The sequence below is a fragment of the Pseudonaja textilis genome, chromosome 4 (assembly GCF_049901715.1).
Source record: "Pseudonaja textilis isolate UNSWEBS1 chromosome 4, rPseTex1.2, whole genome shotgun sequence".
In the NCBI taxonomy this organism is placed as follows: Eukaryota; Metazoa; Chordata; class Lepidosauria; order Squamata; family Elapidae; genus Pseudonaja; species Pseudonaja textilis.
In genome coordinates, this window is record NC_141993.1 from 66,990,387 (window position 1) to 67,234,179 (window position 243,793).

Consider the following 243,793-nt stretch of genomic DNA (forward strand, 5'->3'; position numbering starts at 1 on the left):
ATTGCTGGAACTGGGTATGTTAGTCTGATGAAAAGAAGGACTAGGAGTGACATGATAGCAGTGTTCCAATATCTCAGGGGCTGCTACAAAGAAGAGGGAGTCAAGCTATTCTCCAAAGCACCTGGGGGTAGGATAAGAAGTGATGGGTGGAAACTAATCAAGGAGAGAAGCAACTTAGAACTAAAGAGAAATTTCCTGACAGTTAGAACAATTAATCGGTGGAACAACTTGCCTCCAGAGACTGTGAATGTTCCAACACTGGAACTTTTTAAAAAGAGATTGGATAACCATTTGTCTGAAGTGGTGTTGGGTTTCCTGGCTAAGTAGGGGGGTGGACTAAATGACCTCCAAGGTCCCTTCCGATTCCATCTGGGCCATTTGGTATAGGTAATATTTAAAAATTGTGTAAAGTGCCTCATATAATCATAATAAAGCCAGAAACAAAAAGAATATTGAAAATGGTTAGAATAAATTAAAGATATAATGTGACAAAATAATATTATGTTATATAGTATCTTGTTTTTTTATCAATATCTTTGACTAATAAGGGAACTATATGGATTTTTCAATTTACATGTAACAATATCTTATGAGTTAAATTAGATGAATCTAACTCAAGCCTTCCAGTTTCAGCTTATGCTGAAACTGGAAGGCTTGAAAAATATAATTCATCTGTTAAACAACTTGTGTAAAAGATGTCAGTCTCTATGCTTTCCTCCCTTCAATCTTGCTCCACCAATTTTTGGAAACATCAGAACAAATCTTCAGACCACTACTAAATTAATTAGGCTCCTATTCACAAAAGAACAAGACCAAAAAAAGACAATAAATGTCTAGAGGGTAGAAAAGCAGTTTTCAAGCAGCAGAAATCAAAAAAAGCAGAATGTACAAAAGAAGAAGAAGAAAAGGATAACACAAAGAAAACATGCAGCGCACCATAGAGGGAGGTAGTGAAATAGAAGCTTTAAAATAATAACACAAAGGACACACTGGGAAAAGAATTTGGAACTTTAAAGGTTCACAAGAAAAAGAATTAAAACAAGGAGAAAGCTACAGAAATTTCAGAGAATATAAAGGGAACTTTAAAAGGTGCAGAATTTTGACTGTTAGCCCTGATCTTTGACTTAGGCAGACTTTGAAGATATAAAGCAACAAAGCATTTGACAGAAGCATAGTATATATAAATAATGCCTCTGAAATTTCAGTCCATCTGTGCCTCAAAAGGATTAATAATTTAAAATAAAGTTAATTAATTCCATTTACCAGATTTTATAGAGAATGCTCTGCATTCTTTGTTCTTCCAAACTGTATACTACTTTATAAACTAGTGCATGCAGTCTTACATAGGTTTATCGAGGCCCATACAATACAATGCTGTAAAAAGAAAACCTTGACTGGGTGTGTGTGTTTATGTGTATGTGGAAGAAAAAGGGAGGAAAGAAAGAGGGGAAAGAGGTAGAGGGAGAAAGAGAGAGATGGTATAGTAATCTATTGGAGAACATAGTTCATGTAAAACTTATCACTTGATAAAATATGGAATAACTTGCTTCCTGAACAGAATCTTATTGCTTCTAACATATTTTACATTTGGCCATCTTGATAAGTTGTTATTCATTCTCGGAAATTTTAGGAGAAAGATGAATCCTTAATATAGTCAAGGATCATTCCATAAGTTCAAAGGAGACATGGTAGATATACATTTCTGTTTTTTATATTGATAAACAAAATTTATGCCTTGCTGGAAAAAGATTAAAAATAATATTTACAACAGTTGCTGATAATTATGTCTACGTGGTTTGAAACACACAAGAATATACACTTATACTTGTGTGCACATACACATATACACACATATACACAGCTTTGCCCATGTTTTACAGTCATATTATGTAAGGACCTGATGAGATGGATTCATATAATGGGTAAGATGGCTGCGACGAGCCAACCATGATGAGATGGCCACAGTGAGATGGCCAAGACGAGTCGGCCACAATGAGTCATTCCATTCCATCCACAGCTCCAACTATCACTTAACAATCCTAACTGGGACCAAAATTTCTATTGCTATGCAAAGCAGTCATTAGGTGAATAATTATGTGTTTCCATAGCGTAGTGACAGCCATTTCTGAAATCCGAGTTGCAATCGTTAGGCTATCATCCTTCTCCTCCCTTGTCATCTCACCTTCCCTCATCTCCTTCAAGTCCTGTCACATCCTATCTTCTCCCTATATCTGCTCATTTCACTACCCTACATTCTGCTGATGGCAGAATGAGCTGATGGCCGCTCTTTTGCCATCTTCTTCTTCCCAATACTAGCAAGGCACATCCATGTCCCTTTGTGTGGTGGCTGCTAGCTGCATGAGGCTTCAAAGCGTTGCATAGCTGGAGTTGCCTCACAAAGGGCCAGGTCGGCCAGGTGTGCAAAGTGGAGGATGGGGCAGCAGGTGGCAGGGCAGAGCATTTAAATCATTGTTACTGTATTCAGGCAATATTTCCTCATAGGTTTTTATCTAACAATACTTCATGTATACATTGTTGTAATCAACTTCCTCAAATGCAGGCTCTGAAAATTTTGCAGAGATGGGAGAGGGGGTGGTGGTTACAGCTTTTCTAAAAACCACTGTATCACCAGGACCCCTGGTAGTGCAGTGGTTAGAATCAGGAGTGGGATTCAAATTTTCTAACAACCGGTTCTGTGGGCATGACTTAGTTGCTGGGTGTAGCTGGATGGTCTTGTGACTGGGTGGATGTGGCTTGGTGGTCATGTTATTGGCTGGGTGTGGCCAACTCAATTTCACTCACATCAAGGCACACATCTCCTCGCCTGGCCTCTCATGACTGTGGGGATGCTGCAACAGTCGTAAGTGTGAAAAATGGTCATAAGTCACTTTTTTCAATGCCATTGTAACTTTGAATGGTCACTCCACGCAAACAAAGTACCAGCAAAGGAGGGGGAGAAAACTCCAGAGACGTTCCTGAGACAGGAAGTCTAGTCCTGTCAAGAATGTAATAAAGGTTAATGGAGAGGCAGTTTCTGTAAGCAACCCCAGAATGTTTCCTTCCTGCCTTCCTTACAGGATTAGGATAGTAATTTCTTCTAACAACCAGTTCTCCAAACTGCTTAGAATGTTAACAACTGGTTCTAGTGAATAGGTGCAAACTGGTAGAATCCCACCCCTGGTTAGAGTGCAGTATTGCAGGAAAACTCTGTCCACAGCTTGGAGTTTGATCCTGACAGAGCTCAAGGTTGACTCAGGCTTCCATCCTTCCAAGGTCTGTAGATTGAGGACCCAGATTGCTGGGGACAATATGCTGACTCTGTAAACTCTGTAAACCAGAGAGTGCTGGCAAGCACTATGTGGTGGTTTATAATTTTAATATAATATATGCTATATTGCTATATGTGTGGCTGTGGTCCTAATATTAAACAGGGTTTAAAATGCTCAGTAGAAATCTCTCTGCATTAAGTTATCATTTATACCAAGGTGAATTACATTTTGGTAATTATTTCATTTTTTTAATATGAAGTAGTACAATCTTTATCAGTTAATAGTTTCCTGCCACTCACTATTGAATTGAAATAGAATGTATCACATTATGCAAGATTATCCTTCTAAGAATCTAACAATCTGTTGAAAGGTTTTTTTTTTTTAAAAAATAGCCAATTAAAATATTGGCAATGACCATGTGCAGAGATAAGTTTTATTACTTCTTTTCATTAAATCATGGAGCCAAAACAAAGCACGAATGTTCCTATCAGCCCAGTACAAATGCTTTAGAACTTGTGTTTAAATATATAGCAAGTCAAACAAGGTTGACAAAAAGCAAACATTCATCTAGTTATTAAACAGCAGACAGCAAAATGAAACACTGAGAGAATTATCTAGAGTGAATAAACTCTGAACTCAGACTGTCCTGCATGTGAATTGTTGTGATTCTATTTATGCTACAAATTTTGGAAGGCTGAATTTGAATGTTGATTTTGATCAACTCTTTAAATCTGTTTCTTCTCAGAAGAATCATCAAGGTTTCCACATTGCTACAAATTATATTAATTCAGTGGTACTGCCAATGTTTTCTGCATCAACAAGCTTATTTACTAGGGGTCTTTCTGTATGATCTTTGAGAGACCTATGATATATGCATATAAAGAGAATTTCTTCTTTTATGTATCAAGCAACAATTTAACAGCTTACTTCTGGAGCAGTTAATGTGTTTCATCCATTTCATGGACAGCTCCATGAATTGCAATAACATAATCAAAGTGTTATCACAGCACTGGCTGTGATTTTAGCACCTGTGCTTAACATTAACCATTTGCTGCATATTCCCACACTATAACTTGTATCTGTCAGAAGTGGAAAAAAATAATAAAAGACTACACAAGCAAATAATAACAAGCTTGAATTTTTCATATTATTATATTTGGGGAAATGTGTTACTACTATTAGAGAAAAAAATAAATTCACTTTCCATTTCCAGTTGTCAGTAATAATAATAGCAATAGAGTATAAACTTATATTCCACTTAACAGTGCTTCATAGTCCTCTCTAAGTGGTTTACAGTGGTTTACAAAGTCAGCATATTGCCCCCCAACAATCTGGGTCCTCCTTTTATTGACCTTGGAAGGCTGGAAGGCTGAATCAACCTTGAGCCTCAGTAAAATGGAGTATATAATAAATTATCTCTTTTTCCCATATGCTAGCTCTTATCTTTAAACAAATACTTAAAGCCTCATCATTCAGCCCTGATCAGCAGAAGTGCAGTAAGTGTTACCAGAGATACAAGGGAAGGAATATAAAGTTGGTTTCTTTGATCAAGATTAAAATAAATGTTAGATAATCATCAGCTGATTTCATTTGTGTGTCCAATGTAGCATATTTTTCTATACTATTCTTGTACCCTATCATTTTTAAATCTTTTTTCATATTAGTATTATCCAGTAAAACTTGTTCCTATCCTATGTCATTTTTCAAATTCAGTCTATCGATGGAGGCACTCTTAAAGTTAACTTACGGGTCCGTTGTTCACAAATAATTTCAATATGCCCAATGTTTAAAATATAATCTCCATTTTGTATGCTAAGTCAGACTTAACTGGTTCTTCTTTCATTCTGATCTTTAGCTCATTTTGGTTCCAAAATGTCCAATCTTCTCCATTTATTTTAGTTTTACAACTGCGGTCTTATAGATAGGCATGGGAAAAGTGGGATTGTTTGGCAGAAGTCTTATTATCAATATGGCTTTTTTATACTATATATTTTACAGTATATACAATAAAACTAAAATATTTCATAACACAATAGAATATTTTTTCTACTTCATTATTCACATTTAGCTGTTCTTTTCCTTTCTGTCAAATGCATTGTCCACACTTAGCATACACTGAATCCGTCCTGGTCTAGAAATTCTACTCTTGTTACTAAGAAAGTCTAGTGAATTCATTTCTGAAGTAGCACAAAAAAAAACCCTTAGCAAAATAAAAATGTCAAGTTCAGAGTTCTTTGTTTTCTTTTTTTTTCTTTTTTAAGGGGGGGAAATTATGGGGTAGGAAAACATTTTACACACATGGTAAAGCTTAGTTCTGATGACAGCATATAAAATCTGGGCTCACAACAATGCCAAAATGAAGAAACACAGAATTGTATCAAAGATTATGTTTGCAACTCAAGAATTGGTAACAAGGTTGAGATATCATCTGTTCTACTTTAGATTTCAATAAATTATTATAAAATATGATCTGGGACAGAATTTTGACATTTCAAATGTGCTTTTAATCTTCTGCAAAAGTGAAATCTGGGAACACAGCTCTTGCTCTTCCTTAATAGTAATTTTAACACTCGTTATATCTCCTGATACCAACACTTTTTAAATTTTTTACAATTTACATCAAATAATATACAACTCTGATAATATGTTTAATAGTATTCTCAACAGAATCGAAATTATAAAAATATCCTATATCCTGCCTCCAGCACTTGAAACTAAATCTTGGCAAAAGTCAATGTTCGGTTGTGCTTTCTCCAGATGTTTACAAATTCTTACAGTAAGAAAAAAAGTCATTTGTCATCATTTGTATCTTCCATATCACCTAAAGGACTGGACTGTAAATGTTCTTTCCAACTTTAAATAATTGTGGGTGCAAAAAAGCATTGGGGCAGTGACAGAACAAGGTTCTGAATTCATAATTACCAACATCGGGGTAGAGAAAGAAGGACAGAATCACAAGCTGGAAAATAGCGACCCTCCCCTGAGAAATGCAGGGACACTGGATAGGCCTTTATTGCATGCAGAACTGAACTTGTCTACCCAATCCAAACACCCAGAGGTAGTATTCAGCAGGCTCTTCTGGAAACCGGCAGTGGAAATTTTGAGTAGTTTGGAGAACCAGAAAATACCACCTCTGACTGGAGATTTTACAGTATCCTTCCCCAGCCACACCCACCAAGCCACACCCACAGAACCGGTAATTTAAAAAAATTGAATCCCACCACTGAACTAGAGAGAGTTTACTGGGAAGTCCTTCTCTTAAGTACAAATACCCCTCGACTTACAACAGTTCATTTAGTGACTATTCAAAGTTACAACAGCACTAAAAAGACCATGTTTCATAGTTATAACCTTTGTAGCATCCCCATGATCATGTGACCCAAATTCAAATCCTTGGCAACAGGTTGATACTTATGACCATTGCTGTGCCCCAAAGTCATGTGATCCTCTTTTGCAACTTTTTGACAAGCAAAGTCAATGAAGAAGCCAGATTCACTTAGCAACCAGGTCACTATCTTATCAACTGCAGTGATTTTCAACAACTTTGGCAAGAAAAGTTGTAAAATGGGATAAAACTCACTCAACAAATGTCTCATTTAACAACATAAATGTTGGGTTCAACCGTGATCATAAGTAAAAGTATATCTGTACAAAGGGAGTGGAGTCACGACAGGCCCTTTTGGTGATAAACCTAATACTGGGAATTATGCCTGTCCTAAAGTTATATATAGTTACAACCTTTCTTTTATTTCACAGGAACTATTTTATTTAACATATCCCTGGCACTAGCTGATGGTGGGAGTCCATCCTAGCTATTTTTAAATAATATTTAATTTAATGTTTTTTATATTTTTCATATTATGGTATTTTGTGTTTTTCTGTTAACCCACCAATATCCATTTGTAAAGAGAACATAGAACATAGAATAATAGGTTTGGAAGAGACCTTCAAGGTCTCTAATCCAACTGCCTGCTTGAGCAAAAGACCTGTGCTATTTCAGATAAATGATTGTCCATTCTCTTTTTTAAAGCTTCCAGAGTTAGAGTACACACAACTTCTGAAAGCAAGTTGTTCCATTGGTTGTCTGCTCCCACTGTTAGAAATTTCTCTTTAATTCTAGGTTGCTTCTCTCCTTGGTTAGTTTTCATCCATTGTTTCTCATTTTTCCTTTTGGCACTTTAGAAAATAGTTTGATTCCCTTTTCTTCACAGGACCGCTTCAAATATTGGAACACTGCTATCGTATCTCCCCTATCCTTCTCTTCATTACACTAGATATACACAATTCCTATAATTGTTCTTCATTTGTTTTAGCCTCCAGTCCCATAATCATTCTTGTTGCTCTTCTCTGCATTCTTCCCAGAGTTTCAAAATCTTATTTATATTGCAGTGACCAGAACTGGATGCAGTATTCCAAGTATGATCTTACTAAGGTTTTGTAAAGCGGTACTAGAATTACACATGAACTAGATTCTAATCCCCCTATTAATGCAGCCTAGGATTCTATTGGTTTTTTTTACTGCTATTGCACCCTCTTGGCTCATATTTAAATGATTTTGCACTAAGATTCCAAGATCCCTCTCATAATTACTGGCATTAAGCTGGGTTTCTGTTATGTCCCTGGAACTTGCCAAAGTCCCCACCCAGGTCCGTTCATGCTGCGGGGGCGTTTGCTGCCCCTCATTGGCTGGCCTCCCTCGACAGCCGGCTATAAAAGCCAGCTGCAGGGTTCGGCCAGCCGCTGTTCGCTGTGAGCCGGCTCCAGGCAGGGCTAACACGTTCAGTCCTTTATTACTTTAATAAAGTCTTGTTGCATCCATGCCCTGGTCTAGCCTCTCATTGCTCAATCTACAACACTGGCGACGAGGATGGGATGGCTACCAGAGGCAATCCGCAACAGCTGAAATCACTCAATTGCTGAGCCGCAGCCGCGCCGCCGGAGAGCTCGGTCAGCAAAAGCGAAAGGAAGGGCATCTGTAGCCGCTCAGTTAGCAAGCTACAGGGAAAGTGAAGCGCTGCGAGCCGCAGCCGCTCAGCTCAAAAAGAGCGCGGAATTCAAACAGCTGTCATTTGAATTCGAGTCGGAATACAGCGCGGTGCTGCCATTCCGGGAGTCTCTGACGCCAGCACAGGGCGCGAGATTCAAATCACTGTCAGCTGCGGTCAGCCACTACCGCCTACGCTCTCCAGGAGCGCGAAATTCAAATAATGCTGCCAACGACCGTTGCAGCCTGAGCCATAGCGTAACCCAGAGAGAACAGAGAGATTCTGTGTAACCTCTCAAGAGCTGAAGTCACTAGCCTGACAAGAGCACGAAGGGCCATTTGTCGTCCCAGAGAGATCTCACAACAGCGTAACCTGCAGAAGTTCTCAACATTAACTCCAACCCAGCCTTCCCACTGTTCAAGCCTGATGAAGAAAAGTGGGAATCATACAAAAATCGTTTTAACCACTACATCGATGCCATTGGTCTGGCTGATGCTGGGGAGCACAGAAAGAAGTCATTCTTCCTCAGTTATTGCGGAGCCATCCTTTTTGATACCGCCACAGCACTCGTTGCTCCACGTGAGTTAAAGAATGTCCCCTGGGCAGAATTACTGGAGATCCTCACCAATCATTACTCCCCCAGGCCCTCACAGATCGCGAGGCGTTTCACCTTCCGGATGAGGAAGCAAGCGGAAAAGGAAACCGTCAACCAGTATATGGCCGCCTTGAGGACTGCAGCTCTCCACTGCGGGTTTGGGAACTATTTAGATGACATGCTCCTCGACCAGCTCGTCTTCGGGGTCAAAGACCTTCACCTCCAAAGGCGACTACTTGCCAGGAAGGATCTCAACCTCTCCCAGGCCGTTGAGGAAGCCTTGGCTGCAGAACTGGCAACCCAGTCAGCCACCGAAATTCAAGGTCCCGTTCCCAAACAAAGCTGTGCCACCATTCACTCAGAAGAGGTAGTCAACGAAGATGATCCCAACGATCAAACAGACATCCACCGCCTCGCTCATGCCAAACAACCACAGGCAGGAACCAGGCAAGAAAGCAACAGTGCACCCAAACACATCATCCTGTGCCTATCCTGTGGCGGACCTCACTCGAGAGCTTCGTGCAAATTCAAGGGTGCCATCTGCAACAATTGCCACAAAAAAGCCACATCGCCAGAGTCTGCCAGGCCGCGCACAACTCAGCACAAAAGGTTCCTTCCTTTTCCCATTCTGGACCCCAAAGGCAAGTACTAAATTGTCACACTTGCTACCATGCTAACCACACCTGTCACTCTATTAGTAAAATCACACTCTCCATTTTATTAGAAGGTAAACCTTGTCGTATGGAGGTTGACACGGGGTCAGCGCTCTCAATCATCTCTTGGAGCACTCTCAAGAAAATCCAGCCCAGACTATCCAGAAACCAGCTCCAGAAGTGCCAGATCACCTTGAGGGACTATCAGGGAAAGGACATTCCAGTACTCGGCAAAGGCAAGTTCCTTGTTAATTTTAAAGCTTTCAAAGGCCACCTGCCTCTAGTGGTAGTTAACGGCAACCTCCCTAGTCTCTTGGGGCTTGATTGGTTCCCCTACCTCGGCCTAGGGTTAACAGGAGTCCATGCTGTTTTAGCTTCTGACACTGACTCCTTATTCACTGACTACTCAGACGTATTCAGCGATGAGTTAGGGTGTTATAATGGTACCCCCATCTCATTTGCAGTTGACCCCCAAGCGGTTCCAGTCCGGCTGAAACCTCGTAGAGTCCCATTCGCCATTCGGCCTAAACTGGACGCAGAGCTGGATAAATTATTAAAGCAAGGGGTCATTGAGCCGACAGACTTCGCCAAATGGGAGACGCCAATTGTCACACCCCTTAAAAAGGATGGCAGTCTGAGAATTTGTTCAGATTACAAAACAACAATTAACCGCTTTCTACAAGTTAGCGCTTACCCAGTCCCGGTCATTCAACATTTATTGCACACCTTTGAGCCTGGCAACATTTTTGCCAAATTGGACATGTCACAAGCGTATCAACAGTTCCCTGTTGACAACCAAACAGCCAAACTGCAAACTATTGTGACCCACAGGGGTGCCTTCCGGTGCAGGCGTCTCCAGTTTGGCGTAAGTGTTGTCCCGGGCATCTTCCAATCCCTCATGGAGCGTATACTTCAGGACCTCCCAGGCGTAGTGCCCTACTTCGACGACATATTGGTCTCGGCCAGGGACAGGCCCCAACTCTTCCAGAGAGTCAGAGCAGTATTAGACAGGTTCAGACAGCATGGCCTCAAATTAAAAAGGGAGAAATGTGCCATTGCCACTAGACAGGTGGACTTTCTGGGCTATAGAATTGACACCTCAGGCATTCACCCCCTAGAATCCAAGGTCAAGGCAATCCATGAGGCACCCACGCCAACCACTAAAGCTACAAGCCTTTTTGGGATTATTGAACTTTTATGCGTCATTCCTACCTCACAAAGCATCAGTAGCAGAGCCTTTACACAGGCTCTTAGATAAAAAATCACCTTGGCACTGGGGACACAAGGAAGACACCGCTTCGCGCAGTCAAATCACTGCTCACATCAGACGCGGTCCTTATTCAATTTGACCCACACCTCCCATTGGTACTAGCAGCGGATGCATCCCTTTTGGGATTGGAGCCGTATTAAGCCATAGACTACCCAACGGCTCCGAGGCACCAATCGCTTTCTTTCCAGAACGCTCTCAGCAACAGAGCGTAACTATAGTCAAATCGACAAGGAGGCTTTAGCCGCAGTGGCAGCGGTAAAGAAATTTCATGAATTCCTTTTGGCCACAACTTCGAACTAATCACGGATCACAAGCCTCTCCTGGGTCTTCTATCTGGAGACAAGCAGACTCCCCAAGTGTTGTCTCCCAGAATGACGAGGTGGACCTTGTTCCTGGCGGCTTACTCGTACAAGCTCATCCACCGCCCAGGAAAAACGTTAAGCCACGCAGACGCCCTCAGCCGCTGCCCCCTGCCAGCTCCAGCTGAGGACCCGGCCCCGGTCCATGCCATCTTCGATGTCACCGAGCTCGACCTTCCTGTCACCGCCCTCGACATCGCCACCAAATCCAAGACGGACAAAACCATCGCCCAGGTACTGGACTGGGTGAGGAGGGGGTGGCCGGGCTCTAACCTCGCAGCCGAATTCACACCTTTTAAGACCCGTCAACAGGAACTATCTAGCTTACAGGGCTGCCTGTTGTGGGGCACCCGAGTTGTCATTCCGGCCTCGCTTCGCACACCAGTCTTAGAGGCACTACACGAGGGCCACCCGGGCATCGTCCGGATGAAGGCGTTGGCTCAGAGCTACGTCTGGTGGCCTGGCTTGGACGACGACATCGTCAAGTGGGTAAGCTCTTGCCAACCCTGTCAGGAATCCAGACCATCCCCTCCAGTCACCACCCCCACAAAGTGGGAGAGCGCCAACGCGCCTTGGTCAAGGCTACACATTGACTTAGCGGGTCCAATACACGGCAAAACCTTCTTGGTGGTCGTAGATTCATACTCTAAGTGGATCAATGTGGCCCAACTATCCACGACCACCACGCAAGCGGTTACCAAGGCCCTGACCCGCCTATTCGTAACACACGGGCTACCAGATACCATAGTTTCGGATAATGGCCCCCAGTTTGCCTCAACAGAATTTAGCCGCTTTGCCACCAATCTTGGCATCCGACACATCTTCACGGCCCCCTTTCATCCTGCCAGCAACGGACTGGCAGAGAGAGCCATTAGATCCACAAAAGAAGCGTTAGCCAGATTCAGCAAAGAAGATTGGCATCACAGACTCTCCCGCTTCTTGCTAAGCCAACACTCAACCCCTTGCATGGTCACCAACAAATCCCCAGCTGAACTTCTGATGGGTAGACGCCTAAGAACTGTATTGGAGAGGCTCCACCCTCACTATTGCCCTGACACCCCTCTAGCTTCAATGACGGGGGTCAGAGATTTTGTCTTGCAGGAACATGTCTTTGCAAGGAACTATGCCAGAGACCCACTTTGGATTCCAGGAGTGATAGTAGCCATCACCGGCCCCAGGTCGTACCGAGTCCAGCTGGAAGACGGCCGCATATGGAGAAGGCACCTGGACCAGCTAAGGAAGCGACAGGGTACCTTCGCCAGTACCGGATCGTGGGCTCAGGTCAGTCCCCAGGTGCCTCACCAAACTCTCATCGAAGACCATGCCAGAGGCTCTTCGCCACCATCACCCGAGCCAAGGGAGCAGGCAGTAGACCGGGACTGCCCGATGGGTCCTCCACCCGAACCAGCTGATAGGGCCACGACATCGCCGGCCAGAAACACCGCACCGGTACCAGCGCAGACCTCAGAGCGAGGCTGCACCCCATCACCAACCCTACCGGTTTCCTTGAACTCTGAGACACTTGGTAACTCACCGGAGTTACGACGCTCGGGGCGCCAGCACAGACCGCCTGCTTATTTAAATGACTATGCGTGTTCGCATCTGGGGGGGAAGGGGTGTTATGTCCCTGGAACTTGCCAAAGTCCCCACCCAGGTCCGTTCATGCTGCGGGGGCGTTTGCTGCCCCTCATTGGCTGGCCTCCCTCGACAGCCGGCTATAAAAGCCAGCTGCAGGGTTCGGCCAGCCGCTGTTCGCTGTGAGCCGGCTCCAGGCAGGGCTAACACGTTCAGTCCTTTATTACTTTAATAAAGTCTTGTTGCATCCATGCCCTGGTCTAGCCTCTCATTGCTCAATCTACAACAGTTTCAGTTATCCTAAACCTATACAGTTGATTTTCTTGCCTAAGTGTAATATTACTTAATATTACTTTATACCTGTCTAAAATTACTTTTATCTGCATTCAGTATTTTGTTAGATAGGGCCCAGTATTCAAGACTGTCAAGATCTTTTTGAATCTTGAGATTGTCTTCTGATGTGTTGGCTATACTTGACAGCTTAGTGATGAGTTTGATGAATTCACCTTCTATTCACTTATCTAGATCGTTTATGAAGTTGTTGAAGAGTATTAGGCCCAAAACAGAACCTTGGGTACCCCACTGCTTACTTCCCCCCATGTAGTTCCATTGACGACTACACACTGGGTACAATTTTCAGCCAGTTACAGACTTATCTGGTGGTGATGCTGTCTATCCAATATTTTTCTAGCTTTCCAAGAGGTAGTTTTTTTGTGAATAATTTTGTGAAATAATTTATTAATGGATTAATTAAGGGAGGAAGAATTAAAGCTAGAAGAAAGTCTGAACAAGAATTTTAAATAAATAGAATTCATGGTAGAAAGGGATATTTCCTAAAGGACTTTCTTCAGCTTGTTTTTTTCTTTTCTTATTTAGCATGTTGATATCAAGATACAGACATAAACTCTCACGTTCATTTAAACAACCCCCCCCCTCCATTGCCTCTTAATGCTGGTATGTTTCCAAATAGGGCAGATTTAAGTAGCTGCTAATGAACTAAGACATAGTATAATGTTCCATGTAATTTTTTGTATGGTTTTGTGAGAGGAAAATTCATCCTGTGACCTTTGCTGTGCCCTGTTGCCCCATGAGATTACCATTTTCCGGAGGAATTAGAGTATGCGCAGAAGCAAACCAGTTCTGTCCCTCATTGCTCAAGGAGAACATTTGTCTATGACAACTTGTTTTTATATAGCATTGCAGTCAAGGAACACAGAGTTCTGAGGAAAGGCAGAAAAGGGACACAAGGCAGTCTGAATAAAGTCTTTAAAAGAATAGAAAAATAATCATTCAGGGAAAACAAAGCTATAAAACATTCAAACAAGGCCTGCACCTGTAGCAGTTGTTCCAATTTCTCACTTCATATTTGTTATGAAAGAGTCTACTCAGAGTTACAAGGCTACCTGTCATTCTTTGGATATTTTTGTTATTTTGACTCTGTGCTCAGTGAAGTAAAATGGAAACAAAGTGGTAAAAAATCAATTAAGCAGGATCTATTCAGTAAAATATTTATGACAATCTCAATAAAACAATTTACTGCAATCTTCTAGGTCATGTGCTTTTATCACATTTATATTATCGTTAAACTACATTTCCAGCCCAGGGGCTCAATATTCAATACAAAAATAATAACACTGATTTGCCTTAGAAGGTTATTGCCAAGATTATAGTAATTCCTTCAGAGTGTCTGAAACATTCAAAAGCTCTGGAGTTTCACACATTGCATTAAGCCATGGTTTTCACTGTCAAGTGCCACAAATATAAAGTACAATGGCTGGGTTTTTGCACAATATTAAGCCAAACCCAAAGAAATTACATTCTAACAGAGCCTTTACAATACTATCACAGATTTCCTTTGCAAGCCACAACGATGTTAAGTACATCATGATGTAATTATGAAAATCATGTGAATTATTTGGTAATGTCACTTGCCTTTAGATGCTATCATCTTGTTTGCAGGAGTGGGAACCAGGGAATTCAGCAGGTTCTGACCAGTTCTGGAGAACCGGTAGCAGAAATTTTGAGTAGTTCAGAGAACCAGCAAATACCTCTGATTGGCCCCGACCCCATCTATTCTCTGCCTCCCGAGTTCCAGCTGATCAGCTGGGTCTTCGGCTGGAGAACGGAGCTGAAAAGCAGGTTAGTGGAGTGGGGAGGGAATAGGGATTTTGAAATAACCTTCCCCCTGGAGTGGGGTGGGAATGGAGATTTTACAGTATCCTTTCTCTGCCACGCCCACCAAGCCATGCCCACAGAACTGGTAGTAAAAAAATTGAATCCCACCACTGGTGGGAAACACGAGTCTGACAACTTTAATAACCCAAGAAGTGACAGGATCTAACAAACACATGACTGGACTAGAAGACAAAAGGGTTTTGGCCACTTTCTTAGATATAAGAGAATCAAACACAGACTAGATAACTGTTGGCTGGGCAACATATTGGGAGCTGTCCAGTCAGAAGTGGCTGACAATTCATGGCAAAAACCTCAAGCTCCTTCTGAACCTAACAAGGTCCATCAAGAGGGGTAGCTGAGTAGGCCTTCCTTTAAAACCAGTATCAGATCAATGAAACTCTTAGTCTGATCTCCGTAGAATTAATACAGTGGGAAACTGCAGGTCATACTTTAAAGCATATTTTGTACTGAGCAGAGCCCAATTCATTTCTGTTCTTGGAAACTTCAGTTTAAAGGATCAGATAGCAAGTGAAGTGCTTCTGTCAGCAAGCAAGCAAGCAAGCAAGCAAGCAAGCAAGCAAGCAAGCAAGCAAGCAAGCAAGCAAGCAAGAAAGAAAGAAAGAAAGAAAGAAAGAAAGAAAGAAAGAAAGAAAGAAAGAAAGAAAGAAAGAAAGAAAGACTTGATGATTGATAAATCATTTAACAGTACTTTTTTTAAAAAACAGAATTTTTAGATGCTACTGTTTTTGATACAGTTGAAAAAAATAACTGAAATTCACTGCATTTTAGGAAAAGAACTGGTTTTGCCTTTTAATAATTCTGGCCAATGTTCCAATCCAAATAATTTAAAATAAGAAAGATTAAATCTTAAGCAGCTTACTTTCTTCCAAATGTGTTATATCTAGTAAAGGAACATGCCTCTTGATTTATAATCATAAGACTGACAACTCAAACCATTTTGGGATGCACTAAATTGGAGAAGTCTAAGTTATGTCCTCTTTCCAGCATATTGCCTTTCAGCAGTGGTTTCAGCCAGTGAACTGCTATAGCCTTTAGTTGCTTCACCCTCCTCGGTAGCAATAATAAATAACTATCCATTTTATAATGCATTTTTCAAACAAATTAACCGAATGAATGTCTAAATGACAGCAACACTTTATGTTCCCTTTTTAGAGGAAACACATAGATGAGTCACCTCTAAATGCCTATTTCCACTTTGAAAATTATGCAAGTATATCACTTTTTTGAGGTGATGATTAACATTGGTGCCCAATTAATGTCCATGAAAGCTGAGTGTTCACCACCTACAGAGTCCCAATAAACCATCAAATTAGCCCTTCAGCAAACAAGGGAAATATAGTTTTGCTTTCAGGTAGATTCATGTATTGAAAAACTTGAGTATAAAGCACTAGAAATAGCATAATCTAGACAATATTAAATGTGTGTGTGTGTGTGTGTGTGTATATACACATATGAATTCTAAAGTTTTAAAATGCATGAACTGATTTTTAAAAAATCAGTAAATCTATGATGGATAAAGCTATTTGGAATTATTTATAAAGATAGCTACTGTATATTACTTTAATATTAATATCTGAGGCAAAATACAGAAGTTGGGTAGGATTGATAGCAATTAATTCCAGAAAATATAAAGATGAGTAAAATAAACATATTTGTAACTTTAAATTTTCCACGAATATATTCAGATCCAAGCAAGAATTAAATCACATTGCTGAAAATGATCTGTTTCTAGTAAAATTGGAATCTAATATATTTTCAGAATTCTTGAATTAGTTAACAGTTTTACATTTCTTTTTGCACCATATACTGGCCATCCATATTTTTGCAGAATACGATCAGTGAATAAACACTAAAGCTTGAACAGGAGCCTGCAGATGCAGTGAGGAGAGCCAGGGGTGCTCATTAGTTTGTCCATCTGGTGGTCTGCATTCTCTTGAAACAGACAGAACAATGTTTGGCGTGGGAGAAGATAGCAAAAGAAATGGTCTTCACCAGGCTGGATAGTTCAGAATAAATTAATGTCCCTGGTTTAAGTCTTTGACAGATAAAATCAGGACTTTACAATGGGTTCAAAAATCAAGCAGCATCCAATTCTAAATGACTCAGAACTGGTGATATATTCTGAAGATTCAGCTCTACAAGTATTCCTACAGCTGCAGTTTTTTATCACTTGAAGTTTTGGAATGCACATAGAGTACATTATACTAATCCATCCTGGATTTAACCAAAGCATATATCACAGTAGTGAATTCATTACATTCTGCTATTTGCTCTCCCTCCTCTTTTTGCCCTATTGTTCTGTTTTCTCTTTTATTTTTTTCTCTTCGTGTTTTTTCAAAAATATTGTTTTTTAAGTGCAACTAATGTGCAAGCAAAACAAGAGAGCATGACAATTCTATCACTACATTTGACAGCTTGGGCTTCCAAGGGGTTTGGGAATAGGAAGGCACTGTTTGTTATCAGTATCATGTGCTCTGATAACCTAGAACAACATAAATGTTACAATAACTTCTGTCCATTATTAATGCTGTTCATCCATTTTCTGTGTTTTGATTCTTGTTCTCAATTTTGGGCAAGCCTTGGATACAACCACTGTTGAACTGACAGAGTGACAGGATGTCTTCAGGTACTGTATGCACATTGAAGGACACAATTCTTCTCCCTGGATATAGTCCTATATCCATTTGGGGGGAATAAGCCATATATCAGTGAGATTTATTTACAGTACATAAGTAGAATTAAGTTTTAAACCATTTAAACTAGTCATTACTCAGATTTTAATTTACTATGTGTACGTTTAAATTTATGCTTCTTAATCCTGAAATTGAGGATTTAATTAAATTGGACTAGTTTAAAAAAGACATTTGCTAAAACTAAAACTTTATTCTATGTCCCACCCCATTGGAACATACTATTGGAACGTAGCATACTATGGTACCAGACACAAATTCTGAAAATATGTCATAGACTTGCACAATAGTTGAACATAAGTGAACTGTATATTCCTAAGGTGAATAATTGTTTTTACAATTAAGTAAATGGCTTTAGAATCTGTGATCTGATATTTTTTTCTGAGAAAAAGCAATCTATGTATCTTGAACTATTCTTTTTTTTTTCCTACAATTTTCTTCATGCTTGAGACACAAATGAAACAATTTTATGAGTTACATTTCAGTTCCTAGTATCTGGTTTTTGTCACGTAATTCTGGAACAGATGGAAATTCATTATATTAGCAAGAAAATATTAATGAATGGGACAGTTTTACAAAAAGAAAAGCCATAATTCCTTGTAAGAAATACATTGTTCTATATACTAATTGTAAGTTCATTCTCTGAATGCCTCTCCTAATGTAGTCAAAGTGGCATCATTTAAACATGAAAAGCAGGTCCCAGAAATCTTGAGGAAAGTCCAGCCTTTAAAAATTATGCCCAAATTTAATCGGTGGAAGGAAAAAAGACTAAATCAGCAGGAGGGTTGCATTTTGGAAGGGCTCCAGTTGATTGCTGAAGGAACAAGAAAATTGGAGAAAAGAAAGAAATAATTGAAGACAGCATCCCGATAGAAGAATGACTGGTTGGCTGGAATCTTCAGCTGTAATACTTCATTTGTAAATGTTGCAGATCCACTTATATTAGTGAAGGATGAAATTAATAGAACCAGTTAAGAAGATATTTAATTCTAACTATACAACCCACATCCCAATGAGTAATCATTTCAGAATTATTTCCTTACCTAAATAGAGAAATAGAATGACCAAGGAGAGGCAAAAATTGAATTTCTTTGTAGAAATCTGACATGGAGTATTGAAAATCTTCCCTCTTTCCTTCCTTCTTTCCTTCCTTCCTTCCTCCCTCCCTCCTAACTAGCACTTGTTCACCACTGTCATAATTATAAGCACTCACTAAATGGATAAATCAGGCCTGTTAAACTGGCAGCCCACAGACCAGATGTGTCATGCTCAGGCCATGCCCAGCCCAGCTCCACAAAGGCAAAAAATATTACAATGCATCACAATACATCACATGATGCAATCGAGTTTGACACCCATGGAGTAGATGAAGGCCAATTGTGAATGCAATTTCAATTCCTAAGGCTTATTTGGGGGCAATCAGAGTAATTTCTCCAGATTCTATACAAAGTTACCTTCAGTATTTGAAATGGTCATATTAATATTTTCCAGTTCAAATAGTAAAAATAACTACCCCGAAGAATTCTTTCAGTACTTTTTGTTTTTCCATCTCCTACTATTAAGTCAAGCTCAAATTGTGGTGATTGAATAGATTTTTAGCCTACATATTTTTCCTCAATCTAATCATGTCTGATTCTCAAAGACTGCCTGAACATGTCTCTGCAATTCTCTTGACAAGATTTTTCAGAAGTTGTTTGCTAATGCTATTGTCTCCTTCCTAGAGCTAAGAGAATGTGCCTGGCCCAAGGTCACCCAGCTGGCTTTCATGGCTAAGGCAGGACTAGAATACATGATTTCCCAGTTTCTAGTTTGATACTTTAACCACTACACTAAACTGTCTCTCTCCTCATAGAATCTTTAAAAAGGAAAGCCTCAAGTCAGCTTATTGACATTACAGTACAAAGACAATGGCTTGCAAACATTTTATAAGTCCAAGGGATGTCTTGTTGGTTGCTTCACCATTTCAGAAACTAATTCCCGCAATTTCAGTTCTTAATTTCATCTAAAGCAAATGAGGAAATAAAAGAGATACCACAATGTACAGCCTCATTCAGTTGAGAAAGACCGCAAGTTTGAACATGTGATATTTCCTGTTTTATAATTTAAAAATGATGACTTAGAAAGAAAGCAATCAAAATACCGTTCTGTGATACATTTCCCAATGAATGTCTAATGCTTTCTACTTTTAAATATTGAAATTGAGTGAGCCCCTGAGATTCATGCATTCTTTGCATAATAAATCTATCATGGATATTTATAAATCCCCAGACAGTCTATTTCTTCTAACAGTCTTCCTTAGAAACAGTTTGTACTTCATTCATTCAAAGGATTGTGCATGGGTGTGTGAGTTTTCTTGTCACAGCTGATCTAAGATTATGGGAAGAAAATTCAGCCCAGGAAACTGAACATTTCTCCATTCTGGATTTTTAAAAAAATGCTATTGTGGAAAATATGTCATTTTCCCATATTCTTATTTTCCCACTCCATTCATGTCTCTTCCATCTTGCAAAGATAGATGATGTTAAGAACCGAGTTTCGTCAACCTTGGCAACTTTCACATGGCTGGCTGGGGAATTCTGGAAGTTGAAGTCCTGCCTGAAGAATTCTGGGAATTGAAGTCCCCACATGTAAAAGTCATCAAAGTTGAGAAACACTGTGCTATGTTTGACTCAGCCTGGCTCAGATTTCATCAAAATAATTTGAATATAAATCCATCCTATGTCTTGAACCTATGTTCTGTCTCTGTTGCACGTATTCAAATGGTATATACTGTACCTAAGAGGTATAACAAAGTTGTATTATCATTTTATTCCAGAGCTTGATTTCAGCAGGCCAGATTTCCTAAGAAATAGATTTTTCCTGCCAAAATAGAGTTTCTTATTTTTAATAAATGCAGATATTTCTGATTGGAATCCTCCTACTATGTGACATAACTCAAGCCAGAAAATAACTTCACTTTTTATTCAGACTTTGGACTTATTCTAAACCTGCCTTGTCAGCATCAGATGTACTCTATCAATCCAGGCAACCATCCTAGTTCTTTTTTAAAAGAATTACTGGATGAGTTTATGGTCATAATTTTCCTTAACTTAGACCAGGTTACAGATAATTTCCCTTTCTTTATATTATTGGCTTCTCAAATGGACTGAAAGTGCTTTGCTTTCTGTATCTGCTTTGCTATAGTCAGATATAGTAGCTAATGGGTGATAATTAAAGGATAGGGCAAAATGGACCAAAGCTTTGCAAAGGACTTGGTTGCAATTTTATTGGGGAAAAAGATATCTTTGCCTAAAAATGTTATGGATTACAGGAGGGCAAGGCTTACGATCTCCTACATGTTCCTTCCAGACTCCAGTAAGTGGCAGCTCTTAGCTGGTTTGTCTAATCTCCAAAGCTATGTAGGATACTTAGTGCTACTTCAAGTTACTATTTATATCTAAGTTTAATAATACTTAGATGAAAGAACATAGCAATCGAGGGCTTTAGTCTACACCTAGAAGTTGAGAAAAATATTCTGGTAGAACATAGTGGCTAACCATTTTAGTACTATTGCCAAGATCAGCGCATGGCCATGGATCTTGACTTAACTCTTATCTTGCTATATCCCCTACATTCATATTGTGCATATTGAGTCAAAATACAAACAAAATCCTCCACACTTAGTTCTGAATTAGAAAACAATATCATTACAGTTAATATAAAAGATATAGCTTGGATATAAGAATGTCCATCTAAGATGGTAACATTTACTCCAAAAGTTTTGAATGTAAGCCTCCTAAAAGTGGTATCAAACTACAGTTTTGACATCATGGCATGATAGATAATGGAAACAATTAAATACAATAAATAATATTCAAGCAGGCATCTAAATTAAACTCATTTAATGTTTATCTTGGACATTCCCTTAATTAAAGTGCAAACTTGGCAGACCATTCAGAGATCATAACCTAGCATAAATTCATTGGAATTGTCTGAAAAGAAAGAAGAGGAAAAATGGCTCAGTAAGTATATCAGCTTGATTAACTTTGTGGAATTTTAAAAATGGAGAGTCATAGGAAATTATGGAATTTCTCAGCTTTAGATATTTACCCCAGAGTTCAATAAACAAAGACTGTCCACATGGCGAGGAGGATGTAGATAACCCTGAATTCTGATCAGCAAAGCAGACGCTTATTCTAATCTTGTTTACATTTTACAGAATTATCTTGTGCAGCATGCAAGGGAAAGCAGTTAATTCAATACTTTGGAAGGGATATGCTTATATAAAAAATTAGGGAAGAACCATTTCTATTGCTAACAAGAATTTATACAATTTTGTAAACAACAAACCAAACGACTCAAGGTCCATCCCACCCCTGAAAGGACCTAATGGTAAAGACTGCAACGACGATACTATTAAAGCCAACCTCTTTAACACATTCTTTGGCTCAGTATTTGTAAACAGAAATGGATCATGCCCAGTATTTCCTAGTCAAGCCACAGACAACTACCATGATCTAATACATATTGATTTTACAGAAGACAATGTTGAAAAAGCACTACACAATCTAAAACCATCTCTATCTATTGGACCGGACGGAATATGTGCCTACTTCTTTAAAAAGCTATCCACTGCCATAGCCGAACCTCTAAGCATAATCTTTGAACAATCTTTCAGGACGAGCTCCTTGCCAAAACTATGGTCTCAAGCCACAGTCATCCCCATCTTCAAAAAGGGAGACCCCAGCATAGTTGAAAATTACAGACCAATCTCTTTATGCTGCGTCACCTGTAAAGTCATGGAATCAATTATTAACCAATCCATCAACCTCCACTTAGAGACAAACAACCTACTCTCCAATAAACAATTTGGTTTCAGGAAAAAACTATCTTGTAATCTGCAACTCTTACACTGCAAAAACATATGGACTACACAACTCGATCAGGGAAAAGCAATAGACACAATCTACATACACTTCTGTAAAGCCTTTGATTCAGGGGTACACAACAAACTACTCCTAAAACTAAAATCTTATGCAGGTGTCCAGGTATCTCTGGACACCTGCATAACTGGATAGAAGCATTCCTGTCAAACAGACAACAAATGGTCAAAATTGGGAGCGTCTTATCAAATTATGTACCTGTCAACAGCGGTGTCCCCCAAGGCAGTGTTCTAGGACCATCTCTTTTCATACTCTACATAAATGACCTCTGTGATCATATCAAGAGCAACTGCATTCTCTTCGCTGATAATGTAAAGCTATTCAACACCACAGACAATACTGCTACCCTTCAAAAAGACCTTGACTATGTATCAGAATGGTCAAACAAATGGCAACTTCAAATCTCAACAAATAAATACTCTGTCCTACATATTGGCAAAAAAAATCAGAAAATAAAATACAAGCTAAATAGTCAAGACCTTGTTTATGATCCAAACTCTGTCAAGGATCTTGGAGTACTCATCTCAAATGACCTAAGTGCTAGAGCCCACTGTAACTACATAGCCAAAAAGGCATTAAGAGTTGTTAACCTAATCTTACATAGCTTTTTCTCTGGTAATATTACACTAATAACTAGAGCATACAAAACATTTGCTAGACCAATACTCGAATGCAGTTCATCAGTCTGGAACCCACATTACGAATCTGGTATTTACACAGTTGAGAAAGTCCAGAAATATTTCACAAGAAGAGTTCTCCACTCCTCTACTTGTTGCAGAATACCTTATGCCACCAGACTCGAAATTCTAGACCTAGAAAACCTAGAACTATGCCCCCTTCGGTATAGTATATAAAATCACACATTGCAATGTCCCATCTGTCTATGAATACTTCAGCTTCAACCATTACAACACAAGAGCAAACAATAGATACAAACTCAAGGTTAATCGCACCAAACTTGATTGCAGAAATACGACTTCAGCTACAGAATGGTCAATGTCTGGAATACTCTACCTGACTGTGATTTTTTCCCCAAACCCCAAAAACTTTAACCTTAGACTGTCTACTATTGACCTCACCCCTTTCCTAAGAGGTCTGTAGGGGGCGTGCATAAGCGCACCAATGTGCCTACCGTCCCTGTCCTATTGTTTCTTTTATTTTTATTTTTTATTTTTCTTATACGTACCCATGTATTCATAACTATGTTTTTACTTATTCCTATTATCTTGTAAGCAATTGACAAAAATAAATAAATAAAATAAATAAATAAAATAAATAAATAAAAAGAAAAAAACTCAGTTTTATGAACACTTTTTTCCTAGATCGATACATGAATCCAGCTTCTCCCATTGATTGCTTCTTGGAAGCCTGGGAAGGTCACAAAAGGTTATTGTATTATTCCAGAACACTGCAGCTATTTTAAATATATGCCAATTGAAAAGGGTCCCAAATTTTGATCACATGTTGGACACTTGCAAGCGTTTGGAAGTGCATGTAACAGTTACAAGTGATTTTTTTCAGTTTTACTCTAACTTTAAATTGTTATTAAACTAATGATTATAAGTCAAGGAGTACCTGCATTATACATTCGCTAAACTCCAGGACAACTAGAGTTCAGCCATGCTTGATAATATTGTACCTCAAGAAAAGCAAGATAAACTAAAAGAACATTTCTCAATCTCAGCACAAATTTTATGAACATATGTAAACATATACAAATATGTGACTGCAAACCGGTATTCCACATGACACACTGTTGTGCTAATGGAGACATGACTATTATGAAAAATACCATTCATTATGTATAGGAAATGTGTGATAAAATCTTCAGTAAACTAAAGACATATAATACATGCTATATGTTCAAGAAAACATAGAAATACTGTAGAGTTGAATATGCTTCTCATTTGCTCAGAAAAATCAGAAAGAAAAAGAGAGTTAGTAAATTATATGATAAATATTCAGCAAAGTTAAGAAATAATGACAAATGACAAAGAGATCAATAGAAATTAACAGATTTAATAGATAATCAGGTCATCTAGTCCAACCCCCCGCCCAAGCTGGAGACCCTACACCATTTCTGACAAATGGTAGTCCAATCTCTTCTTGAAAGTCTCAAGTGATGGCGCTCCCACAACTTCCGAGGGCAAGTTGTTCCATTGGTTGATTAGTCTCGCCGTCAGAAAGTTTCTCCTTATTTCCAGGTTAAATCCCTCCTTGTTCAGTTTCCATCCATTATTCCTTGTCTGGCCTACAGGTGCTTTAGAAAATAGCTTGACCCCTTCCTCCCTGTAGCAGCCCCTCAAATATTGGAAGATTGCTATCATGTCTCCCCTGGTCCTTCTCTTTACTAGACTAGCCAAGCCCAGTTCCTGCAACCGTTCATTGTATGTTTTATCCTCCAGTCTCCTAATTACAAGATGAAAACCCTGGAAACTCCATTTATTGAATCAAACAGTCTATCCACCTAATGTTGCTGACATGATTGGTTACTAGCTTTTTGGAGTTATAATATAATAGCCTTGTGCTTGCAGACACTGATACAGAGGTACTCCAGTTTTCAAAAAGAAGTTATCTAGTCCTACGTAAAGTTTCCAGAAATTTACCATATGACTTTTACTTTCACAGCTTTAACTTATCTTTAGTCTTTCAGCAGCAAGATTAAAAGTAAACATGGTGCCTTTTCATTCGTGACTTGGACAAGGTTGCTTTCAGGATTCATATCCAGCCCTATGAGGCTGGCAAACTCAGAAAATCAGGATCACTTGGACTTCAGAAGACATCTTTATTTCCAGGAAAGAAGTAAAGCAAAATCTTGAAAATTTACCCAATTTTCCTACACAACCTAAACTCAGTGTAAAAAAGTTAACCCTTTCTGAGATTCAAGAATCTCTTCTGTGATATCTTGTATGCTTCCTTAACTCTGTCACTGATTCATCTGTGTTTCCAAGCTCTGTTAGGCATTCCATCACAGTATTATTTACTACATTAAATTAACATTCCCTTCATGACTGTCTTTTTTTAATTGCCTAATAAACAAAACACCTGGTTGTTGGAATTATCTACCCGCAGTCTATTTTATCTATCAAAACTTGAGTTCAGAACTGTCAATAGAAAGTAGTAATGTAAGCTTTATTCCATGGAGTGTTTATCTCACAAGAACAGATACATCTGTGGAAATTGAAATTTAGATTATTCTAATTGGTTTTAATCTCTTATCCAGTAAGCATTTTGAATATTTTTTATACACACGGCATTAGCAGTAGAAATCATAAATAAGCAAAATAATTGTCTATGCTTCTTCTTACCCAGACAAGTGTTAATCCTAAGCAATTGATAATTGCAAAATATCTTTCATCTGACTCAAAATGTATTCACTTCTATAATCTATTGTTTCATGAATGGAGGTGGGAGTGATAAGCCAAGAGGATGTTTGAAATCTTATAGCATTATGGCCTTTGTAGATTTACAAATTTTCATAATTTCATATGTTACTTTATGAAAGAATGCATGCACTGAAAGAAGGCATGACAATAAGATGACTTTTGTTATTTGTGAATACTGCTCTTCATCATCATCACATTATTCCTAGAGTTTTTCCTGTTTGGAGCAGGGTCCACTTTTCATATCAGTGAATGCCATCTTGAAGGATCAATGTAGCATCCGGTCATGTTGCATTTTGGCAAAGGTAGTAGTAGATCTATAGGTTGCAACAACAACAAAACAAGGCTTGTTGCCTGGGCCTGATGTTGGATTGGTGAACACAGTTAATTATTGATTTATTTGGTACATATACTCAATATAATTAATGAACCCAGTTCATGTTTCAGAATTTTTGTGATAAAAAATAAAGTGAATATTTTAATGAAGAGACTTATCCAATAATCCTCAACACATATACAATATAGGAGAACAGAATAGAATAAATTTCACTCCTCAGGAAAAAAAATGCTCGCAGTTTCTAGCTTGATGTCTTAAACAGTACACCAAATTGACTCTCTGCTGTCTCCCTTAGTATAGTATTTAAGACCAAGTATGGCTCGCAACTTCAAAACATTTTGCACTTCTTAGATATCTCAATATTTCAATATTACAAAATAAATCTTCAATTACCATTCTTCATATGCAAATCCTTGTAAATGCATCGCAATAATAAAGTGTATTTTAGTAGTTCTTCACCATAACTGCCATTTCTTTTTCTTCTTTTCTCAAACTGATATCCTCCAGACTGATGGATTATAACTTCAAGAATTCATTACTAGTCTTGAAAAGCCACCATTACCCATGTTATATGAGCATATCAAGCCTTGGTGATGCAGTGATTAGAATGCAGTATTGCAGGATAACTCTGCCAACTGCCAGCAGATCGATCCTCACTGGCTCAAGGTTGATTCAGCTGCCGATCCTTCCATGGTGGGTAAAATGAGGACACAGATTGTTGGGAACAATATGCTGACTCTGTAAATTGTTTAGAGATGGCTGAAAAGCACTATAAAGCAGTATATAAGTCTAAATGCAATTGCTAGTGCTATTTTATAATTCCTAATAGCAATTTTTCTAGAGGGCCTGATTTAAAATTTAAAATTTATTTAAATTTGAGATAATTATAGTGAAGTACACATAAAGTGTGTACACACCTTCTGAAATAGAAATAGAACTTCCAAGAATTACTAATGCAGGTATATAATTATTTTAATTTATTTTATCCAGTAATCAAAGTTAGTGAACATTAATGGCAGCTTTGGTGCAAATTCTGTGACTTTGTAATGTTTACTATGCTATAGATTGTTCTTTGTTTATTCTCTGAAAACAATTTGGCATATTTTACTAGTCTCATGATCTGAACTTCTTCTGTTTTCATCAGTTTAGACTGTATTATTGACCTTTAATGCTTATGGGAGATGAAAAAAGGAAGTTGTCCATCAGCTGTCTAAAAACCAGAAGCTTCATTTTCTCTCCCTCTGTGTGTGTGTGTGTGCGTGCGCGCGCGCGCGCGCGCGTGCACATGTGACGTGTATTCCAACACTAGGAATTTATTTCCTGTTCACTGTGGGAAGTATAATTATAGGTGACACATTAACCTTAGTTTATTTCTATTTGCCTTTTAAATATAGTTTTGCCATGTTATTTTTTATATACCTAACAATTTAAACATTTCAGTCAATGTCTTTCTTTGCTGCTTGAAAAGAAGATTTCAACATGTTATGGGATGTTAAAATTCTTGTTGCTGAGGGACCTTAGTTTCAGGAGAAATCAGGAGAAAATAGTAGAGTTGTACTTTAAGAGGAGTATGTACCATTAATTATTCTTCATGATCAAGTAGCAAAAAGAGAGCCAGTTTGGTCTAATTGCTAAGGCTAGCAAGCAGGAGAATTTGAGTTCAAATCTCACCTTAACCATGGAAGGGTAACTTTGGGCCAGTCAATTTCTCTCAGCTCAACCACTTCACAGAGTTGTTGTTGAGGGGGAAACAAGGAGAGGAAGTGTATTGGGTTTGTTCACTACCTTCAGCTATTTTTACAAATAATAAGGGCAGAATACAAATAAAGACATTTTTTATAGTTTTGCACACTGGTGGAAAAAATAGGAAATTGGGAAGAGGAAAGTGTTAAGGAGATAAATGAGTGATAATCTAAAGAAGAAAGGGAAACATTCTGATATAACTGCTGGGTCAGTAGCAATGCCAACAGCTACTGCTTCTTCACTGGGAGCTACAAAATAAATAATTGTTTAATCTCACCCAGAAGGAAGGAGACCAACAAAAGAGCTGATCTATAAAAGGCAAATCATATCAAAGACAGCTGCAGAAAGTAGGTCTTTGATTTGGTTTAATTGTTGTTTAAAAATTTAAGGAAGCTGTATAAAAGCGTGAAAATATGAGTAGGAATATCAGTGGCAAGGTAACACTGTTCTATGTGCTTCAGAATAGAGTCATGCTAGCCACATGGCCATAGAAATGTCTTGAGCCAATGCTGGCTTCCACAGCTCATGTGGAGATGACCACCATTGCCTAGAGTCAGATACGACTGTACATAGGAAACCTTTACCTATACTAGATCCCTGTTCAGAGAGTTTTTAAACCCATAATACTTTCAGGAAAGCCACCTATAGTACTTTTAAGATTTGTTTCATGGTTTTGCTTTTCAGCGCAGAAAGGTTCAAGGCAATCTCTGGCTACATGCATTTATGTAGGATAAAAACAAAACATAGAACACAGAGAGAGAGAGAGAGAGAAGGGGGTGGGATTTATGTAATAATGACCAATTAGAAAGAATTCAATGGAAGACATTCTCAGAATTGATGGAATTACTTTGGCTTCCATGCAACCATTTATTTTGTTTGAAACATGCCTAAATATTAAATTAACAAGGCATAGTCATATCCATGTCTCCACTTACAGATCAGCGATCCATATGAAAAAAGTGAGCACGTGGAAAGTAATGTTTGTCAGCTGTGTTTGTCCGCATGGAAATGTAAACCAGTATGGCTAAGATAGAAAATCAGAATATAGCTATACTAGCAGGATACCTGTGCTTCGCTATGAAACTATGTGATCGGGCAAGTTTTTGGGAAGAAAATAAGAGAGGGGGGTTGTGCCTCTTCCTACTAGCATCCAGTATTCTGGCTAGCGTCCTGTCCATGTGTGAGAGAGTTCAGGGCTGTTTGGAAACAGTATTTGCTGTATGAGCAAGAAGAAGACACTAAGGAGCCTGGGCGTGGCTTAGTTCAACTGCAGCTAGAAGAAACTTCTCTTCAGGTGGGGAGGGGGAATAGAACTCCTTATCATCAGAGCATGTTTCTAATAATATTGGAAATACTAATGTTCTGATGGTCATTTCAAAACATCCTTTCTTTATGAGCACCTAGAAGCCAAGAGGAACATACGTGACAAATTTTAAGTTTGTAGGTTTTACACTTCTGGAAATCTTGTGATGATGCATGAGTGGTATTTTGCTTTTATATATATAGATTCAACAATGAATGTCCCTCTCATTGTTAGCATCACCAACAAAGTATACTGGATAAATGAAGGCTGCTGCTGAGACTCTGCCATGATACTCCCTATCCTGTGGTACACCTGCCCCTGCACTTTGAATGTTGGCATATCATTTCCCTCCTTCACCTCTCTGGCTCCAAAAGACGTCATTTTGGAGCATCTGTTGTACTTCCAGATAGCAGAAAGAAAGTGGTTTGCCATTGGATGCTGGTGGGTGAGAAGGCTGTGTCAGGGTTCAGGGGAGGGCTGAAGGGGAGGGAGGTGGCATTTACCACCACTGCAGCACATCCCGGGACTCTCATCTTGCCATTTTAGAGCACAGCACAGGCCCAAGGTAACCAAGGTCCGAGATCAACATCCTTTCCCCTGGAATAATGAATCTGAGGTTCATGCTGAAAACCAGACAAATACTTATTAGTCCAAGGCACTGATCTCATTTGTGACTGATGAACGTAGGAGTTATTAGATGCATACCTTTTTTACAGCTTCTGTACTGACTTGGGGATGAGTTTGATGATACTTTAGTGCAGCTTCCCTTACTTGTATTTTCCTAATCGCATCTGTAAATCTTTTTCTGGATTTTTCACTCTTTTTCTTTAAGTGGTGTTACAGTAGAAGGAACAGATTCATCTGAACTGAAGAGGTCAGTGTATGAAGTGATTTGGGGCTGGGACACTATGCAGGAGAAATTAGGTTCACAATCTGTTGCTGAGTGATGGTGGGTGATTGAAAGTCATAAGGGAATATCTCTCCTGCCATCTTGAGTTTGGAAGCAATTCCATAGATGGAAGGAAACTGAAATAGTATTTGCTGTGTGAGCAAGAAGGAGACAGCAAGGAACATGGGTGTGGCTTAGCTGAAGTGTTCTTGTTGTAGAGCGAAGGAACGGACGAGGCTTAGACCAGAGCATACAAGTAACAGACTTTATTCAAGGGAATAAAGGGTTGTCACGTCTGCCAGCTAACAAGGCAGACTGCTAGCGAACAACAAAGGCTGGCTCTGCTCGACAGCCGGCTTTTATAGCCGACTGTCAAACGGAGCCAACCAATGGGAGCTGCTGATGCTCGCGCCTAAACAGCGGACCTGGTTGGGAACTCCAACCAGTCCCAAAGACATAACACCCCTCCCCACTAGCTGGGCGCATGCATAGTCTTTGAGGTATGATGGTGGACTGCGCTGGCGACCCGAACGTCGAAGCTCTGGGGAACTGCTGGTGGGCATCGAGTCCATGGAGCACGGCTCCGAGGCCGCCGTGGTGTCCTCTTGGTTTGGCACTGGATCCTGGGAATGAGATGTCTCCCCTCGTTCGGGCTGGCTCGGCAGAACATCTCGGTCTGGATGGTCGGTGCTCCTGCTGGGTGGATGTGATGGAGATTCGGGTCGGCAGTCTAGGTCCGTTCTCGGCTCACTCTGTTCGAATGGGAATGTCTGGTCCCTCAGGAAACTCCCTTCTGGAACCTGGGCGAGGACTCGAGGGCTGGCTGGTGGATTCGGCTCACTGCTGGTCCGGTCATTCCGCCGCCTGCGTAGTTGATCCAGGTGCCTCCGCCACACGCGACCGTCTTCTAATTGTACCCGGTAGGACCTTGGACCGGTGATTGCCACGATCTGTCCTGGCACCCACAATGGATCCCCTGTGTAGTTCCTTGCAAAGACTGGGTCCTGCAAGGCGAAGTCTCGCACCTGGCTGTCAGAGCCCAAAGGGGTATCAGGGCAGTAATGAGGATGCAGCCTGTCAAGAGTAGTCCTTAAACGTCTCCCCATTAAGAGTTCAGCCGGGGATTTGTTAGTGCTAGTGCATGGGATTGTATGCTGGCTGAGGAGAAAACGGGATAACTTGGAATGCCAGTTTTCCTGACCGAATCTGGCTAGTGCCTCCTTAGCCGACCTGACAGCTCTCTCCGCCATCCCATTACTAGCAGGGTGAAAGGGGGCCGTGAGGACGTGTCTGATGCCCAGATTCGTGACATACATGCTAAATTCGCAGGACGTGAACTGCGGCCCGTTGTCGGAGACTATCGTGTCTGGGAGCCCATGAGTCACAAAGAGTCGGGTCAGGGCTTTGACAACTGCCTGTGTGGTGGTCGTGGGGAGCAAGGCAACGTCTATCCATTTAGAATATGAATCCACGACCACCAAGAAAGTCTTGCCATGCACAGGCCCGGCCAGGTCGATGTGTAACCGTGACCATGGGGCATTGGCGCTTTCCCACTTTGTGGGTGAGGCTGCTGGTGGGGCTGCCCTAGATTCCTGACAGGGTTTACAGGAGCTTACCCACTCTGCGATCTGATCGTCCATCCCGGGCCACCATACATAACTGCGAGCCAATGCCTTCATTCGCACGATACCTGGATGGCCCTCGTGCAGTACCTTCACTATGGGCATGCGAAGAGTGGTTGGGATGACGACTCTGGTACCCCACAGCAGGCATCCCTGGAGTTTTGATAATTCCTGTTGACATGTTTTAAATGGGACAAAGTCAACTGAACACTTTGTTTCCGGCCACCCTCTCCCCACCCAGTCCAGAACCTGGGCGATTATTTTATCTTTCTTGGAGTGTGCCGTGATGTCATCTGCAGTCACAGGTAGCTTAAGTTCGTTGACTTCGAAGATCGCATGCACCGGAGCTGGGTCGTCAACTGGGGTCGGCAAGGGGCAGCGGCTGAGAGCATCTGTGTGGCTTAAAGTCTTACCGGGGCGATAGACCAGCTTGAACGAATAGGCCGCCAGGAACAATGTCCATCTAGTCATCCTGGGGGACAGAACTTGTGGAGTTTGCCTGTCCCCTGATAAAAGTCCCAAAAGTGGCTTGTGGTCGGTAATGAGTTCGAAATGGTGGCCAAAAAGGAATTCGTGGAATTTTTTGACTGCCGCTACTGCAGCCAGAGCCTCCTTATCAATCTGGCTGTAGTTTCTTTCAGTCATGGAAAGGGTCCTGGAGAAAAAAGCAATTGGCGCCTCAGTGCCATTGGGGAGTCTGTGACTTAGGACAGCTCCTATCCCGAAAGGGGATGCGTCAGTGGCCAAGACCAAGGGAAGGCGTTGGTTGAACTGAATTAAAACGGCGTCAGAGGTGAGCAGAGATTTGATCGCTTTAAATGCGTGAGATTCTTTGGGGCCCCAGTGCCACGGAGTGTCTTTATCTAATAACCTGTGTAAAGGTTCAGCGACTGAAGCTTTGTGTGGTAAGAATGAAGCGTAGAAATTTAATAAACCCAGGAAGGCTTGTAGTTCCGTTTTATTGGTAGGTGTGGGTGCCTCGTGGATGGCTTTTGCCTTTGACTCCACTGGGTGGATGCCTGAGGCGTCTAGTCTATATCCTAAAAAGTCCACCTGTCTAGTGGCGATGGTGCACTTCTCCCGTTTGAGTTTGAGACCATGCTGTCTAAACTTCTCCAATACTGCCCTAACCCTCTGGAGGAGCTGGGGCCTGTCCATGGCTGAGACCAAAATATCATCAAAGTAGGGGACTACTCCTGGAAGACCTTGGGGAATTCTCTCCATTAGTGACTGAAAAATACCTGGGGCCACGCTAACGCCAAATTGGAGGCGTTTGCACCTGAATGCCCCTCTATGCGTTACTATGGTTTGTAAGTCTGCTGTGTGGCTGTCGACAGGGAACTGTTGATATGCCTGTGACATGTCTAGTTTGGCAAAAATGGTGCCGGGTTCGAAAGTGTGCAATAGGTGCTGGATGACTGGAACGGGGTATGCGCTAACCTGGAGATAACGGTTAAGTGTCGTCTTGTAGTCAGCACAAATTCTCAAACTACCGTCCTTTTTGAGTGGGGTGACAATGGGGGTCTCCCACTTGGCGAAATCTGTGGGTTCAATTACCCCTTGTTTGAGAAGTTTGTCTAGTTCCACGTCTAATTTGGGGCAGATGGCGAAGGGTACTCTACGGAATTTCAGGCGGACAGGAACTGCCTGGGGGTCTACGGAGAAAGAGATGGGTGTGCCATTGTAGCAACCCAGCTCGCTACTGAAAACATCTGAATAGTCAGAGAACAATGTGTCTACATCAGAAGTTGAGACAGCATGAATCCCTGTTATATTAAGGCCAAGAGAGGGGAACCAATCTAACCCCAGAAGACTAGGGAGGGTACCATTAACCACCACTAAAGGCAAATGGCCTTTGAAGGTTTGGAATTTAACAAGGAACTTGCCTTTCCTGAGGACAGGGATGTTCTTGCCTTGATAGTCTCTCAGAGTGAGGTGGCACTTTTGCAGCTGCTTCCTGATCAGTCTGGGTTGAATCTTTTTCAGCGTATCCCAGGAGATGATTGAGAGCGCTGAACCGGTGTCCACCTCCATGGTACAAGGTTTACCTTCTAGGGAGACAGAGAGTTTAATCTTATTAGGAGTTTGGGACGTGTGGTTGGCGTGGTAACACGTGTAACAGTCTTCTACTTGCCTTTGGAGGCTAGGAGATGAGGGAAACTTCTGGAGAGGAGCGCGTGCTGCCTGGCAGACTCTAGCAAGGTGACCTTTCTTGTGGCAGTTAAGGCAGCTGGTGTTTCTGAATCTGCAAGAAGCCCGGGAATGGGAACCCCCGCAAGCTAGGCACAAAGGGACCTGTTGTGGGCCACTGCTGTTTCTCTGTCTCGCTCCTACCTGTGGCTGTTTCAGCTGCTTTAGGTGATGGACATCTGCAATTTCAGAGGGGTCAGCTTCGCTCATCACCTCCTCTGAGTGGACGGTGGAAGTGCCAGGCTTTGGCGCGGTGCCTTGAATCTCAGCTGCTGACTGGACGGACAGTTCAGCAGCTAGGGCTTCCTCCACCGCTTGGGAAAGATTTAGATCTTTCCTGGCCAGTAGACGTCGTTGGAGTCTCTGATCTCTTACCCCGCAGACGAGTTGGTCAAGAAGCATGTCGTCTAAGTAGTTCTTGAACTCGCATTGAAGAGCGGCTGTCCTCAGGGCTGCCATGTACTGGTTGATGGATTCCCCCTCAGCTTGCTTCCTCATCCTGAACGCGAAACGCCTTGCGATCTGTGAAGGTTTTGGGGAATAATGGTTAGAGAGTGTTTCCTGTATTTCGTTCCATGGGACGTTTCTGATCTCACGTGGTGCAGTAGGTGTCAGACCTCAGCCCCACAGTAGCTTAGGAAGTATGACTTCTTCCTATGTTCCACAGCATCAGCCAGACCAATGGCATCCAGGAAGTGATTGAAGCAGTTCTTATAGGAGTCCCATTTTTCCTCACTGGGTTTGAACGGTGGGAATGCCGGATTGGCATTCATTTTGGGACCCTCAGTCTCTTGGCAGAATAGGCTGTCTCTCTGGGTGGTCGTGGCCCTTTGGATTTTTTTGCGCTTATTTCGAGCGCTGGCGGCTGTGGCTGCAGCGCCCAAGACTCACTCTGTGAGTTTCAGCCTCGTGAAGGCAGTTTAAATTTCGCGCTCTCAGTGCGCATTGGCGGCGGTGGCTAACAGCACCGTACTAGCTTCAATGACTTCAGCTCAGTGGTAACAGTTGAAATTCGCGCTCTCTTGGGGAGCGTTGGCGACTGTGGCTACAACGCCGTGCTTTGCTTGCGAGATTTGAATTCAAATGACAGCGGTTTGAATTACGCGCTCTTTTGCGAGCGAGGCGGCTGAGGCTGTCAGCGCCGTGACTTTCAGCTCCGATCGCAGCGGTTTGAGCTCGAGCTCTCTGTGAGCGAGGCAGCTACGATTCAACATCGTGGTTTCAGCTCTTTTGGTTCTGGGTGCTTCTGGCTAGCCTGTATGTCACATCCCATCCTCGTCGCCAGTGTTGTAGAGCGAAGGAACGGACGAGGCTTAGACCAGAGCATACAAGTAACAGACTTTATTCAAGGGAATAAAGGGTTGTCGCGTCTGCCAGCTAACAAGGCAGACTGCTAGCGAACAACAAAGGCTGGCTCTGCTCGACAGCCGGCTTTTATAGCCAACTGTCAAACGGAGCCAACCAATGGGAGCTGCTGATGCTCCCGCCTAAACAGCAGACCTGGTTGGGAACTCCAACCAGTCCCAAAGACATAACAGTTCTATACTAAAGGTGGTTGCTGTTCTGAAAGTAAAAATGAAACTGAAACTCCTCTCTGCTTGTGTTTTGCTTGTATTTGGCAACTGGCGGTTGGAACAGAGTTATTTTCAGGTGAGGAGGGAGAGTAGAACTCCTTATCATCAGAGCATGTTAATAATAATATAGGAAATACTAATGTTCTGATGGTCATTTCAAAAAATCCTTTCTTAGTGAGCACCTAGAAGCCAAGAGGAACATATGTGCCAAATTACAAGTTGGTAGACTTTACGGTTCTGGAGATTTCGTGATGACAAGTGAGTGCTTTTTTGCTTTTATATATAGATAGATAGTTATAAAAACACAAGCATATGCATATTCCCACACACATGCTTCACACACATCTAATCCAACAGGGTCTTAATATTTTTGATTCATGTTAACACAAAAGCACAATTTCTAACTTTTTATCATGTTGCACTTCCAGAGTTCTCCCCAATAAAATATTCCTTCCTAAAAGAGAATTATGGCAAACTTGTGATGGGTTTCTTGAGTCCTTTTGCAAGCGGTCTTCCAAGAGTAAGTTAAAAGGCAAAAATAGCTGGATTAACACTCTATAATTGATCTATAATCAAACATGTTACTAATAGTTGCAGTAATAATAGTTTTATTTTATTTGTAATAAGACTAAGTGAAGTACATAAAGTAAAATAATAACTGAAACAGAAATACATTACAATGAATCATAATATCATTACAGATTTTACACTAGAAGATTTGCAACATATAACAAGCTTCTTTGAATTTAAATGAGAAGTTAAAAAGGCATTTATTTTAAACCATGAAAAATAGTTTTTAGTAATCTGACTCCCAGAACAAGCCTGGTAAGCAGCGGTGGTGTTCAGCCAATTATGACAGGTTCTGGAGAACCGGTAGTGGAATTTTTGAGTAGTTCAGAGAACTGGTAAATACCACCTCTGGTTGGCCCCACCCCCATCTATTCATTGCCTGCCGAGTCCCAGCTGATTGGCTGGGTTCTTTTTTTATTGCCCTGCACAGGAGAACAGAACTGGAAATCAGGTTAGTGGGGTGGGGAGGGAATGGAGATTTTACAGTATCTTCCCCTACCATGCCCACCAAGACATGTGCACCAAATCACACCCACACAACCAGTAGCAAAAAAAATTGAATACCACCACTGCCAGTAAAGGTGTATTCCACAGAACAAGTACCAGGTGAAGAAAAGCTCTTTACCCCAACATGGAAATTCACTTTAGAACCAAATGACTATGGCCGCTAACAGTCAAAGGCACAAATTATGTGTGGAATCTCCAGGCAGATTGGAGCAAGGTGTTAAGAAGGGCTGAGTTTGGAGTCTGCACTACACATGTTAGACTTTCCTCAGAATCCTTGAGGCATTATTTTTCTATTTCCAAGGGAATGTAATTAGTCTGGTGAGATTCTTGTATGTTACAAGAACCTCACCAGACTGACTACATTCCCTTGGAAATAGAAAAATTCCAAAACTCTGGTCTTATTGGTTCTGATTCTGGTTGCTTTCACTGACAGGTATATGAGTTATCAGCAGTTCTTTCAAATAACTGGATGTGTCCAGTTATTCAGTATGTCCAGTATGTGAGGTATGATTTGTCAATGCCATCAATTTCTACCAGTTACCCTTCTAAAAGTCCAACATAATGATAGGGTTTAACATAAGTAAACCCTGATATGTTGGGCAGACCTAATTAGTAAGCATTTATTTGATTCACTGCTCCATAATGCCAAACAATCGCCAAAAAGTTTGTCTTAATGTACCAGCTATGAATGGATGGCATCTCCCAGTGGCCAGAAAAATTAGACTCATATTTTGCTCATGTGTTTTGTACAGTTCTGGAAAAGCATGTGGTTTCATTTGTCCATCTGTAAACAGGCAGTTAGTATTCACCTTCATTAGAGGATTGATAACAATAAAATAGTTCCTGTATATGAGGCAAGGTGGACATGCAAAAAACAACAACAATATCTAGTTTGTTAATATAGAAGAAGAGAGGTTGGGATAGAGGGGAGACAAGGGAAAGGAAGAGAAATTATCTCACTTTGGCTTTGAAGGATTTAACTTTTGATTCCATTCTTAAACAAACTTCATCTGGACATATTCAAATCTTACTATTTGTAATAAAGCAACACTACTAATAATGGAATGGACAAAACCAGAGCTGTTATGCTTAGACAGAAAAATGCACATCTATATCACTAAACAGAAAACCAAAACAAATCTAAACCAAAACAAATCACTGAAAAAAGGAAGAGACTATCAAAAGGAAAAAAATACTGCTGGCTGCAATTCAAAGAGTATGCAATGTCTGCAACGTTTGCTTTGATTAATTTGAATTTAAACAGAAAACTGTTTCCACAGACATGAATCTGCTCTCACATTTTCCAAAATAATTGAATACAATGTGCATTTGAAGAATATTAAATATGTGTGTCTGATATCTAGGAAGGAAGATTATTAGTGCCTTTCTTTTCTTACCCAAGAAGTACATCACAAATAATGTATTGGCATTGCCCTCATGAAAGTACAGATTTGTGTGCATATCATAACTACTACTATATATGGGAGGGCAGTTGTATATGATTAACATTATAAAATTTGAAACTCTCTTCGGCAGTTTTAATGATGTTCTGTTTGGTAGGAGCAGCTTGCTCAACATATCAGGGTTTATTTATAATGTTAAACCCTATTGTTTACATAATCATTACTCTGAAGAGACTGTAGACTTCAAAAACTTCCTTTCACCTTCTTTTATGCTTCTGTAACCGCAATGAACTCATTTAGCCAGCATCCATTTCCCACACAGCCTTGACTGAAACTTGGACATTAGCTCTTGAGTTTATTTCCCCTGGGGAAAAAAATGTTTTAGTGAATAAGACGTCGGCTTAGTGTCACATTTTATTTCCCTGAATTGCTTGTATCTTGCCCCATTTCAGAAATCAAGATGTACAGTATATAAGGACATAAGAAAAGTGGTGTATGATTCGATAAAAACTTGTCTCATCCGACACTCGGCTTCCATGCATCCAATAAAATGGTTTAAGGAAATCCACAAATATGAAGTGAATGTAATAGGATATTTCTGCTTTCCCAGCAAGTAGTATTGACACAAGGAAAAACAGAAGAAGAAAGGTCAATTCTTAAAGCTACAAAATATCTATAGTAAGGAAAGAGCCAGTAAGGAAGGAGCTAGGCAAATACTCGAAGGGAACAACATTGAATCATTTAATCTCTCAGCAGAGGTGATGGAATAGTTTGGATTCTTTTCTTCAATCCTGCAACCTGATTATCTCAAGGGGCAGTTGGGGACATTCAACTTTACTCCCCTTATTGGTAATAGTTAACTTGCTGATTGAGCTTTCCAGGAATTATAGGAAACAAACATTCAAAATCCATAGGTTCCTCATCCCTCAGAATGAAGGCAAGGGAAGGGATGTGAAAGAAAAATCTAGCTTTGATGGCTTATCAAATAAAACACTGTGGTTCATCAACATGGAATCCATTACAGGTTAAATGAACATTTAATTCATAGAGTCTGCTAGATTCCACTGCCACATTTTTATTGGCTCAAAAATTATCTCTAAAATACATAGAGTTATGTGCAAACTGTTTATATTTGGGGAAATGTATTTCAACAAAGGAGAATATTTGTAGTTCAGGGTTGAAGTAAAGAGCTCTTGGTGATCTCTGAGCTTGGTTGTTTTCATGCAGATGTTGCATTACCCAAACAGGGTAATGTCATCAGTACTACTGATTGAAGTGTATTTAGCAGGCAAAAATGCATTCATTTTGGAAAAGCTGTGTACCAAAATTATTTATTTGGGAAAGATACATCCAAGATTTGTTTATTTATTAACATTATGTGCTGTCCATTTCACTCTGAAAAGTGACTATATATCCAAAATGTGTTCAAAATAAAAATGTCTAAGGAGATTCTCAGTCATCCAGGCCATAGTTGTCCAAAGGTGCTTTTCCAAAAGGTAACAGGACTTTCTTTGTTTTTCCTTTAAGATGTTTCACTTCTCATCCAAGAAACTTCTTCAATTAAGAAGCTAGACACACTAGAGATTTTTAAGAAGAAATTGTATAGCTATTTGTCTGAAATGATATAAGGTTTCCAGCTTGAGCAGGGACTAGAAGACCTCCAAGGTGACATCCAGTTCTGTTATATGGAGTTTTAATGAAAAGGACATACAATTGATGTGATTTTTGAATGATTCTTATATACATGATTTCACAGTTAAAGCAACTGCAAGGTAGGACAAGATAAATTCAAAACCTCTGGTTTATAAATGTAATCTGAGTTGTTTACAAAAGCTTGCATGAGGGTGTCTTCCCATGTTGCTTTTCTATCAGCCATGCAGCCTCCTCAATATCAAAAAGCATGGGCTACTCAAACCAGCTAGTTTTTTACTCATATTTTCCTTCTTAGTGGAAGAAAGTATGGGCAGTCGAAGTTAATCCTTACAGGTGAAAGAATAAAATTTGTCTATGGAGAACATAAAGATAATCTAACATGTTTTGTTTGCTATCATAGGCATAACTATCCATAGAGCAAGATAGGATGCATTGATTCCCATTTTCATCCTGTATAGATTACTTTTGTCATTCAGTGAAAGAATTGTCCACTTAGTTTTGGATGGACAAATTAATGATTTCAGTTTGGGGGGATTTTTGTAAGGAAGGTGGGATTTTAGCCCTCTGAAGCCTTGCTGTTTCCTGCTCCCTCTTGGCTTACCAAAACAGTTGAGTTCTCCACTTCTGGAACAATAGATACATAACATAAAGATAATCAGACTTAATTGTTACATGATGTCTCCCACAGATCTAAAGACCGCTTATGGACAGACTAATTTATGTAGTTTATGCAGAATTTGCAAAGCAGTTACAAATGTCAGTATCTAACGCCACACCTTGTATTATCATCATTTTTGTAACTGTTACTGATTTTAACTCTGTGACTGATCCCTTTCATCTAATTCTTATAAAATTAATATTATGAATCTCTATGAGAATACTATTAGTAGTGGTTTTAATATCTATTAAAATATGACTTGCATGAAGGCTTGATTTGTCAAGCAAACAAAAATAAAATAAATGGTACTCCAAGATTCTTAGCCATTTTCAAATTGTCTGTAGAACAAATATAAGAAATTTACTTCTAGAAGTTCTTTATTTTTACATTGATATAAAATATTCACACAAGTTTTGCCCTTTTCACAAAATCCACAATGAACAGTGTTGCTATAGCATAGGCTATATTTTGACCACTAAATGGCTCACTGAATATACAACATCAAAAGTTGCTTTGCCCTCCCACCTCTTATGTTGCTCAGTCTCATAGCACCGCACAAACTTCCTTTTCTTGCATTTTCAAAATAGAAATGTGATTGCACTGCGTCTCTCTACAGTACTTTGTAGATGAGAGCAAACATCATGAATTGTAGAGTAAATGTAGCAGAAATGTGGCAGAGGTTGCTTCGTCCCTAATGGCTGCTTGGAAATAAAAAATATGGGTATGCAACAGAAAAGTTAATCTTTCATTCCAAAGAAAGTTCTCTCCATACATTCTTTATATATTAAATAATTTAGAAAAAAGAGAAAGACATGTCTATTCATAGTGTTTATCAAAATATACCCTAGCAAATAGACATTTAAAAGACCAAAATATTTGACATGTTCAACACTGCATGTATTAGAAGATAATTAAAGTAAGAATTTCAATTACTTTATCACAAGAAATTATAAAAATTAATATAATAGAATTTGTAGACCATTTAATACCAGACATTACTAGTCTAATATTTAACAACAGTAAAACAAAAAGAAAGTTCCAATACTAATATAATATTTCCATCTTCATTCCAAAAATAGCAGGTAGTTTATCCATTTCTGCACCTCATGACTGCTTTGATGCCATTATTTATCATACACCTTATTTTTTTCTTATCCTGGATTAGTCAAAATAAATTGTCATGGATCACATAGTCACATATTTACAAAGTCTGCACTACTATTAACCTTCTCATCACTCCTTATCACCCATCCCCTACCACTTGTGACTGTATGACTGTAACGTTGTCGCTTGTATGCTTACGATCTGTACTGACTGTTTCCTAGTATGATTTGATTGCTTACTGAACCCTATGACTATTATTAAGTGTTGTACCTTATGATTTTTGTCTCTTGATGAATGTATCATTTTTTTTATGTACACTGAGAGCATTTGCACCAAGACAAATTTCTTGTGTGTCCAATCACACTTGGCCAATAAAGAATTCTATTCTATTCTATTCTATTCTATTCTATTCTATTCTATTCTATGCTATGCTATGCTATGCTATGCTATGCTATGCTATGCTATGCTATGCTATTCTATTCTATTCTATTCCATTCCATTCCATTCCATTCTATTCCATTCTATTCTAGTCACTGAAACTTTAATGAAGAACTATTCAGCATGTTACAATATGACAGCACCACTAAGGAGAAGTGATCAAAATAAGCATAATACTACCTAGATAGATCAGAGAGAAAATTCCATCCAAGTTTCTATAGCAAATAAGATGCTATCACCATTACAACAGAACTTTTTTTCTCATTCTCAGAAATTTTATCAACCTCAGAAATTGACTGAGGAATTATGGGAGTTGAATTCTACACTCCTTACCATCGTTAAGTTGAGAAACAATACAGTTCAATCTTACGTGAGCTAAATTTTTCAGGATAACTAAAACTGTTTCTATAAACAGCAATCATTTTTTCATAGCTCTAAATTATTATTCTTCCTGTAGTGTAAACAGTGTTTTTGGAGTGAAAAAAGCACTTTATCTCACTATTGCTTATTGACATGAACCTTATAGCTATTAATATATTTACAGCAAATCTTCAGATACGAATATGTCTAAAATGCAAACAACAGCAATTAATCCTTTTGAAATATTTGTTCTTAGGAATGAATGAATAAATGAATATAGCAAATAGTGAAGACCTTAATGTTTCTGTTTTGCTTGCTTTACTTTTTATTAATAAGATATAATCCAATAAACAGGTCCATTATCATCAATGTTTAACTCATTTAAAAGCTGTAATGTTGACTGTGTCCTTCATAAAATCTATATTTTAGTTTCATTTTGCAAATGCAGACAAGTACAGAATCACTTCTTGTCTGAGCATCAAATCAGATTCTGTTCCAAGTTGCTTAGAAAAAGTTTTCTATACTCTTATACAACTTGCCTCATGGTGTAACCAGAACAATCTGGAACTGAACACACTCAAAACCATAGAAATGGTGGTAAACTTTAGAAGAAACCCTCCCATACTACTACCTCTTACAATACTAGACAACACAGTATCAACAGTACAGACCTTCAAATTTCTAGGTTCTACTATATCACATGAGCCAAAATGGACACCTAACATCAAAAATGTCATCAAAAAAGCACAACAACTCAGAAAGCTCAAACTGCCCAAAGACCTGCTGATACAGTTCTACAGAGAAATTATTGAGTCTATCATCTGCACCTCTATAACTGTCTGGTTTGGTTCTGCAACCCAACAAGACAGACACAGACTTCGGAGGATAATTAGGACTGCAGAAAAAACAATTACCTGCCTTCAATTGAGAACCTGTATACTGCATGAGTCAAGAAGAGGGCTGTGAAAATATTTACAGACCCCTCACATCCCGGACATAAACTGTTTCAACTCCTTCCCTCAAAACGACACTATAGAGCACTGCACACCAGAACAACTAGACAAAAGAACAGTTTTTTTCCTGAAAGCCATCACTCTGCTAAGCAAATAATTCCCTCAACACTGTTCAACTATTACAAAGTCTGCACTACTATTACTCTTAATCTTCTAATCACTCCTTATCACCCATCCCCTCTCACTTGTGATTATAGGACTGTAACTTTGTCACTTGTATCCTTATGATTTATATTGACTGTTTCCTAGTATGATTTGATTGTTGATTGTACCCTATGACTATCATTAAGTGTTGTACGTTATGATTCTTGATTCTTAACGAATGTATCTTTTCGGTATGTATACTGAGAACATATGCACCAAGACAAATTCCTTGTGGGTCCAATCCAATCACACTTGGCTATTCTATTCTATTCTATTCTATTCTATTCTATTCTATTCTATTCTATTCCTTTCATTTTCTAATTAGTGTGTGGTCAAATTTAGCACTTTTTCCAGCACAGTGTTACATTCAGCTTCTGGAAAAGATCTTATACAAGTGTTGTCATTATTGCATAAGAAAGCATGTGATTTATACTACAAATCTTAATGTACTTCATATATTATATGCTCTGGTTCTTGGGAGCACTTCAGGAACACTGATCAACATATTACAGAATAAAACATTATCTTCACTCAGGTCATAAAGTAGATACGGAATACCTAGCAGATCCAGGAAGACACAGTGGCATGATAGTTTAATGATGCTGGAACTGCTAGCCAGAAATGGTCTGCACTCTGTAGTTCAAGCCCAGCTCTGCAAGACAGGATGAACTATTGCCGCTTGTCCCCAGCTGCTGCCAACCAGCAGTTGGAAAGCATGCAATATTGTGAGTACATAAATAGATAACACTTCAGTGGGAAAAACCTAGATACTTCTGCAGGTGTGGAAAGTGGAAGCTGGTGCTGGACCTGGCTGGACACGAGGCATTGCAACACAAAGCAAAGCAAGGGGAGACCAGTGAAGGAACCTGGAAGAGCCAGCAATCCCAACACTGCTAATCAGCCGGAGTAAGCTAGTTCACCCTTTGATGTGCACCAAGTATAGCCACCTCCAAGCACTAAACTGAATGAACTAGCAATGAATGAACTAGACTGTCGGGACTGCACTGTGTCTAATATTTGTAGATTTTCCAGACATTGTATGCTATAGGCTAAATAAATAAAATAGATAACCAGGATTCAGCTTTCTTAGTGTTCAGCTTTAGAGATCTAATTCCTAACCCTCACAAACTCAAGGAAAAATAGTAGAAAACAAGCTGGCCAAAGGCATGAAAAAGCTAACATAGCTTTTGGGCCAATGTTCATACCTGATTGTGAGGTTGTCTTATTTCCACAAATATTATTCATATTTCTATTTTTCTTCTTGACTCATCCAAAGCTCCAAGGAAGCTTGATATCATGCAAAGCATTACCATATAGCCCAAGCAAAGTCATTAGGATAGCTACTGTCTAATAACAAAGTCAGCTATTTTATTTAAATCTTTCATTTAAATAAAAAGTTAAAGGGAGCTTAACATTCATCAAAAAATGGATTTAATAATCACAGTAGATTAAATAAATAAAAGAAAACCAAACTCCAAGAAAAGATGTTTGCATTACTTTGGACCGTGGGAGATTCATCTTTCTAAAATATATAGCTGTTCAAAATTACTTTAATCACTGAGATGCAAAAATTACATAGTTCTCTACAAATCACTGATAGGTAAATTAAAAGGGATAGCATACAGCTTATGTTTCAGTCAATCAATCAAACAAACAAACAAACTTTATTATATGTCAGAGCAGAAACTCTCACACTGCAGCTGTGTTATGGGTCAGTTTGATGAACCCTTAGAGGAAAAAAGGCTTGACAGGTTTTGACTATGCACCTTAGGAGCCTGTAGGCTTCCAGATATCTATAGATGAGACTCAGAAAAATCAGCCTGTTGGATGGTAAATCTGCAGGTCTGGAGCAATCAGTAATCAATAAAGCATCTACAATTAACCATTTTAGCCTTCTCTATAAATTTAAAAACTTGGCTTTTCCCACCAGCATAGGGAGAAGATTAGATAATATATTAGATAATAAAGATTAGCACAGATTGGAGCCAGGTTTTTTGTTATTTTAATGTTTACATTTAAACTGGTTGAACTTTATAATTTTAATTTTGATGGGAGCCATCCAGAGTTATTTGAGAAATGGGTGGCTATATAATTTTAAATAAATAAATAAATCAAATGTGGAAATAAAGCAGCAGACTGAGTTACCTGAACTAAACCTAGAGCAGGAAAAGATATGTGGTGTCATACATGCAAAAGAAAACAAAAAAAATCAAATCAGTACAGTGATAATTCTATGATACTCCCGCCCCGCCCACCCCTCAAAAAAGGAAAGAAAACAGGAGCGGTATTTGGGCTGGTAAAGATCACTCCACTCTGATTCTTGCATTAGTTTGCATAGAGCCACAATGCTTGGAGTCCGTTTGTTTGGTTTTCCTGAATTCTTGTATTACTGCAATTTAGTAAGATTTACAGCAATTATAAAGACTTCTGGCCTCCTGCACTTGTAATTGCAGGCATAGGGCCATTTTTTAATCTGCTTTGATCTGTGATAATAAATGTAAGAGGTATGCTCTGTATTCCAGTACTGAAAACATTTATAACAACATACTACCTCGTGATTTCCTTTCAGCTTTATGTTGTCACTGATTCTTCCTTAAAGCTTAAAATAAGACTGAGAAAGCTATGCTTCGGGGGAGAAGGATTAGATTTATAACCAGTAGCTTGTTTCTCTCCTTTGCTTTTGCTCTCATGTAGCCCTACCATAGCCTGAGGGGAAGATGTCATTGCTTTAAAGAGCGGGAAGCAAATACCTGTGACTTTTTATACTCTGAAGGATTTTTTAGAAGTTGCATCTAAAGCACTGCATAGTTCTAATAAAATGTACAGTGTTTGTTCTTTTGTTATATACCAAATCTACTATCTAAGGTAGTTGCTTTATGCTGCCTAATGATAGGGCAGCTAATTGATTTACAGTGCTTATGTATGTTGCATGTTAGACCACTTCCAAAGGTTGTCTTTAAATCTCTGTCTGTTCTGATTCTACATAATGAATAATCGTTCTCTTTCTACACATTCTTTATTTCTGCAAATTGAATTAGCAAATGTTTACCATGACCAAGCAAATTTTCAAAAGAGATGCAATTCCCAGTTGAAAAAAAGATTGGGAAAAAGCATTTAATTTCACAAACTGGAATTGAATTAATCTGAAGATATTGTCATTGTACCTACTTATGCCCCATGATTCACTGTAATGGAATGACAGTTTAATTTATTCTTTATTCTCATGGCATAATTAAAATCCTAATGCTACATACATACTGTGTGGAAAGGTTGGGTATATTCTATAACATAGGGGTTCCCAGCCTCCTGGGCCACCAGTCCATGGAGCACCAGAAACTGGGCCATGCAAATGAGCAAAGCCCCATTTGCGCAGACACGAGATACAGGCAGTGCTTGAAACCATGATCCCCCTCTGCTACCCAGAAAAATATATTCTATCTATCTATCTATCTATCTATCTATCTATCTATCTATCTATCTATCTATCTATCTATCCAGAACCATTCCCTGGTGCCCAAAAGATTGGGGGATGCTGCTACAACAATCTAACTTCTGTTAATATGGGAGTCTTCTGGTTTCAGGAGCTAGCCTATTTCTAAGATTGCATTGAGACTTCTTCAACTTCTAGTAAGCTCTCTAAATAAAACTAGCATTATCTTTCCCAGAATCAAAACTTGGCAAAAATGACATAAATCCCTTCTAATCCTTATTTTTGAAAGACAAACTAGTGGAAGAAAATTGCAACATGATAGTAAACAGAAAGAGATTTATTACTGATTTGACTCTGGTTATATTGTAGAAATTAAAGTGTTGAAACATTAATACTACAGCATTAAGACAGTTCCCATTAAGTTATGTTGCTACTCAGACAAAAATTATGCTAGCAATTCTGTTCAGTCTCTGTTGCTCTCTAATTCACCCATTGGGAGATTAACAAGGCTTTGTTTTTAGAAGAGGCATGCATAAAAGAAACAGTGTTTTCAATTCCCTCATTTTTGGCAGTTTAGAACGATGCCTGAATAGTGACCCATAACCACAACTTCATACTTCTGTTCTTTTGAATATTCTCCTGAATTTTTTCCTCTCTTGCTTGCCTTCTCTTCCTCTGTTTGTTCCCCCACCCCCAACCCCCCCTCTCTCTAACTTGGCTTCTCCTTATTAATGTTCTATTTGGATTCCTCATGCTCTTCTCTCCTTCTTTTGTAGTCTCTTTCTACAACAAACTCTTCCTTGCAGCATGAAAAAGAAAGGTTGCAAAATATCACCTAGGCTTGATCTACACTTCAATTTGACCCATTTTTATCATATTGGCTGATACAGATGCTTCAGTATCAATTTTGTTACCTTTGTAAAACTTTGGTTTTAGTTGTAAGGTTTCTTGAAGGATAGTTCAATTACTTTATATGTTTTAAACAGGTTCAGCTGTAAAAGATATTTATTAATAGATTTAACACACTAATGTTACATTTCTTGCCTTACTGTTTTAAACATTTATTTATTTATTTATTTATTTATTCATTCATTCATTCATTCATTTATTTATTTATTTATTGAATTTATATTGCTGCCTATTCACCCATGGCAACTTGAGCAGCTTACAGAATGTAAAACCATATTTAAAATAAAAAACAATAAAAATTAATAAAAATAATCAAATAAATTAATAAAGTACAACAGAACAAAATCTGGACAAAATAAATAAAAAATAAATAAAAAATGACTCCCAACTTCCACCCACCCCACCCCGATGATCACACGAGCCATTTGATGAGCTCCATCTCGCTCTGGGTTCCACTGGCAGAACCAGGTCTTCAGTGCCTTCTGGAAGCATATTAATGAAGTGGCCATTCCAATCTCTGGGACAATGATGTTCCAGAGAGAGGGAGCCACCATGGAGAAGGCCCTTCTTCTGGGTCCCACCAGATGTATTTCCCTCATGGATGGGATCCGCAGCATTCCCTGCCTCCATGCTCTAGATGTAACCAGCAAGAGATGTTCCCACAGATAACCTGGTCCCAAGCCATGAAGGGCTTTAAAGGTGACAACCAGAAACTTGAATTGCACCCGGAAGCAAATCAGCAACCAATACAGCTCCCGCAGGAGAGGTGAAACATGTGCACATCGGGGTCTGCACAAAACCATGCAGGCCGCTGCATTTTTCACCAATTGGAGCTTCCGGATGTTCTTCAAGGGCAGCCCCTTGTAGAGCGCATTGCAATAATCAAGACAGGAAGTGATTAAGGCATGAGTGACTATGAGTCGGAACTGCTAGTCCAGGAAAGATCATAACTGGTACATAACCCACAGTTGCACAAAGGCTCTTCTGGCCATGACTGCCACCTGCTCTTTGAGCAAGAGTCATGAGTCCAGGAAAATCCCTAGATTACACACAGGGTCTGTTTGGGGTAATGCACCCCATCTAAGACCAAAGGTAGCAATTCTCCCTGAGCCAACAAACCCCAAACCCAGAACCACTGAGTCTTGCAAGGGTTTAGTTTCAACCTGTTGCATCCCATCCAGCACCTAACAGCCTCCAGGCACTGCGAGAGGGAGGACACAGCAACACTTAACAAGGGCTAAGACATACAGCTGAGTATCAGCATATTGTTGATACCTCAGTCCATGGTGACAGATGATCTCACCCAGTGGCTGATAATTATAATATTGTTTTATCAGATTGTAAGCTACCAAAAGTTACCATAAGAAGGGTGGCATACACATTTAATGACTACATAAAAATAAAATGAATAATGTCTTATTTTGTAAGTCAACATTCCAGCATTTGAAGTCACCCATAATTCTGTGATTTTCTTGATTGACATATTTCATTTTTGTCTTTTGGAGAATTCTCTAAGTGCCCTTGAATTTGTCTTTTCTTATCCTTCCTTATTCTGATTGGATATACTTTGGTACAGCTTAAAGCTTTTGTGGTTATTAGCATAGAATATTTTTATTCCAAAGCTCACTGAATGAAAAAATGATTCTATATAGTAAAATGGTTGCACATAAACTTCTCACCACATAAAAGAATATTAAATGCATTGTACATATTAAACAAAAACAGAAACATAATTAAAAAGTATAGTGTTGCAAGACTAAATGCAAGCAATGAGGATGAGAAGATGACACATGAAGTTGTTTGTCAAGTAGACTCAGAAAGAACAAGAAATAGTTTGGCTGTAATACAGAAGTTTGGTTATATGCATGGGAATGCTACTTTATTTGGAGAGCTAACGGGGATTTAATTTATGAATTAAAGTGTATCATAACACTGTCCTAGACATCAAATATTTAATTTTGCTTACAACATTAAAAAGAACTGTCTGGACATATAAAACTAGACTAAAAGCATAGTCCAATGCATATTCCTTTGAAAATAAGTGGAATGGTGTTCAGTAATGTTTAAAAATTCACTCAGAATTTATTAACTCTGTAACGATAGTTTTTATATGATATTTACTCCAAACCAGATGCAAAAATATCAATTTGGTAACAAAGAGAGATAATACAATGTTTTTAACATATTAAAGCAGGCAATTGCCTTTACAATCAGTTGCCATGATCTTAAAACCATGTCTGCTCAGCAACAGAAAATTTAATGTCAACACAGACACATATGTGGAAAGACAACTAAAATGTTCACTAGACTCTGGGTCAGCAGAATGCAAAAGAGCTCCAAACCAGGCAAGTTTTAGGAGTTAAATTCCATAAGAAATATTATGTGGGAATGATAAGGAAAGGAATGTATATTAAATACTATCCTTTACAACGGAAATGTAATAGCTAATAATATAATGGAATGACTCTCCACATGCTTCTACATTCTCGTCTCATCACAGGACTCTATCCAACCCTATAATGACAGATAGTAACATCATGTACCATAAACAGTCACATTTATTGTGCCCATATACTGCCTCCTTTTTCACCACAGTCTGGTTTCTGTAATCTGTCTTTCTTTTTACTCTGCAGCTTCAGAGGGTGTTTTTGATGTGCCAATTACTTGGTATTCTATGCCTCTTCTCAGACCTATGCCGTGTACAGGTCATCATATATGAGAGACCTCCCCAAGTTGAAATGTTAAGGTTTCTATGATAGAAGCCACACATTGAACAATTAGGCAACTTGATTCAGTAACAAAAGCACCATTGTATTCTCATCAGAATCCCAAACCTAATTCTTTTTCTATAAATACATATAAGACACATCAAAGCAAATATTGAAGTAATTGGAAGTTGGTGGATTATCCAAGAACTTTATGACAGTAGAATTTGAAGATATTTTCTTGTGATTGGCATGGACTGAAATCTTAGGACTGTAAAAGTTTAGCACAGTTAATATAAAATTATTTTAATTGGATATACAATTTGGTACTCTTTACCAGGTCTGGGTGGTTCAACACATGCATATCTGTGTATAGAGAAAAGTATCATCAGAATAAATGTCCAATTTATAGATCTTTTGATGTTTCAGTACTTCAAATCATTGATTAGCCAGTAACTTTCTATCCAGCAGCAGGTACATCATCACATATTAACCACTTTGATTTCACTAAAGATAGATCGAGTCCTGCATAATTTCTTACTAGAAGCACCAAATGATTTTTTAAAATTCTACATAGCTTCCTTAGCTTGAAGATTTTGATATCAACAGAATAACTATTATTCTCTTGATCAAGCTCATATGCATATGGAATAAGATCTCACTTTTCAAATTCTGTTGGACAATATAATTTTAAAATAACACAAGTTGTCTTTGATAGTGTCATTTAACATAGTTTGAATAAGTATATCAAAATACCGTCTGACTGAGTTCAGTTTTATGACAGGTCCTTGGATGGAACACTTTAATTTGTTGTAGGATATTTTTTATATCTGGTCAGATTTAAATGGCATTTTCTTCACTTAATTTTTGTTAATGGAATGAATATTATGTTACATACGCAAAGTAGAACACAAACTTTTACAGCCCATTGAAAAAAACCTTCAAGTTAGGGTCTAATGCTAATTATCTTTCTCAGAACTGAGTCTTTTTTTTTTCTATCATGGCTGTGGAAGCTGATTTCCAAGAAAGCATAGTGAGGATTGCAATCTAATTCTGGTTTGTGGACTATCACTGGAGATTTCCATTTGGAGCTTGCCATACTCTGTTTTCATAACTTGTCTTATTTGAGCTGAAATATACTTATTGAGGAAAATATTGGGTAAAAAAAAAATGCTTGCATGCATTCAGGTCTTAAAATGCAGAAACAAGGCTATCCCAAATGAGACATAGAAGTCCTTTAAATACTGTATACTTGTGGAGCTCTCTGCCATGATATGATGGCATGTGGCATAGGACTTCTCTTTTATAGTCCAATACTTCTACCTTACAACAATGTACTAGTGGATGAGTGAGCACCACGGAAAGTGCAAACAAAAATGAAGAAGAAATGAAATTGGCATGAGTACTACTAATGTTGTCAAGGACACAATTTTGAATAATCATTGTGTGATTATTTTCCACTAGGCTATTACAATCATCATTAATGCAGCTGAATAGGAAGAGAATAATGTGGCTAACAAAAATGAATGTAAGTACTATAGGAAAGATTGGAAGGAAGATAATTTATTCAGACAAAGGGATGAAAAGATGAATGAAATTTTGGATACAGTTTTACAATAAATAATAACACTTTTGGGAAAAGATGACATGTGGGCATGTCATATTCATTATCCCATTATACACTGTCCCTCCAATTACAAAGTCTAGTCTTCGAAATATTTTGAAAAACAAAATCCAACTGCCTTGTTAATATTGCATTATTTTATTTTATTCTGAAGGTAACAAATGCATGTCTTTGGATAGCTTTTTTTCCTTCAATTTCTCAACTTTCTTTTTTCCTAATTAAATTTTAGATGACCACAAGTAATCCCAGAATGCTTAACAACAAAAGAAAATGTATAATCTCAATTCAATAACTGACATTTTCTTTTATTTTCTTATAAGTTGTTGTATTTTCTGAAATATATCTCCAAGTGAAGGTGAAAAGTATTCTGAGGCAGTTAAGCTATGAGGGTGGGTGGGCAGAGACAGAAAAAGAGGACAGGATAGCAAGAGCCAGATGGGTCCCGTGGTTAGGCTCTAGGATAGAAATCAAGAGACTGTGGATTCTAGTCCCAATTTAGGGATGAAAACCAGGTGGATGACCTTTGGCCACCACTCTCTCTCAGCCCAACAACTTGTCATTGTGGGGAAAATAGGAAAAGGAAGGACTATTAATATATTCATTGCCTTGAGTTGTTTATAAAATAAGGATGGGGTATAAATAAACTTAATAATAATTGTAGTGGCAGCAGTAGTGAGAATAATGGGAATCTTGTGAAGAAGATTTAATAAAATAAAGGTGTATTTACTAGAAAGGGAATCAGGGAATAATCTGAGACCAATTGATATATTCTTCTAAAGCAAATACCATTAATTTAAAGGTTAATACATTATACAAACTTAAACCAGTTATGCCTTATTAAATAAACTATAGTTGCCCCAATCAGAAAAAGAAAACAATACATCAGCCTTATTGAAAGAAAATAAGTCTCAGACTTGTAATACTTAAATAGGAGAGAGCCCAAGGGCCTTGGATACATGAAATATATATCTCTCCATTAACATTCATTGGATGATTTACATGTTAATAATACTTTATTAATCACACTAATCAAGTTACTATGTACAGCAGTTGGTCTTTTAATTAACTGTCTCAGGCCATAGCCAACTGACTAAGCTGATTTAAAATCCCATATTCTTAAAGGGACATCTAGTCAAACTTAACTGCACTCAAAAAGTTAAGCATGTATCATTCTGAAAAATGACAAATCACTGAGAAATCTTAGGTCTGTAAAGTAGGTAATTTGCAGTTAGCATGAATTAAGTTTGACTTGAGGAATACTTTATTTTGACATTTAAACTATTACAGTATATATACTTTTTCTCCAGGAGGTTCAAGGGCAGAAACATAATATAATATTTAATAGTTGTTTAAACCTAAAGCAGTTTTGAATGCAATATTTAATACTTTGTAAAGAAAATATCAGTAAATCCCATTGTGGCTAAAATTAAGAACAGGGTATTAAAGATACACTATGAGTTTTGCTGCATCAGTTCCTACAAAGGGAATATCACCATAGTAGGGTTCTGCTTTTAAACTGTGAGTCTTCTCACTGCAAATGGCTAAACCAGCATCTTGTGTAGATATCATCTTGAATTGTTCAGCCACTTTTATATCCTTAAATTGCAAGCACTCTGACAGTACATTTTCAGATTAACAAATGTTATTAAAAGGCATATGTAACTTCCCATTACATTACACTATTATATGCATAGCATCAAATATAATTGCATTTACCGTAATCAAAAGGAACTCCTATCATTTCACAGGCTTGTAGCCTGTTCATTGATTACCAGCTCCATTTTCCCCCTTTCTGCCTAAAACAAAAATGTTTATTTATTAAGGAAAAATGAATATATGTATTTTTTCTTCACAAGTTAGGAAATGTGACTTTGAAACCATGCTTTAGATAGAGTGACCTAAAACTTTCTTTTCTTTCTTTTCTGAAAAAAAACCCCCCAATACTTAGGTCTCAGCAAGTGTTGCCTTCCTTGAGTCTATCTAAAAAAGTTAAAATATTAAACAAAATACTTCATGCTTACAAAAAATATTTAATCATAAGGATGATATGGCAAATCTGATCAACAAATTGTCTCTGTTTTTATCAAAGCTGTGACAATTTAATCAATATTATGTCTACATTTGACTTTCTGTTTAAATCCACAGTTTTATCTAATTCTTGAATGTGGCACGAATACCTGTATACTATTTTCTTGTGACTAAGACTCAGATAAGAGTATTTGGATAATAGGTAATTTGTATAATGTTTAAAAGCAGAAGAAATCCCAAAATAATTGCTTTCATCCTCAAGAACTCAACATGAAGAGAGCTAACTAAAGGCATCTTTAGCTGAAAATATCTAAATCAATTATTTCCTGGTATAGCTTGCCTCAAAGGTATCATTTTAATTAGGATATTAACATTAGAAAAGATTGCAGATTATATTTCATGTGAACTTTTTAACTTTATAAATCCCTTTTGGATATTATGCTTGTTTTGTGCTTTTATTTTTTGTCCCCTCCAATTTGTATTTTTGGATATTAGGTTTAAATGTATAGTATTAAACACTGATTACAGCACATGTAATATTCTCACAATGTCATTGTTAATGTAGAACATCTGTTTAAAATCTTTAAGTACATTAATTGTGCTTGCCAGTATGTCAATGCATATTCGTTCAAAGCCATTTTGGAGTTATTTCATGGAGTTTTCAATATGAATTAGAAGCTGTTGGAATCTAAAGATAATTAGCAAGGTACATGCATATTTATAGTATGTAATATGTATAAATCTCAATATATCAAATAAGTATGTACACGTGTAATTCATACATATATGTATGTATGTATGTATGTATGTATAAAACCCCAGCCACAGAATCATCAGAGAAGCCATAGAGATTGAAAAAAGACCAGAAAGCATGAATAGAAGAGATGATTCCACCAGACTGTCAATCATTTGGAAGCCTGCACTCACAAACAAAAAAATCTCCACACCACAAGCCAGGCAAACACCTGAGCACAGACAGATCCCCCCTGATACCTCCAGCTCAAACACACACCAACCAGGCATCCAGATGAAACCTAGCTTCCCAACTAATGATAGCCGTCCATTTACCCGGAGCCAAGCTGCACAAAAGGCCTCCAATAAAGGAACACAATGTTGCCAGCCAATCAATGTTGCAATATCATGACACATCAGTAGGAAGTCACGTACTCAGAAAACCCAATACACATATAGGGCGACACTATAGGAACAGCAACGTGTAAAACCTGAGTTGGCTATAGCATAAGGATTAGCCATATATGGCAATATTCCCTATTCCTGTCTAACCTCATGTGTAACCTAACCCCCCGCTTGCTGCACAATAAAAGAGAGGTGCGTAGTACTATCTGGGCTTTCTCTCACCAAAAGAAACCTTTGTGTCGCTGTCATCTTTGCCATCAAGAGGAGCCCGCCCAGACAGTCTGCCTGGGTGCAGGTCGTCAGCTGATTCATCCTGGTACTGGGACCCGCAATGCATCAACTGGTGACCCCGACGTGATCGTCTCAACGATACGTCCCCGACAAAGCGTGATTCTTGTCTAGGAATACGCTTCCTTCACTCCTGTACTATGCACCTGGAATAGGCTCGCGCATCGTAAGTATGGGCTCCTCACTTTCTCAAGTTCAGCTCAAGCATAGGGATGAACTTCTCTCTTTAGTGAAGAAGGCAAATTATTTGCAAAAGGCTAACGGCACAAATGTATATCCTCTGTCAAAAAGTATTTGAATGATTTTTTGAGTTATGTTCAACAACACTGCCCGCGTATCCCAGGAAGGCACTCTTAAACGCTTCCTCTTGGGAACGGATGGGGAAATGGATGCATGAACCACCTAGGGCTCCGCCTCAGATTATTTGTTCTTGGCGTGCCATTATGGCTGCCCTTAATATTCTCTTTCCTGATGATTCTATCCAGTCTTCCTCAGACCCACCTTCTGCTGAACTCTGTCCTGTTGCTGCCTCGGCACCTCCACCCTACTCCCCCCACCCCTTGACTCTTCTCTGTTGCCTCCTTCCTCCACGGTGACAGATCCTCCTGTCCGTAATGCCTTTCAATCGGCTTTGGCGGAAGGAAAGCTATCTGCAGATGATCTTTCTTGTTTCCCTATGATTCTTCAAACCCCGCAGCTGGGGGTAATCCTGTCCCTCGTTATACTCCATTGGAGTGGGCTTTGCTAAAGGAATTAAAAACTGCTGCTTCTAAGTATGGCATTCCTGTCGTACAACTCTTCAGACCTCAGCCCAAAAAGCAGAATTAGCAGCCGTCATTTTAGCCTTGGAAAAATTTCCTCACATCCCAATCAATCTTATCTCTGAAAGCTTGTATGTCACTCAAGTAGTATTTCACATATATGGCTCTTATCTTTCCCCCTCCATGGAGACTTCCTTTTAGCAACTTCCGGGTTACCTCTCCGAGGGAAATGTCAGAGCTGATACTGCTTGCCAACAGGTTTTTGCTGCTCAAACACAACCTGCCCCCTTAACGGCAGGAGAAAGCCATGCTTATTTTCACCAAAATAAAAAGGCTCTGGTCAAACAATTTGGCATTACCATGGCTGAAGCAATTGCCATCATCCAACAATGCCCACATGCAGTCTCCAAGCGAAAGCTATCCCTTAAGGGGTTAACCCCAGGGGACTTCAGGCATGTGATACGTGGCAAATGGATGTTACTCAATACCCTCCTTTTGCCCCATGGAAATATCTTCATGTTACCATTGATACTTATTCAGGATTCATATTGGCCACGCCCAAAGGGGCGAAAATGCAAAACAGGTAATCAACCACTGTATTCAAACCAAAAATACTAAAAACGGATAATGGACCTGCCTACACAAGCTCTGCTTTTTCTGAGTTTTGCCATCATTGGTCCATTAACCACAAATTTGGAATCCCTTTCAATAGCCAAGGGCAAGCTATTGTAGAAAGGGCAAACCAAACGCTTAAACAAGCCCTTGATCGGTACACGGGGTCAAAAGGGATTAGCCCCCCAACCTCCTGACACTGCAAAATCTGTTAAATGTCTGTTTGTATACTCTTAATTTCCTTAACCTCACTGGAAACCCTCCCTCGTCTGCTGTGTCTCGTCATTTCACTAAACCTTCTCTCCCCACTGCAAGACCACTTGTCTATTACAGGCAACTCCCAGATCCAGCTTGGAAGGGTCCTGCTGAACTTATCACCTGGGGGCAAGGCTACGCTGCAATTCAGTTACCTGAAAAAGTTCTCTGGATTCCTGGTCGCTGTGTGCGCCTTGCCACACCTCCCCACCTGATCAGCCACAACCCAACGCAGACCCTCTGGATCTCCACTGGCTGAAGCTCCATGATGAATAACTGCTTCCTCTTCTTCACTGCATTATTTTCTTCCTTTTTCCTACAAACATTGCCTGCAAACCCCTCAATCTACACCAGCCAGTGAAACAAACTTGGACAATATATGATGCCTACGATCGTGTCTTATTTTCCATCAGCAACACCACTCACCCATACACCTGGTGGCCTACCCTCAAAGCTGATGTCGGACAGATATTGGTAGGCCTCACCGCCTACACCAGCACGACCGAGACACCCACACCTTCTCCGGGATTCGTCCATCGCTATCGATTTTATATTTGCCCTGGACATAAGCAGACTCGCGAGAACATTCGCGTTTGCGGAGGCCCGCAGAGCGCCTTCTGTGCCGCTTGGTCATGTCTCTCCACTGGTTCTATCTCCTGGTCGCCACCGATCAAAGACGATTATATCTTTGCCTTCCAAAATGGTTCTTGGCATCAAGCTGATTGCCCCTCAGGGGCATATGGACTCCATGTAATCCCATGTATATTCTGTTTTCAGCGGGAGGGAAAAGGCTGACTACACGGTGGGAGGTGGGTCTTACCTGGGGAATCCGGATCTATGCTGATGGGTACGACTATGGCAATACCTTTACTATAAAACTCATCATTGAGCGGCCTGCTATCCAAGTAGGTCCCAATAGAAACATATCCCTGGTAGAATATCGTCCAGGCCATACAGTTCCCCAACCTTTGCTACGGTTAATAAACTCTAGTTACCTCCTCCTCAATGCCAGCAACCCTGCAATTACCAATGATTGTTGGCTGTGTCTTAAGATTCATTAGATAAATTAAAAGAGCAGTTGGAAATACGCAAAAAGGGAAAGGGAAGCAGGTAACACTTGGTATCATAATATGTTTAATTTCTCCCCATGGCTCACAACACTTCTTTCCTCAATTGCTGGACCATTAATATTGCTCCTATTGCTGTGTGCCATGGGCCCTTGTGTATTTGGGAAAATAATGCAATTCCTCAAAAACGACTGGCCATTATTGATACTGAGATTACCAACATAAACATGCTTGTAAGAATAAGGTCCGAGATCAACACTCCAGCAGAAAAAAGGTCTCTATTGGCATTCACTTCAGACTCGGAGAACGAAGATGAATACCCAGAAAAGGAGACGGCCCTCGCATTCTAATATGCCAGCAGGACTTGGACTCGGAAGAGGACTAGATCCTGCAGCATAAAGAACAGAGTGGCCTCAAAATAATAAAAAACAGAGGAGATGTTGCAATATCATGACACATCAGTAGGAAGTCACGTACACAGAAAACCCAATACACATACAATACACATATAGGGCGACACTATAGGAACAGCAACGTGTAAAACCTGAGTCAGCTATAGCATAAGGATTAGCCATATATGGCAATATTTCCTATTCCTGTCTAACCTCATGTGTAACCTAACCCCCCCGGCTTGCTGCACAATAAAAGAGAGGTGCGTAGTACTATCTGGGCTTCCTCTCACCAAAAGAAACCTTTGTGTCGCTGTCATCTTTGCCATCAAGAGGAGCCCGCCCAGACAGTCTGCCTGGGTGCAGGTCGTCAGCTGATTCATCCTGGTACTGGGACCCTCAACGCATCAAATCAAGATACAAAAAGAGCCAAAAAACAGACAGAAGATATTATAAACACCAATCAAGCAGAACACAGCAAACTCCAAGACCAATAAACACAGACCAAGACTCCCAACCAATCAGGGTGAAGAAAAAACCATTCTGGCAAAGCAATAGGCTGCCCCAAATTTAAATCTGAAACCACTGTAAAAGCCTGACTCACAGATGAACACTATACAGAAGCCTGATGATGGCAGATGAGATTCTGCCAAAACGTTGCTACAACTTTAAAAGCACAACTACAATGACGTGGGAAAATATCCGAACAAAGCTGAATACCATATATATATACATATACATATACATACATATACATGTATGGCATTCAGCTTTGTTCGGGTATTTTCCCACGTCATTGTAGTTGTGCTTTTAAAGTTGTAGCAACGTTTCGGCAGAATCTCATCTACCATCATCAGGCTTCTGATATACACATGGATTGTTTTCATAAACAGAAAAATCTGTTTTGGAAGAGAGAAACATCAGAATGCCCTTTAGGAACAAAGGTAAGGGAGGTTGTTTTTTTTTTTTTTGATCTAATAAAATCAGGGAAGAAAAAGAATCTGAGCTATAAAAAATAAGACAAATCAAAGAAAATGCCATATAAAATTGAGTGCTTTAGTGATTTTAGGATGGGAACAAATTTGGGTATTTTGTAATCAATGAATCCATGAAGGAATAGGGCTGACATTCATGTTTCACTTTTAAAATAATCTGACATATTACTTAAAGTGAATGAACTGTCTGGAAATTATGCTTTTTTTTTTCTTTTACTGTTCAGGTAGTCCTAATTTAGCTGTCACAGATGGAACTAGCAACTCACTTGTTCAATGAAGCAGTCGCTAAATGGAACATCACCTCTTACTTCAGCTTTGCTTTGTTTTACTGACCTGCAAAGGCTATAAATTAATTGTACACTTACTTTTTTCACCATCATCATCATCATCATCATCATCATTAGACTTACAAACAGGCACTAAATAAGGCAGTCACTAAGGAAGCACTTCTGAAAAAGCATCTCAATTATATCAGTGTTCAAGTAGTCCTCGACTTACTGCCACAATTGTTAAGTGAGTTGCACCTGATTTCACAACCATTTTTTGTCAGTTAAGTGAATCATTTCACACATACATATCAACAATAGGGAAGATATAAAAGGGTCAATGAATAAACAACATTCTATATTATCTATCTACCTCTATCTATAGCGAAATGTTTCTAAAGCCAATGGAAACAAAGTTGCTGTAATTAGCATGGATAGTCCCAAAGGGATACAGGTCTGTGTTATGTATGTAACAGAAAAATAGAAGTGGAAGCCGCAACTTCCTCTAATCTGCAACACCAATGAACAATTTGGATGATGTATCCAAAAATCATCACAGTTAAGAATTGACCCTTACAATCCAAGCAGTAGAAAAAGGTCACAACAGTCTATTCTGTGCTTTAAGCTATAGATGCAGAATGCATTCTTCACTTCTTTCATTATGTTCATCATTGCACAGCTCAGTCAGCAGGTGCCTTTTTTCAAAAAAAATTATTCTGAAAGTTCTTAATACAGGTAGTCCTCGATTTATGACCACAACTGACTCCACATTTTCTGTTGCCAAGCAACACAGCAAAGTGAGTTTTGCCCCATTTTACAACCTTTTTTGCCACAATTATCAATTGAATGATATAGTCATCTGGCTCCTCTCATTGACTTTGCTTGTCAGAAACCAGCTGGGAAGGTTACAGATGGTGATCACTTAATCCCAGGACACTGGAACTGTCATATATACATGCCAGTTGCCAACTGCCTGAATTTTGATCACATAATCATGGGGATGCTGCAATGGCTGTAAGTCTGGAAACTGGTCATAAGTCCCTTTATTCAATGCTGTTGTAACTTCAAATGGTCACTAAACAAAAAGTTGTAAGTCAAGGATTACCTGTATACCACAACCAAGATTTTATTTGTCCTGTATTTATAGAAGCATGGAGTTGGAAAAGCCAGTTGAACTACCAAGTCAATCCCTACTCATTATTGTTAAAACATACCTTACATGTATGGGTTGGACTAGATGACCTACAAGGTCCCTTCCAACACTGATAATCTGTATTTATCAAGTTATCTCTTGAAAACAGGAGGAAGGGGAAGTTCACCACTAGCCTTGATGGTTGGTTTTTCTGAAATTATTCTGCCTGTTGGTTTTTTCCTGCTAACATTCAAGTGAAATCTGCTTCCCTGTAATTTAAAGCAATTACTCTGTGTCCTGCAATTTGGAGTGAAAATGTACAATTTACTTTGCTTCAAACATTTTAGTAAAAGTTTTAAAATGAGCAAAAGAAATCTAGAGAAAGTGTTTCTGTATTCTTTTCTTGAACCCAAGGAAATCACTGCAACTCAGATATTAACTGCTCTGTTTTGTTCTATTTGCAATCATTACTGTAAGATCCAAAGTTGCTAGCCAAAATGTTTGCCTTAAGCCAGCAGTATTTCTTTATATGTGTGTATATGTACATGTATAATCAGATAATTTTATAACAACAGGATAGTTTAATCTCATTCTAGTTTTCAAAGTGGCTGTGTTCATTGCCACCAGCCATTTGGCATTTACAAAATGCACCTCTAATTACATTTCAGAATCATTAATAGCACAATATCTTAAAATCTTTAAAGCCAAAATTCTTCACTGTGGGTTTTTTTTTTTTTGGGGGGGGAGGGGGGGTTAGGCTATCCACTACATCAGAATATATGTTTATAGATGCCCATTAGGGAAGGAGAGGAACCAAAGAAACACAAGACTTCCAATTTCCAATGGGAAGGATACTAAGATAAATGACCACTGAAGACCACTGAAGACCACTGAGAATTTCAACATGGTGGGGGCAGGCCAGCTTCCCCTTTAAGATTGTGAAATAGGTCATCAACTAATGTCTCCTTTGTCCCATGCCCAGGCCTGAATTCTGAACAAAAAATGTTCACACAATCTAATTCTTCTTTTGCCTTGTCATACATGCAACATTGTTTATATAAGCCAAAGTCTTTTGAATTGATTAACTCCACCAAAAGGTGATAACAATGTGACAACTCAAAAGCCCAATTGTTGACAAGGCCTCCCAGTGGCAGAACAACCTTCTAGTCATTTAGCCAGTCCTTTCCTGCATAAAGGACAACCCAGCCTGACCAGATGGGCGTCTCCACTCAAACTCCACTACTGCCATACTGGAGATATAGGCTTCAGAAGGCCTGGCTCCACTGCATCACACAACCTTCACAATTCTGTTTTTCTGAATATCCTGAAAGCAGAGGTGGTATTCAGCAGGTTCTGACCAGTTCTGGAGAACTGGTAGCAAAAAAATTTAGTTTGGAGAACCAGCAAATACTATCTCTGACTGGCACTGCCCTCATCTATTCTCTGCCTCCCAAGTCCAAGCTGATTGACTGGGTCTTCTTTTGTTGTATGCACAGGAGAACAGAGCTGGAAAGCAAGTTAGTGGGGTGGGGAGAGAATGGGATTTTGCAGTAACCTTCCCCCGGGAGCGGGGAATGGAGATTTTACAGTATCCTTCTCTGCAACACCTGCCAAGCCCACCAAGCCACACGCACAGAACTGGTAGTAAAAAAAATTGAATCCCACCAATGCCTGAAAGGCTCCATCAAATGGAGGAAGGACCTTGTGAGCCACTGATGAACATTCATAATTATCCTCTATCTTCAGATAGTTTGCTCTGTAGATATAGTATAATCATATGTATTGCCTTCTAGGCCTGTCAAAAGCAAAACAAATTATTCATTTTATATGTATTGATAGATATTTGTAATTCTCTTTCTATACCATTCTTCTTTAATGACATTGAAGTGGCAACAAAATCAGAAATTCCTTCCTCTTATGTAGAAGTTATTAACAAAATATTTATTTAACAAAGCCATTGTATTTTCCTAACTTGCTGTTCTGCAGATGTATTGGAAGTATACTTTCCAGATTCCTTAGCCAGCAACTTCTTTTGGCCACATTGGTTGTAAATTCTGGAAGCAAAATTTGGAAGATTTTTATTTATTTTATTTTACTTTTATTTATTTTTGTCAATTGCTTACAAGATAACAGGTATAAGTAAAACATAGTTATGAATACATGGATACATATAAGAAAAATAAAAAAATAAAAAAAAATAGGACAGGGACCGTTGGCACATTGGTGCACTTATACACGCCCCCTATAGACCTCTTAGGAAGCAGGTGAGGTCAATAGTAGACAGTCTAAGGTTAAAGTTTTTGGGGTTAATCTGTACAATGGAGGGATGAGTTGAACTATCTAAAGCTAATAGATAGATAGAATAATGAGACAGAGAGTCAGACTAATGCATACCTAACTTGTTCAACTATCAGCCGTCAGAGTACTTGAAGTGTGAAGGGACAACACAATGTGCAGTGATAAGATGGAAAGGTAGAGAAGTAAAACTGTCACAAAATATTGAAGCCATGCACAAACTGATGTTACTTGAGTAATTAGCTCCAAACCAAAACATATAAATCTCACATCTTGGAAAAGTTCAAGACATTTTTAGATCTTTTTTTTTCTTTAAGGCCTTTACAAAAATTAAGATGGGGACAAAATCTTCTCCACAAAGATAGACCTGTGAATATTTTGAGGGAAGCAATTAGCTAATAAATAACCAATACCTGGATTGTTTAGATGAAACATATAAATATATAAACATGTATTTAGAAAAAAAGGGAGGAAGGCTATTAGTAATATTATTTATTAAATTTATATGGCATTTATTTATAAAGCAAATGTTACATTTTAAAGGATGCAATGTAGCAGTTTAAGAAAGGAAGTTTCAGTATTTTGAAGATCACAAAACAGTTGGATAATAAGATTTAAAGTATGGACCATCATTGTAAAAGTAACATTAGAGTTGTTAGGTCATTCAGGTGCTGTTAAATTGCAAGCAAAGAGGGCTTCATGATTGCCAAACAGTGCCTGTCATTCTTTTTCAACATCCTTTAAAGAACAAGTACAAAAATTAAATGCATATATTTGTGTGTGTGTGTGTGTGTGTGTGTGTGTTTATTCCTGTCTTACAGCAAACCCAAATTTTTCCATGCACAAGGCATTGTTTAGAGAGGGATTTTCGCTAGCTGTTTTAATTAGAAGCTTATCACTTTCCTGGAATGGATTTGTAAAGAACAAAAAGTTCTATATCATGGTTTTGCAGGCCTTCTAAGACTTCATAGAAACATCTCAGAAAAGCACAATCTAACGTAGCTTCCTATAATTTCTTTTTAGCTTGGTTGTTTGCCATCTTTTGCATTTAATTGGTTGTTAATAAGAAAGCAGTGGTGTGTAATGAACCAAATGTTATTTTGCATGGACAAGAACATTTAAACTGAGCAAATTCCCAGTTTTGATTACTCAAGACTTTGGTTTTTGCCTGCATTTTTTTCATTCTGCATCATCATTAATCTAATTCTGCACAGAAAAGGGATATAAAAATATTGCAACATATTTGAATCTTCATTAAATTAATTTTGAATAGAAACAGGTATATTGCAAGAAATTTAATGATCAGTACTATTAATGGTGGTATTCATAAGTGTTCAAAGAACATAGCATATCTTTATGAGAGTAGGATGTGAATTTGCTACTTGATTTTTCTTCCCATCAAAAATATTTTTTTAAAAAAATGTTTTCAAATCCATATTTAAGACAATTTAAAGGAAAAAAGAGCACATCTAATATGTGTTACTCAGACTGGTTTGGACAAGGACAGGTTCTCTCATAAGAAGTTTATCCAAAGTAGAGTTTGGATGCTGCTCTGGTCATAGGTACAAGGCTGGAAGAGGGAAGGAACAATGAACTTTCGAGAAACTTTAGTGATAACCAGTTGATCTAATTTGCGCATGAGTAGAATATGATTCCCTACATTTTAAGCTGGGCATGTTTTCAGTGTACCACCTCATGGCTCAGCTATTCACAATGAAATGTATAATTCACACTGGGTGATGAATATCTGACCTTTGGATATCTCTGGATTGGCATCATATTTATCAGGCAGGACACAGGAAGAAAAGCAGCAGTGTTAGTGGCCGCAGAGGTGACAGGTTAATTTGTTCCTGTTGTATCATTGATTTGTTTCAGTTGACTCAGACAGATAATTTGAACATCTACCTAGTTCTGCTGGAGGTTCACTACATTCTTACACCAGAGGAGAGCATTGGCAACTTATTTAGTCAAAATATGATTAAAATCAATCAAACCAGACTTCTTACTTCAATACTTTGAAGAAATGAAACTTCAGATAACATAAGAATTGGCATTTTATTCCAATTATATTCTTTCTCATGCATATATATATACTGTAGCTGTGTTGAGTTATGCTAGGGAACTGATATATCTTTTATGAGTTTAAGACTCATAGGTAGACTTTCTATTTTGAGCTTCCCCAAAGATCTACTGCTGACCGTGATCGTGCGTGGCTTTGGTTCATGCTTCGGTGTCGGAGAGCCCCAATCCTTTGGATTCGGGGCAGAAGCTACCTCGTAGGGGTGGCGGAGGAAGGGGAGACTGTCAGCTGGGTAGAGGGGAGTTGCAAATCCCCTCCCTGGCTTGGCAATTGCTCCCTCCCGAAGACGCCTGAAGAGGTGGTCTAAAATGGCCACCCTGAAGGGAAAGACTGGAATAAGATTGTGCAGGAGAGAGAGAAAGAAGCGAACAGCAGGAGGAACGGGATGATATAATCAAATGGAAGATATTCACAGGATTAACATTTCAAAGAATCTTTAAGAAAGGATCTAAGCGGCGAAGAGAAAGAGAGAGAAAAGGTGTCAATTGCTTTTGATAGCGTTGCAGCTTTGAAACTGCAAAAGGTAGAAGCTGGAGAAGGAACTATATAATCAACTTGGATAAGTATACTTTGATTTTGTATTGGCACTAATAAAGCTGAACTATAGACTGTTAAAGAGGAAATTTAATATCAACAGGATTTGATCTTTTTCTTCTTGGAAAATTGTGTTTAAAAAGGTCTGAATAATAGAGAAGAAAAAAGAAAAGAGGGGGTGAAGACTTAGCATAGTAAAGAGCGCTATCTCAGTTAAACTTGTTTTTCTTTAAAAAAAACTTATTTCTTGAAATTGCATGGAAATTGATACAATAAAGCAAGAACTTTGAAAAATTGAAACATTGTAACAAAGAAAGAATTAGGAAGATTCTGCCTTTGGATTTGTTGCTGATTCTGACATGAATTTGGCACTGGATTAGTGGAGACTTAAAAACTTGAGAGGAAGAAAAGTTGACTGTTGGAAATAAACTTTAAAGATACTATTTGGATTAAATTGCAAATCAGAAAGTTGTAAAATGGTGATTTCTCTTCTGGCATTAAAAATGGAACTCAGAAAAATGAAAGAAACACTACAAGAACGAGGTGAATCGCTGGGTTTTGCTTTAAAATTTATTGAAAATGCGACAGCACAATATGAACAACAAAGACAAAAGGCAGAAGAGGAGGTGGAGCAAATCATAGAAGGGACCATCTTTAGTGACCATAGAGAACAAAGAACTGTTGAAAGAAAAAAGAAAAGAGTTGGAAATAAATACAGGAGATTTAAGAAATTAAATAAAAAGGGGAATATCCGAAAAATTAAAAAGGGGAAAAAAAAGAGTCAGCAGAAATTCAAAGGGTGAAAGGAAGCTATAAATAGAGAGAGGGATAAAAACTGGAATGAAAGAACAAAGTAGAAAAGATAGGGGGAAAGAAGGGACAAGAAACAGGATTTGGAAACAAAGAAATATGGGAATTGTAAAAAAATGGGGAAATCCTTAATTGGACACAGAGATAATGGGTGATTATTATATAGAAAGAAGATTCTGCAAGATATTGAGGGGTAGTATAAATAAATTTATAGTTATGAAATAGGGACATATAGACTGACAAGATGGAAAAACAGAATTGTTATTTTTTGGATAATGAAATCTAATGCTCTTCTTCTTTATGTAGAGAGATAATTGTAACAAATCATGGAATAAGTGTATTAGATATATTGAAATATTTTTAAGATTGGAATGTTGGCTTTTTTTGGTTTAAATATGAATGGAATAATTAATGGAATATGTGTATTAAATATATGGAAATAAATGAAATTATATAGGAGGAAAACTGAAATGGAATTAACTTTGGGGCTTTAGAGTTTTACTGTTTGAATGAGTAGATTAATATGTCCTTTTTTAGGGGGGGGAAATTTAATGAAATTTAAAAGGAGAAAAATCATGCAGAATCTGATTTATATATGCTATGTAGTTTTAAAGGGATTATTAAGTTTAATGTTTTAGGTAATAATGTTAAATGTTTTAATGAGATTTAAAAGGAGTGAAAAATAAATGAATTTATAACTTAGAGGTGGTGCATTTATATTGAGATTTTAGGGGGAAAACCAATTTATAGAAGAAGCATCTTTTTTTAATTAGAATTTAAGATGAAATATACAAATGTGACAATTAAAAGTATTACAGTATAATGATTATAAAGTTATCAAATAATGAGATAAATATTTGGAATATACAATAAAATAGAAAAAGTATAAAAGCACTGTTAAGATAAGGAATTGGATATAAAAATTGAATATGTAACCCTGGTCATATTTGTACGTGAAACCTGTAATCATGCTGTTCACTAAAAAGAGATGTTAAAATATGGAAAACTGAATAAAACTTGTTTTTTTTAAAAAAGACTCCAAGGTAGGTCATCAGAGTTTATAAATTTGCTGAAAAAAGACCATCAGAAAATTGATTACCTGTTTAACATAATTTTATATAAATTGTATCCAAAGATTCCAAAGTTATATCAAGCCATAATCAATAGAAGGAAACATCACATTTCATTGGCACTGATTTGCTATTTACAGATTGAAATACTGCTTCATTATTTTATTGATTAAATACATATCTATTTTGCTGCAGTTTATACAATCTATCAAAAAATAAAAATCTATCACAATTACAACAATAATAGAGTAGGAACATTGTCAAAAACCACCAATAGCAAATAAACAGTACATAACAAGAAAGATAAGTTTAATCAGTGAATAATAAAGAAAAAGATGACATCAGTTAGAAACAGAAGAAAAGTCCTCCAAGATAATTCGGTTTTTAACATCTATCTAAAAAAACAGAAAGAGAGGGATTAGTTCTACCTCTATTGGGAAGTAGTTATAATTCCTCTGAACCTTTCACTAATGTACTATAAGGTTTTTTTTTTTCACTAGAAGTATCCTAGATAGGTCAAACCAACTCTGTTTGGAGAAGATAATCCTGTAGGTACCCTGGAAAAATGGCAAAAACTATTAAGATATTGGATTTCTATACAGTAAACTAGATTCTTGTCATGTTTTTTTCCCTATTGTATTGCCCCATGCTCAGCCCAGCCCAGCTCAGCCCAACCCCCCAAAATTACATTTTCTCTTTGGAGTTACTTATATTTTCATAGCAGTTTCAGGATAACTAAGTGAAGATCACAGCAATTGATAGTAAATATTATTTCGCTTCATATGGTGAATACATTAAATGAACTTAAAGACAACTTGTTTGTTTTGCATTTTCCTTTGTTCGTCATATACTAGTTGACCAGATTTTGAAGGAAAAAAATGGGCACATTAATCTATGTCTTTTAGTCAATCTTAACTCCTAACTTGGACAAAATCTGCAGATATTTTTGACAACTTTTTCAACAATGATTTGTCCTTGCCTTCTTCCTCCTAGAGGTTGAGAGAAACTGCCCACAGTCACCCAGCTGGCTTTATGCCTATGACAGGACTAGATCTCACAGTCTCCCAGTTTCTACCCTCAGTTTCTACCCTAGCCTTTAACAACTACATCAAACTATCTCTCTGTATAACTGTTTTTATTAATTAATGTGCAAAAGTGCTCAGGCAGGCAGAATTTAACTGGATTGCAAAAATGTTAATGATCATTATATGACAATAGATACACTAATAACTAGGTCTTCCTCTAAACTAGTGGCCAACTGGAGTTTTGCAATCCCAAATACTGTTCCTATATACAATGACTTATGATTCATATTATAACTTGTTTGAGCCTGCTAATGTTACTGCTATCAGCCATCTGGGGATCTTGAAATCTTGAATTTTTTTCCTGATTTGGGAGTATATTTAAAATGACTGTCTAGATTACATTGTCATGTTGTTTATGAGCATATACTAAATATATGTGATGGTACGTATCATTTAAGGTAATTTGCACCAATATAGCTTAGTTGTTTTAAGATGCATTGGTAAAAAAAAATTGCACAGAGAGGGTAGCATGTCCTGCTAAGACCATGATACTTTATAATAGAGAGATAAGAGAAGTTGCAAAATTGCAATGCATGGTGATAACACAAGCATTTGTGGGGTGGGGGAAACTATTGTTTGCTTGGTAACTCTGCTACATTTTCTAGTTGCATCTTGACAAGTAAATGGCCCTACTGGGTGTTTTACAATTGGCACAGAATAGGATATAATCACATTTTCATTATATTGCTATGGAAATTTCCAGAGCTTGCTCATTTCTAATAAATATTGTTGGAAACACTGGCTGGAAAAATGTACTTAGGATATTTATAGTCATAGGCAGTGAATGTGAATTTAAAATATGTATTCTCTTGGACATATAACACTCTTCTTAGATAAGAGGCAGCTCTAACAATAGAACTAATGTGCCATGTGGAATAAGTCTCTATGTAGCCCAACAAAGAACAAAAGCCTTTGTCATTCCTCTGAAAAAAATGTTGTTTAAGAAAGAATGATTGATTATTGATTATATGCCATCAAGTCATTGTCAAATCATAACAACAATATAGATGATTTTCTCCATGATGATCTGTCCTTAATGTTATTTCAAATCTTCCAGATGTGCACTTATCCCCACTGTAGCTGAGTCTATCCACTTTGCTGCTGTTCTTGTCCTCTTTCTCTTTCCTTTCACATTTTCCAGCTTTAGACCTTTCTCAAGAGATCTGGGTCTTCATATAATGTTTCTGAAAGAGAATAATTTGAGTTTGGTCACGTGTGCCCTAAGTGGGTTCTCCTAAGGACTGATTTGTTCAATAACCCATTTCTTTGGTATTCCCAAAAGTCTTCTCCAACACAAAAGTTCAACAGTGTCACTTCCTATTCTATTTATTATAAAATTCATAGTTAGGATAATATTAGTCTTAAAGTGAAAGAATTTCAGAATAATAGCCCCATATAAAATGAATAAAGCAATCAATGAACCAAAAGACTAGTCACACTAAAGAAATGTGTCCGAGAAAAGTGAAACAAGTCACTCATGTGAAGACTTGAAAAGGGAACACATGAAAAGGGAGAGATACTTCCTTCCTATTATAGTATAAATGATATTCCATAATGACTTGCATGCAGGGGTGGGATATGACAGGGTTAACTACCGGTTTGGGATTTACAAGCTTCCCTGCACTCTGGGAGCCACGCACCTGTAAATCGTCATCAGCACGCTGCGTGCAAAGAAGCAACCTTTGAAACAGCCCTCTGTTCCTGCTTTTTTTTAACTGCAGCTGTGCCTCGTTTGTTGAAAAATCAGGAAATAAAGATCAGGTAACAGCCCGGGTGGGCAGGTGGGCAAAAACATCAGCAGACATAGAACCAGTTCTACGTCTGCTGCTCTTCAGAGCTACCGGTTCTACAGAGGTGGACAGAACTGGTAGAAACCCACCCCTGCTTGCATGTGCTCACTACAGTATTCTTGCTGCCTGATCTAACCCTGTGTTTTAGAAAAGCTAACCATCCCAGATTGTGCAGTCACCTATCTTTACTACACAATTTGCTACATTTTTATAAAAGAATACCATTTAGGATTTCTAGTACTCCCAAGATGTTCCAAAGGAGTATGTATGCAGCTGGTGAGAATTTGAATTTTCAGGATTAATTTAAGATGAACCTGTCCAAAGACTTGCCCAAAGTTCTAGCAAGTTTAAAAGCTGCAAATTGAAAACTAAACACAAAAAAATGCCTATCGCTAAAAAAAATACCACATATATCAGTGTCATTGCATAAATTAACATGAAGTGAGTCCTCACTGAAAGAAAGTTGAAGTATTTTAGGAATTAATATCCTCTACCCCCAACATCTGTTGTTGATTTAAAGAAATTCAAGGCTATGGTGCAATGCTTTGGAATATCTTGTATGACATCCTGCACCCTTTAAATGAACTTCTTAGAGTAACTGTATTGAGCAACAAGAACTATTTGGCAATGGGAAAAAGTTGCTTTCATGGAATAGAATAATTCCTAATGAAAATTCTGATATTGAAACTCTTTATCAGTGTAGTATTGTCAGTTGTGGCAACACCTATAAAAGAATTAAAATTCGTATTCATAAAATATTGCCAAAGCTAATAGAACATTTATAAATCCACGAATACCACATGTTCAAATGGGGTGGTGCAGCAATATGAACAATTTTCTGAGTTTCTTGTTATTGCATCTGGATGCTGCAAAAAATACTGGAGAATTTGCTGGCCATGATTGAATCAAAGGCTCTTTTTTCTTAGATAAGTTTATTAGATCCTTATTATATATTTATAATAAACTAAATATTAAATAAATGTTATATTTACAAAAATATGAATATTTATTATGAAATTTTGTAAATTATTATTTATTAAATTTAGGGGGGGGCTAACTCCAGTGGACACTGGCAAGTGTAGAAAGAGGCAAAAAAAAACAACAGCAGATAAACTCATTAAATCAAACACACAAGCCAGAATAATCTCCAGGTGCTTTTAAAAAAATGAGTATGTTTAACATTTTCTTCATGTCCTCTGCTAAGCATATTGGGCTACAAGCTTGCTCCACAGTTCTTGATCCACAGCATAGCACTGCTTAAAGTATATTTCTAATTTTTATAGCTTCTCACTCAGAGGAGAGATAGGGGGTCTCAGGGCTGTCAAACTAGCAGCCCATGGGCCGGATGTGTCTTATGCAGGCCATGCCCACCCCAGCTCCATGAATGGGAAAAACAGCACGAAATTTTATGTGACAGCAATGTGACACTCCAAGTTTGACACCAATGTAATAAAGTATAATTCTAACGTATGGATAGAAAAAAATCCAAGGTAAATCCAAGGCAGAGTTCCCAAACTTTTCAGTGTTGCCAACCAGTGGTGTTTGAGAAGGGGAGATGGATCTGCACAAGTATCCAGCAAGCATGCATGTGTGCAGCTCCATCTGCACAAGCAGTGTGCACACATGCCTCTCATGCAAATTGAGTGCACATACACATGCTTACTCGCTGCTCATGCATGTGGGGATGTGCATGCATCATTTCTGCAGCCCAGTTGCAAACACCTCATGGCCTACTAGTGGGCCATGACCCAGAGGTTGGGAACCCCTGTTCCAAGGCATATCATAATCATCTTATCAAAATTTCCAAGAATAGAGTCCATGCTCATTGCCACATAGAGCACATTTGCTGTCACATATTTCAAACAATATTTGGTTGCCCTGCAAGTGAACCATCTGTGCCAGATTTGCCCTAATCTGATAGTTCTTTTATGACTTTACCAACACATACCATTGCTAGCCACCTTTGAATTTAAAACTTCGGATTGATGATAACTAAGTGTAATAGCAATTATCTACAAATAGAAAACAATATATTTAGATGCAAGAAGAACTAATATAGACATGTAATATACAGTATTTATGTCCATATGCTTTATTTCATTTTTAAAAAACGTATCATCTCTTAGTTTGGGAATTTAATTTGGAATTATTGGTTAAGCAATGTAATCATCATCAGTTATTATTATGTATATTTTTACATTTCCATGAATTTTATATTATTCTATTTTATAAAATACAACCCAAATGCTCATAATTTTTCTAATTTTTTATGAATCAATATGTCATCAAACTGACTGTTGATTATTGAACAACGCATATATTCTAATTCTGATGTTTCTCTTATTTCTTATATTTATCCAGATCCAGATCCTCTCTCACATCCTTTTGTTATTGACAAGTGTAGATTCAGAAACTCTATCCTGGCAAAAATAGGGAAATAAATAACTCAGCATGGATTAAGAAACAGATGGTCTGTTTCAAATTCTTGGTCTAAAAAGAAAACTAAAGATAAAGAACAACTTGACTAATAGAGATTTAATTACGTATGACTGCTACTTATTTAGTAAAATTACTCATGGACAGAGAGATTGGGATTAAAGAACTGCTAGATGGAAAGAAAAGGTGCTACAATGCATTTTCTCACCACCATTTCTCTGTTTCCATTCTTCTCTCCAACTCCATTGTGCTATATCAGTGCGAATCTTGAATTGAGCAAGAAGCAACAGCTGAGGGAGATGCAATAGAAAAATTACCAGCAGGGAAAAGCATTAAAAGCACACACTGTTCTCCCCTTCCTTGGCGACATCTTGGCTCTAAATCACTGCTCTTGAAACAGAAGCGTACGCCAAGAATTCCGTTACATATTCTGTTGGATAACATTCAGTTTAAGTTCTCACAGCACAGAAAAGATATACATATAATGTCATACACATATTTAAAGGTACTTTGAAATGAGCTTTAAAATAATCTTTTTTAAAATATGGTAATTTCAGTTATCTTCAAAGTCCTTATTATAACAGCTTTTGGAAGAAATGGTCAAAAATGTATCTAAAGCAATGGAAAAAATTCTTCAGTTTGCTCCTGCATTATGCAAATTTCACTTTGTGGGAGAGTGAATTCTATTTTTGTTGTTTACTTATTTCTCTTATAGTGTGAATTGTTTATAAATAAAGCATTATTGTTATTAGGGGCGATTTATCCTTCACACTCAGATGGAGATAATACAATAAACATTGGAATGATTTAACAAATGAAGTTATTTGCATCTCTAAGTGATTTATTTCCATATTTACCTCCCTCATTCACAACAGCTTCAAAATGGCTTATATAAAATATAGAAATACAAAAAAGATTTTAAAAAAATAGAATGCAAACAAAAACATGAATTAAAAATAAAATAGCAGATCAAACAGTTAAAAGAGATTTCTCATGCTGAACTCCAAGATGACTTCCTCCCAGGCTAAAAGTAAAGTCATCATATATAGAAGCTACCAGAGAAATATAGTATCTCTGATAGTCATCCGTCTATTCTCCAATTTAAAAAGTGTAAAGAGAAGTATATCTGAACATCTTAAACTTGCACCTTGTAAATGCATGATTCATACGCCTAATTAGGATAGGCACAGCAAAGATCCTGGGGACAAAAGTATGTCTATCTTATTTGTTTTCTATAGCCTTTTCAGGCATCACATATCTTTGTACAAACTTCTGCAATAATACGACTTCTGTCAAAACTAAAAATATCTGAAATCTTCTGAAATCAACACATCTTATGAAATGTCAAAGACTTTAGCCCTGAAATATTATGAAGTTGCATGCAAAAAAGCCCAAATCTTGCAAGATTTGATAATTATTCCATGTTCTGTATCCTGGGATGTTAGAAACCTGGTGCTGGCTCTTTGCAATATAAAAGGTATTCAGGTACTTGATGAGGGCTATCATAGCTTCACCTTTTATCCTGGTTTCTTGTTCTTTTTTTTCTCCTTCAGGACTTGTTTCCAGTTTCCTGATTATCAATGATTCTCTTTTTCAAATTGCTTCTAGATTTGACTACTTTTTTAAACCTCATGCCCAGAACACAATATTCAAGGTGAGCTATAACAAAAGAATTAGGTTAACTATTATTTTAAAAAATGGGATTCCCATGCAGGGCTTCCATATTCTCCTAGAGATATCCATTTTACTGATATCTGTTCCTCAACTTTATTTTGACATTTCCATATTTTATACTGTATAATACCATTGTGGAGTAGAACAAATAGAACTTCATTCCAAGTAGCTTATTTTCTTAACTTTAACAAAAAGGAAAAAGAACGGAAAGAACAAAAGGAGGAAGCAGATAATGAGAAGTAATATAGCAATAGTACTTCAAGTGATATACCACTCCATAATGCTTTATAACACTCTCTGAGTGTTTTGCAATGTCAGCATATGGCCCTCAACAATCTGGGTCCTCATTTTATTGACATTCAAAGGATGGAAGGCTTGAGCCGATCGGGATCGAACTCCTGGCTATCAGCAGAGTTAGCACGTAATACTGGATTCTAACCATTGTACCCACATGACAGAGTATCATAAAAGAAATCACAAGGTGGACACAATGATGTGACTGGTGCTTTTATGTGCACTGTGGCCCATATTAACTTTTTTTTAACCATACTTGGCAGCCATCCCTTTCTAATATAAATAAATAAATAAATAAACAGGAAATATCACTTATATATTTTTCAACCTGTCTATATTTGGTAAGTTCCACTGTTATTAATATATATTACTATCTCACTGTCTTTTAATTGTAATATGAGTATTTCAATATATTTTTAGATTACTGTTTTATATACTTCTAATGTACACTGGCCAGAATCACTTTTGTGATAAGGAAAGCTGTATAAATCTGATGACTAAATCAATGAAACAATCAGAGACTGAATCAATGAATATCTCTATGCATCTTTGTGTTTGTATATATACTGCACACTTACCCAAGAGAAAACCCACTGAAAATTTGAGATGAACCTTGTTGGATCTTACCTAGAGGATCTTCTAGGCAGTCCTCCATTTCACATGGTAGACCACTAGATCAGGGGTGGAATTCAAATTTTTTTAACAACCGGTTCTGTGGGCATGGCCTAGGTGGTGGGTGTGGCTTGGTGGTCATGTGACTGGGTGGACATGGTTTGGTGGTCATGTTATTGGCTGGGTGTGGCCAACTCAATATCACTCACATCAAGGCAGGCATCTCCTCGCCTGGCTTCTCATGACTGTGGGGATGCTGCAACAGTCGTAAGTGTGAAAAATGGTCATAAGTCACTTTTTTCAGTGCCATTGTAACTTTGAATGGTCAATCCACACAAACAAAGTACCAGCAAAGGAGGGGGAAAAAACTCCAGAGACGTTCCTGAGACAGGAAGTCTAGTCCTGCCAAGAATGTAATAAGGGTTAACGGAGAGGCAGTTTCTGTAAGCAACACCAGAATGTTTCCTTCCTGCCTTCCTTACAAGATTAGGCCAGTAATTTCTTCCACCAACCGGTTCTCCAAACTGCTTAGAATGTTAACAACTGGTTCTAGCAAATAGGTGCGAACTGGTAGAATCCCACTCCTGGACATTAAGAGTCACTGAAAGAAAAAATGTTCACTTTGAGAAATCTGTGTGTGTGATTATCAATGTTTCACTAAGCAATTGGCAAAAAAGACAGATTAGAGATAGAATGACAGTCACTCCAGTTTCTCCAACAGACTTTTGTCTAGTATTAGTTTAGCCCAGTCTTATTTACAAATAATGGATGCCCTGTTTAATTCAGCCTCAACAGAAAAATAACAGAGTGAACCAGACCAACCACAGTGAGGTGCAAGGAAACAATTACAGCAATTATTCCTGTCTTCAGGATGTGATAAAATAAAGGTTGAAGAAATTGTCAACAACTCTGCATAGTACCAATACTGGGAAAAATGCCTTAAATAATAATCAGAAAATCACTCCAGAATAAAATATAAGAGAACATATTAATTAATTGAAAACAATGTGTGTGTGTGTGTGTGTGTGTGTATTTTCAGAAGTATTCCTGCTGAAGCTCAGCACACCAAATGATTGTAGTTGGAGAATTAAAGTTCTAGAGAATCTAGTTCATTATTATTCAAATCAATGGAACATGTAAATTCTTAACATTATTTGCAACCTGCCCTTCATGTTTTCAATATATATCTGGTGAAAGTTATGGTTCTTAACAAAAAAGAATACCTGTCTGAGAAAGCTGCTTAGCTTTTTTTATGCCAAGTTATCAAGGCATCTAAAAACAGTAATAGAACATGTAGTTTATATTAAACAGAGGTCAAATTTGGGATAAGGATTTTTTCCAGTGCTGACCACTCAATCTGATCACAGTGGACCAAATGGACAAATAGTGTTTCTTGGTATGGAACAGCTTCCTATATTCTTAAAATAAATGAAAAATAATTATGATTTCAGATCATAATTAACTCACTCATTCTTAATCCTAATAAAATGCATAAGCGTCCTGCCGGATCCACTCAGTGAAAAACAGATGTGCAAGATCTTTAAAAACTTATCCTGATAATTCTTAAGGTCAGATCTGGTAAATTGAATTACAAATTAGTCAGCTACATTTTAATCTAGGATGCTACCTTATCCCATATAATTTGGGCAGTTTATGGTCCAGTGTGTTGTGCATATCTAGGAAAATGCTTTCATTCATGAATCATGGTTAAATTAATATGAATAAACATTCATATGGACATAATCTGTGGGTCTTACATAGAAGAACATTGTGAAAAATGCGTCTATGATTTTAAATTCATCTGTGATTTTTTTAAAAGAAAAAAAAACATTATAAGCCAATATTCAAAACATAGTATTACTATGTGATATAGTACCATCATACCATCATATAGTATTTTCATTTCATAGATAACAAATTAAGGCTGAATGATAGTCAGACAATGAATCTGGAGATGGTTTAAGATTGAGCACTCTAGGTCAAACCTCTGGACATTGTGTTTACCACATAGATGGTGTTGCCTGGTTTCTTTAAAAAGTTTTAAAAGCAGTTGAAGGGGGAGAAATCCAGACTCAAGTTGTAGTAAGAATATTTAAGGTTATGTTACACTGTGATTATGGAGCATAAAAAGGAAGGATTACATTTAATAGGTAAGTTGCTAACACCAAGCAATTGCTAATCTTTCAACATAGCCATGCTTTTTAGCAGCAATGATTACAGCCATTCAAACTGCCACAAGTTTCCTTGTTTTTTACCAGTTTTCTTCTAGACATTAGATATACGACTTCCTATGCATTCATATGCATTCATTCATTCATTCAATTTATGTAGCCATTCTTTATTTATTTTATTTTATTTGGTTTGTCAATTGCTTACAAGATAATAGGTATAAGTAAAAACATAGTTATGAATACATGGATACATATAAGAAAAATAAAACAATAGGACAGGGACGGTAGGCACATTGGTGCGCTTATGTAAACCCCCTACAGACCTCTTAGGAAAGGGGTGAGGTCAATAGTAGAAAGTGTAAGGTTGAAGTTTTGGGGGTTTGGGGAAGAAACCACAGAGTCAGGAAGAGTATTCCAGACATTGATCACTCTGTTGCTGAAGTCGTATTTCCTGCAATCAAGTTTGGTGCGATTAACCTTGAGTTTGTATCTATTGTTTGCTCTTGTGTTGTTATGGTTGAAGCTGAAGTATTCATTGACAGGTAGGATATTGCAAAGTATGATTTTATATACTATACTTAGATCAGACCGAAGGCGGCATAGTTCTAGGTTTTCTAGAGCTAGAATTTCATGTCTGGTGGCATAAGGTATTCTGCAACGAGTAGAGGAGTGGAGAACTCTTCTTGTGAAATATTTCTGGACTTTCTCAACTGTGTTAATATCAGATACATAATGTGGGTTCCAGACTGATGAGCTGTATTCTAGTATTGGTATAGCAAATGTTTTGTATGCTCTAGTTAGTAGTGTAATATTACCAGAGAAAAAGTTACATAAGATTAGGTTAACAACTCTTAAAGCCTTTTTGGCTATCTAGTTACAGTGGGCTCTAGCACTTAGATCATTAGAGATGAGTACTCCAAGATCCTTGACAGAGTTTGGATCCTCAACGAAGTCTTGACTATTCAGACTGTATTTTATTTTCTGATTTTTTTTTTTACCAATATGTAAGACAGAGCATTTGTTTGTCAAGATTTGAAGTTGCCATTTGTTTGACCATTCTAATAAATAGTTGAGGTCTTTTTGAAGGGTAGCAGTATTGTCGGTGGTGTTGAATAGCTTTACATCATCAGCAAAGAGGACACAGTTGCTCTTAATATGATCACAGAGGTCATTTATGTAGAGTATGAAGAAAGTTGGTCCTAGAACACTGCCTTGGGGGACACCACTGTTGACAGGTACAGAATTTGATAGGACACTCCCAATTTTGACCATTTGTTGTCTGTTTGACAGGAATGTTTCTATCCAGTTATGCAGGTGTCCAGAGATACCATAAAATTTTAGTTTTAGGAGTAATTTGTTGTGTACCACGAATCAAATGCTTTACAGAAGTCTATGTAGATTGCATCTATTGCTTTGCCCTGATCGAGTTGTGTAGTGCATATGTTTTTGCAGTGCAAGAGTTGCAAATTACAGGATAGTTCTTTTTTTCTGAAACCAAATTGTTCATTAGAGAGTAGGTTGTTTGTCTCTAAGTAGAGGATAATGGATTGGTTAATAATTGATTCCATGACTTTACCGGTGACGCAGCATAAAGAGATTGGTCTGTATTTTTCAACAAGGCTGGGGTCTCCCTTTTTCAACATGGGGATGACCGTGGCTTGTGACCAGTTTTGGCAAGGAGCTTGTCCTGAAAGATTTTACAAAAATTATGCTTAGAGGTTCAGCTATGGCAGTGGGTAGCTTTTTTAAGAAGTAGGCACATATTCTGTCTATTCTATTCCCATTCACTGATAATTATTGCTTCTTATCAGATAAAAGAAGCACTAAATAAAAACATTGCACAAGATGTATCCATGGATTAGCTGGGTATGCAAAATGATCTAGTACTGCTCAAAATTACAGCAAAATCTATTATTGAAAACCTAGAAAAAGATAACAAACATAGAAAGAGACAGACACAGGAGTGGAGGATCTAGAAGACCATCAACAGAACTGGGAGGCAGAAAGATCTGATTCAGAAGGCCATAGTTCATTCAAAGAGCTTCCTTCCACTGCTCTTCAATTCAATAAATACAAATTCAAAGGAACTTCCTAATTAATTATGCCTCATATTTTGGAGGTTTGAATTGTTTGCCTAGTCATTAAATTGTCTTAGCCAGAAACCATTTTCCATTGCATTAGAAACCAGCTCAACTACTCATCTCCATGTCAAACAGCTGTTAAATTTGATAACACTATACTATACATCCAGCGAGATGTTTTTTCAAAAGGCAACTGGGTTTTCTTTGTTTTTCCTTGAAGAGGTTTCTCTTCTCATCCAAGACAATTCTTCAGTTCTGGAGAAGTTCTGGAGAACTGAAGATTCTTGAATGAGAAATGAAACATCTTCAAGGAAAACAATGACAACCATGACCTGCATGACTGAGAATCTCCCTAGACCTTCAGTTAGTTAGGAATAGGTAAACCATCCGACAAGCTCTCTCACAGCTTAATGACAGGCAAAAATTCCAGACATGCAGATTTTGATACATCCTTTTTCCTCTTCTCTTACATGCACCCAACATGACTTTAGTCAAAAAGTGCTGATCATGCAGAGAAAGTAAAGAAAAAGAAAGTTAGCACATTCCTTTTTCATACCAGTGATATCGCTAACAAGAAATTCAACCACATCTGCAGCTTTGGATAAACATTTGCTCTTTTAATAAATACAAATTACTATTGCAAGGAGCTAGTCAAATTGTTACGAAGATGAACCTTACAATACTGACATATTTTAAAGAAGAGGAAGGTCTTTTTGTATAATTCTAATCTAATTAGTATCTTTTTGTATAATGCTCGTCAATGCTTTTTTCACACATTTGACTATTACGCCAGCTTTATATAGTGCACAAACCAGACAATTCTGCCTTCTGGAATTCATCATGTGAAAAGATATCCTTAATTTAGCCCAGTTTTCTGTAGTATCATAATGTTAGCTTTAAAGAATAGAGTAATGGTGCTTTAAATTGATAGGTAGAATCTAAACAAAATTGGACCAACAATACCTACAGTTATGACTTGAAGTAGTTGTATAGTATTGAAGTAAACAAAAAAAAGGTCTCCTAAGGGTCTTTGGGAGTCATTCTGAATGCCTTTGAATTTCTGACTTGGTAAACAGATGTGCAAGCACACAACTGCCAGACTGTTATCCATTGAATATACATGAACAGCTGCTGAGAAACATGTAACTCCTGCTTCAAGATTAAGAGAAAGCTGAAAAGGTGTACTTGCAAATGCATAATAGCAGCCATCTATCATCTCCACAACCACCGCCATCATCATAATTATTAAGTTTAGAAATAATTTAAGTGTTCATTAAAGAAACTTTATATAATATAGCCTCAAATGGGGACCAATCAGATGCCTTTTAAGCATCTCTTCCTCTACCATATATCATCCCCTCATGGATTGAATGCAATATCAAAACACAAATAGAAAAGAGCAATGGTTTGCATATCAAAGCTTGTGTCCATATTTTGGCATCATTACGATTAAGATCACCTATGAGTAGAAACCCCAATGATACTGAGACAATATCTGAAATATTTTTTCTAAATTGAGAACTAGAGTTGAATGAATCTATCCATTTACTTTTTCTTTTTAATTATATGATCTGTTCCAGAGGGAACATCTGTATTACATTGACTGAAGGTTTACAAATAGCTTTCACCTTACTGAGTTTTCAAGTACTTGTCACCAAGCAAAATTTTAAAATTCATGTTTGAGCCATATCATAGCATGTTATTTTAATATTCTCAATATAGCCAGTGGGATTTCCCATAAGATTCTTATTGTTGTTATTTTAATGCAACTCTGTATTTTCCTATGGTATTTTCTCTTTGCATTTCATTAGGTTTGAGCCCAAAACTTATTTTGCTAAGTGAAATATTTGTTTTTTACGGCCTTTCTCACCACAGTTGTTAAATGAATCACTGCAGTTAAGTTAGTAACACGGTTAAGTGAATCTGGTTTCCTCGTTGATTTTGCTTATAAGGTCACAAAAAGTAATCACATGACCCCAGCATACTGCAACCATCATAAATAGGAACCAGTCACCAAGCATCCAAATTTTGTTCACATGACCATGGAGATGCTGCAACTGTCATTTATGTGAAAAATGGTCATAAGTCACTTTTCTCAGAGCTGTTGTAACTTTAAATGGTCACTAAATGAACTGTTATGTCAATGATTACCTGTATTTGGATTTACACCACACCCTACAATAACTGTAATTTACTGAAATTATAATATTTCTTTTGGTGTTTAGCTTGAACTTTGACAATTGCATTAAATAAACAATAAAGAAATAATATCTCAGTGAAAGTTTTTTCCTACACAAAGTTCAGTTCAATGTGGTGTTTCAGTTTAAGAATTGGAGTTCAGAGGATAGAAGTTATATATATGTATTGTTTTAATTTATAATTCTTAAATATGAATGTTTGTAAACAACGTTTTTTGGAAGATTACACCAATTTGCCAAAGGTGTGCATATATTACCTTTTGACCATTATTTTTACTATATTTTCTCCCATGTACTTTTTTTTTCTTTCACTGGTAAATTACATCATGACATTTGAATAAATGAAAATTTCAAACAATTATATTCTGCTTTGCATTCCCATTTGTAAAAATGCATTGTTGGAGTAGTTTTCAAAAGGATGGTTCAAGTTAACTGGTTGCAACTACTGGAAGATAAAAATCTCTATGACATCCCTGCTTATCAGGCCACACATCAACCCCCTCCCGAACGGAGATATACGTTGTTCTATTTGTCACCCAGGGCAGATCCACTTGTCAATCTCTCAAGCTTTCCTTATTTCCAGTGATGATGATAAATCATATCATTCTCATCTTGCTGGCTCAACATCAAACCTTTACAGTGTTTTACTCTTCTATTATCTATTTTTATCATTTTTCTATTTATGATTTTTATCGACTGTTTTCTAGTATGATTTGATTGCTTATTGTACCCTATGACTATAATTAAGTGTCGTACATTATGATTCTCAACTCCTGATTTTCTTTTATGTATACTGAGAGTATTTACACCAAGACAAATTCCTTGTGTATCCAATCACACTTGGCCAATAAAGTATTCTATTCTATTCTATTCTATTCTATTCTATTCTATTCTATCACTGTAAAGATTTTGACTGGTCCTTCTTCGTTAGCAACTCTTCTTCCTAGGTCATCACAATTCCAGCAGTGTACATTTTTTAAAAAAAACCCTGTATTTAAGATTTCAATGCATTTATTCTTGCATTTACTAGAATAAATATGAATATACATACACATCTACACATACACATATACTAGTGCCAATTTTCCAGATCATAACCAAGTTCCTCAATTCATGAAGAGTCAAAGTTTAATGCTCAAACCAGAAGGAATGCCTTCCTTGTTTAGTTATAGTATGGATAATATCATTATACCATAAGAACTATGGTGGCACAGTGGTCAGAATGCAGTACTGCAGGCTACTTCTTCTGGCTGCCTACAATTTGACAGTTCGAATCTTACCAGGCTCATGATTGACTCAGCCTTCTATCCTTCTGAGGTCCGTAAAATGAGGACCCAGATTGTTCTGTTGGGGTCAATATACTGACTGTGTAAACCACTTAGAGAGGGCCGTAAAGCACTGTGAAGTCTTATTGCTATTATCTTTTCCTAGCCTCTGTCATTGCCTGGATGAGCTGAAAATGTTGCAAGAACTACTTTCTATCCATTTACACATAACTATTATATGCGCTCATAATTCATACTCCAGGGTCCAGTGATTTTGTTTCTTAACTCCATCACTCCCAGATATCCACTGCCTTTTTCAATGCATCCATCCATGAACTATCCAATTACTGTGAACCCTGTCCTTTGCTTTCCAGTCATAGTGCCAACTACTCAGTTTTATATCCTGTTACAAAAGGATTTCAAAAGACGTTGTGCATTTTTCTCATGTTTTTGACAATTTCCAAAGGATGACTGTCTTCTCACTCTGGGCTTCTCATGGACCAAAGCTGGTAAGGCTGGTGTGAATTGATAGGCTGAGGGAAATCAAGTTCCTCTTGTGGTTGATTCTGAAGTCAGGCTGAAAGACATTGCTTATTACCAGCAACCAGCTACTCTTTCTAGGTGAAGACTGGCACATTCTCAAGAGGGAAGCCTTTGAATAGATGAAATTTACAAGCAACACTAGATGAAATTTACAAGGCTACAGGCAGAGATGTGCAACTTTGTAGTGGAGGAAGCTACCACTCACACACAAACCCTCATGGTATTGTACGAAGCGGAGGAAAGGGCAGCTGACACAAGATTACAGATAGTAGTCCTCAACTTACAACATTTCATTTAGTGACTGTTTGAAATTACAATGGCACTGTAGTTACAAAGTCACTACAAGTGACTTATGACCGCTTTTCACACTTACACCATTGCAGCCTCCCCACGGTCACGTGATCAAAATTCAGCTGCCTGGAAACTGACTGATATTTATGACTGGCTGCAGTGTCCCTGGGTCCCATGATCCCCTTTGACAAGCAAAGTCAATGAGGAAACTAGATTCACTTAATAACTGGGTCACTAACTTCACAACTGCAACCATTGTGGCAAGAAAGGTCATAAAATGGGGCAAAGCCCATTTAACAAATGTTTCACTTAGCAACAGAAATCTTGGGCTCCATTGTCGTCGTCGTAAGCTGAGGGCTATATATACATTGGTGCTTCCCTTTTTCTGTGATAAGAGCCAGCAGCCATCTAAGAGGAAATTTTGTCCACCTTCTGTTCCACAGTGCAAGCAGCTCTGCTTTTCTTTAATGCCATGTCTCCCCTCAGGGATTTTACCCCCACAAACTGATTTGTGACTGCTGGTGTTCCCCGAAGTGGGTAGCATGTGCTGATGGAATCAAGCAGTGCTTTAAACTGCCCAGATTAACCCCCAGAGTCTCCTAATATGCTTTTTCAAAGCAAAAAACAAAAATCCAAGCCAAGGGTAGGGCACAACAACAACTAGGTTGCCTGATGTTGAACCCAAGGTAAGAAGGTTAAACACAAAACACAGAGCACATACATACAATGTAAGAATTTCGGCAATCAGTGAAGGGAACTAACTGTGTGTGAAATTGTCTGCAATTCACACACTCCCGGTGCAACGCCCAGACCATACTGAGCTATGCCTCAAGTAATTGTTCCCATGAGGACCTCCGTAGAGGCCCCCGAAAATGTGAACAAGCTGTTCGCTTTCTGGCAGGGGCGGGGAAATGCGGGCATTTTATCAAAGAGGAAAGCGCTACTTCCGTCGGATAAACGCAAAAAAAAAAAAAAACCCAATCACCAACCCACTGAAACTTCAGTTTCCTCACCGGTCGAAAGAACGTAAAACTTTGCAAAGGACTCTCCCTCAAACCGAGGGAATCGTTCCCCGCTTTTGGCGTCCTTCTTCTGAAAATGCAGGGCGAGGGAAGCGGGAAGGAAGCGCGCTGATGGGATACCTTGGCTTCAGGCGCTTGAGAAGGCGAAGCTAAGGCACACGCGAGTCCGTCCACGCAGCGATTTCATTACTGGTGGACTCCGTGGGGCGGGGAAGGGGATCGTGGAGGTTGGAAGGCAGGCTGGATCACGCGCTCTGGGAGGGGCCGCGGGGCGGGGGAAGAAAGCGAGATGGCCAGAAGGGGGTCTCCTAGGAGGGAATGGGGCGGGTGGAGTGAGCTAGATGGGAAACAAGCGGGCAGCGTCCCTTCCTATAAATCCAGAACTAACACCGGACAAATCCAAGCCTCATGACACTCCCTTCGAGTTACCCAGGGGATTGGGTTGAGCGGAGCCTCCGCCTTCTAGCAATAGTAGCACCAGCGTGTCCAGAAGGCGAAGAGAAAGATTTGTAGCGGGCAGAGAGACCGAACTAAGGGAGAAGAGAGAAACCTCCACCAGTCCGTAGGTGTACCACCGCGCCCTGCGAGACACGCGCGGAGGCTCTCCTGTAAGTTTCTTTCCCTTCCACCCTTTCAGCGCTGCTTCCACTTTCTTAACACTCGCGCCTTCTTTCCCCGTGCCCATTACCTATAGGATCAGGTAAGGTGGAAAGGTCCGAGTAACTATGACTTGAGGGATACTGGTGTTGCAACAGCGGAGGCTGCTCCTGCGAGGTGCAGATGCGATAGTAATACTAGGACTTGGATATTGTTATTTCCTCCTCCATTCTTTGCTTTAAAAAAATCAGGACAGTTGCGATCAAAGGCCAGCAACTTGATTTCTGAATTTCATACTACTTGGCTAAACCTGGGTATTGTATCATAATTCTGGAATACTTAAGCCCTTCTATTAAAATCTAAAGAATTTGGAGATATTTAACTTCCTGCGATATTTAAACATATTTATATTGTTTCTAGGATAAAACTATTGCTTTTAAGATTTATTATTATTTACACTGCTATACAGTTCTTTTTTGGTTGAAGCGCAATACAAAATATATCTTTCAAGGTGCATATGTACATCATGATATAAACACTTTTTGGGACATCGTACACTCTGTTCAGAAAACTTTTGAAATGGGATTGCATTAATCAGTTTACAATAACAATGGCCCATCAGTGAAGAGAAAGGAGTGCTGTTCCAAGGCTAGCTCCTTGAAACAATGCCACAGAAACAATGCTGTGTACAAATGATAAAGAGCCTCTACACTTCTGACCTTATCCTAAGAATCCTCTTGTCTTTGTCCTAATACCAGCACCTCCAAACCATCACTTAACAGTGTAGACTACCAGCCCATTACTGTACAAAGAGCAAATGTTCCAACTTATCACAACACCCAATGAAAAAAAGTGATATTCTTGCTTGGATCTGAAAAATAAACAATCGAATTCACAGTCTATTCTCTTCAGACCATTGAAATAATTTCATGTCAGTATTGTATCTTTACTATTGCTGTGTTTTTCTTGATTTTCTCTCACAAGGTGTTTATAAGGTACTGATTTCTGGGGGCTTCGGTGCATTAGCTCGATGCACTGGCTCTTTGTACAGGGGAAGCACTTTTCTGTTTGTTTGGGTTGGTTAAAGTCCATTGAATTCGGTGACATTTAAATAGCCAAACTATGTAGAGGATCACAGTCACATGTTCTGGTTATGAAACTCATTTCATTCTATGACCTTCAGTGCCTTCTCTTGTCCCCTGTTTATTATCAAAGCCTGACGTAAATAAAAGTCCAGAATTTAACTAATAGGAATGTGTACTTTAATGTACTTGCACTTGGAAAACTCCATGGATATGTTTAAATAGTTACCCGTTACTATTCTTGACTCTTCCAAACGTCTCTATTTTATCCTCATTTGGCTGCTTGGTATGTGTACCGTGTATTGTAGAACACATAAGTTGGTTTATGTGAGTAAAGTGAGGAATGATTTCTTAATATGCCAATCTTGCTAAGCGGATTGGAATTGATAATCTTAATAGAGTCATAATAATTGGAAGAATCTGTCATTTATTGCAAGTGTAGGTCAGAATTTAAAAATATGTAAAATTCTGATTAAGAAAAATTGAGGATTATACTAATCTTGGATCCCTCAACATAGAAATGGCAATGTTTGAGACCAGGTGAAAGAAAATTGTAAAATAACTCTGCATGTTAAACATCACCAGTATGGGGCCTATCTATGCAGACATTCCCATACAAAAGTACAGAGTGGATCACGCTACATAAAGAATGCCTAATACTGATTTTTTGCTATGTGTAAAGCAGCCAGAATAAACATTATATGATTTAGGATATATACAGATAAACATGCATGAAAGATTAGAAACCAATTCTGTCTGTCTTTAAACTGAAATGAGTGCTATTACTTGAGTAGACTTGGGAAGATTGGCCCCATGACCTTTGTCGTACAATTATGGAAGAGGACGACGATGCAGACATTTGAAAAGGGAGATAAATGCTTGGGAAACATAGACAGAGAAAACAGTGGGAATTCTCCAAATGGAATGTTGATCACTTTTTCATCTGTAGAAAGTATGTATGTGAACATGATAGGAATCTAGATAGGAAAAGGATTGGACATGATTGCAAGGGGCAATATCAGAGACCCCTTAGCTTCCATGATATACAAAACAAACTTCTCACAAGAACAAAGGAACAGTTCTGGCATGTGAAGAGACCAGCAGTGCACTACACCTGAAATACTGAGGGAAAAGGAAATTGAATGAGAAATAAATGCAGTCAACCAGTTCCCACCTCCTACAATTTGTGTGGTACAAAGCAAACTTGATTCCTTTTGATATTTTTAAAGGAGATGAGTTAGAGGAAATAGGTGGCTCATAAACACATTTTTGACATATTAACTATCTTTCTGAACCTAATTATCTGCCAGGTAGGATCTTTCGGGTTTTTTTTCCATGATTATGGCTTTTAGGCTCACTAGCTTTGTTATTATTCCTATAGTTAGTATTATTATCCTTATATATAAATATTATGATAGGACATATTTTGTCCATTGGTTACTTTCCTCTCATCTGGTGAGTTTGTTTCATTGTCTTAGTGACTTCATAGCAAACATTTTTAACCTGATACACCCATTTACAATGAGAAGATATTTTTGCTTTTCTACAGTATCTTGTTGCTGTGACTAAATGTTGCAATATTTAAGGCTGTAGACCAAGAACCAATGTGTGCATTTGGTAAGGAGTTGAGCTGGACTGGGGAGAGTTGAGTGCTACCCCTAAAATCTATTCATAGGAATAGATTTAAGATGAGTTATTCATATTTAGCTCAACTTGTTTCCCCATGAAAGCTGTCTATTTGGAAAAAAAATAAGGTTACAATGCTAATGATATCTAATGTTTCCAACTCTGTTCTTAATCTACAGACAAAATATCTATGGACTTGTTGACTGGGGACTGTAGTCACTTCCAAAGGATGCCAGGGAAGGAAAGTTATGGTGTAACCCCTAAAAACTATCCTGTTGACCTAATCATAATTTCTATCACAATAGTCATAGATAAAACTCAACTATCAGAATAAGTTTCTGTTACTCTGAGTTTCTGTTACTCAGAGCAAAAAAAAATGCACTGAAAAAATCCCCGTGATCCAAATTTATGTAGAAATTTATCTGGGCTTCAGAAATTCAGTAAATCAGAATAGTTAATGATGGGATTCATTATGGGAAAGAGAAGATTAGTAGTAGAGCACATGTTTTACATATAAAACAGTAGTTTTATATAAACTTTGCCATGTTCGGTAAGACCTCTGTTTAAGAATTGCTCCGGGTAAAGTACACAAACTTGAGTTAGTAATTTGTATGATTTCATAAACTGGCTTCTTAAAAAACTATAGGGATGAGTTCAGTGTCAGGCAAGACAGAAACAACATCAAGCCGTGTTGATTGATCAGGTAGAATAAAATAACTGAAAAGTTCTCTGCCTAAGTTTTATGAAACTGGTGTACATTAAGCAGTATTTTATTATCTCTTTAGACAATATTGGTCTACATAGCAGGCTTGTCTCATTTATGCTAATTTTTTTGCATTCATAGATAGATAGATAGATAGATAGATAGATAGATAGATAGATAGATAGATCATATGATATGATATGATATGATATGATGATATGATATGATATATATAAAAGTGATGATTGATGATAGAGATAAAAAGATAGATAGAGATAAGACGTAGATAGAGATTTCCATGCCTTTTAAACTGATTCTGATTTTATACTGTTTTAGTTTGCTGGATTATTTTTCTTCACTGAGTTTTAGGCTGACTTGTTATTTCAAAGTTTACTTCATTGTCCTGTATTTAAAACTAGAGTGCAGATTTTATAGAGGCTTTACGATGAATTTGTTTATCCTGCAGCTCTTCCTGACAGCTGAGCTAAAAGGCTACCTACCTGTCCTTGAGTTTTTAGAAAACTATAACTTGCTGTGTCTATTGACAATCCTACTCTGCCAGAGGCATGATGCCAGCAAGTGCTGTTTTTATTTAAGGTGTAGTACACATTAACCACACATATTGATGGGCTCCTCAACTATGTTTTAGTCAAATCAAATTCCATCAAATGTTAACTTCCAACAGCAAAATAACCATTAATTAACATGGGATGGCATTGGAGAAGAGACAAGATTTGAAGATGGCCAGACCAGCACTTTTAGCTGTTTGTCACTATTCATTCTGGTTGGTGCAAGTGTTTTGTGTGAGTGCAATCAACAATGAACTTCTAAATGAACTCCTATAAACAGGGCTTTAGGCTATTCTGGAGCAGGACTAAACTCATATCTAAAAGAGCCCTGAACATCAACTGCAAAACCATTTGCCATAGCAGAGATACTTATTGGGCTCCTTTTAGATACCACTTAGTTGAATTCTAGAAGAGGTTTTTCTTACCATGTTCTCATGATGTTACAGTCATCTTCAGGTATTCATTTTTAGTTAGCAATAAGCTATGCAATTTTGCAATGAGCACAATCTAGTATACTTCACAGATTATTTGATCATTGTTGAGTTCTAGTGAAGTTTATAGCAAAGGTTCATTCTGGAAAATCTTTGTTCAAAAACTGACATGCTGGAGAAAATTGCACTGGGAAGCTGCAGAAAAATGACCATCTTATTTCTTCCAGCTTTAACATACAGTCTCACTCTCACAGCTGCTTTGGGATGATTTATGTCTCTCCTACTATTACACTCTATTCAAAGCAGAATAACCTTGGAAAATACTTTCCAGGGATTATGGAATATACCAGCAGAAGTCTCAACTTGGTCAGAAAGTGCCAGAAGAATCCTTCACTAGACCTCAACAGTGATCAAATCATCTGTGAAGTGTGTTAAATTGCAAAACTGCACAGTTTATTGCCCACTGAAAAGGAATACCTGAAGATGAGATGATTGTAACATCATGAGAACATGGCAGGAAAAAAAATGTTGACCATGTCCATGTCAAGAGATAAGTGGGCCCTTAATTTCAGCTATTTTCCCAGAGAACTGCAGAGAAAGAAAGAGAGAAAGAGAAGAAGAATGAAAATTCTTTATTCTGCTTATGAGTTTTATAGTCGAGCACATCCAAACAATATCCAGTTGAAAAAAAAATGAGATGGCTGGATGAATAGACCAATGATAAGTCTTTATAACAGTTTTCTAAGGTCCATAGTTTTGTGCTAAACCAGTTATATCCATAAAGTAAGGCATAACACAGAAGAAATTACTATTGGCAGAAAATTTTGTCAACATACAGCTTTGTTAATCTCCCACTGTGGTTATAGCAATGTTAGAAATGTCCTAACTGTGTAGATCTCAAGTGAATGTGTATAAGAGTTTGTCTCTTTGATTTGGGAAACAATGTTGCTATGTATTTCTTGTTTTAGATGTATATGTTACATTGCTAGCCTCCTTGCACATTTTATAATTAGAATAGCTGTGACATATTTATCTTAAATGAAGAGTAAACATCTGGGCTTCCTCTAAATAGCAGCAAAGAATCAGAACTTTCTGTGTAGTTGTCATCAGGATATTTGTAACCCAGATTAAATGATCTCATTTTAAACCTAGCATTATTACTTACAAATTGTTCTATAAAAACAATACCAATCACCTATTCGCATTGCTTTAGTATATCTTAATTGAATTAGAATTATATTGCCTTCTGCAATGCCACTAGGCATATTGTGAAGCACTAGTTAATAAAATTAAAGTCTTTACACTCTTCAAGCTTTAAAAATTCCTCAGCCTATTTTTCTTGCTACATTTCTTGCAATACTTTGGCTAAAACAAAGATAATGTCTGATAACACACAGTGGTACAAAACTAAGACATTCATCAGGGTGACTTTTCTTAAAGGAATGTCCTACTCTCTATTTTTGCCAAAATTATCCTAATTTTGTGGAAAACATGACAACTCAAATAATAACTCTGACAAATAATTTCCTGTGTCATCTGATCATCTTGAAAGAGGTCTATCTACGTGGTGGTTAAGAGCTGACACCAAACTGATAATATGTAACCAATCAATCAGTCAAAGATAATGATAACACTGCTGATAAGATGCTGAGATGTTTAAAATTAGCAAAGAGCAAATTTTAATTACTTTGAGAATTTAGCTTCCTTGGATCAAAAATTGTTCATTTTGGCAATTCTGAAATCAAACACATGATAACTTTAAGCCACTTTGCAATGGTTAACACCATTGGTCTGGAAAAGCTGAGATACTGATATAAATATAAAAAGCAGGCTAATTAGGACAATAGTGTTCCCTATAATGATGTATGGGTGTGAGAGTTGGACACTAAGAATGATTTAAGAAGAATTGCCATCTTTGATCTGTGGTGCTGGTGTAAACTACTGCATATATCAGGGACATCAGAGTAACTAACAGAGAGGTTCTAAATCATATAAAATCAGACACATTAGTGGTGGGATTCAATTTTTTTTTACTACTGGTTCTGTGGGCGTGGCTTGGTGGGCATGGCAGGGAAGGATACTGTAAAATCTCCAGTCAGAGGTGGTATTTGCTGATTCTCCGGACTATTCAAAATTTCCGCTACCGGTTCTCCAGAACTGGTCAGAACCTGCTGAAGACCACCTCTGAGACACATCACTAGAAGCTAAAATCATAAGACTATGTCTGATTTACTTTGGACATGTCGTATATGCAAATTCATTGGAGAAGTGTTGTTAGGAATGGTTAGTGGAACAAGAAGGGACAATCAAAGAACATGCTGGCTTGATAGCATCAAATCTGATACAAAGATGAGCATCCAATAACTGAAAGAAGTTGTGCTTGACATGCAGAGCACTTGCTTATAAAGTTGCCAAAAGTAAGACATGAATCAATGGTTACAATAACCACCAATCAATATTATCTGTGGGTTTTTAAATATTATCTGTGGGTTTTTTTGTAATTTTCATGTAATTTCCTTAAAAATGAAAGAAGAATGTATTATTGGTGGGCTACAGTATATCTACCTTGTTTATTTTATTTGTTTATTGCATTTGCTGCATATCCTATCCGTTCAATGCTGAGATGGAGATTTCCATTCATTTTATCACAACAGCAATTCTGACTCTTTTGCACTATTTCCAAAAAGTCTATAGGGCTGTCCTTATGTAGTTATTAGAAACTGAACTCAGTTTTGTTTTTTTACTCATTCAAGCAAATCTACCCAACAGGATATATGCCCTTCCACCTAAAATAAAAGAGAGAAAGCATTAGAAACTCTGTTTAAGGATTCAGAAAGTTGTGCCAGTAGTGTGCATGCTCCACTTGTATTTGGCTTGCTATGTGGGGGACAGAAGAAATGGAATGAGCTTTGAACAATACTTCCCGAGGCACATGAGACAAGTCTGGGGATAATTCCCAACTGTCCATGTTTTCCCAGTATTCTCCTTGTGGAAGAAGATATTGCTAACATTTCCTTTTGAAAATCAAAATAATTTCTCAGGTCTCCAGCATGTGTTGTGATAGCTATTTAATATTTCTTTATAAGGGATGAACGGAATGTGACAGTGAGTTTGAAAAAAGGAAACAGTTTCTAATAAAATTGACCCAGCTTTTTGTTATGTCACAATCATAGGTCAGATTAATAATAGGGCTGTTTTACAAAAGGGAGTGCATAAACTTTTATAAAACAAACCACACTACATTTATATTTTGGTTGATTTATATTTCTATAAGCAATCAGAACAAACCAAGGCAATAAAAGTCTATCATCCAAAAACAATTGTAAAACCAACAGTTCACTGTTAGGATTAAATTTAAATTGGAAAAGAAGGAAAATGATTTTTACATTCATTACATTCAAAGAGTGAATTGCATAAGTAAAGTATCTAGTGAAATAAAATTTGGAAAACACCTTAAAATTAAATAAAATTCCATTGTAGTTTCTATGCTGTCCCCAACTGGGAGAAGTTACATTAGACAGCAATATGGATTATCCAAGGCAAGATTACTCACCCAGGCAAGATCCTAGGCAAGACTCTTACACAGTTCAAAATTTACATTTAAAAATATAGAAAAGGAGATCATTTCAGGGTTGTCAGTCACAAACCTTTGTTTTTAATTTTTTTTAAAGCTTTCTTGAATGTCACAGATGTGCAAATGAAAGGACAAGCAAGATTACTTTCGCCTTAATTTTAAGGCAAAATATGAAAATTAATCTTAATTTCAGTATTGCATAATACTGCACGTTATGGTTCATAACTTGGATATTCATTTATACAAAGAAAAGTAAATGTTAATTAAATACTCCACCATACTATAAACTATGAAATTTAGTAAATGATACCTGCATTATAAAAGACACTGAGTTGATTGACAAGATCAGAAAGGTTGGCAGTTCGATGGTTCGAATCCCTAGCACCGCGTAACGGAGTGAGGTCCCGTTACTTGTCCCAGCTTCTGCCAACCTAGCAGTTCAAAAGCATGTAAAAATGCGGGTAGAAAAATAGGGACCACCCACCAAAGTGCCGGCCATATGACCACGGAGACATCTTCGGACAGCGCTGGCTCTTTGGCTTTGTAACAGAGATGAGCACCAACCCCTAGAGCTGGAAATGACTAGCACATATGTGCGAGGGGAAGCTTTACCTTTACCTGCATCATATCTTTTCTTCAAGACCTAATGGACCAGGCTGATGTAACCAGGGAGAAGGCATCCCTCAGATAGCCTAGGCCCATGCCATGAAAGGCTTTAAAGGTTAAAATCAGCATTTTGAATTGGGTCAAGAAGCAAACTGCCAACCATTGTGAAATGAAGTGAAACCAATGAAATCTTTGTCATTGACAAGGCTGCTTGCTAGAATGACCTCCTGTAATCCATACAAAACCCAGAAATTACTTTGTTTGAAAAGAGATGAATCCTTCTGCTGAAGATTGTATGCCAAGCTGCTTTGCGTAGACAAAAATCAAGAAATTCATTATAATTGTTGGAACAAAGCTGAAGATATAAAGTGAATATTAAATCTGAGGAAGAGATAGATGGATGGAGAGATGACATATAAAAGGAAAAATTATGTGTTCTTCATAATTTTAAGTATTGTGTCATAATTACTGGCCCCACCACATGCTGGACAGTGAAGACATGCATTATTTATCCTCAACCTTCAGCTTCATTTAGGTGGGGCAACATCTGAAGGAGAAGGTAAGATGAACTTGGATGTATGAATACGTACCACACCAGGAAAAGTTTAGGGATAGACAAGAGAGAAGATACCTAACTGCTATTTCATTTTGAATGGAAAGGTGCATTTGATTAGATCAGAGTTATCCAAACTTGGCAACTTTAAGACTTGTGGACTTCAACTCCCAGAATTCCTCAGCCAGCACCACTGGACTGGATAGTTGGTAAAATAATTACTGATTATATAGTCAAGTGAAACGTTAGTCATTACAGTGAGCCTTTATGAGGAAAAAGATTTTACTCTCCATTTTCACACTTTCCATAATCTGATTCCTGCATATATCTGTTTTGCATGACACAAGGATACATTGCAATAAAATAAAGTCTTGCTTGCTTGCATAAAAACAGATGTTAGGATAATATGTGGTGTTATCTTAACATCTGGTAGGAATATATATTAGATTTTCATAGATTATAAGGTTTATTGTAGACTGCACAGTCTGTCTACATAAGATATTATCCAAACATCTGGAAGGCAACATCTGTGAAATACTCCATAGACTTCCAAGCTTTCTGAAAGTATATCCTTGTTTCCATGTTCTTCTTGCCAGAATAATTGATTTATGATTTTCTACATTCTTACTCCACTGCAGCAAGAGACGTTGCAATTTACATAAAGTATATAAGCCAAATAAAATGCCCCCAATATAAAAACTATAAACACCTCCACCCAAACAAAAACAGTTGTAGTTGCATGTGAAGCTGAAAGAGAGATGTGTGTGGGGGAGATTCCATTTTGATTACATTTTTTTCAGTTCTACCCTTAAAAAAAAGAACATATCTGAAGGCATGTCTCTATGTGGCTTAGAGAGGGCTGTAAAGCACTATGAAACGATATATAAGTCTGAGTGCTATTGCTATTGCCTGTTTATGTATTTTATTTATTTATGTTTCCTATATCGGTGTCTTTAGGACACACAGTCCTAAAGCCTTTCTAGATGACATAATATATAGCATTGGAAGCAGACACTACTCCTGATTCAACATATGAATGCACTAGTCACTCTTGAATTAGATTTTGGTCAGATAGTTCTAATTCAACCATATCTGGAGGAAAACCATTATTTTTCCATCCCATCTCTATGTGAAGTATTCTTCAGTCAATGTTTTGTTGCAAGATGAAGAACCATAAAAATTTAGTGCAAGGGCTTTATCGTGGAAAATTTAGTGTGATAAAATGAATGCTAAGACTGTAATCATTATTGACATAGATTTTATTCAAGTCCTTTCCCTACTTTTGTTCTCTTTTGGTAAGGAAATTCCTTTTTTATGTTAACATATGACTATACTCTTCAACACTGCTTTTTATTTAAAAAAAAATCAGATTTGGAATGTTGATTTAAAACTCGATATATTTACTCTTCAATAAGAGACATTAATATGTAATTTGTTGCTGATAATTTATTATACTTATTATTTATAATATGCATTTAGGCATTTTCTCTTTCAATATATAACGACTTAGAATTTTGTACATTGTCCATGGCTTAGTAAAATGATAAATTGCCAAAGATTTAATTATCAATAGCAAATTACAAGTGAAGTAAATTTGTAAAAATAAGCAAAAGTTGTTGAGAATGCTTAGTGAAAAAACATTAAATATTCAGTATATGTCAGTGATAATGATGAGTGATCTAATTTTGTTTGTTGGAAAGGCTACAGCAGAAATCCAAGGGTTTTGTGCTGCGAAACATGCTGAATCCAATTTTATAAGCTATTTCTTTATGGAGATTTATAAGCTATAATTTGAAAAATATGATCATCTGGGTTATTATTTGTGTATTGATGGGGGAGCAGGGGAAATAAAACTGTTCATATTCTCCAAAATGCACTTGAATAAAGAGAAGACCAGGTTAAGCTCACTAACTATCAGTGGCTCTTTTTGAGCCCAACTGATTTATTATTACGCTACAATAATTTATCTTTAAAATGTCCCATGAACGTTGCTATTTTTGTTTGTTTATTAATCTCAATAGAAAATTATTCCAATTTTAATAGCAGCCAAGAAACGTTTTGTAGCAATAAAGCAAATTGAAATGTTTCCTTTTGCTTATCATCCTTGGGAATGCATCACTGGATCATTTCATAGTCAAAATAGCGTTGTCCATACTTTTTCTGTATTCTGCACAGTGGTGGATTTGTACGCTTTGCAGATGCAGATAGATAAACTCAACAAGACGTCCATTACAAAGTACATTTATTAGTTCATCAGGTATCCTCATAACTCACATTTGTGATGAAGTTCTTCCTTAATGACCAATCCTTTGTATATCTGCCTTGTAGGTTAATGATGGTTATCTCCTAACCCATCTCATAGCGATAGAAAGCAGCTGCCATGAGTTAGGGAGTTCAGGCAAAAGTGAGGAAAACTTCCCCCAACCCCTCAAGGGTCAATTTAGTGACCAATCAGGATTACAGATGTGGCCACGTGACATGAACTACATTTCCCAGGATACATTTACCATGATGCATTCCCTTAAGGGGACAGCTCATAATTCCTAAGTAACTATCCAATTCCCATAGACTGGCTGGGACAGTACATTCCCTGCCTGGAATTGTAAATTCCACTATTAAGAGAAGAGAAAAAAAATTAACTATCAACTAAGATAATCAGTAAACAGCAATACTATGAATAGCAGATAACTATATAACTAAGATAAACAGTTAGCTATATAACTAAGAAAAACAGTAAACATTAATAAAGCATCAAACAAAGCAAAGCATGCAAAGCTTGAGGTTCAATCTTCAAGTTCAGCATTAATAAAGCATCAAACAAAGCAAAGCATGCAAAGCTTGAGGTTCAATCTTCAAGTTCAGCCTCTTGGTGCAAGTCTGCTGGTCACCTCTGGCGGCCTTTTAGGTGTACAGGTACTCTTGGTGGCAAAGTTGAAAGTCTGGTGGTCACTTCCAGCAGCCTTTTAGGGTTGACAGGTATTCTTGGCACTAAAGGTAAAAGTCTAGTGGTCACCTCTGGTGGCCTTTTAGGGTGTACAGGTACTCTTGGCAGCAAAGATGAAAGTCTGGTGGTCGCTTCTGGTGGCCTTTTAGGATTGGAATGGTACTCTTGCTTCCACAGTGTCAAAGGGTGTCGGAAAGCTGTTGGAAAGGGTGTTGCGGAGGTATATGCCCATGTAGAGTGTCTTAGTGGATGTCTGGTGGTTGTTGGTGGCTGTTTAGGGTGTCCTAGCAAAAGTGTACTGATCACCGGTGGCCTTTTATTCTGGAATGGCATTCTTGTTTTCAGTGGTGCTAAAGAGTGTTGGAAAGCTATTGGAATGGATGGTGCTAAGGCATTTGCCTGGGTTGGGGCCTGCATCCAATCGACACTAACAATTCCTACAATCCCCCATCCTAGTTGAGATTTCTTGGCCACTGGGCCCTCTACAGGGCTGCCGACTGACTCGGAGAAGAGAAAGGTGCATGGGGCATTATTTCCCAGCAAGAGTAGGATATCAGCCTCCAGATCTAGAGTGAGAAAGTGATGAGCCAGGTGCTGTAGGTGAGGCATGCTACTTATGACCTCAGGTGTTGTGATCTGACTGCGGTCGTTCGGTACCCCATCACATTCAAATATGGGTGGTAGTGGGAACCGGGAACTTCCATCCAATGACTCTATGCAGAGTCCAGTAGCTCTCCTCCCTGCCGTGCTTCTTGGTCCATGGCACATTGATACAATGAAGGGAAGTTCATCCTGTTGCACCTCAAAGAGGTGAAAAATGCGGGTCTGGCCAAGGTGTAGGTGCTTTGAGTGTCTATCCGCACGTACATTTTCATGGCATCTTCAGTGCATCCTTCAGGGTACACTTTGGCTAAACAGATGGGAAGACAGGAACGAGGGCATGGTGAGTTGGCGCACAGTGCTGTGCAGTTGACACCCATCCTTGGTTTTGGTTGAGGTTTATCAGTCTGCCGAGGAGCCCTGATGCTTCTGTGTTACATTGAGGCTCCTTGTCCGAAGGAGGGTTACGAGATATGCAGTGGCAGCTCAGAATCTGAATGCAGCACGGTGTTGGTCACTATGGCATAAGTCGCATTGCACCTTGGCTGTGCAGTACTTGGATGGGTGTTTGGATTCGCAACAGTTGTAGCAGTAATGGTACTCCCTTAGCAACTCTTTTTGTTGGGTCAGTGATTTCGCTGCAAACCCAGTGCATCTGTTCAGGGAGTGACGAGTGTGGTGCATAGGATAAAACTGGTTTCTTCTTGTAGTGGGAGATTTAACTTGGGTTGTATCTAATGAGTCCTCTCCCCAACTGTGTGTGGATGAGGAGTTGATCTTGGTTTTATGGGTCTTTCCTTGGTAGTGTGCATAGGACCTGAGGGCGATATATGGTTGCTCTTGTATCTTCTGTCATTAGGAGGACTAATAGCTCTGAGTTCATGGGCCTGGTTTGTGTTGCACACTGTCGTCTGGTGGGACATGAATTCTTCAAGAAGTGTGAAAGGTATAAAGCGGTGGCGACCCTTGGCCATGAAAGTGTCAGACAACTGGAGCCACTTTTCAAGTAGCACCTGCAGAAGTTTTTGAACAATTTTGTTCTGCGTGTTGACATGATCGAGACAGGCGAGTCCCGGTAAGATGGAATCCCATTGTGCGATTCTCAGATGGACAAGTATGTTAGTGAAGTCTATGATCCGGCAAGGCTTGTCAATAGAAATTTTAGGAAATCTGTTGAGGCTATCCAAGAGTGTTGCTTCTACGTCCTCAGAAGCTCCATACAGTTCATCAAGCCTTTTCCATGATAATCGTAGGGCAGTGGACAGGTTGTCTAAGTGGGATGCATAAAGTGCCCTCGGTATGTTGGCTGACTGTGGCCCTAGCCATGCTATCAAGTGTCCAACTATTTAATCAGGGTTCAGGTGTGCTGCCTGAACGGAGTGCAGAAAAAGTTTCTTCCCTACTAGATACTCGCCACCTGGCTTGTCAGATAATTTGTGAACTCTGTTGGCATGAAAATTTAGCTTTCCACTCTGTACAGAAAGTTTCTCCAGTAATCTTCAGCATTTGCTGAATGGGGGAAAGGTATTGACATACACGGTTCTTCCCCTGGATTCTCATAGGGTGAGTTCGGGTTGTAGTCTTCCTCCCAGTACTTATGGAAGATGTCGTTCTCCCATACTGGGGACGATGGTTGAGTGTCATGCTGCTGTGTAGGCTGGGTGCAGTTACCTTGTGGTGTCTGGGAGCCGGATTGGTGTTGAGGTTGTGGCAGGAATGCTGCTGACTGTGGATTGAGTATGACAGTTGTTGTTGATGGCATGTCGGCTTGTCAAGAAGTCGTTGTAAGCACTGGTGGGCTAAGTTGTTCGGCCAGCAGGATGTGAGACGTTGGAGCAGTTTTGTTGATTCTGGGAAGAGCATCTCGGATCTTAGTACATACAACATCAGTTGGGGAAGGTTTGCTGTTGGTGAGAAGTGAATCTCGTACTTTAGGTTGTACAATGTCAGTTGCGTAACTGACGTGTAGAGTCTGTGGTTGAGATTCATCCCTGTGCTTACCTGGTTGTGGGAGACTGTTAGGCAACTGAGATGTTTCCATCTGCTCGTTTTGAAGCGAGTGCTGATTGTCCATGTAGGCCTTGACCCTTGTATCTGGGCTCTCTTCCCACAACTCTTCGAGGTCGAAGTTGAGGGAGGCAGTGTTGACCGCCTTCTGCCATGCTGCGGCCCATGCTATTTTTGCTGCCATCTCTCTTTGTTGTTTGAGTAGCTCCACTTGGGCCCGAGTTTTGGCAATTGCTGCTTGTTGATTGGCCTGAGCTTTGGCCATTTCTGCCTGTTGTTTGGCCATTTCTGCTTGTTGATTGGCCTGAGCTTTGGCAATTTCTGCCTGTTGTTTGGCCATTTCTGCTTGTTGATTGGCCTGAGCTTTGGCAATTTCTGCCTGTTGTTTGGTCATTTTTGCTTTCTGCCATATCATTTCTGTTGTAATACGTAAATCTGCCTCTGCTGCTGCAGCTTCATCTTGGGCTTCTACAGCTCAGTCGGTGTAGCTGGCTGCTTTGGAGGCCTTAGAAGCACTGCTACGACAGAAGGATGCTCTGGAAGGATGGTGAGAGCTGTGAGCAGAGAATTGGCATGAGACACTTGGAACCTGGTCGCGATCAGGGGTTTGGGATAGACGGAAGAGGGTTTCTTAGAATGGTGGGAAGAAGCTGCTTGTGATTGAAGACCTCTGTCAGATGTGGTCTTCTCCCTTGCCCCTTGTTCCTTTTGAAGCGCATTGAGTATCACGGCCTGGAGGGAGTTCCAGCCTTTCCGAACGGTGTCTTCATATTCATTGTTCACTCCCTTGAAGCAACGAATGTTTTCCTGGAACTCTGGGTCTTCCAAGTTCAATTGTATGTATTTGAGCTTATTTTCACTGTCTCTCCACCATGCAAGGTACTCCTCTAACTCCTTCTGTATCAGGAAGAGGCTGTTGAGGGGCAACTTGCTTTTGGGGGTGTCACAGATCTTGAACAGCTCCATCCATGTGTCTGCATGACGGTGATACTGCCTGTCCCAATCCTCTCTGAAGTGTGTCACCGCAGGTGAGGTAAGCTTCCTATGCTCTCTGAGGTCATAGGCCTTCTGAGGTATCGCGGCTTCTCCAGAGGGTTGGACATCTAAAGGTGGTTGTTGGGAACCAGGCTCCACATTCACATCAAGGGTGGGTGGAGAATTGGAGTCTCCTGGTACATCAGAGACATCTGTCATGGCTGAAGCAGTTGCCATGTTTAAAATTGGCAAAAGGTGACTTTGGAAAAATTTAGTGGTTTTCCATGAAATTCCTTTTTTTTTTTTTTTTTTTTGTACTAGGGAGCGGTATGCACAGGTAGCGGAAAGTAGGGCTGCTGCTGGATTTAATACTTGAGCACATAGGTGGCACAGCAGAGTCTGGGTGGTGCTAGTACAGCACACGATATGGCTGTTTCTAGGGTGCGTTGCTTGCAACACAAGGGGGCACTAGAGGTTGCATAGAGAAGTCTGAAGTCTAGAGGGCTGAACGCAGAAATATGTGTAACGGAGTCTGAAGACTTGAGGCCTGAATGCAGAAATATGCCTGTTAATGTCGCTTGCTCCACAAGGTGGCAGTAGAGGGTCTGGAAGATGCTGTTGCTACGCCCATGTTAGGTTGCAGTTAATCTTGGAACCTTGAATTAAATTGATTAAATTTTCTACAATAGTTGCGAAGAGGGATTGTCATTGGACAAACACGTATTGGAAAAATATGGGAAATTTCTCCTTGACCACCAGCTGGTGCTGGGGGCTACTTTGCTTAAGTCTGTTGGTTGCAATTAATTTTGGAACATTTGAATTAAATTGATTAAATTGTCCACAATCATTGCAAAAAGGGATTATCATTGCAAGCACGTAGTGGTAAACTCTGGGAAATTCCTCCTTGAGCACCAGAAGTTGCTGTGGGCTTCTTTAAGATTCAGAAAATCTTACAGAGTCCTGCTAAATTCCCTTTCTGGAGTGTAAGCATTAACAAGTCAGCAGAGATAGCGTTGAACTCAAGAAATAAAGGATCCCTCTCTGTAATCCAAACAGACTGTATAACTTTAAATGGAGCAAGGCTTCCTGAGCCTCTGCAGTTAGATAGAAAAAGAGGGGGGAATTCCTCCCAGCAGCCAAGCGGGCTTTTCAAAGTTTACGTTGTACTGGGAGGGAGGGAAATCAGCATTTGTAAAGAGCTTTGAGACAACGGGCTTCTACCTCGTGGGCAGTCCATTTTTATGGTGATGAGGTATTTTAATTACTGACTTCCTGTGGAAGCTTTTGGTGGGAAGGGCCAGTGAGATGCAGTCCTTGTTTCAGAAGGAAGAAGAAAGAAGGGGAAAAAAGGGGGGGAAAAGGAGCAAATTCTCTTCAGCTGCTGTGAATACATTCAATTTCTAGCTTTTAGCCCACAAAGGGATATAGTCCTCTTGTAACTGAAGGGATTCAGAGATAAATGGAATGCTTGGCCCTTCCCCCTGCTTGTAGTTGAAGTCCTCTTTAGATAACAGCGATGTAACATGAGACATAGAACGTCTTTCGCTGAAGAGAGAAGGAGGGGGAATTTGCCCCTTCCTGGCTTGATACGAAGACAAAGGAATCATTTGTGATGAAGTTCTTCTTTAATGACCAATCCTTTGTATATCTGCCTTGTAGGTTAAAGATGGTTATCTCCTAACCCATCTTGTAGTGATAGAAAGCAGCTGCCATGAGTTAGGGAGTTCAGGCAAAAGTGAGGAAAACTCCCCCAACCCATCGAGGGTCAAATTAGTGACCAATCAGGATTACAGATGTGGCCACGTGACATGAACTACATTTCCCAGGATATCTTTAACTACATTTACCATGATGCATTCCCTTAAGGGGACAGCTCATAATTCCTAAGTAACTATCCAATTCCCATAGACTGGCTGGGACAGTACAATACTCAAGTTCAGTAGGTTTCAGAATAGTTAACAGTTTCAGCAGGGAGAAGAAGCATCCTAAAACAAGTGAGACAACTGTCACTTGTGGTCCATATTTGACTTGTTTCCTCATTTTTACCAGTTCTGAAGCCTCGCAAGCTTGTATACTGCTGCAGTTTGGTTGTACAATTCATAATACTGGATTGTACAATTCTTAGGCGGGTTTATATGTTAAACCAAACTGAAGCAATATGCATTAAATTACCACTAGGCTAAGTACACCTGTATACTATTAAATTACTGCAATTCCTCATCAGGTACATCATTGTTTCCTTATGATGCTTCTTACTTATCTTAAAAGTAAGTTGATGATAGAAGCATGGACCCAGATGGAAAAAATAATCCATAAATTCAAAAATTGACCATGCTGAATGACCACCAAATGTTGATGGCCTGAATGCGGGGGATGGAAAATAGAATATAGTATCTTGAAGAAACATTTTTCAAAATAGTTTCAACTTCTCTTTTAATTTCAATGGAAATTTGTGCTATTAACAGTTTTTAGAATGGAGTCATGGACCACAAAATGTATTATCTCAATCAATGGCATGCCTTGGAAAAAGCATATAATTTTTTTCTCATAATTCTTGAAGGGTTGAATTTGAAATTACTATAAAGGATAACATGCTTCAAAGATATTTCCCGTGTAGTTCTTTCTGCTACAATGTGGAATGGTAGGGTGGAAGATGGAAAGGTGAAGAGTGAGGGAGGCATGGTCTAAAATCAGAAAAAAAGAACCTTTGTTAGATGCTTTCACTCAGTTTGGGGAATTCGTTCATCTTACAGCACTTTCATGCCACTTTCATGGTTGTCTGGTTGATTATGTACCATCAAATCATCAACTCTTAATGATCACGTGTGTGATGATCTGTCCCTAACCTGGTCTTTCAGCTCTCCTAATGTCACATTCATTGCCACTGTAATTTTGATGCTGGTTGTCCTCTTCTTGTCTTTCTTTCTACTTTTCCCACCATTAGGGCCTTATCTAGAGAGCTAAGTCTTTATGTAATGTGTCCAAAGCAAGATAATTGAGCCTGACCTTTGTGCCTTGAGTGGAATTTGGGTTGATTTGTTCAATTATGTATTTGTTTGGGGGATTGTTTTTGTGTCCACTCTATTCTTTTTAACACAAAAGTTCAAAAGCATCAATAGTCTTCCTAACCCGCATCTTTCAAATCCATCTTTCTCCTTTAGAGTGTCATGGGGAATACCTAAGCTTGCACTATTCTAATCTTCGTAGTTGTAGATATATCAAGCAACTGAATATCTTCAGATATTCTGAAGACCCATCTGACTTCCTTTCCCTGTAGCATATTTCTTGACTGTTTGTCCCCTTACTTTAATGAAAATGGTTTAAATTTATTTTCAGAAAATGATTTATCCTCCATAGCAGGCAAAGAGCAGAAAGTCTTCAGAGAGATGTAAGGTAAACAAAGAGTTTGAACATCAAGGCAAGAGCAATAAAGTTGGTCATTAAAAGCCACTGAGAATAAAACCAGAACAAAGTAACTAAATGGAATCTGTTTTTGAAGTCATAAACTCATCTGTGTTGACAGAGGCAAAGCTACTCCATAAAAGATAAGACACCACCTGAGCCAACCTTGTCCTTTGTTGCCACATCCCTGCCCTCTGGTGGTGTATACCTTTGTGGTTGATAGCCAGCTAATACTCTTAAATATATTTATATTTTTGTATAACATGAATGTTTCACCTTATACACCCTTTAATTTTAGGACCATAAGAAAAAAAGGCATTAAGAAACCCCTTGCTGATTCTGCTGAACTTATGGAAAAATTGAAAATACAGATATTGCATTAACCTGTGAATAAACTAGGGGAAGAACAGTCTTTTTATACATTTTATTTTTTATCTTGTTCATATAATACTGGTTATGCAGCATGAATGTGCATTACTTTGTCCTGACTTTGTTTTTAATGTAGACCTCTCATTACAAAAGCTCTGTATTAAATTTTCCAGCGGTCATCAGTATTTACAAGTAGAAAAACAATTCTTAGGAAAAAAATTTTAATGCAGTATCTATATTTACAGTATTTTATTGCAGATACGACTTCACTGAAAAATATGCCGTTGCTCACCATTTTGGACTTTATAAACACTTTTAGATGTTATTCTTTGCCAAAATTCTCAGCTGACCCTCATGCCAATCCATTTCAGATCCCATTAAAGATGCGTGCCTAGTAGAGAAAATTGAGTGGCAGAATAAATGTTCTGCAGTGATGTCTGCTTTTCCTGAGTTTGCCATTTTGTGATATGTTCATATTTAACAAATTCTCTCTCACTGAAATCAGGGAAAAAATAAATTTATCTCAACCATAAGGCTAAGTAGTTTATTGGTGAGGAGAAGCAGGTTTTAGCCTGAGAATTTTGTGTACATGTATACTCTACCTGTGGTTTCTTCCCCACATCCCCAAAACTTTAACCTTACACTGTCTATTATTGACCTCACCCCTTTCCTAAGAGGTCTGTAGGGGGCATGCATAAGCGCACCAACATGCCTACTGTCCCTGTCCTATTGTTTCTTTTATTTTTCTTATATGTATCCATGTATTCATAACTATATTTATACTTATACTTATTCTCTTGTAAGCAATTGACAAATAAAATAAATAAATATACTTCCCCTAATGATGATGGTACCATTTACCGCAATATGCGTGGGAAGACCCATCCTAAAGACTGATAGGAGAAAAGAATATGTTGGAATGCAGTTTTCTTTGGCAGTGCCTCCAGGCTTTTTATATGTCAAAGAACGAGAAATAAAAGGCTTGTTTTTGTTCTTATTCTTGTTATCAAAATTCCTGTTAAGGAGTGCAGGAGGAGAGAAATAGCAAAGTGACACACATTGTATATCAAAGGAGGAAGAAGAGAAAAATAGAGGGGAATATGAGGGTCTCCAGGAGTATGTAAAAACCTAGGATCTTTGGCCCAGAGCCTTCTCATCCTTGGTAATACCATCACACACACACCCTCTTCCTCTCATTTTGAAGCTCCAACAATGGAAAAGTACAGGGTGCAGAAGATTTCAGAAAAAAAATGAATATTTTTTCCCTTCAAGGTTGGAGAATCAACACTCCCTGCAATGGGACAATCTATCTTATAATTTCTGACACATCTTCTCAGGAACAATTATAAGCAAAACAATGGAAATATTAATTTTTTTTAAAAAAATGTAACCTTGGTCTATATGCCCAAACTTCACACTTCTCTGAAGTAGGGTTGATGTAATTTCATACTAAAAACTAACTGCAAATACTTCAGTAGAGAATATGCTTAGGAGTTTGAAAATAGCATTTCAATCTTATTGGAATATTTATATGTGTTCGGAAGGCCATGTGCAAGGGAAGAAATAAGAAACTGCAACACTTTATGTGGGTTTTAAAATTTATTTAGTTCAATTTTCAGTACAATTTTAAACAATTAATATCATTGCATATGGACTCAGAAAAACTATGTTTGTATTTTCTTGCAGACTTTAAATTAATGAATCAGAAGAACTGTTTTACATTTTTCATAGTAAAATTAATAACTTTAGGAAAATGGATCTTAATAGTTGCAAAAAGGAACAAGGTTTTCAGCAACAGTTTGAAAAGCAAAATTGATACAGTATTTAAAACATCTTCATGGAAAAGTGAGAAACTGCAAGAATGATAAAATCTACTTTGATCAAAGTCTATGAAATATAGTGATAGTTTATCTAGGATATTTGAAAATTAAGAGTAGTATTTTCTAATTTTTCAAAATTGCTTCCAGGATATTGCTGGTAGACAAAATAGTTTTGGGATTTTTGTTTTAAAAAATGCTGGAAATTTTTTTTCTAAATATGCTGCAAAATTTTGGGCACTTTTTCATATGTTTGTTGTCCTGGTGGACAAGATAACCTCTCCCACAAAAAAATCTTTATATTCAGCTAATATTCCCAATATCTAAACAAGCAGGTTACGATGTATTTATTTATTCATCATTTTGATATAGCAGCCCAACTCTGGTGTTTTACAATGTGGAAAATTTGTACTTTATGATGTGTCATGATCAGTATAGAGTCTAAAACCATGATAGATACAACCAATTTGCTTTAGTCCAGTAGGATGCACTTTAATTTAATTTAATTGCATCTAATCAAAATGCCCCATGTTGATTAATGAATACTTAGTAAGATTGGTCTATTTGTTGTTAGCAACCCCCAAAATATTTCCTTTTGATAGATTTTGACTATGTACCAGCAAAATACACCACAGCTATGCTTAAGAAAATATGCTTTAGCCTGCTCTCTCAATTGGTATTTAAAACATCTTTCACAATAGCCTTTCTAATTTATGGCAGTGACATTTTCAAATGAGAATTTTCAGAGCTGAAGTATAGCATGGAATCCAATATGGTATTGGTCAGTTTAAAGAGTTTTAATAAAAACTAGAGGAATATCTGTGATTACAGTGGCTAATATAATATGTCATTATAGTAGATAGCATCTATCAGTCTATCTGCTTTATAGGGCTGTTCATCTCCCTGTAATGACTGAAACTGACAGTCACACCCATTTTGATATCATTAATTGCCCTTGTTAACACATCAGTTCAAGAGGATACTTTTAAATATTTTTAAAAGTATTTCAACCTTTTTGTTTTCTTTCCTTCTTTTCTTTCCTACATCTAGCAGCTGTATGGTCCATGGCATTGGGGATGAGTAGCCAACCTGGTTCTAGAGCTGCTACTACTGCAAGTAGATGTAGAACTAAAAGACATTGCCAGGGAAGGTAGATTTGCTTGTATACCAAAATTTTGGCTGCTAAGCAGGTTCTCATATTACTGATTTTATGACCATTTTAACAAAGACATTAAGCAAATAACATGTTCATTAAGTGAATAATGCAATTATTAAATCTCCAATTGACTTTGCTTGATAGAAGCTGGGTGAGGCTGTCCTAATTTTGAACCATTATTAAACAGTCATAAGTCAAGGACCAATAATTATTAAATGTATGCTATTCCTAAAAACATCTGAGAAATGTTTTCTGCCCACAACTAAATGCTGCAATGGCTATTTCAGAGTATTGGCAAATGGCACATTTGGGATGGAAGAGCACAGGCAATTTTTTTATTACTCATGAAGAACATCTCCCAAAGCAAAATAATTCAAATATGTCATGCGTGCACCTGCAGTGTGGAATTGTTTTTCATCTCAGCTGCCTAAAATGTTCTTTGTCCTATTAATTTATTTCTTTTGCTGGCCATTAGCTATACTTCAGACTTAGCACATTGGAGATAAATTTTCTTTTGAAACATTTGTTTGTGCAGATAATCTAAATAGGATTCAGTTGGCAAAACAGCAAAAATCAGGGATGAACAAGGGGAGCAAATAAATATCTGATTTATTTACCTAAAACCTAGCAGTTAAGATGAATCCATCCTCCCAAAAGAAAAATAAGACAGAAAAAAAATCATTTGTCTTCTATACCATTTTTCAGTAAGCCTCAGCCTATTCTCTCACAGTAAATTTTTTGAGGGGAGGAGTTGGGAAAAATCTAGTGCTCTTCTCAGATAAATGTAGTAGATTCTGTGCAGATGATGTCACTGGAAACAGTTGAACTCTGCAATCCAATACAGTTCTCAATTTACAACCATTCAGAGTTACAATGGCACTGAAAATAAGTGACTTATGACTATTTTTCATGCTTATAACTGTTGCAGTATCCCATGGGATTTACGTTTGGATATTTGACAACTGACTCACATTTATGATGGCTGCAGTGCCCTGGGGCTTTGTGAGCAACCTTCTGACAGGCAAAGTCAGTGGGGAAAGCAGCTTCACATAATTATTAGTAGTAGTAGTAGTATTAATTTAACAACTGCAGTGATTCACTTAACAAATGTGACAAGAAAAGTCATAAAATGGGCAAAACCTCATGTAACAAATTTCTCACTTAGCAACATAAATTCTGTGCTCAATTGTGGTCATAGGTTGAGGTCTATCTGCATTTGGAAAGATCTTTTTATGCATTGATACATCCAATTAGAGGTGCTTACTTTTTGTTCTCTGTCATGTACCTCATTAATTTTATTAATTATTTTTACCTCATTGAACTTCCAGTAACTCTCAGTAACTCTCAATATTATTTTATTGAAGTGTTACATTTATATTCCATCTTTCCTTAAATGTAAAGATGGAATAACAGGTTCTTCACAAGATCATAGACTTAGAAGAGACTGCGAGGTCCTTGCTTCATGCAGAAATGCAGTTTAACGGCCTCCCAAACTGATAGCTGACTACCATATGCTTGAATAAAATAGATGAGCCAACACCACACACACACAAACACTGCTCATCTCTGGCAATGAATCCACTGTCAGACTTTTCTCACCATTTTTCCTACCATTCAAACAGAAACCATTGTATTTTATTGATTGTGGACCAAAGAGTCGTTGTCAACTTTTAGTGATCACATAGTTTTTCTCCATGATGGTGTGTTACTTAACCTTTGAATATACTCATACAAACACAATCCTAAAGAATTATAACAAATTTATGTTAAATTAAGTCTTTTCTTTTAGTATTGAAGTCTCAGTCAAATTCAGTTCTTTTTGCTCCCCAACTGCTTTTAACATTTTTTTTTTAAAAAAAGCAATAAAAGCTTATCACAAATTTCCTCCTTATCTTTTAGTTTCCCTGGGAATGTTATGTTTTATCAGTCCATCAGTATTTCAGCCAGCACTTAGACTGAACTCCTGACCACGGGCTTCCAAGTCAAATGTATTTAAAATATGTAATCATGTTCAAATTCTCTTAAGGTTAATCCAGGAAACATTGGTACATATTTTCAGATAAATTTGCCTAGAATTAGTCACTGTTTCCTCCCTCCTCTCTCTTAAAAGTATTCTTAGTTTCTATTATATTTAGGATAATATTCTAATCTAAACCATTATCACAAGTTTAGGCACTCTGGTTCCTTCCAGATATTTTGGACTACAATTTTTATCTTTCTTATTGGCCATGCTAGCTGCAGCTAATAGACACTGAAGTCCAAAACATTTAGATAGCAGTATGTCATCTATTCCTATATGCAATTTTGGGGTGTGGCAGTGCTGTTACACATGAATGCAGCTACATGAGAAAAATGCACATCATGAGTATTGGCAAAAATGCAATTTAAAAGTGGGAATTTTCCATTCATGACTTTAGAGCAATGCTCAAAACAAACAAAAAATAGGATAGGCGTGGGTTGGTTGGATGACCATGAATTTTTTTTCTAATTCTTATTGGTGACATAATTTTTACTTATGAAATTCCCATATTTGAATGGTGTCAGAAATTGATATATTGTTGTTCTTACCAATACACTAAGGCATCATTAAATTGTTATTCTGTTTGATTGCAACAAGATGTTCAATCATCCAAGATGAAAATCACTCTTGGATAGTTCTCCATTAAAAACCATTGGAAAGAATACTGTTATCGGGGAGGAGAATGGGAAGGAATGATGAATCACAAAACTGGATATGCTTTTAACTCTTCCAGATAGGACAATATCTAAGAGCACATTTTCACCATATGCCCTAAATCCTCACACTTTGCCTTGCCCCATCAAAATGATAACATAATACGGTTCAGAACAAACATTGTCACAATTCTAAGAATACATCAGGAAGAGAATTTTATTCCAGCTGCAATCAGATCATTTGTTTTGAACTTAGTCAAACATTTACTGTATAGAGCACAATTTGGCTCTTATTCCAACTTTGGATCCTTTGAAAAAGCACAATTGGACTGGTTTTTTTTTTAAATTCCAAAAATTGGTGGAAATGCAACAATCAGGCCTGGTTGTTGTTGTTGTTTTCCTTCCATTGTGGTGACAAATTTTAAAGCCACAAATTCCTGAAGACTATTCAAATAAATAAAAAATCAAACAAATCTTAATGACTGAATCTTCTTTTATTTTCTATTAACTTTTTTTTTGCAAAATATTACTAAAACATTGCTCATCAATCACAAATGTATTTCCAAAATAACATCAATTTCAGAAATATGTTTGGCTGCTAAGGAATTTAATTTGTCTTATAAATCATTTTTGGGGCATAATTCCCCACACTAATTTGTATCACATCTGAATTTGCTATTTTTGCATAAAATTTTAAATATAATATTTTTATTGATATTATTGATCCATGTTTCTCAATAGAATCTACATAGATCAGATGCAGCTCCCCAATTCTTCAGGGTTCTGTTTGGTGATACCTTGTAATGTTGGTGAAATCTGCAAATTTAGGCATGTTGTGTCCCATTGAATTGTGTCCACTCTTCTAATAAGAACTCAATTTGGACTTCTTTTTAAGGCCTTGTTTCTCATATTGTACCTAGTAAGCAGGCTGTTTTCCTCAGTATGTTATTAATCCTTGCAAGATGGTAACCTGGGTAACTTACATACCAATCTTCTTCCTCTGGACTATGAAGGTGCTGTTAAAATTGTTTTTAATTTGATACTCAAATCTCTTTCTAAAATCAGCTTATAAGATCCTCTGATTGAAGGAGAACCAGTTTGATGTACTGGTTAAGGCACTGGACTAAAAATCAGGAATCCAAGAGGTCTAGTCTCACTTGAGGGGCAAGTCAGCTCAGTGATCTTAGGCCAGTCACTGTTAGCTCTAAGAAGAAGGCAATGGGAAACTATTTTTGAAAAAAAATGTTTCTATAAAAACTACAGAAACCTATCCATAAACCATGATTCAAGACTGACCCACTGCCACAGCACACCCAAGAAAGGAAATAGTTAAAACAGTGAGCATCAATGTGTCACACCAGAATGTTAATATATTTTGCATAGGATGAGTCCCAATATCTTTCAGCTTAGTAAACTTATCATTTTGCCATCAAGTCGAATATTTTAAAAATCTCTTTTTTATATTATTCTTCCTAGTTGCCATCTTTATACTGAATATTTCCTAATGTACAAAGAATGTGAGTAAAAGAGAAAAAAATACTTTCAGCTTTCAGTTTCTACAAATGGACAAAATATGTTTTGTCAACTCTGGAACAGTGGATGCAACATCTCTGCTGCCATATGTCATATAATAAGATCATTTTCTGACACTTCAGGAAATGCATGTTTTTCTTCTGTCACCATCATTTTCTTATTAGAAAATGGGTAAGTCCCATATTTGAGTGTTAAATTCTTTTTTTCCCCTCAGCTACTAGTTACACTTATTCCCTTGTTAGACCACAGATATGCAGTTTCCATTATTTTTCATACTTTTTTTCAAAAACATTGTTTTTTCCCCAACTTGGGGAAATATGTGGCTTTATTTTCTCTTTCTGATAATAAATTTCCTTGCAGAAGACAAAATATAGGTTTCATAATTAATATAAATATGAGAGATTGAAAATTTAGAAAAATAACATTTCTGTTTTTCTTGTATGGCATAATGGTGTTTGTAATTCATTATATTTCTCCTAGTAGATAGGTTAGGGACTTGTTTAGTTTTTGAAAGAATCACAACTGCTGTAATAATACTCTTTGTAACATGGTATTTCCTCGGCTGAAAGGCTAGGACTGGTCAGGTGTTGAGAAGTAGTTTTTTAAAGTATATTTTGGGAAAAAAATAATTGAGTTGGTGCATTTCTGGAAAAAAGCACTAAGCTTCAGTCATCATTCTTATTTTCTAAAAAATATGTTTGAGCCACCGATGTATTTGGAAATAAATATGAGGCCAGAGTCAGTGTCAAATCGAGGTGTTCTGTTTTCCCATCTTTTAAATTATCTCTCCAGCTATTTATCATAGGTGGGGTTTGGAGAAGCTCAAATGATGGTGCATCAACAGACATAATTTATATTGTATATATAATAATATAATATAATATAATATAATATAATATACATATATAATATACATAATAATATATATAATATACATAATAATGTATATTGCTTATTTTGTTAAGCTATTGCTATACTAAATTATGGGATCCAATGTGAGAGAAAATATTATGAACTAATAAATTATATGAGTCAGTGTGACTTCCTTATTTGAACAATATGTGAACACCACAGCCTGACTTATTTAAATGTTGAACTTCAAAATACTTAATCCAATTTAATGTAGATTACCTTGCTGGGTGCACTGTTTTTGTCTTAGACTGTAATGGCATTATCTATATATACTGTGTATTCCAGGGGTATCAAACACACATTGTCAGGGCAGCATCACATGACATATTCTTCTTCACTAAACTGGGTGTAGGCATGTGGGGGAGTGTGCTCATTTTTCAACTCAAGTGAGTTCTTCATTTTTCTTTAATGTGTAATTTTTATTAGGGCAAACATATACCTTTTTTAGAACTAGATTCAGTATGCTTATGGATTGCAAGCTTTATGTGACCTTATAGCAACAGATGTCAAAATCTCAATCTATGATTTACTATAGCAGGATATTAGGTTAAATGTCAGCAAATCAAAAACAGACTAAAATAGCAGCAATTAGCAAAGGAAAAGATCTATTATTATCCTGTAATCTACACAAGAAGTAAAGTTTATCCTCCCTTCTGCTATTAATTTTGGAACACAAAGAAATTCTTTAAAAGTATAAATACTACTAAGTAATGGTAAATTCTTTTTCTAAAATAAATATCTTATACAGACCTCTAGTGGTCAAATTCTATATTTGTTGAGAAGTACATTTTGAACCAAATAAAACCATTTCATTCTGCGTAATATAATTACCTTCATTTTCTACTGAAATCATCTTCAGGAAAAAAAATATAGAAGAATCTAGTCGAAAATAGCTTTATTTTTTCAACTGTCTCTAGATGCTTCCAGCAGATATTTTCACACAAAGCAATCAAAATTGCATTTATTTGAAGGTACCAGAAGCTTTATTTTTTTTACACTTGCACAAAGGTTTTTAAAGAGTCTTCTTTGTCCCTACAACAGCACCCCAAACACAACAGCCCTTTCAAAGGCACCCCATGATGGTTGGTAGCAAAACTGAAACAATCTTCCTTCCCCTGAGAGCTTCAGTTAAGCTATTTTGCTTCCAGGATAGGTTAAACATAAAAAAAAACCACCTCTAAAAATTCTGCTTTCTTAACACAGACCTTCCAATCTTTTTATGCTAATGTAATGAACAAAAGTATAAATGATATTGGTTTTCTACAATGTTGCTGTTCAGCAATTAGCAATTTGGTAAAACCTATTTTTTTCAAAGGACACTACAAGAGTAAAGTTAGACTCTTAAAGTGGGGAAGATGTAAACCTTTTCCCCAAAATGGAATTAAGACAAATAATATCTTCCCCTCACTCAAATGGACCTATTTGACTTGAGGGAACAGTTTCCATAGAACTCAAATGAAGCTTGCCCCATCTTCCAGTATGAAGGTCCACATGGGAACCAAAATGAATTAGAAGAGGCAAAAGGAGGTAAAGCCCTATCACACACATTTCTCACCATTGAAGTCCCAATTCTTTGTGGATCTTCTACAGCTAGGGGGAGATCAGTGGTGGGATTCAATTTTTTTTACTACCGGTTCTGTGGGCGTGGCTTGGAGGGCATGGCAGGGAAAGGATACTGTGAAATCTCAAGTCAGAGGTGGTATTTGCTGCTTCTCCGAACTACTCAAAATTTCCACTACTGGTTCTCTAGAACTGGTCAGAACCTGCCGAATACCACCTCTGGGGGAGATGCCATCATGTCAGCTCATTTTGAGGTAGACCAAATTAAGAAAGCAAAGTAATGAATGGTACTAATTTTATTCCAAGCTTACAGTAACAGAATCTTGCAAGTCTGAATGCCCCCCTCCCGTTATCTTCCAGTGAACTAGGAAGGGCAATGCTGAGATACTTTCTCCATCTCCATTCCTGTTTGGATTAGATTTATCTTATTTATCTTGGTTGTGACTCTTTCTCTAGTTTCTCAAGTTTATGTGGGAACACAAAAAAGATTTAGCTGCTTTAAAGAGTTGCAGAGGCGTATTATATACATAGAAACACTTTTAGAATCAGATTCAAAAATGCTGCAAATGCCTGGAGTACATCCCCTTTCCTTTTATAAACACTTTCACATAGTTTCATGAATAGTTTCATAACTAGTTTGATCCTCAGTTAGAAAAAAGAGTAAATGTATAGAAAGAGTAAGAGGCAGTGAGATAATTTGCTCATATTAATACAATCTCAGGCATGACAGAGTAAGTTCCCCACCCAGTCTAGTTGGGCTTCAAATACAAAATTGTCTCTTCAGGTTCAGCACAACCTCATTCATACCTACCACTGATGTCATCATTAGTGGTATTTAATCTGTCCTGCAGCTTCCTGGTGGGTTTTTTTGTCTAATATTTCATAGATATAGATATAGATATAGACATAGACATAGACATAGATAGATAGATAGATAGATTGATAGATAGATAGATGGATGGATGGATGGATGGATGGATGGATGGATGGATGGATGGATGGATAGATAGATCTATATATTGCCTCAGATAATTTAAGGTAAAGAGGAAATCAAGGTATGAACAATTTCTGGCTGATAAAAGAAGCAGTAGTTAGCATTTCTGAACGTGAAATTAAAATGAGTTGAATTGTTCTCCAAGCCAAAAATTAGGTCTTGTGTTCACTTTTTACTCTTAATCCTTCTCATAGGGTGCTTTGTCTTACCGAGATAAAGCACTGAAGTGAAGAAGGTCCAAATCAATCAGCACATCAATTCAATAAGAATGATATTAACAGAAGCTACTCTTAGAAGTGAAGTGGGGTAGTAGAGTGTTTGGGTTATTAGTGTTTAAAGTGAAGACTTAAAAGTATGTCTATAATAAATTATATTGTTCCAAACTAATTCTGTGCCACATCTTCACTGCAACATCATCTTATACTCTGAAAGTAATGAATGGAGTTAACTGTATCAAAATCTAAATTTTGATCCCATATGTGAGGTGATAAAGAAACAAGAAACTATTCATGTTCTGTTTTGCTATTTGTTATTTATCTTTCTTTCACAAATAATGCTGGCCAATCATAAATTACACCTGCACATAATAATATTGTAACATAGTCTAGCTAATCAAAACTGAATTTCTGCTGAAATTTAACACAAAGCCATTAGGGTGAGTCCAGGTTTCTCTCCTGATGACATGGATAAACCCAAGCAACTATGAATTAATTGCAAAACTGAACAGCTTCATAATCTCAACCAAATTGTGTAAGAACTTGCTTGAAAGAAAGTGATGAATGTCATCTTTATCTCCAATTTTATTTTGCTCGAAGTATATTCCCAGATATTTTCTATTTTCCTTAAAGAAATTGTAGAAGAAGAATATAAATCACACGAGAAGAATTTTGTGTCAAAAAGGATCAATTTGGATGTGTGTGTGTGTGTGTGTGTGTGTGTGTGTGTGTGTATTACAAACTATTCTAAAAATACAAGTTCCAAGTATACTTGTAAAAGAAGAAACAGACGTCCTGCGATCTCCGGAACTTAAAATTATATTTAATGTACTTACTAAGCTTTCATCAACCTCTGCTGACATCATCAGAGTATTAAGCTACCATTACAGAGATCTTTGCCTTTATATATCATTAATCAACTTAGCCCTTGCAAGCATGATAGGCCCTTCCAACCCCCCAGTTGTTTTTGCTTCCATCATGTTGGTCAAGGAGGCTTATCTCTTCTTGTTGCTTCCTCCCATGTTGGACCCAGCCTGGAATGCTTATCTCTAGGAGGTGCTCTTAACCTGCCAGCTATTACAATTTGTTGCTTTGCTCATGACCTTGTGGTTGGCCCAGTCTTCATTATTCCTGTCCGTTATAACTTGAGGCAGCTCTGCCGAGCTCCTCTGTATTTTGACAGGCCTGTCTGTGTCTTCATAGGATGAGTCCACATGCCCAGGGATGAGGGGAGTGTCATTGGTCCCTGCTCCCCAATGGGAAGTGGTTTCTGCTCCTCCTGCAGGGTCTTTCCTGGTGTCTCAGTACTTGGTAGGCCAGTGGTAGTTTGATATGCCTATTGATAGAATTGCTGTTGGAAAACCAGGCTTCTTTTAGAAGTGTCCTCCTTTAGTTATATCACGGGCAACAACCTCAGCCTCTTGAAAACTGAATGTGTGATTATGCAGCTGCATTTGTGCCCAGATCTGAGAGCACTGTTCTTTGCACCGAACAGCCAGTTCATGTTTGTGTACCCTCATCTGTAGCCGCTTGGCTGTTTCCCCTATGTAATTACTTGCACAATCACTACAGTTGATGCAGAAACCACTGAAGATGTCTCCTCCTTGGGTAGTGTTTCCTTTGGGAACATCACTCTCATTTTTAGAGTTTGGTTCAGTTTGTGTGTCACCTTGACTCCATGCCCCAGGAAAATGCCTGCAGCAGTTTCAGATACTCTCTATATATACAGGAGCACCCTCCACGTAGCTGTTTCACTGGCACCTTCAATGGATTGCCAGGCCCTGGGTGTAGTACACTTCGGATGAAGTCCATGGAATAACCATCGAGCTTGCAGACCTGATAAAGATATGCCCGCTCCTTGGCTTTGGCTGCCATTGTACTACAATGAGTTCTACTCTACTAAACAGTGCCCAAATACAACTGACTTTATGTGCAATGGGGTGATTGCTCTCATTCTGTAGGATATGATCCATGCTTGTGGTTTTTTGGTATACATCTGTGTCAAGGCTTCCATCTGGGTTGCAGCTGACTAGCATGTGCTGGCCTTCCTGGATGTACTTAGTAAGTACATTAAATATAATTTTAAGTTCTGGAGATCACAGGATGTCTCTTTCTTCTTTTACATAAGAGCAAATATTTAGAGATTTGGCAATGAAATAGTCCTTCAGATAAGTTGTTCAGGTGACCTTTTTACAAGGGTGTATCCACTTACTGTCAAGAATGTCCTTGTTGGAAAGCAAATGCTGAAAAATCATTTTTCCTTGAAATCTGGCTTACAATCCTTGCTTACGTGATTGCTGTTAATGAAGTTGTCACAGGAAGCTGCCGCAACCAGTATCTCATCTTGTTTTTCATTTCAGCAAAGGGCTGTTTACCTTGTAGAGAGGCCCAGCATCCTTCTCAGTTATCTCAGGCAGTTTAATTAGAAGGTATGATCATCCAACATAGGAAATGAGCATAGTGCTAAATCATAGTTGGTGGAACAGTATGAAGCAACAGCACATTCTCATCAGTGACTTATTATAATCATTGCAATTAAAAAAGAAAATAAAAGGTCAGCCAGGACAGTTATATACAACAGGGATTAGCAGCTCTCCATATAATTTGATGAAAGACTAAGCTTTCAATGAGCATCACATCTGATGCCCCTTGAATGAGGCCTATTGACAAAGACTACTTTTATCTCTCAGTGTTAGGGAGGTCAGTCTACAACCTAGTACTGTTGCCAAGCTTCCTGCTGGCATTTATGGAAAAATCTACACAGTAACTCATGTAAGTTGCAGTAGTACAGAAACAGCAATTTAGTAGCTATAGTTTTGATGTTTGTCACAATATTTACCCAGCTTCAAAAGTAGATATTTCTTGAAAATTGTATTTTATCTGAGCATGATATGGAAAGCTTCCTTATACTGGCTGAGTTCAAAAGTCGTGCATGTGGTTTGGCAAAGTAGGGTGTATAAACCTGCAAAATATGGTTTCTGGGTCATATGTGATATTCAGCCTACAATGGCTTGTTCAATGAACTATGTTTAAAATATAGGGTTACTTAAGCATAGTATGAATTCAAACTGATTCATACCATTGGCTTCTCAAACTCTGTTGTTCCTGAATTTCAGATAGGGGTTCTTCTTCCTGTCCCTGGTGATACAGAAAGCCTTTTTAATAGATGTCTGTGTCTCAACTGAACAACTCTTAAGTTCAACTCCCAGAAATTCCAACCAGAATTTCAAGAAACACTGCCTTATTCCCTTAAGCTATCAATTAGCAATATCTAGGGAGGTCATGTATAATGCTCATGATCTTCTGTAGTGGAAATGCAGAGGAGTATTGGTAGTCTTGAGGAGTTTAGTAACATATTTTGATGTATCTTTTATATTAAGAAAAGTCATTTTGAGCTAGCCTGCTTGGATTTTTACTGAATAAACAAGATAATTATGTAGTTTCAAGGTTTTTTTCACTGTGAAAGCCTTAGATTTTCAATTCTCATCCCAGATCTATTGCCAGCCAGTAACTGTTAGGTCTTGCAATCTCCTGATGATAGCAGGGCCATAAAATTGGCCAGGTTTTAATAATAACCTTGGGGTTGTTTGGCGCTTCTGCACAGATCCAAGCTAGAAATTGGGGACTGTGGAAACTAGCTGCCCTCAGGGTATCTCTAGTATCATTAAGGAGCTTCTGGCAGCTTATAAGAGATGTGGATATTATCTTGCCTGATATGTTTGCTTTTTATGTTTTGCTTTTTAACTCTGTTTGCCTGAGCAAACAATAAAGCTTAAAGCATCTTTATTCACTGGTATACTTATTGTCTCTGGATCCAAAAGAAGTAATTGCTTGGGCACCTGATCACTGCCCTGCCATTTGGCAAAATGTCTTCCTAGACCGAGCTGGAAGCATTGCAAATAATTTCTCCATGTGTCCACAATGCAAATGAAGACTCCTCACAGTCAAGAATGCTACTTTGTCAAGCATTCATGCATCAGTGTTTGAGTATACAGAGGTGGATAATGACAAGAATCATCCTACTGGGATTTACAGTATTAATGATTTCTGGCACTGTTGATCCCACTATACACATTTGTTCTTTTCATCTTCTAATGTACTATTGTTTCATTTCAAGGAAGGAAGGAAGGAAGGAAGGAAGGAAGGAAGGAAGGAAGGAAGGAAGGAAGGAAGGAAGGATTTGATTAATTCCTGTCTCTCTTTTTAAAATGAAATCTGTTTGTTACAGGCAATCAGAAAAATGGTAGCATAATATGAACTCTGAAGGCACAAATAAACTAGGTGTCCTTTCTTAATTTCTTTAGGTTAATTAAATATTCAGCTTTGCAAGGTTTTCCATGTTGAATTCCTGATAATAATTAACCACATTGTGATATACCAAACAGAAGAGGGTTTTTTTAACTGTTATATATGGGTAAAAGAAAAAGGACAAACCCAAAATGTATTATTTGAATTTTTATAGCTAGTAAAAATCAAAAGAAGGTAACAAATTTTCACAATGCATGTTCTAATGAAAATAGAACCTCCGCTGATTGCTTTACTTGAGCCAGGTTTAATCCCAATTGTATTTTGATTAGCTAAAATCAATGCTGTTAAATAATCTGCTACAGCAAGTGACATTCTAAATAGAGCAAAGAATCATTTATAATAATGTGAGATTCTTTATTTTTAAACATATTTCATACATTATTTAGGGTTTTTTTAAACATTTTTTTCCTGATTGGTGCTAGGCAAATTAAATGGATGTTAAGTAGATATTGCTGTTTTTAAAGAAGAAGCATTGCAATTTTTATTATTTTTAGCAAGGAAAAGGAATAACTTAGTGTGAAACAAAAGTATTTTACAGCTGTCATGTGTCATCATATCTCCTTTAGCCGATATCTTGATTTTCCACTTTAGCAAGAATATATATTGATTAATTCTTACTCTTTGTACAGTACTTGTTTTTCAATTTTCTATACTAGTGCTGTTGCTGTGAATTTCAGAGTAGCACATTTTTTTCAAAATGTTAGAAATTCCCTTTTGGTACAAAAATCCAATTCAGATTTAGCAGTGGTTCCTGCATGCAGCTTTGGTATTGGGCTGTTGTATATCTGAAAGATATGAAAAATGTCAAACAAATAACTGTCAAGGTTAAGGTAAGATAAGGTTATGAATATATCTCACTGTTACCTTATCATGAGAAAATTATACAGGTGTTACTTTTTAGGACTCCATGATGTCAAATGAAAGTGCTTAAACAACAAATAGTAGCAATCAGTATAAATTACTGAGAACAGCTTGACATTTTGCACGTGTTGTGAATCACAACTGACTGTCATAGTCATTGTGTTCTACAAGTGTTGGGAGTTGTTGTCAAAAATGTTTTGAAGAACATCATGTTGAGTTGAAGGCTCAGGAACTTTAGAGCTCACTCAGAAAACCACCTGTAAAATGTAAAAAAAAAGTCCCCATGTTCTCTATTTAAGCCGGTTAAAATATGGAACAAGCATGTGCATGTTTTCAATCCATTTCCAAAATCTTAACAGTTAACTTCAAATAATTTTTGAGAATCTATCTCTGTTTGAATGAATTGTTCATGTGAATTTTCCTCCAGTGTCAATGTTTCCTATGTGATGGTTGATAATTCTTAGAGTTCCAGTCCAGGATAACAGAGAGGGAAAGGCTAGCTTACAGCATGCTGCATTCAAAGTATTGCATTTTATTAAATGAATTTTGTTTATTTATTCTACTTCATATTGTGATTTATTGTTTTCAGACTACTAGAACATGGACAAAGAAGCAAAGATCACTTTTTAAAAAATCAGTTTTACCATTAAATTTATAAACAATCTTCACTGCAAATATGCTAGTTAAACTCTCTTCCACAGCTGACCACAAAACCCACAGTAATTGTTTACATTTCAGCACTACCCATTAAATCATCCCAATATGTTTCAATGTTAGAAATCAGCCACAGGATTAGCCTCCACTTACTGATAATTCATAAATGTACTGTAAAACCAACCTACAGTTTCTCTACAAGGTCTTTATTATCTGCAGATTTCAAAGTATTACTGCTTGGTATAGTGAATCTGAAGCTTACAGAATTGGAACTAAATATTGTTCATTTTTAACATAGCCAATAGCTAAGAGTAATGAAGGTCTTCCCTTTCAAACTGGAGAAATATCCAAAGATTCTAGTACTTTGTGGATTAAGAAATCATCCTCCCCACTCCTTTTCCTTCATAAAAAGAAAAGAAAATAAGTTCCTTGTATCTACTCACAGTGTCCCTATTTTGCCAGCTAGTAGATCAGCTGACAATTGGGACCAGATGGCTGCTTCCCTCTGCTAATGTTAGTGTAAAACTGCCAACCTAGGTGTTTTTTTTCCTAGAGATCCAGCTAAAGATTTTTTGATTAAAATCAATCACATCACTATGTGGATGCAACTGCAGAAATTGTGCAAAGTGGCTGTGTTCACACACCCAACATATTTCATCATGTCTCTGATTAAACCATTTTTGAATTTATGCAGTATTTTGAAGTCACTAGTCAATCTGTGTTTGCAAAAGTAACTAAGCCTTACAAATCCCAACCAAGCTTAATCAGTTGATACAGACTAGGTCCTGGATAATAATGGTGTGTGGACAAAGACAGGAAAGAATAGTGTTTGTTAGCCCTTCCTTTCAGTGGTGGGATTCAAAAACATTTTACTGCCTGTTCTGTGGACGTAGCTTGTTGGGCATGGTAGGGAAAGAATACTGTAAAATCTCTAGTCAGAGGTGGTATTTGCTGGTTCTCTGAACTCATCAAAATTTCCGCTACGTTCTCCAGAACTGGTCAGAACCTCTGCTTCCTTCCAAATGTTAATTCATTTAGTTTATCATTTATGTAGGCCTACACTCTTCAGACTCACAAGTGACCCACATGGAAACCAGGATCTTTTCATTAAGAGTTTTTGCATGACAGTTAAAACGCTGACTGTAATAAGCTTTTTTCCCCAACATAATGTACTGCTAATCTTTTGTCATCTTGACAGCGGACTAGAAATACAAAATTGTTTCACTTTTAAAAAATTATAATTAGCATTAAAACATTGTTTTGTTTTTATTTAACCATTTATGTATTTATTTAAATACATTGTTTATGTATTTATTTAACCAGATTGGTTTTAGCACATGCAATGTGATTTTAAGAATAAAGCCAATATATTTCCTAATCATAACCTAAATTGATTAAATGGCAAGGGATCTGCATCATTTCAAATAAACAGTCTGAACAATTCTTGAATGTTCTATTTCACTTATCTTAATGTCTGCTAAACCTCTGTGATCTCAGACAATGCCTTTAGAGAGCCATTAAAATGCACATTTAACTATGTTCTTTGTCATAGTGTTCCAAGACCAACCAGATGTTTACTATATCTATTCCTAATGTAACAGATACAGAACTCTAAGGTATTTGGAATCTAGCAGTTGTGCTATATTTAATTTTTGCATTGATAACAGAACACTGGACAACATCTCATTTATTTACCGTGCTACAATGCATCCAGAATCAAGGTCATCTTTTGTTCTAGTGTGAAGTCTTTTTTTTAAAAAAGCACTGGTTATACCTAAATTCAAGAAATATTTACTATTACTTAGGCCATAGAGTTCAATCTAAAACAAAAACCCCATATACTAATTAATCTGGTATACAACAAATGGATAAATAGGAAGAAAGCATAAAATGCAATGTAATGTTAAGCAAAAGTGTTGCTTTGGGTATATTGCTGGACGTACTCAGACAGCTGGTTTAATGTGGTCTTTGCCCAATGAAAGTTTGTATGCCAGAAACCAAACTACTGGATAAAGTACCTAACCATCAAAGAGACCTGATATATTATAGCAGTTTAAAGATGGTGTTAAGGAACTGTAAAGTGAGTACTTTTAATACATTGAACCAGAAAACAAGATAATAACCTTTTAATTTTTCCTTCTCAGGTACTGTTGGTATCAATTTCCCATATAGCCTCCTGCAGAACAGATCACAATGATCCTAAATATTACTGCAGAAGAGACCGATAAAAAGAACCCCATTGACTGTCCCTCTTTGGGAAGGCACAGCTACATTTTTGTTATGGTTCCAACTGTTTACAGCATTATCTTCATCATTGGTATATTTGGAAACAGCCTGGTTGTGATTATCATCTACTTCTACATGAAGCTGAAAACTGTGGCCAGTGTTTTTCTGCTTAATTTAGCCCTGGCAGATCTGTGTTTCCTAGTAACTCTACCATTATGGGCAACTACAACAGCCATGAAGTACCATTGGCCTTTTGGCAACTGCTTGTGTAAGATCGCTTCAGTTGCAGCAACCTTCAATATGTACGCAAGTGTCTTTCTCTTGACGTGTCTCAGTGTAGATCGTTACTTAACAATAGTGCATCCCATGAAGGCCCGTCTTCGACGCACCATGCTCGTTGCCCGGGTAACTTGCATCATCATCTGGCTGTTGGCAGTCCTTGCCAGCTTGCCTGTTGGGATTCACCGCCGTGCATATGTCCTTGAAAATGAAAACATCACCGTATGTGCTTTTTGGTATGACACACGCAGGAATGCAACCAACCACATAACCATCAATATTGGATTAGGCCTATCCAAAAATATTCTGGGCTTCTTCATTCCCTTTGTGGTCATTTTAATAAGCTACATATTAATCTGGAAAACTCTGAAAAAGGCTTATCAGTTTCAGAAGAATAATGGCCGAGGGGATGACATCTTTAAGTTGATAGTTGCAATAGTTCTGTTTTTCTTTTTTTCTTGGATTCCTCATCAAATATTTACCTTTATAGATGTGCTGATTCAACTTGATGTGATTAAGAGCTGTGATATTGAAGATATTGTGGATACAGCTATGCCCTTCACAATCTGCTTAGCTTACTTTAACAACTGCCTGAATCCTGTCTTTTATGGCTTTTGGGGGAAAAACTTTAGAAAATACTTCCTTCAGCTACTCAAATATATCCCTCCAAATGTCAGGCATTCCAGTTTGTCAACAAAGATGACTTCTCTTTCATATAGACCCTCAGATGACTTAATTCGCACTACCAGAAAAAAAGGATCTCTGGTTGCTGAGTGATAGTATAGCAGCACATTTTTTGCTGTTAGTTGCTCAAAGCGACAATGCTCCCATTCTGCAGTGTTGGACCATCTGAAATACTTCATCCTTGTGAAAACTGGGGCTTACCTTCATTTCATGTTTATGAAGAGGAACACCTTAAACAAAGAATGCCGGCATCATACCTTCCAGTGTCAGAGCTTAGTGGGAGATAATGTGTGATATAACATCTAATCCAACTACATGTAGAAGAATCTAAAATTATCTTATGTTGCCTTATACATAGGTGTTATACAGAAGACTGGTTTCAGAATCCAGAAAGGAAAGGAAAGGTGTATTTAAAGAAAGTGAAAGAACTCCCTGCTTAACTATAATGAAATCCTCCCTGTACTACATTTTATTACATACACCCATCTTCTTCAGAGCCTGAAAAGTGCCAGAACTGAACTCACGTATATCAGTAATACAATAACATTTTGAAATAAGAGTAAAAATGTAATGCATTATAGGATGAATCCATATTTAGATAAAATATTTTTCCATGTTCAAGTAACATATACATCTAAATTGTACTACATTCTTAATATAGCACTCTTTCTAAATGTAGTTGAACAAAAACTTCATTCTGAAATTATTTCCCTCTCTATAAGCTCTTGGCAAAATATATCTAAGGAAAATTCTGTTTACTTTCACACAATTTTAACTGCCTTTCAGAAGTACATCACTACTATTGTTTATTTAATACAGTTCCTTTCAAAATGGGTGTTGATACAGAAAAGTTTTGATAATACAGCCTTTCCTAAACTGATATCTTCTAGATGGCCCATGTTACAACTATAATGACTACTGTACTGTCAGCTCAGTGCAATGTTTCTGGAAGACACTTTATAGGTCAGAACCTGCACTTTGACCTATACTGAATTCAGAAGCAAGCTGGCAACCAATACAGCTTGCAGAACAGAGGTTCAATGTGCCAGTCTTGGGGTTCGTATAACTACCAGGGCCATCACATTTTGCACCAGCTTCAGCTCCTAGATACTTTGATTCAAGGCAGAAGGAAGTCAAAAGGCAACTTGATACACAAAAAAATTGTCACAGATACTCAAATTTGCATGTAGTAAATGTGCATTTGGAAATTCCGGGAGGTTGAACTCTATATATCTTAAAGTTGCCAAGTTTGACAACCACTACAGTAGAGCCAACCAAATATGGCATGATGCCAAAAAGGCACTCATCCACCATCCCTATCGACATAGACACGCATGTGAACAAATAAATAGACATGTTATATTAATATTCTATAATATATGAACAAGACAGTGCCTTTAAAGTATACAAAAAATGAACCAAAAGAATACTCAGAGTCTAGGGCACAGGTGTCAAACTCGATCACATCACAGGCTGGATTGTGACATATTGCAACTTTTTTTGCCTTTGCCAAACTGGGGTGGCCATGGCCTATGCATGATGAATCTGGCCCATGGGCCGTCAGTTTGACAGGCCTGGTAGGGCTATGTCAGCAATAAAAAGAAAGAGGTGTTGTACAGTATAGAACCTCTGTTAGGATCAGTAGGTATTAAAATCAGATGGATTTATTTTCTTATTGCAAACTAAGCACATGTGCTGTCTACATTCTTTTAGCATCTATTATCAATCCCAGAGCTCCTAATCACTATTTCTCTATGTATATATTTTGGATATTTTTAAATCTGTAAAACTTACTTTGTGCAAAGAACCATGCAGCTATAATTTTACATTAATTAAAAGTATTCTTGATCATAGTAAGGATTCATATCTAGTATTTTAATTCAGTAACAGATAATGGTCAAAAACTTCAAGCAAAGAAGACAGGGATTAATAGTCATACCCACTGGTGGATTTACATCTGTCTGTTTAACAGAACCTAAGATCAGTGCTTCTAAAGCTATGTAAAACTGGCTATCTTAGGCTCCAGGTGGTCAATCCTACATTGCCAAACAGTCAAAGGATATGGATTACTTGTTTAAAATTGCTTTAATAGTATATTGCAACTTTTCTTTAAGAAAAATATATATTCTGATAACATCTGCTTTGATGATAGTAGAACAGGGGTGTTAAACTCAAGGCCCATGGGATGCTTAGATCTGGCCCATGGGGCTGCCCTGGAAACAGTGAAGGACAAGTCTACAGTGCCTCTGCCAGTAAAAATGAAGCTCAGGAGGGCCAGGCATGCACAACCCAGCTCCATTTTTGCTGGCAGAGGGTTGTAGGAGGCTGTCTCAGCTGAAAATGGCGCTCAGGAGCCCATTTTCATTGGCAGAGTTCTCAGGCCATCAAAGGCACCACCTCCCAACATGAATGACATCAAGCTGGCCACACCCACACTGGACAGGCCTACCCTGGCCTCCTGAAGTCAAACAGCTCTGATGCAGCCCTTAAATCGAGTTTGACACCCCTATAGTAGAAGGATCCTTTATTAATATTTCTGTGGGTGCAAAACATTACTTTAAGACCTTTAATTAAAACATTGCCGATGTCAACTGAAGCTATTAAGAGTATAGTTTAGCAATGTATTTAATAAAAGGATGTATTACACTGCCATAAGTCATTAAGGTATAAGTAGAAAAGGAGAATAGTGTGGTTCAAAGCATTCTCTTGCTTAAAGACTCTCCAAACATGAAGAATTAAAATTACATAGAAAACAAGGTAGAATAGTATGTCCAGATGTTCAGCTAGAAAGTCTGAAGAAAAATAGGATGCATGCATGCATCCATGGAAATAGAACTATTTTCGTAAACTGAGACAAAAATGTATTAAAATCTTCGCTCACATGACAAGAGATACTCAACTTCAAATATAAGTGCAGTTGTCCTTTATAATTCCAACTGAATATCTGCATTTGTTTCTTAAAGGACCAATATAATATTATGCATTTGCTTTTATTGTCATCTTTATTTCAGATTATCATCTTGAAAACAGATCACATTGCTCTCTGTTTAAACAGAAAACATATACATCAACTAACACAGGAATACTTTTTATTTTCAATTATTGCCATATCTATTAAAAATACTTTTTTTCTGCTGGCAGAATTATTTTTAAATGTTGGCTTGCTGAATTTGTAAATGAAATCATATTTATTTCTATTTATTAATAACAGTACTTTATTGTACTCATTTCTTCCCATCATGGATGTAAAGCAATTTCTTGAAAATTTAGTATAAAATGTAAACATCTACAGAATGGATTAACTAGCAGAAAGGTAGCAATCAGTTAGTGGCACAGAAAACATGCAAAAAGAAATGTATTTTTTAATGATATTTTATTAGTAATTCTACAATAGAATACATTTGGAAACACTAATGTTAGAAGTCTGTTGAAAGTATTTATGAATTATCAATGGATTTAAATTTCTTTTAATAATTTCAGCCTTGCACATACAAATATGTTCACTGTATATGAAATTTAGTTTCATGTTTGTTACATCTAACATCAAAAGCAAACTAATTGTTAATGTTTGTAGTTTCCTTTGTTGGCTCAGTATGTTGTAACTAATGTTCACATGCATAGCATAAATAGCTATGAATATAATATAGGTTCTATATCTAACAAAAGCTGTGAAAAATAAAATTCATATATACTGTACTAGTATTTCAAAATATAATTGTTCCCACATTTGTGTTACTAGAAATCACTAAGTCCTTAGCCAGCCAATGCTATTCGGAACAACCACAGTATACTAGGATTCAGAATGTCATTGAAAATTGACAAAGAATAAAATAGCAATAGCACTTAGACATATTTACCATTCCACAGTGCTTTACAGCGCTCTCTGAGCAGTTTACAATATCAGCATTATTTCCCCCAACAATCTGGGTCTTCATTTTACCGAGCTCGGGAGGATGAAATGCTGAGTCAACTTTGAGCCATCAGGATCAAACTCCAGCAGACTTGGTGTATCTCAACCTGACCAACTTGAAGATGTTGCTGCTGAGGAATTCTGGGAGTTAAAGTCCACACATTTTTCAAATTGACAAGTCAACCTTACTTACAATAGCTAAAACAAGAAAAGTTAACATTTGTCATGTAATCACAGGTATAGTCTATTATTCTGAAATGCTAGTTTCTATTATATGTGGCGTGCTACCATTGAGCAAATACTGTTACTAAATGAAGGAATAAAAGACAATTGAGTGTCTCACAAGTCTCTGTTCAAGTGAAACAGAACCACATCACAGCAAAATCCATAAAGGAAAAAGAGAATAATATCAGAGAATGGGTTCAGGGATTATAATAGAATATGACTTTATTGATAGTACTTTAAAGTATTTTTGTATAACCACCAGAAAATCCACTGAATTGATACCAGTTTTCATAGGACCTGAAATACTTTTAAATGAATCGGGGGCCTTGGTAGAAAGCAGAGTCCAATCCTACAGTATCTCAGTTCTAAAACAGATTATCCATTTCAACCATCACCTGGGAATTTTTCAGATTATACATTGTGTATCCGTGGGGATTTGCAGCTGCTGCTACTTTTGAGAAAGTGATGAAAGCAGCACCGCACTATGACATCTTTTCTGACTTTTTGAGCAATTACACCAAGTAATAATATGTACGAAGAGGCTTGCATCACAACAGGACAGCACAGCTTTTGACAATTTGACCCATTTCAGACACAGGTTCCAGTTGCTTCTTCTCTGTTCTGTATATTTTTACTGAATCTCCAAGTAGCATGATTCTTATTCATCCCAATCCAAGTGAATGTTGAAAATAAAGTCTGGGGGTGGGGGCAAATCTTGAGATTCTCTTTATGAGCTGACTAAATTTCAAAACAAAAATGAATAAAACAAGACCAAATTTCATGTAGGTGTTTGGTAGGCAGCAAAAGAGCACATGCACTAAATGTTGTGCCCCTACACACACATAGGCAACACAAGGAAAGAGCTTAAATACTCATGTCTATGTTGGTAAAGGGGGTAGAAAAACATCCAGAATATATTCTGTGCTTGCTACCCCTGCCAATTTATTTTTTCCAATCCAATTGAATGTTGGGAAGACATGTAAAGAGACTCATAAAATAATTAAAAATCTTGTAGTCCAATTCTCTTCCTAGGCAAACAGCTGTCTAACCTTTGTTTGAAACATCCAATGGTGGAGCACCTATGACAGTAGGAAGCCAGCTGTTCCACTGCCCAATGGTTCTCATAGTCTTGAAATTTCCCCATATTTTGAGATTGGATCTATGTCTGTAGATGGGGTGACCAGCCTTAGTAACTTTACTACTTGTCGACTTCAACTTCTAGAATTCCCCAGCTCCTATGGCTGGCTGGGCAATTCTAGAAATTGAAGTCCACAAGTGGAACTTGATATGGGGAAAAAAACAAGCAAAAGTCTGAGTTCAAAATAGTGTGGATACAGAAAAAATTATCCTAGAACGTATTTTTCTCACTTAATGCTAGGCTTTGAAAAACAAACTTTCATATAATGAAACACTGAATCAGTGGAAAAATAGAATTAGGGAATCATTATCAAATGTTGCAATCCAACTGCATTGAGAAATGTGTTCATAAATTTTAACTTATTCTTAAACACATTACTCAAACATTTTTGTCTCACTAGTGTACAGTGAAAGCATTTTCTCCATCTTTTCTTCAGATGGATTCTTAACATGGATAAATATTATAGCAGACAAAGAATTTAGAATGCATCGTGGCATTATATGTTTTATTAGCATTTTATTATGTTTTATTAAGATTCACCCAGATTATAAACTTTGATCTAGGGCTGAGCATCCTTCACTAGATTTGGTGTGACACCTTGTTTCTAGTGTCAGAAAGGACCTTTTCCCTTTCATTTTGGATAAAGGAGTAAAACAAGATATTGAGGGCCATTTTGAGCTTATAGGAACAATGGCAGCTATTGCAGATATAAAATGTGGAAGACAGGAGGCACAAGTAGAAGAACTTCACAACTTTACAAAAGATACTACAGAAGTTAATAATATGTAATTTAACAGAAAAAAATAAAAATATATTTTAAAATGTGGTGTTTTATTCTGGTTCCTTCTTTGAGAGAAAACCACCTTATTACACTAATCATTTTCATGATTTTAAACACAAAAGCACAAAAGATACCATAGGGTCTTTTACACAAGGCAAATCAAAATTCATGCGTGAAGCTGAAGAATTCTTGACAAATTTTCAGCTGTGATGGCTTGCCAAGGACAAAATTAACATGATCCTTGTTGAGGATCATATTTGTGTCAAAAGAGCTGGATTTAACAAACCTAGAACCTATTTGACCAAATCCATTAGCTATCTAACTTGCTTCCAGTTGCTGAAAAACCTGGCGTTTTCTGATGCAATTGCCAGATTCCCCAGCCAGCACGCTTGCTACATTGGTACAATCCATCTGGAAGGAATCAGATTAGAGGAAACTCTCTATTGCATATCATACAGAAAATGTATTTAAAAAGTGTTCTCCCCACCCCAGTGGAGAAATGTGTTTCCCCCTTTCCAGTGGAAAAAAAAATTATACTAGGTTTAAAACTTTATTGGCACTTAAGCATATTTTTTTCCTGATTGAAGCAGAATTTGTGAAATAATTATATGTCAGTGACAAAAGCCGCTAATGATTAGCCTTCAAGAACTGCTGTTGTTTTTTTGACAGTTCAGAAGCTGGTTTTGTTTATTTCAGGAAAAGGAAGCATCAGATCTTTTATGGACTATCCAAACTGAACAGACAGAATAGCAGTGCTAATTATCTATTTCCATCATTTCACTAAAGCTCTCACTGTAGAATAGAAGATTTCGGTAACGATTTAGAATTCTAATTAATTCTTGTCAGCAAGTAATGCTTCTTTGAAGTAATAACATTCACTTTACTGCTCAGCACTAATATTGTGTCATAAAAGGTGGCAAATGCATAATCCAAGTAAAGAGAAAAGATTATGTGGGACAGTAGAAGTGAAAACATCATCAAGTAAAGCAAAAAGATGTGTTGGCAAAAGAAAAAAAATGTGAAAGAAATAAAGGTCAGTATATCATAAATTCTGTTTCATGCTTGTTTTGCTAATTGAGATGTCAGTGGCTCTTGCAGATTTTGCAGAGTTATTATTTCTTATGGAAATTAAATCTAAGTGATATTTTATTTATACAATTATTTAAGAAATTTCTGAGCCAAAGTGCTGAAGGTAGATCTGTTGCAACAATATGTTTATCTGAATACGTTTTTACAATTTTCCCTAACAAACAATTAGGGGCAATTTTCCTGAAATATGTGTAGCACAACATATCAAACAACACTGATATATGTACATATAAGCTCTTTGAAAAACAGCTTTCAGAAATTCATTTTCAAGATACTTGTTATGCAAATGGGTGGCAGGGATATTTATCTCATCAACCTCAGCAAGTGGATTCATTTTATTCCTGTCATTCATTTAGCAGTGAATTCAGATTTCTACCATAAAATATGTGGAAATATGGAAATATGCCTCTAGATATTTAGGAATATTTCCTGTGCCCTTGATCAAACTGGCTGGACTCTCAAAATCCAAAGCATATAGAACATCTCTTCAGGGATACAAAAACCCAGATCACATTAAATGACAGCAATCTCTATACTACCATCTAGTAGTGCACCTTAAATCTGGTAGCCCTATAAGATGTCTAGTAGCCTTACCCGCAAGCTCTTCATACATTACTAACTAAGCTGAGTAGGAAATATCTGGTTGCTTTCTTACAAAACATGCTTGTGATATCTGCAACAAGCAAAAAACATCCCTTGCCTAGCTTTGAAAACCTCCAGATAATTTCTGTCAGTGCTGCAAGGACGACAACTTGCTAGTTGTTTGTTAACAAGGATGTGAAGTTTTGCATTGTTTGTTGCAGTGAAGATCATGTGTAGAAGATTGAAAAGGCCAAATACCCAGTTTTTGGGTGAACACAATTCCACAAGTAGACAGCTGGCTTCATTGCATGACTATGATACAGCTCAAATAACTGTCATGAGACTGTCCCCACAAGATGTAATACCTAAAGTGGTCATTAAAACCAATGGGGGATTTGTTATTCAAGATAATAGGACATAGATGGCAGATGTAATCTGACAGATCCATTCCTGTCTACAATATCATGTTACTCTATGAACAAGCACAACAAAAATAACAAGATTTTAATACCAGCATTTTAAGCTCTTTGATAAAGGGTTGCCACCTCCTAGAAATGAACAGCTGCAAGAAGAGAATGGTCATGCTACATCCCGACGGAACTGATCTGGAGGAAATTATGGATTTTGAGCATTTCATGTTCTTTGTGCAATGCTGATGGACAAATGTATATGATGACCATAATGACACAAATATGAGGTGATTATCTGAAGTACATATTCAAACAAATATAGATAACTAAGCATAAATTTGTGAAGGGCACCTTATTATTATGGAAGAAAAAATGTGTATGTGCTTCATACAAAGTTCAGATTATAAAAGATTTCTCTCCTCATCAATTTTTATTGTTATTGTGTTTTTTAAAAAAGTTAATGTTTCATTCAGAATGGGAAGTAAGCAAAATTAAGGCTATACTTTATCATGTTAAAATAGCAAAAAAGAAAAACAGCAGTCATTTTAAATGAGAGACAGCAATAGAACTACAAATCAAAATCAAAGTAATATTAATATTCAGCTATTAGCCAAAGTTTCAGAATAATTACACTATTCAACCTGGTAATCCAATATGGGCCTTTCTCTTTGAATTTAAGTCAGCAGAGTTTCACTTCCCATAATAAATATATTTAGCCTGCAAGTATGCAATCCTATATAGATTTATGAATAAACACTTATATGATTTCACTGTAAAAGCAAGAATTCGTTATCTTCAGAAAAGAAGTATAAGAAATTTTGGAATGTTGGTAACATTTTAAAGTTTAATTTTATAATCTTCCTCAAATGAAATTCTCTTCTACCCTGCTTTTCATCATAGACATATGGTAGCACTGTTCTATTAAATTAGCATTTAATATAATTATTTTGCTGTCTTTGAAACTTCTTAATATCCATTTTTCTGAACATTGTTTAATTGCCTCATTACTTAGTAAAAAAAAAAGCAATCAACCTGCACCTATCTCTTTTTTCTTCAATGAAAAAAATATCTTACACAGCATAGGGATAATCTTATAGTTTCATCTTAAATAAATAGATGCAGGAAAAGTCCCACTGAATGAAGTAGGACTAGCTTCTGAACCACTATTCTTAAAAATGGGACTCTTACCCTTTAAGGCCAAATAAAAACTATCATCAAGAAAAAACAATGTTCAGCAATAGAAGAAAACCAGATGCTCTCATTAAGAACACAGGATTCAAACACTTGCACGTTTGCTGGTCTCTGGTATCACATCTGTTGTATTTGTATTCATATAAAAGCTTATTTTTATATTCAGTAACCTGAGCTCTACACTTTCTCTAACACAGCCCCATTGAATTGTGGTTTGAACATGTACAAGGTACATCAGCGTCTGGCTAGCTATATTCCTTCATTTGTCTAGATTTATGCACTACTTGCAAAATCACATTTAGCCTTACTTTTTCAAGACTTTTTATTATATGATTTAAAACTTGAGAAAACAGACATAATGAATCAAGTGTAGAAAGGTCAAAGCTGAGTGGTAAGCCCATGAGTTGTATGGAGGAGCCCAGATTCAGTTTTCATCTCTAAGAAAGAAAGATAAAGGTCTAGTTTAAAACTCTTGTAAAACTTAGTCAGTACCTAAATACTGATTTTATCAGTTTAGGATTTCTTCCTGTATTCAAAGTACAGCATTATAACTTCTAAAATTATGGCTTTGCTATTCTGATCTTCTCTTGTGCTTTTCAGGAAAAGTGTCAAGTTTTAAGATAGCATTTTCTAATTCCACTAATATGATAATATAGTCAAATATCATGTATATTCATTAAATAATATGAGCACCATGAGCCTAATTTCACACCCAAACAAGGCCCTGGATGCTGTTGTAAAAATAAAAGCAAATATGTTCTTGTTGTTCAGTTGCTTAGTTCCTTCAATAATCTGTGACCTGATGGGCATAATTTTGCCAAGATACATTGCTAATAGCTTCTCTGATTTCTTGTATCTGTATCCTTTTTTTTGTAAAACTATATATATATATTCTGTCTTCGGCTCTTGCTTCTCAGAAGCCTGAAGATGATGAATGAGACTTCATCGAAACGTTGCCTAGATACTTCGAATCTTACGTGGGAGTAAACCCGAACAACCAAAGATCTACATACAAATACCCACAAGAACCTCAGAAAACATATATATATATTATATATATTTCAAAAACATCCCTTTTAGTGAACAGCATGGTTCCAGGTTTTCACATTTCCATACAAACATGACCTTGGTGACATATTCACCTTTCACATTTGATTTCATATTATATCATTACATTTCATATTTTCTATAAATTTTCTCAGATATTCTTATATTCTTCAAACTTATTTTATACATTTTCTACTCATTTCTTAACTTATTTCTTTTTACTTAAATAATACTCATATCTTCATATTCATTATACTTTATACTTTTATCTGTCACATTTGCAATTTCATTGCATATTCTTATTTCATTATTCCAAAAGTTCCATCTTAATTCAAATAATTCAAAAAAATTTCCCTTTAATTACTAATTTGAGTGTACCATCTCTTTATCTTATACATCATTTAATTAATTCCTCTTTAATTCATAATAATAATTTATCACAATATAATCACTTTTTAATTACCACCTTAAAAGTTAATAACAATAATGTCCTAACAACTACATAACACATATGCATTTTAGGCCAGATTCTGCATGGCATTTTCACCTTCAATTACATTAAATCATTTATAATTTCAAATAAATTAATCTATTCAATTAAAAACTGATGTTAATCTTTTTATAACAATCCTTATGATTCATTTTAACTATATTCTTATATTTATTAGGCATATTTAGTATACTTACTATAGTTTCTCCGTGTATAATTTAAAAAAAAACAAGTAGTTAGTAACAAGAGGATATCAGTTCAAATCTTTTCATTTTAAAAATCTATTTTTTTCTACCTTCTAAATAGTTTATTACTTCAAATGCATTTATATTACACCATATTACCTTGCAGAATCCCCTTTCTAAATCCTTATTGAATATTATCTCTATGTCCCATAACTAAACAATTTCTTTTCATTTTTGTTTGATTTCCATATCTCTTTATTTCCTGGTCCTTTCTCTTATTACTTCTTTTTCCTTTCATTTTTTCCCTCCATTTCTTACTCCAATTCTTATACCTCTCCCTCTTTAAAATTTTCTTCTGTAATTCCCTTTTCTGCTGTTTCCTTTTACTTTGTTTGGCTTTCAAAATATTTTCCTTTTTGATTGCCTCCTCAAATCTCCAACTTTTAATTCCCATTCTTTTTCTCCTTCACTTTAATGTTTGTTGCTCCAATTGTTCATTGAAGCTGGCCTCTTCTTTGATCAGCTCCTCCCCTTCTGGCACTCCTTGTTGTCCTTCATACTCCAGAATCGCCATTTCTAATGATTGTAAGGCAAGACAGCATGACTCACCTCTTTCACCTCACCTCTTCTAACATTTCTTTCATGTTTCTTAATTCCATTTTTAGTTCCAAAAAAAGTTCTGCCATTTTTAAACACTTCTTTTATATTATATTTTCTTTATCTCTTTTTTCAATCTTTAAATCAGACCAATTGTCCAGTCTTTGATATTTATTTCCAACGATCAGCTTCTGTTAATTCCTCTTTAAGTTTTTTCTGAATTCATCAAATACTCCAATATCCATAAGTTTAAATTTATGCCAAAATCACCAAAAAGTCCCAGAATAATTTCTTCATGCTTCTTTCTTTTATTTTAATATTTTGTGTTTTCACTTTTCACTTTTTAGGGTTTCTATTTTATTACAACAATATTTTATTACAACTATTTTATTTTGTATCAAGTTCCACTTTTGAAAGAACCAGGATTTTTTTCTTTTTTAAAGTCACTAAAATTTCTCCTTTACCATTGGGTGGCGCTCTCTGTTATGTCCAAATTCCACCTTTTTTTCCCACTTTCTTTTCTCTGTTTAGGGCTTTTAAATTTTAAAAATCCAATAAATCCAATTATCAGTTACTGTTGTTGTTTTTTTGACACATTCAAGTTCAGCTTTTAGTTATGGCTATTTAGTGCCAAAATCATATATTTATCCAATTTAAACAAATATTTTCTTCTGGCTTCCTCCTTGAGTTTATCCTTTCAAAGGATAAGCCATTTTGAGCTGTCAATTTTTCCCCCCAGTTTCTCTGGTCACCGCTTTTACTGTCTTTCTTAAAAATTTCTTAATACCTTAATTCTGGGGTACCTTTGTATCCAAATGTTGTGCCTGGTTAGCCTGGTCTTCACACTGTCCTCTTCTTCACCGCTCCAGCATGATCTTTATCCTGGTTAGCTTTTCTTCTTCAGGCTGGTTGTATTTGACCACCGCTACATCCTGTCTTTGGAGGGAGAATGTCTAGCAGGGAGGGGAGATGCAGCTCTCCTTGACCCAGCTGGGAATCTCCCCCTTCTTCACCACCCCTACAGGGTGGTTCTGGCTCTGTTCAGAGCCCTCCAACAGGAGAGCATGGATTAAAGCTGTGCATGATCGCGGTCTTTGGTCCATCTGTGAAGGAAGCACCACTGGAAGTCCCTTGTTTTTGTATCCTGAAGTCAGCATGTCTAGCTACCATGTTTACTGCTAGCTTCTCTTTCCTTTGTATCATATGTCCAAAATATCTACATTTTTGCTTCATTTTAATGTTTCACCCAAACAACTTGCTTTCACTTTGTTTATTACTGAATTATATTTTTATTCCTAGAGTTCAAAGAATTTTCAACATTTTTTGTAGGATCACAATTCCAATGCATCCATTTTTCATTATTTCACCTTTCTGAAGTTCCGTATATTATAACTGGGAAAACCACAATCTTGATAATATATATCTTTATTTTCAGCAGTGTCTGCACCTTAACATTTTGTCTACACTTGTCAAAATAGATATCTTTTTTTCTGGCTAAAGTCACAATTCTGTGAATTTCTGAGCCAAAGAAGTCTTTAACTTCATATAGCAATAGCACTTAGACTTATATACTACTTCATAGTGCTTTCCAGTCCTCTCTAAGCAGTTTACAGAGTCAGCCTATTGCATCCAACAATTTTGGATCCTCGTTTTACCCACCTTGGAAGGATGGAAGGCAGAGTCAACCTTGAGCCTGGTGGAATTTGAACTGCCAAATTTCAGGCAGCCGACAGTCAGCAGAAGTAGCCTGCAGTACTGCACTCTAACCACTGTGCCACCAAGGCTCACTCTAACCACTGTGCCACCATATCTTATTTGTATTGGTGTTTAATACTGACATATTTATTTAATAATTATTGATCAACGTATCAGTTTTTGCATTTTATTTTTTCAGTTTGATCAATAAATTTCCTAACATTTCTCACTTCGAGTCTTCAACAACCTATCATTTAATTTTGAAAGTATTGAAATTAATGACATAGCAATAGTCTATAAATTTGGTTTTATAAGTAATTAATAGCTGATTTCTAACTTAAAAAGAAAAAACAGGCATACCTTCCTTTTAAGTAAAATTACTTTAATTGCTTATGCAAAAGCAAAAGAAAACTACAGTATGGAGAAAGGAAGAACTTGGAGGAAAGAAAAAAGAGAAAATTATTCTAAAAGAATATTTAATTGCATAAGCAATTAAAGTAATTAATTAAAGTTTTGCAACATATGCAAAAATATATAAAATATAAAGGAAGGAAATTGAAGATGTCAATATATACTGAATTCCAGTTAGTACATTTTTTAATGAAGTACCATTCTGTTAAATGCAAACTGGACAACATCTGACTTTACTTGAGTACATGAAGTTCTGTGAAGAAACCCTGCCAAGAAGAGTTCCCACAGTGCATTTCCAAACATTTTACTGTGAAAAGAACAGAAAAGCCTTTTCCCATATTACTGTTCTGAGTAAAGACTTCCCCGTTTGGAATCCCAGGAAAGAGGAATTGTAATGAATAGGTCGGAGACCACTAATGTTTATTTCTTATTTCAGAAAAAAAATGGACTTTCACTGCCAAAAGTCAGCTATGAGGAGGTGGGGGAGGGCAGAAGGGAAAAATGTATTTAGCAAGATTAATCCCTATAGATTTAAGTACAAATTGGAACATTTTAACTTCCAGTTAAATTATCTGTGCTATGCTTTTCTTTTTCTTTTTAAGGTCAAGAATGTGGCATTTGGTAAACAAGCTACTCAATATATGATTAGGCAGAAGAGAGGAAGTCATTCCCTAGAGATATGAAGAAAGGTTATGGCTCCATCGTTTCAACTGAATATTGCTTTGAGTTTATGGAAACAAAAGGAAATATTTAATTACAAAGACGCAGCTGGGTATTACAGTCTTATTGAGGTGAACTATGAAATAAACAAATCTTCTTCTTCTTCTTTTTCTTCAGCGTTTGTCTCGCGCTCGGGCGAGGTCCGCTAATGTCCTTGAGTACTGCTTCCACACCTCTCTGTCTGCCACGCGTGTCGGGTCTGCCTTCGCGATCTCTAGATCGGCCTTGATCGTGTCCATCCAGCGTTGTTTAGGTCTACCACGCAGTCTCGCTCCTCCGACAGTCACCTTCATTACAGATTTGATGATGGATTCTTCCTTGGCGCGGCTCACGTGGCCGAACCATCGTAGCCAGGACTGCCTCATGACCGTGGGGATGGGCACGACGTTGAACCGTCTACGCACTTCTTCGTTCCTGACGCGATCGAGTAGGGTGAGGCCTACCGACCATCGGAGACATTCGCATCTCCATTATCTGGAGTCTGCTTTCGACTTCTTTGGTCGTCGGCCAGCACTCTGCGCCATATATGGCCACGGGCGCACCACAGAGTTATAGATTTTCGCCTTCAGGCGCATCGGCATCTTCTTGTCACAGAGGACGCCCGTGACGGACTTCCATTTGCCCCACGCTGCATTGATCCTGGCTGCCACCTCAGTTTGTAATAGGCCTTCTTCCCCAAGAGTAGTTCCCAGGTACTTGAAGGTGGAGGCGCGCGTAGCTCCTGCCCGTTCACGTGGATGGAGCCTGTCATTTCATTGTCAGTGGTCAGGTATTCAGACTTCTTTAGGTTCAGCCGGGCCCGAACTGCTCGAGGCGGTCGTGCCACTGTTGGACTCGGTGCTCGAGTTCAGCCTTGCACAGGTTTGCCAGGAACACATCATCGGCGTAGAGCAGCGTCCATGGGGCGGGCGTGTACAGGTGGTGTGTAATTGTGTCCATCACCAGAATGAACAGCAGTGGTGAGAGAGCAGAGCCCTGGTGTACGCCGACGGTAATATTAAACTCTTCTGATATCCCAGCTGCCGCTTTTACACGGCTTTTGTGACATCTGTATAGGAGTTGGACCCATTGTACGAGCAGCTCAGGCACGCCGTGATCTCGCAGTGCGTACCAGATGAGATTTGAAATAAACAAATCTGCAACCAATAAAACAAATAACTGCAAAATTCATATTTGTTTCTCCACATCTTGCATGTGTCAGGGTTTATATGGATTTTCAATAGTGATTTACTCAACTTCACTATGGATAACACCCCAACTGAATCTGGTTCTGTCTGTATAAAAGGGAATGTTATACAACTGGTATCCCAGCTGAGTGTCTGATTGCTGGATAGCATGGTTTAGACCAAGGGGGTCAAACTTGCCACATCACATTGCCATCATGTGACATATACTGATATTTTTTTCCTTTGCAGAGTTGGAGTGTCCATGGTCTGCATGTGACACATCCAGCTCACAGGCCACCTGACAGCCCTGAGTGGTGGAAGCTGAAGTCCTTACGTCTAGAAGGCACCAATTTGAGGAAACTTGGCACTGAGTTAAACACCTGCATGATATACAGGCTGGGGGCATCTACCTCTAAAGTTCTAAACCTATCCTCTGCATAAACAGACATCAATATTGGTAATCAAATCCTTTGTGAATTTATGAATCTCATTGTTATCTCAGTTGGCAGTTATTGGCCATTATTATTTAATGGCATCATATTCTATACTTTAACTATGTGAAAATAATATTTTTGTGTTATCAACCACATTTTCCCCATCATGTTTCAGTTGCAACAGCGTGAGAAGAAATAAACTCCCTATTAATAGTTTCCATAGCATGCATTATTTTATTGCTCTATCATGTTTCCCCTCACCTACCTTAATTCCCAACAAAATGTCATCAAAAAAGAGAAGTTAAAGATATTGATATGAGTCTGGTTGGATTTTAAATGCTGATTTAAGTAACCTTAACTCCCAGATTAGAATTGCTGCCAACAAAACTCCTCCTACTATTTTTAGAACTTTAAGGACTTTCCAATATGAAATTCCAACATATGTTTGTCATCACTGATATCTTCTATTAGTGCTGCATTATATGCCACCTAACTCTCTGTCCAAAGTGACCTATTGGTAGAGTATCTCTCATTTCATCCTGTGACTTCTGGAGGATTTTTTGCTGGAGACAGAACAGGAAATGGAACTCTGAATTCAGAATCACTTGATTGGGATAGACATCATAGAAATTGCACAAATAAATAAATAAATCTTGCAGTAGGTCCCAAAAGACTTAAAAAAAAAATAATTTAAACTCCAGCACAATTTGTGGGTGGATGAAACAAAATAATTGCAAACAAGGCTAGCTCTCACTTAGAGAAAATTCTGCACAAAATCATTCATGAAAAATCCCTTCCTCTTGCTTTGTCTCTATTCCAAATGTCAATAGGCAATAGGGTATATTATCCAACTGATTTCCCAGATAACACAGTGCTGACTAAAATGCAGTACACAAATTCCTACTATTCCTTATTCTGATGACAACTGCTTTAAATGGTGTTTTATAATTGGATGTCATTTATTTATGTTTATTTATTTGGGCTGGCCTTGAAATAATTGAATGAACATCCTTATTAAAGAAAAGAATCCTACATTATTGGATTAAAACTTATAGTTAATATATATGATAGTGAATTTGCATTCATGATGGTTTGAAGAACATTTTGTTTGTTACAATTGTATGTAAACTGTTCTGACAGGATTTTTTTCTAATATTCCACATATATATAGATTCTGTAGGTTCTGTAAATTCTGTAGTAAGACATATGGTTCTTTATCTCTTGGATACTGCCTCTTCCTAGGAAGTTAATTACATCAATAATGTACCCTAGTTTTTAATATTTATCTTGCAGAAGATTTGTATGTTTGCATAATTCCATTCAGTTTCACACTGGATGTTTGCAAGGAAGTAGGCAAAAAACAGGATGTAACAAATAACAGAATAATGGAAGGGACCTTGGAGATCTTCTAGTTCAACCCCCTGTTCAGACAGGAGAACCTATACCATTCAAGACAATGGTTGGCTAGGCTCTTCTTAAAAGCCTCCAATGATGAAGCACCCACAACTTCTGAAGCCAAGCCATTCCACTGGTTAATTGTTCTCACTGTTAGAAAATTTCTCCTTAATTCTAGGTTGCTTAGTTCTTAGTTCTAGGTTGATCAAGCACAAGTGCCTGATCAAACCTCTGTTTGCCTTTAATATGCATGTGACAATTAAATCAAATAGGGTGGTTCATTGATTACATAGCCATGTCCACCAATTTGGCTTGATTGTCTACTTAGCAGATGCTAAGATGCTTGTTTGGTTTTTTTGCAAGAGTTTTGAGCCTATATTCATTTCTTTCACAGAGGCATGAACACAGCCTTGAAGATCTTTCTTCAGGCTTGCCTTCTGTGGATGATGAAGTCATTGAAATGAATCTCTTTACAAGCAGTACCAATTGCTTTTTACTTGCCTTTAAAAAGGAATTCTCTGATCAAGAGCCTGCAGTGCTGGCTGACCCACTGCTCAAGTTAGCTTGAAAACTGCCTCCTTCAAAAGGTCACCTATCACATGTTAAAACTATCTGGAGTTGAAGGTACTTCTCTTGCAATTAATGTTATCATGCCGCCAGATCAAAAACAACAGACAGTGAAGAGGCCTTTTGTAATTTACATCATCTGTGAAGGCCAGCTAGCACAGAAAACAAAACAGAGTTGTAAATTATAGTGAACTAGGTGAAGAAATTTCAACTTAGGACAAGATGAGTCATCTTCTGTTTCTGTCCTCTTCCAGGAGATTTTATAAGCCTAATATTGAAAAAATGTGGAAAGCTTATTGATACGAGTTCAGAAAAATTTATGAACACTGCAATGTTATACTAATTTTATACAATATGAAGAAAATTTTACAGCCCCAAGAAAAAGTGCAGTTGTTAGCAAATAATTCAGGTCAATAATTTCACCTTGCTTTTAATGATAAGTCTTTGCACAGAATTCATAAGATCAGTTTGAAGGTGGATTTCACAGTCAATTTTGTAACAATCAATTTTCTGATAAAGCAAGGCCAATATGTGCCTTAATTGCTATATGCTGAAATTCAAATAGGCACAGTTAGTCACAAATCTCAGATTTGTATCTATATCTATATATAAATGTCTACAAGAGCTGCAAAGCAGCCTTTTGATCAAAAATAACACAGACAAAATAAAGAGGAAATTCAAACTCCAAATCAGAGTCCGAGGGACATGACCAAATGTTCACTTCCACTGTAAACCTAACACAAGTTGGTTGAATTCCTTCCAATCCTGAAAGAATTTCTTCTTAATGCACCATGACCTGACATAGAAAAGACTAACTTGCTTTAACATGCCCTGGGAATCAAAATCCCGAAAACCAGTCAAATTAGGGTTGAAAAATGAAAAAGATAAAGTGGCCAACCGCATGTTAGCCTAGCATATTATTCAAACTTAAACTCAGATTTTTGCAAATGTGGAATAGTATATGAGTTTTTTGCTTGCTGGCCACTGTGACAAAACAAAATGCTAGACTAAAGTAGTCCTTGGCCTGATCCAGCAGGGCTATTCTTAACATTTATTGAAAATAAACCAAGGACTATATGAGACTTACTCTTGGATACCTGTTTCTACAATTAAAGCCCTAGCAGCCTTACTAAATCAGCCCAGAAAGCAAATTTAAAAAGAACAATTCCATAGATTAGTACAGTATTAACAGGCTGTAAATATATGTAGTGTATATAGGTCCTTTATCTTCCCCAAAGACTAAAGATTATTATTAGTGACAGGGTAATAAACTGCCATATGCTAGATTAGTTTTCATGGTATTTTGCACAGCATTACTCCTTCAAGAAAAACTTAGTTTTTATTTGGAGATAATTTCGAATTTCCCCACCCCAATTTCCTGAGGAAAATTTTTGATATCTCCCTTCCCTCCTATTGCAACCCCTGGTGATTTCTTATAATGTATTTGATATTTATTACATTTTCTTTAGGATTTCCAAAGAGACACAAGGGAAGCCAATTGGTTTCCTGGAAGCTCTGGAATTGTTTTCCTACAACTTATTAATTTTTTTAAAAGTATTACACATAACATTTTCACCTTTTACTACTTCCAGGCTTCTCATAGCCCTTAAAAAAGCAAGAGATACTAGTTTCTCATCCATACTACTTATTACTTAATCTGTTACCTCTTATGGCTTCAACTGAAGGCATCAGATATTCAACAATTTGTTTGTGCTAGAACCACAGAAGTAGTAGTTGATAGTTTAAGAAGATGTAGCAATGCCTCTAAGAATTTACTCTGCAAGAAACTGTAATACATGCAAAGAAATATAATCATGTGCAATTGTTTCAATTCTGTGTTTACATGCCTATGGAATCTACCTAATAAGGTAATGAGCATTAAACAATGATAGGGAGGAATTAATTGCAATCCCTTCTGCATGGAACATAATAAAGCCTACCCAGAGCATACTAAATATGTAGTAATTTGATGAGTATGGAAGTGCATGCTGGATTGGCTCTATACTTTTTAGGCAGTAGAATTCCCATTACCAGTCGATAGCCCACTTAATCCATGATCAGGTTGGTCCTTAGGACAAAAAGTCAAAATTCTCAAATGTTTCATCTCTCAAGTCTTCTGATTTTATTTAAAATGCACCTGGGACTTTCCTAGATTACCAATTGCAGACTTCATGATGCCATGAGCATGGACCTAAATGCATGACTTTATACAGCTCATATAAAATTGACAACCAATCAGCACTTGCCTTTGTTGACTGCAGCTGAGCTCAGAGAACAAGCAGTCCATCAGAGTAAGTCCCTTTCTTTTTCCCTTTCTCCATCATAAATATACTGAAAGTTAATTGGTAGCATTTCTGTAACAAAATATCTTTCCATTCTATGGTACCTAGGCTGATATGAAGGTTAATTTTTAAATGGCTACATACACCATATAGCATAACTAAAGGTGGGAGGTTGGATAAGCTAATAATATACTCCAATGAGATCCTCAGGCTATCTCTTGAAAAAAATGTGCAGTGGCAATTCCTGCTTAAAGATCCAATGCCCTTATTGCTATGTAGAAAATCACTGAGACATTGAAGATTTGGTAATCTTGGTGATGGTAAGAATTTAATTACAATATTGTGTGTTTGCACAAAGCTCACATTGTCTCATTACTGGAATTGCACATTCACCCCTAAGAGTTCAAACTAACCTTATAATAGATACATCTCTATGCATGGAATTTTTAATAATAGAGTTATTTTGGCCTTCTCCAATGCTGGCTAGGGATTGTTGGAATTGAAATACATCTGAATGGTACTGATTTAGGAAAATTGCTTTAGTGAACTTGGGTATACCAAAGTTCATACTGCTTAAATAGCTTCTAGAATAATCAGGATTTAGGCAATATAGCAAAACCATATTTCCCTTATACAGTCATGAAGAAGAATTTCATTCTACCTTCAAAAACTTAAAACATAATTATCACAAAAAATAATGGTTGTGTTTCCACATTTATGAAACTATTTAATGGTTTTTATGTCTTTAGTTTAAAATGTCATGTGATTTCTTCTTGGATTTACACATTGTGTTAAAATATGAATTAGTTATCTGTGGTTTATTAAATAAACCACCATTTGCTAAACTCAATCCTAAGCTCACAACAACCATATTGAGTTTAGCAAATAGTGGCTTATTTAATAAACCATGGATAATTAATTCATATTTTAACACAATGTGTAAACCCCAGAATATCTTTACCAATGAAATGTGGAAATGTGAAATGTAACTACTACTAGGATCATGTAATCTGTACAAAGCATCAAAGCCAATATTCCTAAGAGATGATAGGCACATCCCATTTACTGTGATTAATAAAATATTTGCAAAATAATGTGGGCCCAGTTTTTGTTTATATGATTTATTGCACAATTCTTTGAAAATAAAGCTGTAATAGCAATTTCATAATTCTGTTAACTCAAGGTCTCAGCAATTCTCTGCTTAGCTCATTAGTCTTGAAAATATTATAATGTCCTTATTTGGGCAGCCATTTTACAACAGGTTAATTTTATTGCAGAATGTTTATTTAAACATGTTTTCAATGCTTTGTTGACATTAGTTTGCAGAGGGTGTCTAAATACAGTATGGATATTTAGAGGATTGATCTGTTAGGATTGGGCAACCTGCAAAAAAAAACCCTACCCCTAATAAATCATAAAATAAGTATCTGAAGTGTGAGCAAAATGCTTATGTGGAATCTTAATATAGGAAGTATTAAAAAGGAAGGAGTCCTTACACCCTGGTCAGAAGAAAACAGACACAATGGCACCAATGGCCATAAGGGTATTCTTAGTCCAGATTACTATACTGATACACAATGAGTCAGAGAAAAGAAAGTATCTCCATGAAGTTACTAAAATAGGCCATCTTGGTCTCCAAACTCTGAAGTTAGAAAGATAAAGTGTTGTTTGAGCTGAATTGAAATGAGATTCTATTAATAATACAAAAGTAGAGAGGTCTCCCCTAAGCAACATACAAGCCTCTTCAAAGAACTCTCAGAGGCCTCTGGAGTACATTCAAGAGCAATGCCATAAAAATAATAATAAGCTGCCATTTCTTATCTTATCAGTGATGAGTTTTGACAATTCAACACTGAAAATCTCTCCCTCAACAAATGCAAAACAGCAGGTTATGCCACGGGTCAAGGTTTTGTACTTGTAGTGAAATGTTTTCCTACAACCTCTGAAAACTGAAAGGTACTTCTCCCTTCCTTTTTCTTTCTGATATAGAATTAGAAACATGATACTTTTTGATCTGAAAACAATTTATCTACAGGATATGTGATGGCAATTGGCAAATAATTCTCAGGGCAAGTAATTCTGTTCCACCTGTATCTATCCTGCTCTAGGATAAAAATCCCTCTACAAAGAAATCCCTATACTGAGAGCTTTCATGTCCAGGCTCAAGATTTGTAACAAGGTCATTACCATCAACATATAGCATGATCTATTGAAAGCATCGTGTTGTTTTGTATTACTGTTTGGTTCAGAAATATTACTGCCTCAGACAGGAAGGCTGTGCAGAGAGTGGTGAGCACATCAGAAAAATTATTGGAAGTTCACTTCCTTCTATCCACACATCATCTCCAAGGTAGTTTTCATTGCTGCCTTCTGATGGGAAACTTTGTGGTATCCAAGGCAGAACAACTAGATTCTGTAACAGCTTGTTCCATATAATATCAGCATTATTAACTCTCAAGGGTTATTCAAGATGGACTGTGATTAATATAAGTTTTGGTGTCATTTGCGTATAACTTGGCATTTTGGGTGTTCCTGCCATTATTATATTATTATTGTTGTCTTGCGATGGTGACATTGTTCAGTAGTAGCTTTCTTTCCTTCAAGATTAGTGCATCAGAATTTCATTTTAATGTCTGCCATTGTATATAAAGGTAAATAAAGTTTAACTGAGAGGTTAACTGAGGTCAGTTGCTATAGATGTAACTAAAGCTTAGTTTTAACCCAAGGTTTTCTATGTAAGCTAGAATTTCTAATGTTGAAATCCCACATCCTGTTAGCTAAGAAGAATATGCAATATACTGACAAACACTCAGGAAGGTGGAAATATGACTGTGTTTGTTAACCTTTATTTTCATAACAACACTACTATTGCCAATATGACACATGGTTGCTGACTCCACTATCTGAACACTGTGGTTATTTATTTTGCAACAGACTTTCTTCTGATGACTGTTGACTGAAAAACCAAAATCTTGCTTGTGAGGTTATGATTTATACTAATGAAAACTGGTACAGCCCCTTGATCTTTAGATATCCTGTACTATAAACCTAAGCTAGAATAAGATTGATGAAAGACTGCTAAAGCACAATATGTTAAGATAGGCTTTTTCTAAACAAAAGCAAAACAAAACAATTTTCTAAAGTGTGTCAACATATCAAACACATTTCTGTAACTACTGTTAGTGGAGTGACTATAGGTGCTTGTGTGTTGATGTTTATGATCTAAATGTATGTCTATTTGAGATAACAGACCCAACATTTAAATTCTAAAGAATTTGCTATAAACACTGGAAAATAATAACTATAGCATTCCTCACTGAAACCTCAATAAAATTAATATAATTTATAAATAATTATATGATAGCAGTGTTTCAATATCTCAGGGGCTGCCACAAAAAAGAGGGAGTCAAGCTATTATCCAAAGCACCTGAGGGTAGGATAAGAAGCGATGGGTGGAAACTAATCAAGGAGAGAAGCAACTTAGAACTAAAGAGAAATTTCCTGACAGTTAGAACAATTAATCAGTGGAACAACTTGCCTCCAGAGGTTGTGAATGCTCCAACACTGGGAGTTTTTAAAAAGATGTTGGATAGCCAATTGTCTAAAGTAGTGTAGGGTTTCCTGCCTAAGCAGGGTTTGGACTAGAAGACTTCCAAGGTCCCTTCCAACTCTGTTATTCTATTCTATTCTATTCTATTCTATTCTATTCTATTCTATTCTATTCTATTCTATTCTTATGCATCAGCAGTAAAGCCATATGTAGTAGATAATAGGAATTCTCAGTAAATAAATAACAGTGATTTGAAAACTTTTTGTCAGGCATGATGATTTGTGAGTAAACTCAGATTTGATATTTCCTTGAGAGAAGGTGAAGAAATCATCCCCAATTATTTGGAATAGGGAGAAATTTCTTCAAGATTTCCAGTAAGGTAGGATTGCTGTTTACTTTAATCAGTCTTGCAAGTGATTTTTTTTTAAAAAAAGCCATCAAAAAAGAAATATTGACCTCTTGATTAAGTGCCCTCTACAAGTTACTGTAACACAAGTCTCTCCCCATAGCATGTTTCCACCATATCTCATTGCTTCTTAAGCATTCCAGAAATATCTGGTGCTTTTCCAAAGTTTTCTGCAGCTGTCCACCATGGACTTCTTTGCGAAGAATGCAACATCATTTCACAACAAGGCACTCACAAATCATTCTGAGAAATGTGAGTATCTCCAACTACAATTCCAGAAAGTTTGGAGTGATACATTAATATTGCTATATTCCCCCCAAAACCTCAAAACATGGAGGAAACTTCAGCTGCAGTGAGCAGTTGATGTTGGAGCAAGAGAAATTAGCTTCTATTACTTATGTGACAGTTCTTCGGCTAATTCTGATAGCTATTGTTTGAGAAGTCCCTAACCCATAGTCTGGAGGCTATAAGGATCTGGATAGGGAAAAACAGATTTCGGGTGAATCCCAGAAAGATGAAACAGTTGTGAATTTAAAAGCCAAATATGTTTACAGATTGTCCAGTTTTAATTTTGGCAATACTGCACCTTCACTGGAGGTTTTTAAAGAAGAGATTAGACATCCATTTATCCAGAATACTAACTGAGCAGAGGATTGGACTAAAAGATATCCAATGTCTCTTCCAACTCTGTTAATCTGATATTTTGTTAGGACATATACCATCTGTACAAGTCAGAAGGAAATGTTTTTTTTTTCTATATATAGTGTCTTCCAAAAGCCACATTCTAAAACTGGGCAAGACAGATATAAAAAGTACATAACCTGAATTACTGGCTACTGATTAAAATTAACTACCCAGAGTTACCTTGTGGTCAGATGGTCGTTCAATACATTTAATTATAAATAATAAATAAATAAAAAAATTCCATATAGTGTAGACATTTCATAGCTACCAGAGCTAGTGATGTGTTAGGGGTGTTTTTTTTCCCAAAAATTGTCTCCAGCTGCTTATAAAGCATGAAGAATTCCCTAAAATTGAATTCAAATACAGGAAAACTTGACAGTTTTACATTTCTGAGTCTTTTGTTGCTCAACAGGGAATGACATCTACAATTTGATTATTCTATTTCATCATTTATTTATTGTAAATTCTGGGTTCTTGATCATTCTGAATCGTTGTCTCTTCACTGTTTTTATGGGTCTGAAATAATTGTATTAAATGATAAAAAATTGTATCATTTTTCACATTAAAAGTGTTTAATACCACATTGCCAGTTTATCATAGTTCATAGAATCTCCAGGTTTAGTTGGTCAAACTTCAGGAAAGAGGTAGCTGATCCATCCTCCCAAGGTGGGTAAAATGAAGACCCAAATTGTTGGGGGCAATAGGATGACTCTGTAAACCATTGAGAAAGGGCTGTAAAGTGCTGTAAACAGGTATATAAGTCTAAATGCTATTGCTTAATTAAATTAATTTAATTTCATTAATTTCATTAAACTATTAAATAATTTCAAAACTATCATTGAAGCAGGCAAAGTACTAGATGGTTTCAGAACAAAATCACCTCCACCTTGCTGAGATTCAATCTCAGTTTCTTTCTTTCCATCCAATCCTTACAGTCTCCAGTGCCTGGTTCAAGACTTCTATTATATCCCAACTTACTCCCAGTAGGCAATATATAATTGAGTATCATAAGTATATTGCTATACTTTGTCCAAAACTTGGGAGCAATGATCCCTGTAGCATTCACAAGTGAATATTTACCTGTATGACCTTTCTTACCACTTTGTAATTCACTGACACCATGCACTGAGGAAAAACACTGTTTCTTAAGTCATTTGGAGCCATGAAGCAACTACAGGAGATAATGGTCTTCCCACCTTGTAAAAATTATCAGTGGTATGAAATTAAAGAACAGTAATTTGATCAAACATAGATTTGGATTACCAGAAAACTACTTACAGCTGAAAAGTAGATCTAAAACTTAGCTACCTGTATGACTTGCTACATGTTTGCTGTGACTTCCACAAATTCCTCACACCTTCTCTACATTCTTTAGCTTCCCCAGACAATGAAGGTTGAAGTCTTCTAACCCTTAAAACCAGAGGAGCTCTGGCATAAGCCCTGAGGTAAAATTTAGGAGCTTACAAAAATACCTGCTGTACAGGTATGTGTGCAGTACACTGTCAGGTATCTCAGGATGTATTTAATGCCCAGAATCATAAATGTGGTATTTATGTGTGAATATGATTTGTAGATAATACATTATGGCATGCATGTGAACTGAGTCAATTGTGGGTTCAAGAAAAATAGTTAAGCACACTATGACTCAGATGTGATCCACAGATATGTGTTTTTCTTGAGGAAGGTTAGTTAAAATAAATCCTATTAGATTTTATATAGATTTCTATTTTCAAAAGGGAGGGGAATAATCCACTTTAATAACTGTGAGAACAACATTGCAACTAATAAAATGTAATCCACTGGCATCCATGCTTATTGTCTCATGTAAACTGGGCAAACTCTTTTTCTTAGTCAGTTTTTTTTCCTTTCCACCCTCACTTCTCCCTCAGTCAGTCTGCTGAAGAAATTCTGAAATCTTTAAATTTATGTATAATTTTCATTAGTTCAAAAGTTCCCTGCTCAAATTTAGAACTATGAGATTTACTTTTTTTGGTATGAAAATAACCCTCTCATGTCTTCCATGTGAGATTTTCTTGTCTATTTCCACAGGTGAGCCTTATCTTAAGAAATAGGCTATTAAACAAAACAAGGTCAGGAAATTAATCAATGGAAAATGATTTTGTTTTCACAGTTGGGTTTGAGAAAGATAAGAGACACGATACTATAAAAGCAAGCAAAAATTCCACTGCCACCTCACCATTTCACAGGAGAAGCAAAATGTGGCCTTTACTGCTCCTCATAGGTGCCTCTTCAGCTTTTGCTGAAGTAACAGTTCACAGATTTGATAGGTAAGTAAGAACACAAATAATATTTCAGAACATTTCAGAACAGCACAATGGCTTTTCTGTTATAAGGAATGTCTTTCTGCTATTTTTTTTAGGGAAAAGGTTTACCGTGTTACCCCCCGCAATGAAGATGAAGTACATGCTCTCAATCACTTAGCCAACATTATGCAGGTAAATTCCAATATGGAGTAAGGTGGGGGAAATATGCTTAAAATAATGTTCATTTTATAGCATGTCATATTAATAAATGATTGGGTGACCCATTCATTGTTCTCACAATAAAGATGGCTAAACTAGGAAAGGCAGCACATTCTGACATCTAGAACTTTAAGTAATGAAGCATAATGGTATTGCCAAATTTGTGGGAGCCTTGGACAAGCTGTTCTTTGAGAGCTTCCCCAACTCTACAATCCCATATGGTCTCTTCCTTTTGGTTTAACAGCCATTAGAAAGAAACAGGCAGGATCAATTTTAATTCTCCTAATTTATGTTGCCTTTATTTAACACTTCTGCTAGCCTGTGGGAAAGGGGAAAGGAAAGGGTTCGTTTTTTTTTCCTTTGTTTGTTTTGGATTTTATCTCTTAAAAAACAGAGAGGAAGTTAAGTAACTAACAGATCCCATTTAATTCCCCCTACTTCTTTTTACTTTTTAAAGAGTTGTAGCAGCTCAACCCCAGTAATGTTTTATTTGCTGTTTAGCATGGTAGCTTGAAACTATAAAACTTTCAGAGAGATTTGTTTCTCCTAATCCTGATAGCAATAACACTTAGACTTATATACTGCTCCATAGTGCTTTACAGCTCTCTCTAAGCAGTTTACAGTCAGCATATTGCCCCCAACAATCTGAGTCCTCATTTTACAGACATGTGAAGGATGAAAGGCTGAGTCAACCTTGAGCCAGTGGAAATCGAACTGCTGGCGGTCATTAGAATTAGCCTGCAGTACTGCATTCTAACCAATGTGCCACCATGGCTCAGATTCAAGATTAGTTTCTCTGTATTTTACAAAATAGTGAAGAATTTAAGTTTATGGTCACTGACTATAATTGCAAAAGAGAGGCAAGTAGCTAATCTCTTATCCTTTCATAAAAAAACAGAAAGCACACATTGTTTACAATACCTGTAATCTCCATGAGCCCTGTGGAGCTCAAGAGCAATATCAGTATTGTTTGGAACTTCTCAACATATCCAAGGAAATAATCAAAGAAATCTCATAGATTCATAGGCTAACCTTGCAATCCTACATTCAATTAGGTGTAATTCCACTGTAACCAGTGACACTTACAAGTAGTCTTCGATTTACAACCATTCATTTAGTAACAAAGTTACAACAGCGCTGAAAAAAATGATTTATGATCATTTTTCACACTTGCAACCATTGCGGCATCCCTGTGATCACATGATCAAAACTAACATGTATTTATGCCCGTTGCAGTGTCCTGGGATCATGTGATCACCTTTTGCGACTTTCCAGCAAGCAGTAGGGTAACAAGATTCACTTACCAAACATGTCACTAACTTAACAACTGCAGTGATTCACTTAACAATTGTAGCAAGAAAAGTCATAAAATGGAGCAAAAATCACTTAACTGTCTTGCTTAGCAACACATTCTTCCTTTGTGGTCAGTTCCTTCATTGTAATTTCCCCTTAGCATTATATCCCATAACATACAAGTGGGATTTTATTTTTATTTGGACTGGCATCTAATTTATTTCCATTTATTAATCAGTAAAGCATCATGTATTCTCACAGTACTAAATGAGCAATTGTTAGACCAATGGAAGATATTCTATCAAAAGAGATTAGACACAAAATCTGCCTGCATATTTCTTTTCATTACTTTAAATTTTTAAATAAAAATCATCTCTGTCCAAAAAAATATGATAGGCTGTACAAAAAAACTGTGCCATCATGGAAAGAACTGCTGTTTTGAGTGGCTCTCTTAAAGGGTTGCTTGCTGAAGTTTCAACTTATTATCAGCTTCTCCTGTTTGTTTGTTTTCCCACGAATGTTCAGTGAACCTCTAGTTCCTTCCAAATTTGTGTTTTGTGACCTTGATGTAACCAGATTATGGCATGAAAAAGAACCATCAGAGATAGATCTGTTTTCAGTATTTACACGTAGCTTTGATGTTGAGAAATAGCTATAAAGGAGAGGAAGGGACATTATAATCTTTATGAGACATGGCACTTAGCAATGATACTGGATATTAGAAGGGCTTTTCATTGATCAGAGTGCATTTTTGAGACTCTCCCATATCTAGCTCCATTCTACATTGTAGTTTGAAAATTCTTAAATTATGCTTTTCACAACTCTGAAGTTTCAGGCATTTGCACTTTTACATTGTAAGCATGTTGATAAACAAACTGGATGCAGTATTTGATAGCCATCGCATGAGAGAACAGGAGAGATTGCTAGAAATCATAATAACCCAGTTGCTAAGTAGTTACTATGGTCCATAGGCCTCACAATTTTAAGGACTCGCCTCAGAAAAGAATATTTGGCAAGCTATAAATTATAGGAATCTCATCTCTGGTCCAAAAAGTAATTGGAACCAACATACCGAAGCACACAAGATCAGTGTGATTTTAGTGCTTAAATATTTTATCAGAAAAATTGCTATAATTAGAGAACCATCTCAGCTGGGAAACAGCATTGGAATAATCACTATTTACATTGCCTCTAATTTGTTTACATTTAAGTTCCCAATAATTTTGAAAGAGGCTACTTCAGTTTCATTCATACTGTATATCAGAATCTAGTCTAAGCAAAATGAACATCATGGATTTCAGTAACCTTAAATAAATAGTTTGGAATTGGTATTCATATTTAAATAAAGTTACTGAATCAATGTTTTGTAAAGATACTACATCAATCTGCTTTAGAAAATGAGGGATATTGAAATGGAATTGGGGAATTATTCCTGGGGTGTTTTTTTTTTCATTTCCCTTTTTTTTTTTCTATGAACATTGATTTCCTAGTATGGAAGTGAGGAATTGGCTAACATTCAAAGCATTTAATTAAAACTCAAGGGATGAAAAAGAAGGAAAAGGAGACAGATTATTTCACATCCAGAAACTTTAAAAAGTCAGGCTTTTAAAAGTAATAGCTGACAGATACCTAGAGTCTAAAATGCTTCCTCCAACTCATTTTTGAAGCATGAATTAAATATTTCCAAATATTAAATATTTCCAAATATTTCTGCATTAAAACTCATAAAATTTTGCTTAGCCACAAATACTGGCATATGCGCATTGATTTCTTACCTATACATTTGACCATGAGATAATAGTTTTTAAAGTAAAAGATTTATAGTACTATATATGCTTTCTTGGAAATAAAATGCCATTACAGTACTTCATTTCTAAGTATACATAGAAGTAAGCTATTCTTCCTTCTTCCCAGACCATTATGAAAAATTGTAATGAATTAGGTCTCATGTTTTACTGAATCTTACCTTCAAAGCCTTAAGCCTTTCCAATGTTTTGTTTTGCTTTGCTTTGCTTTGCTTTTCTAAATTCCAGATAAACAAATTTTACCTTGGATTAGTCCTATGACTGAATTGCACCAAAAGTTCATAATAAAAAGCACCCATTTAAGGAATGGTATGATACAATCACATGAGTGAAGTAAAAAAAAATTAAATACATAAAGTGAAGCCACAACAAAAGCAAGAATGGAGTTGTGGTTATTTTTAATTGTTATCTTAGGAAACCATATATGATCTAAGGAGAAAAGTCATATTTATCATGGCATATTTAGATAACAGCTGACCTTGTTTATGGATTACAGTGCCAGAAGTAATAATATTTGTTCACTGCTTAGATACCAGGCACCTTTCAGAAATGCTTTAGTCACAAGAAGTCTCTACAGAACCATTCAGTATGTGATGAAAGACGGCTGTAAACCTCTAATTTTAAAGAATATATATGCCACAATAAGGCAATACATTCATACAATTTTTGTTTATTTGTTTCTCAGTGCTAAAACCACTTCTGCAGGTTAGTTCTTATTAGAAGGCATTTTAAAGATTGTCTTGTGGATTCCAATTATTCTGAAACTTTAATGTAAGCACATATTTTTCAACCAACATAGAAATTGTGCTTCTAATGGCCAAAATAATCATTTCATTCCAGTTAGGATATTTATAGGACTGTATTATTTTCTCATGTTGACAGTTCTCCTTTATGTCCCAGTATGCAAATTGGATTCGATTGGAAAAAGGAGAACTCCTTGAGTACAACCATAACTACATTATAGAATTTTACCTGTTATCTAGGAAAAATAGATAGGAAAGCAGAATTATACCTATTACCTAGGAAGAATAGGTAGGAAAGTGTAAACGTTTGTAGTGATCCAATTAGGGTCAGTGTCATTCAATAGTGTTAGGAAATCCACCATTGCCCTTTCCTGTGCTGTGTCCATATCACCATCTCGTCCACTGCCAGGATGACTTGCAGATATAATTTCTTGTGCCATTTCACAGAAATCAACTCACCAAAAACCAATGTCTACTGAATGCAGGATTTATATACTATTCAATAATGTAGTCCAAATATTATTTTTTCAGGCTTTTCCATGAATCTTGAATAAAATTTGGGTTCTGTAAATGAAAAGGCGGTGATTCACTTACAAAAACCCCTAAGTATGTCTTTCTAAAATATATACATTCCTAATGTACAGTGGTTTAAGCTTCTAAAGGAAATATGACATGTATTTAATAAACAAATTATAAACTATATTGTACCCATCATTTTTTCCATTTTACCCCATAATCCCAAGGGATACCATAATAAGGACACTGTTGGAAATGTTTGAGCCAGCCTGAAATCATGTATCCTTTTTTGCTATGGTTTCTCTGATTAGGTTGACTTTTGGCGACCAGATTCTGTTGAACTAGTGAAAGCAAAAATGACTGTTGATTTCCGAATTGAAGCAAACAGATGTTCTGAAGTTGAGAGCATTCTACAGCATCATGGCATGAATTATGAGTATGTTTTTTCAGTATTAATTATATAACATATAAGTGGTTCAATGGTACACAAATCTCCATATAGATTGCACTAGGAATAAAACAAAAATAGGGATTAGAGTTGAATGCATCTGTAAGTTTGGGCCCCTCTCTAGTTCTAGTTTTTCCCAACAATCTTAAAATTGATTTATCTTGTTTTCACATCAATTTCAAACTGTTGAATTTTTTAACGTTCTTCCGAAAAGTAATCTATTTTTACCACATAGTTCTACTAACATACATTATTGTATGTAATATTGCCTTATGTATGATTTTTCATAAACATTCCATATACTAAACTTGCAGAGAGAACTGAATCTCTGCATGGTTAGCTCTTTTTAAATTGACAAGCCAATGTGTCTGAGATTTAGCACAAAACAGTCAACTGGAAATGTGAATTGTAATTAATTTGAGGATGCAATCAAAAAGAAAGGATTAGTGGGAAAATAGAGAGTAAGACTTTCACCTCAGAGATTATCAGATCCAATGGGGTAGAGAAACCAAGCAACAAAATAAAGTCCTAAGTGTGACACAAAGTCAACTTTATTTAGCACATAATTTACATTTTTTTTCAACATTGTAAATATCCATTATAGTGGATAGAAAATGAAAACTGTGCTGTGGAAGGTGGGATTCATCCATTAGTTATGCACTGATGAGTTATTGTTTTGCTCTCAGTTGGTAATCTTGTAGTACTGTAGACCTTGAAGATGTAGGATTGTTACAGTGTCAAAGAGAATAATTATTTCACCATGTATGTAGATGCTAGCTCCTCCAACGATGAATGTGCACAATTCAGCCTGCACTACAGAGCTCTTTGAAAGATTGTCCCTGACAAACTTCAGAGAAGTGTCCTTGCTACAACAATTCAAGATAGGAGCCTTTGATATGCATCTGAGATACCCTGACATCATGTCAGTGTAACTAGATCAATTATTAATTGCAGTATTATGAAGGCTGAGATGCATTGCAAATTCTGTGTCACATACTCTCCAAATTTAAATTAAAGTGAACAAGGATATGATGTTGCACATTCCCCAGCCTTTCCCATTCTGATGCCCTCCAGATATATTGAGATTGCAACTACCAACATGTGCTATCATTAAGGTTTGGAGTTCCTAAATATATTGGTTCCTCTTCATATCTGGAGAATGCTTGGCTGAGAATCTGTCAAAACAAAGTTAGATTTTCAAATCAAATCAATCCACTTCATAAACTGGAATGGGAGATTCAAAGTGAACAAACAAGGCCTGACTTACACAAACTTATTGATTAACATGGGGAGGAAGATCAAACTCTAGGAAATATGGGGAGTACAAAAGAAATTGAAATAACCCATTTTGACCAATCTTTAATATTGTTTCAATGCAGAATTTTAATCGATAATCTTCAGGCTGCCCTTGATAAACAACTGGACAATCATGCTCGGACTGCTGGATACAATTATGAAAAATATAATAGCTGGGAAAAGGTAAAGAAGATTCACATGTGAAAATTCTCCGTCTCATTCTATGTGGCAGTTTTGCTTTAAAATACTATTCTATTTCTCAAGGTCATTTTTCAGGCATAAAGAACATGCAGTTTAGAAGCAGCACACATACTGCATAAATTCCAGGGTCCATCTTGGGATCTTTAGTTAACATGTTCCTAGGCAAGAAAAGTCTCTCTCTCTCTCCTTTTGTCAGAGCTAGGAAGTTCCAACCAGTTAATGCAGAATAGGACTGGAAAAGTGAATATGAACTTCTAAAGGTGACAGTCCATGATTCCAAATTCTCATGATCCACTCTATCCTCTTCCAAGTTGCTGACACTATTTATGTTAGGAGTATTCATTTCTTCTTCAGGAGAAGGCTGCATTTGGCCTTTGAGTGAAATACGGAGCGGAGGGGGGACCCTCTAATTTAATTGGCCTTTCTATTGAATCAAAACTAAGTCTTGTTAACTTGACTATTTCTAGTCGTGTATTTAATCATTTCCTTGTTCCAGTTCATTAAAGAGATGAATTCTGGAAATTATCAAGGCTGTGGAGACAACAAGCAATCTTCTGGCCCTAGGTTGTCCACTTCTAATTTTCACTCTCCTATTTGTCTCCAAGTTATTTCCTCTGGTAAAAGGGAAGAGGGTAAAGGGAAATGTCTACTACTTTTTGCTCTTTTAGCTATGCACCAAACAAAGATAATTCTATAACTCAGTCTCTGGACACAGACCTACTTCTAATGCATTGGTCTGTATTCCTCAGGAAAAGGAAAAAAAATGTTTTCCGCTCTTATCCAGGACACAGTAAACTGCATGAACAATTAGTCTTAAGTCAGGGGTGTCAAACTCACGTCATCACAACAGCATCACATGACATATCGGGACTTTTTCCTCCTTCACTAAACCAGGTGTAGGTGTGGTCAGCAAGTGACGCATCCAGCCCGTGGGCCGGGAGTTTGACAGCCCTGGTTTAAGTCATTCTTTACATCATTTCTTTCTCTCATTAAATGCACTGATCTATTGTTTTAATTGACAGATAACTGCTTGGACAGCTGATATTGCCAATAAAAATCCAAGTCTTGTTTCCCGATTGCAGATAGGAACAACTTTTGAGGGACGTCCAATTCCCCTCCTGAAGGTATTCAATTTTTTTTTCAATTTGTTTCTAAAGCCAACGTATCAGGTTTGCTCTTGGCAATTAGCAAATAGCAATTTTTGTTAGGTTTTTATAAATTCTGGATATGTGTTTGTATTTTTTTTAAAAAAATTGCTTTAGGAAACCAACATAGATTTTATAAATCCCTTTATGGAAACATTTTTCATCCATTTTCATCGATAATAAAGTCTTCCTAAATATCACAGTCTGCAATAAAAGCTTTTGACAGTTTGCACATAAAAATTCAGCCATATTCCTGTAAGCAAGGTAAATTGTAATTTACTTTTGTTTAATTGTGCACTCCATCTGTTGTTTATAAACATATTTGCTATAAAGTGATCTATAAACTTCAGAAAGAACCCCCTTCCCCCTCTTTATTTTCTTGACAATGAGATGCAAACAATTAAATTTTCCTCTTAACACAGAAAAACAAAACCTTTGTTATTTTATCATGTTGGAAGGAAAAACCAATTCTTCTTTCAGCCCCCATTTAGTCTGTTTTGCAATAGTACATTAAATGTTAAGAAGGAGGGAGTGGGATCTCATAAGGACATCTGTACAATAGCTAATTAATCAACTGGTATAGAATCTGCCTCTTAGAATCAGCAAAAATACAGAGAGTGATAATAATAAAAAAGAGCAGTTCCCCATTTCTAAAATGCTAAGATTGAGTTGGTTCTATTCACCTGATTGTATCATGATTTCAAATGAAGTAATTCTCTTTCTATCTGGACCTGAGTTTCATCAAATTCTTTTTTTTTTTTTTGTAAATGTTTGATTTGCAGTTCTCCTGTAACAACCAACATTTTTTGTGGACAGTGTAATGACTGGGTCAATATATTTGTTTACACCATGCTAATAATAATACAATTACATATACATAGTTTTTATCTTCCAACTTCTAACCTTAATATACTCATGATAAGTATATTATTTTATGTATCAATATATATAATACTAATTTCCCAATTTATACTTATTTTAGCCCCACATACACACTTGTTATAGTTCTTCCATATTCACCTTTTTATCTTTAAATCGTACTATTCTCTCTTTATTATTATCACTTTCTCCAAAGATATATTAAAGCATCAATTACCTTTCTTCATACAATCTGTTTATTATGTTATGTTAGGTCACCAATATTTTGATATTTTAAGTATTACTCAAATTCCATCAAATTTCCAATATCTCAGTTTTCTATTAACACCAATAAAACCAATTATTAATAAAATTTAATCAGTCCTGGTATTATATCTCTAAGTCCCCTGGATTTTGTGATCCCTAAAGGCTATAAATTCCAATATATGTTTTACATACTGTTAATCAATAATACATTTAAATATGCCTAATCACAGTCTTCCACCTCCTAATCTTAGTATATTTGTGAATATAATAAATTCTATTATATATCTGCATATGTGTTACTATTTTCCCAATTTATAGTTTCTATTTATTTCTATTAATTTTTAATACTATCCCAGTATTACACAAGGTTATGTATGTCTCTATCCATCATCTCTCTGTCTTTTTTGAATTTCAACAGTTATTGACTTTTTGATGTTATCTTATATTTCTCTCTCAGGATCCTATATTTTTATATAGACTGAATGTTCCCTCTGCCTTATCCCTTATCTCCTTCTGCTGCATCATTTGGATGTCCATCCATAACCCTTTCATTATTTTGGTGAAGTCTTCCTTTTGTTTGTCTGTGCTATTGTAAGCTCTTAAGGAATTATCTGTTGAATTCTTAATATTTATGGTTATTGTCTTTTCATTGTTTTTGTTTTCATGTAGTTTATTTTGATTTATCTCCCCCACCACTCCTTCTCTGTCTTCTGAATATTTTGTTCATCTTTTCCCACCATTTGTTGGGGGGGGGGTCTCCTATACTCACTTCTTTATCTTTGGGCAATCCCATCATCTCCTTGTGATTTTTTGTCACACTTTCATAAAAGCTTTTAGCCATCGTTAACATTTCTTCATAGAACTTTGTCTCCTGCTGAATCATTTTGTACCAAATTAATAAATTAAAAATTAATCAATGTAATATACCAGTATCCCAATATCTAAAAACTCTAAAAAGTCAATTGTTAATAAAATTTATCAATCCCTGAATTGTTCCTCAAAATCCCCTAGCTTTCTAGTCCTTAAATGCTATAAATTTATACTTTACAGTCTTTATAGTTTACAGTTGTCCAAATATAGTTCCCAATTGTCTAAATTTTAAAGTCTTATTTGTTTTTTCTTCTTATTCTCTTTTTGCTTTTCTTCTTTCTGAGTTTCATCAAATTCTAACGTACACCTTGTGTTAGTCATCCAGAAACTGAAATACAAAGAACAGTTCCTCCATAATAAAACTTCCTGTAAATACATCATAAAAGATATGACTAAGAGGACTTAAATTTGCATCTATGTCAGGGAGAAAAAGCAATACAATCCAAATGTGACTATTTGCTGTTTAGAATATGATTTTACATGGTGATTTCAGTATATGGTGGTATTATGATAATTTCATCCCTCTTCAGGCTAAGCTGAGCTTTTTGCCTTTTTGGATGACATATTTAAGTCAGATTCTGTGTTTATTCCAGCTGCCCCATTGCTTGGTCATATTTGAGAAAGTTCCAGTCTGTTCATGCCTTGCAATTGAAACATGCATATTCTATTGCTCAATATGGACGAACTAGCTAAAAGTTGTAGATATAAATATTAGTTAATCCATGTCAGCTGCTCCCTTTGTTAGAAAACTAACATATTAATGGACTCTGGTCTCTTTATGGCATGGTGAGCAAGTAGTAGTAAGCCAACCTCATCTGGAGATGCCAAAGCTCAAGACTGCATCATTCAAAACTGACCTCAAAATTGCTAAATTTGAATGCAAGCACACTAAAGTCACAGGACAAAATAGCATGCAAAGTCTTTTCCAGCCTTAAACAATTTTTTCAAAAATATGAAAAATTGGTCTTGACCACCCCCCACACCACCACCACCTTTAAAAGTCTTCTGCACTTTGAAATATGTCTTGGGAACACAAGCATATCTTTCAATGGATAATATGTAGGACAGTAAGCCTGTTATATGCCAAGACTGTGCCTATGCTCTTTGTCACCAGTTTTGTTCTAATTGTACATTTATGGAGAAAAGTTGTAGAACCCTAAAAGACTCCAGTGCTCCTCCCTGCAAAAGGAAGCCAAACTCTGGTCAGATTGGCTAGAACTTTTCTCCATTCAAGGAAGTGAGGAGCTGATAAGATCAGCATGGGATACACTTTTCTTCTTACTAACATTTGCTTTAAAAGGTCATGAGAATAGACCCTACATCATTATTGGAGAACTACAGGGTTGGCTTGCAGGAACTTTTCCTAAGGGTGCAATAAACCAAGCACTACAGCTGCATTTCCTCCCTTCATTTTGGTTTAGCTTCCATGCAGCTGTGACCCAGCTGCTCTACAAATTGAAAGATTCGCATGCTAGGATTTGCAGAAATTTGCTTTTGGTTTGCAGTTACCTTTTTAATTGCTTTCACTAAACCATATCAGGGCAATACCTAACCCTGTTCGGCTGATATTTTTGCACACACAACTGAACATGCAAACAAGAGTAAGCAGCCTCTTCCTGTTTCAAATAAACCAGAGACTGCCCTGAAAAGCTAGTTATCTATTGAGATGTGACATGATTGCCAAATATACATGTAAACACCTCCATGTGAGCTGGAGATCTGCACTACCACACTTCCAGATATATTGAGCAACAAACTCCCTCATCACTAAAATATGCCAGCTGAGGATGATGAAAATTGTGGTGCAACATCTGGAAGGTGCTCGGAGAAGAAGGCTAGTATAAGTAACAGTACACAAGAGGCTGCATATTCACATATGGAAAAGGAGATTGGATCTTAAGGAACTAGCTGCTATCAGAATTATCACCTTTACCTAATTTATAGCAGATGTCTCTTCCCCAAATTCACTGCCCCATTAAATGGCAATCAATTGTAGGATATATGTCATTTGTTTTCAGAGATAAAATGAAATATTTCAAATGCATTTTGACAGTAAAAGTAGAGTCCAAGAAGTGGTAGCTATGGTAAGGAGAAATTTGCTTCCTGTTGAACTTTAAATAGTCGTAGCACGTTGTCCTCTCCCGGAGCAAGTACCAAATCATGTTGGTCCTCCCACAGAGCTTGATAAAACTGATCAGATTCCAGGTAATTAATTAGATTCCATTGACCTGTTTGAGTCATCTCCTGAGCACTTGGTACAGGGGCTTCTTCTAAACTCTGTCTTCCCCATCTCAGAATCCTCTGGCATACTGAGCTGTTGCAGCCAATGATGCATAAGGCAAAGCAGCTTGACTGATTATGGGACAAGCCTAAGGATGCAACCATATGGCCATAGTGTAGGCATCATTACAAACCCTATGCTTTTGTGATCATTGAACTTGGAGATGAGGCAAGGCTTCTACCACTTAGAGCAGGGATCTTCAAACTTGACAGCTTTAAGACTTGTGGACTTCAACTCCCAGAATTCTTCCTCAAGTCATGTTAGCTCGGGAGTTAGCTGGGAGTTGAAGTCCACAAGTCTTAAAGCTGTCAAGTTTGAAGACCCTTGACTTAGAGGAAGGCTTAAAGCACCCTTATTTATTGAGGCTTTTGAATGCTTCCGTTTGCTTTATTTTAATTTTATTTTATTTATTAATCCCATTTATAGGGCCACCTATCTTACAGCAGGAACTCTGGTTTAGTTGTAGTTTGTGTTTTATATCTGTAATTTTTTTAACACTGTTTTCATGGATTTTTACTGTGTTTTTGTAAACTGTCAAGAGCTATTAGGCAGGCAACATATACATTTCTTGATAAATAAGTGTGTTTTTTTTTACTTTTCAAAGTTGTTTTAAGAACTGCCTTGAAAACAACATAAGCAAAATTGCCCTAGAACATTTTCCAGCTTGTGACTACTATTGCTCTCTATCTTCAGTATGTCCATGAAATTAAACTGTGGCATAACCGGAGATGGGGTTGAGAACTGTGCTATTGCTAGTGCTGACATTTTAAAACTAATTAAGGCTTGCCAGCATGAAAAACATAAGCACTTCAAATCTGTTCAAATCAAACCAAATCTTTATTACAATCATAGATCAGCATAAGGAGCCTGGGATACAGTCATTGAAAAAAGCATATAAATAAAAATCTTTTAAAATTATGAAAATCTAGAAGATATCAAAAATATATAATTGAAAACTAGAAGGTGGGTGGGTGGGTAGGTAGGTAAGTAGATAGATAGATAGATAGATAGATAGATAGATAGATAGATAGATAGATAGATAGATAGAAAGAAAGAAAGAAAGAAAGAAAGAAAGAAAGAGAGAGAGAGAGAGAGAGAAAGAAAGAAAGAAAGAAAGAAAGAAAGAAAGAAAGAAAGAAAGAAAGAAAGAAAGAAAGAAAGAAAGGAGTAAGACCACTACATGGATATAGGAGAGCATAAAGGTTAGTACATGGAACATTAACAAGTCACAAAAACACTCTACTATGGTGAACTAGATGCTTATTTAATCTAGTTTATAGCAAAGCTCATCATCTGATAAATTTTGAGTGCTGCTGCACAGTACCTGGCAATATTGTATGTTAGACAAGTATTGATGCCTGAAACCACAGGGTAGTACAAAATTGTCCTGCCTACCCTGGGTATTTATGAAGTTATGGTGAGATGAGGCTGGTATTAATGTTTCTGTAGTATAGGCACTGGAGAAGGACATGTTCTGTTGGTTCTGTGTGTCCAGAGTCCAGGGGCATTGTGCCTCCAGATAAGGTATCCGTGCTTTCAAGCACAGCTGAGAGGAAGGCATGACATCATGCCAGAGTTAGGCACTTCTGCGTTTTGGTACTTTGAGTTTAGTTAGATGTGCCACAAGGGGGCAGAGTATCTATTGGCTTCACTGTCAATAAAGTTTGGGGGTGCTGGCTACATTTAGTTGGCAGTCTGTGTTTGTTGTGTGCTACACAATAAGTGTTTGGACTGATTATATCCTCCAAGACCTGAAGACCTGAACAGAATCCCAAGGTTGAAATTTTAGTTGTTGCTAAAATCCCAGGAGTCCCCAGGCAGTCCATTTTGGATGCAGGTAAGTGCAGGATGTATGCAAAGTTTGGGAAAGCCAGAAATGGGCCTGTTTTCAGCTTCCAGAATGCCTCCGGAACCCAGGGAGGCCAATTTCGCCCTTCCAAAGGCTCGAGGAAAGCCTCTGGAGCCTGGGAAGGGCAAAAATGCCCCCTCCCCCCATCATGGTGCAGGAGGCCAACTAGGCCACACCCACCATGGCCATGCCCACCCAGCAACCGGGGAGAGAACCCCTTGCTAAAAAAAATATGAAGCCCACCCCTGTATGTAAGTATGATTATATAAATGCATCTTAAGGGTAAGAAAAAAAAACCTGGCGAAAACAGCAGGGACTTATGCAGGTAGCCACCAGGAACTAAAACAGATAGATAGATAGATAGATAGATAGATAGATAGATAGATAGATAGATAGATAGATAGATAGATAGATAGATAGATAGATAGATAGATAGATAGATAGATAGATAGATAGATAGATAGATAGATCTTAGTCAATATTTCTACACAGATTTCTACACAGAAAAACACTACCTAGCCAAATATACGTTAAGAAAAACTTTGTTAATATAAACAAAAGCCTAATACAGTAGTACATTGGTAAACAACTGTTTTGGGGTTTGTTTGTTTGTTTGGATGTAGAATGCATAAACTACTGCTTTGAACTTCATTGAATTTAGTACTCAATGAATTTTTAAATGAAAATTTTGTCTTGGTACTCATCATATATTTGGTACTCCACACATAAGCTAAAACCTGTTAGTGTCACCAGTCTTATGACTCACTATGTTATTTCTCATGAGGAAAATTTGTTTGGTACTTATCATTTATTTGATACTTATTACACTTCCCAAAACCAATTAATGATGAGTACCAAGATACCACTTGTATAAAAAATGGTGACCAGATTTCAAAGCTCTAGCTCTTCATGTGCTTTTCTCTAGCCGGTAGGCTAATGTTGCACCTTTGTTATTCCACTGTTTTGTGATCTGAGGTCTAATTTGCTAAAATTTAATATTGTGGCCCAGATTGAGTACATGGATATGAATGTGAGGCTTTTGTATATGAACTGACTTTTGAAATATGTTTTTTGTTGTTGTTAAAAAAAACCCAACTTTGATAGAAACTGCATGAATAGAAAGATTATCGTGGAAAGAAATCAGTTCCTTGTGGCTTTAATAGTTCAGAATTTCACCAGATGGAGCTTGTCATACTTCTGCACTATAAACATCCCTCTTGTGAACTACATTTAAAGATAAGGGACTCCTGTCTTGCTTTGCATCTGGATACTTTATGCCTTACTATTTATGTAAGAGGCAAAGTTATATAAAAACAATATAGTGCAGGTAAAGATACACTCTAAAGATACACCATAATCACCCAGGATAAAATATGGAGGCTTGTAGTGTTAGGAAAAATACTAAGAAATTGGCTAAAACCAAAAACGAAAAGGAAAAAGGAAAAGGAGGGGTGCTCTTTCCAAGTGAACTCAAGTAAGATTGGAACTACTATTAGAAGCAATTCTGGTTTAGTTTATTTAATTTATTTATTTATTTTTGTCAATTGCTTACAAGATAATAGGTATAAGTAAAAACATAGTTATGAATACATGGATGCATATAAGAAAAATAAAAGAAATAAAAGAAACAATAGGACAGGGACAGTAGGCATGTTGGTGTGCTTATCCACGCCCCCTACAGACCTCTTAGGAAAGGGGTGAGGTCAATAGTAGACAGTCTAAGGTTAAAGTCTTTTGGGTTTGGGAAAGAAACCACAGTCAGGTCAGACATTGACCACTCTGTTGCTGAAGTCATATTTCCTGCAATCAAGTTTGGTGCGATTAACCTTGAGTTTGTATCTATGGTTTGCTCTTGTATTATTATGGTTAACAGGTAGTTGTAGTTTTGTGTTTTACATCTGTTATTCTTTTAACACTGATTTCATAGATACTTTTATTGTGTTTTTGTGAACTGTGAGGAGCTATTAAGGGGGCAGGCAACATTTCTTAATAAACAAATAAGTATTTTCTTTTAAATTTTTGTTGTTTTAAAACTATTAGAAATTTTTAAGAAGAGATTAAACAACCATTTACCTGAAATGGTATGGGTTTCTTGCCTGAGCAGGGGATTGGACTAGAAGATCTTCAAGGTCTCTTCCAGTTCTATTATTCTGAGTATTTTCACTGTGTAACAGTATTTGTACTATGCTATTTGAAGACCATTAAAGATTTGTATCCAATTGTTCTTTCTTTCATTCATTTTCTTGTATAGATTGGGAATCCTGGTAAAAATAAAAAAGCTATTTTTATAGACTGCGGCTTCCATGCCAGAGAATGGATCTCACCTGCTTTTTGCCAGTGGTTTGTACGAGAGGTTGGTGACAAAATATCAGTGCCAGAAATTATTGATTCAACTGAAAATGGAATTGGATGGGATCGCAAAATTAAAGAAAAATTATTTACAATTCCTCAACATATTCTCATTGTTATTCCAAAGTTGCTGTCTTTCCTATAAAATAATACTCTACTTTGATATTTCATTTGATTTCCAGTTTGCATTTTGAAGCATTTTTTAAAAATCGCCACGGAGAATGCATTGCAATAGCATAATTACACTGTGAACATGGCACTGGAGTTTGCTATTGCCCCCTGATTACCCTCTTTGCAAAGTTTATTCTATTCACTATTAAGAGAAAATCTGTTGCAATTATACAAAGGGTTAGGATTAGAATAACTAATTGGGGGGGGGTTTCTTGTAAAAAATGTTATTAGATTATAATTAAAATATAATGAGCAGACCATACCATATGAAATGTATCTAACAATTAATGTACATTTCTAAAAGAAGTTTAAAGGAACTGCATGTTCTCCAGGGTATGTAAAAAACAGTCAAGCAGCAGCTTCTATTCTTGATCTCCATAGCTGTTTTTTAATGCCACTATTTAGTATATTGGTTTCTTGCGGGGGCAGGTGTTGTTATTGTTTTTAAGGATCTTAGAGCTGCCTATGCATGCTGAAAATTTCATCTTTCAATTCTCGTGATAGTACTTGAGTTTGCTTTTAGGGATATCTATTTCAGAAGACATAGACATACAAAATCTGATACTATCTTAGTAATTATGGTTCTCAAAAGCCTAGCAACATGAGAGCATTGTGGATTGAATTTCTCATGTTCCTCAGATCTGCAGCCCTTTGAGGCAACACCCGTCTAGAGAAATATATAGTCTTTATCTTTCCAAATCTGAATCAATACCAGAATCAATACCAGAGTTGACCATATTCCTTTATGAAGGCACAGAAAAAGTTTCAGTTGTTATTGTTGTTATTCCTGCCTTTCTTTTAAGAGCATTTACTCTTCCAATTTTTCTCTACAACAATTCCCCTATAAGAAGGTTGGGTTAAGAGAGCATGAGTAGAATTTCAACAGCTAAATTACCAACAAATGGGTTTTCCTGGTTCATCTTTACCATTATCCTAATTTTTTCTTTTTATGCTCAAAATTGTAATATTTGAGGTCAATGCCATGCAAATTTTATTAGGAAATCCTAAGGGCTCTCTTTATAGTCTTCCAGTGACATCCTAATTTCTAAACAATATCAAATCTATGACTCTTTATGAAATTTCTCTAACATCTATATTCATTTAGCAATTGGTATCCTCAGTATTACCAAATTAATTTGCAAGCAGCTGAAATTTGAAGGAGTGTTCTTGAATCATGCTACTGTTCTTACTTCACTCCATATTTTTCTTCATAATCCTGTTCCTGAGCCAGAAACATGTAGTATTATTTGGTAATCATGCAAATGAAAATGACCTAAGGTCAGTCATTTAGATTTGTCCTCACCTTCTCTGTGGTTTGTATGTAGGCTGTTCGGACCTATGGAAAAGAAACCATTATGACTCGGCTTCTGAACAACTTAGACTTCTATGTCCTGCCTGTCATGAATATTGATGGTTATGTCTATTCTTGGACAAAGGTAAATAATACACAATCAGCAGGTTGTATCAATTATCTTTCAAAAGGTACATTCACAAATCTGTTCCATTTCAGAGTCGCATGTGGAGGAAGACTCGTTCTGTAAATGCTGGTACCACATGCATTGGTACTGATCCCAACAGAAATTTTGATGCTGCATGGTGCTGTAAGTATTTTGTACTCTAAGAAGGTAAAACTATGCTCCAATCGTATATGAATTATGATGAATTCTTAGAGTTTAAAAATATCAACTCTAGTTGAGTTCCAAATTCTTAACACAGTCCAAATTTTACAAATTTTCACATCAAAATGAGTTGAATACCAAATTCAATTATTTTCACAGCAGTTCAGTACCAAGGAATCATTGTACTATAGGCACTCCAATGCATTCCAATACATTGTCCTCAAAGCACTGTCACAGCCTTATGAAATACTGCCTGGTAAAACATATACAGAATATTCCACAATGCTGTACACAATGCCAGCTTCACTAACTGGCACCCTCCAGAGTTGTTGCCATCTTCTTGCCTTGCAACTTATAAAAATATTAAACAGGAAGGAGGCCAAAATACAACCTAAGATGGATATTTGTATGTGATCTTGATATCAAAGGGCACCAAACTGATCAAATGCACATGATCTACTCTGGCAGGCTCCAATTTCCTCACACCTGACATTTCAAATTGTTTTAATTGGAAATTTTAAGGATCAAAGCCAGAGCTATATATACATCAAGATGTATTCTCATTGTTGAGCTATAAGGTCAGAGCAATGATGATAGATAACATTAGACAACTATGAAATTGGCAGAATATAATTCTTTCTCCTACTGTTGTATACATGGCAAATGGGAAGAAATCAATGTATAAAATATTTTTAATTACTGAACCAATTTTTTTTCCAGTAAATGCCTATTCATAAGAATTGTTTGTCAGACAAACTGAGAAACATTGTGAATTGTGACAGACAATGTGAGGGGATGCAGAATTATGCAAGGACCATGACTTAGCATAATGTGGATCTAGTCATTGACAGACTAACAAATACATAAAAGATTTTGAAAATTTTAAATTTCAGAATGCTATACTAATGTTTCATCTTGTTATTAGCCAGTTCAATGATACTTATTTAAAATCATTAGGAAGCCTGAAAGCTACACCTTTTCTGTCTTTTAGGCTAACCTGTCTGTCATGTCTATTTTTTTTTTCCTACCTCATTCAGCTGTTGGTGCTTCAACAAACCCCTGTAGTGAAACTTATTGTGGTAGTAAACCTGAATCAGAAAAGGAAACCAAAGCTTTGACTGATTTCATTCGAAGAAACCGCTCAACTATCAAAGCTTACTTGACCATTCACTCTTACTCCCAGATGCTCCTTTATCCATACTCTTATACTTATAAGCTAACACCAAACAATGTAAAACTGGTAAGTAGAATTTGGTGAGGAGTTGTATTAGTTGTAAACATCTATAGAGATTCTCAGTCATTCAACTCAGGGTTGTTCCAAAGGTGCTTTTTCAAGAGGCAACTGGACTTTTTGGTTTTTCTTTGAAAGCATTTCGCTTCTCATTCAAGAAGCTTCAACTCTGACTGGATGGTGGAGAGCTGAACAAGCTTTTTGGATAAGAAGCAAAATGTCTTCAAAGAAAAACAAGAAAGTCCAGTTGCCTCTTGAAAAAGCACTTTGGAACAACCATAACCTGGATGACTGAGAATCTCCATAGACATTTGTGAAGCTGTATTTTCTGCAAGATGTTTTCTGCCCTGGGTCCCTTCACTGTATGAACACAGGCACAGGCTGTTGGGGATGAGTCTGTGTTGGCATCTCAAACCGAACTACAAATTATTCCTATACTCTGCAATTTTTCTGGAGAATGTGTCCACACATTTGCACCTTGTTTAAAGCCAAAGGGAATATAGTGCACAGGGAAGACAAGCAATAAGCAGCAATGAAGATACAGGCAAATCAACCCTAAAATGCTTTATCTTTTAATTAGTCCTAGACAAGATAAGAGACCCAGAAATGACCTGAAAGTATATTTTCTATCACAGATGTACTAACAAGTATCTTTCATTTCCCTTTTCTTCAGAACAAATAGTATTTTTTTCATATAAAGTTCTTATTTCATATTATATTCATTTTAACTTAATTTTAAAAGTTAATACCAACAGACAAAAATCACTTTCCTGTCAAAGGACAAAAATTAACAGCACACTTTGTGAGGTTGACATGCACAGACCATTTTAGATTGCTGAAGAAGCAACCAGTGACTCAACAGTAATGCAGAATCCTGCCAGATTTGATTAAAGTAAGAAAGAAGGTGAGATATCAAACAAAATCAAAGTCCAAGGATAGAATTCAGATTCAAGAACCAGATTTTAGTAAAGTGGGATTAAGGTGAAAGATAGAGGTACCTGTTGATTTTACTCTAGTAGTGTCATTGTTGACCATAGGGGGCAGTGTTCATATTCCTTTCAAAAGTGAGGTCAGGCCAAGAATATGTAAGATTAGTTGGGAGAGAGATTCTAGATTGGATTATGAAGCACACTAAGCAGTAATGTAGTTTACTTTTTGCTTTATAGATTAGAGCAAATGCTAATTAATAACAGCATTTTTGCTTTCTTTGTTGATGCACTGGAATAACAATAGATCAAGCTCGCAGCCCATGAGCTGGATGCATCACATGCTGGACACCCCCAAACCCAATTTAGCAACAGGGGAAAAAGTCACGATACATCATGTGACGATGACGTGATGACTCGAGTTTGACACCCTCTGCAATAGATTCCTTGTCCAAGATAATTCCTAAACTCAGTGCCTTAGAATATTATACAATTGCTTATGCTTTTATTTTCTCTTTTTTTCTCAAAATATTCCTTTAGTTCTGTGGAATATTTGAAAAGAAGTATCCAGCAGTAACATACATTATGACAAATGTTATTTCAAAAATTGAGAGGGTTTTAATTTTCAGTTGCCAGAAATAGAAAAGTGATCACGTACTGCTGCACAGTTCATACAGATTTATAACCCTTCCCAAGTGGAAATATCAGGATTTGGGCCAGAGACAAAAGTAAGAACAGATAAACAGTTTTGCCTTGGACATTTGGGACAATGTTTATGTGATGGTGTTATGCTAGTTTATATACATTTTTATCCTTAAACCACAATGTTTTAACAAGAATTATCCCAAAGGATATATCCATTGCCCCCTCTTTCTGCTCTTCATTTAAGAAAGCAATATTTAACTGAAATACAATAATATAACATTGATAGATTACAATAGAATTTTCTTGTCACTGGTTTTAACAGCACACAGCTTACCATAGAATTTGTATGGTGTCATTTTAGTAATCTCATTTAAGTACGGAAAAGGGGAAATATGTATGGTGATTTTGTTCCCCTAACATTCTTAACCAGATCAATTAAGCTTAGCCTGTTATGGTAACAAAGGGACCAACTAAACTATTAATTCATACCCTGTAGGGTTAAATATACAAAATAGACACTGTCCAGTAGCTAATTGCTATGATACCAAAATTATGGCATATATACAGTGTCTTCATTGCACAAATGGTGCTTTTACAAGTACATAAGATGCAACTTTTGTGTGATGATATCATCAAGCATTTTTCATCATTTGTCCTCTTATAGATACCCATAATCTAGCTTTGCCCAGGAAATAAATTTCCACTCAACTGCATTGTAAATGTACCTAAATCCAATCATCTGACATATTTTATACCTAGTCCACAAAGAAAAATCTGGAGAGAAATAGAGGCTGAAAAATCAAATGTGTCCATCTCTACCAAAGTATCAAATCAACGAATATAGTTCACATTGCCTGCAGAGGCCAAGCCATATCCATTGCTATCTACCTAGCCAATGGGGAAGGGACTAATGATCACAAGGTTTCTCTAGATAAAGGGAGTCCTTCTCGCTTCTTCCCAAGTGGCGAGTTTTGGCCTAGATAGCATGATTTGTATGCTATCAGAACCAGGGATAAAAAGATTTAACTGAGTTTGTAGCTGGCTGGATCAAGTTGTTGGAGAGACATGTATACTTTATTCAGAAGAAAGTCATTTGAACATATTTGCAAAGAAGTGTGCAAAGTAGTACAGTTCCTGAACAAATTAAAATGTATTTCTAATGATATATACATTAGAGAGGTGACTGTGAATTCAACTTATGTTCAAAATTATTACCAGTATGTATTGATAAGACCCAGTTAGCTCCTTTTTGAATTCAGTACTAAACTAAAATGACCATAACTCTTTAAAAGCGATAAAGCAAATTTTATCAGAATGTTATCTTATTTCATTTCTATTCTGACATGAAATATGATAAAGAAAACTGGCATATGTCTGATAAAATAAATGTTCCAACCACAGTCAGCTGTCTCTTTAAAAATATCCCCTTCTATACTAATCTTTTAGAACTTGGCTTCATTCTTTTATATTTTTAAAAGATACATTTTCAAATGTTTGTTGAATGGATGGAAATGGAGTGATGGGTACATGAAGTCTCCATCTTCTCTCCCTATTTCCACCTTCCATGAGTTTTTCTGAAGGCCTGAATAAAACCTGTAAATATTAATACCTGTAAAAATTTGGATTCACCTACTATAGTTTTTCAGGGTTCCCAATGAATGCATTCAGATCAAGTTCAGGAAACAACAAAAATCCAGTTCTTCAGCTGCTCTGAAAAGATCTGCAATGCTGAGAATATGTCTTTTGAAAGAAAAAATAATAATTTCTTAATTCAGCATTTTAAAAGAGTGAAATCCAGAAACATAGACATCCATCCTTAACAATGTTGATGCCAAAATGATAAAATGTGTGACATTGCACACAAGTATAATGAAAGAGTCTGTGTCACATATTTCTTATTTCACTTTCTTATTTCCCTCATGAATGCCTATGTCCGCAACCAGTTTTACTTCCCATAAACTATGTATTTGGTTCCATGGTATAATATAATCTGACGCAGTTTGTTCTTCCCAAACCTACTGGTGATTGAGTTAATATTTTCTTAATTCTGTCAAGTAAGTTGCAATGGAGTATGAGTCAGAAAAGCATATGTTAGCACAATGAGCATACACACACACACACAAAAACACCCCACAAAATTTCAGAGAAATTAAATTGGGGACAGCATTTGCAAAGATGAAAAGAATAAAGAAAATTGTAGATAAAACTGAGTACAAATTTTGGTTACAGTTCTTTTAGGAAGTTGATGCAAAAAAGAGTGGAATGAACTGGAAGAATTAAAAACTGAGTAAAGTTGTCTTGACTAATTATCGTGTCCCTTTCTATGATCCTTGCTTATTACAGACTAGAATAACTTGCATAATCTAAATTCCATCAAGCGCCAGCTGCTTTAGAAAAGAAGTAACTAACAAAAATCCATGCTATTTGCAATATATCTTTGGACCCTCTCAATTGAATGATGAACCATATTACTGGTAGTCCTCAACTTACGACCACTATTGAGCCCAAAACTTATGTTGCTAAGTGAGACATTTGTTAACTGAGTTTTGCCCCTTTTTATGACTTTTCTTGCAACTGCTGTTAAGTGAATCATTGCAATTGTTAAGTTAGTAACCCAGTTGTTAGTGAATCAGGCTTCCTCACTGTCATTTCTTGTCGGACTGTCACCAAAGAGGACCACGTGACTCTGGATACTGCAAGTATTATAAATATGACTAGTTGCCTTACCAGTTGTCAAGCCCCTGAATTTTGATCACGTGACCATGAGGATGCTGCAATGGTTGTAAGTAACTTTTTTCAGTGCTTTGAACAGTCACTAAACAAACTGTTGTAAGTTGAGGACTATCTGTATATTAGACCAGGGGTCTCCAACCTTGGCATCTTTAAGCCTGGCGGACTTCAGCTTTGCTAGCTGGGGAATTCTGGGAGGTAAAGTCCGCCAGGCTTAAAGTTGCCAAGGTTGGAAACCCCTGTATTAGAAAATAACAGGTTTGATTGAATGGTTCTCATTTAAAAATGGTGTCCAGATATTCTATTTTCATTCTACCACACCTATTAGATTTGAGGATGGGAAAAGATTCTGAAATCAGCCCCAAATGGAAAATCGGTTCTAAGTCTTTGATCAAGAGCCAAATGAAAATCTTGGCAGGTTAGAGTCAAAGTACTGAACTAATTCATATAATTTTAGGGTAAAGAAAGACTTGTCTAAGCATCTCTATATTGTTACCAAGGAAACTGCATGGGCATATCCATGTAGTCATGTTGACTTCAAAGAAATTACACCTTTAAAGGAAATAAACAAATAAATAATAGGTACCACTGTTGGATCTAGGCAGTGCATTCTTCTTTAGTCAAGATAAAATGTTTCACTTGTGTTAGATATTTACTTGACCTACCCAGTATTAACAGACAGCAGGATTTTAGGCAAGAGCCTTTCTAGCTGTTCTCTGGCTAAGAAGCCAGAAATTGAACCTGGGACTGTCTGCTTACATTCTTTCACAGTGCTCCTTTCCAATCTTACCATTTTAGCTCAAACACCACGATATATCTAAATTAGCTCCTTGACTAGATTCAACCCATAGTTTACTGAAGCAAATCTAATCATTTAAGCAACCAAATATTGTAAACTGTAAATGTTTCAGATCCATTAAATATAAGGTGAAGAAGCAACTTCTGAAAAAATATCAAGGAATATAAGCATCGTAGCAAGAGCTTATTTTTGGTTTTAATAGGAATGGACCCATATAAATGTTCCCCCCAGCATTATGTCCTTGAACATTTTCATGTCCAGGACAAATGCATATACAGACATTTGCAGAAATAAGCATTATTTTAAAGAGAAGCTTGAGGAGATATGGAACTGTCATATATAGCATCATGTCCCTCTCTGTCCTTCCTTGGTGTAATACAAACATCTGTGAGGAGAAACATTTGTACATACAAAAACTTCCATAAAAGCAGGAACTCTAATTTCAGACATTCTCTCTGAAGCTTGGAATTAAGGACTGAGTACAGTAATAAAAATATGATACCTAGTTCCCAAAATATAAGTCTTCTTCCCATGTTCTTCTTCAGTCTACCACAATTAATTTTTTCTCTAAAGAATTCTATTGCTAAAGGAGCCATTCGAGAACTAGCAACATTGTATGGTACCGAATATACGTATGGTCCAGGAGCTTCAACAATTTGTAAGTATTACTCTAACAGCAATACAACTATGGTAATGATTAGGTTATTGTTCATAAAAGCCTGTAATTAGACCATTACAGACAGTGTATACACACAGGGATTCTCCTACTTTTCAATTATCAGGCCTCTTGAGTACAGTATATGTGATTTGCAGAAGTGTTATAAAAAAGATTTCTCCTATTTTTCATAATATAATGCATTGACTATGATATGTAAGCAAGTAGAACTATACTGATGTAGTTCATTAACTTTAAATTTATGAACTTTCATGATTGATCAAAAAACAAAGGAATCAAGTATGGAAAAATTATCTATTAATGTGGAAAATATAGTCATTCATGTGTCTCATACACTGTATAATGATGTTGGAAGAAAAACAGACTTGCTCTTCAGGTGAATATTAGGTAGTATGTCTAGTATGTCTAGATAGACATATGTTCTGGAAATTATGGGTACTGAAGATCCAAGAGGATGCCAAGTCATTGATATCATACATTAAATGTATGAAAAGCAGTTCTATTAACTTGTCCTCTTTCTTTTAGCATATGTATTCTTTCCTATTTACAGATCCTGCTGCTGGTGGCTCAGATGATTGGGCTTATGACCAGGGTATACAATATTCCTTCACCTTTGAACTTCGTGACAAAGGCCGATACGGTTTTGCTCTTCCTGAATCTCAGATAAAGCCAACTTGTGAAGAAACTATGATTGCTGTTAAATATATTGCTGAATATATCCTTAATTATTTGTACTAAAAAAGCTTTCCAAGCTGAATAAATAAAATATAATGCACAATTTCTTTTGTACATTTTCTGAATTTTCTTTGCCACCATAACATAGAACATAGAATAGAGTTGGAAAGGACCATGGAGGTTTTCTAGTCGAACCCTCAGCTTGAACAGAAAACCATTCCAGACAAATGGCTGTCCAGTCAAGTTCTGGAGGCAAGCTATTCCATTGGTTTATTGCTCATTGTTAGGACATTTCTCAATAGTCCTGGGTTGCTTCTCTCCTTGGTTAGTTTCCATCCATTGTTTCTTGTCTTGGCTTCTGGTGCTTTGGAAAATAGTTTGACATATATTCCCCTTGTCTTTGTAGGAGTCCCTCAGATATTGGTCCCTCAGATATATTATGTCTTCCCTAGGCTTTCTTTTCACTAGACTAGATGTACCCAATTTCTGCAACTGTTCTTCATATGTTTTAGCCTTTTGTTTGCTCTGGGTTCTTCAAAAACTGTATATCAGCCAGCCTCTCTAATATGCTATTGTTTAAATAATAATTGTTCTGAGGAAGTTAGAGTTCACATAGGTGAATGAGTAGATGAATGCAGGGCAGATTTAGGTTAAGGCTGATTTATCTAGCAGTATAAATATAGTAAATGGGATTGTGTTCTGGAATGGCCTTCTTACATCTTCATTTTGGCAATATTTCCTGTATCTGCAGAGAGGAGAAGCACACTCAAGAATGGCATGGCATGGCATGGCATGGCATGGCATGGCATGGCATGGCATGGCATGGCATGGCATGGCACAAAGGAGTCCTTCTCAGCCAGCACACCTATCACATGATAGAGTTCAATTCCCAAAATTCCCTATGTCATAAAGGCTCATCAAAAGGGTTTTACAGGAGAGGAAAAAGAAACTTTGGAAAATCCTATTTGTACAAGAGTGTATCTAGATTACAACAGACTTCTGTGTTGACCCTAATCAGATTCGTATGCAACTGACACTGTTCTATCTAGAAGTAGATAGAATAACAGTTGGCCAATTCTTCCTGTTTCTAGGCTTATAAATTTCAGATGTTCTTGCGATATGAAACTCAACTAAAAGACAGTATAATAAAATAAAATTTAAAAGACAAGATATATAGAGCACTTTGAGTCAAAACATTAGGCAGTCAGCAAAGGTGATATTCCAAATAATTGTGGTATGCTAAAATTAATAGAGGAAAGTTTGGTGTTCCTCAGTTATTCAACTGGTTAAACCAAACTTGTGAGGAAAGAATCAGAGAATTCATGAAGACATCAAGAATTCAACAGGCAAACTAGAAAGAAAAAAAGAAACAGTCAAGAAGAAATGTGAAGCATAACTGCTGAAGGTCTTCAAATCTCTCTATTCAGATGAATAGAGATTGATTTGAAGTGTCACATAAGGATCAACAGCCCTTTTAAAAATACAGTGGGAGACTGATGGTCTCTCCCACATGTTTCTCTCCTGTACATGTGAAAAAGGGAAAGCAAATCATGTAAAGCACATGGGTAGTAGAATTTCTCCAAAATTATCCAATATGAATCCACATATTATGACATCGTTCAACACCTACTTAATGTTGTAGGTATATGCTTTAGTTTAAAAGCAGCTGGTGTTCTGAATTACCATTTTATTCATTAATTGGTTATATTCATTTTTATTATTTGTATAAATAACTCAAGACATACCTAAAATTTCTTTATCCTCCTAATAACTCAAGACATACCTAAAATTTCTTTATCCTCCTATTTTCCCCATAAACAACAAAATTGCCATATATACGCTCTGTTTCTCCAAATCTCATTCAAAACTCTGACCTCAAATTGAACCAAATTACATCCACAGAAATCCAGATAGGGACATTTCTGGTACAAAGTTCCAGGATTAACTCAAATTATCTCCATGCACTCACAGAGAGTTGGCTTACCTTCGGTCAAAGGAAGCATTTGCTAGGATGGGAGCACACATTAGGATAAAGTAGCCAGCAAATGGAGCTAAAATAAACTGAAATTTTATTTGTTTACTAGCTGGATACATGTGCTTCGCTACGAAACTATGTGATTGGCTTTGATAAAGCTTGAAAATTAATGAGTAATTATGACCGGGCTTGATAAATTGATATTTAAAGCTTGTGTCAATTAAATCTATAATATATTTGCTGTGTTCACTCAGTAACTTCTGCAATTGGCTAACCAATTCTGGATTAACGCCTGGTAGATTCCACAGCGGATATCCTTCTCATTGTCATCATCACCAACAAAGTATATCTGGAGAAATGAAGGCTGCTGCTGAGGTCTCACCATGATACCCCCCTCCTGTGGTAGACCTGCCCCTGCACTGTGAATGTTGGCATAAAATTTCCCTCATTCACCTCACTGGCTCCAAAAGATGTTATTTGAAAGCATTCATTGTTCTTCTGGGCAGCAGAAAGAAAGTGTTCTGCCATTGGATGCTGGTGGGTGAGAAGGCTGTGTAAGGGTTCAGGGTAGGGCACATGGGGAGGGAGCTGGACTTTACCACCACTGCAGCACATCCCAGGAGTCTCATCCTGCCACTTTAGGGCATGGCACCAGGCACAGGGTAACTAAGGTCCAAGATCAACCACCTTTTCCCTGGAGTAATCAATCTGAGGTTCTTATTTAAATCAGACTTATACTTATTAGTCCAAGGCATTGATCTGATTTGTGATGTCTTTTTATTGTATTTAGCTGTAGCTGCCTGATTAACATAAGAGTTATTAGATGCATACTTTTTTACAGCCTTTCTATTGACTTTGGGATAACATGGATGATACTTCTTTTGCAGTTTCCCTTACTTGTGTTTTCCTAATCGCATCTGTAAATCTTCTCCTGTGCTTTTTCCCTTTGTGGTGTTACAGTAGAAGGAACAGATTCATTGAACGTCAATATAAGAACTTAGTTGAGGCTGGGACACTATGCAGCAGAAATTTGGTTCACAATCCATTGGCTGAGTGGTAGTGGGTGATTGAAACTCATAAAGGAATATCTCTCCAGTTGTCTTGAGATCAGAAGCAGTTCCATAGGTGGAAGGCGTAAACATTTTGGTGAGGTACCAACATTTAGTACTGTAAGGATCCCAGACCACTTCAGAGTGAAGGAGTGAAATGTCTGCCAGTTTGAACTGAGGTGATGGAATGTGAGGCAACTGGCAGTGATTGGGCTATGCAGGAGAAATCCAGTTCACAATCTGTTGGCTCAGTGGTGGTCGGTGATTGAAACACATAAGGGAAAATCGCTACTGCCACCTTGAGTTTGGAAGCAGTTCCATAGATTGAAGATATAGACATTTTGGTGAGGTACCAACATTTAGTACTGTAAGGAGCCCCAGACCGCTCCTGAGTGAAGGAGTGTAATGTCTACCAGTTTGAACTAACGTAATGGAGTGTGAGGCACTGGCAGTTGGAACAAAGTTCTTTTCAGATGGGGAGAGGGTTAGAAATCCTTAGCATAGAACTCCTTAGTGTGTTAATTACTGTATAAGAAATACTAATGATCTGGTGGTCACTTTGAAAAATCCTTTCTTAGAGAGCACTCATGCCAAATTTCAAGTTTGTAGGCTTTATGGTTCTGGAGATTGGATGAGTTGGCTTTTATATACTGTATATAAGATTTAGCAAATTTCTATTGCTGTCCATCTCACATATGTGATTCTGAGCAGCTTACAAAGGTAAAAACACAAAAACATTACAAAATTCATTCTGGGTCACAGCTATCTGTAGAGTCTTTTATGCTCTCTATCAGTATTGGGAGGAATGTTGTTTTCTTCCTGGTCGTTTTTGATAAGATTGTTGTTTACTGTTTGACTGTCTGAGTTGGTAGTTCCTTGATTGGAGTATTGTTTACTGCTTGATTGCTGGTCTGATACTAATGCTGATGTTAATCCTTTCTTATCTGGGTGTTGATTGCAGGAGAGAAGGTATTTTGCTTTTTTCTTTTCTTTTTAGCTTTTTGGTGGTCTCTTTTAATTGGTGTAAATGTTGTTCATCTCTATCTTACACCTTTCTAAGCTAATATGTGCTGAGGTATCCTGCAGAGCTGTTTATCTCCCACCATACAACTTGACACTTAATGGTATTTTTTATCTGATTGAGTTTTAGTTTTTCTTGTTACTTTTATTGCTCAGATTTTGTAATAATGAGTGGAAGACTAAAAGTGTATTAACTGGCAAATTCAAAAGCCATAATATAGTATCCAATGAAAGCTTTAGAGGAAGTCACCTGATTGCTTCTGGGTGCATATAAAGGCATATAAAAGAAGTAAGAATTTAGCTTTACAGACAAAGTGGAATCATGAGGTTCATTCTTACCTTTCTAGGGTTCCTTTTTACATCTCTGGGAGGTTTCCTCGCACATTCCTTTGACAGGTAGATGTTTCTCATTGTGGTTATTTCCTGAAAGCAAAGTTATTGGTTTTACTAGCTTCATTACAATATGTAGGCATGTAGGCAACTATTAAATGCGATCTGGAATAGCAGTGTAATCCTGATGGAATGATTTACAACTATATATCAGATGAAGAGAGGAAGAAAATAGAACAAAATGTAACTTAATTTGATGGTAATGTTTTTTAAATTATGCTTTACTTTTATTGAAGTGACAAAGTATTTCGAGTGAAACTTGAGAATGAAAATCAACTAAATGTCTTGAAGGACCTGGCCTCTACAATACAGGTGAGGGGTCTCTTTAACCATACACACCATATTTTTTTTCACGTGATTCCACATAACTTTTGCAAATTAAAAAATGCTTCAATTATGTAAATAGGTTTTCAATGCATAGTGAAAGCTGCAAATGAAGAGAAGTTATTTCTGTAGTTTAACTTATACAATCTCTATACATATTGTATGTGCAGATATATTTTAGCTTAAACTACTATCCAAATATTTACATGATTTTTTAAATATAAACCCTTGCAGTAAAACTATGCCTCAGAACATAAAGAGTAGGAAACTTTTCTGCATTTTTTAATTGTTTTGATCTGATAAAAGTGTCACATATGAAGTAACATTGCATGTCAACAATAAATATACTGTAAAATATTAATATAAAATATTTGAAAATTAATAACGATATGTTGTGAGGGATAAACATTCAAATATTGGTGATTATATGACTTTTTTATCATTATTTTATATGTATGTATGTATGTATGTATGTATAAAAATTTAGGTTTCTTCGGGTATTTCCCACATCTTAAATCTTTTTGCTTTTATCATAGCGACATTTCGGCAGAATCTCATCTGTCATCCTCAGGCTTGTGTATTGGATTCTTTTTAATCTTGTGTGTCAGGCTTGGCAGCCATTTTTGTCTGAATTTGGTGCTGGCTTTCTGCTTTATTTGAATGGTTATTTCCTCATCCTGATTGGCTGGGAGTCTAGGTCTGTTTTTATTAGTCTTCGAGTTCGCTGTGTTCTTGATTGGTTGGCAACATTGTGTTTTGTGCATTGGGGTTTCTTAGTGCAGCTTGGTTTCTTGTGAAGGGCTGATAATTATTTATTAGGAAGCTGGGTTTTATTTGGGTAGCTGGCTGGGACGTGTTTGGGGTGGAGGTATTGGGGGGGGGGGTCTGTTTGTGTCCAGGTGCTTGCCTGGATTGTGGTATAGAGATTTTTTGGTTTGTGAATGCAGACTTCCAGATGATTGATAGTCTGGTGGAGTCATCGCTTCCATTCATACTGTTAGGTCTTTTATCAATTTCTATGGCTTCTCTGATGATTCTGTAGCCGGGGTTTTCTATAGTAGCTAGGGTTTTGGTGCCACTGAAGTTGATGCTATGACCTGTGGCTTTCATATGTTGGACTAGTGAGGAAGTGTGTTCCAGCTTTTTTATTGCATTCTTGAGTTCTTCAAAAATCTCTATACCACAAAAAGATAGTAATAGTGATAATAATAATATACATATCTTTAATAATAATCACATAGTAATAGTAATATTAGCTTATCCATACTAGTAAACTTTCATTGTATAATTAATCATTCTCTTAAACTCTTTAGAGACACCAGACATCCGATTGTTTTCATAGGAGGGAGCACTTTACACCCGAGGCAGATGGATTGACCCAGGCAGCAGCAGCCGCAGCAGGAGGAGGGGGAGGAGGAGAAGGAGGGGGACCTGGAGAAGGAGCTGAAAAGCTTCGGGTGCTCTGTACAAACCTCATTTATTAACCTCTTTCAAGCGGGTGGGGGAGCACACAGGGGGTAGCAGAGTTTTACCTTATATGGAAGAAGATCATAAACAAAGAACAAAGAACAAAGTATGTGATAGTTTGCAAGCTTGCAAATATGCTTATCATACTAGGCTATGGTGTCCTGGGAAGAAAAGCAACAACAGTCAGTGTTTCGTGATCATATTGAAACATTTTTGGTTGGCTAAAACAAGGTCATTGGATACGTGCAAACATCCCTGTATCCGTGTTTGACAATGTCTGCTTAATGGTGGAATAGCCACAATTCCTCCTTTTTTATTATTTTTGTGATGCTGTCTCCAGGTAAAGTCCTTTTTCCCCTGAAATGGATTCAATGGGTGGCAACAAACCCTTCGGTTTGATGAGATCCTGTTGTACCAATTCATACGAAGGAACACTCACCTTCTGACTCTTCATCACTCATATCCAATAAGGCTCCTTTGGGAGCATAGGAGGCATTGCATCTATTTCATTCTCTGACTCTTCGTCAGAAGACCATTCCAGCAGAGGCTGTTTAACGGAATCTTTGGATACAATAACAGATGTGAGAAAACTGACCGCTTTTTTGAGTATTACTGATTTCACTATCAAGTGCTTGTAAGCGACCTTGTAAGAATTTTAGCAATCGTCCCATAACACATGGACCTATTAAACAGGCAAGGCATAGCAATATCAGAGGACCGGCTACAGCAGACAACAGGGTAGTTAACCATGGAGAATAATTGAACATGCCTTGATACCATGCTTGATTCTGTTGTCGCTCATTTTCTCTATCCTTCAATCGCTTGCGTAATTCAGCCATTGAATCTTTGACAATACCTGAGTGATCAGCATAAAAACAGCATTCTTCTTTTAAGGCTACACATAATCCCCCTTTGTTTAAAAATAGCAGATCAAGACCTCTTCTATTCTGCAAAGCGACCTCAGCTAGAGAAGTGAGCGAGGCCTGAGTGCAGAGATCGAGGTCTCAACACGTTTGAGATCCTCATCTACTTGTAAACTGAGTGTTGCTACTTGTTGATGACCAACAGCCAGAGCTGTGACCCCAGTTGCTGCGCCAGCAGCACCAAGGCCCAGCAACACAGACAATGTGAGAGCTGTGACAATTTCTCTTTTTTGACGAAGTGGAAATTTTGGGGGTTCTAACACATTAACAAGTTCCGGCCCTGGGTAATAAGTTACCTTGGGGAGCAATTTTACTTGTATGCAAAAGGATTTCTGAGCAATGAGAACGTCCCCATGAACACAGGCTGTGGCTCCCGTGGAGCATGCCCAAACAGAGTTGTTACCTGGAATGAAATACTGACCCCGGAGGCGAGCAGTTATGTTGTTTCCAGAAGAGGTATATAATGGGTTATATCCACCATGCCCAGTAAAGGATGTGATGGCTAACCGTTCTTTGGGCAAATAGACTTGGCAATGATGACCTAATGAAACATTATGACAATACTTGGAATAATTAGCAGGGATATTTCCCAAACAGCATCCTTGACCTATTATGTCAGTAACCGTGATGGAAGAAGTATTCCATCGGCATCCGTTATCTGAGGTGGCATTGCGAATGGGTTCATCTGAGGCTACTGCATCATAAAAGGGTGGCAGGTCAGATAGGCAGAGCCAGCATTGGTCCATTTTGGAGGAGTCATTAAGGGTGGCTTTTAACAATGCAAAAGAAGAATTAACCAATTGAATTAATGGATTGGCCTGAGTGTCAGATTTTTGTAAAAAAGCAGACTTCAAATTTTGATTTGGACCTATGTCATATGTAGGCAAAGACATTGTTAAACGTTATAGTGAAAATGTTACCTTCATCCCTATGACCATCCCATTGCCGTCCCCCATGTAAACCCTGACATCCATTGTTGTTGAGTCAATGTCTTCCTTTTCGGTAAAGGTAATGGTGAGCGGGTTCAGTCTCTGGCCACAACATGGCCACGAAGAGAGGGAAGGTGCCCACGAGTGCCGTAATGTTGATATAGTCTCCTTTGGTAGGGTTGACCACCGAATGTGGCCAGTGGACACACAGTTCCATTTTTACAATACCTATCGATTGGACCACCACAAGCAGTGCGGGGTTCGCCGGTACTGTGAGCAGGACAAAAGTATAAAGGAAAGTTATGAGCAGGATTTGGAGTGCAAGAGCCTTGTTTGTCCCATATATCAGCTTGCAGTTTTTGTCAGCAAATTTCTCGACCCCAGTACCCATTTCAGCAAAGTCCATGGATAATGGGGAAACCATGGCCACAGAGTGTAGTTGGTGGTGCTATTAAGAACTTGTCCTTGAACGTCCAGGATAGTCCAGGTATAGGTATGTGGTTGATGTGCATTCGCGAGACTGCTCGAGGAGATCGACGGACACGATGGGCGGTGTGTGGAGCGTGCTGTTGATACAAAGTGAGAGTCAATCGGGAGGAAGTGGCAAATCCATTGACCATTTTTGTAATTTCACACTGGTACTGTCCATAGTCAGCCAATCGCACGTGGTGAAGGGCCAGGGTTGTAGCACGAAATGAGAAGTGATGGAATATTGGGTGTCATCTGTCAACAGAGTGTCATTTCAAACCACCTCCAAATAGTTCCCTTCTTTTTTACCGGAGAGCGTTGGACACATTCCATGGCGTTGGAAATGGAGCTGAGACCGAACTGCAGGGTATCTGAGGCGATGCGTCCGGATGAGTGTGGTTGTTTTGTGAGAAGTGCCATCAAGGATGAGGCGATGTCTGCGGTCCGAGGGTGGCTTATAACGGCCTGGCCAATAAGATGGAAGAGTAGATCTCCAAAGGCAGGCAGCGGAGTCGCAGGGTGGAATGCAGCAGTGAAGGTGTCTCTCCAGACGTTCCGAAGAGGAGAGACGTTGGAGTCAAGCAGCTGTAGCCAGGATAGAAACGGTGGGGATAGGGGAGGAAAAGCAGAAGAGGGGGTAGACAATAAGAGAACAGTATGATTGAGGTAAGTATGATTAAAAGAAAAGCCTAAACAAGAATAGGGCCAATTGTTTCATGCGAAGTTACCTGTATAGTCAGAGAAATGAAGCAAGGAAATAATAATATGAGAGAGTGATTTCTGAAGCAGGCAGAAGAGGGCGGCCATTATGCTGAAAGGCATAATTGCAGGCAGGAAGAGAATTGTCTTCATAAGTAAAGGTTACTGTGCTGTGAAGGGGGCTAGGATAACCCCGGAGATGCATTAAAGAGTGAAAAGACTGGAAATATCATTGTCAGCAAGAGGGTGAGAGATAGAGGAGTCTTGGCCATTGGGTGGCCCATGGTAAGGGCGGACACAACGAGCAGGAACCCAAAGCACTTTGTCAGGAAGTTGTACTGCAGCGTATCCTTTTCCCCACGTGATCAGCTGTGCAGGGCCTTTCCACGCAGGATCTGGAAGTTGCCTGAAATAGACAAGAGGGCGAGAGGAGGGGGCACTGGCTTGGTAAAATGGCGAGAAGCAGCCGTAGAAGAGGGAGAGCCAGTGAGGTTAAGAAAGTTAAGAGCATAGAGTGTAATGTTCAAGATGTTTTGTAACGCCGGAGGTTCGGGGCCTAAGCCCTTTTTTCCCGCTTGCCGATCAAGGGCATTTTTCAGAGTTTGGTTTGTTCTTTCCACAATAGCCTGACCTTGGCTATTGAATGGTATACCGAATTTATGAGTGATGGCCCACTTATGACAAAACTCAGCAAAGGGAGAGCTGACATAAGCAGGACCATTATCTGTTTTGAGAATTTTTGGACATCCCAACGTTATGAATGTTCGAATACAGTGATTAATAACATTTTTAGTTGCCTCTCCTCTTGCAATGTTGCCATAATAAACCCTGAATAAGTGTCTACGGACACATGAATGTATTTCCAGGAGCAAAGGGAGGATAGTGAGTAACGTCCATCTGCCATGTGTCACAAGCTTGGATACCCTGGGATTAACACCCTCAGGGATACCTCTAGCCTGGAGACTACATGTGGGACATTGTTGGATTATTGCTGTGGCTTCCTGGTACGTAATCCCGAATTGCTGTACCAGGGCCTTCTTATTTTGATGGAAATAGTCATGACTCTCCCCAGCCAAAAGTGGTTGAGGAAAAGGGGAGGAGGTCATGATTTTGCAGGCCTCATCGGCCATATGATTGCCTTCTGATAAAAATCCAGGCAAGTGTTGATGACTTCTAATGTGAGCCACAAATAAGGGCTTACTTCTTTCCTTCAGTAGCGTTTGGAGCTGTAAAAAAGTGTCATGAGAGAGGGAGGGGTAACAGGGGAAATATAGGCATCAAACATGCAAACAGCCATTTGAGTGACATACATACAAACGCAGTTAGCGCTTGTTCCATCAGACAGGGAGGGGTGCCAGTGAGATTGAGGAAGTTAAGCGTATACAGACAAACATTTAACACATTTTGTAATACTGGGAGGCTAGGGGGGCCTTTAAGGCCTTTTGACCCCATGTATCGTTGTAATGCCAATTTTAAGGTTTGATGAGCCCTTTCAACAATAGCTTGCCCCTGGCTATTGTAGGCAATCCCAAACTTATGGATAATGGACCAGTGATAGCAGAACTCAGAAAATTGAGAGCTGATATAGGCTGGTGCATTATCTGTTTTTAGATTTTTTGGCGGTCCCAGTACTACGAAGGTCCGAATACAATGATTGATAACGTGCTTTGACGTTTCTCCCCTTTGAGGGGTGGCTATGATGAACCCTGAATAGGTGTCAATAGACACGTGAAGGTATTTCCAAGGGGCAAAAGGTGAGAATTGAGTGACATCCATTTGCCATGTCTCACAAGCCTCTATGCCCTGGGATTAATCCCTTGAGGAAAGTTTTTGCTTGCAAACTGCAAGTGGGGCATTGTTGGATGATTGCCATTGCTTCTTCCAGAGAAATACCAAATTGTTTAACCAGAGCCTTTTTGTTTTGATGAAAATAACTATGACTTTCCCCTGCTAATATAGGGGAAGGTTGAGGCATCTTAATACTGATGGGAAGTACTTTACAAGCAGTATCAGCTACCTGGTTCCCTTCTGAAAGGAAATCTGGTAGATGTTGATGACTTCGTATGTGGGCTACAAATAGAGAATGGGTCCTAGATTGAATGAGCATTTGCAGCTGAAGCAACAGTGTCATTAATGATGGTTGTATAGAAGGAGATAGATATGCCTCAAAAATATGTAAGACCAATTGGGAGACATATAGACTATCCGTTATGATGTTAATTGGTTGTTCAGAAAATGTTTTCAAGGCTAAGTTAAAAGCAGCTAATTCAGAGAGCCATCAGTGAAAACTGTGATGGCTTGAATTAATGGAAAAGCAACTACTGGAGAGGAAAAGGTAATAGGTATTGTTTTAATTAATTGCAAACGGGGGTCAGAAGGAGATGGCAGGAGATGGGACCAATCCACTTTTCCAGAGCATCTTGTAATACATCTGATGTCTGAAAAAGGGGTTCCCATTGAGAGAGTTTGAAAGGCGAACAGTTAGGGATGATGCGATCAAGACCGTGAGGGCATGGAATAGAGGGAAAAGGGTTGCAATAACAAGAGTGGCTACTATAGTGTTAACAGGCCATGGAAAAGATCTCTCACCTCCAAGAGAGAGGCGATTAAGAGAGAAAGGGGCAGCGACCATCCCTTCCATGATCAAAGAGGAGTTTGGAATGAGTAAGATGAGCGTGTGAGGTGAGAACGGGCGGGGGAGCATAAGAGCAGTTGAAAGCAGAACAGAGAATGTTGTTTGCGTGGAGGGGGCAAGGGTATTAAAAGAGTTGAAGTTAAGGGAAGCGTTACAACAGCACCAGGGTCATCATAGTTTCCGAAGGCTGAGCAGAGGGGGTTACTATGACACTGCGAAGCCCAGTGAAAGCCTTTCTTTAAAATGTCCAGGCTTTCCGCAGTTGAAACAGTTGCCATTACGAGTTAAAGCAAAAGCGTCAGGAGAGGAGGGGTAGGTAAAGAAGAAGAAATAGCCGCTGCGAGTGCATGATTAGCATTAGAAAAAGCCAATTTAAAAAGGCTTGGGTGGATTGTGAATCTTTATCATCCACCCATTTCAAAGCATTCATTGCACACATATGAATGATGGCAAAAGCACTGCGGGACAAGTCTGTTGTTGAACTAAAGTGGCAAATTGTCCTGTCCCTTTAAGATGAGCTTCCGTGACTGCTGCCGGCAAACCTCGCCTTATTTCTACATCAACACATTTTTCATACTCAGACTGCCACACAACATATTGTGCTGGGGTCATAAGCATAGAAAACAACATTTTCCAATCATAGAGCAACATGACAGTATTACCAGAAACCAAGGAATCAAGTATGCCTCTAGTGTAAGGTGAATGCAGACCATAATTAGTTACAGCATCTTTTATGTTTCTCAAGACCTTAAATTCAATGTTAGTATGTACAGGGTTGCCGCCACCTCCCGGGGAAGGCAAGAGGGAAGGCAGAAAGAGTTTCAGAATCATCCAACGGTAGAGGGAGGAAAGGAGATTGCTAATAAGGCCTCCTCGAAGAATTAGTGGAGAGGAAGAAGGAGTGGGGGCAGAAGGGGAGGATTAGAAGATTCTGCAGGATTGATGTAAGGTGGTGGAAGAGAGGGAGTTTCCACCTGTGCCACAAGAGGATCTCCAGATTTAGCAGGATTAGTTGAGGAAGAAGAAGAGAGAGGGGGTTTTTAGAGGTAAGAGGTGCAGCATTCTCTTTGGAGGATAGAGTGTGTTTAATGCTGCCATGACAGCCCGCCAAGATGTTAATATTTCAGGCGGGGCCTGGGGATATCGTGTAGATATTTCCCCAATTTCTGCCATGAGGAGTGTCGGAGTGTTCCCTTCTCAGGATAAGATGGACAATGTTCCTCTATATATGTCAATAAATTAGTCAATGATTTTTTGAAAGAGGATATACAGTGGTGCCATTAAGTTTTTGAAATGAATTAGCCTTCTTCACTATAGTATAAAGTTCATCCCTATGACTTGATGAAACTTTGGAAAGTGAGGAGCCCATTACTTACGATTGCGCGATGCCTTTGCCAGGTGCGTAAGAACGGGAGTGAAGGAGATGCACCTCTAGACAGAGATCACACCTTTGAGACAGCAAAAGGCAGACAGATCCCGGACGAGCCCCAGTTGTCGCAGCGAGCGACTGGTCCGTTGTTCCGTCTGCGTTCTTTTCGCTGCCTATGGAATTCCCCGCAGGGAAAGAAGTTTAGAGGGACCCTCGCAAGGGTGAATACCAATAACAGACACCAGACATCCGATTGTTTTCATAGGAGGGAGCACTTCACACCCGGGGCAGATGGATTGACCCAGGCAGCAGCCGCCGCAGCAGGAGGGGGAGGAGGAGAAGGAGGGGAAGCTGGAGAAGGAATGGGGAGCTGGAGAAGGAACGGGAGCTGGAGAAGGAACCTCGGGTGCTCTGTACAAACCTCATTTATTATCCTCTTTCAAGCGGGTGGGGGAGCACACAGGGGTAGCAGAGTTTTACCTTATATGGAAGAAGATCATAAACAAAGAACAAAGAACAAAGTATGTGATAGTTTGCAAGCTTGCAAATATGCTTATCATACTGGGCTAACGTGTCCTGAGAAGAAAAGTAACAACAGTCAGTGTTTCGTGATCATATTGAAACATTTTTCAGTTGGCTAAAACAAGGTCATTAGATACGTGCAAACATCCCTGTATCCGTGTTTGACAATGTCTGCTTAATGGTGGAATAGCCACAAAAAAGTATTCTGTTTCTTCCTTCTCCTTTATTTTGAGTGTTAAACTGTCCATCTCTGCGCATTCTAATGTTTTTTTAGTAATACTTTTATCTGTTGGGATCTCTTCATTTTTCCACTGTTGTGCAAAAGCAATTCTCACTGTTGTTAATGTATGTAAAATTAGATATGTATTCCCTTTATTATACTGTTCTAGTAAAATACCCAACAAAAATATTTCCAGTTTTAAAGCAATATGTTGCTTTATCAATTTTTCTAACCACGTATGTATTTTGGATATTCTATAGAGTTAGTTAAATGGCAGAAATTGTGGAACAGAAATTATAAATTAACAATGTCAAATGCCTATAATGAAAATCTATATAAAATAATTTACAGAGGGCACTTACCAATAGCAAGACTGGCAAAGATGCTTGAAAACATGTCCGCCAAATGTTGGAAATTAATCAGATACCGGATTTGTATTATCATATGTGATGGACACGTCCAAAGACAAAAAAATATTGGACAAAAAGACATTTTATTCTAAAGACATATCTTTAGAAGTTATGCTAAAATCTATAAAGTAGAAAACAGTACATGAGGGCATTCCCTTAATGCAATCACTTTGTAGCTTCATACTGATTATTCAATGGCCTCATATTATCAATGGACATTCTTTTCTCCCAAAGTTTTTCTGATGAATAGTCCTCAGTTACAATGTTAATTATTACTCTGAGCACCAGTCTATTCATTCAAGCCATCATAGCTTCAAACAGTCTCTGAACTAGTAGTCATTAATTGAGAGTACAGATACTTTTGCTCTGCTACACATACATAGAAGTCATCGAGATAATGAATTTGTTTGCACAGAAAATAAAACAGGATGACTCTGTTAGATATAGTAAAATGTCTATATTGAGCAGCCAATGATGTGGGTGATGGCAGTAAAGTTTTAAAGTTCTATTTCCTGGTTGAGCAAAATGGAAAATTCTGTATCATTAAGGCTGAAGTTAGACTCAACTAACCTGTACAGGGCCAGTTGTTAGAAAACAATATCCTATTCTGGCTCGCATAAAAATTTCTTCTATCTTGTACCACAAGAAATATTTCAAGGTTAATAGTTTATTTTTTCTCAAATTGAGCCTGTTCTGTATTTAGGCAGCCCAGTTGAAAATCCATTTTTGCATGCCTGTGCAATTTATAAATTTCAAGGCTGCCATCAATGAAGCACTGATGAGATTTCAGGATGTAGACAGACCAATCAGTAGTCTTGGAATTTGATCAAAATGGCTCAGTCAAGGGAGGAACCAATGAGGAATCAAATTTCTTGGGCTCACAAGACAAGGACCAAACATAAATCAGCTTTCAGAGTTTATGCAAGAGCCCATTCAGCTCAGTTGAGTTGCCTATGTGCTGCTGAGAAGTACGCCACAAGGCAGCCCAATCTGTCTCTGAAGATACCATCTACAGTTGCTAGCAAAACATTAGAGCAAAAGAAAATTACCAGTATTTCTCTCTAACTGATAAAAAAAAATATTTTTTTTGCTACATGATTCCTCTTTTCTGTTCACATTCTTAAAAATAAACTTGCCATACTTTTCTTTTCACCTAGTTTGACTTTTGGCATCCTCATTCTGTTCAACATGTTCTTATTGGAAAAGAAGTGGATTTCAGAGTCAGTTCAGACGAGACAAACTTTGTTCAAAAGATCCTGGAGCAAAATCAAATCCAATACAGGTATGTGGTTCACAATTCAGATTCATGAGAATGTATACTATAAATAAATTATCAGCAATTTAATCAACAAAATCCAAATAGAATTTCTTTTGGAGACAGACAGAAGAAAGGAGACAGAGATGAAGAGTAAATATATGTCAATTAATTAAAGACAATTTAAATCAACCTAAAAGAACTACCAGTACTCTTTAATGCAGAGTATGCAGCAAATCAAGGGCCACACTTTAAAAGTAAATGGGGCCAAAAAGACATTTTTGAATAAGTTTCAGGGGTTTTTCAAGGGGAAGAACAGATGCCTTGAATCTCTTCCAGGCTTAAAACATCCATTTTACCCTTAACATTCCTCTCAAACTTCAAAATTTATGAACAAAAAAAAAAGATATGAGGTAAACAGGATTGATTATCTTGGTTTAATCCAGTTTTTAAAATAGTATATTGTGCTAGATCTACATCTACAATATTATGTATATACTTATGTCTGGTGTAAGTCCCTTTACATCAGTGCTGCTTATTCTTGAATAAAAGGTAATCAATGCAAAATTCTATGTTTCTATTCAATCTTTCTGCTTGATTCTTAATCTTTTCCCTGTATAAACATAAAATTTGACATTCTTTTTTTTTTTGAACAACCATATTCCTCTTCTCTTACTACTGCTCCTTCAATAATATATCAATTCAACTTCCTGACTGTCTCTTGTGATATAGTATTGCAATAACTATAGATTTTAAAATCCAGAGACATTAGAAGCAGTGGGAGTTCCTCCACTGATTTCGTCTAAATATCATTTCTATTTAATGAGGGCAATCCAATACAAAACAGAAAAATAGGAAGTTAGCAAACAATAAATGATACTTAAGCAGGCTTTGATTTTTCAGTTATTTTGCTAAACTGAACAATACATTTATAATAGAAATAGCTAATTTATGCCATCATGACTGTATGTGTGCTTTCTGGATACCACAAGATCAGTTATTCATTTCTGCCTTTATCAAACTACTCTACTTCCTGTCTTAAACAGAGGCAAAGTATTAAAGGCTGCATAAAGTAACATGATGTTGTATTTCTGATGCAGTTATTAATCTGATTGCCCATGATTGACAACTTCCCCACCATTCTCAGTTTAAAAACCTATTTCAGAAAGGTTCACCATATTATTTTAAACCTAATGTTTTATTTCCTTTTGTAGATATAAAATAATCCATTCACCAGAGTTCACATATTCTGCTAATATATGAAATTTTTTATGATCCATCCATCATTTATTTATTTAAAGAATGTATATATTAAAGCAGTGATGAACTTTGGGGCTGAATGCCTCTGGTAATTTTCTTTTGCTCTGATGTTTTGCTAGCAACTGTAGATGGTATCTTCAGAGACAGATTGGGCTGCCTTGTGGCGTACTTCTCAGCAGCACACAGGCAACTCAATTGAGCTGAATGGGCTTTTACATAAACTCTGAAAGCTGATCTATGTTTGGTCCATGTCTTGTGAGCCCAAGAAATTTGATTCCTCATTGGTTCCTCCCTTGACTGAGCCATTTTGATCAAATTCCAAGACTACTGATTGGTCTGTCTACATCCTGAAATCTCATCAGTGCTTCATTGATGGCAGCCTTGAAATTTATAAATTGCACAGGCATGCAAAAATGGATGTTCAACTGGGCTGCCTAAATACAGAACAGGCTCAATTTGAGAAAAAATAAACTATTAATCTTGAAATATAAATATTTATATACAAGTAGAAAGTGACCTAGCGCTTGGAAGTAGTGTTTTAAAGCAACTGCCCAGGAACTATGTGACATCTGTTGTGATTCGCCAGCAGCCCGTGCAGACTGCAGCAGAATCAGACAATGGGGAAGAATGGGGCCAGTCCAGGAGTCTGAGAGGACTCAGATAAGGGTCCTGCAGAGATGGGGCCAGGACCATCTGGGAGTGGTGTGCTGACTGGAGCCTCTGGAGTCTGGCAGCAGTGAGGCAGAGGAACCAAGGGAGCCTGTTCCCAGTGTGCATGTGTGCAGAGCTGTTCGAAGGCAAGAGCAGCTGAGACAAAAGGGGCAAGTTGGGAGTAAGGCTGGGAGGTGATTGCCCTTCACATAAAGTATAAAGGACAAACAAAGGTGAAGAAACCTTTGTAGGAAGCAAAGTCATTCGTTCTGTTTGTATTATTCCTTGAAGCTCTGTGTGGACTGTGTACTTCAGTTGGTTTTTTATAGTTAATTTGGCACTTTTGTTGTTGGCAGCAATTCAAAGGAAAGAAAGGTGAGTGCTTTCCCATTACAGGCTGGGAACATAATTCCCAGCATTGAAATAAAACAGGAGTTGTTTTATCTAAGCATGTGCTTAATTATGGTCTTGGAAGGCTTGGTCAGAACAACATCATAGGAAAGGGTTAGGGTTAGGGAGCAGTGGTGGGATTAAAAAAAAAAACTACTGGTTCTATGGGTGTTGGCTTGGCATGGCTTGGTGGGCATGGCAGGGGAAGGATACTGTAAAATCTCTATTCACACCCCACTCCTGGGGGAAGGTTACTGCAAAATCCCATTCCCTCCCCACCTCACTAACCTGGTGTCCAGCTCCATTTCCCTGTGCAGGGCAACAAAAGAAGACCCAGCCAATAATCTGGGATTTGGGAGACAAAGAATGGATGGGGCGGGGCCAGTCAGAGATGGTATTCTAAGAACTACTCAAAATTTCCACTACTGGTTCTCCAGAACTGGTCAGAATCTGCTGAATACCATCTCTGGAAGCAGGTGGCTTGGTGGTTGCTTCACTTAGGGGTAAGATACAATGCAGCCCTTGCCAGTCACTGGATCAATCCTGTCCTCAGATACATCAAGATGGCAACCATAATTGTATCATCAAAGTCTTGTCCCTTTTTTAAAAGGGAGCGAGGCTTTGGTCATTTAATTGTGGATACTAAATCTACTTTTTTAAAATTCCCTATCATTATTCCTATAAATTTACAGATTAATGTAAGCCAAACACAGAGGTGGTATTCAGCAGGTTCTTACCAGTTCTGGTAAGATAGCGGAAATTTTGAGTAGTTTGGAGAACCGTCAAATACCACGTCTGACTGGCTCTGCCCCCATCTATTCTCTGCCTCCCAAGTCCCAGCTGATCAGTTGGATCTTCTTTTGTTGCCCTGAACATGAGAATGGAGCTGGAAAGCAGGTTAGTGGGATGCGGAAGAAATGGGATTTTGCAGCAATCTTCCCCTGGAGTGTTGTGGAAATGGAGATTTTACAATATCCTTCCCCTGCCATGCCCACCAAGCCACAGCCACAGAACTGGTAATAAAAAAATTTGAATCCCACCACTGGGGAGGTAGTCCACTTGTTTATAATGCAAGTTTTAACAAAGCGAAAAAGAGAGAAAGAAGGAATACTTTTTAATGTAGCTATGTGAGCCTGTAGGAAGACCTGGGCCAAAGAAATCCTAAACAAAAACAAAAAGATTTCAGGGAAAGCAAGGCTACATATTTAATATAATTATGCTTCCTATCACAGAATTTTATTCCACAATCTACAAGATGAAATTGAGAAACAGTTGGATGGAGGGAAACATTTCCGTAAGAAGTATTTCTACACAAGATATAATGAGTGGGAAAAGGTATTATGCATTGAAAGAAATTTTTTTTTAAATTACTAGTCAAGGGAGGTACTAATACCACTCTATAAAGCATTAGTAAGACCACACCTAGAGTACTGCATCCAGTTTTGTTCACCACATTACAAGAAAGATGTTGAGACTCTAGAAAAAGTACAGAGAAGAGCAACCAGGATGATTAGGGGACTGGAGACGGTTATCAAGAACAGTTGCAGGAACTGGGCTTGGCTAGTCTAGTAAAGAGAAGGACCAGGGGAGATATGATAGCAGTGTTCCAATATTTGAGGGGCTGCCACACAGAGGAAGGAGTCAAGATATTTTCTAAAGTGCCTGTAGGCCAGACAAGGAATGGAAACTGAACAAGGAGAGATTTAACCTGGAAATAAGGAGAAACTTTCTGACAGTGAGAACAATCAACTAATGGAACAGCTTGCCCTCAGAAATTGTGGGAGTGCCATCACTTGAGACTTTCAAGAAGAGATTGGACTGCCATCTGTCAGAAATGGTGTAGGGTCTCCCGCTTGGGCAGGGGGTTGGACTAGATGACCTACAAGGTCCCTTCCAATTCTGATTATCTGTTATCTTTACTTAGATAATTTAAAATAACAAAGCATATTCTAATCCTTTAAGAGTCTCTTAATTCTATTACTATGTGATCCTCTTAGATCGCTGCATGGACTAAACGAATGGCCAAAAAACATGCCAAACTAATCTCCAGGATTGAGATTGGAAAGACTTATGAGGAGCGGCCTATGTATGTCCTTAAGGTAAAAGCGTCAGTATAATTCAAGCATTTAATGAATAAGTGTACATCTACAGCCAATGCATAATGAGAAAGTAGATTAACAGATAGTTGTAGTATTGAACTGCATTAGCTGACGCAAGGATAAACTATTATACAATGGAAAGTATGAGTAAACCTATCTAGTTCATTCAATGTCATACATTTTTAAAAATCACTCCATCAAATGTTCATCTCTTTTGTTTTAAAATGTAGTAAAATGTACACGCATTTTATTACACAACTTTCTCAGAATACGATTTTACATGTCTGGTTCCCTAAAATAAGTAATTTTCACCAAAAATTTCAATAAAACTAGAAGCAAGCAAATCAAAAGAAATGCAAATTAATTCTAACATCAGAAACAGATCAGTTATTATGCAAAGTAAACATAAGAAAGTTGTAAAAACTCAATTTTCCTTGCAAACAGGTTGGGAAACAGAGTTACCAAAAGAAAGCTATATTTATGGATTGTGGTATTCATGCACGAGAGTGGATCTCGCCAGCCTTTTGCCAATGGTTTGTAAAGGAGGTTAGTAAAATATGCATAATCAAAACTGTCATGAACTCAGGAATATATTCACCATAAGTAAATAATTGAGTTAGGATAGGACAGGCACTATAGCATCAGTTTGCATGTGTGCATCTTCAACTAAAAGTTAATATATGTAGCTGAGTCCTTAGTCCCCCTTGATTATTTGTTCACAGGCATTTCATTACCCAGCTAGATAACAATATCAGTATAAGTAAAGGTAAGTAAGCTCACTCATTCAGTAACTTGCCTGGCAGTTTTGATAGGGAAGTGGTTTTGTTCTTCATAACTGTTTGATGAAGCTATTGTTTTCTGCTTGATTGTTTGTCTAGTGTTGTTCTCTGCTTATCTGGGTGTTGACTGCAGGATATGCCTTTTTTGTTTCCTTCTTTTTTAGAAAGCAGCTATTTGAGGGGAACTGAAAGGTACAAGCTATTAGAAATCTGCTGATTTAGCCCTCATATGTGTGTGTGTGTGTGTGTGTGTGTGTGTGTGTGTGTGTGTGTGTGTGTGTTCTCTGTAGGCATCTGGCTGGCCACAGTTAGACAAAGAATATTGGGCATGATAATCTCTTGATCTGATTCCTCTAGGCTTGTATTAGATTCTTCCATGCCAGTCTCTCCAACCCTAAGTAATGTTCTGAAGCCCTCCTGGAAGTTTTCCATATAAGGTGAAACAGGAGAGAGCATTCAAGAAAGAATGATATTTGCTTTTCCTCTGAAAAGAAATTTGCCCATAACTAATTCTAACATCAGTAGGTGCCAGAAAAAACACAACCAATGTAAATATTGTAAAATAATTGTAAATTATTATTTACATTATAGATTTAATTAGTGTAAGCTACTATAGATAGATAAGGAAGACAGCATTAAAATCTACTTTAAAAAATAAATATTGCAAAGTTTCCAATATTCTCAGTTTATTGAACATTGTTTTATTTTAATATGTGTACTTTTTCTGTTACAGGCTGTCACAACTTATGGAATAGACAAGGACATGACACTACTCTTAGACAACATAAATTTCTATGTTCTCCCTGTGTTCAACGTAGATGGTTATGTCTGGACATGGACCAAAGTATTATTCATGTTTATTCCTTTCTAGAAAACACCATTGATTTCTTACTACCAATGTGTTAGAATATAATCTCTATCTGTAAAGATTATATGTGTTCTAACACCAAAAAAATGAAATTCATCACAGAGGAATATGTCTATCTGTCCTTCACTGGTGTTCTTTTTCCTACCATAATTAATATTAAAAGCATAGCTGCTTCTTCATGTTATCCTTTTGTTGACTGAAGACAGCAAAAATCATAAGTTAGGGCTTCATTAGTCTTCATATCAGTTAATTACTTCCAAGGATTTAAAAAATGGAACATGCAAATTAAAACAAATGAGTATATTGTTATCTGATATTTTACAGATTATAGCTCCCTTCCTCATACAGAGCAGGAAGAAATCCATCAGAAATTATAGTGTATAATAAGCAGCATATAGGAGTATTAGTCTTCTCTTAGATGAATACATCTTTTAATTACTCAAATGTCATCCTTACTTGGATGTCAGTACAGCAAGACAGTAGGATTATACTTACTGAGACCACTGACAAACAACAACTCAGATTTAAAATGTAATAAATGTAGTGGGTAAGCAATTCCAAAAGTTAATGTATATGCATTATTTTTACTTAGAGATAAAAAATAAAAGTAACTTGGAAGTTATACCACTGATAAGATAATGTAAAGAGAACATGTCTGGAAGCGGTATACAGCACCACAGTCTTTCTACCCACTTATATTATTTGTACATAGTTTGCAAATAAATGGATAATACTTTCAGAATTAAGAAATAAACATCAGAAATAATGGACTTCATTTTTGCCTTACAGGACCGTATGTGGAGAAAGAACCGTTCCAATAACTCTAACAGTGATTGCATCGGCACTGACCTAAACAGGAATTTCAACGCTTCATGGGGCTGTAAGTAGAATGTAAGATATATGAGAAAAGAGAATGATGTGATTTCCTTAAATCCCACAAGCAAATAACAATCACAGAATAAGTTGAAAAAAACAACAACTTCTGCAAGGTGGTCAAGGTAAACACAAATGATGAAAGCAGCATCATGTTGATGCAACAGAAGCTCTTGCACTTTTATATGTGCTTCATGATATCAATAGCACTTATACATATATACCACTTCACAGTGCTTTACAGCCCTTCCTAAGAGGTTTACAGAGTTAGTATATTGCCCCCAACAATCTGGGTCCTCATTTTACCTGCCTCAGATGGATGGAAGGCTGAGTCAACCTTAAGCCAGTGATAATTGAACTGCCGAACTGCTGACAGCCGGCAGTCAGCAGAAATAGCTTGCAGTACTACATTCTAATCACTGCGCCATCATGGCTCATGATGTCACAAGTACACACAAAAGGGGTAGAGCTATTTTAGTCATTCTGGGGGTAAAAGTAATAGATTCTGAGATCACTTATGCATGGAAGTCAATTAGTTTTTCTAATGTACAGGATTAATGCATAGGACACATAACAGAATCAAGGACAATATCCAATTTGTTCTGATAGCCCTACATTATGAGAAATATTAAAGTATTGAATAATTGGGATGTGCTAATCCTTTTTTTCAAAAAGCTGTTATTTGTTCAACAAAGAATCAGAACTATGCCTATAAGACTAGGATTCTCAAACTATGTATAAATCACCAATGTTTCAAGGCTTTCATTATCTTGTTATCACAAATTCAAAGCCGTAGGAATTTTTACCTAAAGAACATATTCTGTATGTCCATCCTGTGCATCAGTATTGGGAAGAAATACAAATAGCTTTCATATCAGCAATTCCTCTTAATATTTTTCCTTGCAGCAGACAACTATGAGGAAGAATTGCGTGACCCTTGTGAATTGGTATACTGTGGTTCCTCAGCTGAATCTGAGCCAGAAACAAAGGCAGTCACAACCTTTATTCGGGCACACCTTGCTTCTATCAAAGGATATATAACCATCCACGCCTATTCTCAGATGCTACTTTTTCCTTATGGCTATACAGAAGAAAAAACACCTATTCATGACAAACTGGTATGTAGAAAAAGGGAGGTTTGCATCAGGCCAGCACAAAAATGAATAGCCTTAGGACCATATGCAATCTCTAGAACTCTTCTGGGAGCTTACGAAAAAATACCAAACTAGATGAGCTAATCATTGTGAATATCAGTAGAACATTTTGTTGCTATTTCAAGGTTAGACATAAAAAAACCCTGCAGAAAACTGCAGTGAAAACCCTGAAACAGGCTCAAAGATAAGTTTTAAAAATTAAAGACAAAGAAAATACTCACCTCTTTCACTGTCTTTGCCGCCTTTCAAACTTTAAAATGACTTCCAGCCATCCCAAAAGTTTCTGCGTGCCCTTTTTATTTGTTTATTTAATTTTAAGTGTTTAACCACATTTGTTTGTTGTCCCATTTGTTTTTTATTTAATTTATTTATATTTCATATGTCTAGACCACCTATCTCCCTCAAGGAGAAGCTCTGAGTGGTGTACATATAATATATAAAACAGCATATAAAGTTAACATTAGAATATTATAATTAATTTAAATTAAACATTTTAAAATTATAAGTTTATAACATAAATTTTTAAAGAAATAAAAAATGGCCAAGATGGCCATTTAACATTGGTTAATAAAAGGCAGATGAGGGCTTTCCAGGCATCAGTCAACCCCATAATTGCATAGTCCTTTGTGCCCCCCGCAAGGCAGCAGAGCCAAATTTGACCCCTTTACAGAAGGCCAGGAGAGTGGGGGCTAGCCTCACCTTTAGGGAAAAGTTATTCCATAATACAGGGGCTGAGAAGGCTCTCTTCCTAGACCCCACCAGTCAAAATTATTTGACTCTTGGAGTCTTTAGCATACTTTCCCTATCTGAACAAGTGAGATAGGCTGATGGGAGGGATGAAGCCAGTTCCATAGATAGCCTGTCCCCAAGCCACGTAAGGCTTTATACGTGATGGATTTGATCCGGACACAAACTGGCACCAAGTGCAGTTTCCAGTTTGCGCCCTTCTTTGGTCACTCAATACACACAGAGCAAATTGTTTATTGTTTTCATGTAATAAGTCACCTAGAATTCTATTTTTTTAATTTGGCATATATTAAGAGTGAAACAGACTTTCCCCAAGAGAATTTTTTCCCCTTAAACAGCTTTCCCAAATTATACATTTTAATGCAATTTTTGACCTGTGGGCTATTTCAAGACATAGATCAGGGAACTTTGTGAATAATCACAGAAGAATCCATCTTGGCAGATCATACCATTTTATAGCTCCTCATCCATCTTCTCTGCCTGCTTGTTTGCTTGGTGAGAGATAGCACATGGATAGGAAACTCAAGAAGGAGAAGAAGAAGCAGCAGCTCTTTACAGCAGGCCGAAACTGGCAGCAGGCCTGTTGTGAAGAATAGGCATTGGCAAAGTGCCCAACAATGCTGGTTTTGACACCATCCAGCCCCAGAAAAAGGCTTGTAAAAGCCGCTCTTCATCTTTCCACCCAGTACGTACTATCACAAAGTTCTTGCTAGTTTTTAAAATAATCTGAACTTTGGCAATTACCTCACATTCAAAATGAGATTGTTTTTCTTTTCAGAAACAAGTTTGAAAGGTTCCCCTGCCCAATACAAGCAGATGCCAACAAGGATCATTTTCCATTAGTGGTGTCTGGTGAGATAATATGAAAATATAGAAAGTTCCGATTAAGAAACCATTTCCTTTTATAGCCTGAACACTGAATTGTTCATTGATTATCAAAAGTCCACATTCTAAATAAATAGACCAAAATGAAAGGAATAACCAGATGGTTATTGTTTATCTACTACCTTTAGATTGCCTCTCTGAATTCACATGTAACATATAGCAGAAGGTGCAGTTGGGAGGTGATCTGGGATGGGTGGTGGTAATTTTTTGACTATAAATAAAAATGTCCTCTTGGGCATGGCTCATAAGAAAAGCAATAGGATGCAAATAAATTAACAAGAACTTTTAACAAAATTGTTCTCACTGGAATGGAGCGTAGTCAGCTTCTGAAAACAACAAGCAACACCAAAGAGTATCTGACCATTGACCATAATCAATGATGAATAGAACAAAACAGAACACAACAAAACAAAACACAATACAATTCAATGCATAATAATTAACCCAGAATCATAATGCAGCAGGGTCCTTGGTGCTCTCTAAGCTTGGTTGTTTTTTTGCAGACATTTCATTACCAAAGTAGGTAATATCATCAATGCGAGTAAGGTGCTAGTAACATAATCAACGCTAATGAACTTCTTACTAGCACTGATAATGTTACCTATTTTGGGTAGTGAAACATCTGCCAGAAGACAACCAAATTCAGAGAGCACTGAGGACCCCTTCATTTCAATCCTGAGCTACAAATATTCTCCCTTATTGGTACTCATATTGCAGAAATAGCTTGTATCTGTTTAAAGTTTCACAGATTAATGGATTGCGAAATGTATAGCTCATCTGCTCCATGAGACCATTTAAAGATCTGTGGTGTCCTTGGTGCTCTCTGAGTTTGGTTGTTTACTTGCAAGCAAACAATTCAAAAAGCACCAAGGACTTGTTCAACCCTGAGCTGCATGTATTCTCTTCTATTGATTCTAGACAAACCTTTATTTTGCAAATTGCCTGCCAATGATTTGCCACTGCAACCTATTTGTAGGTTAGCAAGTTAGAGAAGACTGCTAAATTTGCAGGATACTATAAATGCTAATCATCTAATATTAGAATTTAGTTTCCCATCTCTGAAATTCATTTTTGCCCAAGGTAAAGAAGATGCTATGTCACCTGCCTACATAGTATTAATGTTCTCTAAACAACATAGGTACATTTTACATTTTACAAAAATGACAGAGAAATCTTCAAAACAGGGGAAAACTGAATTAATTCATTAAAATATGTTAAAATGTGTCGGTATATAAAAATGTTTTGTCTTGGCATCAAAAAGGTTAGAACCAAGCTAGGTTCTTATGTAACAGAAATGTAACCACTGAGAAAGCGCCATCTTTGTAAGTTATCTTTGTGCTTCTGAAGAACAAAACCTGCAGGAAAAAAGCCTCAGCAGATTATCTTAAAGAATTGTCTTGGACAGATGAAACAAAGAAAAGTGTATTATATACCTTTCATCTCAATAGATGTAGAAGTTGGCAATCCTTCAAATGAAAGATCCTAGGCTTTCTATTAAGGATTAAAAACCATTTATGTGCATATTCTAATACACAAATGGAGAGGCATATTCAGATCCTGGCTTGCATGCAGACTATTGTTGCCGTCTCAGCAGGAGACATGGAACACATTAGGTATACATCTGTATGACAACACATCTCTAGATGCAGCACGAATTATTCAGTATATTTTCTGTCCAAATTGTACAGCTTGGATAGGGATAAAATTCCCAAATGTCTTTCAACAGAAGTGGGAATCCAAATTCATTGTTTGTGGCCTCTAGTCACATCAATGCTCCGTAATTACTTGTGAACTGGGGCCCAAATCTAGGATTGTCCAGGAGCTTTAAAATCAACCAAAATTTAATTCACTTGTGACACCACATAGGGCTCAGTTAGCAGGTGTTAAATAGGACCTCAGATGCTTGTCATACTGGGCTAGAGGAACAAATATCAATTCCTGGATGAAGGCAAATTCCTATGTTCCTATAAATTATCTGAAAGTGATTGGGATATCATTGAATTTGTATGTAGTTGAATTTGCCAAGAAAGAAAGGAGAATCTGGTTTATTGATCTAATATTTCTTCTTTTCAAATACAGAATAAATTGGCTAAGGAAGCTGTGGGTGCTTTACATAGCCTCTATCAAACAGAGTATATATATGGAGCAATCGCAACCACAATTTGTAAGTATTTGTATAAGCAAAATTCTGCTTCAAAACGTTTTATATGCTTTTTACACTGAAAAGTCTGCATATCTGCTTTGACATCTTGGGATATTTTATTCTGTAACTTATAAATACGTAAGAGTGAACACTACAGGGCATTGTGGGAAGGTACAAACATCATTCATCTTGGGCAGAAGAGGAGATCTATGACAAGCAGAATCTGTGGGATGGTGGAAAATTCTGCCACCAGAACTATGCCTCATACTCTACAAGTGGAGAGAATCTGGAGTTATCTTAGGAACATGCAGAATCTTAGATTTTCTCATCTGCATATTCTCATTTCTTTGACCCGACCCCAACGGTTTTCTGATAGATTTCAAAAAGGAAAGACTTTTTTTTTTTAAAAAAAAAAAAACTCAGACTCCAAGAGTACCTTACAGTCAGAATCTTTTTAAGATTCTTTTTTTTTAATAAAGTTTTATTTGGGTTTTCACACACACAAAATATAAGTAAAACATCTTTTTTGAAAATAGCATGGTCCCAGGTTGAACTTCTTTATACAAGACACACACTCAATTTCATGCTCATTTTTGTGTTCTATTCCATATCTTATTACTGTTCTGCCTTTTCTATATAGTTTTTCCCCTCTTTTAATTTTCTCAATTTTATTTTGATTATCTCATCTCAATTCAAATCATTATATTTATACTTTTGTCTGTTCTGTTTCAATTTCATATTATCTTTTCTCATTAAACAAATTTTCTCCAGTAGGTACTAATTAGAGTATGACACCTTTATATCTTTTATTTTTATCCATTCAACTCTTATTTAAACTTCGATATATACCTTAAGGTTATGACATTCAATATAATACATAATACATAACTTCCAATCGAATTCTGCTTGGTACGTTCTTATAATGCACACTATAATGCACATTCTTTTTAAAAAAGGATTGTAAATATATGTAATTAAAACCCTCATTCCATTCCAATTCAGTTCTATCATTAATATTCATTAAAGTCTTAACATCTTTAACATTTCTTTTCAATTAAATATCATACTTCCTTAAAGACACGTATAATCTCCATACTTAATTTTTCCCTTATTTCTCTTCACATATATTTTAAAATAATTAAATATTCATTTTGTTACATTTATTTATTGACACACATTCCATTAAGTTATGATAACTATTTTATCAAACATTTTAATCATACATTGTTTCATATTTTCTGAAGTTATTTCTATTTCTAATATAACAATACTATCTTGTGTACCTTTGCAGAATCCCTTTTTCAATTAGATTTTCACCCATTATCTCAAAAATAGGCCCTCTTTCTCTATATTTTGTTTCTGTCCTTTATAACTTCTTTTCCTTTCTTTCTTCTCTCTCTTCTTCTCCCTCCCCTTTTTACCCCCTTGTCTCTCTACTTCTACTTCTCTCTTCTGCATTTCCCTCTTCTGTTGCTTTCTGATTTTATACTTATTTTTCACTCTATTCTTTTTTGGGGTTGTTTTTCCCAATCTTAAACTTTCCATTCTCTTTTTTCCCCTTTCCTTTTTTTTCCCCACCTGAGATTACTTGTTCATTAAAGATGGCTTCTTCTTTGTCCCAATCTTCTTGTTCTGCAGTCATTTCTTGTTGTTTCTCATAGTTCCAAATCTCCATTTCCAAGAACTGAAATACAAAGCCAAAAGAACATCTCCCTTCTTGTGCATCTTCTTTGTACTTTTTAAGTTCCATTTTCAATTCTTTTAAAAGTGGAGCCATTTTAAACACTTTTAAACAACCACCCAATTTGATTTTAGTCATTCAAATGCAGTAACCAAGAATCCAGAGATTACCAAATAATCCAAATAGTCCCAAGCTGTTTCTTCTTGTTTCTTTTTTCACTTTCTCTTCCTGGGGTTTTACTATTTTGTTGTGATGTTTCAGTTAAGATGTATCTTTTGGAAGTCTTGTTGAGATTTTACTGTAAGTTCTTTTTAATTCCAGGCAGTCTCCTGCCTTCCAGATCCTGCCCTTTTATTCTTTTTCTCTCCTTTCCTGTTTTCAAAAGCTTTTAATTATCCAGAAATCTTTATTATCCCTTTGACTTTTTATTTTCAGCATTAAATGCCTATTAATGTCAAAGTGGATTTTTTTTCCAATTCCTTGCTTAAGTCTCTTAGCTGTCAGTATAAGAAGACAAGAAAAAAAAAACAAATCCTTTCCCTTTTCTCTCTCCTTCGCTGCTTAGAAATGTTCTTTGGGAACAATATTATTATTTTTTTATATAGTTTAAATTCCAGGGTACCTTATTTGTTGCTTTTGCTGTTTGACCTAGTCAACCAAAACTTTCTCTTCTTATCTTCCTCCTGCACATTCTTTTCCGGTCGAGTTCTTCTTGGTGGTGGCCATTTCTGACCACCGCTGCAACTGCCTTCAGGAAAGGGAGTAATGGCCAGCTGAGGAGGAGAGATGCAGCTCTCCTCAACCCTGCAGGCAGTCTCCCCCTTCTTCACCACCTGTATGGGGTGGCTTAGCCCAAAAACAGCTGGCTCAGGGCACTCCAGCAGTGAGCATGGATCAAAACCGTGCAGAGTCATGGTTTCGGTCTGTCACCGAAGAAGCTCAAACTGGAAGCAGAATCTTTTTAAGATTCTTTAATTCTGGGGATAAGAAGTCCATGTGAGCTTCCCTTGTACAGATATCCTTTTTGCTCACATAAGATTTCTTTCCATTTTACTTTTTTTGTTTTTGTTTCCTGAAGTTAGTTTTGTTTTGTTTTTGACTTCAAGTCACTGCTGACTCTTAACAACTTCTTGGACTAGTCCCTGAAGTTTTCTTGGCAAGTTTTTTGTTTCTAGAAATGATTCTTCTTCTGCTAATGTTACCCAATTGGCTTTGTCCCTAAGACAAACCAAAACTCTCGTACCTTAACTACTATACTAAATTAATTCCCTCCTGAAGATAGTATTATTAAGTTAAATGTTGGGATTGTATGTAAAATTTGCATTTTCAGTCCACCTGATACTTTCAAATATTCAGGCAGAGCATGGAAAAGACACATTCATGCATACAATATCTCTTCCTCTACAATGCTTTTATCCTCACCTGACACCGTAGATCCAAAAAACTAAAAAGAGTTTTGGGTGTAGTACATGTTCTACTCTGGTTTCCTCCAGCTAACCAGTAAATAACCCTATTGTCTCCAGGATTTACTTTCTGAGAAACCAACTATTTTGCCAGTCATTTAGATCAGCAAGGGAGATCCTTTTGAAGTTAGCCTACTGCCTACCATAGAAAATGGCCTTCTCTTGTATGCAATGAACCTCCTATATCTATATCATGAGCCATAGAGAGTATTTGGATACCACTCCCCCAAGATTTAGGAAAATTTTGAAAAGATCCAAGCTGTTAAGGGCTGGTTAAATTTAATGATAGTGATTCGTTTGCTTTGGTTTTAAATATTTTACCTTTACTCAGAGGTGAAATGTTTCCAGTTCAACCTGTTCACCCAAACTGGTAGCAAAAAATGCTACCAGTTTGGCCAAACCTGTATTTCTGATGATCAGCTGGGCGACAATCAACTGTGATGAATGATTTAGATTAGCTAGAAAGCAGGAAATCGTCAGTTTTCTTGCTTTCTAGCTCATCTAAATTGTGTGGCACAGCTGATCTCCCCCCTTGCTGTTGTACTTACCTCAGAAGGCTTCAAAATGCTTCTTTTTTAAGCACCCAGGCGGCTTCCCTGAAGACCAGTAGGCCAAAAACAGGGCATGGGGAGTGACCCCCCCTAGTCACATGACCACATAGCCGCACCCACCCAGTCACATGCCCAATGGCCATGCCCACCTGGCCACGCCCACAGAACTGGTAGTAAAATAATTGAATCCCATCACTGCCTATACTTTAATATTTCATTATTTGTATTTTAATTACTAAATATGCTATCTCAAGAATTGTTAAATGCAATTTTATGTTTGTTTGTTTATGGTCCAAATTGATCTCCTTTTTTAAAAACAAAAGAGTGAAATCAACTAATCAACTAATTTTCCAAAGCACTAAAAGGCAAGGCAAGAAACAATGAACGAAAATTAATGAAGGAGAGAAGCAACCTGGAGTTAAGGAGAAACTTCCTATCAGTGATAACAATTAACCATTGGAACAGTCTGTCTTCAGAAGTTAAGTGCTTCATCACTGGAGATTTTTAAGAAAACACTGGACAGTAGCCCGTCTGAAATGGTATGGGGGTCTCCTATTTGAGTAGTGGATTGGATAGAAGGTCCCTTACAACTGTATTCTGATTGAATAAAAAGAAAGAAAGGTATAATGACAAACCACTTCTGAAAAACCTTGCCAAGGAAGGAAAAACCTTGCAGGAACTTATCCAGCCATTCTCTAAGAATGGACACACTTGAAAATAATCAATTTGAAGAAGAAAAAATAAGAATCCCAATCCTTACTGGCATCTAGTAAAAAGCATGTATGTCTTCAGAATACAAGCAGGGAATTTAAGCATGATTTTAGAAAGTATGGATTAAGACACGGATAGTTGGGTGCCCTAAAATAATAATATCCATTTAATTGCCTATGCTAGTCCTCATTCTGTTTCATTTGAACCAATGGAGCTAGCTCTGGTGAAAATCTTTTTCTCAGACTAATCTCACATAGCCAGTCTTCCTATTTCACCATTTCCCTTGTGTTCCAGTTGTTTTGAACATTATTTGTTTTTCAGATCCTTGTTCTGGAGATTCCACAGATTGGGCTTACAATGAAGGAATAAAATATTCGTTCAGCTTTGAACTTCGTGACCTTGGCCAATATGGTTTTCTCCTGCCTGAAAGTCAGATAAAACCTACCTGTATGGAAACTATGCTGGCAATCAAAGTACTTGCCAAGTACATTGTCAACAATGATCAGTGAACACTTGGTCACACTTCCTTACAAAATAAATTCTCTCTTTCTTGGCTGCAATTGTCTCCTTGATTCTACCAGTAATTATAGATTCTCTTTTCTGATTTTTCTATTCCACTGATATTTTGTTGAGTTTCCCTTTGATGTCTTTCAGCACTAATTAAACTTTGAAAATGCAGTGTGAAGGACAAATTTCCTAATGGATTTATTTTATTCAAGCATATGAAAGACATTTGCTGAATAACTGTTAGCTCGCTTCTTAGTGAATTCCCGGATTTGCCCTTTAATGAAGATATCTCTGATAAATCTGATGACGATTCCTCCGTTGTTCTGTGTTTGAATATTTGTTGCCTGCACCAAATTTAGTTTTTTGGCCTGGCCTGCTCATCTAGAACATAAACTTTTAAATCTCTTGGCAGCTATTCTGAATTATATCACAGCTACTTTCCTTCAATATTACTTTCTCTGGATGAAATATACATAAAGATAAGAAATATACATATAAACACAGAAAAGGAACTGATCATAGATCTTTCTCACCCCATCCATCAGTCATTTAGCAAAACCTGTTTGTGAGAGTTGACCAGATGAAGATCCAAAGTAGCACCATCGTATCATAGTTCAATGGAAACCTATGAAGAAAAGAGGTCTCAATTCTCAACAGCTATGGGTATGGCCTTATGATTCTCTCCTAAAATATCAGAATTTAGCTTACATGTATCTCTCTGTCTGTGGAGATTCTCAGTTATCCAGCTCATAGTTATATATATATATATATATATATATATATATATATATATATATATATATATATATATATATATATATATATGGATCTTTGGTTGTTAGGGTTTTCTCCCGCGTAAGATTCGAAGTATCTAGGCAACGTTTCGATGAAGTCTCATTCATCATCTTCAGGCTTCTGTCTCCGGCTCTGTGCTTCTCAGAGTAATGTGAGATTGCAGCTGCTTCCTCCTTTTAACTGCCAGTGGGGGTGGGACTTGATTGGGTGGGGGCTTGGCTGTGTTCTGATTGGGTGGGGGTGTGTTCTCATTGGTAGGGGTTTGGCTGTGTTCTGATTGGTTGGGGGGTTAGCCGTGTTCTGATTGGTTGGAGGCGTGTTCTGTTCAGGTGGGGGCTTGGTTGTGCTCAGGTTAGTCTTAGTTGCTGGGGATTTGAGCTGGTGAGTTGTGATCTTGCTGTTTGGCTTCGAGTTCGTGGTCCTTCTGCATCTTCATAGTGGGTGTCGGTTTGCTTCATGTATGGCTCGGAGGGGTTTGAAGTGGGTAGTGATGCAGCTGCCGTGCAGCTTCTGGTCCATGGTCGTGTCTCATCTTCTGAGTGGGTGGGAGTCTGTTTTCTACATGGAAGTGTGGTGGTGGCATCTTGTGTGGCTCTCATGGGTGTGGGTCTGGTGTCCTTCTTCATGTTAGGTACTCGTCTGTTCATGAGGGCGGGTTTCCAAATGGCTGGAAGGCGGGAGGTGTCATCTCGTTTGTTCATGCTGTGTGGGCGTTTTTCTATCTCTATGGCTTCTCTGATTATTCTGCTGTTGAAGTGTTCGGTTTTGGCGATAGTTCTGGTATTTTTAAAATCAATTTCATGTCCTGTGGCTTTGAGGTGTTGGACCAGGGAAGAGGTCGTTTCTTCTTTTTGATTGAGTTCTTATGTTCTTCAATGCGTGCACTTATTCTTCTGTTAGTTTGTCCAATGTATGTGGTAGGGCAGGCAGTGCAGGGGATTTCATATACTCCTTGGTTTTCTAATTCGATTTTGTCTTTGGGGTTTCTTAGGATGGTGGATATTTTTCTGTTTGTGCAGAATGCTGTTTTGATGTTGTGTTTTTGGAGGATCTTGCTAATTTTGTCTGTAGTGCCTTTTATATATGGGAGGAGGGCTTTGCCGTTTTCTTGTTCTCTGTCTTGGATTTTGGTTGGGGTTTCTTTTTGGATTAGGTGGGTAATCTTCTTTCTTTGGAATCCATTGGCTGCAAGTACGTTGGTGAGAGTGTGTAGTTCGGTTTTTGGTGTTGTTCATCGGCTAAGCATTTTGTTCTGGAGATGAGTGTCTTGGCTACGGAATTGATCTGTGCTGGGTGGTGGTGTGAGAGTGCATGTAGATAGCGGTTAGTATGTGTTTTCTTCTGGTAGATGGTGTGTCCTAGGGAGCCATTGGATCTTTTGTATACCAAGACATCTAGGAAGGGAAGTTGGTTGTTGGCTTCTGTTTCCATGGTGAATTGTATTTTGGGGTGTAGGCTGTTGAGGTGTGTGAGGAAGTTGTTCAGTTTTCTTTCCCATGTGGCCAGATTATGAAGGTGTCATCTACGTATCTGAGCCAGAGTTTGGGTTTGTGGTCGTATTTTCTAGAGCTTGTGTTTCAAAGTGTTCCATGTAGAGGTTTGCGATGACAGGTGAGAGGGGTGATCCCATGGGTGCTCCTTCTATTTGTTTGTATTTTTGTCCATTGTAGGTGAAGTATGTATTGGATAGGCAGTGGTTGGTTAGATCTAGGATGTGCTTGGGGGTTGTATTTGTTTTGGATGGCTGTCAAGGCTTCTTTTATTGGCACTTGGGTGAAGAGGGATATGACATCGAAGCTTACTAGTAGGTCGCTAGGTTGTAAGTTTTGTTTCTTTATGATCTCGATGAATTGGAATGAGTTTCTTACGTGTGAGTTGATGGATTCTGCATAAGGTTGTAGTTGTTTGGCGAGAAATTTGGCTAGGTTTTGTAGAGGTGAGCCTATGGAGCTGACTATTGGTCTGAGTGGGGTTCCTTCTTTGTGTATTTTGGGGAGACCATAAAGCTTGGGGCATCTGGATGATTTTTCTCTGGGTATGATTCGTTGCTGGATTTCTTCACTGATGGGGGAGGCTTTTATTTTGGATTTGGTAGTTTTTTCTAGGTAGGTGGTGGGGTTTGTCTTTAGGGGTTTGTATGCGGGGTCTTGGAGTAGGTTGGTTAACTTGGTTTGGTAGTCAGATGTGTTCATAACCACTGTCGCATTGCCCTTGTCTGCTGGTAGAATTATTATGCTGGTGTCTTCTTTCAGGTTAAGTAGTGCAGTTTGTTCTTCTTTGGATAAGTTGCTTTTGGGTGGTTTGCTAGTGCAGAGGATGTTCCCACAAGCTTCCAATTGAAATTCCACACCAACACAGCAGCCACCAAACGCATCCTAAAAAGAACAGAACTGGCCCTAATTAGAAATGAACTTCACACAAAAAGGTTTCTCCTAGACCAAATCAACAAAGATCTCCTCACACTCCACCTCAGACTCAGCAACAAGATTCACCCTCTACTTTGGGACAAATCCAAACAACTCGCTGTCTGGAGAGCCGAAACACAGACCACCCTCAAGACAGACACACACACCAACAAACTCAGGAAACTACAACAACGCCAGAAACCAACTCCTCCCCCCACAGCCACACATGAAACAAACAGTGCACAACATCTCAGACAAGATCCTCACTGAAGCTGAAACCAAGGTCCTTTCAAAAGGATTCAACTTTGCTGTCGCTCCCAAACACATCCCCACAGAAACCATCATATGCGGAGTTGAAACCAGCCTGACCAAAACCAACCCTGATGATGCTAACAAAATCAGACTTGAAATCACCAACATCCTCTGCACTAGCAAACCACCCAAAAGCAACTTATCCAAAGAAGAACAAACTGCACTACTTAACCTGAAAGAAGACACCAGCATAATAATTCTACCAGCAGACAAGGGCAATGCGACAGTGGTTATGAACACATCTGACTACCAAACCAAGTTAACCAACCTACTCCAAGACCCCGCATACAAACCCCTAAAGACAGACCCCACCACCTACCTAGAAAAAACTACCAAATCCAAAATAAAAGCCTCCCCCATCAGTGAAGAAATCCAGCAACGAATCATACCCAGAAAAATCATCCAGATGCCCCAAGCTTTATGGTCTCCCCAAAATACACAAAGAAGGAACCCCACTCAGACCAATAGTCAGCTCCATAGGCTCACCTCTACAAAACCTAGCCAAATTTCTCGCCAAACAACTACAACCTTATGCAGAATCCATCAACTCACACGTAAGAAACTCATTCCAATTCATCGAGATCATAAAGAAACAAAACTTACAACCTAGCGACCTACTAGTAAGCTTCGATGTCATATCCCTCTTCACCCAAGTGCCAATAAAAGAAGCCTTGACAGCCATCCAAAACAAATACAACCCCCCAAGCACATCCTAGATCTAACCAACCACTGCCTATCCAATACATACTTCACCTACAATGGACAAAAATACAAACAAATAGAAGGAGCACCCATGGGATCACCCCTCTCACCTGTCATCGCAAACCTCTACATGGAACACTTTGAAACACAAGCTCTAGAAAAATACGACCACAAACCCAAACTCTGGCTCAGATACGTAGATGACACCTTCATAATCTGGCCACATGGGAAAGAAAAACTGAACAACTTCCTCACACACCTCAACAGCCTACACCCCAAAATACAATTCACCATGGAAACAGAAGCCAACAACCAACTTCCCTTCCTAGATGTCTTGGTATACAAAAGATCCAATGGCTCCCTAGGACACACCATCTACCAGAAGAAAACACATACTAACCGCTATCTACATGCACTCTCACACCACCACCCAGCACAGATCAATTCCGTAGCCAAGACACTCATCTCCAGAACAAAATGCTTAGCCGATGAACAACACCAAAAACCGAACTACACACTCTCACCAACGTACTTGCAGCCAATGGATTCCAAAGAAAGAAGATTACCCACCTAATCCAAAAAGAAACCCCAACCAAAATCCAAGACAGAGAACAAGAAAACGGCAAAGCCCTCCTCCCATATATAAAAGGCACTACAGACAAAATTAGCAAGATCCTCCAAAAACACAACATCAAAACAGCATTCTGCACAAACAGAAAAATATCCACCATCCTAAGAAACCCCAAAGACAAAATCAATTAGAAAACCAAGGAGTATATGAAATCCCTGCACTGCCTGCCCTACCACATACATTGGACAAACTAACAGAAGAATAAGTGCACGCATTGAAGAACATAAGAACTCAATCAAAAAGAAGAAACGACCTCTTCCCTGGTCCAACACCTCAAAGCCACAGGACATGAAATTGATTTTAAAAATACCAGAACTATCGCCAAAACCGAACACTTCAACAGCAGAATAATCAGAGAAGCCATAGAGATAGAAAAACGCCCACACAGCATGAACAAACGAGATGACACCTCCCGCCTTCCAGCCATTTGGAAACCCGCCCTCATGAACAGACGAGTACCTAACATGAAGAAGGACACCAGACCCACACCCATGAGAGCCACACAAGATGCCACCACCACACTTCCATGTAGAAAACAGACTCCCACCCACTCAGAAGATGAGACACGACCATGGACCAGAAGCTGCACGGCAGCTGCATCACTACCCACTTCAAACCCCTCCGAGCCATACATGAAGCAAACCGACACCCACTATGAAGATGCAGAAGGACCACGAACTCGAAGCCAAACAGCAAGATCACAACTCACCAGCTCAAATCCCCAGCAACTAAGACTAACCTGAGCACAACCAAGCCCCCACCTGAACAGAACACGCCTCCAACCAATCAGAACACGGCTAACCCCCAACCAATCAGAACACAGCCAAACCCCCTACCAATGAGAACACACCCCCACCCAATCAGAACACAGCCAAGCCCCACCCAATCAAGTCCCACCCCCACTGGCAGTTAAAAGGAGGAAGCAGCTGCAATCTCACATTACTCTGAGAAGCACAGAGCCGGAGACAGAAGCCTGAAGATGATGAATGAGACTTCATCGAAACGTTGCCTAGATACTTGAATCTTACGCGGGAGAAAACCGAACAACCAAAGATCCACATACAAATACCATGAGAACCTCAGAAAACAAATATATATATATATATATATATACACATACATACATACATATATATATATATATATATATATATATATATATATATATATATATATATATATATATATATATACACATACATACATACATGTTGTGATTGGAAGGTCCAATCCTGTTAGGAACTTTGAATCTGATGACTGTTAGATCATGGATTGACGTCAGAACCAGGGAACGTTACTCCCTTTAGTTTGATTTGATTGTGAAATGACTGTTGAATTTCAAAAGGGAATCTTAACAGTTTTGCTTGCAGTTTTGAATGAGAACGTTACTCCCTGTAGTTTGATTTGATCGTGAAATGAGTGTTTGAATTTCAAAAGGAATCCTAACAGTTTTGCCTGCAGTTTTGAATGAGAATGTTACAAGGAGGACATTTGATTTGCAGGACCGCCTGAACCTTCAACCTCCTCGGCTTCTCAATCAGGTTATCAGCCGGGAAGTCTTCAGGTGAAAGTAATAATTTAGATAATCGCTGGGTGGATATCAGAAGCAGGCGTCTCCTGACGAGAGAAACCAACGGGAGCACAGGAGGAGGGCAGATCAGTAATTAGACTAATTAGCTGCTGCTCTATAAAAGGAAGAGGGATGACTCTGCACTCTTGTCGGGAACAAATTGTCTGCAAGGAGAGCTGAAGACTTTGACTTGGAGGATTTGGGTCTGAAGTATTTTTGTTTGAATTGGATTTGTTGGAACTATTATTTTGGATTGTTTTGTGGAGGCTGGCCACAGCTGTGATCGGTGGAGACTCCTGGTTGCTGCCTTTGTTTACGAGGACTGCTGCTTTCAGCCTTATCTGTTTATTTTTGAAGGTGGGACATAACATTTTGTTCCCGACCCAAAACAAACCATCTTTCAGGTAAGATGGACTTATAAATCAACTCTGGTGTGTGATCGGAGAAGAAAAATTTGTTGCCTGACAGAGTCCGGGAAATCTGCCAAAAATTGATTAATTTCCATTTAGCCTGATAAGAGTCCGGAAGTCTGCCAAAAGACGGGACATCTGTGTTAATTTATTCCTTTGAATTCGGTGTTGTGTACGTTTGAATATTTTGAGCTTTGAAACTTCGTCTGCTCATCTGAGTTTATAGGTAAGACATTACATTTTTTGCTTTCAAGCCTGAAAAACTATCATCAAACCAAGATGGATACAAAAAAGCTGCAGAATTTGATCGAGCAGCAACAGTTACAGATAAATCAGCTCCTGCAAAGCAATGTGACGCTTCAGAATCAGGTAACACAATTGCTGAATTATGTTTCCAGCTCACCAAGCCCTGCTGCTGTTCCCCTGCCCCTCCTGTGAGGAAAAGCCCAGTATCCATGCCGGAGAAATTTTCTGGGCAAATGGACATGTTTCCGGCATTTCTGGGGCAGTGTCAATTATTTATGTCCTTGAGGCCTGAAGACTTTCCAGATGATCGGGCCAGGACGGGATTCATTCTCAGCCTTTTGTCCGGGCAGGCTGCCAAATGGGCTACTCCCTTATTAGTACAGGATAGCCCATTATTAGACAATTTCCAGGGATTTCTACAACAAATAAGGGTAATGTTTGAGAACCCAATTAAATCACAAACTGTGGATAGACGGTTATGGACATTACTCAGGGAAACGCTCCTTCAGGAATACGTTGCAGAATTTCGGTGCTGTGTTTGGACTCCAACTGGAACGAACTGCTCATATGGCTGCATTCCAGGAAGGCCTGTCTGATGCCATCAAAGATGAGCTGGTCCATGCAGAGAGGGCTTTAACTTTGGATGCATTGATAGTTCAGTGCTTACAATTGAAGCTCGCTTACAGCAACGTGGACGCAAACGGCTCAGTATGGAACCATCTTCGTTTTTTCGTGCTCAACCCATGCCACCGAGAGTTTTCCAACCCATAGTTATGACAGAGGAGCCGTTGGAGTTGGGAGCACTCCGCCCTCGCTTAACAGCGCAGGAACGTTCGAGACGGTTCCAGGAAGGCTTGTGCCTTTATTGCGGGGTCTGGGACATTTTGTTAATTCCTGCAATCGGAGAGGGAACCGCGGACCCGTACCTGAAACCACTCTTGGCTCGTCAGGAAAACAGCGTGAGACCTGACCTTAAGGAGGCCTTAGGTCTGGTACGTTTCACATCTAGGCCCCGCACTGAACCTGTTACAGATACTACAGTGGTTGGAATTTATGATTCACGATGGAAAAAGGGACGATTCCAGTACTTTGTGGGAAGAGTAGAAAATGAAACGGAGATCCGTCATTGGCAGGATGTGACCAAGGTACATGCCCCAGACCTTGTTCGAAGATATCATGCAGAATTCCCTTCAAAACCACATCCTGAACGTAAGACTGGGGGACGGGCCCTGAGGTGGGGATAGTGTTGTGATTGGAAGGTCCAATCCTGTTAGGAACTTTGAATCTGATGACTGTTAGATCATGGATTGACGTCAGAACCAGGGAACGTTACTCCCTTTAGTTTGATTTGATTGTGAAATGACTGTTGAATTTCAAAAGGGAATCTTAACAGTTTTGCTTGCAGTTTTGAATGAGAACGTTACTCCCTGTAGTTTGATTTGATCGTGAAATGAGTGTTTGAATTTCAAAAGGGAATCCTAACAGTTTTGCCTGCAGTTTTGAATGAGAATGTTACAAGGAGGACATTTGATTTGCAGGACGCCTGAACCTTCAACCTCCTCGGCTTCTCAATCAGGTTATCAGCCGGGAAGTCTTCAGGTGAAAGTAATAATTTAGATAATCGCTGGGTGGATATCAGAAGCAGGCGTCTCCTGACGAGAGAAACCAACGGGAGCACAGGAGGAGGGCAGATCAGTAATTAGACTAATTAGCTGCTGCTCTATAAAAGGAAGAGGGATGACTCTGCACTCTTGTCGGGAACAAATTGTCTGCAAGGAGAGCTGAAGACTTTGACTTGGAGGATTTGGGTCTGAAGTATTTTTGTTTGAATTGGATTTGTTGGAACTATTATTTTGGATTGTTTTGTGGAGGCTGGCCACAGCTGTGATCGGTGGAGACTCCTGGTTGCTGCCTTTGTTTGCGAGGACTGCTGCTTTCAGCCTTATCTGTTTATTTTTGAAGGTGGGACATAACATATCATACATATATATATACATATACATATATATATATATATATATATATATATATATATATATATATATATATATATATATATATATATATGGATCTTTGTTGTTCGGGTTTTCTCCCGCGTAGATTCAAGTATCTAGGCAACGTTTCGATGAAGTCTCATTCATCATCTTCAGGCTTCTGTCTCCGGCTCTGTGCTTCTCAGAGTAATGTGAGATTGCAGCTGCTTCCTCCTTTTAACTGCCAGTGGGGTGGGACTTGATTGGTAGGGGTTTGGCTGTGTTCTGATTGGTTGGGGGTTAGCCGTGTTCTGATTGGTTGGAGGCGTGTTCTGTTCAGGTGGGGGCTTGGTTGTGCTCAGGTTAGTCTTAGTTGCTGGGGATTTGAGCTGGTGAGTTGTGATCTTGCTGTTTGGCTTCGGAGTTCGTGGTCGTGGTCGTGCTGCATCTTCATAGTGGGTGTCGGTTTGCTTCATGTATGCAGCACGACCACGAACTCGAAGCCAAACAGCAAGATCACAACTCACCAGCTCAAATCCCCAGCAACTAAGACTAACCTGAGCACAACCAAGCCCCCACCTGAACAGAACACGCTCCAACCAATCAGAACACGGCTAACCCCCAACCAATCAGAACACAGCCAAACCCCTACCAATCAAGTCCCACCCCACTGGCAGTTAAAAGGAGGAAGCAGCTGCAATCTCACATTACTCTGAGAAGCACAGAGCCGGAGACAGAAGCCTGAAGATGATGAATGAGACTTCATCGAAACGCTGCTCAGATACTTCGAATCTTACGCGAGAAAACCCTAACAACCAAAGATCCACATACAAATACTATATATATATATATATATATAAAATATATATATATAAAAACACCCAGTCCAGTTGTCCTTTGAAAAAGCACCTTTGAGACATATATCTGTCCCAAAATAAACTTTGCTGCTGAGTTTTTTCTGACAATGAAAGAAGATCTTGCAACTATCAATTGGAAGGCTATTCCATCTTTTCTTCCTAAACCATTTGTTTTGTGCTAAGAAAAAAAGAACATGGGAAAATAAGTGAGTTACAAAGAGAAGACATTGACATTTGGTCTCCCCTCAGTTCAGTTCTGGGAATGAAGCAAGATAATTGCACAATAACAGCATTGTCTCAAGGCATTGTATTTCTATTTAGTAATTCAGTATTAATGGGTTCACTGCATTTACATGTTCAGTTCATCACTTAATGTGCCACCATTCATTCACTTTGCAAGAACTAATCTATATTTCATACACAATCCAGCAAACAGCTAACTAAATTAGAACCAATTTATTGTTAAAGGCAAGGATAAAATTCATTTTGACTCTGAAAAACAAACCCACGGTCCTATTTTAACTGAAGTAGCAAAAGTAAATTTGAATGGACACATTTTATTTTATTTTCTATCTGGCTGCTTATAGTTATTCCTTCCTTTTACAAAATGTTTGCTATTGGTATTACTTGCAATACTTCTCTTAATAAATCCGGTGCATCAAACAAAAAACTTACTATTTCGTAAAATCAAAGTCCTATTATACCTTGTTTTGTTGCCTGGATAGTTCAGTTATGATTAGAATATAATCTTAGCATCCTTCATACTCATGAAGGAAATATTTTTACTTGGCCAACTAAGTCACCAAACATTGTACAAGTTTATCAACCTTTCATCATACAACAGTGGACACTGCATTTTTTTAAAAAAATCGTCAGATGAAATTGACCAGCATTCTGCCGTTTTCTAGACCAGCTTTAAGTTTGTGGACTTCAACAACCAGAATTCCAGAAGTTATGGAATATTTTTATTTATTTGATTTGTCAATTGCTTACAAGATACAGGTACAAGAATAAACATAGTTTTGAATACATGAGATAGATACTTATAAGAAAAATAAAAAGAAACAATAGGACAGGGATGGTAGGCACGATTGGTGTGCTTATGCACGCCCCCTACAGGCTTCTTAGGAAGGAGGTGAGGTCACTAATAGACAGTCTAAAGTTAAAGTTTTGGGGGTTTGGGGAAGAAACCACAGAGTCAGGTAGAGTATTCCAAATTGCAACATTGACCACTCTGTTGCTGAAGTCATATTTTCTGCAGTCAAGTTTGGTGTGGTTAACCTTGAGTTTGTATCTATTGTGTGCTCTTGTATTGTTATGATTGAAGCTGAAGGACATTGCAATGTATGATTTTATATACTATATTTAGATCGGACCGGAGGCGGCATAGTTCTAGGTTTTCTAGGTCCAGAGTTTCAAGTCTGGTGGCATAGGGTATTCTGCAATGAGTAGAGGAGCGGAGAACTCTTGTGAAATATTTCTGGACTTTTCCAAGTGTGTTAATATCAGATACATTATGGGTTCCAGACTGATGAGCTGTATTCAAGTATAGGTCTAGCAAATGTTTTGTATGCTCTAGTTAGTACTGTGATATTACCAGAGAAGAAGCTATGTAGGATTAGATTAACAACTCTTAATGCCTTTTTGGCTATGTAGAATACTGGATTACAGACTTATAAAATAGATACTTAGTCTGCTAAGTCAGCCAACCACCAAGAGAATGAGTGATTGAGCTCTCTATAGAATGTTGGGAAAGCATTCTTCAGTTACTATGACACACAGATACACAAGCACTAATTTAAAGGAAAATGGCCGTTAGACATTCTTCCTGTGCAGATATACCACAGTCCAAATCATTCAGAAAGGGTAGAGTTAATTTCTTATTCAAATTTCATACCTTTTGATTGGGATGGGGTAACTGATTACCCAGTATGATAATTCTAAGACAGTATTCTTCCTCACATTCTGACCCTGTTTTCTTGACAAATCATTTCCATTGTGTAGCCTCTGGGATATTTAGAAGAAATGGGAAAAGCACTAGAGAGTACCAGCTCAGATTTATATAAAGAGCCTAACTGAACATAATATTTAATTGAAAAGGTTAAATCATCTCAAGAAAATCAGTAGCATCTGGAAAGAAAGAAAAATAGCAAAAATATTTAAATGATTCCAACTATATCACGCCTTATCTTCATATGATACTTTCAATTGTCATTTTTATCTCATGCAAAAACTATAGTCAATGTTAATCATCTCACCTATCTTAGCTAAAAGATGGGGAAGGATCAGTGCTTGTTTGATTTTTATTTAGTTGGGCCAGTCTTTTCTTGAAAAAAGTGAATGAGATAGTTAAATATTCTTAGACAAAAGCTGAGATTCTTAGACAAAAGCTTACCATTTGTTTTATTCAGGACTGTTTTTAATATAGGAACAGCCTTAGCTCTCAGAGAAATAACCTATGCTTCAATCCCATTTATACGAAAGGCTCAGTTCCTTTTAAAAGCAGTATCTAACTTAGAATCCAAAAAATTTCTGATGCCATAACACCTTGTCTTCAGGTTCCTTGGACATCTGCAGGCAAGCAAATTGCAAGGACAGTGGAGAACATTGCATTTCTGATACTTCTGATACTGTCACTATTGTCTTTTCAGTACTAGGCAATACTTTTTAAGGTGCCCAGACAAGCTTTTTAATCAAGGTTGATGAATTTATTATTCTGTCTGGAAAATATAGTTTGCAATTTATTTGTATTTTCATTTTTTTCTTCGGTTGAAAAAAACAATCTCAAAACACTGCTAAATGGAATATGAAAATAAACATGAAAAATTATTTTTAAAAGAAAAATAAGAATATTTGAATGGTTTCATATAATGTTGGGAGTGAGAAGCACAGTGATCTAGAGGTGAAGACTCTTGCCTCCCACTTGGAAGGTTGAGAGTTCAATCCTAAGCAGCGGCAGATGTTTCTTTCTCAGGGCGCAAAGAGAAAAATATCTGCTGCAAACTTTGCATAGGCATCAGGAAGGGTATCTGGCCAATAAATACTCAGCTTCATTCAGTTGCCCCGACTCCACCCTTAATAAAGGGATTAATGGGTTGTAGAAAGGAAAAAAATGTTGATCATCTATCTGTCTATCATCTGTCTTTTTGTCTGACTGTCTATCATCTATCCAATGTTAAGAGTGCTTAAAAGCTAAACAAGACTCTCACTGGGCATTTCTTCCCCCCCAAAAAAGATCAATTTGAAAGGATTTGACTTTATCATAACCCTACTGGGACAACAAAAGATCAACCCTCACCCACATCTTGAGACTCCAATTACTAGCAGCACACTGTGACTACATTTATATGTATATGAATATATATTAATAGCAAGAGACACTTCATGTTCTATCTGGTTTAACACTCATAAAAGTTATTTCTTGGCTATACACCTGGAATTGCCTTAGGAAGATTTTGGCTTCTCTGCATCTTTCAACATATGCAAAAAAGCATATGAACATTTAAAAAAAAACCTCCTGCCCCATATATCCATGGCATTCCTGATTACCAGCATCCCTGATTACTGATTTTATTGGCTTAGGCTACTTGGAATTGTGATCCAACACATCTGAACTTCTCTTTTATTTGTTTGTTTAAAAGTTCATTCACTTTGTGTCATTAAAAACAACCCCCCAAAGCAGGAAAAACAAACAACACAATTAAAAACTGTTTTCAATGCATTGAAAACCATTAAAACAACAGCAATTTAGTAAAAGCCTGTAAAAGTAGCTGCTTAAAGTTATAAACAGTTTAAAAACTATGAAAGAGAACAGGATTATGCTGAATCAGGTCAAAAGGCACAGCAGGTTCTTAGTCAAAAGACAACTCTTTCTGCAACCAATTCCTATATGCTGGGTAAGAAGTCATAACTAAAGGCATCTTGAAGTTTAGAAGTCTTCGCTATGAGAAGCTATCAGAAAATGCCCAGCAAGTAAGTCAGTTCAAAAGTTTGTGGACAAGGGTTGATAACAACTGGTTAAAAATAAAATATTTCCTTAAAACTTAGTCTGCTAGTATATAATAAAAAGAAATACTTGATTGCACAACGCTGATCCTAAACATACGTAAATAAAAATAGCACCATGAGATCATGTTCCATGCCATGGCTAGTTTATCCAGGAGAATTAAATTCTTCCTGGCCTGTACTCTGAATAAGTGCAGCCCAGAGGCAAGAAACCCACATGGGAGAAGGAATTAAAGTAAGGGCAATTGTTCCAAAAAGTGAGAAAACAGGTAGCGAATTAAAAGTCTACAGTTTGATTTCATTTAGCTACACTCTTAAAAGAACAAATTAAACCTTACTTTCTTGAATTCACATACAGGTAGAAGGAAACATAGCTGTTTTTAGGAAAAGATTCTCTCTCTCTCTCTCTCTCTCCCTCCCTCTCTCCCTCCCTCCCTCTCTCCCACTCTCTCTCTCTCAACATGTCACTCCCAGTTAAATATGGGTTATTTTCCCCAAAAGACAGCTTCTCACAGAATTTTCCCTGTACTCTAAACTGTAAGAGAAACCACAGTTATACAATTCATTGTTTACCTTATGAAAGTCAGAGTAATTGGCTTTGACCCGTGGCATCTATTGAACTATATTACATTGGTCTGTAATATCCTATAGCTCATAGCTCACATGCAGCCCAAACAGCTAGTAAGGCAGCCCAACAACATTGTAAACTTTTAACATCATTATTTATATACATTAACTGATTTTATATACATTAACTGAATTATATATATTTACATGCAATTTTACTCAGTGCAGCCCTGGCAAGTCAAAAGATTGGACACTCATGATCTTCTAGACAAATGTTTCCCAGATATCTCCATTAAGTTAAAAGTTAAAAATTTAACATATTTTAGCCTGAAACACACACATAGTTCTGATACTTATCTCAGGTGAAATATGGTCCAGAAGTAGAGTGAAGTGGCCTGTTTTATTCTGAACAATGAACCCTCTAATCACCTGAAACTCCCTAATTTTCCAAGAATCCATTATATCCAAACAGAAGATGTTTTACCCTTTTCTTTCCAATCTACCTTACAAGCGTTGTTGCTATGAATAAAATTAGGTGGAAACACTGCTGTATATGATATTTCCAGCTACTATGCAAGATATAAATCTAATCAATAAAATTTGGTTGTGGGAGGGAGAGAATTTAGATGTGGATGGGACAGCCATAGGGTCTACTCAAAGAAGGAGATGTAAAAGTACAACAGTATTGACTGTTGCTTTATAACAACAAAATAAAGGCAAAAGTAATCAAATGAGTGCCTAAATATATTCAAAAGCACATGAGAAGGAAACCAGTCTTTCCCAACCTGTGAGGTCCTCTTGATCCATTGGGACTACCTAGAAGAGAGTTGTCAGACACGTACTCTCAAGTACTCAAATTTGCAGTACAAATGCATTCTGTGTCTATGGACATGCTTTCTCATTTATCAAATATTGTACATCAGTGTGAGTGTTATTCTCTGAACTTTTTAAAGGTGTTAATAAGCATTATAAAAGGTTCCAATACCCATAGTAAATTTACATGAAATCTAAATGTAGACATAACAGCAGAACTTCACATCATCCAAAGAAATCTTCTGTGGATATTATCTGATCATCAAACAGAAGAATAAAAATGTCAGAGATGAGTGGCAGCAAAGAGAAAGGATCATGATGTCCTTGTTGGTTCTGGATGTGATGACCATTACTTGTGTTTTCACTTCTGCACTACGATTTGACAGGTACAGTCTTTTCACATCATTAAAGGATATTGTGGGGTTTTTTGTTTTTGTTTCCACGCCTTGGTATACTGCTCATTGCTTTACTTTCTCTTCTAAAGTGCAAAGGTTTTTCGCGTAAAACCACAAAATGAAAAAGAAGTAAGCGTAATAAAATCCTTGCCAAGCCTCATACAGGTGAGAAAATTTTGCAACTCAGATGCTTTGTGCCCCATAAGGAATTTTGCAAAATACATGCCTATTCAATATTTAATATATTATATTGAATATTTTATATTTATCAAAGTAGTATGTGTCCATATTTTATTTGATTACATATACAGAAACCTGGATATATACATGCAGTACAGATTCTTTGCCCAATAGAAGAAAATGAACTGTTTTGAAGGCTTCCAATTTTTTAATATACAAAGGATAGTTAAAATGGCAGTATATATACACAATTAAAATTAATTAAAGCAGGAATAGCTCCCTAATATACAATATATCGCAGGGCAAGGCAAATTTAGACATCTGGAATGTAATTTTAGGGGTCAAAGAGAAACTAACAACAATTACTAATGTTTAATACAAAGTTTAAATATTTAAACTGTAGTTAATGATTGGGGATTCAAACGGAAGAAAGAATATACTGTTATTTTTTTCTTTCTTCACTGTTTTTTATTTCAATATGGGAAAATGGAGGAATGTTACATCTTACTTTTTAAACTTTTTTTGCATGTTTATGTTTGCTTTTTTCTATTCTTTTGTATTTATAAACAAATGGATAAAGAAAAAAGAAAAAATGGCTAGTAAACTCAGTTAAAAACCTGTCCTCTATTCCAAAACCTGTATGAAACTTTATAATATCTTATTATTCTTGCACATTTTTTTCTTTTCTGCAACAAAGATTTCATTCATCATATATTTTGAAATTTCAAACATCTAGATGATTCTGCCCCAGAAATTTAAAAGTAAGTTAATTTCTAAAATTAGAGAAACAGGGGAAGACACAGTGGATATTACCATTATCCACTAAATTTTAGATCACATTTTAGTGAAGGGTGATGAAACACCTATTTTCTTAATAAGCATCCATAAACATACTTGTGATGCCTACCTGAAAATGACTGTGTAAGAATAAAGATGCAAGCATTAACAATCGCCCATATGAATATCCTCACTATTTCCTATGGGTTTATTTTCTCTCCTTATACAGTATTTAAGAGAATTAAATTCATGCCAGGATGGCATTAAAAGCCAATTTGAAAGATTCACATTATCTTAAAGTTGTTTTCAAGTTTAGTTGGATTCCTGGTGATTTCATGGATGTGCAGTTTTTTTGTTTTTTACAGCAGTACAAACATGCTTTTCCATTGTTGGGATGTTTTTATTTATTTAGAAAAGCTTACATGTCTTTAATATTTATTAATCCTAGGCATCTAAGTGGTCCCCCATCCAAATACTAAATAGGCTTGATTCTATTTAACTTCCAAACCCAAGCAATATCGGCCACACAATACCATCTACTGAGACTGTATTTTCATCCACGTACAGAAACTTTTCTCAGCCTAATATTGGCTTTTATAAATCACAAGGGAAAACTTAAAAAGCAATTCAGTGTATATAATAAGAAAATGGGTATTTGTCAAGCTTTAGCCCTTTTCATGTTCTTTTCCTAATTCAGTAAATGCAGATTTTATTTCTAGACAAAGAATGCTTTATAAGTAGAATATAAACATGATGAAAAGCCTTGACATTTTCATTTTCTTTTGACTTGCCTTATTGCCTATGTATAATGTGGATTTTTTTAAAAAAAGCCTTGCTACTCAAGGTCTTTAACATGCAATGTCAAATTAGAACCAAATAAGAACAACCAAAGAGTCCAACTCTATCATTCCAATTGAATTACATTACTAATTACATTACTAACCTAATACCATAAGGATTTCCTCTGCGTTTCCATTACCAAAGGCTGAATCTGTGGCAGAACTTGGCTATACAATGCATTCTCAAAACAAAGCTGCTTTCCAAGAAATACACAAAAGGATAAGACTGTATGGAAAGTTCTCTTCCTGACTTAATTTAATAATTAATTATCATTAGGATTCTGCACTGATTTACAGGGGACTGAGTAAGCTGCAATCTTGAAACTGCTTATTGTTACAACCATTTTATGGGCCCCAGAAGTCTTTAACAGCACTTATTTTTAGCTTTCTATGATGATAAACATGCAGTAGAATAAAAATAAAACCACAGACAAGGACAGTCAACAAAACAATCAGATTGTTTCAATTGGGATTCAATTTTTTTTACTACCAGTTCTGTGGGCATGGCTTGGTGGGCGTGGTGGGGAAGGATACTATAAAATCTCCAGTCAGAGATGGTATTTGCTGGTTCTCCAAACTACTCAAAATTTCCGCTTCCAGTTCTTCAGAATTGGTCAGAACCTACTGAATACCACCTGTGATAATAATCAACATAACAAGACAACAAACAACATAACACTTTGGAACACCATGCTAACAATTAGCCACTGGCTTTCCATGAAATCTGCCATGGACCAAATGGGATCCTCTGGCATTTTAGACACCTAGATTCTTCCCAAACTATTGTTCAGTGGGCCACAACATCTGCCCAACAACTTTAACATTGATTCCCAATGGATAGACAATATATGAAGACATATAAATGACCCCACAAAAAAGATGTTAGGTTTCGAATTCCCATGCCAGTAAATGGACAATCCTGAAGAGGATTTGCACCTCACATGTCATTTGCCAGGAACCTCTGTATAAGTGGGGCATAGTATCCTCTCCTCAGTGTGAGTACAGGATCCCATATCAAACTATAAATCACATGACTGGCTATAAGTTAAGGGCATATGCCGGTCCAGTGTTTGAATTTTTTTTAAATATAAACAATGCTGCATTTCAATGGTTAGATTTAACAGACAGATTTAACAGATAATCAGAGTTGGAAGGGACCTTGTAGGCCATCTAGTCCAACCCCCCACCCAAGCGGGAGACCCTACACATTTCTGACAAATGGCAGTCCAATCTCTTCTTGAAAGTCTCAAGTGGTGGCGCTCCCACAACTTCTAAGGGCAAGCTGTTCCATTGGTTGATTGTTCTCACTGTCAGAAAGTTTCTCCTTATTTCCAGGTTAAATCTCTCCTTGTTCAGTTTCCATCCATTATTCCTTGTCTGGCCTACAGGCGCTTTAGAAAATAGCTTGACCCCTTCCTCTCTGTGGCAGCCCCTCAAATATTGGAAGACCACTATCATGTCTCCCCTGGTCCTTCTCTTTACTAGAGTAGCCAAGCCCAGTTCCTGCAACCGTTCTTTGTATGTTTTAGCCTCCAGTCCTCCAGATGGCCCAGACATTTGACCTAGGTATTTGAACATAGATCTTTTTAACATTTATATTTTATTGGGTTTTACTAGATGAAATGTTAGTTTATATTATTAGTCCATGTATGATATGCCATAGGCTAAATAAATAAATAAGTGGGCTGATTGCACAGCAGATAATAAGGTTTAAAAGACATTTCCTTGTTAAAGGCAACCTTGTCAGCACAACAGGGTCATGATAAACACACAACCAAGCATAGAAGAAGTAGGGTTCCTCCATCCCCCCAAAAACCTTGTTCTGTTTCATCTACATTTCTGGAATAATATTGTCATCTGGTAGCTTTGATAGTTTATGAGACTTTCACCATACATAACTGTTGCATATTCCAGCAGCTGTTGCCTCTCACCAGTCCCTTGTGGGGGAAAGAGAATGCTAGGATGGAAATGTCTTTTTTGAAACTCTGCCCATTTTTAACTCTGGTCCTGCCTATTTTGAGCTCTAACATATTTAACATTAAAAAACATGAACCAAATTAGTTTTCGGCTAACTTACAATGAAAAGATACCCCAAATCTAGCATAGTAGTAGGAACAAGTATTACAAGTCATAGTTTAATTTTTGATTGTTTAATTAAAATGCGGCTTTGCTGCATTAAAACATTGTTTACCAAGTCTTAAATGCAGTATATATATATTCAATCTGTATTTTTAAGTGATGCAGTCTATTTACCAATTCAGGGAATAATAGATCAGAATGAATTGCTTCAGTTTTCAATTTCTAAACATGTGGCTTTCAGGATTTTTTAAAAATGTATATTTTACAAAGAGCTATATTTTAAATATATAGTAGCATATTTCATGCTGTTTTAAAAGAGGCTGAAATAGGACACAGTGTATTTATATTAAACTAAATTTGATTGGAATGTTGTCATTTAGAATCAAAAATGCCTTTATGGCACATAATCAATCCATTGATCAGAAATAGATTTACCTTTCTGTCTTCACAAACCATTCAGCTATGACTAGTCATTATATATAAACTTGTTTTAGTCTTCACATCTTTCCAGATCAGGTACCAAATGAATAATTTTCCCAAATTCAGCATCAGCTTATACCAATCAACAATTAATATTTCAGAATCTTTGCACAAAACTGAACTTAGTTCTCCTCTCAGAAATAGAACAGAAGAGAAATAAATTTCCCAAGAAGTTGAACAACAGCAAGTTTTGGGGATATAATTTTCATTTCCATTCAATCACAAATCTTTTTGCATTTCTTTCTGTACAGGTTGATTTTTGGTATCCAGATTCAGCACTGCATATAGTCAAACAGATGGAAGTAGATTTCCATATCAGTGCTGCACAGAGTAATACTGTTGAGAGACTCTTGAAACAGAATGGCATATCTTATCAGTAAGTTAACTTGTCTATTTTTCAGGTCTGTGACTATGCATTTTTGAAATTGTGTAGAGATTGCACACACCCGGGATATGTCTGTGTGATATATTTATGAATAGTGTGTTTCAATTAATTTATTCTCTTATTAGAAAATAGTGCTCTTGGATAGAAATGATAAGTTGCTCTTCTTCACTGTAGCATCCTTGCTGAAAAAAGGGAGGAATTCTTCTGTATTGTGCAAAAAAGTTCATTTCCAGATAGAGTATGGCTGCAGGACCAACATGCAAAATTCCCGGTGAAGTCAACATGAAATATATATGAAAAAAAATATTAAAAATTACCTGGCCTGCTCTAACAAATACAAATGATTCAAATACCACTGAAAACAATGAAACATGTTTGTCACATCTAAGCCTATTGTCAATTTGAGGATCAGATTTAAGTTGGATAGTCCCCATGATTTCAAAGTTGTACAAAATCTGCATGCAGTATGCATTGAACAATTAATGTACGTTCAAATAAATATACAATGAATCAGTCTGAAATAAATCAAAGTCTGTAGATGACATTTTTGTTAGTGTGGACTTGCTATTCTTCATTGTTTTCTTTATTGTTTTAACTCGATGTAAGCTGCTCAAAGTCATTCTGGAGTCAAGTGGCTTCTAAAATGCAGAAATAAAATGAGCTCAGGCAGAGTATAATTTTCTGATTTTTTTTATCATGTAGAATAATATTTGACAACCTACAAGAAGACATTGAAAAGCAGCTTGATGGTGACAAGAATGATGGATACAGCTATGAAAAGTATAATGAATGGGACAAGGTACAGAATTTATGTGACATTCTACAAAGGAAGCATTCTTCAGCAGAAACAATCCCAATTTATCAGAGACACTGGGAAGCAGGTGTGGTGAGACAACAGCTTAATGACATTGAATTTGTCAACCAGAGATAGTTGGCACTCCAGCAGTTTGACCCACAATAACACATGACGGAGTGAGCTCCTGACAGTTGCCCCTAGCTCCTGCCCATCTAGCAGTTCAAAAATATGTAAAAATGCAAGTAGATAAATAGGTACCACTTCAGTGGGAAAATCTAGCAATGTTCCATGCAGGTGCCGAAGCTGCCTAGATTCTTCCAATGTTGGTGGAAGAAAACACCTGACATGACTTGCCATCCCTCAAATGCTGTAGCCAGCTGGTACAAAGCTAGTTCACCCCCTGTGTCATACTGTGGATAGCATGCAAGCATGAACAAAATGAACTAGCAATATTTGGCTGCCAGTACTATTCTGTGATAAAAAGCATCGTAGAATTCCCTTGATATGTACACCATATACTAAAAAGAGAGAGATTGAACCATTTGTACTTGTTTGTCACTTGGATGTACATGCATCCTCTGAAGCATGAAGAATGCAGTTGGTGGCTAAAGCTCGGCCTAGTTTAGATTATTACCTAAGGATTCTATCAAAAATGCATGCAAAAATTTTTCACACAGGATTGGACATGTATCTTTTTAGTACTTGGCACCTTTTGTGCAAGGATTGAGCTATAGTCACAATTATGTGAATTGTAGAAATCATCCTCTATTATTATCCCATTGGCCATTTTTCTTCAAAGATTTCTCAATATTTTTACAGATTCTATTCTTCTATTGCATTTACCAGAACCTTCACTTACAAACTTGGCAACTTTAATATGTAAGGACTTAAACTCCCAGAATTCCCCAGCCAGCACATTGTCCAACTTTTAAAAAATCATTTAATTTCACGGGCTGCAGGTCATTTCATCAGGTGTTTTTCAGAATCCTTTTTTTTTTTAACTCAGATTTCTGATTGGACTGCCAGAATTGCAAAAAGCAACTCAACATTGGTTTCCCGTATCCAGATTGGAAAGACATTTGAAAATCGACCCATCTTCCTTCTTCAGGTATTAAAATCTTTTCAGGAAAATAAGCAAACAACAGATGAAATTGTGTTGAAAAACTCACCCTTCCAAGTTCACCACCCATATCTGGCGAGGATTCAAACAATTATTTGATCAGTTCTATAGCTAGCAGATTACAGTGACTCACTGGTCTCAGAAGAACCAACAACAAAAGCCTCAAAGTTACATTGGTCTTATATATATGTTGATCAAGTGTTTCAGCCATGCATCTACATTAACAGAAGATCCCAAATGCAGGAAGAATTTCTTTACATCTAATGAGAAATAATAGCCAGAAAAAGACAAAGAAAAAATAGCCAGAAAGGAGGAAGTGGGTATCCTTTCATGGTGTGAAAACATTACAGATACATTTTCTGAAAACTTACATAGAATCTTTGATATAACTTGCACCAAAGCTTTAATGGTTGCATGAGAGATAACAAAATATCCTCTAAAGACATTGAATTTATTGCCTCCTCTGAATGTGTTAATTTCATAATCAATTCATCATCAATAGGCACAAATTAACACACTAAATTCTACTCTTCAAGGTACTGCAAGCGAAATACAGCAAAATATATGTATTTAGTAATATATGTATATTAGTAAGCATAATTGATTCAATCTGAGTTCTTCTTCCAACTCTCCACTAGATGAAGTTATGTATCATGCTAAGCTAACATGCAATTTATTTAGTTTTATTTTAGTATTCCATTAGTCCAGCCATCTGATTAACAAATCATGGCTGGTTTATGGTCAAGAACACAAGAATATTACTTTTTTTCTGAACGGAGGACCAATAAAGTACTCCATACCTCATTATATTTTACATAGCAGGTGGGGTCAGAATGAATAGTGGGTATTGTTAAGACAAATATTATATTTGCTTTCATTTTATTTGCAACACATAAAATTGAAAATAGTTAAGTATATATAATACAGTTGTTTCCACATATATAAGAACATTCTGTTTCCATCACATTGAACATTACAAGTAAACAGTGGCTTCTGCATATCTTTCAAGAGCACTGCTGCCCTGAGGCTTAAGGTTATGCATATTTGTGTTATTGTGTCATTTTGCTTAATATAATAAGCATGACATGACAACCCAGCAATAACGTCATCTTGCTTTTTCAATGAGACAACAGTGAAAAATTACTTGCATGTACATTTCTTCATACAAGAATTAGAATGAGACTCTTAGAAACTATTTTTTTTTATTAGCAAAGCTATTTAAAAGTAAAGGTTGCTGAAACAGAATGGATACTGATCCAGAATGGAACAGTAAGGAATAGTATTGTATTGAAGTGTACTTTCTTAAAAACCTTTTTTTTTTTTTTTTTTTGGAAAAATGTTTTCAAGGCAGATTGGAAAGAAAAGTGGAGAAGGAAATGCCATCTTCATGGATTGTGGTGTTCACGCACGAGAGTGGATTTCTCCTGCCTTTTGTCAGTGGTTTGTGAAAGAGGTTAATTAAAAAGGGTTTTTTGTCTCAAATTTATTAAGAGTAACCTTCTCCTAACTGTGCTCAAATATGTTGAAACAACTTCTAGCATCTCTAGAAGTTCTTACTCATTCACAATTTTAGTTGGTTGGTTGGTTAGTTTTATCCTACCTTTATTATTTTTACCATAACTCAAAGCAGCAAACATACTTAAGACTTTTTCTTCGTCCTATTGGTGGTATTCTACTGGTTCAGCCCAGTTCTGCCAAGCCAGTAGTGGTGATGAGCAGCGGAGACCGAACCAGTTCTCTCTGCTAGTCTGCTGTTGGGCCCACCCACCTGGGCTCCCATACTCAGCTTTATTCTCTGAATTTGAAGTGCAGCTGCTTTGCGTGGCACAGAAGAGTGCCGCACAGTAGCTGCTGAAGTGACCAGGCTTGCAGGTGAGTTAGAACACCTCTGCACCTGTGCAAAGTATGCATTTGGTGTGTGCACGCATGCAAAGTGTGTGCATGCGCACAAAGTGCGCCCACCAAGCCACGCCCACCAAACCAGTGATAAAAGTATTTGAATCCCACCACTGGCCCTTGTGAAGTAGTTGGGCTGAGAGAGAGTAGCTGGCGCAAGGTCACCCAGCTGGCTTTCATGGCTAAAGTGGGATTTAAATCTCTTGCTTTCTTGCCTGGTGCTTTAATCACTAGATCAAACTGGCTTTGATCTTTGATCTTTTGATCTTTGCATGTTCTATAACTCACAAGATCAAAGCCCTTGTATCCCACTAAACAAACAGAAATGTGAAGCACGTTTCTGTATTCTCAAAAAAGTCCTTCATGATTAATATAGAAAATAGATTCTATGTGATGAAGAAAATCTGCAATTCTAGGTACACTTTATTTATAAGACCAACTGAGTCTAAATTTTGAGTTATATAGGATCACTGAGAAATGTATTTATTTATTTCTAAAACAGTTATGTTTTCTAAATTATCAGGCCATCAGCACCTATGGAAAAGACAGGGACATGACGCACATACTTGATAACATGAATTTCTACATCGTTCCTATAGTTAATATAGATGGCTATGTCTGGAGCTGGACTCAGGTATTGTTCATACTTTTTAACAGCATAATCTCTTCTAGCACCTAAGACATTCCTATGCTCCTTGAACGAAGCACTCCAATACCATCAGTTAAAGATCAACTTTTATTTTGAGATTTATTTTGAAAAGCATATATCAGAAATCCTCTCTCTTGCCTGCTATTTCCAAAGCTAATAATCTATAATTTCACAAAGCTATTTTTTAGGAGGGAAGGGTGGTAATCTGTTAGATTTTAAATACTTCTGGCATATTTTTAATGCACCTAGATCAATAGATGGCCAGCTTTGTGTCATATATGAGGGGAAGGGGATCCATGACCCCAGAGCTTCATAGGATCCTCATCCCTGTTTTATAATTTATTTTTTTTGGAAAACAATTTTATTAGTTTTTAAAGACAAACAAAACAAACAAAACATAAAAACATCCAGCTTTCTTTCATAAATATACAAGCAGTGTGTCGGTTGGTTTACCAGTTTTTTGTGCATCCATTTCATAGTCTCAATTACAGTTACATTACATAATAACTCATATTATCAATCAGAGATTAAATACCCTAATATCACTATTAAACAATCATTTGACTGTAATTTTATTCATTCATACTTTGCGAGATAACTATAATTTACTTAATTTATTTTATAACAAATCATATAATCATACCAAATCTATCCTAAAAACATTATTATAGATATGATATCAAAAAAGAAATATATCTTTATATATTCATTATTTCCTAGAATTCTAGATATTCTATTATTGTATTTTATTATTTTACTATTTTATATTTTATAATTTTGAAGACCGCTTTAACTATGAAATGAGAATTTTCTTCCATTGTGAAGTAAACATCCTTTGATGATATTTAAGTTCTGAATACAATAGAAATTTTGCATACTAAAGATATATTCAGTGTATTTATTTGGTAAGAAGTAGAACAGCCCATCGAAATGAATTGGAAAATATTAGTTATAACTAATCAAAAGGATTCATTTCTGTAAACTACTCTGAGTCTATAGCCAATCCAACTGCATGATCATCCTACATTTGCTGATAAGACTAGAAATGAAGACAACAAAACAAAATTAATAGAAAGCAGAAATGATTACAAATATCTCTATTGCAAGATACAGATAAGCATAACAAAAGATATGTATAATGTTATAATAGATCAAAATTATCATTATTAACAATATTTCATAAAACGGTAACATAACTCCAAGCCACCAGATTCAGCTTAGTTCAATATCTTTTTTAAATAAAATATATTTGCTTCAGGTCTAATTAATTCAACCAACTTCTAGCCCAAATCAAAGAGACTGTGGAGAAAAAGAAAAAATATATGTAGCAACATGAGCAGTTATGAGTGTTCCTAAAAGGACATATATCTGCTCCTTAAGCTGCATTGATTGCTGGTTTGCTTTTCAAGATGCTGGTTTTGACTTTTAAAGCCCTATAAGGCATGGGGCCAAGTTATCTAAAGGACCACCTACTTCTTTCCAGTTATTTCTATCTCTACCCATTCCATCAGGAGAGGCATGTTGCAGATTCCATCCATTAAGGGGTTAACTGGAGATGAGCCTTTTCTATTGTTGTGCCTGCTCTCTAGAACATTATCGCGCCTGAAGCAGTAGTGGGATTCAAACAATTTTACTACCAGTTCTGTGGGCGTGGCTTGGTGGGCGTGGCTTGGAGTATACTGTAAAATCTCCAGTCAGATGTGGTATTTGCCAGTTCTCTGAACTACTCAACATTTCCACTACCGATTCTCCAGAACTGGTCAGAACCTGCTGAAAACCACCTCTGGCCTGAAGTGAGATCAGCCCCAATCCTTATGGCCTTTTGCAAAGCCCTCAAAACATGGCTTTTTTGTCAGGCTCGGAGATCAGGCTTGTCAGCAGAAAACATGTTTGCACCATGTATGATATCTTAAAATTAATCCTTCACAAACTTGTTTTCCTTATGTTTGTGATTTAACTGTTTTAGCTGGTTTTTACATTTGATTTTAGTGATTTTCAAATCAAATCAAATCCAAACCTTTATTGTCAATGCACAAACTGTTTACAATGAAATTGAATATTCTGCTACATGCCGCCTGCACACACACACACACACACACACACACACACACACACACTTTTATAGGACTCTAAAAAGGAAGTCTGAAGGTTGGAATTAAGGAGGCTGTTGCTTGGGTCTTGGTCTCTTTAACATCCTGGCACTAACGAGAAAAGACTGCAAAGAATTTACAGGGGAACAAATCTAAATGCAGTTAGACTTCACTTGAATGTGGTTACAGTTACAAAGCCACAGAATGTTTCTATCAATATAATATTACTAGTGAAGCAGGGGATGGGTGCTTATTAAGACCAATGACTTGCTAAATGGCTATGTCCAGATAAACCATGATTGAGAAAACTAATGAATTAGTTTTACTGCTATAACTGAAAGATATCTAACCATTTTAGAGACCTATTTTATAAGATTAGGCCCTGCTAAGGGAAGAAGCAGACTGATTTAAGGCCACCAAGGACTGCATCAAGAAGCAATTAATTCATAATATTTTTGTAATACATAGATGATTTATAAAGTGATTGAGAAAAGAATACTATGCAGAATCTGATATAAAATATATGTATATCTGATATTTAGTAGATAGAAAAATATTGTTATTAATGTAGAATAAAGGTGGTAAGCTCAAATTGACAACTAAAGGGGACAATTTTTAGAATTAATAGAACAAGGATTGATAAAATGGCAAATGTGACAGATAAAATATGTGCAATAAATATAGAAATGAAATAAGAATCTTAGATAATATTGTAAAATAAGGTATGAGAATATCACAAGAAAAATGAAATAAGTTAAGAATCAAAATTGGATAAAGTAAGTTTAACCAGTGTAATATTAATAAGTAATAATGTGATATGAAACTGAACAAGAAAGATGAAAATGTAACTATGGTCATGTTTGTGCTGAAATGTAAAAACCTGGAACCACACTGCTTGCCAAAAGAGAGGTTTTTTTAAAAAAAATGAAAGAAGGAATTGAATAATGAAACTATCTTGTATACTTAAATAATATAGTGATTGGCATAAGAAGAATGTATTGGAATATTGAATCATTAAGTAATGAAAGATTATAATTTAATACAAATATGTGTATTAAAATTAGATATTTGATTAATGTTATTATTTTTGTTTGCACCAGAATGTATGATACTTAGGTGCCACACTGTTTAAGTATTGATGTGTATACGTAGAATAAAAAAAAAAATTGGGGAAAAAGAAGCAATTAATTCAGAAGGACAAAAATAAGGCATTCTTGGATTTAAAGCTTCCAATATTTTTCTAATGTAGTAGGAAATCTGTTATTCTATATGCCTAGTTCTGGGTTTGAAATACTGTACATTTTAATCTAGTCAAACCGTGTCTTGAAATTTCTACCAGGCTAAGGTCAAAAGTCAAGATAAGCTGTGAAGTGTTAGAGATCAGTCTAATCAGGGAAACTTCACAAGACCAAAGCTTAAATGGGCATTTTTCTATTTATAAGGGCTTCATCAGGGACATTTGTCTAATGGATCTGAGGATGCCTCTCTTCTTCTCTGCATTCTTTTCCAGAACACTTGAACAATCTTTTTTATCTGAACTGCATAGCAAAGAATTACAGCTAAACAAGGCTAGCAAAGCAAAGCTCACTGAACGCACTGTCCTGCTTTCCATTCCATTGTCTTCCTGCAGACAATTAATGCATTCCACTTTCTGTTAGTATAAACAAAGAGAAAACATACAGAAATATATACGGGTCAGATTAAGTCCCTAAATTATTTTTGTCCAGCAGAATCGTTTCTGGAGAAAGAATCGTTCTAATACATTTCAGAATAACTGCACTGGTGTTGACATCAATAGGAACTTCGATGTTGCATGGAATAGTAAGTAGCCTTTGTAAATTATGTATAGCTACATGTTATTTTCAAATGACTAATCCAGATGGTGTTTTAGTAAAATTACCTAGATTACCACTAGACCTTTAGAGTAAATCAAAAAGAGTTGAATTGAAAATAGCATTTTTAATGAACCTAAGAACTAACATTGAGTAAATATTTCATTTTTATACCAAAGCACCATATATCGCATCAGTGTTGATACTCATTTCTTGACTACTGTGGGAAGTACAAAACTCTGGAATTTTATTCTTCCATTTTAATTTATTTATCTAAAGGAGGTAAGGTAGCATTGTACACTTCCCAGAATCCTATTGCAATTTGTCACCAAAACTTAGTGGTGTAACTTACCATTAAAACTGTAATGTTCATGCTTCCAATTAAAAGGAAATGAATCCTTTCCTTCTTCATTTTTTTCATGCTTTTATCATATGTGTTTAAGTGTGTTTTAAATCTTTTCTGGATGATCAAGACAGTATTTTATTTTATACTATACAAGCTCTTTCTCTGGATGTAGACTGCAATTTCTAAAAAGTATTTCACTGATATACTGTAGGTTAAATGCTTTGTTAAAAAGCATTGTTTCATATTGAAATATTAGTGTACATAATGACTGAGCACTATAAAAACCGAGTTAGCCTTGGAAAGTGACTTTTTTCAAATTATTATTCAAGTTATATATTATTGCAATAAAGTATTTATCTGTGTGACATGTATGTCTACATGATGCCCAGTTTAGTCTAGGGTTAAAACACCAGTAAGCAGTGAGTGGTTTAGGCATGAAAACCAATTGAGTGACTTTGGGCCAATCACTCACTCTCATCTAATGAAATGAGGTTCAGGCAGCAAGCCAATCAGTCAATTCTTGTTGCAATCAATGGGTCAACACTCTATTGGTCCAATGATAAATGGAGCCTGCAATTGTGGGATAATGCTAGGAAGAAGGAAAAAAAGAGGTAAGCTTTTAGCTATTAGATATGTAATAATATATGGAAATTGTACCCTATTAAATATTCTAATACAATCATTGCCAAGTGTTATATTTTTGCATAATTGTTAAACTATCTCTAGAGCATATTCCTATGGACATTTACTAGGAGTAATCCCTCCTGAATACATTGGGACATACTTTTGAATAAGCTTGCAAAAATAACCTGTGCAGGCTATCAGTTATTTGAACATGTTTAACTGGTTTATTTCTATCAATCAAATTAACATGCTAAGTGATGTTGCCATCAGTGTAGGTCAGTGGAAGATGTTCTAATTCAAACCAAACAAATAAACCTTTATCAGTAATGTCTATGCTAGCCAGGATCAACTTAACTGTATAATAAAATGAAACTGTTCTTTCCACCAACAGCTGCTGATTCTTCCAAAAATCCATGTGAAGAAACCTATTGTGGATCTGCACCAGAATCTGAACCAGAAACTAAAGCAGTTGCTTCATTCATCCGTAGCCATCTTCCTTCAATCAAGGGCTACCTTACCATGCATTCCTACTCTCAGATGATATTGTTCCCTTTTGGTTATACCTATGAGAAGACAGCAAATTATAATGAATTGGTATGAAGGCATTACAATTATCCCATTTCCCAACGTTTATAATTTGACTGTCTGCTTTGTGCTCAACCAACACAATTCTTTACTAATCTTGAGATGGAATCCCATCTCATGTATCTATCAAAGAAATTCATATCCAGAAATCCTAGGACTTCATGTGGCTTGTCATCCCCACCCAATTAATACTAGATTGTTAAATTTAATGTGATGAAAGAGGAGCATTTTAAATAAATAGCAATAGATTATATGAACATAATTTTAATTACCAATCAATAAATTAGATCAAGTATGATTTTTGCCCTGCCCCCCATTTACTTTTTTGTCTTAGGAATTTAATCCCCAAAATCCTACTCAAAAACCAAAAATATCAGAATTTTTAATCACATACGGCACTTTTTGACCTGCTTGATATATAAGGTCCAGAATGTACAAGCATGATGAAATCTGCATTTCTCAGAATTTTGATATAATTAAAAATGTTACAAAAATTGCACAATAGGAACATTAGAACTACACACTACTAGAACAAGCTAAAATTAGAACAATTCATATGAATATTCATATGAATTTTTTTTTGCTGAATTCATAACCAATGGAAATGAAAAAAATGAGGTCAATAAGATGAAAAACTCAATGAAGCACAATTGAGGTAAGCAAAATTCATCCAAGTGTTCTAGATTCTATGGCTCAAAAAAGTGTATAGGAAGCTTGTTTTTAAGATCTTTGTATTTTGCTCCAATTGATGCTGGTTTCTTCTTTGTTTGATACTAGAATGAACTTGCAAAAAGAGCTGTCAAAGCTATAGCCAGCCTTTATGGTAAAGTGTATAAGTATGGAACATCAGCATCTACTATCTGTACGTATTTTACACATTGTTAAAAGACATATAAGTCATGCTGGATAGTGATAGGGCTTTCTTCCTCTGGGTAGAAGAAAAACAAGTTACATGGAGATGTAGCACTTGTGGAAAATACAGGTAGTCCTAATGATCATTAGTTCAACAATCATTTAAAGATACAATAGTGCAGGGATCTTATGCCCAGTCCCTGAAGTTGCTGCCATTGCAGCATCGTTGCAATCAGAGATTGCCCTTTGCAAGCTTCCAAAAAGCAAAATGAATGGAGAAGAAGGCAAGTAGTTGCAAATTGCAGTAAGTTGCAGTCATCTGACATTGTGCTTGACGACAGTGTACAATTCACTTAATAACCACAACCAGAACTGCCATCTTAAGTTGGTATGGTCACATGATTTTTCTCTTTACAACCTTAGCATTGGAGTTACCAGTCTCAGTTACTGTCATTTACTGAGGAATAATTGTACCATCTACAATACAGAAGATATTTTTTTCAAAGAGCTGTTGAAAATGTTGAATTATGTTGAATTATGTTCTCATAAACCCAATGCAATCTCTCTTGTAACTACATGTAAATGATGCCACCTAAAGGTTTAGGTATCCTGAAAAAAGTTCATCTTTGTGCATAGGGAATGGAGAGAGGAAAAACAAATCAATACGGCTAAAACAGATATGGGTCAAAATGGAGATAGCCAGTGAGTACATAAAAGTCCATGAGTGTAAATGGATGATATTTCTAAGAGATTAATAACAGATCAGTCCCACATTACTGGTTTCAGGAATGTGTTTATGTGTTTCTCTCCTTTTAGAAAAGAAGCAGGCAACTGAGCCATAGCAATAGACTAGTAATTAGACTTATATACTGTTTCATGGTGCTTTACAACAGTCTCTAAATGATTTTCAGAGTCAGCATATTGCCCCCAACAATCTGGGTCCTCATTTTACCGACTTTGGAAAGATGGAAGGCTGAGTCAACCTTGAGCTGATCAGAATCGAACTACTGCCAGTTGCCAGAATTAGTCTGCAATAACCACATTCTAACCACTGCACCATCACAGCTCCATAGAATTCCTATAGCATTCTACATAAACTGTTTTTCTATCTACATCTATTTTTATTACTGGCAGCAGCTTTCCCAGTTCTGAGAGGGCTTTCATAAGTTATGATTCCTGATCCTATTTTTAAAATGGAAGTAACTAATTCTAAACATTTGATTTTCCTCAAGGCCTCCACAAGTGAACAACAATCTTCTCTTAAAATTATTCAAACACCAGTATCTTACCTTCACATTAATCATTTTGTTTTTGTTTTTTCTCTTTTTTCCCGCTATGTTTCCTATCATTCCATTTGTTGTGTCTTGCTTTACAGATCTTTCCTCTGGTTGTTCCGATGACTGGGTATTCAACCAGGGAATCAAATATTCCTTCACCTTTGAGCTTCGTGATAAAGGCAAATATGGATTCCTTCTCCCTGAATCCCAGATCAAGCCAACGTGCCAGGAGATAATGCTAGCAGTCAAGTTAATCACCAATTACATCCTCAACAAGACTTTATAATTTGGCTTTTGGATGCATTATAGATGTTTGGACAGTAATAAATCATCATTTATTACATGAGAAATATTTGTTTTGACTTTGAAAGCTCTTTTGGGATCCGAGGCCCCAAGTTAATCCAAAACAAGGCATTTCGGCTTTTTCCGTTTCAAGCATAAAATATAATTTCACAAAGATTTTTTCCTGCAAACTTGATTCTAGTTATGAGATAGCAGATGGACATTCCCAAAAAGGGAGGTCTTTATATTTACCTTTGATATATGTACAAATTCTGAATTAAGGGAAATGTATGATTTTGGTTATTGAAAGATGTACCGGTTAAGTCACAGGCCTGTCAAATGGCAGCCCAAGGGCCGGATGCATTACTTGCAGGCCATGCCCACTCCTGCTCCGCTAAGGCAAACATACATGATGATATGTCATGTGACACAATCGAGTTTGACACCCATGAGTTAAGATACTTGAATTAAACGAGCTATGGTATATATTTCCTTAAAATTAAATAGAAACATAAGGATTTTGTCTTGTTTTTATTATTGTTTTGAATGAAAATAAAATGGAACACCCAGTCCAGTGGTGGTATTCGACTGGTTCTGCCCGGTTCTGGAGA

The 243,793-nt window shown here is 37.2% G+C and overlaps 4 protein-coding genes and 1 long non-coding RNA gene across 7 annotated transcripts; 4 read left to right on the forward strand and 1 right to left on the reverse strand.

Annotated features, from left to right (window-relative positions):
* Positions 1-67,817: 67,817 nt before the first annotated feature.
* On the reverse strand, positions 67,818-85,384 carry LOC148125874 (uncharacterized). Its single transcript, XR_015743586.1, has 2 exons — positions 85,246-85,384; positions 67,818-70,061 (listed from the first exon to the last, which is right to left on the reverse strand). It is a non-coding gene; the product is annotated as an uncharacterized LOC148125874 (long non-coding RNA).
* Positions 85,385-85,725: 341 nt separating this feature from the next.
* Positions 85,726-129,413, forward strand: AGTR1 (angiotensin II receptor type 1). The gene is made up of 2 exons (XM_026701586.2): positions 85,726-85,862; positions 124,120-129,413. The coding sequence occupies exon 2, from the start codon at positions 124,169-124,171 to the stop codon at positions 125,255-125,257; it is 1,089 nt and encodes a 362-aa protein (XP_026557371.1). The 5' UTR covers positions 85,726-85,862; positions 124,120-124,168; the 3' UTR covers positions 125,258-129,413.
* Positions 85,736-178,098, forward strand: LOC113436882 (carboxypeptidase B-like). Of its 3 annotated transcripts, none has more exons than XM_087933297.1 (13): positions 85,780-85,862; positions 151,495-151,602; positions 152,251-152,407; positions 152,500-152,575; positions 157,271-157,395; positions 158,787-158,886; positions 159,927-160,028; positions 168,426-168,527; positions 170,020-170,130; positions 170,205-170,295; positions 171,351-171,553; positions 177,218-177,302; positions 177,871-178,098. In XM_087933297.1, the coding sequence occupies exons 3-13, from the start codon at positions 152,337-152,339 to the stop codon at positions 178,056-178,058; spliced, it is 1,254 nt and encodes a 417-aa protein (XP_087789423.1). In that variant the 5' UTR covers positions 85,780-85,862; positions 151,495-151,602; positions 152,251-152,336; the 3' UTR covers positions 178,059-178,098. The 3 variants fall into 3 exon arrangements, with proteins under 3 accessions (XP_026557369.1, XP_087789423.1, XP_087789421.1); XM_087933295.1 differs by having other exon boundaries at positions 151,495-151,564; XM_026701584.2 differs by lacking the exon at positions 151,495-151,602 and having other exon boundaries at positions 85,736-85,862.
* A 4,246-nt stretch (positions 178,099-182,344) lies between these two features.
* Positions 182,345-210,465, forward strand: LOC113436647 (mast cell carboxypeptidase A-like). Its single transcript, XM_026701136.2, has 11 exons — positions 182,345-182,435; positions 182,666-182,741; positions 193,553-193,677; positions 197,184-197,286; positions 197,949-198,050; positions 198,495-198,596; positions 199,563-199,673; positions 200,487-200,577; positions 201,477-201,688; positions 205,436-205,520; positions 210,227-210,465. Exons 1-11 carry the CDS (start codon positions 182,362-182,364, stop codon positions 210,412-210,414), a joined length of 1,269 nt encoding a protein of 422 aa, XP_026556921.2. The 5' UTR covers positions 182,345-182,361; the 3' UTR covers positions 210,415-210,465.
* Positions 210,466-226,013: 15,548 nt separating this feature from the next.
* On the forward strand, positions 226,014-243,186 carry LOC113436649 (carboxypeptidase B-like). Its single transcript, XM_026701137.1, has 11 exons — positions 226,014-226,084; positions 226,183-226,258; positions 230,700-230,824; positions 231,536-231,632; positions 232,636-232,737; positions 234,101-234,202; positions 235,169-235,279; positions 239,115-239,205; positions 240,578-240,780; positions 241,549-241,633; positions 242,999-243,186. The coding sequence occupies exons 1-11, from the start codon at positions 226,014-226,016 to the stop codon at positions 243,184-243,186; spliced, it is 1,251 nt and encodes a 416-aa protein (XP_026556922.1).
* Positions 243,187-243,793: the final 607 nt, after the last annotated feature.

What these genes read in the sequence shown, in the direction of transcription:
- AGTR1 (XM_026701586.2), top strand. Translation starts at nt 124,169, where the DNA reads ATGATCCTAAATATTACTGCAGAAGAGACCGATAAAAAGAACCCCATT.
- LOC113436882 (XM_026701584.2), top strand. Translation starts at nt 152,337, where the DNA reads ATGTGGCCTTTACTGCTCCTCATAGGTGCCTCTTCAGCTTTTGCTGAA. An exon ending in CATCATGGCATGAATTATGA is followed by an intron (nt 157,396 to 158,786) that starts GTATGTTTTTTC and finishes GTTTCAATGCAG; the next exon opens with AATTTTAATCGATAATCTTC. An exon ending in GCCAGTGGTTTGTACGAGAG is followed by an intron (nt 168,528 to 170,019) that starts GTTGGTGACAAA and finishes GTTTGTATGTAG; the next exon opens with GCTGTTCGGACCTATGGAAA.
- LOC113436647 (XM_026701136.2), top strand. Translation starts at nt 182,362, where the DNA reads ATGAGGTTCATTCTTACCTTTCTAGGGTTCCTTTTTACATCTCTGGGA. An exon ending in ACCTGGCCTCTACAATACAG is followed by an intron (nt 182,742 to 193,552) that starts GTGAGGGGTCTC and finishes CTTTTCACCTAG; the next exon opens with TTTGACTTTTGGCATCCTCA. An exon ending in TTTCAACGCTTCATGGGGCT is followed by an intron (nt 200,578 to 201,476) that starts GTAAGTAGAATG and finishes TTTTCCTTGCAG; the next exon opens with CAGACAACTATGAGGAAGAA.
- LOC113436649 (XM_026701137.1), top strand. Translation starts at nt 226,014, where the DNA reads ATGATGTCCTTGTTGGTTCTGGATGTGATGACCATTACTTGTGTTTTC. An exon ending in AGTATAATGAATGGGACAAG is followed by an intron (nt 231,633 to 232,635) that starts GTACAGAATTTA and finishes TTTTTAACTCAG; the next exon opens with ATTTCTGATTGGACTGCCAG. An exon ending in ATGTCTGGAGCTGGACTCAG is followed by an intron (nt 235,280 to 239,114) that starts GTATTGTTCATA and finishes TTTGTCCAGCAG; the next exon opens with AATCGTTTCTGGAGAAAGAA.